At 46.7% G+C, this 260,933-nt stretch overlaps 1 protein-coding gene and 2 long non-coding RNA genes across 6 annotated transcripts in view; 2 read left to right on the top strand and 1 right to left on the bottom strand.

The window, feature by feature from the left end:
• The window catches only part of LOC120410645, a 10,429-nt gene extending 1,842 nt beyond the window's left edge, over window positions 1-8,587 (bottom strand). The window contains exons 1-2 of the long non-coding RNA XR_005602945.1: window positions 8,448-8,587; window positions 8,259-8,360 (exon numbers count right to left, since the gene is read on the bottom strand). This is a non-coding gene — a long non-coding RNA (uncharacterized LOC120410645). The remainder of the gene's footprint in view (window positions 1-8,258; window positions 8,361-8,447) is intronic.
• Window positions 8,588-23,339: 14,752 nt separating this feature from the next.
• On the top strand, window positions 23,340-34,965 carry LOC109145989. Its single transcript, XR_002047740.3, has 5 exons — window positions 23,340-23,915; window positions 28,687-28,868; window positions 29,129-29,284; window positions 31,857-32,003; window positions 32,589-34,965. It is a non-coding gene; the product is annotated as an uncharacterized LOC109145989 (long non-coding RNA).
• An 8,278-nt stretch (window positions 34,966-43,243) lies between these two features.
• Window positions 43,244-137,211, top strand: FBLN2 (fibulin 2). 4 transcript variants are annotated; one of them, XM_039558986.1, is made up of 17 exons: window positions 43,244-43,380; window positions 69,891-71,342; window positions 104,573-104,684; window positions 107,527-107,656; window positions 111,871-112,057; window positions 113,875-114,081; window positions 114,902-115,018; window positions 115,465-115,566; window positions 122,415-122,549; window positions 124,638-124,775; window positions 125,093-125,236; window positions 128,814-128,942; window positions 129,450-129,575; window positions 130,195-130,311; window positions 131,274-131,402; window positions 134,016-134,139; window positions 135,140-137,211. In XM_039558986.1, the coding sequence occupies exons 2-17, from the start codon at window positions 70,016-70,018 to the stop codon at window positions 135,495-135,497; spliced, it is 3,582 nt and encodes a 1,193-aa protein (XP_039414920.1). In that variant the 5' UTR covers window positions 43,244-43,380; window positions 69,891-70,015; the 3' UTR covers window positions 135,498-137,211. The 4 variants fall into 4 exon arrangements, with proteins under 4 accessions (XP_039414920.1, XP_039414921.1, XP_039414922.1 ...); XM_039558987.1 differs by lacking the exon at window positions 43,244-43,380 and adding an exon at window positions 43,792-43,862; XM_039558988.1 differs by lacking the exon at window positions 43,244-43,380 and adding an exon at window positions 44,291-44,382.
• Window positions 137,212-260,933: the final 123,722 nt, after the last annotated feature.

The following is a 260,933-nucleotide window of genomic DNA, read 5'->3' as shown; positions in this document are numbered from 1 at the left end:
CAAACTTGAGTTAATCTGTGATGAAAACAGCCTCAAATGCATATGTTCAATAGGATCTGCATATATTCACAAAAATTAGAAGACAAACAATAAAATCACCCCATGAAAGTAAGTGGGGGAGTTGCCCAGATGGGCTCAGTTCAGTGGCTGAGCTGTGAAGTGCTGATGTGCCACCCGGGAGCAGAGCAGAGGGGACAAGGGACACCCTTGGGGAGCTCCTGGCAGGGCTGGCTGGGGATTCCAGGCTCTTCCCTCTTCTGCTTCCCTGTCAGAGCAGTTTCAGTTCTTTATGGTGAGCTCTGTCCTGTGTAACCCAACGTGTTCTTGGTTCCTCTGAGTCAAGGAATTGTGTGATTCTCTCTCTTTCTTCGTGGTCCTGGCTTAATCTCCTGTGTGTTACCAAGGGCTGCCCCTCCAGAAACCAATGGGCACAGCCTGGGAGTGAAAGCCACCAGTGCCACGTGTGCCAGAAACTTAGAAAGCAAATTTAACAACCTTGTTGGTTACAAGCAACGTTTATCATAAATGTATTCTCTACAGTTAAAAAGGTGACAGTTTGGTTGTGTGAGCATTGTCGCTCACGAAAGTCTCACCACACATCCTTGTTCTTTAAACAGACACTGTCACTGAGCCACTGGCTCAGCTCTGTAATGTTCCACAGAATCCCAGAATGGTTTGAGTTGGGAAGGACCTTAGAGCTCATCCTGTTCCCACCCCCTTCCACCAGACCAGGTTGCTCCAAGCCCTGTCCAACCTTGCCTTGAGCACCTTCAGGGATGGGGAGTGCACAACCCTCTGGGCAACCTGCTCCAGTTTGCTGTGTTTTCATCAAGATCTCTGCTCCTCAGTTTAACAAAGATGGTTACAGGTACATCAAAGTTCAATTGTGGATTTTTTTTTTAGCACAGAAATACGAGTTGGGCTGCTCTGCTTGGGATGCCACTGAGAGTTGTCTCAGCCACACCTCAGTACGTGGTGATCCCTGTGTTCAGGAGCCCACTCAAGGGGGGGTCTTCAGGGACTTGTGAGCTGGGTCTCTTGGCAGGAGCTGTCAGAGATTTGTTCTGGACAACTTCCTACCTGCAGCCAAATTTTAACAGTGGCGTAATCTTTCATGCCAAGAATTTTTGTTCTGTCTGGTTGGGAGTGTGGGAGAAGTACAAAGAAGGTGGGGATAGAGAGAAAAAGAGCCCAGATAAGTTTTAAGATGTTTTTCAGTGCAATTCTGCAGTGTTTGATGTTGTTTGCATTCTCCTTTGAATTCCACCCTGTTGCAGAGTCAGATTATCTAGAGGATTTAAATTCCATGTTAAAATGAGTAAATGAATTGGGATCCTTTAGCCCTAAATCGCAGTGATATTAGACACTGAGAAGATAATCCAAAAATCACTCATTTAGTAATATTTTAGAAATTATTTTAAGTGCCTGCCTTCTAATATCTTTTGACACACACTTTTTAAGTGACTTATCCATGCATTTATACATTTCTCTTTTGCTTTAAATAAAGCAGAACCAGGTCTTTGATATTTAGAATCCTTGTAATTGTTCTTGGAATTTGTCTTTGGATGAGGGTTTTGGCATGGATGATACTTTATGAAACAGTCCCAGGTCTGGATCTCATTCATCACAGATCTTGGAAAGAAATGTCCCTTGGCTTTCAGATGGGGCCATGGAATTTTTCAAAGGATGAATTGGAACTATAAAGAGTATGTACATTGAAATAGAGGTTCCTTTAAATATGCAGAGCTTCCATAAGGATCAGGTTTGTATACATTCCATTAATTTTAAGTGTAAATTTAAAATCTGTTATAGGCAATGCATTATAGAATTACAGAATCCCAGAATGGGTTGGGTTGGAAGGGTCCTTACAGCCCATCCAGTGCCACCCCTGCCATGGGCAGGGACACCTCCCACTGTCCCAGGCTGCTCCAAGCCCCGTCCTGCTGGCCTTGGGCACTGCCAGGGATCCAGGGGCAGCCCCAGCTGCTCTGGGCACCCTGTGCCAGGGCCTCACCTTTACATTATGCTGGGTTTAAATATGCCAGAATTTGCCAAATAAACTGATTTCATTGAATTAATTCTGCTCAGACCAGACATCATGAATGGAAACCAAAGTTATTCCTGTATATTTATTTCCTGTAGCTGGCAGATGTTGTTTGTCTGTCCAGAGTTTGCAGTGGGGTGCTCACCACTGACCCCTCCATCTAGAGCTGGGGCTTTGGGAACAAGGACAAGGATGAGGGGGGAGCAGAGCGGGGTCCTGGACTAGCTCGTGTGAGAGGTTTTGTCTGTGTCTGATCTTCTGAGCTGTGCTCTGTCCTGCTGCACCTCAGAGCTCCTTCTGGTGAGTGGAGTGAAGCTCTTACATACATCTTGTCACATTCAGGGCCTATCACTTGGGCTGGAGCGTGGCTACTGCAGCCAGAGTTTGCCTTGGGCACGGCGCTGGGATTACTGTCATACATGAAATCCCTAATTAGCTTGGTCTTTGCATGTTAAGTGCTTTAATTAGTTAATTTTGAGTTAAGTATGTTTTAATTGAATGTTAAAATTAACCCATCAGCCCAGGTACAGAAATCAAGTTCTGTTATTTGTGTTTTCAATGGTTCAAAGTAGTTTATTTGCACCATTCCCAGTTAAAAATCCCCCAGTTAAAAATTCCCCAGTTAAAAAATCCCTTTTCAAACTTTAAACCACTTGTACACTATAAGAGTTGTTTCTCCCATGTTCATTGTCTACTTTTACAAATGTTTTAAGGTGTATTAGATGTATTTTAATATTTTTTTAAGGGTTTTACTTTGCACTTTAGTCCAAGGATCAACTCCAAAACCCCAGTTTCTACCAGCCAACAGCTATTTTTAGCCCCATAGCCGTTATTCTGCAGGCAAGCCCCATGGCAACCTGAATCTTAATGAGGGCATGTTAGCACCCTTGTTTCAGCTGCTACTACCTCCTGACAACGACGAGCTATTGGTAGACAGAGATGATCTGTCAAAGGAAAGCAGCAATCACTTGGGACCAAAGGGGTGTGCTATGGGCGGGCTGTGGGCGGGCTGTGGGCGGGCTGTGGGCGGGCTGTGGGCGGGCTGGGGCGGAGCAAAGGCACTATAAAACAACCATGCAAGCCTCAGAGCAGTGCAGATCACTGCAGGTTGGTTGTGGTGGGTGGTAGTGCTGGGTAGTTAAGCCTTACTCGTATTAAGGAGCCTTTAATAATTTTTCCTTGGCTTTTGGATTAGCTAAAAGTCAGCCCAGCACTGCAAGTTCTTCCACCAGAGGTCCAGTGCTGTCTAAGCCTGAAGATCTCTAATCCCTGCACTCCTGGGGCATACCTCCTGAGCCACTAGGATCCCAAATTTTTACTTTTTGCTAATTTTGTAATTTTTCAATTTTTCCATTTTTAACAAATTATTTTAATTTTTACTAAGAGTTGTCTCTTTCCTCACAATTACAAAGTGCTGTATTGGGTTGTATTCAAGCGACCAAGCTCATACTAGCAAAGCCTGGCAGTTCTGACATGGAGCCTTTAGATTTACACCATCCTTTGTCTTGGACCTAAACCTAAATCCCAGGCATTTAGGGACAAGAAATGAATTAAGTCTTGTCTCTGTTCAGACCAAATTCCTGGCCTGTGCTGAGAGCACCATTAATGGAGCCAGCAGCGGTCATGTCTTTGCTTGAGACTGTCATAAATTGCATTTATTAATGGCAGATTATATAAACTTCAGCCAAGTCTTTATCAACACTTAGGCCAGACACCAGATAAACAGTTGGCCGCAATTCTGTACTCTTAATAAAATTGCACATGAACCTTGAACTCAGTGCTGTGGTTTAAACACTTCAAGAAATAAGCTGGTTGCTCAGCAGTGTAAACTGGCCACTCCTTGAAACGCAGGCAAGGCTGCTGTGCCATATCTGCTGAGGATCCTGCACCTGGAGCTCTGTGGGAGTGTCCTGGCTGCTGCCCTGGCCCCCAGTGTCCCTGCAGGATGAGGATGAGCAGAGCTGGGGCTGCCCAGAGCCCATGTGTCCGGCGCTGTCTCCCGGTCTTGGCTGTGCCTCACACTTCATTTGGGATGGGTTTCCCTTCACATCTGGCCTGCCATTCCCCCTCAGCAGAGCTGGCTCTTTGCTGCCAGTCGCACTCCAGGAAATTCCCTGCTGCTGGGAAGAGGTTCCCTGCTCAGGACATGCAGGAGCTCCCAGGGACTGTGCTCCCAAAATAAAGCAAAGTGACAACACCTATATGTCATGTTTGCTAGGGGGCTGGAGCAGCTCTGGCTAAGTTAAGGAGAGCAGTGCAGTATTCGTAAGGTGTTTTTTTTTTACCAAGTCTTTGCAATCCTTTTTGATATCTGCTCTTTATTACACAACGCTGTGACGATCCTTTTAGGAAAAGAGACATTTTTCATTATCCATTTCAAAGTTAACAGACACATTTCCAAGTGCCTACTGAGGGCTTTGCTTTCAGGTGCTTTGGCCATGATTTGGGCCAACTCCAGCACTGTTTTCTGTTCCATGTCTGCATTTACCTTGGTCACAACTGAAACCATGTTTTTATCAGAGGGCTGGGGTTTTCATTAAAGAAATAGTTTGACTCCATCCGAATGAGTGACATGAAACTCTGGGAGGAAATCTGAACCTTGCAACCCTTCACATCCCAAGTTCCTCACCAAAAGCATTTTGTGTGTTCTTTTTAGACACAACAACATTGCTTTTCCCTTTCCCATCCCAGGTATCACACCAAGTTTTCTTCTTTTACGTTCAAGTTGAAAAATACGCAAACTTTGTGGGGTTTTAAATCAAAAATAATATATAAGGCTTTTAAAGCTGAGGGATGGAGCACAGAAAAGCTGACCTCTGGTTGCCTTTTCATGCCAGACTGCATTCCCTGTGTTGGTGTTTCTGGAACAGCAGGGCTGAGCACAGGGCTCTCTGGGAGCAGGATGCTGTGAAGGGGTAGCAGGCACCTATCCTGCCTTGAGTCTCCAGTAATTACTGCAGCACCGTCACTGTTTGCACACCAGGAATAATGCACCGGGCACCTATTTTTAGTTTTTGCTGTGCTTGACTCCAAAGTAACATCTGCATCGAACTGATTTTAAAGTTTGTAGCACTTGTGCAGTTTCAAGGGATGATAAAGCCAGTGTTGCACTCTGAGAAATAACTGCACAGTCTGAGTTGCTGATGTAATTTAACTAATTTGCAGCTCATTGTGATGATGATGATGATGATGAGAACATAGAACATTTACTTCTTTTTTTTCCCCAAATAAAATGGGGCCATTCAGCTTCTGGAGAAAAGAACTGTCAAACCGTGCTGTTTGGCAGTCATGGAGGGAGAGGTGGGGGGGGAGAAAGATATGCCCTGGAGGGATGTTCTGGTGGGCTCCAGCATTTAAACAAGCTTCTTTTCCTGCATAGATTGGGCCATTTTCAGTACTAAATGGCTGCATTAAATGGTTTTCCAGGCCTTCTGCTGGCCCGAAAAAAAAAGCCAATGGGAGTTTAGCCTCCATAAGAAACGGAGCATCAGTTCTTGTGCCAGGTGAAACACATCATTCAAAACCTAAACTTGTGTTTAGAGAAGCCAACAGCCTTATGTAAACAGGGACATAAAGCTGCTCCAATCCAGCTGAGCGGGTGTTGCAGAGCTGTTGCATTTTACAGCAGCTCCATGGGGCCGCACCAGCTGGAGGAGAGGGCTCAGGACAGGCTTGGGGCGGAGCAGGGCGGCAGGAAGCTGAGAGAACCCCTGCTCTAGAACAGAGCAGGCTCTTCCAGAAGCAAACAAAATCGTGACTTCAGGAGCTTCCTGCTGTGCTCAAAGTTTTCCTCTGAAGACTAAGAGGTGAGCTTGTCAGAAGTCCTGGAAAATGTCTGGGAAAAGGTTTTAGGTTATTGGGTTGTGACTAGGTATAAATCTCCAGTGGGAAAAGAGCCTCTCCAGAAGTCTGCCTGTCTTAGCGTGTCTTAGTTCTTCCCAGAGTAAAGCTCACCAATTAAATGCAATCTTATTTTTTATTCCAGAAGTATAAAAATGTTCTAAGTTTTCCAGAATTGTAAAACTACTTGAAAAATACTGAACTATTGTGGGAAAACGGAACAAATATTTGGGGATTTTTCCTATGAAAAATACTTCTAAATCTTGCAGAATGAAAAATAAAGACAGTAGCTGCTGGTCTCAGCAGCCCTGTGCCCGGCTGCTGCCTGCCCAGCCCTGGCTGTGCCCAGACAAGGAGCTCCACCATTGCTGGTGGTACCACCCAGACACCAGAGCTGGAGCCCAGAGGCATTGCTGAACTCAAACCCTGCTCTGGCAGGAGGGGTCCCCCTTCAACTCTGGCCCGAGAGCAGGGCCAGTGCCTTTGGGGACAGAGGGTCCTCTTCTGGGTGATGGCAGTACAGCAATAAGCTGGTAATGCAGCCGTGGCAGGGACATTGGGCATGGAGATGTCAGATGACAGGTCCGGTTCTCCCACACGGAGGTGTTTTGCTGGTCTTCTGAAGGTGCAGAGCGGCACCTGTGGAGAGAGGAGGTGTCTGAGGCCCCCAGCTGCACCTGGCACACAGGGACCCTCCTCCCCAGCAGGGCCCAGAGCTGGCAAGGCTCCCCGGCACGGCTGCAGCTGCTGGCACACCTTGGCCCAGGTGGACAGCTGCCCCTCAAGGCCCCAGCCAGCAGGGGACGGCTCTGGGCAGGGTCCCTGGCCAGGAGCGGGCCCCAGAGCGCGTCTGCCTTTCAAGGGCAATCTCGGCCCCGCTCCTTCTCCTCCCCACCTTGCTTTGCCCCTGCCCGGTGCTCCTGGGGCTGCCCTTGGCCAGGCAGCCTCCGTGGGAGCAGCACTGGCTGCAGCCCGAGCGGGCTCCCCAGGACAAGGCCCAGCAACTAAGAGGCCAATTAAAGCACTGCACAGCAGCAGAACCCTCAGCAGAGTTGTTTGGACAACCACGGACTCGCCACAACTCCACAGCAGCCTCACGGGGAATGTTTCCTGTCTACAAGCAGCCTTTAAAGGAAGCTGTTTGAGGGAGGGATCAGCAAGACACTCACCGTTTTCTCTTCCAGCAATACCAGATTCCAGCACAGCACATCACCAAGAAAAGTGCCCCACCAGCCACGATGGCCATGAGCTCCAGCAAGCAGCGTGTTTCCCAATAGCAACCTCCTCCTGTCCCCTTCTGGTCACTGGGAATATGGCCAGCACGTGTTGTGGTGCCGGCTGCATCTGCGGGAGCAATGGGGAGCGTGAGCCCGTGCTGTGCACCACTGCTGAGCTGGCAGCACGTTGCATACGGCCAGGACCTTCTCTGCTTCCCCGGAGCTGGGGCCTACAGGCACCTTGCCGCCCCTGGGCACAGGCTGTGCCACCAACAAAGCCCAGAGGGCCGGGAGGAGAGCCCGGGGGCAGCGCAGCTGCTGGGGCAGGGGCTCCTTCGAGGGACACGGGCCAAAGCCATCCCTGCAGCAGCAGCTGCCACCGCGACCCTCCCTGCCCCGCGACAGCTCCCGCAGCGCAGGCGGACAGAGCCAGGCCCTGTCAGGACACACAGCAGCCCTGCCCCTCTGCCCTTTCCCCACCATGGGCACCCCTTGCAGCCGCTCCCAGGTTTCGGGACGTGTCTCCCACGGAGGGAGCCCAGCAGGACTGCTCAGTACCCGCGTGCCCTGAGGCTGCTCGGGAGAATTCCTCTGTGCTGTGCCAGTCTACTCCTGGCTGTGCCCGCACTGCCCAGCAGCAGAGATGGCAGCTCAAGCCTCAGCAGGGCTCAGGCCCAGAGGCTCAGCAATTACCTCCTGTGCCTGTGCCTGGCATGGCCTCCCTTCCTGCAGCAGAGGCTGCCAATGAGCCACTGCTTCCTCCGGGAAACGCCGCCTTCAGCACAGCCTCTGCTTCCATCTCTGGAGAAAGGAAGAGGGACAGCTGGGTCAGGTGGAACTGTTCCCTCCCTCCTCCCAAGAGCCTCCACTCCTGATCTACCCGGAGACCAGGAAATTGCAGGGGATCTCAGGGGGTGCATGGCCCGTGGTGCAGTTTGGGCACCCTGTCAGCTGATGCCAAATGCCTTCCTGCAGAGGCCGGGGAGGAGCTGCAGCCAGGCCAGGCTGGGAAACAGCCCTGCAGGGCGTGAAAGCAGCAGCGGGGCCGCGAGGCTGCGATGGATGCCTTCCCCTGTGCCGGGCACGGCGTGTGCAGATGTGCAGCGACAGCCCCCGGCTGCTGAGGCTCAGGAGAAGGCTGAGGGAAATGCACCCACCTTGTCCTCCCTGCAGCATCTCCTTCAGCATTTGCCTCATGATTCTCAATGGCTCATGAGGTTTCTTGAGTTCTGTAGCTTGGGTCTTTCCTTTTGGAGGACCTTAACAGAAAGTAGTTCCATTTCAGATGAATGAATCCCACAAAACCAGTGCTCAGCCTGTGGGGTCAGCAGGGACTCACTGCTCACCCCTGCGATGGGAGCCGGGCTTGCGAGCAGGAACCAGCAAAGGAGCTGGAAAAGCCCTCCCTGCAGACACACCTGTAACTCAACAGCCAGAGAAGCTTCTGTCATCTCTGCTGCTCTGCATGGGCAGCACCGAGCTGCAGGAGCAGGGAGGGGATGCCGCAGGGCGAGGGCACACACGGGCACAGCTGTGTCCTGGCACCTGCAGCGATGGCCCGCTGGCCACCTTTGGGCTCTGAGCTGGCAGCTCTCCCAGGGGAAAGGCCTTGACCTACCCTCCTCATCCTCATCTTCTTCCGGAGGCTCAGTCGTGGACATGGGCTGGGAAGTCGCTTGACCATCACCAACAGCTTCAGCTGCAAAGAAAGGCAGGACCGAACAGCTCCCCTGGCACTGTTGGACATCCCCAGGCTCCCTGGGGCCGGCAGAGGAGCTGCGCCGGGCACAGCGCCCCGGGCCACAGCCCTGGGCCCGGCCCCTTCCCTCTCTGCTCTTCTCCGGGGCTGCACAGAGCACACGCAAGGAGCAACTGGCATTGCACACGGCAAGAAGGCTGACAGCTAAATGCTCCTTCCTGCCCCGACAGCGACCCTGGGGGATCACTCAGGGCTCGAGAAAGGAGCAGGGCAAGGTTTCCAGAATCCTTCGGCCTTGAGGTGACGTTAACGAGAGTGGCACCTGAGTGAGCTCTTGCCACAGTGACACTGATCATTGTGTCACTAAAAAGGGACATTGAGAACTTGCCTCCAGCATTCTCCAAGATCTTCACACCATCATTCACCAGCACTTCCAGATAATCCAAGTCGTGTTGCCAATCTAGAAGGGAGCAGAGATCAGAACCATTCCATGGTGTGCTGGGATCCCCTTCTGCCTTAGGGAACCGGGCACTGCAAGGGGGTTGGGCAAGGCCCTGGGAGCCAGATGCCAATGGACATGGCCAAAGCTGCAGAGGGGCCTGGGGAGCTCTGGGCTGGCTCCTGGTCCCTCTCGTCCCTCTTTGCAGGCCCTGGGCAACATCCCAGGAGGGGCGGCTGGAGCAGCCCAGGGCCCCTCAGGGCTCTCCCACTCCCACCACAGAAGCCCTCCCTACAGGCCTGGGGAAAACCCTCCCCCACGCTTCCCGGGGAGAAGGGAGCGCTGTCCCGGGAAAGGGGAGCCCGGCCGCCGGCTCACCTGCTCCCCGCGCTCCCATCGGAGCAGCCTGGGCAGCCCTGGCAGGCAGGGCCACTGCCAGCAGGAGCGGGAGCAAGAGGCGCAGAGCAAGGGCCATGGTGCCTTGCCCTGAGCCAGTCCCGCAGCTCTCGCTGCCACCACAGTCCTGGCACTGCTGTGCCAAGGTCAGCACCGCTGCTGCCGCCGCCGCTGCTGCCGCAACAGTTGTGGTCACCGACGGACTGCTCGGTCGCTGTGCTGCTGTGCAAGCGCAGGGCTCTGGGACCTCTGTGACCTCAGAGCCTGCTGTGACCTCAGAGCCTGCTGTGACCTCAGAGCCTGCTGTGACTTCATGGCCTTTGTTGCACCCCCAGATTGTACCCCCATCTGTACTAATGAACTGCCTTGATTGTAAATGCTTTGCTTCATCAAAGGGCCGATACTTTGCAAAACCTTTGTTTTGCTTGCTGACATTGCTTGTCAAGCTGTGTCCCTGGAGATGCTCCTGATGGCTCCCCTCTTTTCTTGGGCATGCCACTGGAGGAGGTCCATGTCCAGATATTCCACTGTAATAAACAGAATCACAGAATCACAAAATACGCTGAGTTGGAAGGGACCCACAAGGATCAAGAAGTCCAACTCCTGGCCCTGCACAGGAGCATCCATCCTCAAGAGTCATGCCGTTTTCTTGAGTGTATTGTCTAAATGTATCTTGAGCTCTCTCAGCCTTGATGCTGCCCTGAGATGCCTCTTTCAGTGCCCAACCACCCTCTGGATAAAGGACCTTTTTCTAATATCCAACCTAAACTTCCCCAACTGACACAACTTCAGGCCATCTCCTATCACTGGTGACCACAGAAAGAGATAATTTCCTGCCTCTCTTCTTCCCGTCACAAGGAAGTTTTAGACTCCGATGAAGTCTCCTTTCACTCTCCTCCAGGCAGAAGAGACAAAGAGCCCTCTGCTGCTCTTCATACAGATTTCCCCTAGGCCCTTTGCCATCTTCATTGCCCTCCTTTAGACACTCTTTCTTACATTGCGCTGACCAAAACTTGAGACAATATTCAAGGTGAGGCGGCCCCAGTGCAGAGCAGAGTGGGACAATCCCCTCCCTGGCCCGACCGGCCATGCTGGGCCTGGTACCCCCCAGGACAGGGATGTCCCCCCTGGCTGCCAGGGCACTGCTGGCTCATATCCAACTTTCCATCCACCAAGATTCCCAGGTCCCTTTGCACTGTGCTGCTCTCCAGCAACTCATTCCCCAGCCTGTCTGTATATCCAGCATTGCCCCATCCCAGGTGCAGAATCTGGCACTTTCTCATGTTAAACTTCATAGGGTTGGTGATTGTCCAGTCCTCCAATATGTTGAGGTCTCAGCCCAGGGACCCTCAGCATTGGCTCCCCCAGCCCCTCGAGGCCCCACTGCTGGTCACAGCAGCGCTGTGCCTGGCTCCTGCCTGCCCACACGGTGCTGGCCCTGCACACAGCTTGCCCTGCAATGGGCTCCCTGAGCACCTGTGACCATTGGGCTACTCCTGTCTTCATACTGACCGTTTTATACACAAGAGCTTGCTGTCCTGCAGGCCTGGTCATGGAAAGAAAACACTCTGCTCCAGTGCTGCTTGCTTTCTTTTCCTGGTGCTTGGCTGCAGGGGCACAGGAGGGAGGGTCTGCAGCCCCTCGGGCAGCTGCTGCCTGGCCATTGCATGAGGCGATTCCTCTCTGCTGGGGAGGGAGAGCCCTCCAGGGCAGGTGCCCAGCTGGCAGCAAGCAGCACTGCTACGGCTGCTGAAACACCCGCTTTGGGCCTCTCTTCCTGGCATTCTGTGCTCTCCTGCTCCTCCTGGCCCAGCCTGAGGCTGGGCTGGTTCAGTGTATGTGGCTGCTGAGGCCAAACTCCTCCTGCTCACCTTGCGGAGCTGAGGGAATTGAGAATCGCTGCACGTGGCTGCTGCCTCCCAAGGAGGCTCCTGGTGCAGGCACTGCTGCAGCATCCCTCCTGAACAGCCTTCAGGTCTTGTGCTTGGGGGCTGGGGTCCCACAGCAGGGCTCTGCTCTGACATGGGGGACCCTGGCTAACTCCAGGATCTCTCCCAGGTCTCCTCCCTGAGCTTCATCCCACGGCTCAGCCCCAAGGGCCAGATGGGTATCAGGAATTTCACAGCCTACCATTGGTGACTCATAGTCAGAATGCACAGGAAAACTCTAGCTGCATTTCAAAATACCACATGCTGTGTTGTTTCCTTCCCGCTGCGGATTTTCCGTCGCCCCAGCCTCAGCCCCCGGCAGCCTGCCTGGATGTTCTCCCCATGCTGCTTCTGCAATCCCACGAATCCAGGTCCTCCTGGTTCTGTGGCAGCTCTTTAAGCCACCAAGGTCCTGTTCCTCCTTTTTTGGGAGCAAGTCTGAGTGAGAGATGATTCACAGACTCGGCGCCAAGACTCCAGCAGCAGCGGTCAGTTCCTGAGCGCACTTGGTGTCCGCAGGCAGTTGCCCGTGGCTCCGGCAGGGAGGTGAAGGGGAGGCTGTGCAGGGGAGCAGCCCCCACGCCCCAGCCCCCGGGGACCTGCAGCCTGTGGGTGTGGAGCAGCAGGTCCTGGCATGACAGGGGCAGCAGCTGGGCAGTGCAGCACCTACTGCACACATCTACTGCAGGGATATGTTTGCAATATTGTGTATACATATCCTCCAAATTGAAAAAAATCGGGCAAAGTGTAGCTTAATTTCAAAGGCATTGGGGAAGAATTATTACCACTGCTTTCCTGGCTGATTTCTGAGTCTGGGATTTGCCTTTCCCTGGATGCCCCTGGGGCTCTGGGGACCAGCTGGAGCCCAGGCTAGAGCCCCTTTTCAGGGGAAAATGGCGTGGCCTGAACAATGTTGTATTTCTCTGCAATTTGCTTTCTCCATGGGGTTTCTCCCCCTCTGCATCTCCCTTTGCACTGCTTTCCAAACCCCCTCAACAGAGATGCCACTGGTGCCACTGAAACCACTGTACACTGATCCTAGGGAAAGAGCAGGTGTGCTGAAGGATGCTGGTGCCAGGTGTGGGAGAGGGCAGGGTGGGAAGAGGGAAGGCAGATGAGGGCAGTGAGCTCCTCCAGAGAGGAGCTGACTGTGGTCAGTAAGAGAATGAGACCTACAATAAACTGACACTTCAGTCTTCTGTCTTGTTGCTGACTGAATGACTCAAGTGCTTCAAACCACGTTCTTACTTAACAGTATATTGGGTAATTATGGCTAAATAGGTATGGGAGGCTAAACAGACAACTAAGAAAGGCTTAAAAAAGGAAAAAAGGCTGCTTCTCCACATAGACCAAGAATTTACTGGAAAGGGAGTTTTTCAATCACAAGGATTCCTGCTCCACTCCAGGAAAAGCATAATTCAGTGTACCAGGGAGCTTTTCTCTTAACACATTGCTGATGTTCCCATGCTACCACTCATTAGTAGAGATGGATTAATTTCTTCTCACTGTTTATGTTTGATTTTTGTTTGGAAACAGTAGGAGAAAATATGTGCCCACTGTGAAGATTTGGTTCATGTGGGTCAGTTATTATTTCAGCTGTAGAAGTTGAGGGAGGAATTCACAGAGGTTTTCCCAGCCAGAATCTGGTGCTGGTGCTTGTGCCATTGGGGTCTGGAGTGGGCTCTCTCCTAGCACAACTACATAGTACCATAAATTTCTCCACATACATCTTCCAATGCATCCCCCAGCACATGGAAGGAATAAACCACGTGTGAACACTGGAGAAGGAAAATGGCCCACAGCACTTTCCTTGGGAAGGGAACAGAAGATTCTGCAACTTCCAGAGGGGAAGAGAGAGAAAACAGGTTTGAGGAGATGAAGTAGTGGCAGGGGTAGCAGGGAGAAGAAATAAGAGGTGAGAGAAATGGTTTGTGGCTATGAATTGCAGGGCAGGCAGAGGTCACCAGTGACTCAAACAGTTTGGCACCTCCTGGCCATTAAGCAGCTGATCCCAAAAGTTCATCTCTGCTCAAAGGGCATGCACAGCCTGGCTTACCCAGCACAGGTGCAGGAACAGCACAAGGAAAAAGGGAGATGACTGTAAAAAAATACCTAAATACTGGTGTGTTGTTTCCAGCAGGTTTTGCAGCCTGTACTGAGCACCTTGGTCCTGGTTACACTGTTCCCAGACACCATTACATCAGAGGGAGCTGATTTAACAAGTTGTTGAAATAGTCAAATCAGCTGATTTAAATGGTAAGGCCCATTTTAATCTTGCTGCTGCTGCTGCTGCTCAGAAGGCAGAGGAGTGGGCTGAAGCTGCAGCTTTTGAGGAACAGCCCAATAGTGACAGGCAGACACAGGGAATGATTACGTGGCACCACCTCCGTTTGGGAAGAATTATTTGCCCAGCAGGAGCCCAGCTCCAGAGCAACATCCCTGGAACCTCTGCAACACAAATAGCAGGGAGATCATTCATACAGCAAAAGATTTCCTGCCCTTATTTACCCTTGCACATTCACTACACCTCTTCATTTCAAGCCACCATGGGAGCACTCTGTCCGTGCCGGAAGGCCCATCCTGCCCCCGCTCCTCTCTCCACGAAGATGTTCTCTGTTCTGCTGCTGCTCAGTGCGTCTCCTGGGTCCCTCTCACTGAAGGAAAATCAATCTGTTTACAAGGAACAAACAGCTTTGTGCAAACCACAGCCACGAGCTGCCAACTGCGTGTTCTCCCAGCCCAGCAATGCCTCCGTCCCCAGCACAGAGTGCTCCGCTGGTGCAGCTCCAGGGGTGTGCTGCTATGAGGTCATGTCACTGGGGACTGCAAAGCACCAGACTATGCCCCGCATCTTAAAAACACAGATGTGTGATGATTATCTCATGATAGCCATCAGAGGTCCTGTTGTAATGATATTTCCAATAATTTAGAGCCTTCAGGAGTTCTTAGGTTGGGATCAGCCTGTGCTCAGAGCTGGAGCAAACTGCGTGCTCAGGGTCTGCTGTGTCAAACAGCCACTGAGGTCCTGGTGCTGCCTGCTCCCTGAAAAGATGGAACTTTACATTTTCCTGAGTCCATGTGGTGTAACCAGATAATTTCTAGTTGGGATCATGGATAGCAATGCTCAAACCACTAATACTAGTAAATAGAGTTGCATGAGATTAAATAAGAATAGCCTTACTGTCAGCCACACTCCCTTTTTCTATTACTAGATTATATGGTAATATGTTATTATAGTTCTTTCCTGGTATTTCTTCTTTCTGTACGTTGATCATCTTGGGGCTGCAGCTGCAGTAGGAGTGGAAGCACTAGGGGAAATGACTCACCTCCCTCGGGCCAGATGTGGATTTTGACCCAGCAAACCAGAGGAACACTGACATAAAGGTAGAGTGTTGTGTTATTCAGGGAACAAAACATCACAACAAATGACTGCCTTGAGTTTGGTGTGTTTCTTAATAGAATTGTGAAGTTAAGTATGAAGAAAATGTCCTTACTGTTCACTACAAAAGGTCGAGTGTACAAACACCTGCAGCTGCAGATGCTCTGAAGGATGCTGTGGTTACACCAAGCAGTGCCCCTCTAGCCCCAAACAGAGCTGGTTCAGGCTGGGTGCGTTTTCATGCGACAGCAGGAGGCTCCCTTTTTCTTTATGCTTCTTAAAAGTTCCTCCCCTCTGCCCAGTACATCTCTACAAGCACTGCTGGATGCAGCTTCCAGTGGCACAATTTCTTCTGCCGGTGCTGAGCGCGCAGGGCCCCGCAGGCAGGACCTCTGTGAGCAGCGGGATTTGCACTCTGCACTCGTGTCCCAGGACAGTCCCGGCAATGCAAACACGTTTTCCCTCTGCAGTTTGCAGGAACAGGAGCATCCGAACTCTTCCAAAGCAAAGCTTGTTTAAAGGATGAATTTAGTCCCGGTGAGCTCCCAAGCACTCCTGCTTTGAAGCTGCACTGCAGCGTGCACAGGGGCGTCTGAAGCGTCCCTGTACCCTCGCAGTTTTAGACGGAGCTTGGAAAACATGTATCCGTCCCCTAACCGTCCCTAACAGCACCCAGGACACCCTCCCCCTTTCCCGGAGCCGGGAGGTGGAAAGGGGGAGGCTGCAATGGCAGTAAAGGGCGGATTTGTGGCTGTCCCGCTTCCAGCAGTCTCTGCCTTCCCCCGCTGGCCTTGCAGGAGCTCTGCAGCTTCTCCCCGTGAAAATGCCCCATGGAAAACCCTCTGCCCCTGTGCAGAATCCAGAAGTAATGCAGAACCTGTCCCCCCCTCTCCCCAGAAGTCAGGCTTTGTGTGTGTGTTTGCACGTGTGCACACGCCAAGTTTCAGCCCGAAGAGAGTTTTATACCTGACTTACAACCCGCTGAAATAATTTTATTATGGAAGCAGTGACATAACTTGATAGTAATGCACACACAGCACTCCAGTGCCAGGGGTTTATAAGGCTTTTATGAGGTGTGTGTACAGGAGGTGACATCCCTAGCACAGGCAGAGCTGGCAGTACCTGGCTGGGACCCTTCCAGCGAGGGGCTGGGCGCCCCAGGGTGTCTGGCAGCACTGTGGAGATGGCTCCTCACACTGCAGACCTGGGAAAGGGACAAGGACGTGAGCTGAAACAGCTCATGGCAATGGTTGGCAGGAGCTCCTTCACCTCAGAAATTCTTCTTAGTCCTGATGGGCAACAACAAAACCAATTTTGTGGGTGCAGCTATTGATCAGCTTCAGGTGAGTTCAAAGCAGAACTCCTCCTCCATGCCCTGCCAAGGAGGAGAAGAGATTATCTTCTCTGTAGTGTGGCCCACTGGCATCAGAGCTGTGTAGCAGTGAGTTTCTGCTGCCTGGGCCATGAAATGAGATGCCCTGGCTGGGGCAGTCGTGTTTGAAGGAGCTGGGACACCCCTGAACAGCCAGATAAGTCTGGAGCATCCCCAGGACCAGGTATTAATCAGAATGTAGAACTTTTTCTGCAGTGATCTTGCATTACTGCTGTTAAGAGGATAAAATCTTCCATTACCCAATGATTTCTGAGTGTGCAGAGTCATGGCTAAAGCCGGGCCAGAGACAAGAAAGAGGAGCTTTGGCCAATTGGTCACCAGTTCATGCGTGGGTGGCATTCAGCACCCAATTTGCTTTGCAGAACCAGTAAAGATGAGGGGTTATTGTAAACCTGAAAAACACGTGTTTGTGCTACAGCACTTGATTCCAAAATTGTCCTAGAAAAGAACAAATATGCCTTTATAAAAAAATCATGTGGTTTCTATTGCCCATCCCACTACTGTGTGAGAAGCTGCATGGAAAGCAGTACTTGTTCAGATGATGTTCTGAAGGGATTGATTCAGGAACTATGACACAAATGCAGTATGAGCAATACAGCAGCTTCAGTTTATAGTCACAGCATCACGAAGGCTGGAAAAGATCTCCAAGGTCAGAGAGTCCAGTCTTTGACCTGATCTCTGCACTTACCTGATCTGCAGGGATCTCTGTGCTGCCGTTTTTAGTGAGTTCACCTACGGAGTGTATAGCAAAGAGAGCCCAGATTTGATACATGAACAAAATATGTGGGATTTAAAAGCCTCCACAGACCTCGGGTCATCTCACCTCTTACCTGGGACCAGCTGCTATGAACACCCCAGAGACACAGGGTTTTAGCCTCCAAAGACCTCTGGTGGTTTGACTCCCTCATCTGTGTGTCAGAGGGCCCAGAAGATCAGCTCTTTGCAGCAGGGAGCTGGCAATTCCTCTGTTTAGCAGTTTCCTGGCAGTGCAAGAGGTAAGAATAGGAGAGGTGGATGGCAAAGTCCAGCTTCATTATTTCGAGTAAGATCAGATGAAAATACCAAGGAATTATTTTGTTTAACATGAGAGTAGGGAATATTTTTAATATTCAATATGATTAATTTACAACGAATTCTAAGTAGATTAATTATACATACATCGTGTTTCTTTTCCCAGGTGATCATTTATCCAGATAACTCTGCAAACCAACAATTAGAGCAGCATTCCCAGTGCTCTCATAATATTCTCTGGTGTTCCCAGGCTCAGCGTGCTCAGCTGAGCGATGGATGGGCTGTGCAGCAGCTGAGCATGGTTCAGGTTGTGGAATGATAAAGCATCCTGCAGGAAAGCCAGGGCTCCTGTGCCAAAGGAGTGTCAGAGCAAAACTTCCAGTAAACTGGTGTTTTCTTGCTTCCAGTCTTTTCCACCTCTTAAAGGCCAGAGGATGAGGTTGGTTGTGGCCTGGTTTATCTGCAGTTCCAAAGCAGCACATCACCCCACGATCCTGTGAGGGAAGCCTTTGGGATCTTTCCAGCCTTTAGTTTTTCTCAATTACTAACCTGAGGGTTGCTTAATTACTAAGCCTCCTACTTTCAGATAGTATGGGGAGGTGTGAAGGAAGGGCTGTTCAGACACAAACTGATCCCTTCTCAGCTTCAAAGGGCAAATCAAAATTCTCTCCCTGTTCCTTCTCTTGGGCTGTGGTGACACCAGTGGCTCTTGGTGAGCTCTTGCCAAGCCTGCAACCAGGGCACAGCCCTTTCCCAGCTCCTCCTGGGCAGCAGGAGCAGTGTGGGACTGGTTTTGAGGGCCATCTCCTGAGTGGAGTGCAGGCAATGTGTGCAGGAGGAACCTGTGATAGATTCTGTGGGTCACGTTTCAGCAGACATTTACTGCAGGCTACTGTATGTAGGGTGACAGTTTCTGTGTCTGTGTGACCAGTACTTGATCAGATGTTAAGAAATTCCTCCCTGTGAGGGTGGGCAGGCCCTGGCACGGGGTGCCCAGAGAAGCTGTGGCTGCCCCTGGATCCCTGGAAGTGTCCAAGACCAGGTTGGATGGGGCTTGGAGCAGCCTGGGGCAGTGGGAGGTGCCCCTGCCCATGGCAGGGGGTGGCACTGGATGGGCTTTAAGGTCCTTTCCAACCCAACCCTGTGATTATTCTGTCTTTACTTTCACTTGTGAACAGATTCCAAGTCTACAGTGGTTTCAGTGCCTGCATCCCACCACGGGGCTGCTCCATCCCTTTGTGCACTTGGAGGAAGAGATGGTGAGCACGCAGCTCACAGTCCTGTCCTTTCTCCAGTAACTACAAACACCAGACTTTTCTCAAGTTTTCTATTTCATTCTACATTTTTATAATTAATTCTCTCACCCCTCAAAATCTTGCCTAATTGCCAGTCCTGGAATGAGCCCCGTTCCTCTCTGGCATGGTGGGAATGTGCAGGATTTCTGCTGGGTGCCTTGTTGCCTGTAGGACTTGAGCTCAGTGAGGTTACGCAGAGCTGTGCTCGTGTTGGAAGTTAAACTTAGTCTTTAAAGAGTCTGCAAGATCAGCAAGGAGGATTTTAAGTTCCTCACAGCAGAAGCTGTGTCCATTTGGCACCTACAGCCATTCCAAGGCAGACTGTGAAGTCTCCAGAACAGTTTGATGATGCAGTGTTAAAACAACTTTCTGCCAGTGCTGGTAACCTGCCATGGCTTGGCTGAACTACCTGTAGCTGAAGAACCACATATGAATTTGCATTTTCAGAGGGAATTTCCTGTGAAGTCTGAATGCACTTTTTTAGTGACAGCAGCCTATTCAAAACTGCCTTGGCTCACCTGAAGCACTCTTGGCCTTTCACTGAGTGTCCACGTTCACATTGTAGCTGTTGAAAAGTTATCAGAGAAGCTGTTCCATGTTTTCCAAGAAGCTGTTTTGAATTCTCCACTAAATACTAAGCAGAGCTCTGCTGTGCTGCCATTTTTGGTGAGGTTTCAAATGGTTTATTTCTGTGCTATGATGAATTTTAATAATTGCTATAAGTATGCTATTAGTCAAAATGAAGGAGAAAGAAACCCAATTATTAAACTACACTGCTGTGACTGGAATCTATAGCTGATATATTAAAGCCCAACTGTCATGCTTAATAATTAACTCAACCCGCTGGCAATACTGGAAAAGAAAATGAACATTAATAATGAGTTAACTGATCATTATTTCTTTTCCCTCCTACCATTAGAACAATATCTTGCAGTATATCAATTGAACAATACAATAATTTTACATCATATCCACTGTGTGCTTTCACCAGTGCTTTGCTGCCTCCTGCTTTCCCAACACCACTTTTATGTAATTAATGCTTTTTTCCAAGTCTTCCTTTGCTGCCTTGGGCTGTGCAAGGCCTGAGGGAGCCACTACAGGGTGCAAATGTGACTCAGAATGCCCTGTTTGCACCTGAACCAAAGAGGAATGGTCCACATCCACACTGACAGGTACCTACTTGTGAGGACTTCTGAGCATTCTGAGGCTTCTAATTCAGGTCCTCACTCAGCACAGCTCACCCACCTGCTGCAGCCAAAATCGTGGCTTTGCTGTGGAGTAAATGCCCCCCAGGCTCAGCTGTGCTCCTCTCTCAGCGGGCTGGGAGCCAGTTGTCTGCACAGGAAGGCACCTGCCCACCCTGGAAGGTGTCCTGATGTCACCTGGAAAGCCCCACCTTTGGTGGAGTGGCTTCATGACCAAGATTTTCCCTAGATTATTTCAGAAACCTGGGGTCTTTCAGTGATAAATGTTCTTGTGGGGAGGATGGACAGGCTCTCGTTAAGCAGTGCCCTCCGTCACACATGGGAGCAGCCTCAAGGGACTCATTTTAATTTGGATTTTATCCCTGCATCTTGGCAACCTCTGCCAGCTTCATCTTGCAGTCCTTGCAAAAACCAGCATATGGGCTCTGAACCTGCTGATATTTGCAAGGGAGCCTGAGAAACAGTAGAAACATTGCACGGATTCAGAGTACTACCTGGAGTTATTGCAGAGATGATGATTCCCTGCGTGTGTGGCAGAGGAGAGCTACCCTCTGAAATGTTTTGGGGTCTTCAGTGCCCACCAGAGACCTCGGGATAAGCCAGATCCCTTTGTACATTTACCTTTTTGTTTGATTTTGGTTTTTATTTGAGGAGGAGCCCAAACTCTCATGGACTTAATGAGAGCTTATCAAATACGGGGCAGTGCCCACAATGTCCCCAGTGGGCTGCAGGGATTGATTTGTTTTGCCCTTGCTGCTCCTGATGAGAGGGCTGGCTTTAGACACAGCTGTGTTTGGGGGATGGCTGAACTTGGGGAACACCTTTGTTTCTTCCCCATCCTCCACAAGGCAGCGTGTGCTTGGGCAAGAGCGCTCACTGCCCGCTGCTGGCCTTTGCTGTCCTGCCTCTGCTGCCCCCTGCTCCCCTGCAGACTGGGATGGTCTGTGAGATCCCTTCCAACCCAAACCACTCTGTGATTCCCTGAGTCGATGATTCCCACTGCAGTCCCAGTTCCCTCCTGGTCTCCCAGTCCTGCTGGGAGCCACGCACAGCTCCGATGGCCGAGTGTGGCCAGCTCCAGCCCGGCTGGAAAGCCCCGGGGCTGGGGATGTTGTCTCCGGGAGGGCAGAGCTGAGCTGGCTCCACACCCGTCAGCGACTGGGGCAGCTGAATCCATTTTCTGAAGGGCGTTAAGCTCCAGCTCAGGGTTTCAGGTTATTCCAGGAAATCTCCCTGTGAGCTTGCCCCAGAGGTCAGCTGCTCCTGAGCACAAAAGCAGCAGGAAGACAACTTCCAGCCCTCACCTTGGTGCTGGCAATAAATTAAGTGATGAAATACCAGAAGAGCACCTATGAAAGAAGTTGTCCTGCAACTTCAGATGGAAAAATGAAGGAAATCCCTGGACTTAGGAGTTGGTTGTAGGACTGAGGAATGAGGGAGTGCTGCTTTTGGATGTGAAAGAGACATCAAAGTATCTTTAGACTGAAAAGGGATAAACATTCTTTGTAAAGAAAACTTCCCTAAATCTGAAGTTAGCTGTGGCAGTGGTGGGAGCAGCTTGGAGCAATGACTCACTGCATGGAGGGTATTTACTCACCCAGTTGCTTTAGATAAATCCCCCTGATGCCAACGTTATCTGACACTTTTCATTTTTCTATATTTAACAGGAACCAAAGTACAAGTCTCTACTCCAGGAACCATTGCCAGGGAGATGATTATTCATTAACTCTGGGTAAGGAAAAATGGGCTTAGCAACATCTAAGATCTCTGGGGGGAGTCTCTACATTAATTTCCTGTCAAATTCCTGTTGGTATTCTATGTAAGCATTCCTCCAAATTAATAATGCAAAAATAACTAGAAAGTAGCAGAAACCCCAAGGCAAATATTGCAATTTTTAGCCAGAATGGGTTTAATTGATACTGCTTTATGCATCCTTTGCCTCTGAAATGTGAACTATTTCGGGTGCTGTTACCTGAATAATTCACTGTGCACTTTCTGTAGAAACTATAGCTACAGGACATTTTACCTCTCAATTAGAATGGTGGAATAATAATTGCTAATCATGTGTTTGATTGATTTTCACCGTCATTGTTGAGAATATTTCTTATTAATAAATGCCTTCATTAATAGATCAGTGTTACAGAATATAAATAAATTATTTGGGATACTTACCCCCCATCAGTCACTGAATACATTATTCTTGACTATTTCTATTCATTAAGCCAGCTGCATTCCATTAAGAAAACAATATAAACCATAGTTCAGGGAAAGACTCTGAAATGCTTTAAAAATCCACAGGGAATATTTCTATCGTATCGACATTTTTATAGATATAATCTTTGAACCTGGAAACGCCGTGCCCTGGGTCTGACTTGCGGAAATCACCAGAACCTTTGGGATAAACAGCCTTGTGTGTGCCTGGGACACAGAGGGGGCTGTGAGAGGGGAGGGACACTGACACCGGGGTGTGCATGGGCTGCGGGGTCTGAAAGAAGCACTTGGCTCTCTGGGGCCGTGCTGAAGTGCCTGCAGTGCAGCACAACGTGAGCACAGCCTTTCCTGAGGGAAGACTCTGCGAACTCGGGACATTAGGAAATGCACGAGGGCTGGTGCTGCTGTCTCTGCCTGCCCCAGAGCTGGACTTCATCATCCTTTTACGTTGAAATTCCCCCTAAAAACTGTACAGATTAATGACTGTTTGGCAGTAAGAGCTGAATGCAATCCACGCTCATTGCTTAAATCTTGGGAGAATGTCTCACACTGGCAGCAGTCTCCTGGCACCCACCAAAGCACCCACCACTGTTTTTCCCACAATTAAGTAGGAAACCTTTGAGCATTTAACGTTATCTCCTATAAATTCTCCACCTAATCATCCAAAGAGGAGCCAGTATCATTTTGATGTTTAAGCAGGAATAATCCCCTTTTCATTTCAAGAGTCTACTCCCTCGTTTTTTTTTCCTGTGACTAATTGATCATGCATTCCCTGCTGATAAATGCCCGTTAGTGTGGTTGGTGGCAGGAATTAATGAAACCATAAATTGCATGTAGTCTGTGGTGATTCTTCCCTTTGCAGTCTGTCTGGGAGACGAAATTCCTTGGCAGTGCAGCGTGTCAGGAGATGAGAATGCCTTTGTTCTGGGGAGAGCTGCAGCATCACAACCACTTCAAAGGTGGATAAAGAGTGAAGGGGGTGAAGGCTCTGATCTGCTGAGCCTCCCTAGCTCTGCAATGCAATGGTGGAGGTAGATGAGAACGAAAAGGGTCAGATACCATCTACAAAACAACCCAAACCCATATGCCTCCAGTATCATCTAAATTCAGTTTAATTACTTTAACTTGGTGGGAGATGATGGAAAAGAAGCAACAGTCCCATTAAAGAACAAACCTTGTCTTAGAGCCATAGTTAGCAGGAGCAGAGGGGAATTAATCATCATCCCTGAAAGTGTTGGACAGGGCTTGGAGCGCCCTGGGACAGTGGGAGGTGTCCCTGCCCATGGCAGGGGTGGGATGAGAGGAGCTTTAAGGTCCTTCCCACCCAAACCACTCCATGATTCTGATTCATCCCAAGGTTTATCCATATGCACTGATGTTTTGTTGCTGCAGCAGCTCCCTGGCAGCTCTGAGAAGGCCAGCACCCGAAACAACTTGCAGAGAAACTCCTCTTGGCCTTCTCATCATCAGGGTGAACACTGCAACAGCAGTGGCTCCCTGTGAAATAGCCTCCTGCTGATTCCTGCTGTCTGGCTGGACGTGCCAGGAGCCAGCCTCACCTCCCAGGCTCTTTGTCAGGCTCGTCAGAAGCTGCACAAGAGCTGATATCAATAGATAAAGAGATTCCCCTGTGCTTCCTTGCCAAGGCAGCCCCATGCTCCTGCCAGCCCCTCGTGGGCTGCACTAGAGGCAGAAGGAGCTGGTTGATGGTGCACTGGGCAGCTCCTGTGTGCCCTGGGGCTGGGGTAGGTCAGCCAAGAGCAGCTGAAGAGCACAGGATCCCATGGCTGTGAGGGGAAAAACAGAAAGGGAAAGAGGAAAAAGAATAAAGCAGAAAGGCCAAATCCACTCTTGCCTGGTAAGTGCTGTCTTGGCGTCTCTAACACCACTTGGGCTCCGTGGAGCGTTGGCTGCCTGAACTTCCAGCATTGTATCACAGAATTGAAGTTGAGCTCCTGAAGGCATTTCCTGAGCTACTAACTCAAAGGAAAGTACATAACTTTTTTTTTCCCTCATGAAGATTTTTCTCTTACATCTTTCTCATTCCCAGGTACAATATATCTAATGTAAAACTTGACAGGAACACAGAATACTGCCCAAAGGTGGTGGCTAGTGATGAAATACCATCCTGTGCCTTTTTCTCCCCAAAGACTTGCAGGTTAGGCTGGTACACGTGTACACAGTGTGCTCTTACAAACTGCTGTGCTGGGTTGGGCTTCTGTAGTGATGCTGGTTTTGCATTAAATTTTTAATGTGTTCTCTATGTAGTTATGCTCTGTGTGGTGTCTTCTCATTTCCAACTTGGATTGCTTCAATCATTTTAATGAACGTACTGAAGGAATTCTACTTACAACAGTCTTGAAAAATCTGGAGAGGTATTTGCTCTTACTAATGGACCCTGATATAATATCACATCTGAGACACAAATTCTATCGCTAGGCCAGTGTTCAAGTCAGTGACAAAATCAATGGGTGTTTAAAAAAGAGGGTATTCTGAGTCTGTCTCAGGAATATCAAATAACATTTCATAAACAGACAGCATTTCTAATTACAAGTTTATCCTGGGTCACTGCTTTTTAAAAGACCTTGATTGACAAACCAGGGAAAGAGCAGCCAGCTGCCCAGAAGGGGCTGAGAGTTGGCTCTGCCAACGTGCTCGCCTTGGGGAGGCCACGTTTACTGGGTGCTTTATGGGGGGCTCAGGATATGCAATTATTCATTAATTTTTTTTTTTTCCCCTTCTAAGGGTTTTTTAAGTTAAAATAGGAATGTTTCTCACAAATTTACTAAATCAGAATCAAAACTTAAACTCCAATTGCTGGGAGAAGGGAGGTTCTTCACACCTGAGAAGAAGTGGAGGGGTGAATTTCAGACATGTGCTGTGGGTCTGCTGCAATCCTCAGTTATTTTTGGGTACTGCCTGCCAGAGGACCTTGCTGACATGCTCATTTGATGATGATAACTCTTGGATCAGTTTCCCAAGCAACAAGGCAATGGCTGTGCTGCTTCCCATTCTCACTAAAGGTGAACTGGATAATTAAAGGATGACTAAATTGAACACATATTTAAAATTTGTGAATACTAGTGAGAAAAAATTAATTACGTAAATTAAAAAGGCAAATTTAGCAGGACATTAAGGAAAAAGGAAGTGCAGATTTTGTATTAGAAACATCTTCACAGATGGGCATATCAGGCTGTGACAAAAAGCAGTCAGAAGTTTGAAGAGATGAAAGGCTGGATTAGTTGTTGTTAGGAGCCAACATTTGATAGCTAGTATGGGAATTTGGAAGACAAACTGGGGAATACTGTCAGCCCATTGTAGTGCTGGACTAAAAGGGCTCTTGATAGGTTTTTTTCCAAAGTGAACAAAAGTGGGAGGCAAACTGGCTTGCCAAGAGGAATAGTTAGCAATTAATGAAAAATAGCTTTGCTCTTTGTAGGCTTTACAGATGCAAGGATGGGACAAACATTTCTTTGGTCCTGATTCAGCAGGTTCACGGGGGTCACACAATTCACAGCACAAAGCTCTGGCCTGACCTGCAGAGAGCGATTTGCTGGAGAGCCACGGACCACAGGAAAGCCTTTGATCTCTGTGTGTGCCTGCCAGTTGGCCACTGCTGTGTCAGAAATGCCTCTGCTGCTAGTGGGGAATGTGAGTGTGATAAAGGGAATTTCAGAGCGTGCTGTATGCAGAGCCTCCGCTCCCTCCTGCCTCCAGAATGTTCTGTGGCTCCAGAACCAGCTGGATGGTAACACTTCTCTGGACTCCTCCACACACCACGTGGAGAAACGAGCAAAGCCAAGCTCAAAGACCCTCAGACGAGTTGGATTAAATCATTTATGGCTGCAGAACATTTCCTCTGGCTGCCTAAGGAGACTCTCATCATTCCAGGGCTACCTCAGCTGCCAGTGGTGACAGGGGTGCCGTGTTGTCCCAGCACTGCCCACAGTGGAGTCCAGCTTGCAAGGATGGACACCATGTGGTCTACCCGCAGCAAGAAAAAGACAGGAAGGTGAATGTGCCCAGGATTTGCAGGGGGACATAAGGCTGAATGCCCTGAGTGCCCAAATCACATTTAAAAGTTCTTGTTCTGATGAGTTGGCCCTACAGAGTTTCTCTAAGGAGCTGAGCAGTGAGGAAGAGGTGCAAAACTGAAGGCCAAGAGGCTGCAGGTCTGATGAGGTCCCAGCACCCTCCGCAGGGCTGGAGCCTGGGAGCAGGAGGTCAAGGGGATGTGCTCCCAGCCTGCAGCCAGGGAGGGTGTGGGGAACACGTGTGCTGCTGGGGGGGAATGAGCTGGGGGCAAGGAGAGGCTGAACTCTCCTGGGGGCTGGAAGGGTCCCAGAACAGCACTGCTCAGCTGGTGTGGAAGTGTCAGGGTGAGGAGCACAGCACATGGCACAGTGCTCTGGTGGGATGGCAGGAGCAGCTCTGGGCGTGAGGTCACTGAACCGACTGCCACAGCCTCTTCTCTGCCTTACAAGCACCTCTCCTCTCCAGCCTGCTCCAAGCAGCAGCCTGGTTTCTGAGATCCTGCAGAGAGCCAGTTCCTTGGAAATAAGACCTAGACCTGACAGCCCTGGACTTAATTGAAGCCATGAGTATTCTGGTCAAGTACAAGTTACAGACACTTAGGGGCGAGTGAAAGAGTGTTGGAGTTTGTTTATTTATTTATTTATGTGTTTATTTATTTTGGGGAGTTGTTACTCTGTTGGCCAAACTGCCTTCCACTCTAAATTGGCCTTTGGACTCTTTGCTTACAGCAAAGTATAGACAAGAAGGCCACTGCTGCCTAAACCCCACTGGTGTTTGCAGTGAGGCACAAAATACCCTTACAGCAGTGGGGTGAGGGGAGGACTGTGCCCTTGAGCCTCAGTTCCAGCAGGAGCTGGACCAGGAGCAGGACACTGGGGACAGATGTGGAGGGCTGTGAAAGGGGGCACCTCTGGCTGCCCAGGATGGACGGACGGACGTGGGGAGCAGCGCGATCATCCGTGTCCCCACAGTAGGGTCCCTCCCAGCCAGTCTGCCAGGAATTCCTCCTCACCCCACAAGTGAAGGGTGAAAGGGGGTGGGAGTGTGTGTGATAGGACAAACACTGCACCACATCTCTCCTGTGCAAAGGCCTCTGGGCTGTGCAGCCAGCAAGGCTCTGACTGCAGCAAACTGTGCTCTTTCTTGCACAACAGCAGCATTGCCCATGAAGGAAGGCCCCAGCATTTGTGAAATCCAGTCTCAAGTTTACAGGGTGCTGGAATGTCTTTCCATTGCACAACAGCATGGCGAGCTGCTCTGGGATGGAGATGGAGCAATTTTCTCTGTAGCTCTCCAGGAGCAGGATAAACCACATTTATTTTTCACACCACATAAGGATTTATGGGAAATGTTGACATGGTTGTGTCTGTTTGTCAAGGGTACAACAGCAGCTTCAGCATTTTTTTGGCACAGCTCTTTAAAATCCAACTGTTTACTGACTTGTCATCTTTGTCTTACAGTAAAAAAAGGGTAATTTTGTTTTGTACTTCAGGGATCTATTCAGATAATCTCATCTCCTTAGTTATGAATAAAATGAGGTGTGATTTTCACATGTATATATTCAAACTGCAGCTACCAGCCTGTCCCTCATCTTACAGGAGCAGTGCTTCCAGCTCATACATTGATTTAATACTTTTATGGGTTTTTATAGCAATTTTCTTTCCATAACAGGTACAGAAATCTGAGCATACATTCCTGTATACCGTGTATTCCATTATAAACAGGAACTCATTTCTCTGGGCATTAAATCCAGTTTACAAAACAATGTTCTTACTGCAGCCAGGGCTGCCAAGCAAAATATTTGCGTATTTACTGCTCTGACAGCCTGGCAGTTGGATCTGGTGGGTGGTAGCAGAGCCACAGCATTTACCTTTGTTAAGCAGCAAGGGCTTGAAAGAGGATTTTATACATTAAAAGCCTGGAAAGGGTTGAGAAGAGAGGGTTGAGGCTCAGGGTGATAAATGTCTGAGAGACTTACTATAGGGACTTGGGTAGAATTAGAGAAAAACCAAAAAGTTCAGATCAGCCTCCAAGATAAAATCCTTGGGGAGTGGTGCAGAGGCTGGAAAGTGAGACTGGGGCTAAAGCAGGGGAATGAGAGAACCAAACAAAGCCTTTGGTTTTGCTCTGTTAAAGCTTTTGCCTTTTATCCAGTCATTCTAAATAACTGTGGATAATCTAACCATGATGCTGCAATTCTAATAATCACCTGAATTTTCATGTGAAATAGTTTCTGGTTTCCATTGCTGAAAAAAACCCCCATGTATTATAAATATTTAGGTTTATTCAAAGCCCTGCCTAGTTTCTGAAGGTGTACAGTCCATGGTGGTTGCCCTGCCCTTGCCTGTCTTCTCCTCCCTCCCAACAATTCACCCCCAAGAGCTTCAGGAGACAGAGCTTAGGATGGATTTCATTAGGCAGAAGGGCTGAGGGAGGTTTTTCTACAGATCTTTACAGCGAAGGTATGTCCAGGAAGAAATCCAGCTTGCCTTTCTGATCCCAGATTTGGGTTTGTAGTCTTAGCAATAAATTAAAAAAAGGAAAAATGCCCCCTGTGAACTGCGCATACATTATCATTTCCCATGGATTTCCAGGGCATTATCAAACTCCACCAGGCCAGCTTCCCAGTGTCCAGCTGGAACTGCACTGGGAAAAAGCAGTCACTGACAGGAGTTTGGAGCTGAACCAAAGGCTCTGTGCACAGTGGGCCCTGTGGAATCAGGTGCTGTGCAGCCCCAGCTTTGTGTCTTCCACCACCATGACTGGGAAGTGCAGGGTAAGTATTGCATGAAAACTTCTTAGAAAATCACAAATACTTCTGAAAATGCCCGAATTTACCCATTATTTTGGAAATACCCATACAAACTCATAGAGTGACTGCTGGTCTCCTCAGCACAGAATGTCAGTAATTACTGGCACCACAGTAATGGTTGTGAAGGGAAAGGGAGGTGCAGATGAACTGGGGAGTGTTCAGTCATTGGCTGCCTGTGTGCTGACTCCTGGCAAGTAATGGCTCTTCTTTTCTGGTTAATTCAGCAAGAAAGCACATCAGACCCTAGAATTCAAATACCTGCTGCCATCCTTCTGGTGAGAATCCTGCAGCTGTCTGGAAGCTGACTGCACTGTACCACAACCACATCAACACCTCGGGGAGGGTACCCAGCTGACAGACACTGCAAGTGAGGCAGACTGGTGAGTGTCATCTTACCAAAAATCAGCAGAAGCAAGACAAAACATGCAACTCATTAAGTAACCCCGTATGATCTTTTGAGTTCCAAAACCCCTTCAAGTCTGAGAAACTCTGATTAGGAGGAGGGTTAAAAGGAATCCTGTGGTTTGACAGAGCAGAAGCAAGCAGGGCTGGAAATTCCCAGGCAGGGCTGTACTGAGCAGGCAGCTGGTGCCTGGGGATGCTGCTGCAGAGACGCTGTCGATGTGCCTGTGGACAGCTCTCTGGGAAAAGTTTCGTTGCAAATTCTAAATCAATGCAGATAACTTGTGTGAGTGAGTTTCAGAAGCCTCCCAGGAGTGAGTGTGTGTGCTCCGGGTGAGCCTGGCAGGGACTGGGATGGCCTCAGCTGCTCCAGTCACAGCCACTGCTTGCTCAGATGGGCACCAGCCATTTCCAATATGCTGTGGGTATCCGTGAAATAAGGTGTTTGGAAAAACTTGATAATACGAGAGTATACTGGAACATTTCTTGGATCAGGCTGCTGCATTACTCATGCATCATTAATTCTCCAGATATTAAGGGAACATTTCCTAATATTGGGCTGTAGTCCGTTAAAGAGATACAGAACAGCTTGCTCAGGTTAAAGTCTGATGTCAAACGCCCTTGGCCAGGCAGCTCCAGCACAGGAGGGGAGGGAGGGACCCCAGGTGGGGCTGCTGGTGCAGGGCAGCCGGGCTGTGCTCACACAGGTTCCTGTTTCTCACTGCGGGCTGTACATGTGCAGGTTTTACCAGCCCCCAACTGCAATATCTCATTGCTAGTGCTCACATTGCCTCACTCCCAGGCAGGATCCTCTCTTGTCACAGCAGACCAATGTAATGCTCTTTTTGGCATTCCATCTCTAACTAAAACCACTGCTAGCTTCGCCTGCGAGCCCGAGTTTGCAGAGAACGCAGCTGCAGCACTGAGGGCATTGGGAATGCAGAGTCATTACCTCTGGTTTTTAGTTGCTGCCATTCCAGTGAGATTCTCCTCTTTTCTGGGCTTAGAGCTGTCCTGGCACTTTCACTGCCTTTGTTACTGCCACGCCAGAAGCACAAACAGAATGTCAAGAGAGCCTCATTTCCTCTCTTCTCGATGTTGGTCCGTAATGATGCTACCCACTGCTTTACTGCTCGTGTCCCCTGTGAAACTGATAGCTGTGCATAACACTTCAGAGCTGAGAGGAGTTGGGAGCATGTCAGCAACCAACTGCTTTATTCAGTTATTCTCCTGGATGGGTGAAGCTATCCCCTGCATTTTAAGGTCGTTTATTAAGAGGGAGCGTGGAATTGGTAAATGACAGAAGAGGGGACCCCAGGGAGAGGCTGCTCTGAGCTCAGCATGGGTTCCCACTGCCAGCACTGTGTAATATTTCATGGCTTTTTGCAGTTTTTAGATGCTTTGCAGGTAGATACCTATTTAATTACAGCCCTAGATGGACATGGAGGGCAACAAAAATGGCAAGGGCCATGTATGCAATGAGGGGAAATCAGCTGAAGATGACCTGCAATGCCCGGGAGGCTGGAGATCTGCAGCACACGTGGCCTGCCAGGAGCTGCCTGTCTTCCCATGGGGCCCCTGGAAAAGTGGAGGCTTCTGCCTTTGGGATCTGCTTAGGATGGAACCAGTGATGGATGCAAACCCAGCCGTCCCTGTGAGGAAGTGCTCAGAATTCTGCTTTGTCTGCCTGAGCTAAATGGAAATGGGTCTCTGAGCATCCCCCAGTTCCCATGGGACTGCAGACTCCAGTGAGCTGGAGCACCCTGAGCGCTGGTGGAGCCTCTGGTGTGGGAGATGCAGAAGCAGGAGGGAGCGAGGAGTAGGACAGGTTGGATAAGCCATGTAATCCCTGGGCCCCAGGGACATTCCTGCTGCAGCAGAGTGAATTTTGCTGTAAAAACTTACCATCTTCATTTGCCCTTGCATGCAGAAGACTTTAGTTTGGAGAGTGCTTTTTCTCTTTTTTCTTTTTTCTTTTCTTTAATATATTTTAGTGGAATTACTTACTATAGATAACCCCGCTGGCTGTATGCAGAAATCTGAAAGGAAACAGGATCTCTGCTTTCGGGAGCTGATGGCTCTTTGTCATGGCACTGATTTCTTGAAACACAACCAATTTTCTATTTAATCCTTCTCATGTGTTATTTCTCTTTACGCTGCAAAGTTGTTCTTTATGGAAATGATGCTCTCGTGTATCATGTACAAAGCAGACTTTAGATCAGAAGATAATTTTGGTGGCTTACCAGGTGGAATTTGGGAGGCACAATGAGGGCAGGTGAAAAGCTAGAAAGCCCCAGTGGCAGGGGGTTTGTGGAGCTTTTGAACCAACTCTCCATCACTACAACCTGCTTCACAGTTAAAGCTTGTCAGCAGCAATGGAGCCACAGAAAGATAAAGTGAGAGACTTCAGTGTGAAATCTGAAGGTGGGGGGGAAGGCTGTTCAGCACCCCTTGATGAGCCAGGAAATTCGGTTGCTGCAGTTTTCAACGATTTTCTTATCTCTGGCATGTCAGGTGGCTGTTAATGCTTCCAAGTTGTTTCCACCACAGGGATTTGCTCTGAGGAAGAAGAAGAAGCCTGTGACAGCAGCCACAGCCAGGTGTCAGGCAGCAGCAGGACAGCGGGCACCGGGCGGTGCAGGATGGTGCTGGAAGGGCCCTGCCTCTGGGTCCATCATCACCCAGGCTGCACGAGAGGTGAGAGGAGAAACACAAACAGCAATGGAAGCAGTAAAGTAAACAATTTACATGGAAGGTCAAAGCTGCTTTATTGTTTTTATCAGTTGGATTTGAGTGAAAAAGGAGATCTGCTCGGAGTGCTCCTGCAAATACCGCACAGGTCTGTGGTTGTGCCTGCAAGGCTTGGCACACCACCCAGGCTACCAAGCCTGCCACGGTTCAAGGAGAGTCTGGACAATGCTCTCAGGCACGTGGTGGGAATCTTGGGGGTCCTGTGCAGGGCCAGGAGTTGGACTGGGCATTCACTGTGTGTCCCTTCCAGCTCAGGATACTTCATGACTCTCTGCCTCGGTGGTGGTGAATTACCCACGTATTTCCTGGGCTTGTGGGCTCAGGCTGGAGTGCTACATGGCTGTGGCAGAACTTCCTCAGCAAAGACAGTTGCTTCGTTTCCTCAATAGCTTTTCCAAGCAGCACTTCTTCCTTTCCCACCTTCTCTCTGCGGGCTCCAAGGCTGTTGAACATATCCAAGCACACGGTTTTTAATGTGTCCCAGGAGCTGGCTTAGTCATTTAATGATTTTGTGTATCTCTCTTTCTGTAGCTTTTTTCCTTCAGGGAAGAGGTAAAATATCTGCTATTCTGTCACTATCAGAGGCACGGTCCTGTGGAACTCACTGAGGGGACGAGGGAACCTGCAGAGACTTGAAGGGAAAACCGTCACGGAGCTTAAACCAAAGCTAGAGGCAGCCATGGGACCTACAGAGGAACTGCCCTGGCGGCTGCCCGGGGCTCCAGGGAAGCATCTGTGACACCCCAGTGTCCCTGGGGCAGCGAGCAGCCCATGTGGTGCCTGTGTGAAGCTGGGGACTCCCAGCACCTGGGGAGGCTGCTCCTCCCTCCCCTCTGGGTTTTGTCCCGTTGCTGGAGCAGGACCTGTGGTCTCACCCAGCAGGAGGGATGTTTGTTTGTGTGTCCCTCATTGGAGCCGACACAACCCACCCAGAACACGAAAACCTGGAGTCCTGAGTCACCTCCAGGAAACGCTTCCCTCTGCAAAGCCTCTGCCTGGCGGGCAGGTTCCACATCTGACCTGGAAACAGTAAAACAAAGATGATCATCACCCACAATTTTCTTGGGATCAAGGAGCTGCCAGTCAGGTTAGCTATGACGTGGATAATTCTGAGTACCAGCACAGTTCACCTGACACCCCCGTCCTGCAGCTAAGAAGTGCCAGCAAGGATGAAGGATGAATAAGCGCGTCATTAAGCTAATGAGACCCATATGCTTGTGCAGTCAAATAAAAGTGAACTAAATGCGTGGAAGAGCCAAAAAGCAGATGAACGAACCACGACAGACATCCTGAAATCATGTTTAAAATGCAGATATTGATATTTCTCACGCTGTTTCCCCGTATGTAAATCACATCTTCTCTGCTAGAAGAGAACATATTTTGACCTTGAGCTCACGCAAAGGAAGCAAACCCAACTTGAGAGAATACTGAGAGGCTGCTGTGATTGCTGGAGACCACAGACAGTTGGGAGTCACAAACCAGACTTGCCATCGTGATGGATGCTGAGCATGAAAGCCATTTATATACAAATCTGCACAAATTGATCGGAGGGGTTTTTTTCCTAAAAATGCAAACCACATTTTTCTCATGGGATCAAACTGCAAATGTTGGGTTTGGGGAATCCTGAAATAGTTGCAGTCAGAAAGCACTTCAGTACCAGAGAAATTACCCTCTTTCTTCTGTTTCCGTGTTACTTGTACAGGAGAAGGAAAAAAAGAAAAGAGAAACAAACCACCAGAACTAATGAGCTTGCTATTGTTTTTCAGTAAAGGTGTAACTCAGGGAGAATTTTCCTTCCTTTGTGAATGGTTTGGGCTGCTTGTTGCAATTCACTTGCTCTCTATTGCTGCTGGAGCTGACATTTATTGCTTTGCAGGTCTGAAAGGTCAGCCCACCTTTCTCCACCAGTGACATAATTCAGTTGGGCAAATTATGTCCTATACATACTGCTGGCAGACGGCTACAAGCTTCAGGCTTCCCTCCTGGGAAAATGTGCCAAAATTCCTCTCCTTCCCTTTGAATGTGCTGCTTTGAGTGTTTGTGTGGGGTGGAGCAGCCCCTCTGCCTGCAGAGAGGCTGCCCTTGCACCGAGCATGGCTACGGCAGCACAGGCTCATGGGTGCTGCTGTTTGTGATTAAGTGACTGAATTGTGAGTTTGGGGCCAACAGACAGGCTTTAAGGTCTCTTCCAACCCCAGACATTCTGTGATTCTCCAATTTATCACATGCCTGGGTTATAGGAGGAAGCTGAGGGTGCTAAATAATGTTTGGCTCAAGGGCGGTCAGATGTGTTTGCTTACCTGATTTTCTTGTCATATATATGTATTTTTCCCTTTTGCTGATACCCTGATTTTTCTGACCACCCTTTCCGGGAACAGAAAGAAAAGAGACACCCTTTTCCTTGGTTTCCTTTTGGACTATCTTCCTGAAAGGCAAAAAGCTGTGAACACCCATCAGATTCAGTTCAGCTGCTGGTGCCCTCTCAGCTGGAGGGCCGAACTGGACAGCAGCACGGACACACTGTCAGAAACAGACCCTACACCTGGCCAAGTTGTGTGCACCCACAGCAGCAGAAGATGGAAATGTTTGGAAAAGACTTTTGTGGGTTTCAGCTGAGCAGAGATTTTCACAAAACACGGTTTCAGGCTGGTAGCCCAGTGTTTAGAGACTTTCTGTATGTTGAAGTGGTAAGGTAGAGCTTTAAAGCTGTGAAATAAAGATAACTGAACCCAAAATGGAGAAATTGAGTGTAGAAAGAGCTGTGCTGGTTAGCACCAGCCAGGGACTTGGCTCCCAGCTTCTCTGTATGATCTGATTACACAAGTTGTTGTTGTGGTCTGTGTTTGTTTTGTTTCTATCTCTGCTGTTTTGGGATTCGACCACATTGCAACATCTCCAGCTCGGTGCCTGTGGAGGGCCTGCTCCAAAGGGTTCCTTGTGGTCCACAGTGCTCCTCTAATCACTGAAATACGACCCTGCACTGGGGATTAGGGAGGGTGCTCCAAGGGTGACGTAAGTGTTGCTTATCAGACACTTCTCCCAGAAGTGTGGCACTATCCTGAGCTGGCATCAGCTGACAGGCCATTCATTACAGGCCCCTAATGACAACTTCCTTCCCTCATATCATATTGTAAATGCATTAATAGATCACAGCAGTTGCTCATATCTTGCTTAGCAGGTGAAAGGAAATCCCTCTCCTCCAGAATAAGTGAATTGAGATGGGAGTGTCATTCCTGCTTCATGAGGACTACAGCAAAGGCTTTTTTTATGGTTCGAGATAGAGGAGAGTAGCTGCATTTTCCTGTTTCTTCTCACGCACCAGAAAGGTTCCGTTTGGGAGCTCGTATTAACCAGCCTCATGAAGTGCACCATATGTTTTAGTCTTTTTTAATTAATGTAGCCTTTACAGCCTCAGCTAAATGTCATCCTTAGTGCTTTGTTTTACAATTAAATCTCTCCTTTGGGGAGATCCTAAAATCTTTTTCTCTCGTCGTCTGTGAAGTGTAAAGGAGAACTGCAAATTTACATTACTCTAGGCAAACAACAGTTTTGTTTGGAAAACAAACTTTATTATTATATCAAGATGCTTTTTATTAAATGCTGTGTTGATGCCACATAACAAGAATGTAGGTGATATGGGATATTTTTGCTCCCTCTTCAGTGCCTTGCATAAGGCAAAGTGTTGTTTTATTATTTGAAGATAAAGGTCTACACAAAATAAAAAAAAGCCAGTATCAGCTCAGGTCTCCACACATTCCAAAGATCTCAGAGCTAGAAGGATGAATTTACATCTTGAGCAGACTGTTGGTAATTGCTGAAGGACTTGAATCTATTCACAGCTCTCTCCCACTCCTCAAACCCACACACTCCTTCTGCAAAGTGCTTTGCACACAGATAAATCTCACTAAAATAAAAAAATATAAAAATTCTTAACTAACAGCAAGGTTAAATGTAGCCCTTCTGAGCCTCCTGTGGAGAATGTGGAAGTTCCACTGGAACACTTCTTACTGCAAACCAGTTCCTGGGCGCGGGGATGGGAATGTGCCTTTCCTTGGCTCCAGAGGGTCTCCAAGCTGGTCCCAAGCACTGATTGAATAGCAGAGCTCCCTTGTAAGGTAGAGAAGGGATTTCCCCACACCTGGAGGGCATCCCCTCGCTGGGATGGAGGGTGCTGGCCCTGGCACGGCTTCAGCTGGGACCGTGAGGAGCTGTGGCCACTCTCCTCACAAATGTCACCAGGCAGTAATTCGTAACTATGTTTTGTGCTACTTTATGTGGATCATGCTGAAGGGAGAAATACTCGTTGTCTTTTCCAGTTTCCCTGGGAGTGGTGCTGATCTGTCACAGAAGCGTTAGCGTTGCAGTCTGGGGGAAAACCAGTTTCATTTATTGCTGATTAAAACAGAGATGGTCAGGAACAAAAACATACAACACCTTCCTCGCCCCTCCTCTCTCCTGGGTGTCAGTGGGCTGTTTCTGACACTTCTTTCCTCACAGCCCTGTGGCATTTTAACCTTTCTGTGCTCCCTGAGCCCAGCGGTGCCGCAGCCTCCCCGAGGGGCTGAGCGGAACCCGCCAGCGCCTGCCCCAGCCAGACCATGCTCTCCCACTGCTCTTACTTTATACAGCAGGTGCTGGAAATACAATTCCTCCATCTCAGGAGGCTGTGCCCTGCCTTGTCCCCTTCTCCATGCCTGGAGCTGCCCCGTGGTGAGAGGCTCATGAGATCTGGGCAGAAATTCCTCCCTCCTGAGGTGGATTCTCCCTTCATTAATTGTTCCTGCTCCCCTACCCTGAGCCAAGGCACTTCTCGAGGGCACCCTGGCTCACCCAGGTGTGCCCCGGGGAGCCCAGACCCCACATGGCTGCCCCAGAGGTGCTGGGGTGGGAGGAAGAGCCTCCTGCACGGGGAGCCCCCTGAGGGGTCCCCATTGCCATCAGGGCCCTCGGCAGCCTTGCAGTCCTCTCTCCTCCTTGGGTTAAATTTGGGTAAAAGGAGATGCCCCTTCCTTCTCTGAGAGCAGTGTTTGCACAGGGCTCAGCTGTGACTCCAGCATCCTCCTCACCCCTGTGTGAGGACACGGGGCCATGTGGAACTGTTCCACAAGAGCCTGAGGTGGCACAAGGAAGTGGGTCTGTCCTGATGGGCAGCTACCACAGGGCTTTGGTAATCCCAGTTTCCAGATCTCACCTTAAGGACAACAAAAACCCAACAATAAACAAACACAATTTCCTCTATGACCCTCTCTTTGTCCCAGAGATGTTCACAGCTTACGCTGGAGACCACCGGAGTGGGACCTGTGGGCAGCAGGGATCTGCCCACTGCTGCCTGAAAACCTCTTCAGAGCAGCACTTCCCCAGGAACTGCAGCGTGCTGGGGAAACAGACTGGGCTGTTGCAGGCCAGACCCTCACTGCAGGGGTTTTTTCTATTTATTTATTTTTTTTCCTTCTGATGGTTATAACACTAATGGGCCACATTTTTCATTCTCTCTGGCATTTTTAACGAGAAGCAGGGATATAGGAATATCCCTAAACAGTTTACATGTGTGTTCTGAATCTCAAAGTAAACATCCAGCCAAATTTCACGAGGGAAACTGGAGACAGCTGTGAAAGGGGCGTTTCATAGGGTCAGCTATTCCCCTCAGTGGTGATGGGAGCCATGTCCAAGGCAATCATGGGCTGGGCTTTGAGCATGAACGAGTCAGGGCTGTATAGTATTACAGCCCTGTTATTTTCCTGCACAGCAGCATCCATAAATTCAGCAAGGAAGTGTGTGCTGGATGTGGATGCCTACTGCATGGATCCAGCCCCAATGGTGCAGTTTCAGCTACAGTGGAAAAAAAGAAAATGAAACACCGCAGTGGGGTTTTCCAGAGCAGGTCACATTAGGAGTCGTTTTTAACTTTGAACTGAGATGATTTTGTGTGAACTGGGTATATTTGTGCAGGATGAGATGTCCAAATAGTCCCTGTGGGGCTCCTGAGCTGGTTTTGTTCAGAACTTGGCTGGCTGTGTGTCTGTGCTGCCCAACAACAGCGATGTTTGCCTCGTGAGATGATAACTTTCACATGTTGTTAGAGACCCATCACGGCAGAAGTCAGAACTAACCAGCTCACATGGCCTTCAGCTTTCCAAGATTTAATCATCAGTTATCCAGGCTGGTTCAAGTTTTTATTAGCTGCACACCTTACCCAATTTGCAAAGCCTCTAATGTGAGGCCTCTAATTCTGGCTGGAGCAGAGAGCAGCTCTGCCAGCACTTGGTGACTGTCACCCGTTTTCCACAGCAGTCAAAACACAGTTTTACTTTCTGCTTTGGATCATCTGCATTTCAGAAGAAGTGATGCAGTAGCAATGACAATAACTGCATATTCAGTAACAGTGCTTTAGTTTCTGTCCCAATTGGTTTATTTTAACAGAACACTGGTTTTCTTGTGGAAGAGGCACTGTGAGCCTGCGGCTGGGATAGCAGGCAGCATCAAAGAGCAGCTTGTGCATGGGGTGACTTTGTGACATCTGGGGAAACAGGCATTCTGGTGGTTTATTTGTGTAGTAGGTATTTATTACCATTGCAGGATGTTACTTGGGCTCAGACCCTGCATTCTTGGCCTCAGTGCAAACGTTTTTATTCAAGCCATTCACCAGAGGAAAACAATGATCTGTGACGAGTAATTATAAGGGTTTATGCACTCCTTTGTCAAATGGGACCTTGCTGTACCTTCCAGCTTGCCATCGACCCACACTCATTGGCAGCAGGTCTCTGCCTGTGTGGGCTGAGCTGGAAGCCTCTCAGCAGCAGTGACAGTCCCTCCTTTGTCCCGTGTGTCACCTGGCTGGGCTTACAGCAGGCCCCTCACACTCAGCTGCTGCTCAGGACAGACTCGTGTGTGTGAGGACGGAGCAGTGCCCAGTGTTGGAGTGGATGAGGCAAAGCACCAGTCTCTGTTAACAAAGTGATGTGAGGTGCTGCTGGGATCTGAGATCCAGCTGGACAGCAGGGAACTGTGGGAGGCTCAAGCAGTGTTTCCCTCTGTGTTTGTGAGCACTGGAGATGAGACAGAGCTAGTCCTGTTTATGATTCGAGTGGTTTTGAAGGGCTGCTGTTTGTGGCAATTCTCTGGTAGCTCAGTGAGTGGGCAGAGGCAGCAGGTAACTCCAGACAGCAAAGCAGAGCTTGGGAGATGAGACTTCCCGTGCAGTGAAATGCAGAAATAGCAGATGGAAATCATATCTCACTTCAGGGATGAAAACACAATCCACTCATTTTGGGTGGGTAATGGAGCGTGTTACAGGGGAGGTGAACTTGCAGCTGGAATCTAGGTGGGAATATCCAGGCCCAGAAGGACACCTTTACAAATTTCTAGACTTCCCCCTGCTTGCTGTCGTCCTCCTCTCTGTATCCCCTCTGGCTTTCCCACTGGAGTCTCTCCTGTGTCCCACCCCCTGCCATACCCAGCAGTGCTGGCAGATCTCTGCACCCTCAGAGGATCCTGCTGAGGAGCAGAGCTGGACGTGGGTGCAAAAAACCACACGAGAAGAGCCCACACAGAAAGAGCCCGTGGGCTCTGGGTCCTGGCTGGCAACCTTAAATGTTTGTGAAGTTCTGCTGAAATGGCTTTTCAATACTCGATCCTTCCTAAATTAGCAGCGTGTTTCAGAATCATAATGCAGATCATGACTCTGAGGGTGGCTTCACGGGATGCAGCCTGCTGGCCGTCACTCTTATCTTGGATATTTGTTTTGTTTACAACCTGCATGTAACGTGCTGCAACAAATCTAAAGTAGATTTTGACAGTCTGCATTAGTCAGCTCATCCACCACAGAAAGAACTAGAGCTTCATCTGTTCTTTGAAAACTTTCAAGGTCAATACTGACCAGTTTCAAAAGGGAAAACAGTAAGAAGAAACTCGTTGTTTCAGTTGCATCTTTAACTTCCCCACTCTCAAAATGTTCAGGTACAAGGGTTCCAGTGAGAGGAACTGGGATGGCCAGGAGGAAACTGGAGATACCAGCAGGGGTGACGGGGGAAAAACACCACTCTGCCTGCTCCCTGCACACCTGTGTCAGATCTGAGCCTCTGCGGCACATTTGGAAATCAGTCCAAGCTAAAGTGTGTCTGACATGCTTGGTTTGGGTTTCTTGGGAGCTTTACCTGTGACAAAAGGGAAGGTAACCAGCGCTGGCAGAGGGGCTGTTTCTGCAGCCATGGGGTAGATGGACGGCTCGCCCTGGCTGTCTTTGCAGCCTTTGCCATCTGAAGGCTCCTCACTGAGGTGACATTTGCTGCCATCAGAGTGCTGAATTCCATCAATTACTAGTGGTGAAGAAGTTTGAGAACCAGGAGCAGTTTCAAATCAGGTTCCAAGATAAAGATAATTTTCCTGCTATTTCCCTTGAAAAGCCTTTTGATGTTAGATTTGGGTACATTTCTCAGGCACTGGCAGTAAAATGCCAGAATCTGAAAGAATACTTTATCAAATGCTGCTTGTAAGTGCTCTTGCCTTGCCAGTACATTAAATTAATGGCAAGTCGCTGTCAGGCACACTTGCTGCTGGCTTGAAGAATTAGGCTTTACTCTGTTTTACATGTACCACCTTATTTCCTCCTAGGGCACTCAATGGGTATAGCAGAGAGTGAATGTGACCAAACACCTGCAGAAAAATTGGCTGATGATAAGGAAAGGGAGATGCCTCCTAAACTGCTCGAGTGGGTGATTCTCACACTGCAGGAATCTTCTCCTGTGAGCTGCTGCTTTGACTTTTCCCTTTACAAGTTCTGCTGTGCAGGTCCCAGCAAACCTTTACAAGTCCTGGTGATCAGAAATCCCCAGAATGGTGTGAGCTTTTCTCCATGGGCTCAGAGTCGATGTAGACTGTGACTGATTTGTTTGGATTGAGCTAGTCTATTTCCTCTTGTAGGAAATGTGCTAGAATAGTGACTCTCTGGTTTTTTAAAGCAGCAACATCTGCTGAAGGCTTTTCCTGTGTGAGCTGTGCATTTCTTATGTTTCTCAACCATACACTGCACTGAAAGGCGTGCTGTGGAGTGCTCTGACTTTGGCCAAGGAGGCATTGTTTTCTGTTGCTTTGTGACATCTTCCCAAATTCTGAAAAACTGTGGTTGGATGAGGACACGCAAACAAATATTTCAGTCTGAGTCTGCTCTGCTCCATGGCTGTTCAACCAGAGCAGCACCACTTTAAAGTGGGAATGCTAGAGCTATGTGGAAGGGAGAGTCATGGAAGAGATGTGGCAAAAGAGTTCCTACAATTTACAGGGGCAGAGGACACTGGTGGTGTTGTTCCCACTGGTCTGCAATTAGGAAATTGTTGTTTAGGAATCCCTAGAGACTTTTTTTTTTTTTAATCTCAGCTCTGGAATTTTAAAATGGCACATCTTCTTTCTCCTGGTTTGGTTCCTCTTCTATGGGGCTTTTATTTGGAAAATAAGTTGTTTCTAAGTGGGTCAAGGATTAACCACCCCATGTCCAGAGGTTTCTCTGTGCTCTGGTTCCCTGCCTGTCTCTTGGAAGGAGGCAGTGCTACCCTCTCCCCTTTGGTGCACAGTGCAGAGCTCAGAGCTTCAGGAGTGTTGGAGATGCAAAAAAGGGCTGAATTCAAGTCCAAACTTTTCTCCCGAAGTCAGACTTCCAAAGAGTTTTGCTTTCCAAAGCTAGTCCCTGGGTGGGCATGTGCTATCCCACCCATGAGCATGGCTGCCCTGTCTTTGTGTGGATTCACACGACCTGCCGTATCCTTTCAGTCCCCAGACAATGCTGTCAGTTTTCTTTCATTCAGAAATGATGGATATTTCCATTTACCCTCACTGCATTAAATCCTGGAGGTATTAGTTCTTCAGTATCACTTGAAGTCAAAGATAAATATTTTAAGTGATCTCAGGTTGTTAAAAATATGGCTCAGAGACAGAGTTTTTTATTTTTTTTACTTGGATAAATTGAGTGAAAGCAAGGCCAAGACAGAGACCCTGCACACGACTTCCCCACACCTCTCCCCTGCTAAGGTGCTCCAACAAACCTCAAGGGTCAAACCACAGGGTCACCTCCACAGAGGTAGAGAGAAATCAGAGTCCTCTGGTCTTCCTATGCTTTCATTTTTTTCTCCAGATGAAATTCAAGACTGTGTAGGAACACTTTGGGAGGGTTGACTGTTTGCTTACAAAGTAAATAGCCTTTTTCTCTCTGGCTAAAGTTACACAATGATTCTGTGTAGTTGGTCCATCCCTCGGGGAGCCCAGCAGCAATTGGCAGGACCCTTCCCACATCCACTGCAGCATCACACAATAAGACAGTCCCACTTTCCCAAGCACTGGCTGTGTTGGAGACAGGATACCACATTTCAGAAATGGAAACTCTTACCCTGCTACTTTCCCCTAATTGTATGCACATTTTGTCTGTGCAGACTTCAGTCTTCCTTGTGAATGGGAGTTGAGAGCCAGGGCCAGCTCCAAAGTTTTTTCACAATATTGCATTTTCAGTGCCCTACACTGGGCCAGGCTGAGTTTGCAGTGAGGAAGAGAAGAAGGAGGAAGGTGACCAAGCACTGTAGGGAGCTACCACCTCTGATTGCAGCAGCAGATTCTGCTGCATCCCTTGGTTGTTGGGAACGGCAAAACTGGCAGGCAGGCCATGGATGCTCTGGTGCCTCCAGCAGCTGTTTGCAGCTGTCCCCATGGCCCGGGCCAGGGCTGGCTGGTGCCGCAGAGCTGTGCGGCTGCGGGCTGGACGGGGGGCCTTGGTGGGACACTGCCACACTCCTGCCGCTCTTCCCTGCAGGCTTGGGCAGAACTGTCCTGCCAATAGCTCCAGTGAGCATCAAACAAGGTCTCTTCTTCCCATAACCAAATGCCTGAGAAGATGGAGGAGCTCTGCAGTGTAAAAACATCCCAGCTGCGTGTCTCAGTGCTGCCTGCCCCAGGGACAGAGCTTCGGGGCTGGCCTCACAGTCAGGCTGGAAACAGCTTGTCCTGAAGGGACAGAAATGCAGGGGGAAGCCGAGCCTGGTGCCCAGAGAGATGTCCCAGAGCTCCCGATGCAGGGCAAGAGGCTCCCTCTGACCGAGCCCCCTGAGCTCACAAGCGCAGCCCGTCTGGCAGGGAGCACACCCGGTTCTTCCTGAGACCCTCCGAGGAGGGATGTTTTCCCGATGACATAGTGTTTGTTGCAGGGACCTCGTTCGTCCCAGGGACTTGTCTCTAATTTATCCCAGGATGGGTTTCTATAAACAGCCGCTATTGTCATACGACAGCCGAACGCTCTCGCTGAACAGATCGGGATCCGATCACCAAATGCTTCCCTGAGGGCGAGGTGAGTTTGGGGCTCCTCAGATCTCAGTGAGCATCTGCGGGACAAAAATGAATTTTGAAAAGCCCTTCTTGTAGCACAAATTCGAAGCCACCTTTGGTCGACAGAGCGGGGTTAACCTGGGCAGAGCCGGAGGTGAGGCCCCCCGGCCCCAGGGCAGGCGCGGCGCTCACCTCTCACCCCCGGCTTTTCCTTTTGTCTTTGTAGCTGCGGTCCCCAGGAGCCCGTCTGCGGGCAGCTCCGCTCCCCGTGAGCCTCCCCACACAGCCCATCTCCTTGTCCCGGCGTGTCCGGCCGCGCTCCGCCGCCCGCCCGGGGCGCCGGGGCTCCCCGCCCGTCCGCCCGGCCGGTGTCAGGTTGGACAAACCCCCCGCCGCCGCTCGGCCCCGCCGCAGCTTTCCGGCCCCTCCCTCCGGCTCCCGGGGTCCCGCGGCCCCTTCCCCGCGGAGCGGAGCGGAGCGGAGCAGCGCGGCGGCGGCGGCCCGGTAAGTGCGGCGGCAGCGCGGGCGCGGAGCCCCGGGCACGGCCCCGCTGTGCCCCGCGGAGCCCCGGCCCAGGGTCCCGGGCCGCTCCCGGAGCCGGCGGAGCGGAGCCCGCTGCAGCCCCTCGACTCAAAGCCCTCTCGCGGCTACCGGGACAAATACGCGGGTATTTCCTTGCGCTGTTCCTCTTCTTTCTCCTTTTTTATTTTTTTCTGTTAGTTTGAAAGTGGCAAATTGTCAAAGGAAAAAAAGTTGCTGTGGATGTTTCAGAGCTGTTGCTTTATTGAAAACAAGTCCCTGGGTGGAGGCGAGAGCAGCCCGCGGGGCGGTGGGAGTGTTTGCAAAGCAAATGTCATTTGGCGTTGGGGGGAGAGCTGCCGAGATTGTTCCATAAACGCGTTCACCGAGTCGGGCAGGCTTGCTCGCCTCCCGTGAGCCGAGCGAAAACCAATGGGAAGTTCGAAAGGAAGAGGGGAAAGTATATGGCACAGCTAAGAAAAGCGCTCTCTGCCTGCCTTTGCTGGTATGCTCGGATTTCTGGAGCGAGCAGCGTTTAAATGGAGCTGGCGCTGTGCCGGGGAGGGTCGGGGGCACCGGGGAGGGATGTGCTGGGGAACTTTGGGGGACCAGGCTTGTGGGATCAGTGGAGAAATCGAGCTCCCGGCACAGAATCACTCGGTGTGTTCAGGGCTGAGCGAAAGGCAGCCGGTTCTCTGCCCCCACGCCTCCCCTCACTTATCTCTTCCCTTGTCGCTCAAGCGCTGGTGCAGGAGCCTGTCGGTCGCCCCGAGCTGAGCCGCCCGCGGGGAGCGAGGTCAGGGGAGGAGGGTTTGGGCACACGGGCTGTAACACCTGCAGGAAGGGCCTTTGAGCTCGCGTGTGCCCCACTGGTACCGAGTTTTCTCTGTAAACCCTTGGTTTTCTTTGGAAGGGAAGGTTGCTGTTATTGCCAGGTTATATCAGCACCGAGTTTGGCTTCTTTGCACCCACAGGCGATGAGTAGAGGGGCGGTGTTGGGAGTGTGTGTGGTTTTCTGACAGACTTTCAGCACCTGAGTTCTCTCCTTTCCTGCTCCTCCTCAGGACACATCTTTGCTTTAGGCATCCTGGTCCTTTCAGTTGCAAGCAGAGGCTATGGGCGCATCCCATAAATGTGGCTTTACTTGTAACTCATGGCATTTAACAACAAAAACTACAGCTCATGGTATACAGTTAATGGGCGTAAAATTATCTGAGAAGATTTTGGACACAAACCACCCTTACTAGTGGAATGGATGAAATTAGTTTTATTATGAAAGATTTTCCCCTAATGACAGAATGGAGGCTATAGAGACCAAAACCCAGTCTTTTAACTGGTTCTTTTCCCAAGTGGAGTCAGCTGGACCTTCAAAATCACTTTGAAGACAGTTCTACCCGCATTAATAGGGCTGATGTTGGCCTAAAAATATCATCCAAAAATCACACTCTTAATTGGCATTGCTTTGTTGGCAAAGCTTTCCCAGTGCTGCGTTACTCTTGGAGAGCCATGTTATTTTAATTGCATCAATGTATTCTGTCACGAAGGCAACGCTCTGAGCAGGATTTACTGAGTTTAGTGTAGTGGCTGGAGCTTTAACTTCTCCACTAAAGACAAGAAACTGATGGCAAAGCCATGGAGCTCTTCAGCCCTGGAAGTGGAATCTTCGGGGATTCCACTTCTGTGGGACTGCAGCAAGCTACTCTGCAAGTGGGAAAAATAATAAGTAAACAGTAGCCTTGCAGTGTATATAAATACTAGGAAAACTGGTTTTCTTTTAGTTTAAATCAGTTTTTGTAATTGACGAGATCTCTCTTCCTGTCCATCTGTCTATCCATCCATTTTATACCTTTCCAGTTGCATGAGGTGATCATGTGCTATTAGACACTTCTAAATTTAGCTGATCTGCTTGAAGCTGGAAGAAATGGTGTTCTGCAGCTTTGTGTGCTGAGCGTAGGTGGCCTTTGGGAGGTGGTGATGGGCAGAGAGTCCCACAGTGCTTGGTGGCGTTAAAGATGACATTCCAAACAAAGCCCTTTCTGTCCCGCTCTGGCGTGCGCTCGTGGGAGAGCTACAGCAAGCCCCATCTCTGGGGGCTGGGGGTGAGTGTGGCTGAGGATCAGCTGGCCCACTGCAAGAGGCTTGTGAGCTCACAGGAGGCCTGACCAGAGCGCTGCTGAGTGTAGCTTTACTCCTGCATGTGTGTGAGCAGCACCCCGGTCAGGTTCTTGGGGCTCAGGGGTGGATTGCCACGGAGCAGCAGCGCAGGGAGGAAATGGCATCCATGGCATCCTCTGCAGGGCTGTCCCCGGCTGGGATGGAGGCTGCTGGACAGTTCCTCAGTGACAGGAGGGGACACTGCTGGGGTTTCCATGCTGCCAGAGCCCCTCCAGCACTGCGGATGTCCCTTCCTCTGGATCTGCAGGAGCAGAGCAGTTACAGCCCTTCTCCGGGCTGCTTTCATTCCATGATTTTGTGCCTTTTTTGTGTATACTGGAACCTCTAAGAGCTCCTGTTGCTCTCATTGCTGTAGTGTCTGGTGACTGAGTTCTCACAGGCTGCATGGAGACTGTTGGGTGTGGGAGGGACCTTGGCTGTCCCTCCCCACCATCCCTGTGCCCTCAGATTTTGCATCCCATGTGAACCAAACCAAGCTTCCTGCCAACCATGCCTCTCTCTGCTGCTTCTCTCCTTAATCCAGGGAGATGACAAGTGTTTACAGGGTTGGTCTTCTCTTTCAAACTGTTCTTTGGAAATGTTTCCATGCCTGGGAGTTTCTTCCCGCAGTTTGTGGGTACAAGGTGGGATTTAACTGCTTCTGGCAAAACCAGAAGGTGTCTCTTACATTCTCCAGAGATTTTTGGTGGTTGCTGAAAGACTTGCAGTGGGCACATGCTTTCCTGTGGCTGCCTTCTGGCTGTTCAGCAGGAGAAACCAGAGTGCTGCTGGCTGGGACCTGGCTGCCTCTTCCATGAGCCTTTGATCTTGGGGCCACTGTGATCTCAGGTGGCCTCACAGTGCCCTGGGAGCTCCCCTTCCTCCTCTGTCCCAGGGCTGAGCGTGCTGAGGTGTTTTTCTTAGTTGTATGCAGATCCCTAGTGACAGAAAGAACCCTGACTCTTAATTATTGTGCCTCTTATCTCCTCTTCGATGTGCCACCAGCCCATGTGTTTAGAATAAGGCTCTGATCTCATGATATGGGCTCATGCATTCACTTTTGTTTAGCTTTTCCCCCCATTCTCTTGCATTTGAAATTTGGATTTCCTTCCAGCTCATTGGCATAACATTAACCTTTCTTTCTGCTGGAAGTGACATGTTGCCTTTAATAACAGGGGCCTGTATTTAATATCCCAAGAAGTTCTTTCCAATTCCATGTTCATATAGATCAGGAGTTAAACAAAAGAGACTTGGAAAGGGGCTTTCCAAAAAGTGCTTTGTTTTCTCCTGCTTATGTTATTGTGGTCTTTTTGTTGGAAATCAAACTGTCGAAGCAAACATGTCCCACTTAGGTATGAAGAAATGCAGCTCGCTTGTGGCCTGGCCACTCCTCCTCCTGCTGCTCAACATGACCAGAGCAAGACCAGACCCTTCGAGTTACGTTTTCATTATTGTGTGTTACAAACCTAACGTATTATTCATGGAAATTAAGCCATGTTAATTACACCTCTTGGTTTGCATTAAGGCAGACGTACATTCCTGTCTGTTCTGTTTGCTAATGAGCTCTGTGGCTTGGATCCAGAGGCAGGGAGTTGTTTAAGCCCTGTCACTGATGCACTGCCTTCCCCATCCAGATGTGACCTCGCGGCTCGCCGCGTCGGGCCGGCCGGGGAAGCCACTGCTGGAGCGGGGATGTCACTGCCATTTCTGCCTGGGTGCAGTGGAGCCTGTGGCTTTCCTCAGCATGGTCTCCTTTTTATGAATGGAGGCAGGCAGGGAGCGCCTGCCCGGTGCCAGGAATGTGGAGCTGGAGGGAGCGTGGGAAGCGCGGCGTGGCACAGCTGCTCGGGCAGCGGCTGGGCTGGGGCTGGGCTCGGGGCACCCCACAGGAACAGCCACCAGCGAGCACCCCACACGCTCCTCTGTGTGCCATGAGGGCTCAGGAAGTGCCCTTCCACTCCTCACAGACTTTCTGCCTATTTTGGTAGGAATTGCTTTTTTTTTCTTCATTTTTTTTCTCTTGTGATCCTTGGCATGAAACTTCTTTTAGTTTAGTTCTAGTTTTTGCTCCTGACTCTATTCGCTGAGAATACCTTGGAGACAAGGAGCTCATTTTTTCCTGTATCCACAAAACCTTTTAGTAACTGCTAACCCCTTACACCTGTACACGTAAGTCAAGAAAGGATCTTAATGCAGTTTTGTCTAGACTGGTGGTGGAGGGAGAGAGAGAAAACAATTCCTGGGGCAGGCATACATGACATTTTGGAAATAGAAAATACAACCAGCAAAGATTATATCCCCACCAGAGCTGGCAGAAGGGGTCTTATGGGTGTTCTTAATCCACCTCACTGCAAATCCAGCCAGGTTAGCTCAAACCAGCTTTGTTTTTGACTTAAATTAGCTGAGTCTGCACTAGCACAGTGAATGTTCCCTCTGTCCCTGCTGCCAGACGTGTGGTAGGGGACTACCAGCCAGCTGCTGGTCCTTAGCCAACTCCTGCCGTAGCCACGGCCAGGAGACACCATCTGCGTGTCCCCCAGGCTTCACTTAAGGAGAGCTGGGCCATTTGGCCAGGAGCAGCTTAAGATGTGCCCCTTACACTCTGTTTGTGCTGTCCTAAATCATCTCAGGTTGGTACCTGTCCCCCAGCTCATCCATGTTCCTTCTGGCAAATTCCACAGGTCGCTGGTGGGGCCAGCTGGAATCCTTCAGGGCATCTGTGAGGTTCCTATTGAACAGCTCTTTCACCCATGGAGGACAGACCTGTTCTTCTGCCTGAGCATTTGTGAGCCATTGAGGATGATACTGGATATGCATGGACAGAGGTTTAGGGGATGCCTGTGGGATCTAAATTCCTGTTTAAATTACAAGGCAATTTGTTGTCTGAGTTTCTGTGACAATCACATTTGAAGTGTTTCATAGAAACAGCTTCTAGCACTGTTGCTTTGCTGTGCTGTGCCTGGGCTTTGGAGGCGAGGTTACGTATAAAAAACATTAGGGTGAAAGCTGGAAAAGCTCTTTTGCTGGTGTCATGAATCAGATCAGAATGAGAGAATACATTTAAAACTCTGGAGTGAAACCTTTTCACAGGAGAGTGCTACTTTAAATATATGTCTGGAATGGGGAAAAAAATGCTTCTGAAAATGATTTTTTTAAAAATAATTAAACTCCGCTGTTTAGAAACGATTAATTATTGTAACATGTGAGCGCTGCAAGGTTTCATCTATTCACAGTAGTATTTCAAATGATTTAAAGTTGTTTGTTCAAGGTTTGCTTTTAGTATGTCATTAAATGTCATGGATTTATTCCAGCTGTCCTCCACAAATGTATCACTTGTGAAGGATTTTGCATGGGAACAGGCTGCCAGATTTTAGTTTTGATAGCAAAGCCCAATTTTGTTTTATTTTTAATCTAGTTTTGTTTTACTAAGTGTGTTGCTGACTCTAAATGGAGTTGGCATAGAAGGTGGTAGCAGCTCTACTGGGCAGAGTTACTGGACCTGGCGTGCACCTCCTGAAAGCCCCTGAGCCCGGGGTCAAGGGTGGGCAGCTTGTGCAGATATCTGACCCCACTGACCACTGCCAGCCCTCCCCTGCTCTGGGCTGTGCTGGTCACTGCCCCTGCACAGTTCCCACGAGCACTTCCTAATTTGCTTTAGACAAAACCAAGTGGATTATCTCAAAACACTAATTAGACCTATTGAAGATAATCCTGCTGGCTTTTGGGTTTGTCTCTTTCTTTCCTGAAGTGAATCGGGGGCACCTGAAGGAGCTGGGCTGGTGTGCCACACCACGGGCTGCTGGGGGCACCTCAGCAGCACAGCCCAGGGCAGGGACTGGCACCAGGGCTGTCACAGCCCAGAGGGGTCAGTAGTGAAGAGAACTTCTTGGATTGAGCTGCTGTGCCAGGCCTGTGGAGGCTAATTTTTACTTACTCAGTTTTCAGAACCAGAACACTTACATTTGGTAGCACGTCACGTTCTCCTAATCTAATCTGCCTCCTGTGTGGAGCTCTGTCATACAGTCAATACAACATCCAGCCTGATGATCCTGAAAGTATGATCTTGGGTATGATTAATGTATAAAACGTGGATGGCCATTTGGAAAGGATATAATGAGATACAGAGCAGATTGATTTGGGGGCTTTACCCCTCAGTTCTGGGCTGGTAAGTGGAGTAAATGGCTCTGCTCAGGGGAACTGCAGAATGCTCCGAAACATTCATTTGCCTTGAGAGCAAAACCAAAAATGCAGTCTGCTTTCTGACACGCTGCTTGGTTCCTGGCATGGCTGCCTGCATATCCAGGAGGATATGTCCTGTGGAAAGTGTGTGTAATAATTCAGAGCTTTTGTAAAATGCAGATGTTAACACAAGAGTGCACGATAAGCAATCTCTCCTCACTTTTATTAAGATGTTTGCATTCTTCTCGAGGTGTTGACATAGCACACTATACCCTGGGGTGCTGCAAGTGTCTGAATATTTAGGATGTGTAAAAGAACAAGAACATTTAATAATGTCTCTCCAGTCTGGGCAAACAGGTTAACTTGAGTGCATCACTTCTACTCCTGCATTTAAATAGACTGAAGTAAGATGCTGGTAATCAAGAAGGAAACTCACAGGGGTATACTTAAATTTACTAAAATCTCTCTTTCTTCAACGATTAAAAAAGTAAATCAGCACTTTATGATGTTTGCCATGAAGATGAAGCATATGTCTAGAGCAGACAGCTCATGTATTTAATTCTTGGTGACATTTCTGTAGTTCGGGGTCGCTTGTCTCTGAGCGTATAAACAGCCCTGGTTGCGTGTCTGTGCAGTGCTGGGCATTGTGGCACTCTAGCATGCAGCTGAAGTCCCATGTGCTGCCACAGTTGGGGGGTGTCTTTGCACTGGGAAAACTCCCACTAACTGGGAATTTGAACTCCATAATTCTGCTGGATCTAGATGATGTTCAGGTCCCTTCCAACCCAAACCATTCTGTGAAAATGGGCAGTGAAGTGTGTCAGGCAAGCATGTGTGTGTTTCAAATAATCTCCACTGGGTTCAAAATGAAATGTTTCCATTTGGTTTTTAGCCTGCTTTTCTAAAACTCATTTAAAGAGCCTAAATAACATCTGCCACCAGGAATGTTTGGGCCGGACAAAGGACACGACACTTGGGTTGGTGATGAGGGTGGCTGCAGAGCTGGGTGTGCCCAGGAGCAGAGCCCAGGGTTTCTGTAATAACACGAATAACAACTTCTAGTTTTTCCTCAATGCTGTTTTTTCCTGATGGGTAAATTAAGCAGGTCTTGTTTCCTCATTAAAAAGAAAAGCCAAGTCAAAGAAGAAAAATGCTTTCTGCAAAATACCCTGTTTTCATCTTTATTTAATTAACAGCTTTTAAGTTGTAGTCATCCATCTGACCTGCCTCCTGTCTCCTCCCCTCCTTATTGACACTGATATTAGAAGTATGGGAAAACTTAGACTGTTGGCAAAATGGGTGGAAAATCAAATGTTTAATGTTTTGCTTGAACATTTTGTGGTTTCTCCTGAAATTCTTCGTCTGAAACAAAGGATGTTCTTTGTTCTTTATTGGGAGGCTTGCTTTTTACTTGAAAAAAAATGCAATGTCATTTTGGATTGCAGAAGTTTCTACAGAAATGACATAAGTTCTCTACAAAAACATTTTTTAAGACCTGGAAAAAAAGGAGACAGCTACAAACTGCAAAAAAAAAAAAAAAATTGACTGGTTTGATGTTTTTTGGCATATTCTTACAAATACATTCAGAATCAAAATGTTAGTGATTTGGAAAAATCTTGAAATAGAGTAATTTCACATGACCCCCTCTTGGAAGCTACTAGGTTTTGCATTCTTTGCTCCAACACAATTCCCACTGAAGAAATACTTCAAAAAACAAGATTATGGATTCTTGTAAAAAATGTCATTCCTTGCTTTTTGGGTACTGCACTAAGTTGTGTTTATGCCTCTTAATCTTACCCTGATTTATATGATCAAAACAAATCAGTCATGGATTTGTTTGGAGTCTGGAAAGGATGTGAACGGAGCCACGAGACAGGCGGTGGCTGCCCGATGGAACTGGCAGGCCCTGGGTGCCCAGCTCCTCCAGCTTGGTGGGGGGGTGCTGGGGGGGCCTCTGGGCACCCCATCCCCTGGGCACCCCATCCCCTGGGCACCCCATCCCCTGGCCTCTGGGCACCCCATCCCCTGGGCACCCCATCCCCTGGGCACCCCATCCCCTGGCCCCTGGCCCCTGGGCACCCCATCCCCTGGCCCCATGAGGGCTCCCTGGCCCTCCGCACCAGTGGGCACAAAGGCCTGGGAGCAAGCAGGGAGGATGGGGTGATGGTGGTGATCTGAAGTGGGAAGAAAAAAAAGGTGGTTTTGGGATGATGTGGGTGAAAGGACTTGGTGGTCAGCACCTCCTGCCCTTCCAGGCAGGCTGGCTGCCACTGCCAGGCTGTGCTGTTAAATAGCTGGTGCTTGTCGCTCCATGAGTATTCCTTTGTTATTTCAGAATTACTGAGACACTTAACTGGCTGTCCATTAGCTGCCTTAGAGAAAAATAAGATTTGATTAATCATCATTTCAGCAAATTATAGCCTGTTCTACAGGCTAATGAAATTAAGCAGCAGAGAGCTGGCTCCCTGCAGGGAGCTGTGCCCTGCCCTGGCTGTGCAGCCCCTGCCTGGCCTCACCTGGAGGGCTTGGGGGGCACAGAAATCGGGGTCACCCACACGAGTCAGGGATGGGGCACCTGGACTACCAAAGTGATGAGGTGAGGACCACGGAGTGCTGCTGGAGTGCAGTGGAGGTGCTGCTGGGGCTGGCAGAGGTGCAAGTTGTGGATTCCTTACAGCGAGACCCTGGCACAGGGTGCCCAGAGCAGCTGTGGCTGCCCCTGGATCCCTGGCAGTGCCCAAGGCCAGGCTGGACACTGGGGCTTGGAGCAGCCTGGGATGGTGGAAGGTGTCCCTGCCATGGCAGGGGTGGGACTTAATGAGCTTTAAGGTCTCTTCCAACTCAAACCATTCTATGATTCCTAACCTTTGAGGTCACCTCACTTCCTTTTTGTTCCTTTTTTTTGGTAAACAATTGTCATTATAACCGATCAAGATCAAATTTCTGAGCTGAGATGTTGAATTCATCCTTGAAGGATATATATTTTTCTCTGCAATAGTCCATTACATTATTCCAGGTTTTACCTTACCCACATGCTAATTTCAAACATAACTGGGTTTAGTGAATTATGCAACAGGGAAGACAGACCTCTCACCTTTGCTTTAGAATAAAGGTCAAGCGTTTGAAGGCAGGAAAGCTCAAAGATGCAGAACGCAGTTGTTAGAAATCCCACACAAGGTATTTGTAGGTGTTAAATACCAGGGCAGGAATTTAAAAAGCAGGTTCCTTACATGAAATTGCTTTGCTGCCTTCCAGCCAAGAGTTAAAGTTCCCCCAAAGGTTTTCTGTTTTCTACCATCTTTTTGTCTTGCATCTTTTCTTCTCCAAGATCCCTGACTGTTTCTTTCCCTTTAATCTCTTTTAGGGGCCCTCTCTTGGCTGATGAAAAGCAGCTCTATCTGCTCCCCTCATCTGCCCAGGGCTGTGGGAAAAAGTAACAGAGACCTCCCATCTCCTTGCCAAATGGGGCTCCCTCAGCCTCCTTGACTCCATTTAGCAGTGATAGGGTCATTGACAATGTTGACATTGGGATTACGTGGAATTTGCTTTCACAAAAGTTGGGGAATAGCACAACCATTGTCAGTGTGCACTTTACCCTTTCCAAGACCAAACATTCAGGAAACGTCTGTACCAGGCTGGTGCTGGTTGTTACCACCTGGGTTTGGTGCACAGCATTGAGGACCTGCATGTGGGGCTGGACGAGCAGGAGTGACAGCATTTCAGGACCATTCTTCCTCTTTCTCCTCTGCACCTTCTCTGGTGCATTCGTCTTTGGCAGCTTCACAACAGGTTTAACTCTTCCCTGTGCAGAATTTGGGGAGAAGAGGCTTTTCCTTCTTCTCTCAAGTGTAGTGTTCTTGTCAAGCGTGATGACAACTGCAAATTCAAACCAGAACTAGATCAATAACAACAGAAGAATATTAACAGAAGAGTTAAGTGACAAAGTTTAGAGGCTTGATTTGTTAATAGCTTAGCTGATGGCAACACTGGAGAGGAACGGATGGGACTCTTCCAGCCCAACTTCATCACCAAAGATCCCAGACCAGATGCCCAGGGCTTTGCTGGGTCTTGAGGGGCCTCACCAGAGCTGTCTCGGTGAAGAGCCTTGGCTTTGGCCCTGGGGATGGTGGTGGCCCTCAGCAAGGAGAGCTGGCCCCTCTGTGTTGGGGCTGCGGTCCCCTCTGCACCAGGCACCCAGGGGAAAGGAGACAAGGGTCTCAGCAGCCCCCCGAATCCCCCCTGGGGTCTGGTAGGGGGAAATGAGCTACTTTAGGGCCCCATTGGGGTGGAGGAGGCAGCCCCAGCGCTGCCCTGGCTGTACCTGGGTCAGGCAGCCCTAGGCTCAGCTTTGAAATGTGAAGCAGCTTCCTTAAGCATTGCAGGGGGTAAAAAGTGAATTAACCATATCATAGGCACATGGTACTTCCCTGCTCAGATTACACTACAAAATCTGGGCAGTTCCTCAGATAGAGCTGGAAAAGGGGATTTGGGAGTGTGAGCAGCACTTGGAGCAGAGCACAGCTGACATGGCTGGGAACAAAAGGTGACAGGAGAACTCGCCACATCTGCATTGCTGCTCATACACAGGTCAGCAGAAATCTTTCCTAACTGGACATTTGTTGCAAATTTGCTGGGAGAAGCGTAAAATAACTTTGAGTGCTGGCTTTGCTTCGTGCCTTGTGTTCTGCTAGTTGCAAAGATTTTATCTGGCTGGGTTTCACTTTGATTTTTGTACTTTGTTTTCCAGATTTACTTTTTAACTGTTCTTTGGGCTCTAAAGCTGTTGTTAAATATCTCCAATTTGATGCAGTGTAAAGACTTAAGTAGAGAGGGGCGGGTTTGCTTTGTTAGTTAAGGCTGCTAAAGCTGGGTCTTTGCTGCTCGTGGACAAAGCTTTTTGCTTTTTTTGCAAAATGCTCCATAAGCAACACATGTGTTTGTGCTATTAGTCAGATCTTCACGGGCTTTTTTTCTGTTTCCTCCTCAAAGTGAGCTTCTTACAAAAACAATTATTTTTAATGCCACTTCTGGCCTTTTGACTGGGAATTCAAAGTTTTACCTCACAGGCTGGACCGAAAGTTAGGTTTGTTTTCGTTAATGTAAGTCAAGGAGTAGCAATGATTCACTGTGACAGGCTGAATGTGAGCCATATGAACCGAGCTGCACAGGCATAAAGGAGGATTGTGCTGCAAAATATCTCCCAGTAATTTAGATTTTGACACACTTACCCCTTCTCAAGTTGCATTTCCCCGTCTCCTCACACTCCTGCCCTTCCCCCACCATCCAGGATCTGATGTGATGGAAAAATATAGGCATTGTCTCTGGGATTAGGAATGGCTGGGCTAGAAGTGCTTTGCTTCTGCGGGTTTTATTATAGCAGTGTGAGAGCTTCCCAAAGAGATGGTAGCAATTATATTCACTTAGGAACAGGGTCTGAAAGGACGACTTTCTGGGCTGGAATAGCGGAGTTCTGAGCTGACTGCCGCTACCCCTGGCAGCGTGCGAGTGCCGTGTGCTGGTTTGTGTCCCAGGGATGGTCCGGGCTGGGTTCCTGCTCCAAGGAGCGGGAGTTGCATGGATGTGCTGGAGCCCAGCTCCCACAGCCTGCGGGTGACAGCGCCAGGGGCTGCCTGGCCCCGGCAGATCCCGGGCACGGGGCCACTGTGTCCCACTCTTGGGGCACGATTCCACAGTGCCATTTTCTTCCAATTAAGCACTATTGGTATCTTTTGTGCGTGTTTTGGGATTTTTGCTGTAGATCTCTTTTTTCCCTCCTCTTTATTCTGTGGTTTTCTCGTATGAATGGCAAGTGAAGGCTGTTTTAGTGTTGACTCAGATCATACAAACACATAGCAGGGCTTTATGTCCAGCGTTTTTATTGATTCAATGTCTCAGCTTTGGGCTGTAGAAAGGAATAGCAAATGGCAGTTCATTTCTGGCTGGGGTTCCTTTCCAGTAAGTGAAAGGCAGAGCGTGGAGCTGTGTGTGAGTGTAGAAAGTGTAACATCTATAAAATAAGACATGCTTTAATGGCTCTTAAACTTGAAGATTGAATTCTGTTCTCTTAGGAAGTGTATGCTGCAGATACAACAGACACACACGGGGGGAAAGGAGAACAGAATGTGGTGTTGCTGTGAGTTTGTTACAACCCAGTGGCCCACTCCAAGCCTCCCTCTCCCTGAAGTTATTACAAAGGATCCTGCTGGAGGTGGGGATAAAGCCAGACGTTAAGGTTTCATTGTGACCCACCTTTGCTGTTTAATGTCAAATGTGAAGTTTTTAAAGCAAACCAAAAATAATACATCGGATACTATTTTTAAGGCAAAACCCCAGCAAAATGTCTGTCATCAGGTTCCAAACAGTTCCTTGCTTAACTTTAACAATGAGCTATCCATTATATGGTCTTAATTTATGGAATGTTAAACAGTTTCTGGCATTACTGTGCCCCTGCAGGAAGAACAGATGGTACTTTTGAATGAGTTTTGCTATGGGATAAAATGTTCCAGGTCTTCAACAGATCATATCTATCTGTAAGAAAGGAATAGCATTTGTGTAAAGTAAACAAGATAAAGTCAAACAACTCAAAATCTTCTACTGAAGGAAAAACAATACCTCTAGGCTGAGGTGGCAGTACAGATTGGAAGGTAATGTGGAAAGGTACTGCTTAATATTATTTTAAAGGTGAACATTTGATGAAACATCCCAAGGAGGAAATCACATTTATCAGGCCTCAGGAGGCAGTGGTCAGTATGTGAGGTGGTCAGCATGTACTGACAGTGGCCTGTGTACAGCAAGAGTGCATTACATCTATAATTGGGTAGATGGCCAATGGCTTCATCGTGCCTCCACACGTTGAAGACCTGTCTTGATTGATTTATAGAGCTTTGGCTCTCTGAGAAGAGCATGGAAACAATGAAAACCCAGATCCTGACAGTCCTTACCGTGCCCATGTATAATGTGGCCACCCCCACGTTACTGAGAGGAACATCTCCATCAGGATGCACATCTTGCACCCTTCATAGAAGTTTGTCTTGTAAGTGAAGCAGAGGCTTGGCAGAATTGTGAGAAGTTGCACCACTTTCCTTCTCCATTTTTATGGATGATCAGGAACTGCTAGATTGATAGAATCCATCCAATCCATTTTTTTCAGGATTCTGATGGGATTCTTCCAGTTGACCTCCAAGGGAATGATTGCTTTCTCCTCCCTGGCCTCTACTGTGGTCCACATTTGGTGAAGGAAGCACCAGTTTGTTTGTGCTTCTTACAATTCTATAAATTTTGTTTATATTGCCCATAGAGTTCTTTGCATAGTGGAAAATCACAGGCTCTTCATCTTTATCTACCCCAAAGTAAGGTAATTAATCATATAAAGTCTCTGTGTGGTGCATTGTTGTGGACTTCCCATCCCTGGAAGTGTCAGAGGCCAGGCTGGATGAGGCTTGGAGCAGCCTGGGATAGAGGAAGGTGTCCCTGCCCATGGGAGGGGGAGGCTCTGGATGATTTTTAAGGTCCTTTCCAGCCCAAACCAGTCTGGAATTCTCTGGTAAAGCACACAGCGAAGGGACAATCCATCAATCCCAAACAGTTTATAAGGGATATTAATGGCCCTCTGAAGTCTTACCCACCCCTCCACTGATTGTAGAGAATCTCATCAGCGAGGTGACGTCTAGAAAACTGATGTTAAACTGCACCTGTGATCTTCTGAGAATTTAAACTCACAGACCTCTTTGTTCTGTTCCTGCTCTTTGTCGTTTGGATCCCCAAGACCGTGGTGTCAGCCACTCGCTTTTAGAACGGAGCCTGCAAATTCCATGTACTTTATATTACTGAAATCCAGGGAAAACCTTGCCTGTCCCAGCCTGCAGCTCAGTCAGCTGGGAGTGCACGTCTGGCTGGGCTGCCAGCGTGTTTCAGTCAGGGCGGGGTGAGGCAGGGCCGTGCCCCAGGAAGGCTCTCTGCAGGTGCCCCTTGCTGCTCAGCCGGGCTCGGGGCAGTGCTCCTGGGAGCGCTGCCAGGGGAGGGAGGGGAGACTGGAAATACCTCCCATTGCACTGCCTTTGCTTTCCTCGGTGGGGTTTTTCTTTTACTTGTATTGTTTTAAATACCAAATGTTCTATGCTCTTGGGAGACTTTATTTCATCTCTCATGTTAGTAACTTTCCATCTTAATTTTCCTTCTCAGTCATGGGCTGGACTGTGCGTAGCTAATGTGGAAGGAGGGACTACAATCTCATTCTTCTTCTGTTGTACTAATTATTTATTTTCCCTTGTATTAATTACCTTTACGCTTACAGGATTTCCTCAGCTGGAAAATAAAGTAGTTTCCTTCCCTTCCAGAAGATCATTGACCAAAACATAAATACGTATTTTAATGTGCCAACACCAAACAAGTTGTCCATACCAGTCAAGAGACCACTTTAGGTGGTGTATTGTTTGCTGTGACAAAAATCAGATTGAATTTACTGTTTGGTCAGTGTGTTCAACAAAACCAAGATGATGTTAAAGGAAAAGAAGTATTCTTGTTTAAATTATGTGCATGTCTATAAGGTAACATATAAAATTACTCAGTCAACATTTTCTGTTAATGCAGTATCATCTGGATTGCTGGGATTTCTGTTTTGAATGTTCCACCTGTAGTTGCAAGTGGTCATGGGTTTAGTTGTATTTGGTGATGATCAGTAACTTAAAACATTCAAGAGTATGGGTTGCACATTTACCCAGCAGATCACAGTAACTTTCTGTGGTATTAGAAAATGTAATGTATAATTTGCAAAATAAACAAGAGTTGCTTTTCTAATCTCGTTCTGGTTTGTAGAGTGAATATGGTACAGAACCACAAATTGTTATGAACACAAGAACTGCACGCGTGCATCTGAGGGCAGAAGCTGTCTCAGTGCATTTGGACACTCAGCAAACTATCACTGGGTATGCCAGCTTGGGGTTCTGCACAGAAACAGAAAAAACAGTGCTTTTGTCTCCAGGAAATCATTCTGCAAATTAAGGTTACCCCTTGGACAATTTGGATCTGGTCTATACCAAAGGAAGGAAGTCAAGATCCAGGATTCCAGATCTACTGCAGGCAGAAGTGTTGTGCACCTTCCTTAGACAGCAAAAGGATGCCAGGGATTGCAAGAAATGTGTGTATTTACATGTTTCTTTATCTGTTTGTGTTGAAAATCTTCAGCAAGAATTAATACTAGATATTTTGCTTGTAGCAACCACCCACTTCATTTTATAATGGCCTCTAAATCGCTTCAAAACTACTTCAGCTTGGTTCTAGATAATTTACTGCCTGTAAGAGAACAGGTCTTACCACTGAAGAAGTGAACCAGACATGTGCTGTGATACCTCCTCTGGAACACATCTCTGGATTCCAGTCTGCAGTGAGTGGGGTGGTATTCCTGGCCTTGGCATCTCCTGAAGGATAAATAGGGCTCCCACTGCTCTCCATCTGATCCCCTCTGGCACATCCCCAGGCTGCAGGAGCTCAGCATCTCCCTGAGCCAGCAGGGCAGCATCAGGGGCAGGTACAGCAGGTGGAGAAGGTCGCAGGCAGTGTGTGTGTGTGTGCTGGGGGCGTGGGACCCTGCCCTGTGCCATCACCCTGAGGACTCGTGGCCCCCAGTGAGGCACAGCACAGTTCAGACTCCAAACCGGGGAGTCAGGCAGCAACTCTGCACTCCTGGGCAATTCTTTACAGCCTTTGGGTGTCTGTGAAGGATAAACCCGAGGTGGAGGGTGGGAGGTGGTGCAAGTGGGGCTTGTGTTAGCTCCACCTGGCACTGTCGTTGTCTCTGCACGATGGGCTCTGAGCTGGAATAGCAGAGCAGGCTCCTTTCCTTTTCAGTTTGGTATCCAGCAAACCAAATTAATTCCAGTATCTTTTATGGAAAGTTTGTGCAGGAACACTTTGGATTGATGGATTACATCTGTGGCTGCTGTCTGATTAGCAGCATGATAGATGCAGCTTCATTTACAGGGATTTACTTTCATTCATGAGGAAAAATTGAAGGTTTCTTTCCAGCACATTTTTTGCATTAAAACTGTTCAAAGTGCTCAACAAATGGTAGGCTTTGATTTCCATTTGTTTAATGCCTGTGGTAATTAACATTTCTATGAGAACATTTTAACCAAGTGTTCTAGTTTTTCCTCCATTAAAATAATAATTTTTTGCTTTAGCTAAAGAATTTAATTAGTATATATAATACCCCTGATACAGGCTTTCTTTTGTCATCATATGAGAGGAAACTGTTCCCAAGGAATGATCACTGCTGCTTTTTCTGGATTTTATTAATTTATAATTGGTAATATGCCTTGTGGTACATCCAGTCCATACTCCAGATATGCTCTTGTCTGCACTCCATGGAGGGAGAGAAGGTACATGCATGAGTGCTGAAAGAAATCTGAGTTCCTTTTCTTCAGACCAAGGATACAGGGGCAGATGCTCAACCAGATTAATTAACTGGGCATTTTTCAGTGCAGAGTTGCAAGGCTGGATCCTTAACCCAGCCTGTTTTTTTGGAGCTGGTTTTTAAATCCTGTCTCCTTCATGGCTTGTAGAAAACCCTAGGGCTGGGTATGAGGAAGAGAGGCTGAGCAGCAGCAGAGCAAAGGAGATGACTGTTCGTGATCCTGGTTCCTTTTCCTGTTGGGAGATGCATCCCACACCATGGACGTGTCCATGGATCTGCTGTTCAGGTTCAGGCACAGACTGGCTCTGGCAGGAGAGGTTCTGTGCAGCCTGCCCTGCAGTGAAGCTCAAAAGATTTTTGTTCAGGCTTACCTCAGGTAGGTCTTAGAGGCAGAAGGAGTGGTCAGGACAGTTGTTTCTTCTTGCACTGTTCCTTCTTGTTCCTTCCTCTCACTCTGCCCGGATTAGAGCACAGCAAACTCTCAGGGTCACAGTCAAGAGCAGGACTGGGATTATGCCAGCAGTAATAATGTGCTCAGGACTGCATGGTGGGCTGAAAATTTTGTAAATGACAAATTCTGGGAACACTTACTGTAACCGAGAAAATGCAATCCCAGTGACTCAAGACAAATATTCCCTTGAAGTGAGAGATGGAGGTGAAAATGAGAGCAGTGATGCCTCAGAAACCTGAAAGAAGTGATAGCCCAAGTGATGGATAACTTCAAGCCAGCATTTTAGCTACAGGAAGTTGAGTCTTCCTTCTCCAGTCTCCCCCCAGCATTTCCCCTGAGGAATAGCACAGAGAATGCTGTCTGTCTGTGAAACCAAGACAGGGGTGTCCTGTTGTTTATGTTGGGGCAGAGCACAGGCAGGAGTGGGTGTGCAGAGTTCACCTGCTGTCACACAGCCTCGCTAGGTGCCTGTGCAGCTGGGGCAGCACAAGATGTATTTTCTCAGCTGTGGAGCAGAGCTTGGCTAAAGGAATTGGTTTGTTGCTACAATTGGTTGCTGAGAGCACATTTATTCTCTTGAGGGACAGATCTGGATGCTGTTGAGTCACGGAGCAAAAGAGTTTGATCTTGGGTCCTTGTGGGACTGCTACATTGTGAGAAACCACTGTGCCTTTTGAGTGGCATGTGTCAAGATTCACAATCTCCTTCTGGAGAAATCCTGACTGTAGGCAGCAGCTGTGTGTGGTGTGGGTCAGAAGAGATACATGGACAGAGCTGTCGTGGAGAAACTGGGAACCAAGTTAGCAGGATACTATAAAATGTTCACTACTGTACGTGTTCCTCTCTTCACACCAACGGCGAGACTTTCACCAGGAATCATGATAGTGACACAAAGTCAGGACGCAATTACTGAAAAATTATTTGCTACAAACTTACTGTATTGACATTTTGTTTTGACACTGGTTTGGAATTAGTTGACAGGCTGAAGCAAACCCCTGTGAGTTACTCTGGAGTCTCAAATCCAGTTCTTCAGTCCTGAGGCTGAAGCTCAGGCGATGGAGGAAGGAAGCACTGCTCCTCTGGCTGGGAGCAGTGCTGCCTCTCAGGTACACTGTCAAAAGCTGCCTGGCAGCTCCCTTCAGCCTTCCCTGTATGAAAACTGTTGTTAATTATTTCCAAATTGCCACATGGCAGCGCACAGGGCAGGAAAGGCCACTTGCTAAGCTGTCAGTGAAATAGTAGGCTTTCTTTTGCCTAATTTATATTTTAGATGGGGGTGGGGAAATTCTTAGTTTGAACTGCTCCGAAAGAGCTGCTTGAAATAGGTAGGGAGTGCCCAGATGTTCCAACCAACAGCACCTTTCCCAACAGAAGGTCTGTGTTGCTGTCACTGCTCAGGGCAGCCGGGCTCAAAGTGCATAATAGAAGACTGGATTAAGAAAAAGAAACAAACCCAAAACTTAAATCTGCTGCTTACAGAGAGTTCTAAGTAGCACCAGAGTTCTTTCATGGAGGAAAGAAGAAATGGGGAGAGGGGATCACAGAGGAAGTGGGAATGCCATCTCAGGTTTTGCATGCCACTGTCCCTGAGGCTGCAGCAGCCCTGCAAATGGGAGCTCTGTGAAACAGTGGGAAGGGGCAGGGGGCTGGAGCATCCTGGAGGAAGATTAGAGAACGGAAGCAGAGAGAGAGAGAGAAATCTAATCCTTGAAAGGATATATTTGAGGGGCACAGTTATGAGATTGTGCAGGGGTGCGCTGTGCTTGAGTTACTTTTGGTGGGAAATGGTGAATCTCTAAATAATGGGGAACTCATGGAAACTAGGGATTTGTTCCTCCTGAAAGGGAAGAGAGGAGCGCAGCTCTTGAAAAAAATGAGAAAAAATTCTTTCTTTCACTGATCAGAGCAGCCTCCAGTACTGACAGTGCTCACCTGAGCCCAGAGCCCATGGCTGGTGCCGGCTCCTGGGCAGGGCTCCTGGGAGCTGTGCTGCCCCATCTTGAGGCTGTCTCCACATGTGTCCGGCTGCTCAAGGTGCTGTGGAGCTCAGGGACCTGCCTGCTGCCAAAAGAGCTCTCTCTGTGCAAATTAGTTCATAACTTATGAGCTTTGACAAGTTTTTGTTGGCTGTGCCTTGGGAAACATTTTTGAGTGGCTGTTGCTGAGTTTGCTTTAATCTTTCCCCAGATTTCTTTGGCTGGTGTGGAAATAGCTGGATTATTTAATTGTGTTTTTGAGGAGTATATATAGTCACCTGAAACTTGGTGATGTAAAAAGAAGAGGAAAAAAAAGTGCATCAATAGCAAACACGTTTATTTTCACTGCAGTGTAAGAGTTTGGCTCCTTCTGCAGCAGAGCTGTGACCCCGGCCCAGCTGCCAGGAGCCTCCTGTGCATTGTCCGGAGAGGAACCCGGCCCTGGTCAGTTTGTCAGGGACCCCTTGGCAGAGTACTGGGCCCAGCCCTGCTGCTCTGGTCCCTGCACAGCGCCGTGCTGAGCTCTCTGTGTCCCATGTGAGCCCTTCTTCTCCAGCTCCTCGCCAGCTGCTGTGCTCCCACTGAGTCACTTTGGATCTGCTGCACCGGCGACTCCCAATGACACAGAATTTCACTCCTCTGGAATCCAAGTACCTGCCCTGTTGTTTTGGGCTGGGCTGGGGTGAAGGGGAGCACTGGCACACCAGACCTAAGACATGATTCTCCCCTCCCCAGCTCTGTCATTCCCTTGGAAAAAGGCTGCCTTCACTCTCCAGGACTTCAAAAACGCCTTCAAACGCTGCACATTCTGAAAAATAAGTCCCAGAGCTGCCTGGTCACTTCTGTTAATGCTTGGCTACTTGAGCTGAAATACCTTGGGTGATGCTTTTCCATTACTGCAGCGTGTCAGGTTCCTGTTTGGATTTGAGCGTGGGGAATGTCCTGGAAAGCTTCTGGAGCATCTCTGCCCGGGGGCGCTTCTGCTGGGAAGGGAGTTCTTATCGGAGTGGCTCTTGGGAGACTGCATGAGTTTTGATCCCATCCTGCTCACTTCTTGTTTGTCCCGCTCTCGAGTTCGCTGCTGAATTAAGTAAAAATCCTCCAGACTCCCAAATGTCCATTTTTAAAAGCTTTTCCATTAAAAGGGGGTTAATGATAACTGATTTCTTATTGAAAATAAAGCTGAGGAAAACTGCCTGCAAAAGATATGACCCCTGAACACGGGCTTGTTTAGCCAAGAACCAGAGTGTTGACAACTCCGGAGCGCTTTACTTTGGATAACAAAAAGCAGCTCGTGTGATTGGGATTTAGCTTGGGGTTTATCCTACCCCTCTGCTCCTTCTGCCCAACGCAGGTGCCCCGAATGGGAAGGGTTCAGCTCCGAGTCCATCAATGAGCAGGCAGAGATGATGGGCCCTGGGCACTGAATGGTGCATAGGAGCAGCGAAGGAAACGCTTCTCCCTTTCCATTCATCCTCCCGGTGAACAGCAGTGCAGTTCCCTCTGCGAGGAGAGCAGCAAGCCCTGCCAGCAGCAAGCCCTTCCAGTGCCTGGTGAGATCACAAATTTCCGGATTGAGAGGGTGTGAAAGGAAGATCTAATCCACGGGCTGGCACAGCCTAGTCAGGAGTTACTGGGCTTAAGGGGTTTTTTCCTGGTTTTCATACAGGATTCAAATACTCTCACAAATTTCCATTTTCTCTTGCATTTAAAAGGGATTGTTTTTAAATTGTTATTTCCTTCCGTCCCCTCCCTTCTTCCTCCCGCAGTCTAAACTGTGACCGCAGGCAGTGAGGAGCTGCTGGCAGCGGCAGCAGCCCAGAGCTCTGGCTGGGAGAGGTGTGAAAATGCACGGACTGGGGAGATGCATTCCCCCTGCTCTTCGGGATGCGTGTGCTCATGTGCTTCTGCCTACTGCCCTGCTCTCTGCGGGGCTTTCGCCACTGTGAGAAGAGATTCAACATCACCGAAAGATTCACCAGCACAGAGCAGGGCTGTGTTCGGTCCCAGGTCGTGTACAGCTCGAACCTGGAGGGCCAGTTTCAGCTGGCTGGCACTGGGAAACCAGGAGAATCGTTCATGGCAGCTCTGTGGGCTGATGAACTTGCTCTGTGCACGGGTGGCGAGTGCCAGCCCTGCACTGGCTTCCCCCCAGCTTGTTTCTTTGTGTGTCTGAAACTTGGGTGTGGATTCATGGGCAAGCTCAGGGGCTGCCCCCAGTTACACCAGGCTGGCATCTGGCCCTGCTCACTCTTCCAAAGTAGAAGATACAGATCAAGCCAGCGTTTCTGTTATTGTCATCCTCAAAAATGGCAGTTCAGTGAGGGACTGAGAGGTGGGACAGAGAAAAGAACTGTTCCATCTAAACCTCTTCACAGGGATCTGCACCTGGTGAAATCACAGGTACATCTTCAAAGGTGGAAGTCAGTGGGTTCTCCTGCAGTGCACTGGATTTATTCTCTTTTCTGCTCTTCATTTATCAATGGCTGCCTCTTTTTGTTCAGTGAGCATTTGACAGAATGCCGTTGCTCCCGTGGCATCTCCCCCACATGTGCACACCTTCTGCATGTCTCTGGGGCAACCCTCACACAGAGAGGTTGTGTTGTGTGAAACCTTTGAAGGAGAGTGCCTCCTGTCACCTCTGCCTACCTAGAATAAGCTTTCTGGTTCAGCACTGAAATGAAACCATCTGGAAAAAGAATCTCCCAATAAAATGCTCCTCTTAATTTCAAGAAGTTGCACATTTAAAATGTCTAGATCTTCTGTGGGAACACACTGGTTTCATCAACATTTTCGAGTAATACGACTGAACAATTTTAATCAAGTCAACATTCTTCCTTTTGGTTTTATGTTATGGCTTTGATTGAAGTAAATCACTTGGAGTATATTGTTTTGCAAAAATGTCAGAATTTATAACTTTTTGGCCCCAAACTGAATTGAAATAAGCATCTTGAAATCTTGTTTTATTCCTCTGCCAGGAGACAGGACTATGATGTTTTTCAGCCAGGACTAGTTATAATTTTGATGGCTGCTGCTGTTAGCCTTGGATGTCCCATCACACAGATACTGGGTTCATCTGCTTTCCTTTTCCATGAAAATGTGTGCCTGCAGCTCATTCTTATTGGGACTCTTTTTAAAGCTGGTTTTCCATAAGGTGTCTTTACTTTGCCTTTCCTAGGAATACTTTTTGAAGAAGGGATCGGGACATAAGGAACGACAGTGGTCTGACCATCTGCTGTTCACTGCTGGTTTACCTCACACTTTTGCTTGGGTAGAGTTTGAGGCACTCAGTCCCAGTCCAGAGCATTGTCCCTCCCTTGCATGGGCACTCCTGCTTGCTCAGGAGGTGTTTTGAGCACAGGAATAGCAACAACTTCTTAAATAATGGCCCAGTAAAACCCAGTAAAGCCAACACGGTTGGCCCTTGAACCAAAGGAGAGCGGGATATTCAGGTTAGGAAATTCCACAATGGACATGAATGGAGTTCTCCTGGGCCATGAAGCAGTGCATGAGGGCTGGCACGGGTGGCACGTGATTGCCTTGCTGTAGAGCTCTGTAAAGCTTTCAACAGAGCCTTTGAAAGACGTCTATTTGAGGCATGCAGGGCTTAATTTGTCACCCAACGAACAGCAAAAGTCAGTGACGTTGGTAAGGGTGGGTGAAGGGCACTGGGGAGAGTACAAAGAACCAATTCTCATTTTAGTGCAGCCCTTGTGTATTGCCCCAGTTGTGTAAAAGGACATTGAGGGAAGCATTAAAATAGTTAATGGAAACAAATCCTTGCAATAACATCTGCTGTATTGAACTCCCCTGTCCTACAGAGACAGTGTATTTCTTTTACCCTCTTGGTTCAGACACCTTTATTTACAGCTCCAGCTTTTGATGCCGTTCCCGAGTAATGTGCTGCTGTCTCCAGAGCACTGTTGCAGTGTTGGGGAAGGGCACGGATCCAGAGGCGGGGCACATCAGCTGCGGGGGCTGGCAGGAGCACAACTCTCGGCTTGCAGGGATGGGGGCTCGGTGGGGCTCAGCAGCCGTGTCTGTGCTTCACTCAGAGATGGTTTTCTCTGTGCCTAAAGCAGAGGCTGTTTCTTTGATATGCGAGTTTATGGGTTGGGGGGAGTGATGGGTGTGGGGAACAGATGGAGAAAGCACAGGGAAACCCAGTGGGTTAAAGGAATAAAAAGATACTTTTGTTGGAGTCATTACACCAGAAACAAGGAGCCTCTGATGAAGGAAGGTGAGCCTGAGGAAAGGGAAGGTTGTGGTGTCATTCATGGAGGAAGGGTTTATAAGGATTTCAGCCTTATCAGTTCAGCTTGAAAACCCAGATGTCGAGGAATGTGGAAATGGCGGGAAGAGAAAGGCACAGGGGGACTGAGCAGGGCAGGGAGCAGAAGGTGTGAGAGGCAGGGACAGGGCTGGCCATGAGCTCTCTGGGCTCTCTGTGGGCGAGAGGCAAGGGAGCAAGGATGGGAACAGAGGAAGAACTGGCGGTGACCTGGACAAGCAAACAAACCCTTGGATGGAAAGGGGTGTGGGTGAGGGGGGCAGGAGGTGACAGCACAGGGGAGGGCCACCGAGCAGCTCCTTTCACAAGAGCGGGACTGTCCTGTGATAAACCCTCAGCTGTCCTTGAACCTGTAAGATATCACTGACTCTCTGCCTCTTGCTTCAGCATAGGGGTCAGTGGAGTTTCTTGTTGGGAGCTGGAATTTGTGCCTGCGGAGTTTTGGGGAACCTGAATGCCTGAGCAGGGCAGCCAGCCACTGCTCCTGGGCTGTCCCGCTGCCTCGGGCCCCTTCCCTGGAGCTGTGCCCCAGCAGGGCAGCACAGGCTGGCTGGGCTCAGGGGTGACACACACGAGCTCATCCCTTCCCTGTCCCACAGGTGATGCTGGGCCCTGCTTGGTGCACACCGAGGCTGCCAGACCTGTGCCTCTGGCACCCAGGTGGCCCCTGGGGTGCTGGGGCTCTCTGGGAAGCCTGATGTGGAAAAGGGAGCTCAGCTGCCTCCCCGTGGGCTTTACCCAGGGGACACACATGCACTGAAGCATTAAAGCCAGGAGGTACCATGGGAGGGGATGTGGTGAAATCCTGCTGTGAGACCCTTACAGAAGGTATCTGTAGTTGTCCTCCCCGTCATTATCTCCCAGCTAAAGTAATGTAACAATTACAAATTTGGATTACCTGGAAAAGCTGCTGAAAGCAGGATAAATTATTAATTCCCAGGCTGCATTCTGAAGAATTAATTTCAGCACCACATATTGAAAATTCTCTTTCATGAGAAATAGCCTGGTTTTGAGAGCAGTTCTGAAAAAGTGAGATTCTTCCAAGCCACTCTATTGCATTTTCTGACAATTTTGTTTTTCCTTCAAACACTCTCCTTTAGCACACTCAGCTAATACACTCAAATTAGCAGTAGGAAGCCTACGTTTGTAAGAATTCTATCTCTGCACAACGTCCTGAAGGAATTGGGATTCCAGGGCAGAACTGTGGAAATTCTGAGCACAGTTAGTCCGTATCTTATCGGAACAGGCACGCTTTTCCCACGGCCTGGCCGCTTGCCAGAGCGACTGAGCAGGCGTGGTGGAAGCCCCCTCTGAATGGGAGAAGTAATCTTTCTGAATGGGTTTTCTGGCACAATTCCTGTTGCGTGTGTGGTTTATTGTTCTGGGTGATGTGACTGTATTTTACCCCCTAGATAAGTGTTTTAGGGTTGTTGGGGTTTTTTATGATGGGAGGGGTCCTGGGAAAATAATCAGATTGCTGGTTCTGTAAAATTCTATAGGCAAATTGTTTTCCTGTTGTAAGTGGTTTTCCATGTTAATTATGTAGCTTTTTGATGGTAATTTTGATAGAAAGGACAACGGCTGATTAACCCTTGAACTTTTCCACGCTCAAAGGGCTTAGTAATTAAAAAGAAGACCATTTTCTCTTCTTCAGGGCATTTTAACGAAGTGTTACTATGCCAATGCACGTATGTATATATGTATATTGTGTGTTCATACTGTAGTAATGCACTAAAGAGTGCTGCTGGGGTTGTCAAAACTAAAAGAAGTGGTTGCCAGTGGTGGCACATCCTCGGTTGTTGTAAATGTCCTCAGTGAATCTGGAGTTGATCCCTCTGTGCACCACAGTCCTGCTGTGGAGCTGTGCCAGCCTCTGTGAGCGGAGGATCCAGCCCTCAATATGTATTACAGGATAGTTAATGCGATGTGTAACCACAAAGTAACCGCAATACACAAAGAAGTTCTATTTTAGCACTGCTGGAGCAAAGAAATAACTGCTAATGCTGAAGACTGAAGTGCAAAAGATTGCTCAGTGGGGGAAGGAGGCAGGAAAAAATGCGTATTTTGAGTTAACATGTGTACAGACAAATTCTCACGTCCCAAGGCTAAGTTTTGTCTATAAAAATTCCTTAAGATTTGAGTCTTTGTAATTAAAACATAAAGAATAATTATCTTAAGCTCATATCTGCAGAGGAAGAACTGTGTATTTACTTATTCTCTGCCAAAAAATCTTTATAGGTGGAAAGACTAACAAAAAGGCATTGAAGTATAAGGAAGGGCCTTCTTTTTATTGAAATATATATGTTTTGTCAACAGATTCAAAACAGAGCAGTCACAACCATTTCTTTCTTCCTTTCTTTTTCAAAATAGGGGTGGGGGAAGCATCCAACTCCAAACTTAGTGCCTATAATGCTTGGAAGACATTATGATTAATTTTTGTCCTTAGGTTTCCAGATGTTGGATGTTGTCCCAACTTTTAAAGACCTCTAATGTTTAACAGGATATGTGCTGAGTGTAGTCTTTGTAACAGAGTTTTCTTTCATAACTCTAGGATCTATGAGAAAAGGTAACTCAGGAAACCACTGCAGATTCGGAGCTGAACCCCCAGCCTTCTAGGAAAGCAGCCAAGGTTGAACGTGCGAGGTTGGACCGGAGCCGTGTTCCTTCGGGAGGACGATGGCCAGGGCCCGGAGCTGGCAGCAGAGCCCTTGGAATGCCCTGCTCCTGGTGCTGCTGTGCTCGGGCAGCTGCCGGGCGCAGAGGGACTGCACGGGCGCCGAGTGCCAGCCCCTGGAGAACTGCATCGAGGACGTGCTGGAGGCCGGCGAGTGCTGCGCCACGTGCCTGCAGCACGGCTGCACCTGCGAGGGCTACCAGTACTACGACTGCGTCAACGTGGGCTTCGTCAACGGCAAGGTGCCCGAGGGACAGTCCTACTTCGTGGACTTTGGCAGCACGGAGTGCTCGTGCCCCAAGGGAGGGGGCAAGATCAGCTGCCAGTTCATGCTGTGCCCGGAGCTGCCCCCGAACTGCATCGACGCGGTGATGCCGGCGGACGGGTGTCCCCAGTGTGGCCGCATCGGCTGCCTGCACGAGGGCCACAAGTACGTGGCGGGGCACACCTTCCACATGCCCCCCTGCAAGGTGTGCCACTGCCCCAACGCCGGCGGGGAGCTGATGTGCTACCAGCTGCCAGACTGTGACACGTTCGCCTTGAACACGGCCAGCCCGGGGGACGCCGAGGACGGCGAGCCCGAGAGGCACTACGACGATCCCTACAGCTACGACCAGGAGGCCTCCGAAGGAGACAACACCCAGGTGGAGTCTCCAAAAAAGTACCGGAGTTACTCGTCCGTGGAGCACGAGAGCCTCAGCCAGGAGCAGGGTGAGGACTATGACTACCTCGCGTCCAGCATGGCTCCCTCGGCGCTGGCCCTGGCTGACGCCTACACCGAGGGCACGGCCGTGCCCGGCACCACCGCGCTGCCCAGGGGCCCCTCCGAGGTCCGCAGTGCCACGGAGCGCAGCGAGAGGAGGAGGCTGCCCCGCACCACGGCGGCCTCCCTCCAGCAGGTGACACGCAAGGAGGCACCAGCCACCACCAGGGCTCCTCCGCAGCACACCACGGCCACCACCGAGACACCCCAGCGCCTGGAGGAGCTGGAAAGGAGACCAAAAGGGAACAAAGAGAGGCACGAGCAAGAAAGAGCCCCCCACTCCAAAACGAAAAAGCATGCCAGGAAGGAAGAGCCAGAGAACAGCATGTATCAGGACTTGAAAGAGGTGAACTTTACAGAGCCGAGCTGGGCAAGATCATCCCATGAAACCCTCGAGGGGAATGATTTCCCCAAGGTGAAGTTCAGTGCAACAACCTCTCCGCCTGTTGCTCTCAAGGAAGACCGTAGCCAGTCCTCCCCAAAGCAGTCCCAGACGCTGTATCGTTACCATCCCGAGGAGGACGGGGACCCCAACTCCATCCACGCTAACCCCAGGCTGCCAGAAGGTAAGAGCTGCTCCCAGTGTAGGTGTCTGGAGAACTCTCACTCGCAGTAACGTTGGTGCACATCCTCTGGTGTGTTGTTCTTACTGCTGCACGTGGCCATGGAATCAAGCAAACCACCACCAACCTTCTTCCATCCCTTCAGGAGGTGGTTTGTGTTTCATTTCACAGAACAGGTACCATTTCACTGTTGCCCACCTTGCTGTGATTTCACAGACAGTGGTTGGGGTTTTCTGGTATTTTAGCTTTATTTCAGATGATGATTTATTAAACTGGCATTTTTCTTCAGTTACTTGCTTTTAACTTATGTTGTGACGTTCAAGAGACATCTTCCTCTGCATAGAAGGATTTAATTAGTTAGTTCCAGTTACCAACTCAGTAATCACATTTGTAGCTTTTGTCTTCTTCTGGGAAGGAAGTGAAACAGTTGTGCTTTCTTCACTTTCTAAATAAAAATATTTAGAGCACTTGTAATATTTATCCCATGATTGAAAGCCTGTCTAAGCTCATTAGTTCAAGAACTTGAGAGATACACCCAAACACCCCTGAGGACTAGTAGGGAGAAAAAGGACTGTCTCTTGCTTTGTGTTTTCTTGGGGCTGGAAGTTTATGATGTTTATGATCAACTGTGGCATGTATACGTATTTCCTTCCTGCCTCTGGATTCCTCTTGACATCTGCAGGGAGTGTTGATTATATGCTTTATGCAGTGCTCATTACTGTAATGAATGCAAACTTTGTCGCTGTAAATTAGCGCACATACAGCTTGTACTTCCAATTCATTTTTCATCAAATCAAGAGCAATACCTCCTCTTTCAAGATGCGGCACAAAATGTTCTCACGAGACTCAGCTGGAGGATGCTTGCAGAGAATACTGATTAGTCCCTAGGCAGTGGCATTTCTCCTGTGCTGTGTAGGTAGCCCTTAAACATCTTGAGCTGTCCAGTCCATCTCCTGGGGAAGGTTAAGGCAGATGGGAGGAGGAGAGCAGATTGGGAGCTGAGACTCTTAAGTCCCAACACAAGCAGCACCTTGTGACTGTTCAAACAGAAGGTGTGCCAGGTCCATGGACGGAGATGGCAGCTTTTTCCTTTTCGTTTGACTTCCCTTTATTTGTTCCAGCCTACCTCAAAATCTGAGCTGAGCCATGCACCAAGGCTGTGTATGATACATGGGCCTGTTTCCTGGTGCCACATTAAAAAAGATGCATTTTTAAATTAAATTGCCTTTTCTTTTTCTTTGAAAAAGGAAAGATGGGTGGAGCACTCTGAAATTTTCAATGAGAGGGTTTAAGAAAGTCTGTTGCCGTGAAAGTGTTCAGCAGCAGAGCTGAGTACTGCATTTCAGAGTCTGCTTGGGTGATTTCCAGTCTGTGATTCCTGGGAACTGCTTGGCTGAGACAGGTCTGGTTGGGGGCTGGATTAGGTTGAGGTGCCTGGAGCAAAATGTGATGGATGGCATGTCAGGCATGAATTGTTCAGCTGACAGAAGCAGGCTTGGGGACCACTGGGTGCCATTTTCCCCTTAGCTGACATACCTACGATTTCCTTTAAATATTGCAGAAGTAGAAATGAAAAATAAATGTCCCTTGGGAGCACAGGACTCTGTGGGCTGCTGCTTCCCTGCCCCACGGAGCTGCTGCATGTTTTGGGAGCCAGCACCAGTGCCACCACCCACAGTCACTGACCAGTGGGACCTGGCCAGGCAGCCCCTGATCTGCCCCACCATTCCCATCAGGAATATTGGTGGAAGATCTGTATGGAACTAAGAGCCCTCTCCAGAAATGAGGGATCTCTCTTGCCATGGCTAGCACCAGCGCTCATGCCCAGGGATAGCAGTGTTTCCACTTGTTCTGCTGGTTTAATTGACGTGGTTGTGATTCATGTGAGTAGCTTCATATGTTTCAAGTAATAAAACACATACATCTTGTCTCTTGGTGACTCCTGAGCCAGTGGTAGAGGGGGAGTGAAGATATTAGTCAGACTTGAAAGAAAAATTAATCTCGCCTCCAGATACGGAACGAAAACATAAATTTTGTGCATGTATTTCCAACTATAAAATGACAGAATCTACCGGAATTGCCAAATAACTTCTTTTCTCCCTTCAGGAATCGTCAGCATGATGTAAACTGCAGCAATCCCCTGATTTTCAGAGCCTGTGAGGCTGTTGTGTTGTTCCCTAATGAGGCTGCAGTCACTCTGGCAGTGTGCAGGGTTTTGTTCGACCAGCTCTCAGCAGAGTGCTCTGGGGTACATTTCTGTGCCTCTATGGCCACTTCAGGTTTATTTTTATGTTTTGTTTAGTGTTTCTTTTCCCGCAGAGTTTAGAAAAGTTTAGAGAACCATGGGAGCTTCCACAGAGGCTTTCAGCCCAAGTTAGGTGGCTGTTGCATTTGTTTCTCCTATTTAGCTGTATGCTGGCTCCAGAACTCTGCTGTGGTTGGATCCTGATGCCTTTGGTTAAAAACCTGGCTTTATTACTTGTATTTTGTATATCTCGCATTGGTTTTATATGTAGCTGACTTTTCATGTCCCAAATCTCTGCTGGTTCATACGTGATCTAATGGTGGAAGCAACATGGAACACTTGGGTGCTCAGGAAAGGTTAACTTTGTGTTTTGGTTCTCTTTCCCCTTTTAGCATTGTTTTTCATCTGTAGTATTGCCCTGTGTTCACACCAGCCAGCTGAGGTGACCCCTGTAGCATCTCCTCTCGTGGACTCTGGTAATTGCCATTTGTTTGGGGATTTTCCCCTCTCCTTTGTTGGCTGCTCTGAGCTTTGCTGGACCAGCCCTTCTGCAGATGTTCTGGTGGCTGCCTGGGGCAGCAGCAGCACTCACAGCCCCAGGGAGGAGCATCCCAGAGATGGTCCCTGTGGGAGCTGGATCCTCCCTGTGCCGGGGGGGAGCCAGGCTCAGCTCTGCGGGCTGTGGGAGCCCAGGGGTGTGCTCCTGCCTCCCCCAGGGACGGTGCCTCCTGCTCAGGGGTCTCCAGCCCCCCTGCTCTGTGCCAGCCCCAGCATTCCCTCACTGGGGATCCGCTCCAGGTGAGTGCTCTGGTCACAGATCTGGAATAGGGACTGAAGAGAACTTCTGCAGCAGCACACAGGCCCTCTGGAGTTCTATGCAAGTGCTGGTTACTGCATTCCTGAAGGAGCTGTAAGTGTACAGCAGAGGTAATTACTCAGCTGAGAGAGTGTAAATTAAGTACTTTCACCATGGGAAGGGGTGAGATTAATGGAGACTGTTCTCTTTATACAGTCTCTCTCCAAATATTGATCTTACTCTGTCACTTACTGCAAGAGCAGCAAACAGGGGGAGTTTTAATTTCTGTATTGCCTGTTTCCTCATCCAAATGCCCTGATCAGGGGAGGGCTGCCTAAAACATATTTCAAGAACTTATTGTCAAATTCTGTTATGTTTTTCCCACTTTCTTCCATTTCCCCATGCTCTGGCAGTAGAGTGCTGTTCCTTGGATAAATGTAACTCAGGTAGCATGCAGCCTCATTGTGAATGTTTTATGATTTGCATTCTGGTTTTGGCAGGCTCAGCAGCAGTTTGGGTCTAGCTGGAACTGTCATGTTTCAGAGTGGAGGTGGTTTTCCACTTACTCTCCTCCACAGTTGGTGATTTTTTTTATGGTGGTGGCTTTTAGAGATAAAGATAATTGTTCTCGAACTGAAGTGAATTGCACCAATTTGTGAGCTGAGATCAGTGGATGTGAGAGTGGCATTTATTGCAGGCGAATCCTCATCAGGCAGGAGCTACTGGGAGGCTCCTGTGTAACTTCTGGGGATGTAGCTGAGATCTCAACCAGCTCATGTGCTGCGTGTGTGCTGATTCTGAAACTCATGGAGAAAGATGACCTTGGATTTCCAAACTGAGGACAAACAGATCCATGTGCAGGTCCAGGAGTTGGACCTGATGATCCTTTTGGCCCCTTCTGACTCCGGATAATCTGTGGTTCTGTGAAAGCAGACCTGCAGTGAGGGTTTCTGGAGCATCCCCTGAGCACACCCACGCTTTGTCCCTCTTACTGCCACCATAAAAAGCACTGGAGGTGGGAGAATCCCTGCATGGTCCTTCAGACACACACTCTATTTGCAATTACTTTGTATTTTTTGCTATCAGGTGAAGTGTTGTCTCAAATTCACTTGAATTACCTCAGGCTTAATCCTGTGTTCTTTACTTTATCCCAGTCCTTTCTGTAGCAGGAAGAAATCAGCTTTGAGCACTCAAAATAGGATATCTGAGGAATAAAAATAAGCCTCAGGAGACTGGTGTTCGAAGAGAAAAAGCCTCTGGGCCAGCAGGTGTGAATCAGCATGAATTGCAGCCCCGGGTGACAGTGTTCAGTGGTTTCTTTGGTAGCTGAAGTTCTGAGGTAGCACGAATGGGAAAGAGGCAGGCTTGCAGAAAGAGGAAGACAAAAATACTATAAAATTAAAAAGTGGCTATCTGTTCTGGCAAAAATGGCCTTTGTACTTTATTAGGCAGCCAGATGCTAGTTCAGGAGGAAAAAGGAAAATAATTTAACCATTTCTGTTAATGAAAACATCCCATGTAGGATGTGGGGGGGCTGATTCCTTCATGGCTGCTACTGCACAGTCTTCCCTGGACCCCTTCACTTGTCACCTCAGGCATGAATTTGGGAGCAGAGGGTGCAAGGAAAACCCAGACCTGCCCAAATGACACACAGGAGTGCACTCAGAGTAGTTGTCTGCAGACTCTGAAATAAACAGTAGCCAAGGTATCCAATGTCCAGGCACAGACGGCCAGGTGTGACCTGGCTCTCTGCTTCCCAAGCTCTTGCTTCCAGTGGATGCAGCAGTAGGTCTGTCTCAGGTGCTTGGAGCAGTCCCACGTGAGGAGCTGGAGCAGGGATCGGGGGCTGATGGAGCCCCCCAGTCCAGGCACGTAGGCAGCAGCAAATCCCAGTGTCCAGAGCTGTCCCAGAGTGTGCTTTTGGGGTCACTGCTGGTGCTTTGGGGTTTGTGCCTGGGGGATGTCTCTGGACATGTTGCTGCATGGCTGCTGCTTGCCTGGCTGTGTTTTGGGAACTGCTCTGGGTCAGATCCTGCTGTTGCTTTTCCAGCTGGCTGGGCTTCAGGGCTCTGCACTGGGAATGTTATTCCTTGCAAGAATTCCCCTGTAGAGCCCAAACCCTCCTCACCACAGCCCTTCTTCCATTCCTCACGTGTATCTTCCTTCTAAAACTGAGATATTAGCCACAGCTTGTGAGCTCCTGGCTACCAATACTTTCGTGCCAGGCTTTCTGGGGCTGTTTTGGTCCTTATCTAAAAGAGTATTTTAAGCCGTAGCTGTATATTGAACCAAGAGCTTGTGGTCTTTAGTTAGAGAGTATAGTCTAGGTGATCCTTTTCAAAGCTGCAGAGATCTGTGCAGTGGTGCACAAGCCTGGTATGCAGAATGCCAAGATTGGATGCCATGCTTTGCTGAAAGTGGTGTAGACTGTCACAGTCAGATGTCTGCAGACTTTTAAGAGCCAGGTCTTAAGTTCTTCTCTTTTCAAACCCCAGTACCTGCCAGTCTAGTAAACAGAGATGTGTGAGAAGGTGGCTCTCCATCTTCCTGTGTTACTCTTAAAATTGGGGTAACAGCTCCTCACTTCATTGTGAATCACTGGGGACCTGACAGGCAGGTACAGTCTGCAGGGTGGGACAAACGTGTGTTCCTGCAGCTCCTGCCAGTCTTGCCTTCATTAAACACCCTCTGAAGAGCACAGTTCTTGTCCCAGCTCTGGTGTGAAGGCGAGGTGCAGCCAGACCCTCTGCTGGTAGTGCATTATGCCCCGAGCTGTTTGCTGCAGCACAAGGAGTTACTCACACAGTTGGCTGCAAGCGTTCTGGAGAAGGAAATCCATTGTGTTCAGTGCTGGCACCGAGGGACTGTGCAGAGAATGGCTGAAAGTGGAACAGGATGAGGCATTCACACCTGGCTGGGGCGTGTAGGGGCGTCCCATCCTCCCTGGAGCACTGTGCTGCTGGCACAAACCCAGGGACAGTGCCTGCGTGGGACAGGCTTTCCACAGGGAACACAGGAGAGTTTTCAGATATCCTTGCCTTCACGGGGTTTAGTTACTAGGATAGTTTAAATCTCAAATTGTTGCCATAGTGCAGCTGGAGTTGGGCACCTAACCTAGGATGGCATCAAAATACCTCAGAAAACCCATCTCGTGTGCTTGCTCTGTAGAGGTAAAAATCATTATTTGTGCAAAGTCAGTGCCATCCATGGTTTGCAACAAGAACATTGAATCTCAATTCTGAAATTCAAACATGCTGCAGACAAAGTATGAAAATAAGATGGGAGTTTTCTTGTACAAATTAATTACCCACTTGAGCAGACGAGGCTGTTGGGCTCACCAGGTTTCTCAAGGGGACTCCATTTGCTGGTTATTTATAGTAGGTATCTGAGAGTATATTTTTTTTGTATGCATGATTGATACTCCTTCAAAACAGAATTTAAATGCGACTTCTTTGCAGTAATGTGTCTGTTACTCTAATCGATCACCCAGGAATTAAAACCGACTCTGAATATAGCTCCTTGTTAGAGAAAGGAAAGTATATAAGTAGTAATTCCTGATCCAAATTCTGTGAGACAATAACCTTTTGAACAGTTTCAAATATGTAGGCCAAATAAACGTAGCTTTCTAGCATATGCTTACTCATGAAAGGATTTGTAATTTCATTACCCCAGGCCTCACAGCGAGCAGTATCTCTTACCTCTCAGGGATTCTTAGGTAACAAGCCAGCAGTAATTGGAATTTTATAAAGATCCCCTTATGTGTGAGCAGGTTTTATGTTTTCTTGACTGTTCCCAGTCTGTCTGTGCTGTGCCTGAGGTGACCAATTCCCTTCCAAAGCCACCAGAAAGTCCTAAATTGCCATCCCAAAGCACCAGGGGTGTTTGCACTAAGCCAAAGGCTGACAGAGGGGTAGGAGAAAGAAGTGTTTGTGCTGTATTTGGGGCCAGCAAAACTCCTGTGCACGTTTTCCCCTTCCCTGCCTTTGCCAGGGGCCAGGGAGCTTCAGAGCCCCCCTGGATCCACCTGCCTTGCTCCACCACTGCCTGTGGGTGTCTGCGACCCACAAAGCACCCTGCAGGTTTGTAGGCAGCAGCATTCCTGAGTCACTGTGTCTGCAGCTGGTCACTGCCTGCTGGAATTGCTGGTTTCCCTCCATCCTGGGGTGCCCTGATGGTGATGGGGTGGCTGATGATGATGGGGTGGCTAATGAGGTGGTGGCAGTGGCTGGGGTGGGTGCAGGGGGTGGGAGGGGAGGTGGCTGCTCCCCCCGGGCAGCCAGGGTGGGCTTGGGGCTCGTGCTGGGGCTGCCCTGCCTGCCCCCTCCAGCCTGGCCACGCTGCTGCAGGTCTGGCTGCAGCTTCTCCAACGCTTCCCCCAGCAGAAATGGAGCCATTCAGACAACCCCCCAGAGCAGTAACTCCTTCTCCCTTCTTGTCTGAGTGCTGCCTGCTTTTGTGATGCTGTTGTGAAGCGAGGCCAACTGCATTCAGAAGGGCTCAGAGTTGTTTGACCATAGCTTTGAATTACCAAGTACTAAAATAAATGTTTATGGCTTCAATAGCTCTGGGTTTAAAACCTTTTAGCACTGTAAACAGTTGCCTGAAAGGGGAGGATTTGCATCAGTAACTTTTAAAAGGTGTTGTAGAAGTTGACGCTCTTGTGAGCTATTGCTGTGTGTAAACTGTACATCTTGAAAATAATGAAAATCATCACATGAGATCTCGTAGCCTTCCTGCTGCCATGCACAGGGCAAGTGACTGCTTGCAGCTGCAGTGACCTGGACTGCCCAAGGAATAGGTGTGTATCAGTCTGAACACCCTTCCACCAAGGTTATTTGAACTGGGGACGTGAGGATGGCTCCGGGGTAAGGAGGGTGAATGCTTGGGATGAGCTTTATTTTGTATGAGGTCACTACGTAGAAATGTTACTTCTAGAAGAAAAATGTGCATCTTCTCTCCTGTGTTGCCATCTGGGCTGCACCTTTGCCTTCCCTGCTTTGTTTTGGCTTTGTTTTTTTGTTTGTTTGGCTGCCACTGGAGCTCGGTGCCGATTTTCCCTCTCCTCGTTTGCTGCGTGTCCTCCTGCCCTTGCCAAGGCCCTTGTGTGGCTTTGCAGTTCAGGAAATGTTCCCTTTCAGCTGAGGCAGGGCTCTGGGGGTGCTGATGGCTGTGGTTGGAGGTGGCTGGGGGGGGCTGCCCAGCACCGGGACTTGGTGGCCCAGTGTGGGGGCCCTGCAGCCTGGAGCTGGCCACCAGGCATCGAGGACCAGTACAGGAACTCTTCTGGGAGAGCTGCAGGCAAGAAATGCGGGGAGACATGTCTCCAGTGGTGTAAGGGAAATCAGCAGGTTACCAAAATCCAAATCAACTGGAAAAGCAGGTGTGTGCTCAGTACAGGATGATCATGAGCGCTGCTGAAAAAGGACTGAGTACCAGATGGGAAAAATGGGTTTTTCCATGGATGTCTTACATAGTCCAGAAAAATTTTAGCTGATTTTATGCAATATATTCTGGTCTCAGAGTGGCACTGAGATGCTTTTTTTGTAATAATCCCCACAGCACCGTGTGAGGGCTCCAGTCTGGCACTGATCTGTTACAGCACTCACCTCCTCCGTACATTCTCTGTGAGCAGCAGCATCAGCTGTGTTTGGAGCAGGGGAGCTGGAGTTTGACTGGAGCTGGCTCAAAGGCAGGGAAAGAATTGAGAAGAAGATGAATGAGCTCTTGCAACAAGAACATCTGGCTGTACCTCAGTTTCCTTCTCTTCTCACCTCTCACTGCTTTTAAGTTCATTTCAGTCTGAGTCTTCAAAGACACTGTATGTGCTACTTACTGGAATAATTTCTGAGCACAAGTTAAATTGATTAATAGTAAAGAGTTACACATCTTGTATGAGGTGAATCTCCTAAAGTGCTTCTTGTACTTGTGTTCTGATGGAGACATCCTGCAGGGACTTAGGAACCAATTATATTTTGTCAGTGGTTTGTAGCACAGAATTTGTTCTACTCGATACCAAACCTCCTGCGTGCCCATGGCACATGGAGAAGACATTCCAGACACACAAACCTGGCTTTGGTGGGGAGCAGAATTCCCTGGAAGGCAAACACTGAACAGCAAAGCACGCCCTGTGCTCCGGCCGGCTGAGCAGGGGAGAGCAGAGGACTCGTGTCCAGACGTGTCCAGTGTGTCATTCCAAAAGTGAACTTCATGACTTTGAAATGAAAATGTATGAAAACGTATCTTTGTCATGAAAATGGAGCTTATATAATGGTTGTTTCTCATGGCTCTTTCCATCAGGTAAAAGAGTTCTTTTACGTTGCACAAGCAGAATGAGAAGCTTTGAGCGAGTTTAGTGGTGTTTAAGGAGTCTTCTTTTCTTTCTTTTATTTTTAATAATGATTGTGAGAAATCACTAGGAGGAAGACTTTCGGGTAAGAGTGTGAAGGCAATGCACTGTGTGCCTGGTGGCACAGAAAGCCATACACCCACCCCAGAGCTCTGCCAAGTGCTGTCAGGGCTTGGCTATCAAGCTTCCAGTTGATGGCTTTAAAGCTCCACTACACCCGACTGTAATTCTGCAGCTACGTCTATAAAACATCTTGTTTATGGCCTATAAGCAGCTGAAGATTAATATAGTTCTCCCTCTTATCCAAGAATCCTTCCTCTGCAATGTTCATTAATTTTCCTGGTGTTGGAATTGCCTTGCATGGAATTACTGGTAGTTTTCATTTCCAGATTCAAACCTACAGTGTTCTAGCCAAATGATTTTGTAAGAGATTCACTCTGAGGAACTGTTTTCATTGAAGATAACACACACTTAAGTAACGTCTCATGTAGTAATGATAAAATTTGTACTTTTCCTGGTTCTGGATCAAAGTTGGTAAGTGTTGTCTGAACTCATGTCTGAAATCAAAAGCATGGTGACCATTGGTGATGACTGGGCTTTACATTAAAGGTTCCATAAATGTTTAATTTCAGTCACTTTGGATTGACTGTGGTGGTTTTGTTGGTGGAAGATAAATACGGAGACTTTCCAAAACCTTGTGCTGTGGTGTCAGAAGTTTTGGATGATGCTTTAAAGTTATGAATGTGCTTTGCATGTGTTCTTGAAGCACAGACTTTTGCCTTGCTCAGCCTGTGGCCCTGGGAAGGTTTTCCTGGTAGTGTCTGTGCTCTTTCTCCTTCGTCCTTGGCCCCGAGGGACAAGAGGAGCAGGTTTGTGCTGTGGCATGGCCAAGAACCCGTTGTGGGACAGGCAGGGACTCTCACTGCCTTGGCACCAGGTGAAGCTAACCAGTTTAGAGGAAAAAAAGAATTATACTGCTGGTTTTCTTATTCTTGAGGAATGTAACCAGCCAGTTAAAATGAACAGGAGCTTTTGCAGTCAGCCAAACCTGACTCCAAAACATTTGCTTTTCAGTGTGAGTAATTTGGTATGCAGAAAAATTGTGGCATGTGGCAGAGAGAGGCCAGTGTCAGGCTGAGCATTGGGACACTCCTGCAGGGAGGATGAACGAGTTTAACACTGCTGGGCTGACACTGAGCCTCCTTTAGCCTCCAGTCCCAAGTCCCCATTCTCACTCCAGACCGTGCAGAGAGCCAGTGCATCATCAGCACTGCTGTTTGTCTGCACCCCTTAAACCATGGGATCTGACCTTTATTGGGTAATATTGAAGTCTCCTCTTGGTATGGTGAACAGATTTACACAGCTTTGAAATCTGACCCTGCTATTTCAGAGAGAGTGCTTGCTGTTATTCAGCCTTTACATGGAGTCAATAATGTTCCTTGAAAAAAGACTTTGAAGGTCAGACCCTGTCTCGTCAATGCCATGTTAACCCCATTAGTTTCAGTAAGGTATATACTCATTTTAGTTGTATTGGTCCTCTGGTATTACTTTAAAATGGTGAAGGGCAACGGTTAAGCATTAGAAATTCTAAAAATGAAATGCTATCTTTAAGAAAGAACTCCTTACATCTCACATGGACATACAGCAGTTGCTCTCACTTCACAAGGCTTCCTTTGCAGTAACAAAGCATTAACTTGTTTGTTACGTATTTTGGTCAGACTCAAATTCCTCTCCCAGAACTTACAGTTAATCTATAGTAAACGAATACCTCATAAACCATATGATCATTATATAAATACATTATTATAGCCATTTGTCTCTTTTGTTTGTAAATTCCCCAAACTGAATGTCTGGGTAATGGATGTTTATGGCCATGCAGCTGATAGCACTGGGCCCCTGGCGTGACACGGTGCTGAGGGTCACAAATGAGCTCCTCTTCCCATGACAGGCAGGAAAGGACTTGATGCCTACTCATCCAGCATCACCAAACACATTCCTTTAGGAAAGAAGAGCTGGTGATGACTGATTAATATGCTTCCCCCACCCTTGCCAGTGAGATTCTCACTGCTCTGTTTCAAATGTGGCACAGACAGCTTCAGACTCCCACAGAAGGTTAATCATGCACTTGAACATAAGTGTCTGGACTGTGGTCGGTTTTGTGCCATATGGTCAGTTTTATACCCAGAGTCATTGCACATTTTTCTAAGTGTTTAGCTTGAGACTTGTCCTTGTGTGCTGCATTCATACCAGGTCAGAATGATGCTTGTCTTGGAGCAAGTCTTGGCTTAGTTTGGTGTAGTCCTGGTAGTGGTGAAGAAATCTCCACAGCAGTTTCCCATTTTATGTTTTTTAATGGCGAGAAACAGATCTATATCTATATCTATCTATATATCTCATAGAATCAAAGAATCAATAAGGTTAGAAAAGACCTCAAGGATCATCAAGTCCAAGCTTTCTCTCTCTCTCCCCTGCAAGGTTCAGGAAAGAGTCCATTTCCTGGAGGGCAAGGGGACCACGCTGCTGACGTGGTGATTGATTCTGTTCCCAAAGATGAGCTAGGGAGGTTTTTTAACCCCCTCTCGTTTGTTTTGACTGGCTGTTTGCTGCCACCTTGCTGAGATTTTCCTTTTGCTGCTTGAATCCGCTCCAGATTCAGAACCTGGAAGCTGCCAAAGCTCATGGCAAGTAAGAGGGAGCAAGTGTTGGTGCAGTGCAAGGAGAAGGCAGGCTAGCAGTGGGTGCAGAGGAGCGATGGTTTTGGCGCAGTAGCCCATGGCACTCTCAGTATGTGGGTACGTGTTGCCTCATATCTGTGCATCCAAGGATGAAAAGCAAACTATCTGCTTTCATAACCTGTCCTCTCTCTGCTGCTCCCTCAGTTCTAGAGTACAGTGCAGGTTTGTCTGGCCCTGCCTCTCACGGGGCAGAGAAGGCAAAGTTTAACCTTTATTCATTCAGTATCTTGGTCTAATTAGGAGAAGGTGCTCCATGTGGGCTCCTGCAGCCCAGCTCAGGGGCCTGGCCATGCGTGCAGCTGGTGGAGAGTAGGAGAAAGCTGTACCCTCGTGTGTGGATGTGCAGGCTGAGCTCCAGCACAGGGTTGAAAGTTGGTGTTCAGTACAGACACTACCCACAGCATGCAGGATGAACGTGTCCATACAGCCAACACTGATGGGCACAATGGGCATGACTCTGTTGGGTATCCAGCGCCTTAAAAAAGGTGCAGAAGAGCTTCCAGCTGTGTGCTGGGAGCTGTGTGCTGAGGCTGGAAAATGCCTTTATCTTGTTTTCCCTCTTTCCTTATTCCCTGGTACTAAGACTTGGTTGTTAACTTTCAAACTGCTGAGCAACTTTTAACTACTTGTGTGGACTAAAAACCACCTTCATCAGAGGCTAAAATAGCTCCTAAATCCCCTGAATTAGTCTGGCAAGCAGTTCTACGGCAGTGATGGCTGTTGCCACAATTTATGTAATTGAAAATAAAATCTTTGTAAGCAGGAGTTCAGGAGTGGCAGAGCTGCTCCACAGGTGTGTGAGGTGCTGTGGGAATGCTGGCTGGCTCCATGTGAACACTTGGCATACAGACAGATGGAAATTTTTGCATGTCCCTTAAAAGCGTGGTGCTGCAGAGCCCTGGGGGTTCGGTCACTGGAGGTCAAGGCACTCCGTGAGGTGTCCCCAGTGAAACAGGGAGCCTTTGCTTGGGGAGCTGAGCTGAGCCCCAGGGCTCAGAAAATCTCAAAGTGATGTAAAGTAGGACCTGGTTTGCAAAGCAAACACAGCACAGCAAATGCATTTGTGATGTATCTGTAGCTTGATAACAAGTCTGTGTAAACAGACTGCACCTGGCTTCCTGCTTAGCTGCAACACTCGCCTGGCTTTTTCTTCCATAGCTGCCAGTTATGCAAATTGATTAATTTGATGAATTTCTGCCTTTTGTAGCAAGTCGTGTTCAGAACAAGGAAGAGAGTTAATCTAGCCTGAGGTTACAGTTGCTTGTCAAGTGTTGTGCTTGTAAAGAGATGAATAAACTCTTTGCAGCATGGAAATGTATGCCTTGGACATCACCTACAAAATTAAAGGAGTGTCAGATTCTACAACATGTTTCAGATAATCTGATATTTGAGGTTATTTGTAAGGTTCCATTCCCTGATGTCATGTGGCTGCCCAAAGCCATCATCACCTTTCATTTAAAAGATGTGTTTTAGAAAAATAGGAGGCTCACAGTTTTCCTCAAAGAGAAAAACAAAATCTCAAATGTTTAAAACCAAACAAAACCCACCCACCCTGTAAGGAGAGAGCAAATTAAAAGCGATCCTGCTCTGTCACACGCTGTGAGCTGTTAGAGGAGTGCGTGATGGGGTGGGCTGGGTTTTTTTGTCTATTTAACTTTCAGCCTGGAGGTGGCTAAATAGGAATGGTTTAAAATAGCCCCACAGTTGCCATAGATACTCATCTGAGTTGAAAATAGAGGTCTGGCCCAAGTTTGGAGTGTGTCCACCCAAGCCAGCCTTGGAGCGGGTGCTGGGAGCCGAGTGGGCTGGAGCAGCCCCACGAGGCTGCGGTGCCGCAGGGATTCAGCCCAGGATGGGGATGTGGGGATGTGTTTGACATCACCAGGCAGCTCCAGCAGGGCTTTGCTTGGGCCTGGAGACTGGGAAGGGAAAAAAAATCCTTCATGCTTCAAATGCTTTCCTCCCTTTTTTTGCCCCAGGAGGTCTGTAGAGCTGGAAAAAAATGCCATGGAATGCTGCTTTCCTGGCGCTGGGTTTGGTTTTTATTTGTAAAATGTTATGTGCAACAAAACAGCAGCAAATTTAAACTAGTTCAGCTGGATGAAACCACCCTATTAAGGTAAATTTGGTTTATTTGTCCCAGGAATGTGTAGCAAATGCGTGTCTAATTACAGATAAGGCAACTGAGCCTTTCATCTTCTTTCAGTGAAAAAAACCTCTGCAAATACCATGGAAAATATTTTGTTGAAATGAATGAAGGTCTTTTCAAGGATTGGGTTATCACAGATGAGAGCCCCACTTGAGGGAATTGGCAATGTTTCTCCCTGTCCTCCCGCTTTGTGGGTGGCGTTGGGTGTTTTGGGACAATTGCAGCTGACTCTGGAAATGCCTCACTTTGAGATAACAATCTGTCCTTCTGGCTTTGGAGATCGCTGGTGTCATCTGTGGGTTTGGGAAGGGGAGGGCAGATCTGCAGTGCTCTGCTGAGGGTGATGGAGATGCAGGAGTCTGACTGAAAAGTGCACACGTAGCAATGTGCCATGTTTCCTCTCCAATTTCTTGCTCTGTAGGTGGTAGAGAATTAGTGCTTAATTACTTGCAGGCTGTGGACAACAACCAGCCCCCTTAAACTGTTTACATTTCTGGATGAGGCTGGAGCTGGGTATTCTTTGAGGTTCAGTCCTTCTCAAAATCTATGGAAGATTTTATAATGCTTGTTTATCTTTTATATCATATACTGGGATAAATATTTGTTCCCAAAGAGCTTTTATCTATGAAAAAACCCCAAACCCTGTTCATCCACGTCTACATCCCCATTATATGTGATAAAACCCATTCATGCCCTTCAGCTTCCCAGCCTGTGAAAAGGCCCAATCAAGAGGCTTGTGCAACTGGGGGAGTTCAGGACTGAGCAGAAAATCAGATCCAAGGTGGAGCTGGAGTTCTAGATGCTCTTGGATACAAGGAATTATATCTAGCAAATATCACTTGAATAAAACATTAATTTCCCATTATAAAACATAATGTTGCTCTGATAATGGGTCCTGTTTTGAGTAATCGTTTCCTGCGTCTCTCCGGTGACTCATCACAGCAGAGCTCTCATCCATTCTGCCTTGCAGATGCTCTCAAGCTGTGTATTCCCCATCTGACTCAGCTCCTGTGTATCAGCATCTCCTCCCATTGCTGGTGAGCTGTGGGAATGTTTGCCCGCAGAGCCCTTCAGCCTCCTTCCAGCCTGGAAATGACTGGTGCTCCTGGCTGCGCTTTTACATTTAACTCGAATTTTTAAAAAGTTTCTGGTTAAAAATTCACATTTCATATTTTCAGGTTGTCGCAAGTCTTGAATCTGGAACTGAGAAGCCCAGATTGCAGAAATGTGTGATAGGAACAAGTGTCTCTTCCTTTCAGGTTTTCAGTGAGTGGTTGCCTGTATAAAACATTCCTGGTGTGATGTGTGCCTCCTACAGCTGAAATTAAATTTCAAGGGGTTAAAAGTGATGGGGTCTAAGGCAAGGGTCTAAATGGAGACTGTGCCTCAGCTGTCACCTTTGTAGCAAGGCCTGAGCTTCTGCTACTGAGGTTTGTAGGTAAATATAAAGCTTTGAGAAGGCTGATTGGTGGGTGGTGAACTAAGCAACAGAACCACAGGATTCAGAGAAATCCTTGCTGGGAGATGGAGCTTGGAGGGCTGCAGTGCTCTGAGGTGCCATAAGGTCCATGCAGAATGTTCCACGTGTGAACTCAGAGCCCTCAGAGCTGGGGTAGAGCTGTGGGCAGGGCTGGCTGACATTTGTGTTGCCAGGGTGAGAGGTTTGCCAGCTCTGGGGGTACAGCAAAACCTTTCCTAACTCTTTGCCATTTGGGCTCAAGGAGAGGAGGGTGCAGGCATTACCAGGGTGTAACTCCCACTAGAATTACCAGGCCATAAGTAGACTTTTAAGACTTTCCTCTGCTTCTTGTTTAAGGCTACAGTGAATCGTGATCCTGAAGAAACACTACAATTTTCTGCCAGGAGGCTGAGGAAGCAAAGACCTCTTGCACAGATGAGCCTTTCCTTCTCCTCCCAGTTACTCCCTCTATGCTGCTCTAGGTGAGGCTTGGGCTGGAGGTTCATTCCCCAGCTCCTGGGTAGTGTTGAGCCATGCAGGGGAGCTTTTTTTTCCTTTTTGAAGTCAACCTCACCCTCCTGTGAGCAAAATGGAACCTGGTGTTTAATAAAGGCTGCACTACAGTGACTACGTAACTGGTTGTGCTTGTCTCGGGCTTTCACTACTCGGGTTGTGCCCATGGGATTGGCGCTGCCATGGGGCTGCCCTCCTGTCACCTGTACCACAAAGTGTACCTGGGACTCAGGGCAGATCCTCTTTACCTTTAATTGACTTCTCCACTTTGTACTTCTGGCAGTTATTTAAGTTTCTTAGGTCATATTTGGGTAAAGTTTTCCTTTCCATACTGACAACAGTTTCTAGTATTAAAAGTTGCACATGGATGAGAGTTTTCACTGAATGAATGATGACAGAGATGGAGTTTTGGGACAGTGCCATGCTTCATATAGTTCTTTAGATAGATTGTCATGAGGTGGTTACCTCAGCTGTCAGTCTGTTAGGATTACATAACATTTTTAAATTATCTCCTTTCCTATGGCCAAAAAATGATTCAGTCCTCTTGCATATTGTATTACCTCGAGCTCTTGGTATTTATTACATATGCAATCAAGAAAATAAGAGTCTGAGGCTTGCAAAGATTTATTTAGTAGCATTTAATAGCTCTCTGTTTGCTGGTAATTTGGTTCGTCAGAATGAGGAATTTATTTCTGAATTGGCTTTTAATAAGCAGATAAGCAGGTTTCTGTATCACTAAAACTGGGGGTTGTCACTTCAGGACTTTTTTTTACAAATGGAAGTTGTTATCTCTTGGACAGGTATCAGCCTGCTGTGGTAGTTTCCATTGGTTTTAATGGAGCCTGAGTTTAAATACCCCACCTAAAAGAAGGATAAGAACCTTTCTCTTTAGAGATATTTCTTTTTCTGTGTATTTGGTGCTTGATGGAGTTTATGCAGCCAGAATGAACCCCTAAATGATTTTCAGTTCTATGAATAGTGACTTTTTACTTGGGTAGATCGTGATAGGACAAGGGGGAATGGTTTTAAAGTAAAAGAGAGCAGGTTTAGATTAGAGATTAGGGAAAAATTCTTTCCTGGGAGGGTGGGCAGGCCCTGGCACAGGGTGCCCAGAGCAGCTGTGGCTGCCCCTGGATCCCTGGCAGTGTCCAAGGCCAGGCTGGACATTGGGGCTTGGAGCAGCCTGGGACAGTGGGAGGTGTCCCTGCCCATGGCAGGGGTGGAATGGGATGAACTTTAAATCCCTCTCGTTCCCTCAGTGCTGGGTGTTACAGGTTCCACAGCAGATCAGAGAGTATCACCTCCTTTCTGGAGGAAACAGCCTCAAGTTGCACCAGGGGAGGTTTAGGTTTGATATTAGGAAAAATTTCTTCATGGAAAGAGTTGTCAGGCATGGGAACAGGCTGCCCAGGGCAGCGGTGGAGTCACTGTCCCTGAACGTGTTCCCAAGCACGTGTGGATGTGGCACTTGAGCCCTGGGTTATGCTAAACAGCATCAATCCCCACAGGTAAAAGCCCACTTCTGTCATTTGCAGCTTGTGAAATCCTATGGAAAACAGGAAAAGAAAATAAGTATCGGGTTAAGGAGATAGAAATGGGCAAGTAATTGCAGCTTCCTGTCTGTTTTCCAAACACTGGCATATTTGGCAGTGCTAATTCTCAGATATTTTTACAGAAACACAGAATAGTATGTAAAGTGTGGGGGCTTTTTGGTGAATACCCGTTTTTGAAGGAAGTCAGAAGGAATCACAGTCATCCATGTAGTTCTGACTTTTTGTTGGCTTCGTGCCAGGGCGTTGCTTTTTTTTTTTGACCCGGGTCCTTTGATTTACTCCAATTATAATTTATTTACGAATGGATTCCTTGGGAAAGTCATTCAAAAGCCATGTGCGATGAGACAAGGCAGGTTTTCATTTTCCACACCGTCGGATTAAGCTGTAGAAAGTGGATCAAACAGGACACATGGCAAACAGGACACATGGCTGGCCTCTTTCTTTGCTTTTTCCTCCTCTGCTGAAATAAACTTGTAGGTGTGTGGAGGTAAATCCTGACTCAGAGAGCTCCTGCCTGCGAGCTGGAGCTGGCTGAGCTGGGCCTCGGGGAGGTGGGAGCACTGACGCGCTTTGGTTAAATGAGGCAAACGAAGCACGCAGTCTGCACGAGCTCCTCCTCAGCTGCAGGGATGGCTGCAGGAGGATAACTCCAGCCCAGAGAGGCTGATCTGCTGGCTCCCTCCCAGCTGGAGCAGGAGTGTGGGCTGCTCTGAGCCCTGGAGTGCCCCACAGCCCTGGCCGGGGCTCGGGGCCAGCGCTGGCAGTCCTGGCCCGCAGGAACCGTTCCATGCTGGAGGGTCATCCCAGGCCCTGGGTGTGTCCGGCCGTGCAGCTCCAGGGAATTTGCTGGCACTCCTTGCCCAGCCAGGCCTGCAGCCTCCCCTCCCTGTGGCTTGGCAGCCGTGGGGCTTGGCACTGGCCAGGCTTTTGGCACGAGGGCTGGCAGCCGGCGCCGAGGCAGTGACGTGGAGCAGGAGCTCCACCGGGATGTTTGGCCTTGCTGGCCGCAGGAGTCTGGCCCTCCCCGCTGCTGTCAGAGCCCAGGGGACATCAGCTCCAGCACATTTTTGTCTTTTGCCATCATCCCTGCAGCCCGGATTCCTCAAATCCTGCCAGTTACAAAGAGAAGATGAGTGTGGGTTTTAGGGTAGTGGTTGGACTTAATGATCTTAAAGGTCTCTTCCAAACGAAGTGATTCCATGATTCTGTAAAACATAAAAAATCACCTTTTTCTTATATGGGGGAAGAAGGGTTGGAAGGGGGAGTTTGTATTGTACCAGCTCTGGTAAGTGAAGATTACCACTATTAAGAGAAAAAAATGTTTAAAATGTATAGAAACTGCATGTTGGCTTGGGTTCCTCTTAAAAAAAACCTATTCTGTAAAGGTGATGTGTGATGGACCCATTTGTTTACCTGAGGTGAAAAAGGAGAAAGTCATCTGAGATGTGTCTGACATGAAGATGACCTGAGCTGTGCTGTACATATCTTCAGAGATGGGAACGATACCTCTTGCTAGCAGCCAAAGCAGTTCTTAAGGCACTGAGGGGATTTTCAAAAAATGCATAAAGAGAGATTATTGTGAGTTAGACTGCTGGGATTTAAATTATGGCCGTGTTGGAGGGAAAGCATCCTCAGCTTGAAGCCATTCTAACTGGTGTCAGGTCAGTCTGTCCTCAGAATTTAAAGTCATAAAATCGTTGCTTAAAAAGCGGATGCATTGCAGTGGGGAAGAATCGGGACAGGCTGGGCATTTGTGGAGGTGTGACTGGAGTTATACCTGTAATCAGCAACTAAAAAAATTATTATTGATTATAGCTTAGTAAAATGTCAGATCCCTTGCATTCCTCCAGCAGGGCTGGTGCTGGCTGGTGCTGGGTACACAGTTCCTAAGTTCAGTTTGGAACTTGTTTCTGTATGCCAAACTGGATTGGGAAAATACTGCATCAAGGGCTAAAAATGTTGAGTCTTTCTTTTTAGCAAATATCACTGGATGTCAAGCAAACATATCAAATTTAATTGACTTTTTAAACATACGAAGTGTTTTGGAACTATTCCATGGAAATAGCATTTAGAAAGTCATACCTGCCCGTGGTGTTTCTGTTTGAGTTGGATCTACGTGGTGCTGGCAGAGAACTGGGCAATTTGGGTTTTGGGGTGGTTTTGTTTGAAGGCAGTTGCTGACTCTTGGGAGCTAATGTAACCTTCTGTGTTTAAAGGCCATTGTATTGTCCTCATTTGCAGTTGGTTTTTATGTACCAACTCTACTGTACAGAGGTTTGCAAAAAAACCCCTTTTTTATCACCGATTCTCAGGGACAATTGATGTCATTAAACCTGTTTCTGTCATTGTAAATTGACATAAAGCCCTGGAAAGCTGGAAGTGGCTAAGCAGTTTTCCCACTCCTAGGTAATTAAACAACTATAACATGGGAAGGTTTGTGGAGATATGAGGATGTGGAAAGCAGAATTTTATTTAGGAGGCTTCTTTTCCCTCTGTTCAATATTTCTTATTACTTCCTAATGAAATAACTTTGCTCCACGAATCAAGTGCATGGAGTTGTGCTAATCAGGACTTTAACAGATGATGGTGAGGAAAAGTAATTACCCTTCAGTCAGAAATGGTTGCACTACGCCAGGCAGTGGTGCTTTGTACTGCATACACTGTAAATGTAAGTCATCTTGATATTGTTGGGAATTCTTGGAGCTCTTAGCTCAGGTTTCCATGTTCCCTCAGGTTCCTGAAACGTTATTCACGGGGTTGTGGTGCCAGTCAGTTCATGTGCCGACACTGGGAATTAGAAGCCATTGAGAAGTCAATGAGCCGCTGCACAGAATGAGATCTATTCCAGTTGTATGGATTCAGTGCCAGTGTCATGTTCCTTTGAGTGCATCCCTTGGCTCCGGGTGGCTGCACACAGAGTTGTGCAGTGGGGTGGTGCAGCCCAGACACAGCACGTGCTGGTGCTGCCAGCAGGATAATGGATCTGCTCTCCCCCAGCAGCTGTGGAACACGAGCTCAGGGTTAATGGCACTTGGGAGAGCACTCTGAACACACTGAGCAGTGGTCCTGACTGAAATCAGAACCTCTGCCGAGTCAGCGAGTGGATGTGCACAGAGGTTTGGGGCTGATAAAGGCAGACTGGGTGAGAAATGTAGCATCAGTAGTGGTGGCCTTGCTGGATGGTTGTTTTGTGTCCTGACTTGGAGGGAAATGGATTGGTTTGGGTTTTCTTGCCAGTGATTTTCTGAAGAGATGTGGGAAAAGAGATAGCATTTGGGGGGAGATAAGGAAAAAGGGTCAATAAAAATAGGAGTAATGTGTGCCGGTAGGAAAGGGAGAAGACTAAGGGACTCTGGAGAGGAAAAGCAGTAGGGAAACAGAGAAACCTTCAAGGGTAAGAGCTGCAGGACTCCAGCTGGACGCAGATGACACTGGCTGGTGTTGTAAGGCTGCTGTAGTTACTCCTGTCTGTCCCAGCAGCTGGGTCACTGCTGCTTTTGTCACTGTGGGGCCGTGCCCATGGCCCCGGTCACGGCCATGTGGCAGCGCTGCCCCTGCAAGCTGCCTCACACAGGAGGGTTAAAGGGAGAGGTCCTAACCTGGAACACGTGGAGGGCACTTTTCTGTTACTGAAAACGGAATATTCATATTTTTTATGAAAGCTTCTGTAACAAATTGCCTAGAAAGCTTGTGATCCCAAGAGGGTTTCTGTCTCTTGCCAGATAGCCAATCTTTCATTACAATGTGGTTGCAGCGCATTTTACTTGAATTTATAAACAAACAACTCCTCCCTAAAAGCAGCCTTGCCAATACACTCTGTTGGTGGTCCTAACCCTTGCTGAACGGAGCACAGCTCAGAGCTCTTGTCCCAGCAGCTTTGGAGCTGCCCCTGACATGGCAACTTCAACCTTTAGCTGTGCTGCTGTTAGAGAAAACCTTCTCCCATGACCTTGTGCTGAACATCAGAGCCACAGGGACAGTCAGACCTCAGAAAGCTTTATCTCATCTGTGGGAAGGACTGGAAAATCCTTCAAATGAAAATGCATCTTCGATACCTGCAGCTTGTGCTGGCTGGGTCAGTGGCCTTCCAGAATATTAATGTGTTGAAAACGTTGAGATTTTACTTCAAATTTTCATAAGGACTGGCCTATCTGATGTGAGAAGGGTGTCAGGCTTCCATTTTGGTTTGCAGGCACTGCGTTGATATGCTGTTATCATCACATATACCCCACCTTCCCTCCACCCCTCCTCTTTCTCGTTGAAGATTTACAGAGAGTGGCAAAGGAGTCCGACTGTGACCCCTATTTCCAGCTCTACATAGAAGGGAACAGTCCCTCACCTCTCCCCACTGTGTGGCCCTTGTTCCATGTGAAAGCTGATGCCTTGCAGTGGTTGGGAAACAGCTGACAGTTACCCAAGGGTGTTTGTTGACTGGGAGAAGCAGCAGGTTCAAAGCTGACCCTACCTTCCCTGGTTAGGAAGGATGCATTCCATACAGGGGGAGGGATCTGGTTTGCTTGTCAGTGCTCCCTAGTGTTGTATCTTGCTTTTAAAGATCCAGTTCGCATCCATTTGCAGTTGCAAACACAGCAGAGAAAGGTGTAAGTGCTGAACCCAAATAAAAACAAAATAGATCTTGGCAGCAAGAAGTCAAAATTGTAAAATTGCTGGAGAGACCAAACAGTATGCAGGTCCTACTTCTATGGAGTAGTTTATAAAAGACCTATTTTGTGCTGATTTACCTTTGTGTACGTAAATAACAAAAGTAAATTCAATTAAATCAGCTACAGAACTAAAACCCTACATTTTTGCAGATTGATGACAGTGTTTATAAGATATTTCACTTCTTGGCCTGGATCTAAAGAGGGGGTAAGTTTATCTTTGATGCATCTTCTTAATGCTCTCAGACCTTATTTAAAGAATTTGTTTTTCATGAGGTGACTGACACAGGAATTAAAAACCACCGAAAAAGTAAAATCTGCCTAGTGATTTGGGTCCCTGTGCAGGATATATATATAAAAATATAAATATATATATATATATAAAAATATATAAATATATACTCAGGAGGGTGAAAGAAAAACCTAGTTTAAACACATGTGAACATTAAAAAGCTTGACTCTGCATCACCATTTTGTAGCCCAAGACTATGAACAAACACTGTCCCAGTCAAAGCTATTGGCAAACTCAGCCAGTGGAGTACAGTTGTTAAATTGACAACTAAAACTCTGAGAAAAATGTGAAGGGCTGTGGCCTTGCTAAGGGTTGTGCTTGGGTGTGTGAGTCTGCACAGCTTGGTGGTGCTCCAAACCCTCTCAGCCACCCAGAGCCCAGTGTTCCACCCACTTCTGTCCCTTCTCCTGGCTGATGATTCAGCAAGTTATTGTCTTTTTCCAGCAGTGTCCAGACTTGTCTGCCTTTAAGTATCCAGACACTTTGTTCCTTTCTTGTTGCTGTATCACCACAAAGCCTCATATGGATCTTATTTTCAACAGCCTCTGGGCAGCACTAAGGCTTTACTCTCATCACAAGCTGTTAGCACCCTGAACTAGAAACCTGGATAAAAGACTTCAAAATTCAACCATCCTGATATTTTGATCATTCAGTTATAATTTGCACAAGTGCTGTGTGGGATTGGACATTGCTTTCCTGGTGTGTGGTTGAATATTGAAAAACAGAGAAACTGAGAAGTGCACTCTACTTATTTACACACACAAATGATAAAGACTGGGGCTTTTTTGAAAAGTATTGATGAAGTGGTATGTGAAGTTCTGCTTCTTTTAATGTTTTCCTTTCCTCTGTTTTAGGTGTCTCCTGCAGAAAGTAACTGTAATGAGAATTTGTAGGAGAGATGAAGAGACTCCTCCACCCTTCATTAGAATTTGCTGCCTTATCCCAAATGCTCCAAAACACATTTAAATCACATAGTTGGAGCTTTTCACAAGTCAGTCCCTTTTCTCTCTTCATCTCTGATTCCAAACTAAAATGCAATTGGGAATGTAAATTCCTCTAAAAGTGGCTGCAGCCTGTGTTTTCCAAGTAGGAAGTGTGAGCCAGAGTGCACTGCGGGAGATGGAGCTCCGGCTGCGATTTAGCTTGTGCCTGTTTCAGGTTGTGCACGTGGGGTGTGGAACCTGCCCCAGCACACATGGTCTTCCTCTGGCTGCTCAGGACCAGCAGGAGAACTCTGAGCTGACCTGGGTGCCAGCTCTGTCCCTGCAGCCGTGTTGGTGCTCGCTGCAGTGCTGTGTGCGTAAGAAGGGGAGAGGGATTGGGACTGTCTCTGCAGCTCCCGAAAAGCACGGAATGCTGAGGTGGCTGAGGAAGGAGTTTCTGTAGATTCAGATACAGGCTGGAATGCTGATCTCCATAACAATCTCCTGATGGTTTCATACTTTGTACATGCAGCTGTTGCTTGTTGGCTGTTCCAGGCAGGAGTCACTGTCCTACCCATTCTTGCTGTGCCTCAGACAGGACCAGGGTCAGCAGTGGCCTTCAGCACATGTCTGAGCTCCATCAGTGCTGCTGCACTAAGGAATGGCCTAAATATTAATATGTTCATATTTGTTCTATATATAAACAACCCCAGGCTGAACTGGAGTTGCTCAGCCTGGAGAAAAGGAGGCTCAGGGGGAACCTTCTCATTTCCTACAACTCCCTGACAGGAGGGGTTGGGTTCTGCTTCCAGGGAACAGGGACAGAACAAGGGGAAATGGCCTCAAGCTGTGTCAGGAAGGTGTAGATTGGATATTAGGGAAAAGTTTCTTAATGGAAAGGGTTGTCAAACACTGGAACAGGCTGCCCAGGGCAGTGGTGGAGTCGCCGTCCCTGGGAGTGTTCCAGAACAGGTGTGGATGCAGCACCTGGGGACTGGTTTAGTGGTGGTGGTGCTGGGTTGATGGCTGGACTTGATCTCAGGTCTTTTCCACAGAAACCTTAAGGATTCTGTGATTCTGTGTTCAAGGGCTTTGTGCTTTGAATTTTGGTAAAGGGAGCTTGCAGGGCCTGTAGGCTTCCATGGGCACGGGGTCAAACCCCAGCTTTAGGTGAAAACAGCCACTTCTGCCAGAGTTTACAACAGTTTTCAAATGTTGCCTTGTTTGAAGGTGACTTCAGTAACAGTGCTGGTATTACAGGAGTGCCATTTATCTTGATGAGCACGTACATGAATGACTCGCTACTTTCAATCAGGAACATAGAATTGAAACAAAGCACAGGAATTTTGTGTGTGATCTGAGTGGTGTAGATTTGTGACACGGAGGACTTAGGGAATTAAACAGTTCATGTGACTGTGTTTCTCTTAGTGTGTTGTGGGGTTACACTGAGCTGCACCATGGATTGGCCGAGCTGGAGGCAGACTGAAGTGGGAATGAGCAAAATGAGTCACCCAATAGCTGTTGTGTGAAACCACAGTGACAGCATCAAACAAGGTGCTTCATTTAGAAGTTAAAAACCTCCATTTTCCTAATTTCTACCCCAAATCATTACTTTCTTAGGGAACTAAACCCCCTTGTTTCCAAACATCTGTGGTTCTGAGGCATACTGCATGGCAAAGGAGAGATTTCCTGCTGTGCTTCCTGCTAGGGCTGTGAAATTCCCCTGGAACAATCTAAACCTCATTATCAGCCCATTCAAATTAGTATTTCCTCCTACTTCTGTGAGGGATAAAAGGAGGTTTGTTTCATTGCTGTTGACTTAAGTGTCCCACTGAAATTCCTTCACAATAACTGCTCTGGCGCTGGGTGTATCCTGGAGAGTTTAAACCTCCTTGGGTTACTGGATCAAGGCAGAACCGGGGGCCATCAGCTCTTCCAGCCTGTCATTAATCCAGGAAATGCCCTGGGCCACAATCAATACTGCTGAAATTCTCCCCAAAGCCTGATTACAAAACTTCATAAAGAAAAGCCTGAGGAAATGAGAGATCTCTTCAGAACATCATCATAAAAGAAAGGAACAGTGTAATTTATGATTATAAACCTGACAAGGACTAGGGAAGAATCCTGGAGGGTTCCCAAATAAGGAGATGGAGCTCTACAACAACTCTTCTGTCTGGTTTAAGCATCCCTACTCGCTGATTAGAAACTCAGTGAAACTCAGAGGTTTTCTTCCTCTGCTATTCAGAATCTTTTTGTCTGCAGTCCTCAGTCCAAGCAAAGCTGGAGGGCACATGCTTGGTCAGGAGCGCTCCTGGGGCTGTCCAGGCCACTGGCTGCTGCTGTGGTGTCATTTCCTCTCTGTTCTCACCTTCTCGAGGTCTGCAGGGCTCGTGCTGTGCCATTCCTGTGAAGGCTGCGCTGCGCAGCGGAGCAGAGAACACAAGCTGACACCAGCAGCTGGGGATGAGCCAGGGGGTGAATCTGCCCGGTGTTTCCAGTGATATTCTGAACAGAGATGAACACTCAGTTCACTCCTCTGAGGAATTTTACAGTTTTTCTACTTTGGATGAATTGATCACGAGAAAAATGAAAATCTTGGCTTTTTTTCCCCTAAAATTGATTTGAGACTTTTCTGTGAATAGTTTCTGGGTGGGTTCTCCTGGAGGGCAGCTAAGGCTATGTGTTTTTAGCCTGTGCTGCATGTGTTGAACTGGTGGAAGCGGACTGAGCACTGGGCAGGTGCTGGGGATTTTCTTTTCAGTTGCCAGAGTTACAAAAGGCTCACAACAGCAACCTGAAAGATGTTTGGCCTTTGGGTCAGCTTCATAGGAGCATTCATAAGCAGTTCCCTATCCCATGTGAGCTCTGCCAGGGTGTGCACAGAGCAATCTGTGCCCCAGCAAATCAGATACGGTTCAGATATAGATGTACAATCCTCCTTCAGGACTTCAAACAAAAGTACAATTTCCGTGTGATTGGTATGAGAATAAATTATGTATTTGTATGGATTGCATGATTAAAGTGTGTGTCATGGTTTTAGGCAGTTGAACTCTAAAATGGCACAGTAGCTTGGCTTGTCCTTGGTCAACACTCCCAGTCCAAAACAAAGACCTTTTTCACTGCTACACTTTTAAAATTAAAGCAGCACTTTTAAAGCACTTTTAAATTTAAAGCAGCAACATGTCTTAATAGATGGCTGTCCCTAACACTGCAGTGTGTGGGTCTGAATGGGTAGTGGTGGAATTAATGCAATTTTTTCTGTAGATAAACGCTCAGAAGTACGGGGAGCGTATAAGCTGAATGAAGGCCTTACACACACATCTATTTGCTTCTTTATGTTTGCTTGCCTTCATATTTTTTAAGAAGAAGGAATATTGTTTTCATAATTTAGTTACCATTACAACCTCAGCTCAATTTGTAATGAGTTAAGAACGTACTGGAAGTGCTTGGCTTACTCAAGTGTTTGAGTTGCAGCACATTCAGTGATCCTGCCTAATTTTCCCAAGTGCTCTGACAGGCAGTCCCTGACTACATTCCCTGATAAACACTATTCCTCTGAATTTTAACTTTAAAATTAAACAGGGCTGGTGGAAATGCTTTGAAGAAGGAAGCCTACCTAGCCACAAAACAGAGCATGCAAAGAGTGTGCTCTCCCCCAAGATAAAATTCTTCAGACAGGAATTACAAGGATAATCGGAACCAGGCTTTCCAAAGCCTCAGCTCTTTTGAAAGTTAATAGCCAGCATAAATATACTCTGTGCAATATCTGGGGAAGGAAGGTTGAGGGGGAAAATACAGCCAAGACTATGCTGAAGGGCAAGAAACATTCTGCCTGCTCTGAGTTATTATTGTAACGAATAGAAGGACGATTGTGTAGGAACTGTTCCGCTTCAAACTCAGTGACAGAAGGACGCAGCAAAATGAGACACATTCTGAAACGGCAGGAATTGCTTGGGTTTGTTGCTGGTGAAAAAGGTTGAAGAATATATTTAGTTGTTCCCCCCCCTCCTTCTTTCAACCTGGACCTAATAAAGGATGCTGTCATGGAAACGTTAAAGACCAAACATCATCTAAATTATCTGGCCTCTGCCACAGGTAATACAAGTTTTGACTTACAAGGATTATCCAGAACTAAAGCCAGAGGGAATATAAGGTTGCTATTCATTCACACTTCGAACACAATCTGCCAAACAAGCCTGGCTGAGGTTATGTTGATGTATGTCTCCATTGTATGGTGCACAGTAAAATGAATGTTCGGCTTGGGTTATCCAGTTTTTCATTGTGCCTTGGGGCAGACACGGCTCTCTGTGTTTTGCCAAGCAAGCCAGCATAAGGAATTTATGAAAAAAGAATAACGTAGGAAACAGAATGTTTTCAGGTCGAAATAGAAAGCAGATGCTTCCCAAGGAGCGAAGGCAATATAACAGAACTTGTCCCGGATGAGTGGTGGGATGGATTCCCAAAGAGACGCGGGCGCCTTCGGAGGATGTAGAAAAACGCTTTGCTGCATGAGGTTTAAAATGAAGGCAGGTTGCTCCAAGTGTGATGGAGCTCCCTGACACTGCTGTGGTGATGGCATGGCAGGCTGTCCAGCAGGAATGGAAGAGGGTAGTGGAAAAGAAGGATTAGGCACTGGATTGGATCCATGAGATGTGTGCTGAATGCTCAGCTCAGCCTGTATTTCTCCTGCAATCTGCTTTTCCATCATTTCCAAGGAGAGAAGCCTCAAAGACTGAGAAGCTGCACGTGGGTTAAAGCCCCGTCCCGAGCAGTGAGCTCACTGGGGGTTTGGTCATGGAAACACTCGAGCGCTGCCCTCATTTCAAGGAGATTTAGAGTCAGACACATCCTGAACGCTGAGGCGCTTGGAGGAGCTTGCAGGAACCTGCACAGAGCAAACTCTCGCTCATTTATCTGGGAACAGGTCCTGGGGAGAGCTTAACCAGCCCTAATGACGTAAGTGATAGCTCCGTTTGGAGTGAAAGCAGCTGGCTTTGGGGTTGTGTTGTCATTCTCCCCTCCCCTGTCTCTGCCAAGATAAATGTTCTTCTCCTCTTTACCTTACTCATTAAAACGTCTTCCCAGCCATTCCAGATAAATCAAGCTGAGAACATGTTACAATGCACACCTAAATGGTGAAATTCAATGAGGGAATTTAATAAAGCTTCTCAGGCTGTTGATAAGATAGAAAATGACAACCTATCAAAGGCTAAAGCTACAGTACTTTGTTATTTATTTATTAGAGCTTTAAATGATTAAGAGATTGGAGCAGAAAAAAAGACCCACTGGAAACGGTTATTTTTCAGTATTTGAAGAACTCCACCAAGTTGTTCTGTGAAGTTTTTGTCATTATTTTTCAGAATACGTGGTTTTATGTTCTCAGGCAGGTATTTGATAAGGAAATAGAACTTTTTTTCTCCAGTGTGAGCAAGCAGTCCTTGTTCAGTGTATGTGCTGGGGGTATTGCAGGTATGGATACCCCTTCCTTTAAACATATGTAAATCTATAAACAAGTTTTCAAGCTGCATTTATTGTTTGGGTTTTTTAATAAGGGAAACAAGTCATGAGCACTGACTTAGACTCTGCTTTGATCCCTTCCTTGACTGTATGTGCCCGTGGAAAGTGATGGAAACTGCTCCCTATCTGCCCCATTTCTGTTCTTTCTCCACTCATTCCTGGTGGGTGAGGATGGTTGCAGCAGGCGAAAGGAACCTACGCCCCTGATCAAAGAAGAGCTTCCCTGCAAGCTGTGAGGAGGTGCTGGTGGAGCTCAGCCCGTCTGCTTTGCTCCCTGGAAAGGCACAATTCCCCCAGGTGCTGCGGGGCAGAGGTGTTCCCTGTGCTCAGAGCTGATCCCTCACCTGGCCTTATGGAACCCTCCCCAGCGATGCTGCGCTGTGAGGCTGCCCCCACCCAGCTCCCTAGGGTGGGTGATTTATGCCAGCTCAGCGCTCGGGCAGTTTGTGCAGCTGCTTTTATCAAAGTAATGTTTCAGCTCGGGAGTCGTGGCTGTCAGCTGCCCGTGTGGGTGAGCAATGAGATCCTCCAGAGGGAGATGGCTCCTAATGGAGTGTCTCATTTCTGAGGCTCCACATCAAAATCAATCTCAGTGCACAAACTCATTTCCTTGCAAGATCCTGTGTTGTTTGCTGGTGTTTAATCCCCTGCCCCACCCTCCCCCAAGTGTAAATACTATCGTTTTGGGGAAGATAAACTATTTTCCTCAGGTGTAGGAGTGGAGCAGGATGCTCCATCACAACAGCAAGAGCTCAGCTCAGTTTTCCCGGTATGACCTTTGCCTCTCTCACATGTGAGTGCTGACCCAGCAATTAACAGCTGGAATTAAAGCCAGCACTGAAGAGATGTGGGTGCCTGGGGCTGACAGTGCCCTGCCCCTGACATGCTGATCCTCATGGTGATTCATGCAGTGCTCTGGCTTTCCCTGGATTATGGATAGTTGTATTTGGGGTTAATACCAGTTCTGAACTTCACCTCTACCTGCAGCCAACTGATTCTATCCAGGCCCCTGTGCTATGTCTGCCTTACTTGGGTCTCTCTGTGGTTAAAGTTGCTATCTAAGACTCCTTAATGTCACGGCTCCTGGAGTAATTTTAGTAGAAAGGTAAATAATTGTCCACTGGTGGGTGGGAGGCTTGGGTGGGTTGGTTGATGTGATGGATTAGTCCTCGCTGCTCCCATCATGTGAGGAATCGTAGACTCACAGAACAGTTTGTGTGGAAAGGGATTTAAAGTTCATCTCATCCCACCCCCTGCCATGGGCAGGGACATCTCCCACTGTCCCAGGCTGCTCCCAGCCCCAATGTCCAGCCTGGCCTTGGGCACTGCCAGGGATCCAGGGGCAGCCCCAGCTGCTCTGGGCACCCTGTGCCAGTGTTTTACCAGGCTCAGTGAGGAAGTGCTGATGTCTTAAGGCTTGTCTGTCTTTCTACTTAGACAAAAGAAACACTTGGAACAGACTGATGGATAAAGCTGCTGACAGCTCAGTCAGGAGTGCTGGCTCCGAGAATGGGTATTTGCATAACAGGAGTTATTCAATCAATGCAAATGCTCTGCAGAGCTGCAAACCCGAAGTGAGAATGGGAGGAAGCAGCGAAATTGGCGGTGTTAAAGGTGTTAAATGGTCTGAGTAGAAATTCAGGTGAAGCTGAAATCAGGGAAACTTCAGTGTCAAAAAAGTTCTGGCAAGAGACGGAGATATTCTATCCCTTCTTGACCTTCTGGAGCTGGCTGATGATTTCTCGCTCTCGAAACATAATTTGTGAACACTGGGAGGGAAAAAGGGGAGGAAAATGCTCCTTTGTCTCCTTTGCTGCTCTAACAAACTTTTGGTTCACTGTGTCGGTGGGAGGAAATAATTTAGTAGCCTTTAACTGTGTGTTTTCCTCAGTTTGAGCTTCAGCTAAACTTCTTAAAATACACCCACCCACCCATAGCAGCATTTGTAGCTGGAAGCTGAAATTCTTAGCATGTAAAAGCTGCGTGGATATCCTGCGGAAAAACTGGATGTGTCCCTGGGTCCGACTGAGGCCATCCCACTGCTGCTCAGGGTTGGATCAGGCACTGAGACAACTTGAAAGCACAGGCAGGGAGGAGTTTAAATTCTCTGAGGGAAAAATGGTTTTCAAAATATTTGAATTAACTTCTAAATGTCTTTAGAAGACAATGCACAAATTTTTGAGATTAGGCCAAAATGTCCTGTAGTTCGTCTCTTCAGACTGATGCAGAGTGATAATTGCAGGAGGTGAGTTACTGAACTGCAAACAAGTGAGGAAACTGCTGCTGTTTTGTAGGGCAGCCTGACATAAATTACCTTTTTTTTCCCTTAGAGAAGAAATCTATAAATAGCAAATTATCTATTAGCAGGTGGGTTGTGAAAGGACTTTATGAAGTATCAAAGATTCACACAGTATATAAAAAACCCCCAGGATTACAGAGTTCTCAAACAAAATTACTTTGTTTTCTGTGAGCAGATGCAAATCTGCTTCTAAATCTGCTAAGATCATGGAAGCCCCAAATAAACAAAGCTCTGTTTGAATGTTTTAGTTACACACAGAGCTGAAAATCTCTATCCAGCAGAGAAACTCTGTGGTCCTCAGTCCTGTGCACGTATTTAGTTGTATACATTTGTTCTTGCTAATGGAGACTTAAAATATCATAAATCCGTGCTAATGTCTGTGAGTCCTATTATGAGTTATTCTAGGTTCTTTAAAATTCCTGATGATGATAAAATGCAGTGGTTTGTTTATTTTATGATAACTTCATTCTGGGTTTAATTATTCATAAGATCACAACAAAAGACAATATATTTTGCAAATATGACTGTTTAATAGTATGGCACTTCAGTAGAGCAATCTGATATTGAATCTTTAGTGAGGAATGAGTAACTCAGTTTTATTTGAATTATAAGTCATGTAGATTACTGCAATGTAGATAGTTAAATTCTGCTCTATTCTCGTGTTCCAGCAAGAGCAACAAATGTATTTCAGCACTTGGTAAAATGAATGGAGTTTCCACTGAGGGAGTGAATTAAAACTGTGTAACTGTTTTATAGGAATGTGTTGTAATTATCTGGTACTGGATGTATTTCCTGCCAGTTTAACTGCATAGATCAACCCTCCAATGTCACAGAGCAACTCTTACACCTAAAACAGCTTTCAGGACTCAAGGATATTTTAAGATTGTTAATGTGCTGTATAAAATGAAAGCATTGCAGAGCCTGAGGGCCATGTGCAGATTGTCGTGGTGCCCTGGCGTGTGAGCAGGAACTGGGCAGGGTGGGGGGACACAAATGGCTTTGGTCCTTAACCCCCCTGCACCTGCACGGGGTGGGGGCACAGTGGCTCCAGGTGGGTTTGGGTTGTTTCTCCCCGAAGGCTGGAGGAGAACAAAGTGCCCCAGGTCTGTACAGTAGGTGTATAGGATACAGCAAAACCCTATTTCACTGCAACCTGCAAATGTACATCTTCGCTGGAAATCCACAAAGGAAAATGTGGGAACTAGAGCAGCATTCTGCATGTCCCTCTCTCACTACATCTCAGTGCCAGTGTTTCACAGGGTCAGTTATGTCTCCCAAACCCTTTTCAGTGTATTTTTAAGCCAGCTGAACCCTCCAGGGCTGGGGCACTCTGTGCTAACCCAGCCTGAGTAGTGAGGGCACTGTTACAGCAGCGTAATGACTTAGTAAATCAACTTGCATCAAGTGGCCAAGCATGATTTTTCAGGGAGTTTGTTCAGAGTTGTCAAATATGGAGTTTTCTTCAAACCAGTTATATTATTTGTACTGTTTAAAATTCCTAATTTCCTTCTGCTGTTCCCCCCTGAGTGACATCACCAGGTGAACAATTATATCAAGATGTTCCAGGTATCAGTTGTCTCTTTCTTTGTTTTCCTTGTAACCAGACAAAATATGGAAAGAAGGGGAAAAACCTCACCCTGAGCTATCGTTATTTTAAAGGTCTTCTCAATTAAGAAACAGAGTTACACCAAATCTATTCCATACAAAATAATCTACAGAAATGTGTGTGTGTGTGTTTCACACAGGTTCCACGAAGGAATTGATTGAGAGCTGCTGTGGAGCTGGACAGCAGTGGGCTATAGACAACGGGGAGTGCACAGAAATCCCTGTAAGTGGCATGGATGGTGATATTTGCAGGTACGTAAGGTAAAACTGAACATTTTCGGTTAACACAAAGAGCAGCCCTTGAGAAGTTCATGGGATGTCCAGGAGACAGGGAACTGTCATTCATTGCCTAAATTATTGGTAGACTGGCAATATGTCGTGGCAAATTAGAAAGGAGGATTTCTCCCTCCATTTGCCCAAAATCTAATCTAAACAAAAGCTTTTTAAGGTTTCTTTTTGTCTCCCACATGAGCAGAGCACAGATTTCTGTTTCCCATTTTCGGCACATCTGTGGAGTTGCAGTTAAATTGGAGGGCAGAGCTTGGCTTCCCCTTGGCAGTGCTAAATGCAGTGATTGTCCATGTCCTTATGGGATGTATTTATTGCCCACTGTGAGTGGGCCCTGGTTCTGCTGGAGGGGGGAGCACATGCCTGGTGCTGCTGCTGGTGTCAGCAGCATCTGGTGTGAGAGGGTGCCAGGCTCTCTGCACAGCAGGACAACAAGGATGGGTGCAGGGTAACATGGGCCCAGTACTGCACGAGCTGCACTTCATCCCCTTCCCTCCCCACCAGTCTGGAGCAGGCCTTGGGGAGGGATGAAGGCAAACTTACTCCAGACTCACATTCTCGAAGAGTGATCCCATCATTTAGAGCACTGAAAAACTTTGGCATAATGACTTTTATCACATTTAGTATCATTGCACCTCTCTGAAGTTAGTGGGAGATGGAAATCCTCCCCACTGGGATCTGGCGTGACGTAACTGACACATGCCAACTGTCTGTGCAGTAAAGGCAGATTAAAACATTCCAGCCTTGGCCTAAGTAGGTGTAAATCCAGTACATTAATGAGTTGCACCTGCACATCTGAGGCTGGTTTTAGATTAAAAAGCCAGATCCTAAATGTTTCAGTCCCTGTGAGTCTATTGGGATTTAAAGGAATAAGAGATCAGGGGTTCAACTGTCTTACTTCTAAAATTTCAGTTGTGTCCCTGTTTTAAAGATTTAAGCCCGCCTATAAATATTATGTCCAAAGAAAAAATTTAATGTAAAAAATATTCAAGTATGTGGCCTCAGAGCCTGGAAGGCAAGGACAACAACTTGGTGCTGCTGCTGGGGGATGTGGCAGCGAGCAGAGCTGGTGACCCTGCCCCTCTCCAGCCCCGGGGCACTGTCTGTGCTGGAACCCTGCAGCTCCCAAGAGTCTGTGCCAGCTCAGCTCACTGCCTGAAGACTGTAAGAAGTAGAATCACAGAATCCCAGAATGGTTTGGGTTGGAAGGATCTTGAAGTCCATCCAGTGCCACCCCTGCCATGGGCAGGGACACCTCCCACTGTCCCAGGCTGCTCCAAGCCCCAATGTCCAGCCTGGCCTTGGGCACTGCCAGGGATGGGAATAGATAGAAAGTAGACACTAGTTTCAAAAGTTAGTTCCTGTTCTGCCAGGACAGTTCTCTGGACACATTTGGGTGTTACAAGTGTCCATCACCGTGATGAAGGATTCATTTTCTCAGTTCATGCAGATGAAGGAAGCCTCCCTGTTACACAGAGGTTGCAGACTGAGGTGCCTGTTGTTTCCAAATGCTATTTTGAGGTGTTCATGTGGTAAAAACGTTGTTGTTGAAGCTACTTCTTGATGTATCTTGATGTCTCTGGGCATTCAGGGACCACCCTGGCCTGTCTCTGTGTAGTGACCAGCCACACTAACTGCAAGATGGACACTGGGCTACAAGAGATCAGGTGCAGAAACTTGATGACTGAACTTAAAGCAGGTTACAGGAAATCTTTAGATAATCAATGGATAGTCTGATATAAAAATACTCCCAGAGCTTGTACCATTGGCTGTGTCAGAAATAGGATGTTAGCCTAGATGAAATCTCATCTGACCCAGTGTAGTAGTTTTTATCTTATAATTGGTGAGTTTTATCACAACAGAGCCGTGCTTATCTGGGTGGCATTTGCATGAGCTGTCCCAGCACGGGCCCTGCTCTTTGCTGACACGTGTCCCAGTTAGAGACTCACACCAGTTTAATGCAGCAGTTCACTGAGCTTGACTCACTAACTCTTTTCCTGAAGCAGAAGTGTTCTGAATATTCTTCAAAATTCGCTTATCTGCTCTGCAAAGAGCAGGTTTGTGAAACAGAGCAAACCAAGAGCATGTGGTTGTCACTGTTGTTTCCCAGTTCATTTTCTGGTGATAGAGGAGCTGAAACTGAGCTCTGCTGATAAATAAAAAATACTAAAATAAAGAATGGCCAGTGATACTCCAGCAGGCCAGGAATTTCTCCTGTCTAAATGTCCCATTTCAGAAGAACATGTCTATAGAGATTTCAGTGTTTAAATACAGAAAACACTTTGCACATACAAAAAAGTGTCTAAGAGCATTTGTTTGGGTTTTTTTCAACTTAATCCCCTGCTTCCCAGTTTCACCTCTCTTGTGCTACCCAACATAAAAATATTAATATAAAAGTGACACTTGGCCACTGATACTGGAAAAGCAGCCAAGTGTCTGTCACTGCCTGGTTTCTGCTGGGATAAGAGACGTCCCTTTCCATTTTTTTTTGTGAATTGCCCAATCTACAGGTCCCCCCTGAGCCTCCTTTTCTCCAGGCTGAGCCCCTTTCCAAGCTCCCTCAGCTGCTCCTGGTGCTCCAGCCCCTTCCCTGGACACGCTCCAGCCCCTCAATGTCCTTCCTGTCCTGAGGGGCCCAGAACTGACCCCAAGGTCCCTCAGCAGTGCCAGCGCAGGGGACGGGCACTGCCCGGTGCTGCTGCCAGGGCACGGCTGGCACAGCCCAGGTGCCATGGGGATGGTTCCACAGCGTGTCAGGGAGCCCAGGCTGTGGGATGTGTTACATGTGATGGCTTGGCCCTTGCAGGATTGCCCAGAAGCAGTGCTGTGTGTCCACGGTGAGGGAGAACAGCTGCCTGGCCGGGATGATCGCTGCCAAGGAGGGGGACACGTGTGGCCCCGAGGAGAGCGATCCCTGCGCGGGCTCGTCCTACAAGGTGAGCTCCTCTGGTGCTTCTGCAGACGTGTAAGGTGTTCTCAGAGCCTGCCTTCAGCAGTAATTTGTTTGTGCACTACTATGGGGCACAGAAAAGGTGAAGTTGCAGGAATGTGGCAGGGAAATGGAGCTGCTTGCATTTAAGTTTGCAGCCCCTTTTAAAACTTCACAGTGATGTTGTTTTGAATTATTTCCATCTCCATTTTGTAGACCTAACTGGCTGTATTGCTTTTGCTTCCTTGCTTTGGAAGTAGCTGAAAAGTCCATTTTAGTTTTTGTGTCTATAGTGTAGAAGAATTTAGGAAATGATGGGGCAAAACTTAATTGAAGATATAATGTGAAACCCATTACTGGACAGTTTGCTTGGCTCCAGTGTTGAATTGTGGCCCCCTTTCCCAGTTCTACACAATGCTGGACTAGAGGAACAAGCATTTAGGTGATGATGGAAGCTTTTGTTCATAAATAAAGGCAAACCATTAGCAGCCAGCACAAATCACAAATCCTGAGCCACAGCCTCCGCTTAGATAAATGAGATTTGCTTTATGAGAATCACTGGAGCCAAACCAATTTAAACCAGTTTGAAGATTCAGCAGCTCGCTTGTCTTGTTTTCACCAGAACAGTGCCTTTCAGAATTCATTTCCCTCTGATCCTAATTTACATAGCTATAGCTCAGCTTAAGTGCAGCTTCCATGGGCTCAGCAGGAACCTGATTAGTTCTATCTGTTCCTGTACATCGGAGATTCTCACAGATAATTGTTCACTGGAAGAGCAGAGAACGTGGACATCCACTGCAGAGTGTAAGGTTTAATTAGCTATGCTGATTTGTCATCTTCAGAACTATTATTAATTTTGGTCTGAAGCCTATCATTAGAGTAAAAAGAGAATTTGTGCACTTGGGAGAAGACATTAATATGTCTGAAATGTGACAGAATTGTTGTTCTTAGGTTTTCACCAGGGGTGGTTTGCATGCCCGGCAGAGGCAGGCTGTGGAGTCGGTCTGATTGCACATGCCATTCCTCAGGCAGAGGTGGGGAGGGAGAACTCCATCGTTCCTGTCTGAGCTGAAACCAGTGACAAAATACTCTCGTGGAATGGTTGCTCATGCCAGTTCCAATGGGATTTTTCCTTTAAGATAAACCATCTGAGACAGTAAAATTACTGAACAGCTTTGCTCACCTATTTAGCTTGTTTAGCTCTTGAGTCATTGAAGCTACTGCTTGAAAAAAAATCAATAAATACTGAGACTGTTGAGACTTTGTATTACTTTAGCATTACAGTATGTACTGCTGTAATACAAAATAATCCAACTTTGTAATGCTTTGTACTACAGGAAAGGTTTTCTAATTTTATTATGGTTAGACATTGTTTCAGAGGTGATCTGGCAGAAGGTGCTGACAGTCCTTAGTGGTGTTTCCCCTGCTCTTAGTAACTGCTGTGGCATGAATCAAAAAAGTTTGTTTGGAATGTGGAAAGATTGATTAATTGCCCCCAAAACCAGCAAGTTATCTACACTGTCCTGCCAAAAGCCAGTGTTTTAACTCCAGGTTACAAACATTTGTAGGTCTTCAGGCATTTTCAGGTGTGGGATCCTTCCTTTTGCTTCAAGGTGGAGGTGGCAGTGCTGGTTTTTCAGATCCAGGAGTTCAGCCTGTGTTCAATCAGCCTAACCTTAGGGTGCTTTAACTGTTACTTACTTATTTAGTTGTTATTAATACAAAAAGCACATGCTTGGGGTTTTTTCCCAGTGGGTGGAGACTCCACCGTGGAAAATCCAATTATGCTGGATTCCAGCAAAGATAGTTTTGAGGGGAATGCAGAAAGCTGTGAACCAAAGAATGGTTCTCAAGGTGTTTCTCAATTGCAAGGTAAAAGAAGTCATCTTTGCTATTAAATCAGTTGTAGAATTCCTGGGAAGTTCAGAAAGCAGCTAATAGAAGGTCGAGGCATTCCAATTTTTGCATTTTAGAAGGAACTTTTCAACGAGCAAGTTTTTCCACTGGAAAATGAGACAGTTTTGTTCACCTGGAAAATATGTGAGCCCAAAGATGTCTGACTGATTGAATACTCTCTGTCATACCTGCACATGGGATAAATTGTGAATAAACTACGACTGCAAGAAGCCAGGGTCCTCAAGGCAAATATTGTATATTTTACAGTACTTCAGTAAAACCATGGATTATCTTGAACTTCTTCTATTTTGCATATTGAAGGTGACAGAACTGAGCTAAAACTGAAAAAAAATGCAGAAAATAGAAATTTTTTTCCATAAAATTTTGAATTTGAAGGTTCTGGATTTGGGGAGGATGGAAAGAGGAGTTTTCCCTTTTCTAGCATGACCACAATTCATTATTGCTAGATTTTTTTTTAATACTTCTTTTGAAAAGATGATTTAGCCTATTTAACATGCAAAATAATTCGTCCTCTTCAAGGGGCGTGCTGTAAATTTTACACAAATGTTTTTGGGCACGTGAAGGCAGCTCCTCGTGGCTGTGCATATTTGCAAATGTGAGTAATGTCTGCTGTTTATGATGTTTGGGGATTTTTCAGATTAGGAAGCAGGGCCATAAAACATGAGCTGCAGCCATCCAAACTGGCTGAACATGCAAGGCTGTGCACTGAGTGTGAAATGCTCACGAAACCCCAGTGCTGTCCTGAAAAAAGGGACTTGGCAGAAGAGTTTCTGAGCATTGAGCTGGCAGTGGATGCATTTCCCTGCTGGAGACAGGCTCTGGTTTAGTGGCAATGCCCACCTAGGATTTCTGATGATGAGAAGTGATCCCTCTCCATTTCCATACTCCTCCAGCCCTTAAAACACTGCCTCTCTTATCTGCCCTGCCAGGTCAGGGATCTCCCTCCTTGGACTTTCTATTGACACAGCTCCTGCTGCCAGCTCGAGTCCTGCCCTTCAGCTCCCGTGTCTGACACCTTTCCACAGGGTGAATATTGGAACAGACTGAAGCTGGCTCTCTGGGTTCAGAGGGGCTGTTCCAGTGTAACTGCAAACTCTCCGTGAGTGCATGACTGTCAAAGGAGTTGCAGAGGGAAAGAGGCTCTGTGCTTTTCTGTCAGTGAAACAGACATTATTTATAGCTAAAAGACATAAACAAATCAATAAGTAAATTAGGGGTGAGAGGACACTTAAATTCAAATCCACAAAGGCATCTCCAGCTCAGGTGTGACCCCTGTTGTCTCTGCGGCAGAGACTCACAGCTCCTCAGCCTCCCTGCTTGGTGAGGCATCCACAGTGGAGACTTCCTGAAGTTGCTGTCATTTCTCTGATGCACTTTTGTGTCCTAATTGTGCAGCAGATTTGTCTGTGACTAAGTAAAGCACCACACAGCTTTTGTCTGCCACCTGCAGCAGAGCAGACTGCAAGAGGTGGGAGATCAGCGTGTCAGCGGAGCTGCTGTTCGGATGCTCTCGGGAGGGAAGAGGGAGGCAAATAACTCCTAACTGCACCCTGGCCTCCCTCCAGCCACTGTCTCAGCAGGATGCTGTCCGGCACAGCCAGGTAATGGAAGGTCAGAGCAGGTTTGCAGGGCAGCAGTGCAGAGAGGAGAGTCTTTACTGATGCCTGACAGGGCTCAGATGCTGCTGACCCTCATGTCTGTGCAAGATATTTCCAATTCCTGTCACACTGCTTCAAACTGACCATGTTTTGAGCTCTAATACAGAGGTACAGATCTGTGTTATTTTGTTTATAATTTTTGTTTGTACTACACACGAACAAGGCCTGTGTGCAAGAGCTGGGAGGAGCTGATGTGCAGCACCCCTCCTTCCTGACGTGTGGAGTTGCTGAAATCACTGGCACAGCCAGACTCTGTGTTTGTTGTGGCTGCAGTTGACCCGTTGGTGCAGAATGGCAAAAACAAGCACAAGTAAAGCTTTGATATTTGCAACTGTCTGAACTCCAGATGTTTTTACAGATGCTCCACTGCTTAGGGAAGTGCAGATCAGTTCCAGGTGTGTGTGGGCTCATCCCTGAAGCTGTGTTAAGTCACAGAACAGAACTGTTAAGGTGGGAAAAGACCCCTGAGATCATCAAGTGCGACTGCAAACCCAGCACCACCACCCTGTTCACCCCTAAACCATTTCCTCAAGTGGCACATCCACACATTTTTTGAACACTTCCAGGGATGGGCACTCCACCACTGCCCTGGCAGTTTGTTCAGTGCTTCCAGATGCTCGTTGCTGACAGTCCCCTTGTTTTGCAGCAATGCTGTGACTGCTGCAGCCTGGGCCTGCGGCTGAGGAGTGAGGGGAAAACCTGCGAGGCCAACATCAACCTGGGCTACCCCTGCAGCCACGTGATGCTGTCCTGCTGTGAAGGGGGGGATCACTTCATCCATCCAGAGATAAAGCGGCATCCTGAGCCTCTGCCAACAGTGACCCCCGAGAAGGGTGAGTGTCCATCTGTACCTGGGGGACACTGCAGGGTCAGTGTCCATCTGCACCTGGGGGACACTGCAGGGTCAGTGTCCGTCTGTACCTGGAGGACACTGCAGGGTCAGTGTCCGTCTGTACCTGGGGGACACTGCAGGGTCAGTGTCCGTCTGTACCTGGGGGACACTGCAGGGTCAGTGTCCGTCTGTACCTGGGGGACACTGCAGGGTCAGTGTCCATCTGTACCTGGAGGACACTGCAGGGTCAGTGTCCATCTGCACCTGGAGGACACTGCAGGGTCAGTGTCCGTCTGTACCTGGAGGACACTGCAGGGTCAGTGTCCGTCTGTACCTGGGGGACACTGCAGGGTCAGTGTCCATCTGTACCTGGAGGACACTGCAGGGTCAGTGTCCGTCTGTACCTGGGGGACACTGCAGGGTCAGTGTCCGTCTGTACCTGGAGGACACTGCAGGGTCAGTGTCCGTCTGTACCTGAGAGACACTGCAGACAAGGGCTCTGTGTCACACGGGCATTCAGGGAGGTGCTGGAAGGAGCAGTGCAGCAGGAGCACAGCTGCTTTCCTCTCAGACCAAGTAGAGATTTCCTTGTTTCCTTGTTTCCAGTTTGGAAAACGCAAAGAATGTGTGGATGTTTCTGATCCTTAGACACGCCTTCTTTAGCAGTTTGGTTTCTTGTTTGCTTTCCCTCCCGAGTCACACAGCCCAGGGCCCTTGGTAAGAAGCAAATTGAAGCTGCCTTTGGGCAGGAGCGATCCTGAAAGATTCTGCATAAAGCAAAGGATAAGTTTTGTTCAGTCAAACTAATCCCATGGATTATGGTATCAGCAAAACGTCCTGGGAATAGATTTCATGCTGTGCTGCTGAACACCATGGCAGCTTTCTCACAGCACACTCTGGAGAAGCCCCAGAGCTCTGCAAGTTTGTTTTCACTCTTTAAAGGGATGAACTTAGTGATGCTGAAGAGCTAAACCAAATCCTGCAGCCAAAGAGGCCTGACAAAGGGAATGTGGCAAATCTGGAGCTTGGACAGCCATGTTCCTCCCTCAGCCTTAGATCCCATTCCCTTCAGCATCACTCTGTGCCCCTCTGTCACCCCTGAGTTCCGTGGTAACCTCCTATATATGCTGGGCTGCAGTTGTGGTCCATTCTTTTCTCATTTCACCAACAAGTGAAAGGGTTTATTTCTATCCAGCTGAGACCTCCCTGAGCAAGGAACTTTGCCTGCGTGTATTCAAGAGAAGCTGACTGAGAAACTGGTTCACTTAAGAATTAATTGTAATGTCACAGGAAGTCTTGTCAGCCTTGGTCAGGAAGGGAAGCAGGTGGTGCTTTGGCTGGTGTTGGAGAGCAGTAGGAAGGACAGCCATGCCACTGCTCAGTGGCTGCCAGGCTGCTGGTAATGCAGTATAGGAGCCAACAAACTGTGGTGCTGGAAAGAGTTTCCAAACCAGCTGGATAACTTTTTCCCCTGAAATTTGAAATTCAGTGTGGGGGAAATTTCAGATGGGGCTTCAGCACAGCACCTTGGTTCAAATGTCAGTAGGAATGGGGTGGGCAGTCTTGTGACAGGTGAGCTTGTGACCTCCCCTGTGACTGTTTCTCAGTGGCTCTGTACAATATCTGTCCCTCCAGCCTTAGGGAAGGAGGAGGTGGACCTCCAGCACAGTGGTGTTATCTCCAGGCTGGGTTCCTTTGTTCTTACCCTTGCAGTCACTGTTTTGGGCAGATGTGACTTTCCTCGGCATTTGTGTGATCACACACCCAGTTCTGTCCAGTCCCAGTGCCAAAACAGCTGTCAGAGATGTTCTGTTGTAGTTTCAGAGAGGGAGGATCACCACGAAGCCTTGTCCATCAGCAATGAGGCTGAGCTGTCGAATAACCTGCCTGGAGATGACCTGGATGAGTGTCTGCTCTACGGGGGGGAGCTCTGCCAGCACTTGTGCATCAACACCGTGGGCTCCTACAAGTGCTCGTGTTTCCCAGAGTTCACTCTGCAGGATGATGGCACCAGCTGCTCTCCAGGTGAGAAAAGGGCAATATCTTTGTGACTCCTCCACTCATCTACCCAGCTTTCCTTTAGTTTCTCTGCAGTTTCTCTGAGGTTTTCTTGTTTGTCTCTGTGCCACAGCCCGTTGTGTGTCTGTGCTGACTTCACCTGTTTAAGGAAATCACTCTTCCCACACCCCGAACCTGCACTGCAGTCACCCCGAGTCACTCAGGGTTGTCACTGCTTGGGGGCTCACACTTTGTTCCAGGTGACCCTCGGACTCAGTGGGAACAGGACACATCCCTCTTAAGGGAGAATTTAGCCATATGGATTCAGGCTTCTGTTTTGATGATGCTGATAAACTGGGTTACTCTTCTTCATGTTACAGAGCTCTTTTTTTCTGATACCTTCAACACTACTGTCTGTTGAAAATATTAGTGGCAGACAGCAGCTGTCATGTTTTCCACTTGGCTGTACAAAAGTCATTCCAAAGTATCCTGTGCTTGTAAAGGTGGGTGTCTGTTGTTTGTCTGTGTTGAAATAGGATGGACAGAATAAGGTCAAAGGCTTGTTTTGGGTTTGGGATTTTTTTTCTATCAAATACCAAATGAAAGACAGCCGCTGTATTTAAAATACAACAAATGTTTTAAAAATAAAATTAGCAATTTCTGGTTTATTCGAATATTGCCATACTTTACAGAAGTTACTGTCAGCCAGGCTCTCTGATCTGTATCCATGATGTTTGTTTCCTCCTCCAAACCGTGATGGAGTGGGATGAATGGGGTCTCCCCTTGCTGTGGGGTGTCTGGCAGGGTGGTGCTGTCCTTGATCCTCCCTGCCTGCCTCACCTTACAGATCCTGACAGAGGACAGGTGACCAGGCTGGAAGCCGAAGCCACCATCCCTCCAGTAGCTTCTCCCTCCCAGCCCATCCTCGTGGTGTCCTTGCAGGAGGAGCAGGACAAGTGCAAAGGTAGGTTGGGGGTGTCAGCTGCAGAGGCAGGTGGGTGAGGAATGTTCAGTGACAGAACAAAACTCCACTCATCCCTTCACCAGTCTGATCTCAGTGCACAGCTTTAATTTGTGACCGCTGGCACAAGGCTGAGCAATTGTCAGGGGAAACCCGAGGGAGAAACTTGAGGCTGCTCTCTGCTTTCAGGGTCATTCCCTCCCTGCTCCTCCGTGTGGGGTGGGCAGTGCAGGGTGATGTGAGCAGCGCAGGTAGGAGCAGCCAGGTGTGTCTGTGTGCAGCAGGAGGGCTGGAAGCAGTGCTGAGGGCTGCCTGGACAGCGTGGTTACAGACTGATTGGTTACTCCCCATTGCCTGAGCTGGCATCGTGCCCAGCTGACCTGGCAGTGTCTGACTGTGGCTGATCTGTGCTGGGGTCCTGATGCGTTCTGCAATTTTGTGTTGTGCAGATAACGGCCCCTGCAAGCACCTCTGCAACATCGTGGCAGGAGATGCTGTGTGCTCCTGCATGGCCGGGTACACGCTCATGGCTGATGGGGTTTCCTGTGAAGGTGAGTGCTTTGGGCTCCCCACAGGGACGTGGGTAAGTGTTCGTGTACCTCACAGCCCTGGATGTTCCTCATCTGCAGAACTGTGGATTGCAGGGTCAGCAGAGACCGTTTGGCAGAAGGAGTCCCAGTTCTGCCTCGCAGATGCCTCCTGAAGCACAGCATGGCTGTTACCTGGCCAGGTGGAGGCAAGTCTGGACTGGTGCTCTTTTCCTCTGACATTACGGGCTTTTTTTCAGCCCTTCTGGTTCCCACTCAGGTTCCTCCCAGGGTGCACAGCTCTGGACATGCAGCATTCTTGCTGGGAACAGCATCAGCGAGCAGGACTTGGGCACCTTTGCTGTCCTGGGGCACCCTCAGAGCACAGCTCTGCTCTGGCATCTGCTCTGTTTGATTTTAGTTCCTCTTGCCTTGGCAACCTGAACTCAGGGAAGCTTCACAGCTGAGGAAGGATGTGCCATGGGAGCTGGGCCAGCTCCAGGTGTTCCACGTGCTGCTGGAGCTCTGGCCTGCAGTGATGAGCAGTGAATTCCAAAGCTGCACCATGACCATTCACATGATGTAAATTTTAAATGGACATTCTTGGGTAGTGACAAAGGATATGTTTGCCCAGGGAGGCTTTGGGGGTCAGAAGCAATGCCCTGTGACATACCTTGATTATAAATCTCTAAGTATGGGAGCAGTAACAGTGAAATGCAAGCAGGAGCTCCCAATGCTCAGAATTGCTCACAAATGATCCACATCGCTCTTAATCTTAGATCTTATTGAATAACAAATCATTTTCATGAAATTCCAGACCGTCTGCGAAGAAAATGGGATTTTAATATTACCAAATGAAATATTCACAGTGCACTGCTTACTCAAGTGTGGTGGAAGCTAATTTGATTAATTAATGTCAGAATCAAAAGGGACATTTCAAGGCAATCGTTTTCCTTCAGGAAATGAAAAAATTTGTATTTGTCAATGGAAGCAGTGAGTTTAAACATTAGCAAGGGACATTTATAATCTCTGTTGAAGTCAGGATCTGATGGTGAGGGTGGTGGTGCACTGGAACAGGTTTCCTTCAAGTCAAGGAATGTGCACTGTCTCTGTGTGCCTGCCTGCCTGTTCTTAAGGATATTTCTTTCTGGAATGGTAAAAGCACAGGAGCGTGAGCAAGGACTAGCTGATCTCCAAGGGTTTATTCCAGCCCTATTTTCAGTGTAACACTGCATGTATTACAGCCTGCTGCTGATGTGGAAGCTCCAGCACACTTCATCTCAGCATCTCCGGCGTGAAAGAAATGTTGTTTCATTTCAGGAACTGTTCTAATGGAGTTCTGTTTTTCCCTTTTGGCTGCCACGTGCTGCTGTAGATTTGGATGAGTGCCTCGCAGGTGCTCAGGCTTGTTCCAGCGGACAATTATGTGTGAACACTCTGGGATCATTCTCCTGTGTCAGCCACAGTGGGATGTGTGCAGAGGGCTTTATTCTCAACAGGCATAGGAAATGTGTTGGTAAGACGAGAGGCACACGCCGTTCACCACAGCATCATAACCCTCCATGCTCTGCAACGCCCCCACACCATTTGTGCTCCAGGCTCTCTGGCCATCTCTGCATACGACATTTCAGAGCCAGGCAGTACAAACACATGTGCACCATTTGCTCAGCCCCTTCACCTCATGAGTTGTGTGCTGTTTGGCTTTTTCCCCAGCAATGCATTGTCAGGATGCAAATCACTTTGTGCAAAGGCCCCGAGCCCGTAGGTGTGATCACCACAGCAGCAGTGGTGGCTGCAGACTGAGCGCAGGGAACAGAGCAGCTCATCTCTCTGGAGAGTTCAGTACTGCCGAGTTCCAGACACCACCAAACAACAAAACTTCAGAAATACAGCTCAAGAATCCTCTTGAGTCCGGGCTCTGGAAAAGATCCAATCCAAAGGGAGGGCATTTTAAAATTCACATGAGTCCTTTGTTGATTCTGGCACAAATTTCTTTGTGTAAAAGTCAAGGATGCATCATAATTCTGCTGGATCATCCCTGCTGCTTGAGTTCATGTAAGAAACCGATCAATTTTTACAAGTGTATTTATGAGGATTTAATTTGCTTCCAGCAGCCAGGGCCTCAGCTTATGGAACAGTTTCCTTTTTTGGGGACTTTTCTGGAGGCTGGGTTAGGAGGCAGCAGCAGTGTTGCCTGGAAAAACAGAGCACCTGGAGACCTCCAGTCATCCATGGAAGCATCAGTGCCTGTGGCTGTAATGTCCTGTGTGAATGCAGTGCCTTCTCCACCCCTGTCCCCCTCCCTACATTTATAACACTGTTTTTGTGACCACCACAGCTTAGGTTTTGTCCCTGTCTTTAAAGCTCTGTGATCTCATCTGATTAATGAGCACCACGTGGCATTTGGGCCTGAGCAGGAAAACTTCTGCAGTGTCAGAATCCTGAGAAGAACTGATTTGCCATCTTTTGGGCATTCCTTAAATTGTCAACATTGGATTTTGATTTTTTAAATTATTATTATTAATATTTATTTTGAAATCAGAGGTACTGGTAAGAATGGAAAACTAATGAAATGATTTGGTTTAAATGAAATGGCTGAGAGAACAGTACTAGAAGGAAGGAGGCCTTTATGAGGCGATTCAGCCTGAGCTGAGGCTGGTGCTGGAGCTGCCCGGGGGCTGCCCAGGGTGTGCCCAGAGCCTGCTGCAGGCACCACACTCCTGCATGGGAGCCTGGCAGCTCCAGGAACTGCCCCTCCTCGAGCTGTGCTCCAGGGTCTCACCTCTGAGTCCTCTGATGTTTCCCCTGGACTGTGCAGGAAGGATGGAGCTGTCCTCTTTCACCTCTCCCAGGAGTGCTGTGAAACTGAGCCAATGCCTGCAGCTTTGGCAGGAGCTGCTGTGGCAGGTGCCAGGAGCTTCCTTTGATTCACGTTCTGCCTCTGCCCCATGACATTAGAACAGCTTTATTATGACTGATACAAGAAAAACCTCAGGCACAGCTCATGAAGGCAAAGACACAACTCTCATTGGGGAAGACCCTTCTCCCTCACTAAATACCAAACCTCTGTGTTCCTCCAGTGCAGGGCAGTTTTTACAGGAACCCTTTTAAATAATCTGAGAAACTTTGAAAATTCTCTTCCTTTTTTTTTTGTGTGCTCCCTCCTCCCATCCAGCTCTGCTCCGTGTGTGGTGCCAGGAGAACATTTGCCGTGTTTAACATTTTTTCCTACTTTTGTAGTCCAAGGGGAAAGCCACAGGCATACTGTGGTTTGTGTTTTGCTCACTGCCTCCTTCTCCTGAGGTATCCTTTTGCAGCCTGACTGCTTTTGTGCTCCACCTTGAGCTGTCTCGAACACCAGAAGAAAACCTTTGGTAATTTGTTTGCGAATTCTTGTGGGTTCGATGATGTTACTCTTTGCGTATTTTAGGGACGGGAGGAACAATCTTTGCACAGCAGCAAAGCAGCTGATAATCTTTGATCTGCAGGATTTCCTTCAGTCAAACGTGGAGGATCATAATTCCAGGTGCATTCAGGAGCAGATGCCCAGCATTCCCAAAAGCCAGCCATGCAGAGAGAGGAGTCAGCAGCTGTTCAAACAGCTCTCCCACAGCCCCCCTGTGTCACTTTGAGCAAATACCGAAATGGTTTTGGCCTGAAAGCTCCGTGTTCTCCCGAGATAAGAGCCAGGCCGGGTGTTGTTAATGGGGTTTGCTTTTCCCTTGACTTTCAGGCAAAGTCATTCCCACCAGCCACGTGTCACTGACTGCTCTGCTCCTGTCTTTGCTACTCCCACCTCAGTTTCCCTCCTGACAGGGAGCAGTAGGTGGTCACTTTATTCCTGAACCTGGGCGTGAGCGCAGGGTGGGTGGTTCCAAACTAACAGAGTGCCTCCTCTGCACAGATGTGTCCCATAAAACAAACAGAGCTGAGGTGATTTGAAGAGAAAAAAATAGTGAGAAACTGCAAAGGCAGGACAAGAAAAGTCTACATTTGACTTTTTTTGTAGAAGGTGCATCAAAATTAGTTTTTGATGTCAAAGTGCATATTGAAATAAATAGCACTAGGTAAATGCTGATATTCCTCTGCAAAAATGCCAGCTCTTGGACGCAGCAGGTGTGCTCAGGATTGTGTGTGTGTTGCTGTTTGCAGCAACGGTTCTGGGGAGAAAAAGAGCTGTTAAGTGATTACATTTCATTGTGGGCTTTGCTGACATTGAGTGAGGAATGTTGCTGCCACACACATAGACTGAGCAGATTCCTCAGAAATTAACTGTGTGACTTGTTTGCAGTGTAGGACCGAATTATTTTTCCTCTTTTTCCTGTTGTTTAAAGTAAATACCATCTAACCCTACCTCACAGTCATAATTGGGTTGGATGAATGCTACAGCTGGTCCAGTGTTGGGATGGCCTGTGTTTCAGACTGAAAGCATAACTCCTGTTACTCCTAGTGCTCTGCCAGGCATCTTCCTGCCTTGTACAGTTGGCTCCCAGGACTGAAGGGAGACAGGTCATGGGCACTCTGGATTTTACAGTGCATTTAGGAGTTAGTTTAGAAAAGTGAACAGAAAAGGGCATGTTTGCATCATGAACTGAACAGGGGACTCTGCTGGGCTGGCAGCTGGCCTAATGGCACAGACAGAGGCTCATGCCCTGACACTGGACAGGCAGAGCAGGGCTTTGCATGGCCATGGCTCAGGGTTCCAGCCCTGCAGCTCAGCCCAGCTCACAGTCAGGCTTTAGAGCTTGTCAGTGTCTCACGTGCCACGTGCACAAAACTTCCATAGAAAAGCAAGAATTCTGCATTGTAATTTGCCAGTTTCCATCATTTTAATTGCCTCAAATGTGTTCCAGCCAGTTCTGCATATTTTTTCAAGTACTCAGAGTTTTGAAAATTGAATCAAAAATATAGACAAAACATGAAATTATATTAGATTTTTTTTTTCTCCATGAAATCACAACCTTTTTTTTGCCTGTTACTTAATATTCCACCTTCTAATCATGTGGAATGCCTCCTACCCTCTTCAGTTCGTATTTCAGACAAACACTTTCTCTTTGGACGTGGTGCTGGGCTGACTCAAGCTCATGAGCTGCAGTGTGATGCAGTTTGTTTATATGGGAGGCCTTTTCGTGGTTTGCAAGAACAGATAATCTCAGATCCGTGGTACAGCCAGCAGAAAGTCTTGCCCTGGTTTGGCGCTGTTAAGTGGCCATCCGTAGCTGGTTTTCTCTAAAATAGAATTTAAAAACCCCAGAATTCTTAAAGAACAAAGTCAAAGTAGGTGAGAGGGATCTACCACAGCACCTTGTATTCATCTCTCAGCACGTGAGGGGGTTTTGCCACCCCCACAGGACCACTTGTGAAAATACTCCTCATTGTAATGAACAGAAACTGGGAAACTGCACCAGCATTAAGGGACATAACCCTGAAGGAACTTTGGGGCAGGCAAGGGCCTGCCCCTCAGAGGAGGAGCTCAAACTTCGTGTGGGACTGGTAGAAAGAGATTGAGGTGATGGCCAGGACCTTGCTGTGGGTTAACCAGCTGCTTTGGAAAGCAAGGCCACAGCATGTGAGGAGTAGCAATGGCAAACAGAAGGAAAACAAAAGGAATAATATAATACAATATTATAAAATAACTGAGAAGTGAAATGCAATGAAGCTCATACAGATCTTGCAAAACTCAATGCACATCACCAGTTATCTGAGCCCACCAGGAACTGAAGTTTTTTGGTGCTCCTTTTCACTTTCTTTGCTAGAAAACAAGCTGACACATTTTTTAAGAAAAAAATCTTTTCAAATGGCTTTTCCTGTTTTCGTGCTCCACAGGGGAAGTCATATATCTGATGTACTTATCTGAGAATGAGGTTCTACAGCCAAAATGAAAATGTGATTTAAACAATGCTTGCTTTATTGTGCAGTATGGAAACAGCTTCATGCACAGAGCAGCCAGAGGACTGGTAATGGTTCTGGTCACATTTGGCTTTTGTTAGCTCTAGCAATTCTTAGCTTTATATAGAACCGTGAATGTGTGAGGCTTTGTGGAGATTGGCAAGAAAGTTTATCTGCCCCTTTTTGTTGCTTTTAAGTATTTGTTCATCATGCTGTTCTAGCTTTCATTATTAACATAAGCAAAACCTGCATTTGAGATGATTTCATCCAATCCTATCAAAACGTATCATTTTAAAGGTGTTTCATATTCCTTCCCTAATTGTCCCACACTCTGCAATCTTGTGTTCAAGTGTTTTTTTTAAAAAAACTTTTCCACTACTCCACCTGCTGAAATCAAATCTCTTTAAAGCTCTAAATACAAACTTACAAACTTGATTGAGCCATCAGGGTTCCTCTCTCCACGAGCTCCTGCATATCCGGTCCCAGCGATGCATTCCTTAGGGAATCAGCACGAGCATGCTCCAGCCCAGCGGGGCAGCCTCAGCTCCCATCCCTGGAGCAGGGCCACCCCAGCAGCCCCTGTCTGCCTGGCCTGAGGCAGCAGGACTGGTCAGTGGCCTGGGCTGTGGAAATCTGGGGAGGAGCCATGAGCATTCCTCACTTTCTCATTCACTTGTCCAGGAGTTCCCATCCCTTCCCCTCAGCTGGTCATCAATCCTCTGCCCACCCTGCCTGTACTCAGTTCTGTCCATCCCTGTGCCCAGTGCCTGCACCATCCCCATGGTTTGGCAAGAGGGGAGAAGAAGGAAATCTCCCAGTGGTTTGTGTCTCTTCAGTCACTGTGTGCTAACTAAAGACCCTGGGATAAAACCATCTTCCATCAGAGCACTGTAACAAAGCCTTTCATTTGAGCTTTCTACTCCTTCCAAAAGGGCAGGAAGAGGGAGATGCCTTGGCACTGATTTGTTCCCTCTCTCTCACAGACATCAACGAGTGTGTGACAGAGAGGCACACCTGCCAGAGGAGAGAGCACTGTGTCAACACCATGGGGTCGTTCCGCTGCGTGCAGGAGCTGAGCTGCCAGCCTGGCCACGAGCTGAAGGATGGCGAGTGTGTGGGTAAGAACTGTGTCCCTCAGCTCTGACACAAAGGGAAGGGAAGGGATTGCAGAGCATTTTGGTGCTGCTGCTCTGTGCTATCAGCGCTGTAGCTAAAATAGGCTGCTCATCATGGAAGTGTTTGGCTTTGCAGGCTCCTTCTGCACGTTCACTTATTTGAAGTGGTTTCCAGTGATAACTGTGAATTACTAGAAAATGGATGAAACCTTCTGAATTAGGATTTGCCCTGTTTTTAAGGCATTAGAGAGAGATCCCCCTGATGGAGGAATCCCCCTTAGCTCCCCTGCCTGGCTCAGCTGATGCTGTTGCTGTTGATTCCAGCAAAGATTCCCAGCCTGAATGGATCACAGGGCTGCCAGTGTCATCCTTCCTGTATTCAGGATCTCTGTCTGCATTTATTTACATTTTACATTTACATTTAACCATTTGGAATGGTCATGGGGTTAAGAAGGTATTCTTCATGCCCCCCTCCTGGTCTCTGTGGGTGTTAGACAGAGAAGGGAACATCAGCACGGCAGTGTGCAAGGGACACACGTGTCCTGCCTTCAGGGCAAAACTCACTGTTACTTGCACCTGCACTTTTTACAGTTTCCTGACAGCTGGAGTAAGAGATGCTTAAGGAAAGAGCTTAGCTTTTGGCATAGAACATAACGTTATAAAACAGAAATTATCAGAAATCTCCCTTTATAAACAGCTGTCATAAGTAAAGCTTGGTTTACTTGAAGAGGCTGTTTTGTGAATGTCTTGTTCTGCTGTCTGATTCTAGAGCATTTCTAACATTTATTACTAATCTAATTTACTTTATAGCCCTAAAGTTAGATTATAGAGGATTATAAAATTTACAGATCGTTTTAAAGTAGCCTGTAAGTGAGTGACCTATAAGAAATTTCAGAGCTGCTCTATGTAAAATTGCCTGCAGATAGCTACTGAATTTGCAGAGGTTTATGAAATACTCGATCCCACGTTTTTATTTGCCTCAGTCTCTAACTATGGTAGGCAGACTTATTAATAGAGTAGCTTGTGGGAGACTGGTAATGTTCCCTCGTGACCTGAACATTTAAGGGGTTGGAGTAGGAAGAGAAATCCAGCAGTTCCTCCCTTGGCTGCTTGGAGACTCCTCCGTCCTGGACTTCCCTCTGTCTGTCTTTATCTTCTACTAAAGATATTTCTGGGGAACCAGCACATGTTAAAGCAGCATTTGAAAATATTCCCATGATCTGAATTTCAAGTGCATTTATAGCTGAGACTGCTCCAAGGTGGGGTTACTTCAGCTGGAAAACAGCAGCAATGCCATTACACCACAGTTACTACAGAGCAGTTGGCTGGAAGTTTGTAAGTTTGAAACTTGCAGGAAGTGTTTTTAATGTCTCTAGAAAGCAAGCACTGAGTTGGTGAGCAGAGTTTGAGAAATAATTTCATGTATGCAGTAAAAAATCAGAAGGCTGTGTTGGGCTCTGGCTGCAGAGTAAGAAATAAAAAGCAAGAATTGTTACTAATATTATTGCCTCATTCAGAATTTCTCAGCATAGTTTTCAGAGTTGTGTAAGTGGGTTTTGTGTGTACATAAGTGTAAATATGTATTTTTATATATATATATATACACACACACAGGCCTGCATGTCTGTGTGCACACAGTGAAATCCCAGCCCTGTTCAAGTGAGGTGCCCTATCAGTATCAAGTTCAGAGGAGGGAGGTTTTTACAGAGCTGAATTCCTGAGGTATATGAGGAATAAGAGACTATCTTGCTTATGAAAGTCTGTGGTACATATTTTATTATGAGCATCTTATTCCTAGTTGTAATGTGGATCTTCAGGATTTTAAAATTGCAGATATTTTGATATTTGTGGGTTGCAAGAGATGCTGTGAACAAGGCAGCAGGGACCTGAATCAAATTTGCCACAGGACCTGACAAGTCCTGAAGTGAATTTCCAAGAGCAAACACACTTAACCCTCAGATTTCCCACTGGTAACGTGTGTCTGTTTAAATAATGCCACCTAATTTCCTTCCTGGAAGTTAGCTGGCCATGAGGGCTGCTGGAAGTTAGAGCTGAGCTCATGCCAGTTTGGTGTTTTGATGTGATTCACAGATATCGACGAATGCGAGAGAGGAACTCACAGCTGCAAAGTGAACTTTGTGTGTCAGAACACAGAGGGGTCCTTCTACTGCGAGTCAAAGCAGCGCTGCATGGATGGGTTCCTGCAAGACCCTGAGGGAAACTGCGTTGGTAAGTGTGGGCAGCACGTGTCTGTGCCCTGTGCTGCAGCACTGCCAGCTCCTGGGCCCTTCAGGAGCTGTGGATTGACCCCTTGGATGTGGAGTGTTCCTCAAACCCTGCTGTGAATTTAATGTCAGCACTGCTCCCCATTTAAAGGGGTGAATACTTGCATGTTGAATTTCAAGGTATTCCCACAGCAGACCTTCACCAGCCTTCTCTTGGTCGCACAAGAAACTGAAATGAAGAACAAGAAGTGACAGTTGGAAGAAAACAGACCAGAAGGGTTAAACAGCATCTCTCACTGCTCTATTCATTTTCACCACCAGATATCAATGAATGCACATCTCTCCCTGAGCCCTGTAAGCCAGGATTCAACTGCATCAACACCGTGGGGTCCTACACGTGCCAGAGGAACATGCTGAGCTGCAGCAGAGGGTACCACTCCAACGAGGAGGGCACGCGCTGCGTCGGTGAGGGCAGGCTCGGGGCTGGGCAGGGGGTCTCTCAGGGAAAAAGTGTGTTTCACTTCTAAAGAGATGTTTGGAGTTATCTCCAGATTGCCAAATGTGTTTGAGGAACAGGAATTTGCTGTCCCTGCAGCTCTGGGATTTGTTTGTGCTGCAGGATCCTGCACTGATGCCCGATCACTCCATGGAGTTCCTCTTGGTACGCTCAGCACATGGGATTCACTGGCTTCCACTCTGGAGAGAATGTGTTTTAGTTTCCTTTTAAACTCATGCTGTCAGTCAAGACCACGATCCCTTGGTGGTTTTTGTAGCACCTCCCTGGAAGTGAAGTGACCTGCAGCAAACGAGGAATGCTGGCTTTGTGGGCTCACAGGAGTAGCACCAAGAGGATGTTCTTTGTAGGGATGTTCTGTACATGGTGTTCCCCATTACATCCACTTGTGAGGGTGTTTAGGATAAATTCACACTTTGTGAAAAGAATTCTGAGGAGAATGAGTATATGAAATATTCATATAGGCTGGCACGCAGCTTGATCCTGATTTGTATTTGTTCCAGCGTATTTAGGGAGTTACTGACTCAGAATAGCAGATTTCAGTGCTTGTTAGCATTTGTTTGTAAATGAGCACACGAGGCACCGAGGACTGGGAAGCTTGGTCCTTGGTGCCCAAGGCAAGGCTGGCTGTGTGTTCTCCAATTCCCCATGTTCTGAGTTACACGAGGTAGGAAATCCTAAAATGACAGCGGGGGAAAAAAGAAAAGAAATGACAAAGCAGTGGTTTGCTTAGTGGTGATACCCCAGTGATTCTCCCTTACCTTCCCTTGGAATAAAGGAAGGATGACAGAGGAACAAAATGTGCTTTGTGGTGCTCTCAACCATGTTGAGAGCCATTAATTTCGTCGTGGTTAGCAACTTGCAGTGCAGCCCAGTGGTACAGCTGGACCCCATTTCCACAGATATTTCTGCATTCACCTTTTGCTGTTCATTATCCTCCACCTCCCCTCATGGTTTTACCCCCAGGACTGTCCAGACCATGCATGGCCAGTGGAAAGGTGGAGAAGATTTGGAAGTAGCAGATTTGGAAGGAACAGTTCATGTGTGCAACTGAGGAAATTGAGAAAGCTTCCAAATACTGTGTTTTGTAAGTTCAGGCCATAGCAGTGCAGTGTTCTTTGCTGTCCTGTTGCAGCCCAAGATATTTCAGTTGTTACAAAGGGAAGCTCCAAAAGTCCTGTCTGTCTCAGTTGCTGTGCAGACACAGTTCTTCAGCTGCTTTCCATCAGTCCTTCCTCAGCCAAGTCAACAGGGCTGTGTATGGCTGCACCACCTGAATTGTGGTGACCCCGAGATTGTTTTTAGGGTGACCACCATGCCGAGGTCTCCCTGAATGCCATTCTTCCCACAGGGCAGCAGCCCGCCCTGGGCAGCACAGACATCCAGGCTGCAGTGCCAGCAGCCTTTGCTCTGCATGCCCTGCTAACGAGGGCAGGCTGCCCAGGGCAGCGCTGCCGTCCCCATCCCTGGACCTGTGGCACTTGGGGACATGGCTTAGTGCTGAACGTGGTGGTGCTGGATCAACAGCTGGACTGGGTGATCTTGGAGGCCTTTTCCAGCCATAATGATCCTGTGATTCTGTAATGGCTGGGGCAGATTACATTCCTAAATCTCAAACTGATGGTACAAAAAGAATCCAGTTTTTCCCCGCAGTTGTTCCTAAAAAGGAGTGACTGTGTGTAAATCCATGGCAGAGGAGGAAATTGCCATTAATCCTCCAGCATCTCTGCCTCTAAAGCACACTGAGATAGCACAATGCAGTGTGATTCCTGATGGCCCTCTGCCTCTGCTTTACACACCTGACAAGGCTGTTCAGGAGCAGGCTTAAGGAGGCTTCTCTAGCTCGATTTTGGGAAAGCATAATCAATGTTAATTGGTGATTTCTCTGTCTTTGCTGTGTGCTCTCTGTTCCTGTTGCTGGTCTGTATTGTTTGGTATTTTTTTGAATGGCTTTTTTTAAGCAGGCAGAGAGCACAGAAAAGAAAGAAGAAAAGCATATGGTCCTACTTTCCTCTCTCTGTGATAAAGACTGGTTTCTTTGAGGCATTACAATGGCTAATTAGATTCCTGAATCAGATTTATTCACAGTAGTAAAAACATCATCTGCACGTGTTTCTTCTGCAGAATGACACTTGTAGGGTCATCTCCTCTGTTTAGACGATTCATCTGTCTTCAAAATGTTCAGATTTTCTGATTTAGCAAATGAGTTATTGAAAAATACCTCATATTTAGCTGAAAACTGCTGTAAGTGTGAAATACAGCACACTTCTGATGGTGTAATGCCCTAGAACTAATTAAAGTCTGAGTGCAATGGAATATGAAACTTCGGACAAACTAATAAAATGGTTGCACACATGGATTCATTACAAATAAAGCTGCTGCTTTACAAATTGTTGCCTGCATTAGCGACTTCCTTGTTTTGGTGCTAGCTCTGATTCAAAGAAAACAAGGACTCAGTGTTCCAGCAGAAATCTCAGCTCCTGTCAGGAATTCCCTGCGTGCTGAGGAGCATTCCCTGCCATCCCTGACCACAGTGCCAGCAGGGTCTGTCTAGGTGCAGCCTCTCCAGGGCTGCTGTTTGATGGAGAACTGCCCAGCAACCCTCTGAAATGATTTAGTGCTCAAATTTATGATTTCAAATAGGGCAGCATGGAGAACTTCCAGCCTTAGAGATCCATCCCAATGATTATTACATGAACAGGGATTTGGGTTGTAAAAGTAGTTGAAGATGTGACCAATAGGAAAAAAGGAGGATCTGTTGGCTTAGGAAGTGGCAGAGCTTGGAATACTTGAAGAAGTACGCAATTGTGAGGGTTAATCAGACTTTTTGATGCTTCTTGTCACAGATGGTAAGAAGGATTTGTTAGATACTGATGAGCTATTTAGTCATGTTGCAAGTCTTGTAAATCAGCCTGTATTGAAAACTCTCATCTTCCTCTGAGGATGTTTAAATGAGGTTGGAAAAGTTGCGTGTGAGTGGAGAAGCAACTAATTTGTTGGTATTGAATTTTGGTTGAGAGGCCATGGGGAATATCAAAATGGGAGCTGATTGAGAAAAGAAAAAAGATCAACATTGGGAAAGAGCTAAAGGTAGACAGCAGGAGCAAGACTGAGAGGGCAAGTGGAGATGGAAATAGCAGTTGCTTTAATTGAAGGGTTCTGGCTGGTTCTTGTTGTGCTTTAAATGGCTTGGTGTGACTCATAGAATGGCAGAACCATCAGAAGGGGGGGTTTAACTGTCATGGTTTGTTCAGAATCAGTGTGTTTACACTGAAATGCAGAATATACTGGGAGAGCCCATTGCAGGTCCAGTTACCATTTTCCCTTTGAAGGTAATGCTCTGCTTTTCCCAAGTTTGACTTAGAGAACCAGACAGCTGCCTCTGAGAAGAGCAGGGTGGGAGAAGCTGGTGATAGTTCTTCTGTCCAGTTTCCAATCCTGCTATTCAATGGACTTTTTTGTTTCTCTTTATGAACATTGGTTTTAAGCAAACTGTAGTTAATCAGCTTGCCCTGTCTGGCCCTACAGATGTGGATGAGTGTCAGACGGGGGTGCACCGGTGTGGAGAGGGGCAGCTGTGCCACAACCTGCCCGGGGGCTATCGCTGTGACTGCAAGATGGGCTATCAGTACGACGCCTTCAGCCGCAGCTGCATCGGTATGTGGGGCACAGGAGGAGCTGAGAGCTGGCACTGGTTGAGCCTTGGGCCCCAGGCAGCGTTCAGCACCACTGCAGTCCTGAGCTCTGCAGTGCAGTGCCTCAGAAGAGGATGGCATCACCTCCAGAGCTGGCGCTGCGCAGCGCATTCAGAGCCCTGTCACTCCCAGCTGGGATTTCGGACAAGGTGCCCTTGGCTTGGTTTAACTGCAGGTTATCCCTTAAAGCCATCTGCAAAGTACTTCCCTCTGGGTGATGCTTCTGCTGCTGTGGGAATTGGTGTGTCTGAAGGTTTCACCACTTTCCCCCAAGAGCCATGATGCAGCACTTTGTCTTTTGTCCCTCCCGTGCACCAATTAGAGCACAGAGTCAGACCGCCGCATCAAGCCTGAGGTTGCAGCATTCCACTCTCTGCAGATCAATCTCTGACACTTTAAAAAATATCCTCCTGCACCTCATTTGCTCGTGTCCCTCAGCTGATTGTGTCTTTGCTTGTTGTGCTGGCAGACATAAACGAGTGCTGGAATTACCCGGGGCGCCTGTGCCAGCACACGTGTGAGAACACCCCTGGCTCCTACCACTGCACCTGCTCCGCCGGCTTCCGCCTCTCCTACGATGGCAAGCACTGCGAAGGTACCAGGCTGCTTTTCCATGAAGGGGAAATTGCAGTGGGAATTAAGGGCCTCTAGAGAAGGAGCTGAGGTGAAACACAAATACAGTAAACTTTGTGTGCTCAAATTTGCAGACAGTCAAACACTGGAGTTGTCAGATGAGTGTCAACAAGTTTCTTCTTCCTATCCCCACGTACTTTCCACTTTCTGTTCAGATGACAGAAAAGGAGAACAGAACAAAGTTAGAACAGGAAACCCTTCATTCCAATTTTGATAAAGATGAAACTTGGTAGTGACAAAACTTATAAAAAATTATTTTGAATCGAATGGAAAATTTTTTAGTTCTCCATGATTTTTGTAAGGCAACAATTACATATTTTAGTGAACTGAAACCTGTAAAGCCTGAAGCGAATGTCTGCATGTGTGTGTGTTTCCATTGGCATATGGATAAATGAAGTTCAGGTGCAACAGACGTTCTCAGGCTTGCTGGCATTCTGCCTAGGGAGCAGAAAAAACAGGGACAAGTTAGTCCTTCCTTAGTCACTCTGACTGGAAGGTAAAGGTTTCCAGGAGCAGGAAAAGGCGGAAAGCACAGTTCTGAAGCACTGTGGCCATAGCTGTGGGTTTGTTTTTGGATGCAGATGTGAATGAATGTGACAACAGTCCCTGCAGCCAGGAGTGTGCCAATGTTTATGGTTCCTACCAGTGTTACTGCAGGCAAGGCTTCCAGCTGGGAGAAGATGGGCATTCCTGTAAAGGTAAGGTGCTGCCCCACCAGGTTAGGGTGGGTGTTTTTATTCTCTGTAGCAGGAAGAGATCTCTGACCCTCAGCAGCACCTGATGCTGCAGGATGGTTTTGAGTTCCAGCTGCCACAGAGGCTGCAAAAGGTAACTCCAGCTGCTGGACAGTGCAGTTCAGTGGATGGAGCACACCTGTGTGACTGCACAGCCAGGGAGGTGGTTGCAATGGTTTCATGGGGCCAGAGCTTATGACTGAAAAAATCAGGTGGGAAGATATCCCTGTATTGCATCAGTGAACGGCTGCACTGCTGAGTGAAGGTTTGCCCTGACTGCTGCTCATGGTGAATGAGGAGCAGCGTGATCAGAATGGAGAAAGGAGGGGTTTTACCCCGTTAGCTGAAGTTACCAGCACTGACACATTGGAGAGTCTCTGTTTAAGGAATGGTGAGGAAGCCAACACCCGTCCTAGCACAGGGAAGCCCAGCAAGAAATCCTAGAAAAATTCTTTGCTAAAAGGGTGGTGAGGCCCTGGCACAGGTTGCCCAGAGAGATTCCACATCCCTGGAGTGTTCAAGGCCAGGTTCAGCCTGGTCTTATGGAAGGTGTCCCTGCCCATGGCAGGGGCTGGAATGAGCTTTAAGCTCCCTTCCAACCTAAACCAGTCTGTGATTCTATGATTCTCTCAATTCCAGAGGCACCAGAGAGAGTGTTTCAAACTCAGACGTGCCCTACCCTCATTATTCCTTTCCACGAGTCTGTACTACTTGCAGCCAGTATTTCTGGCAGCAGTCTTGGGCTCAGCATTTCAGACAGCGCCATCAGCAGTGCTACAGCAATGCCAAACCTCCATGGTTGCATTCACGTTTAGCAATACATTATGAATGGGTCATGTGAGAAGAATTTCCTGGTGTCCTGCAGCCTCCCTGTGCAGAGCTGTGCTGTGTTTGTTTGCTGGGGTGTGCCTGTGTTCTCTCCGCAGACATCGACGAGTGCGCGCAGAGCGCCGGAATCCTCTGCACCTTCCGCTGCGTCAACGTCCCCGGCAGCTACCAGTGTGCCTGTCCTGAGCAGGGCTACACCATGGCAGCCAATGGCAGGACCTGCAGAGGTAACAGCAGCTCAGGGACTGCAGGGCTTGTATCACTGATACCCTTGGAATGAGCTCAGCCATTGCAGTTGTTCAGTCAAGTCTCCGTGTTTTATATTAGCCCCTGTTCCAGTCAGTCTTTGACAAAGTTGCCAAATATTGGTATCTGCAAAGTCAGTTTTCTCCTGTGCTAAAAGGAAGTGCTGTGGCAACTCAGCTGTCAATGTGAGCTAATTGCTTAAATGAATTCCCAAGGAGCCCGCTTCATCCTTCAGACTGAGGCACTTGATTACTCACATGAGCTGTGTGTGCACCTTGGCACAGCACTAAATGATCGCGGGTTTTAGAGGCGCCAGATGTAGAAATCTGTGGCTTCTTTATGAGTTACAGTTTTCTGCCCCAGAAAACTGGGAGATTAAATGCTGGAGCTGTAATTGGAATTTGGCCATCCAGCAATGTCACCTAAGCTTAATCCTGCTGGCATTAATAAATGTTAGTGAAATGACAAGTACCCTCCCCTCACACACCCCTTTTCTTCAGAATCATGGAGGTGTCTTCTGGGAGTCTGGTGGTTTTCATCTGGTGTGCAGCTGTATGGTTCTGAGCTGAACTCCCCATTTCCAAAGGATGCACTGCCTGTGTAACCATGGAGGATCTGATTACCTTTAGTCCTCTGCACATTCCTGCAGTCCTTACACCAACTTCCAGGCATTTCCTGCACTTGCTCTTTCAGGAACCCTTCATGTAACTTCGGTTTTGTATCTCCTGTGCTTGAATTCGGAGTGGTAATGGCAGTGAATTTGCACTGTGCAAATCATGAGCAGCATGAGGATACTTAATCCTGACTGTGGAGCAGTGAAGCAGATTACATGACAATTAAAATCCTTTTAAAACATTTAAAAGTATTTTAAAATGTGTTTTTAAGTATGATTGCAGTAATGTCCACATGCACTTAAATTCTTACGTAAAATTCACCTTTAGAAAACTGCAGCTGTAACTCCTCTGGCTTTGTTTGGTTTTTTTCCTGCTAACTTTGAGCTCTGGCATGTTAGTTGCCACCTCTGCCAGCAGTGAGATTTGGGCTGAGAATGTATTCCAGGGTTAAGAGAGTGAGTCACAGTGTCAGTCAGCCAGCACAGCTCTCCCAGGCTGAGCTGGAGGCACCCAGTGCTGCTGGAGGAGGGGGACACAGACACCCAGCCAGAGCAGTGGGTTGCACTGGTGGTGTTTGTGCGGTGTGCAGCTCCCCTGCATGACCCTCCTGTGTGTAGGGGGTTCCCAGTGCACAGAGTAGCCCAATCAGTAACCTTTGGAAAAGCTTCTCCGGGTGCCTCCACCGCCTGGCACCAGCACACGGAGGGTGAGGTGCAAAACTGAGCACGTGTGTGGCAGCTCCTGAGCTGGAGTTTAGTCAGGCACTGGAGCCCCCTGGATACATCCCCTTGTGTGGAGCTCTGCAGGTCTGTAGTTACAAGTTTGGGCAGATAGTGAGGTGTGTCTGAAAACATGGTCGGAGGAAGGCTGGGTTGGTGTTGGCTCTGTCGAGCGCAGGAAGACAATCACAGTGTCCCCCAGCTAAAGATCTGGCTCCAGTTGCTCATCATCTGACCAGTTCTGAAGAGTCACTGGTGAAATGTTCCTTGTACCCTTTTTTCAAAAGATGAGTTGTATCTCATGGAGCAGTGTCTCAACATATGGATCTTTTTTTGCAGAAACTGCCTGTGGTGTTTTGCAGCGCAGCCAAGGCGGTGCAGGGAGTGCTTTCATGACAATGATTGCAATATGGAAGAAATTTGCTTTTCACCTACGGGCACTGCTGAGAACCAGCAAGGGATTTACTTGTCTTTGATTCTCTCCTACTTCCTATTGTATACTTTTCTTTGCAAGACTTTTAAACCAGCCAGTTCAGTGTTTTGAGATCAGTTCTCATCCCAGGGGAAGGGAGGGAGTGGAAGGTTATAGTTTCCCTCTAAGAGTCTCTCTGCTCTGTGACAATTGGCAGAGCTTCAGGGCCCTACACAGTCTACATGCCTTGTCTGTTAGAATTTATTTCATTTTAAAGCCTCCGTGCATTGTCTAACGTTTGGGAGTACACAGTGTGACTGTGAGGGCCCTGCCAGTGCTTTCTGCTCAGGCTGGATCCTTGTCACTGCATCTGGTTTTCAGCATTGTAGGGCCCATGGCTTGGGCTTGTGGATGTGTTATTTAGGTAACCACGCTCATGCTCTGGGCCATAAAGTGTCTTTGAGCTTTAAGTGCTCTTTATTATGTCTTCTGTAATTACATCTCATTATGGGGAGATATTTGTATTTACGTTTTCGAAACTGTGTGCCTTGTTCTGAGGGGTTGTTCTAAGTTCCCATGTTTCACATCTCCTGGATCCTGCAGGACAGCAGTGACCACTTTGTATTTGCTTGCTTTAAATCCAGATTTGATTTGGTTGCTCTGCTTTAATCCAGAGCTACCTTCACGCACAGATACATTCTTCTGGCACAGCCCAGCTTGCTCCAGTCTCAAAAAGTCAGTGAGCATGGGTTAATTATGTCCTGGTGGGATTTGTTTATTCCTGAAAACTATTAGGAATTAATTCTTACTTTTGAACTTAGAACATCTTTTTCTTGTGTTTCTTCTTAGATATTGATGAGTGTGCAATAGGAACCCACAACTGTTCAGCTGCAGAGACTTGCTACAACATCCAGGGCAGTTTCCGCTGCCTCTCCTTCGAGTGCCCTTCCAACTACAGGAAGGTGTCTGACATGTGAGTATGGCCTTGGAGAGCAACAGAGCCAGGCCAGTGGCCATGGTGTTATGGAGGGCTTAGTTTGTGGGTGGGTGTGGGTGCTCAGAGCTCTGAGAAGCTGCTTTGGCACCTGGAGCTCCTAGACCTTCCCCATGCAGAGTTCGTGTCTGGTTATCTTTCCTTCTTCCAAGCCCTGGAGCCTCTGTTTTCCCTCCAGCTGCTGCTGGAACAGCAGAGATCAGAGCCTGCAGCTCTCTTTGCAGCTCCAAAACGGCTCTGTTTATAATTAAGTTTTAAAGTAAGATCCTCTCTGCCGTGTGTCAGAGCAGGAGCAGCCAGGCTGCTCAGTGCTCCACTTTTACTGCGGGTTTGGGGCTCCCTGTTTAATATTCAGATTGCAGTTCCTCAGGGAGTGTTGAAGGGGAGCAGGATACTGATCTTGCCAGGCCACAGGGTTCTGGGAATGGCACATCCCCAGCTCCTCAGCAGCTGGGGCTTGGGAGCCCCAAAATCTCCCTACCCGTTTCCTGCCTCGGTGGCTGCCAGCGCTTTGGGAACCCATATTTAGTTGCTTATGGCTTAAAACATACTTTTCCTGCCTTACAGACCAGAGCAGCTTTGCCAGGTGAGGAGTTTGTTTCCCATTCCTGTGTTAGAGCTACCTTTTCAAGGGGTCTCATTCTTACTTTCTTGGAGCACTGCCCCAGCCCTGTCGGAGATGAACCACTGGCTCCGCTGCCCGGCTCGGTGCCGTTCGCAGCGCCACTCTGGCTTGCTGGTCCTTGTGGAGCTTCCCCACACAGCTCCCCACATCCCTGATCTCTGCCTTACTCTGCAGTTCTCTGGCAGTTACACACTCACAAATGTTCCTGGGCACTGGGAGAGCAGAGCAGGCAGCTGCTGGTCACCCTCCGGGGTTTGGGACTGCGGTTTGTCCGATCCTTTGCAGTGCTCCGCGGTTTGTGTTCTTCCCTGCTGTTCCCTGGTCACTGAGGGTGCCTCCCTTCTCCTTCCCCAGGAGGTGTGAACGCATCAACTGCTTCAACTACCTGGAGTGCCAGAACACCCCTGTGCGCATCACCTACTACCAGCTCAACTTCCAGACCAACATCGTGGTCCCAGCCCACATCTTCCGGATCGGGCCCTCCCCCGCCTACGCCGGGGACAACATCGTCCTCACCATCACCAAGGGCAACGAGGAGGGCTACTTCAGCACCCGCAGGCTCAACTCCTACACGGGCATCGTGTACCTGCAGCGGCAGGTCAAGGAGCCCAAAGACTTCCTGTTGGATGTGGAAATGAAACTGTGGCGGCAGGGAACCTACACTACTTTTCTTGCCAAAATTTACATTTTCATCACAGCTCATGCCTACTGAAGCCTGTGCTGACGCTGGATTTTATTGGTGCTATGCTCTTTAACTGTTCTACCAAAGCTTAATACTGTTGAACTGGCATTTCATGTATCTAGCCTTTATATTATTTTTCTATCATTGCTTTAAACTTTTTTATTGGTTGTGTAAATTAAGTTAATTTTTATCTTTTTATGTTTTGTTTCCTTATGCAATTCTGTACATCATCACCTGCCAACGAACGAAGGAAGAGTTAGAAAGGCCTTGTGATAAATGCTGGAACCTTTTCTTAGCAGTTATTTTTAGGTGTAGTCACTTCTGCAGGGTATTGCACTAGAGAGGGAAGGTGTTCCCATGGGAGTACTGGGAAAAAACATTGGGTGATTCCTCTTTCTGACACCAAGTTCGGGTTTGGCCGGGCCAGTGGCCTCACTGGGGTGTCTCTGCTGAGGGGCTGAGTCCGAGGCCATCCCTGGACACTGAGGGTGAACCCACCTCCTGCTCCCGGGTTATTTTCCTCCTTCCAACTTTCATAATATGTTGCCTTAAAATATATATAAATAAAAGGAAACTCCACCAGTGAAAAAGCCTATGGATGAGTCTTGCTTTAGTAGGATTGCTCATGTGCAAAGTATTTGCAAGACCAAGGCCTTTCCAGAATGTTATACTTCAAGGTAAAAGCTCACATTGCCATTTTTAGTAGTTGTCTTTAAAGGTGTTGGTGTTCCTCTGTTCCTCACTCTGTTATATATAAGTGCAGATTTGATGCTTTATAATTCTTAAAGGAGTGTCCAAATGGAAACAATGAAATACTCATTACTACTCTGGATTTTAAAGCTTGGGCATGTCCCTGAGCAATCCCTTTCAATTTTAAATAGACAAAAAGGGGTATTGCTTCTCTGCTTCAGGGAAATTCCTCCAGCTGTGTTGCCAAATGATGCAGAGAAAAATGCCAGTGAAACTGGTGGGTTGCATTTTGCCATTTAGAAAAGAGCACAACCAAAGTTTTGAGCTCAATTTCTTCTGGTTCTTCAGGGAGCTGGGTGAAGTCCAAAGCTGGAGGCCAGATCTGGCACAGCATAATATAATCAAAGTGTTTATTAGAATTTAGAAATGAAGATCAGAACTTCTTTGTGGCTGTTTCCTTTTTTTTCCCATTCCCCAAAAAGCTCCAGTGTTGCAATTTCCTGAGCTTCCTTTGTTCCAGCTGTAATTATTCTGCAAAATGTTTTGAAGCAAAAGCATAGCTACAGAATATGGATTGTTTATTGCACTGCAGTTTAATGATCCTGGAATCCCAGGTTGGATGGGACCTCCAGGATCATCTGATCCAACCTCTCTTGGGAAAACAATAACCTGTTCTTTTTTACAGTCAGTCTTATTTCGATCAATGTGTACACAGGAGGAAATGGGGGAGTTAAATCTTATGAGGTTTTATGCCATATTCAACCATTTTATTACACTGTAAGACTGCATCTAAAGATCTTGTAAACATCACCTATATGGTGAGAGTTAATGTTCTGTATTCACTATGTCCCCAGGCCAGTCTCTACCACTTCAAGTCACTCCTTTAATTTGGACGTTCTTAAAATAAAGGGCAAATCTTTCTGTATCTGAGATCATAAAATCATGTTAGCACGGAAAAATTATTTATGTTCCCCAGCTGTAAAACAAGGACTGTCTGTGAGCTTGCAGACATCAAACTTCTGGTTTTTTTCTATAAAAATCATTTAGTAAAAGATCTTCTTCCATCCATCTTTTGTTTTCCACAGTTAACAGTTTTATAAGCATGTCGCAGGGAAGTGGCAACTGAGAAACACGTTTGTGCAATTTGTCATTCCAGTTAATTCCTATCTTACACCTCCAGGCCTTCCAGATCCATCCTGTACACGTTCAGTGGTGACACATCTCTCCAAGCCCCACTGGGCCACGTCAGGAGCCACCAAAACCCGGAGTTTTCCATCAGCATTAGGACTTGATTGAGCGTAAATGATAGCCGGGCCTCGACATCCTTGTCAGAGAATGAATGGACAGGTCATTTGTTACTGGGAGACCTTCTGCTGACTAAAACCAGCCATAGTCAATCATATTAAGGATCTGGCAGTTTTTAGCACCAACTCTTCATTTTCTAGACAGGTAATTGATGAAGAAAGTTTTAGGAAAGGCTTTGCATACTATTATAGGGAAAATGCTCCGTTAGGAAAAAAGTGTCTTCATCAGTGTGCTGTAGTTGGGAAAGGTTGGAAGGGGCTGCTGGGTGCAACTGGTCAGAGCAAGGGGAAGGATTACAGGAGGTAATTTCACATTCTTCTGCTTCCAGATTAACCGGAGGAGGGTTTTGCCTTTCTCCAACCCAAAGAGTTCTCCCTGTCAGTTCAAGGGGAGCAGGAGCAGCCAGCACTGCACCCTTTGCTCTGTCTTGGGGCAGTGCCCGTGGCTGAGCTTGAGCAGCCTCACCCCCACAGCCCCACCCACAGGGGGGACGTGCTTCTATATGGTGTCAGTGGCCTTGAACTGGAATTTTGGTCTCCTTCAACCGGTCCAGCTTCCAAAGGCCCAGTCCCCATCTCCAGGAATGCTGCTTCCCCTTTATTTGGCTGGGTAGCCTGGACAGAGAATGGGTGTGTGTCCACGTGCACAGGAGGTCTCAGGGCACAGTTCAGGCCTGGGCTGTACCTTCATGGCCCCTTACACTTCCTTAGATCAGAAATAGCTTTCCTGAATTCCCTCTTGAACAGCCATACTTTTCTTTCTTCTTCTTCTTCTTTTTTTTTTTTTTGTAATTTCTTTGATTTTCCTTTTCCATTTCTAACAAGTGAGTTGAGTAGGTTTCATTTATTCCCTTTGCTCCATTGTGGCCACCCCACCCCTTGCCTGGTTGGGGTGAATTAAGAACAGCTACACAAGGGATGTGCAAGCTGATAAACTCATGACGAAGACAACAGCTGCAAACCTAATAAAGAATTATAGCTGACTTGGGGCATCTGTTCTATATGTGTAAAAATTCAGATTATTGGTGTGTTCCCCAGGATGGAAATGGCCTTGCTGTGACCCGCCTGGGCAAGGCCTGCTCTGCTCAGCTCTGCAGGTTACATGTTCCTGCCTCGATAAAATCTGACCTCTCTGCACTCTGCTGTTGTATTCCTTGGGAGATCCAGTGATCCCAGAGACTGAGCAAGATCAAATGAGCCATTGGAAAGGAGAAGAAATGTTACTCTGTGTGTTTGCTGGAAATTTGAACGGGTCTGTTCCAGAAAGAAACATCAGGTTTTCTTTTGATTGGAATGCACATAACATAAGTTGAAAGAGCAGCACACGGGTGAGAGGGATGTTTTTATCTCATATTTTACCCTTTCTGGACCAGGGGAAAGTGGTTTGTAGTCTCTTTGTGTGTAAATACATGTCTGTGGGTCACTGCAGGTGCTGGCCAGGCCGTGCCAGCATTCCTGTGTGAGCCTGATGCAGGGAAAGGCATTTGATTGCTCAGCTTGAGCCTCGCTCCTTCTCCTCACACTGGGGCACCAGAGCAGGGGAGGGAGCTGCTAATGGGCCCAAATCCTTACATTTCCTCCAAGATACCCCAAACAGACCTTCATTCACTGTTGCTTCTCTGTTTCAGTTATTCAGTCAGTTGTATCAATCATATTGGATTCAGGACAGAAGTGAATTTCAGACAGATTTTATGGCTCAAATCTGTAATAAGGGCCATTCTGCAATAGCTCTTCAACTTCAGAGTGTAAGAGCCTCCTGTGCAAAGGTCCCAGTGCCTCTGTCAGCTCAGGGCATCTTGGAGAGGAGGGGAGGAGCTGAGCCTCCTCCAGCCCTGTTCCCTTGGGCAGCTCCTGGCACACAGGGGCACACACACATTGTCCTTCTGTCTCCCTCTGTGTCCTTCTGCAGACCTGCCTCAGACCTAGGGAGTTTTTCCCATTCATTTGCCTTTTACTGTCTTTGTCTTTCCACTGCTCCCACCCGTGCCAGGCAGAAGAGAAAGTTCCAGCCATGGAGAATTAGGATTCTGGAGTAAAAATAGATTTTGAGGTCAAATAAAAAGTGTCTTCACACTTTCCGTGTTCTCTGCATCACAGAGACCCTCATTTTGAAGTGGCTACTGAAAAGCAGGATTTAATTGTATCTGGTTCCAATTATCTAAAGCTGAAGTCACAAACTTGAGCCTTTTGCCTTCTAACACAATTCTTTCTCTTGCACGTTCTCTTCCCACGAGCTGAGGCTCCCGTTATGGTGGGGTTAAAAATGACAACGTCTGCAGTGAATGTTCCCTTTTTAGCTGGGGTTGGGGAGGAAGAGGATGCTGTTGTGGTGCCCTACACGCTGTGACGGGAGGGGTGGGACGAGAGCCTTTGTACATCAGTGAGTTCCTGTGTGGCAGCCAAGAATTGTTCACTGCATAAATGCACAGCAGGACGCTTTAACTGCTTGGAACGTGGGATGGTGCAATGGGAACGGGATGGAGGGGCTGAACTGGTGATGCTGGGCTGGGGCAGCTCCTGCAGCACAAGGGTCTCTGAGCTCACAGACCGAGGCCAGCCCCGTGGGACATAAACCCCGGGCTCACTCCGGGTGAAGAATTGGTCTCAGGTGAGATCCTTGTGCTTACAGGTGACCCAGGGGCAGGTTAGTGAACCCAGAATGTGTGAGAGGGAATTGAAATTAGTTCTGTGCAGGGTTCATGGGATTTGGTTCACTGCTAATAGTCTGTAACTCGAGCATTCAATCTCCTGAGGAAATACCGAGTTTCTGGAGAGAAACACTGATTATGGAAAGGGCCATCTGAAGGAGTTGGAGGTTTTTCCCAATAGAGCAAGTATGGAATGCTGTCCTTTCTGGGGAAGGGTGGAGGGGGGAAACATAAAATCTAATTTAATTTAGGAATAATAGTCCAGTGTGCAGAGTACTCATCTCTCCTCTGTGCCACCATTACTAGAAAGGAGCTGTGAAACATATTAGGGACACCAGCTGATCCAATGTAAGGAAAATACATCCTAAAAGGAGATATAAATGCCTTGAGGGAATGGGAGGGAGGAGATGCCTTTCCCTCTGTCAATGAGGGCTCCTTAAGGCTGCACAGACTCCACTGGGCTCCACTCCAGAGAGGGATTTTGGCTCACTCTGATTGCAGAATTACTGGTTGCAGCCAGATGCACCATAGAAGAGGGCAGGTCCTCCCCAGCACTGATAGCCAGGAGGAAAATGTATGTGGAATACTTTCAGTATGGGAAAAACACTGATAATCTTTGATGAAGGACACTCAAGGTGAAGCACTGCCACTCCTGGAGTCTGAGTAAACCATGGAATGTGCAGGCTGAATAAACCCCACTGACGCTGATTCCCTTCACCCAAGGATTCCCCACAGCAGACCCAGAGGTGGTGCTGGTGGCTGCAGGGCTCAGGCTGAGTTTTTTCTCAGGTGCCACAAACCTGCAGCTGTGCTGGGCTGTGCTGGCTACCACCAACATCTCCTGCTAACTCAGGGAGCACTGAAAACAAGCAAACAACAGAAACCCCAACCTCAATGACTTTGAAAGGAATGATTTCCTGAGGAAAAGACTTAATATTCTCGAGAAAGAGCTTTCAACAGGTTCCCAACAGCTGTTGATGCAGAGCTCCGTTGAAATGGATGGGCTGAGTGAAGGCACAGCTTTAATCATACCTTAATTTTCCTCTGGGGAGAGGAACAAAGACACAAATGACACGTGCTGCTATCGTTGCCTGAATCACATCTGGAAGATGCTGACCAATATAATGACGAAGGCCATTTAAAAACATGATTACTCCATGTAGGTACCTGTATTTTCTTTCAGAAACATCTGTTTGCACTCTAAATGAAGTGATCAGAGGAGGATGAAGGCCAGGCCTCCACTCTGGAAGGAAACTCAAAGCCAACAGGCAGAATTACAGCTGCCAGAATGCAGCGTGGGGCTCCCCAGCCTTCAGTCAGCCTTGCACCCTGTGTGGAGGGGGTGTAGGAGCAGTTTGGGTGTCAGTGGTTAAACTTCAGGAGGTTTTCTTTGTGTGTTTGGTGGTTTGGAGTTGTGAGTGTGCAGAGAGGGAGGCAGTGGGTGTTCACATCTCTGCCATGGGTGTGTTGAGCAGATAATCTGCACCTCACTTGGGTAGTCCAAGTCCCTTGGCAGGCGGTGCAGAGTTGGTTTTCACATGTAGTGATGACCTTCTCAGGACTCTGAAAGCCCTCAGCAGCCTCACTTCCCAACCTTCCCATCCTTGGCAATCCCTGGAGCTCCCAGTCTGTTTGGTAACTCTGGTACCTTTAACCCCCTACAATCTCCATCTCTTTCTCTTAGGAATTCCTCTTGCAGCCTCTCCTTTCTGCAGCTGCCTCCCGTGGGTTCTCTTGCTTTTACCCCCCTGCCAGGAGGTTTTTGTTTCATCACTTCTCTCCCTTTTAAAAGAGCACAGGCCAGAAAGAGAAACATCCACCCTTTCTTCTTGATGCCTGGGAGCCTGCACCAGCATGAGGAGCTCACTGCCCTGCTGGCAGTGCCTCTGGGCTGTCAGGCCAGATCCTGAGGAATAATATTATTCTAAACTACACCGTGGCTTTAAGCTGCAGCGTTGCAGGTTTGGAAGGCAGCTGCTCTGTGTGCCTTCGGGACACACAGAGTGTGCTGTTGAATGAGTGCCCTGGGAAATCACTAATAAAGGATGATTTATATTTCCCCAAATCCCGCTCTTTGTTTTTAATTTTTTTTAAGGCATTATGTTTTGTTCTTTCTTGGAGTGTTTTTGTAGAAATGTAGAGTTCAATGTTAAATATTTGCTTCCATGTGTTCGTTTTTGAGAGGGTACTGGAATTTTCAGCTGATGTCCTTAAGCATCATCTGCACCCTAGGGAACAGTGTGGGGCAGGGTGGGGGCACTGCTGTGCTGGTGTCTGGCCCAGCCCACAGCTGGTGCTGAAGTGGTTCTGTCAGTTTTGGGCCCATTGTTACTGCAGAGCTGCCTGCGTTTATTCTGGCGCTTTTGGTGGTGCTGTGGCTGACTGGAACAGTGGCAGTGGAGATGTTCCTGGAAATGCACAAAAACCAGAGAAATGGCAGAGGGATTTCTTCTTCTCTCTCACGTGCTTGCACTGGAAGATTTGAAGAACAGAGTACAAGACCACTTGTTACCTGCACACACCGTTTTCCCAAACCTGTCAGTGATGGATTTATCCCCCCTCCCCTGACAAGAACTCCATTATTTTGGAAGTTGTCACACTCCCCTGTCCAGGCAGGACAAGCCATTTCCAAATGCAAATCTCAGTGTTTCATCACCTCTGTTGTATACTGCAGCCTTCTTTTCACAATCAATAATGCAGAGATTTGCAGGCTCATTTTCTTTCAACGCTGATCTAATTAGTTAATAAAATAATGGTCTCTCCCCTACCTCCTCCTACTTGTTTCCCCCTCATTTCTCATCTTAGCCACTGAAGAAATATTTCCTCTGTTCTCACAAAAGGAATGCATTTACACTTGCCACCGCAGTTCAAAGATACCAAGAATATATTTTCCTTATGCTGGTAATTGCTTTTCTTGGTCATTAGTTGATCAAAGTGGAGGAAATAGAGCAGGGGCAGACAGACTAAATAATAGATGTTTGGAGTAGAACTGGGGCTGGAGCTTTCTTGGGGGTTTTCTTTTGTTTTCAAAGTGCTGAATCGTTCAGTCTCTGCACAGGGGTGCCTCCCTGGTAGGTGTGGAGTAACTGTGAAGGTACTGGGGTAGTTCCTCCATGGTGTAAATCAGGCACCAGCTGCTCCACGTTGTTTCTCCAGACTCTGGAGGAGCTTGTAGCTCCAACACAGGTTTGTCTCACAAGCAAACTGAGGAAAGCCTTTTTTTACCTGTCCTGCAAAATCTGCAGGTGGTGAGAAAAAAATGTCAACTTGGGGGTTTGGTGCTTGATATTTTGTTTGCGTTTTTTTTAGAAAGATGAAAGTTAAGATCATTATTCCATGCTGTCTGGCACTGTGCTTGTTTGGAAAGCTTGTATGGAACGTGAAACTGAAACTTTGGATTAGCATAAACATTTTAAGGTCTTTCATCAAGTCTGTTGCACTTACTGTCAATGTATTTCATCATCGTGGCTCTTTAATGAGATTTGGCTGGTGCTGGTGAGACAGACAGTCAGAAGTTCACTCTTGCTTCATTTGGACTCTTTGTGGGTGTTTTTTCCCCCGCCTGTGTCCGGCCCCGTGAGCTTTGGCGGATTTGCTTGGCTCCAAGAGTGCCGAGACAAACCAGTTTCTAGATTTCTCCTTATTTGGAACGAGTGCCCTTATCACTGCTGCCAAGAATATCCTGGACTGAGTGGAAAAGGGCCAGGAGCTCGCCGCAATCGCTTGGAGGGCTGGAATTCCCAGGGAAAACCGGGGCTGGGATGATCAGTGCCCCGGGAGGGAAGGTGTTGGATAGCCTGTGTGTAGCACAGACTCCTCATCATCTCATGAGCACCATCTTCACAGAAACACTGGTGTCTTTGGCAATCCTCACTTTATAGTTGGATGCTGAGGTAAAAGATAACTTATTATTTTAAACAAAGCTTGGGGTTTTCTTTGTTAAAAGTCTCCTTGCTTACTCAGTGGCATTTAATCATCTCAAGATCCATAATACATGTAAATACTCCCAGAAATACGGGAGGTGGGTGCTCTAATTTGCTTTTTCTTTCTTGGAATAGTGTTCTGGAATATACTGAAAAAGGATTTTTACGAGCTTCCTGGGGAAATTGCTACTGTCCTGCATTCTTGTACTGAAGGACAATCTTGGAAACAACAAACAACTCCTTGATTTGGAACAGAAGGGGAAAAGTGTCTGAAATTGTTAGTATGCATTTATTGGAAGAGAAGGTGGCATTAAATAGTCTCAATGATTCAAGGTAGCTCAGTGTTTCACTTTGAATATGGAGGAAGTTTGTTTTGAAGACCTGACTCAGTTTCAGTTGGGTTCAGTATGTCTGTGACCTGCTTTTGCATGTATGAACAACAATATTCCCAGTGGATATCCTGGGAAAGCACAGGGCAAAATCACATCTGATGTTACTTCTGACATCAACAAACCCATAACAGGGATGAAAGTAATGCAGTATTTCTACTTCAGAAAGGGGGAGAGCAGAAGCACCTGGGAACAGGTTGGATGTCTGAGCACTCTAGATCTTGGCTTTCCTTGGTGTGTAGAAGGATGGCAGGGGAGAAAAATTGCTCCCTGGGATTGTTCACCTGATCATTATCAGTTTTCCAGAGAGGACCACCATAAATGTAGGAACCACATAAAAAGGGAAACAAAGAGGGGAAAGGGGGAAATGGAGGGGAGGGAGACATATGGAAAAATGTTGGTAAAAGCAACAACTGAACGAGCTGCAGTGGTCCCAGCCATGCTGTCAGCTAATGCTGGCAGGCATAATAAATGTTTAAAACTGGCCTTAACAGTGCAAAATTTTAAGGACTCTACACCAATAAACGGAATGGTTCATAATGTACTTTTAATTAGTACCCATCAGGGAAGTAGCACACCTCCAGGCATTTCCACTCCTCCTGCTGTGCCCACGTTTTCCAGACACAGTGAGGAGAAGTGCACATCCCACAGCAGGGGTGAGCCATTCCCCCCACGGTGCCACCGGCTCCGCGTGCGGAGGCCAGCACGGGACACTGGCACAGACGTGACTCTGGAAGCTCCCTGGGAAGGTTGAAAAGCACCATTTCAGGAGCTCGCTGCCAGGAATCACATCCCGCAGTCCATGAGTGCTGTGGTCCAGGGGATGCAGTTCATGTCTGGGCTCTGGGCGAGACGAGTCTATGGGCTGACATGAAGTCATGGCAGTGTGGCATGAGAATGGCTTAAAAATGGAGCAGAGCAGAACTCCCCCTGGCTGGAAGCTGGCAGGAACAGAAGGGAGGGATATTTTTGAGCTTATGAGTGCAGGGCTCAGATGGGGGAGCAGGCTGGCTCCGGTGGTGTAGAACAGACTGACATAATGCCGAGGGAAGGAGCCAGAAGAGGGGGTGGATGGTGCTGGCGCTCCGTGTGCGTGAGCGCGGCTGGCATGTGGATGGCACTGCACAGGGCCGGGGGGACAGAGGCTGGGCTGCCCCAGGCAGCAGCTCCTGCCCATCTGTGCCTGGCAGGAGGCTTGGGGTCTCTCCTGGGAGTGCAGGTGCCGTGTGTTTGGCTGGGAGCCGTCCCCTGTGTGTGGGTGGTGGCCGTGCCGGCACAGAGCCGGCCCAGAGCTGGGAACTGATCCCCAGGCCTCATTTCCACCTATGCTGAGGCCCCCAGGCACCACCTGAGCAGTGCATAAATTAATTTCTGGGGGTGGAAATTGGGCCTGTGCTCACTGTAAGGCCACCTCGCCCGGGCAGAAAGCTGCAAAATGGTTTGGGTGTAAAAGGTGCCTTGTTGGCCAAAAGGCCTCACTCCTCCCTTCTGCTCTCAGTAAAACCATGGTGGGACTTCACCCGGGAGAGCTGGTTTGGCTTTGGCCCTTCATGGGGCTGCTCTGCCCAAAGGACAGTGGGATGGGCACCTCCTTGGGAAAGGAGCAAGGTTTAATTCCATGTGCTGGTATGGATGTGGTGGGACTGGGCAAATCAGCTGAACTCTACCTTTCTTTCCTCTCAAAAACGGGGAATATACCATCCCCTAACCCACACTGCATGAACACACAAGCCTGATTTTTTTTTTTTTTGTGCAGTTCTAATAAAAGTAAATGCTACTTAAGCATCTACAATATGAGTTTAGGCTATTTCCTGTTTGCTTTAGATTTTGATATTTCTTTTTAGAAAGAACTCAAACAAATTTTGCTACGCACCCCAACTCTTTTCTCCTTAACTCTTTTTTCTTCCCAGTAAAAGATTTTTCATATGGATTTTAGACTGATTTTACTGTACATATATTGCACTGAAACAACTGGTAACTTTTTCTTGTGCCTACTCTGAGAGCTGACTCCTATAAATAGTATTTCACATGGCAGACATATAATACCCATGTTCTGTGGTCTGTGCCAACAGCTTTAGGTATGGAAATGAGGTTAATATTCATCTAAAAGACATGTTTTATTTGGAAACCCTCCTCTAGGGAAGCACACCTTTTCCCACATTGCTGTGGGAGGGGTGAGAAGCAGAGATGGACAGCAGCTTCGTCCGTGGGAACAGATGGAAGGTGCAGAGCAGACATCTTCAAGAAGAGCTGACATTTTAAGCACTATCAAGTCTGCAGGGAGAGATAATATCGCTCCTGAGACATAATGATATACTTGGAAAAGCAGACAAGCTTTACATCATGCAAGCTGAAAAAGCATTTTGAGCCTGAATGCTTACTTCTTTTCACCATTCTGTCCCTATGTCCAATAAAGATGTTATCTCTTCCCTCAAACCTTGTCTTGCTTGTATCCCAAGACCTTCATGTCCAAAATTATACTGGATTTGACTTTCTAACTTGCTTTCCCATCCTTGATATTGATGTCTGCATCTTCCCACCTTTAAGGCAATGCTGAATGTCCTGGCCATGTGACACAGCATAAAGAGAGAAAGGGTTTATTTTTTATTTGCTGTCCTCATTGCTTTTACTGATGAATGTTTATTTATCCATCAAGTCAGAATAAGCAGTCATTTGCACTGGATCCTAATTCCAATTTTGGATATCCTAAGTATCTGACTAATAATTTCATTGTTTGTTATTAGGTTTTAAGTAACAGACATGAGTAAATAATAAGACAATATAAATATAAATCTACTTAATTATCTGAGCCTTAAATGCCAGGCAATAATACCTAATCTAAAAAAAGAAAGCCATGTGAATTACTAACATCAGAGCAACTTCAGAAAGAATCTGTCTCATTAAATTTAAGTGGGTCAAATCCTGCAGCTCCTCGGTGCAGGGGAGAGGTTTGTTCAAGGATTTTCATGGGCTACACCATGAGAAATGATGACAGAGTGGGTGATAAATGCAATGTGTTGCTCATTAGAACAGGCAGAGATAGGCTGGTAAATGATGGGTACAGATCTAATGATTTATTTGCAGAAGAATTGAGAAATATTCAAGCCCTAACTTAACGTAAGCTGTACCTTGGGATGGTACTAAGTAAGTTTGTGCAAAACTTGAGTCTTAGGAGTATTGTTATGCTTGCTGAAGCAACTGGGACCCTCACAGGGGCTCTGGCCTCAGCCCTCCTCTCTCCACTTTGATTTTGATGTTAGGCTCTCCCAAAGCTGTGGGTAGAACCAAACCAAGGCTGCAGTGGGAAAGTGCTCTCAAGGACAATGAGCAGCTTTTGTGGGGGATTTCAAAACAGATGGGCAGAAAGACAATGAATGAGATGCTGCTTGTTTTCTTTCAAGGAATAAGTAAGGAAAGAACACAATTGCCTTTTTTTCCCGCCTCATTTTGGTTTCCCTTAGCCATAGGGTTACTGTTAAGGCAGTAATTGTGTTTATTTGCTATTCATGTAGAGGATTGTCAGACTAGGTAGGATACAAGATGCTCACAAGGTTTGGATTTCTTCCAGAAGGTATCCTTAGCTGGATTATGGTTGTAGAATTTTTTCAAGATAGATTTTATTTATTTATTCATTTATTTATTCCCTAAATCAGGTAAAATGTTCAGACTGAAAAGTGTTCACTGCCTGTCAGGTCCACCAGCAGCACTATTTCAGATATATTGTGAAATATAATGTTCCTGCACCCTGTACAAGTGAAATGCATTCAGGCTGGATGTTAAGCTAGAGAATTGCTTAACCATAGGAGAGTTGAATCTTACAAGGTTTGTCTTCTGTATAAGCAGAAGTAATAGTAATAAGGAATAAAAATATATGTTCAAACAGATTGATTGAAATTGCAGCCTTAGGGATTTTCTTCATCGAAAACTGGCAGGAAGAATTTAGTGCTGGCTAGATGTTTTCCATTAACTTCTGAAGAGCTTGTCTTTGGATGAAGCATTAATAGGGCGTAAAGTGGAAAACTGACAAAAGCCTTTTGTGTTTCCTAGGTTTCAGCACTTCGAGTTGCTCCTGTGGCACCTCTGAGCCCAGCCCGCTGTGCTGTGCGGCTCAGATGAGCTTTCCTGGATCCCCAGGACCCCAGGGCTCCATCACTGCTCCAGTGATGAGAGTTTCCTCCCTTCCTGTTTGAAATGGAAGGAGTAACAACCCATGAAAACACTGCCTGTACTTCTGCAGCAGCACAGGGAAAGAAGAGCTAACTTGGGAAGTAACCCCTTCTCTTGCTTTGTGTGAGCTCTTGAAGGGTGATGGTGCAGCAGCGTGTTCTCAGTCTTTCCCAGAACAAAATTGGATTATGGCAACTGGGAAGAAACAAATGGCACCCAGAGCTGGGAGGGAGACAGGGCAGGATGAGTGGGAAGGAAGGACATCCTTGGCAGCAGGGAAGGGACCAACCTGCCCAAGGAAAGGAGCCTTCAGGGAAAAGATGACTTTGCCTTGATAGTCAAGGTCAAGCTGTCAGAGACAACTAGAACCTGTTATATAAAACTGATGCAGCTGCTCCAAGGCTTTGAGCACGCCAGTGCTCCTCAATTTATTTTACATTCCCCAGGGGCAGTGACATGTGTGCTCTTTACCCCTCAGATGTGCGAAGGGAAATGAATTTCTGCTCCCTGCAGTGGGAATCTGGAGGGCTCTGACTGAGGCAGAGGAGGGGAATGGGTCTCAGGACAGTTTTAGAGATAAGTTTGCTGTGAAGACAGAGGTGGGAGCTCTGCCATGTGGGCTGAATGGGGGTCCCACCACATATGGCTGAGAGGGAACTGGTTTGCAGTTCTCTCACTCCCTTGCTAAGATTCACATCTTTGGAGTCTTTCAGGAAAGGAAACCTCAGAGCAGTGTTGAAGCTGCAGTTTTGCTGTTTCAATCTGCATGGGATTCACAAGCAGCCTTCTACCTAGGCAAGTATTTTGGTATTGAATTAATTAGCAGTTCCCTTACCACAGCACTTTCACAGGAACTGCATCCCACACCTGCACCCCTTCACCTTTTCTGGCTGCAGCCCCAGCCAGTTTCTCAGCCAGCCTCGGAGGGTGCCAACACCACTTGCCCTGAGCCCAAGTCCTCCCTGCTGTAATCCACTGCTTTGCAGAGTTATCCCACAATGACCTTGATTAGTTATCTCACTGCAGAAACTGGTGCTCCATCAGCCTCTGCAAAGCTCCTGGTGCTGCTCTGGGCCTGGGGACAGGCTGGGTTTGCACTGGGCAGTCGGGGGTGTTCTCTCAGGGTGCTCACGTGCTGTGCAGTGAGACAAGAAGCACATCACAGCGCCCATTCCCCGCTTGTTTTAGTGTTCCCTCTGGCTGTGCCAATGTTTTGAGTTTTGCAAGTCAAAATAAAAGAGAGGTTGATGGCCACTGCCTTCAGTTATGGCCCGAATTAATGTAACTGATACAGCCTGGCTGCAAAAGAAGGCGTGAGAGGGGTGGCTGCTGCGGGGGAGCACCGTGCTGGGATGGGATGTGCTGAGCCTGTGCTGTTTGGTGAAACAAGGAGGCAAAAACTGCAGCATGCACAAGAGGGAATAAACACCTTTCAAACACAATGGGCAGTGCAGGTCACCAGTTTTCCCTAGAGCCACCAGGTCCACCCAGGGCCACCAGCCCCTCTGCTCTGAACCCAGGCTGGGAGAGCTTGGGGTGCTCAGCCTGGAGGAGAGAAGGCTCCAGGGAGACCTCAGAGCCCCTTCCAGGGCCTAAAGGGGCTCCAGGAGAGCTGGAGAGGGACTGGAGACAAGGGATGGAGGGACAGGACACAGGGAATGGCCTTAACCTGAAGGAGAGTAGATTTAGATTAGATTTTAGGAAGAAATTTTTCCCTGTGGGAAGAAATTCCCTGAGAGTGGGGAGGCCCTGGCACAGGGTGCCCAGAGAAGCTGTGACTGCCCCGTCCCTGGAAGTGTCCAAGGCCAGGTTGGACACTCAGAGCTTGGAGCAACCTGGTCCAGTAGAAGGTGTCCCTGCCCATGGCACGGGGTGGGACTGGATGGGCTTTAAGGCCTTCCAAGTAAACCATTCTGGGTTTTATCTAACTCTGGAGTCACTGGTAGTCTCTCATTTCCATATGTTCCCTTCACTCCTAAAGTTCTGCCTTCTGGACGTTTGTCCCTTCCCTGTGCCCATGTCATGGCTGAGGCAGGACCAGGCAGGGAGCAGAGGGGCTGGGAGGCTCAGCCTCTCCATCTGCGTGCACAGCACTGCAGCCAAACCATCCTGCTCTTCTCAGATAACATTGTTCTGAGGGGAAACAACATCTAAGAATTATAGATAGGCCAGAATGAGAACAGCATTGGTAAAGGCTTTGTCATTTGTGATGAATCCTTGCAAGAACTGGGCAAGAACCAGCTCCAGAGGATAAAGGACTCTTTCTAAAGAGGAGCATCAGGTGATCTAAACCCAGATAAAATTCACAGCACTACATTGCATCCATCAGCAGAAAGAGTCAGAGAGATGCTGGGTACCACTATCTCACACAGGAAAAAAAGTACAACCAGCACCAGACCTCACACCTTCAGGGTTTCTTTTGGAGCTAAGCAAACTTCCAGCAATTTTCCAGCCAGGGATTCATTTCTGTTGTGATCTTGCTTTGCAGACACAACACAGCTACTCCTGGAGCTTTCAGACTGGGGCTAAGCTATGCACCCCTTTCTTTGGGAGCAGCAGGGTTACAGGGTGGTGTGTCCTGTGTAAGACTGGGTGCCCCCTTGAGAAGTGTGATCCAAACAAGAAACCAATTTGTTGGAAGTCTTCCATCCAAACTGGTGTTCTAGAACTCATTATTCCTGTGAGTGATGTAATGAAAGTCAAACGAAACTCAGAGTAAGATTTCTTCCACCAGAGGGGGTTTTTTTAGCATCTTTGAGAAGTGTGCAGTAAGACAAGAGGTGGGAGAGAAAAGGAACATGCTGGACTGAGTAATGGCAATTGTGATGAACGTAGTTCAGCTACTATAAATATACAATTTACTGTAAAATGAATAAACAGCCAATCTGAGGAATTATTATTTTTTTAACATCCTCCAGAGTGGTTATTTGTGAAAGATGTGCTTGTTGTGTTCCACTGCTATAAATAATGTACGTAGGCAGGTTTCTGAGCATCACGTACTTCACAGGAGTTTGTGCTGAAGGAGTGTTTTTGCTTTGGGAAGGGGGGAGTAGGGTGTGGGTTATTTTTAGGGGTTTTGTTCATTTTTTCTGAATAGGGAAGTGGAATGGTGTTGAAGAAAATGGAATTTTAAAAAAAAGGAAACTGGAATGGTGCTGAAAGCAGGAGTAGCAGGAGTACACCCTTTCCCTTCCACAGCAGCAGGGAAGCCAGCACACCCCCTATTATCTCAATATAATTATTCATAGCACTGGGAGTTGTGTGAACTCTTTACATGGATGTGCTCTTCAAAATTTCTTCATGGAAAACATGGTCAAGCATGGGAGCAGGATGCCCAGGGCAGTGGTGGAGTCCTCACCCCTGGAAGGGTTCCAAACCACGTGTGGATGCGGCACCTGGGGACTGGTTTAGTGGTGAACATGGCGGTGCTGCTGGGAGGGTGGTTGGATTTAAGGATCTTAAAAGTCCTTTCTGACTTTGATGATTCTGTGATTCTGTGTTTGGCTGGGGGATAATCCAGACAGGCTGTACTATAAAATTATTAGGTACAAGCAGAAAGAGACTTTTACTCCTCTGTCTCTATTCATTTGTGCAGCCAGCTTGTATTTTTTCTCTCTCTAATATTTTCTGCTGATTGCCTTCATATTCAAATTTAAATTAAAGATAACTGGCCAGAAGTTCTCACCTTTAACTTACAGATGCTTTTGCTATCAGCTCTGGTGTGTCACACAGCAGCAGTGCTGCTGCCATGAAGGAGTTGCTGGTGGAAGGGTTGAATGGAGCTTTGGTGATACCCGGCTCATAAATCTGAGGAAGTCAGAGTTCTGATTTACACTTTAATTAAAGTATGTATCATACATATATTAAAATTCAAATGCTTAACTAATATAAAGGTCAATGGAATGCAGAAGCTGCTCCCTTCCTACATTTTTAATTTCCACATTTTGGTTCACTCAGTCAAACGTGCACACAGAGCGATCAAGAAACTTAATCCAACAGTTTATAAGGAAAGATATAGTGATGTGTCTTAATCTAAATTCAAATTACTTTCTTCTGGGGAAAAAGTCATAGCTGTCAAAACCATTGCTGTACTAACTCTAAGTTTATCACTTTTGTTACATAATCTCTGGGGAAATTAGATTATAAAACCTGTTTCTGATTCTTAAGGCTTATACACCAAACAATAAAAAATTGCCTTGATTCATAACCCGTTACACTTCATTAAAAAAATATGGAGCCTAGAGATTTATGAATAGCAGTGACATTGACGTAGCTTCATTTGCAAAGAAATTACATCCATACCTCTGCATTAATCTCTAAATGCTTATGAATGAGAACTTCTTTATAATTGTTGGGAAAAAATATTTGTAAGATTTACAAGTGAGGTATGATTTATCTTGGGGAACTTATCATTTCAATTACGTACAATTAATACCAGTCATAATTTAGGACTTCTGGTTGATGAAAGGCTGTGCTTGTTGTCTAGTTATCATTCTTTTCAGTTAGACATAAAGAACGCTGTGCTTTGAATAGTTTAAGGGCTGCAGGTTTTCATCACGTAGTAGCAAACAATGGCACAGTTTTATATGGTATAGATAACTCTTGTCTCCTAATTACCTAAGCACAGAATTCAGCACCTGCAATGGCAGAATGTCAGTGTGACGACTAAAAACTTCTGCAGTGCATGTGAAAATCCAGCTTTATGATTGCAGGTGTTTGTATCTACCTGATCTCTCCTTTCTAGTCTGTAATAACATCCATTTGCAGCTTTATCCCTGGGTGCCTGCTTGGTCCTTGTCACTGCTGAAGGGCCCCTGGCACGGGGCAGTTGTGCTCAGCAGGGACAGTGGCACCACCCACCCGCACCTTTCCATGTTCTGCATCTCAGGGCTGCTGAGGTGAGGCAGTTTCTTGCCCAAATTAGATCAAGTTGGGTGTTATGGCTCCAAAGGTTTATTTCCTGCAACAGGAATGACCACAGGAGAGATTTTCTGTGGAAACCCCTTTTACTCAAGAAATCTTATGTTCCTGAGACAGTAAGTGCCATAAGGATGCAGCTGCTGTCCTGGCTCTCTATTCCCTGGGAAACTGGGTTACATTTGCAAATAAATTTGCTTCTATTTGTGTTTTATATCTACAAAAGCACCAGTCCCAGGCAAGATTCCTTAACATCCATTCCAATGTCCTTGACCTTGTGTCTACCTAAATCCTGAGTCTGAAATAGGAGGAGGGATGTTCACACAGGAATATTTTAGCAATCGCTGGGAGGACTGGACAATGACATGAGAGTACAGGAGTTTCTTTTGAATGCATGTTGTAGAAATGGGAATAATTATAGTGTCTGTGAATGCTTCCAGGCTGTTCTCTGGGCCCAGAAAGTCCTCAGTACAAGGATTAACTATCCAAGTTTTCGCAGCACGACAATGTCCCTCAGTTCTCTCAATGTCAAACCATTCAATGCATTGCTAAAAATACTTTCCTTATGCACAGAGCCAGCCTACATGAAAGGCTGCCGTGCTTTGAAGAGGAAACATCGGAGCTGTCTGTGCTGATTGACTCCTCCAAAAAAGCTTTCTGCAGAGCACTGTTCAACTTTGTGAATGGATTAGCTTTGGCTACGCTCACACCCCTCTGTGTTTTCCCCTTGTGTGAGCAGACAGGCATTACGGGTTTACTGCCGTGGGTGCACTCGCTGCAAGCTCGATTTATCTTGGGAGTGTGGACACAGCAAATGGTGACTTTGAATTTTGCTTTTGAAGACTGTTTTGATCAAGAATATAAAAAGTTATGCTCATCTTCTTGGATAGCTGGAGCAACGTGTGTGTCTGGGGAATAATCAAAGCTGCTGGCACCTGTTTGGGTAGGTCATTAGTACAAAAAACTTGGCAAATAAATTAATTGTTCAAATGCTGTTAGCTGATGTCTACGTTTGTACAGTATTTGATCTGAGGCTAATAAAGGTCTGAATGAAGCAATGCTTGGCTTTGGGGAGCTTCCATTTTCACTTGCAGAGAAGATCCTGTGCTCTTTGGTGCAGCCACGGCATTTCAGAGCACCGAGCCAGGGGTGATGTGCAGTGATGTGACACTGGCTGAGCACTTGGGACAGAGCTGGAGCACACAGTAGGACAAGGTACAGGAAGTGGAGGAGATAGAGTGAAAGCAGAGCTGAGGAGGATGAAGTGGGGAACTCAGCAAGTGATGTTGCAGGTGATCATAGCCTTGATTAGCTTTCTTCTGTAGCCATCATCCTACTGGGATGCTGTGGCAGCACTCCGAGGAGGCTGATGGGGTTTGGAAGTAGCCTGGATGGATGAGATCCTCCTGAGATTTGTGTTGAAGATTTTGCTATTTTTGAAAAGGCAAATAAGCTTCTCAAAATGGCAAATGGTTGAATGGGCCTTAATTTGACCATAATGTAAATTCTTCTTTTTTTTTTTTTTGAAGATAGGCCAAAGTTGGGATTGAGAAAGAGAGATCAAAGTAAACTGGAGCTAAATGCAGCTGAGGGAAATGTGAAACTAATTTACGAAACCCCAAGTCGTTTTATGATCTGAACAAGAGAGATCAGTGCTGGAAACCGTAATATGGTTCCTACATGGCAAAGCCAAGAGCACCGAGAGACATGGTTCAGCAAATCACTTGCATGTGAGCCAGTCCAGGCAGTAAATGGCTCATCTGACAATTTGCTGCTTTAAATGTGGAGCTGAGCTGGTCTTTGTGCTTCCATACTCGCTGTCTCTATTTAGTGACACTTTCAAATTGCAGTTTTAAATGACTTTGTAATATCGTCTTCCTAAGGACAATTACCTCTTCAGAGATTTGTGGTATTGTCATTTTTCCTAAAGATAATCCTTATTTTCTAGCAGCTTGGATGGGCCTGTTCCTATTGATTCAGTGTTGTGACTTGATATTTGATGAAGTTTTCAGGCATCTTCCCACAACAGCCCATGGCCACAGTAGTGTCCCAGGAAGAGCTGCTGGCATGGGGTGCCCGAAGGCTAAAGGGAGAAGACAAAAGCAGGGGGAGCCCACTTACATCTTTTTTAAGACGCCACATCCCTGGCAGTGTCTATGCCAAGGCTGGACGGGGCTTGGAGCAGCCTGGGACAGTGGGAGGTGTCCCTGCCCATGGCAGGGGGTGGCACTGGATGGGCTTTGAGGTCCCTCTCAGGCCAAACCACCCTGGGATTCTGTGATCACAGGCCTTTCTCACTGGCATTAGCCAGGCCCTGGATCACACAAGTACCATCAGGGTTAGTCCTGAAACCAAAACAGTTGGAGCTGTACACATGGGGCAGTACAGAAATGTGAGAGCACCCTGTAACACACAAGCTGATCCCACAGAGATGCCCTTCATAGCATCCACACATGTTCTCTGTTCTGGGCAGGGCTTTGGAATATTCTAAACTTGGCAGACATGTTCCAGACACTGCATTTTGGTAGGTGCTGGTGGCTGCCCTGCCCTGGGCACTGCTGCATCCTCATGGGGACAACACCCAGCCATTCTCTTCAAAATCCCTGACCAGGTTCTCTGCCAGACAAGGAAGAGTCTGATAGTTGAGATGCTGAACATGCTGAAACCCAGCTGTGTTACCAGAAAGTGTTATTTCTTCTTTAAAGATCCTTTCAGAAAAGTTGATGAATTAAAATGCTTTCCGAATCACAGAAGGAACTGAATTTCCATCTCATGCCTCCCTCTCACAAAAGAAACTGCAGTCATTACAGGAGAAGCTAACGCTTGTCTGCCCGTGATGGATGTGTACGAGTGAGGAGTGAAAGTTCGTTTTATTCTTAACAGCCAAGTGCCACAGTCAGAGTTTCAACCTCTTAATCAATCACTGTCAGGCAGTGTCACAGTCCCTAAGCGCCACAGTTAGCTCTGCACGACCCTATTACTCCCATTACTGCTCCCGCTGCTAACGGGCTCCGCTCCACAATTCCTTTCATCAGGAGACGGGCTCCGAGAGTGTGAAAAAATGCTTTGCTGAAAAGACTTGCTGGGCTTTGAGACATCCAGATGTCTGCTGTCTTCTCAGCTGGCTTCAGTGGGCAGGTGGCTAGGAAGGAAAAGCCTCTGCAGAGGGGGGCACAGTCAATAAAACTGAAAGACAACATATTAATTACACGAGGGAAGGGAAGGAAAGAAAACAGAGTGGGCTGAAATACAGCACTGAGGGTGAATCTCTGAGTCTGGTGGTGCTCCTGCCTCTGTCACTGGAATTACTGAAGGAGGCCAGGATGGGGACGGATGGCCCAGCTGCAGCACCACTCTGCTGTTGGAACCCTGCTGGAGCATCACGGACAGGGCTCGGGTTGTCCTTCAACAGGGCTCATCTGCTCGGGACCTTCAGCTTTATTGCAGTCTCTAATGTGAGGACTGAAGTTTAAATCAAGCCAAACAGATTGCTTTTGTTGTTTAACTTCATGCTGCAGCCTCACTGCATTGCCCCCACCCCTACCCTCACCTTTCTCATCTTGGGCTGATTGCCCAAAGGAGTTGGGGAGAAGCATTGTTTTAAAAACACGTCGCTTCTAGAAATAGGAAAGCAATACAGGGCTCTTTTAAGGGCTGCCCGTTACGTGTGGTCTAGAATTTTTTTCTTTGAAGAATGTAAGTCTTAAAAAACCCACAGCTGCAGTGGGAAAAAACCAATGGTGGGAAAATAATTTTCTACCTGACAAAGCAGCAGAGTTCTCTACTCTGGACAAAACCCTGAGGGATGCTATGAAAATCTGAGTGTGTTGCCTCCTAAACCAGAGTCTCTAGGAAAATGTAAACCTGCAGTTTATGTAAGGTTGGCTGGGAGATGGAGGCTTTCCACTCTGAATAACCCTTGCTTGGCTGCCAGCACCCTACCACCATCATGTCCAGCAGACACAGACACCTGAGGCAGTGGGAAGGCCCTGCCTTCTTCCCCTCAGCCCCCACCCTCGGCATTGCTGTGCTGGTCAGAGAGGGGCTTGAAGATGCTCTGAGCAGACTGCTGCCCTTTGTGCAGATGGGTCCCTCCTGGAGCCCGTCCTGGCTGAGCAGCCCCGAGGCTCCTGTGTCTCCCTGCTGCACAGAAGAGGGGTGAGGGTCGTGTCTGCACAGCCCCGGGGGGAGATGAGCCCCACGAGCGCTGAAATCCAGCTCTGCACGGACCAGCTGCTGGATGCTGTACTTTAAACGCTTCTCATTTACTTCCTCCACCGTCCTTTGGAGCTCAGCGCTGCCCGGGCGTGCGGCTGTGTGGTGGTCCATGACCACCACCTAGTGCACAGCTCTGCTGCACTGCTGCCTGCACAGCTCTGCTGCACTGCTGCCTGCACAAAGGCACCGTGTTTGCACAGGTGGCTCGGGTGGGCACTCTGCTCTGGGGCTTTTCAAAATTCCCACTCTTTAGGAGAAAATGGCTTTGTTTTGCTGTATATGACTGCAATGAACTGTAAAGAAAAATATTTTAGTCCCCTGTGCAGCAGTAATCTGATGTGACTACTGCCAGTAGATCTGTATTTATCTCTGTAGAAATGTGCTCTAATTAATATTTCCGTCACAACTGCTTTTTGTTCACAAAATGTTATTTTTTGTGTTTATCAGGCCCGTAGCCTTATACAGAGGACACCAAACCTGTGAGTGTTACTACAGCAGAGATTATAAAAACCAAACACGTGCTGCAGGTTTGGGTGGCACTTCTGTGCCTATCACCACAAAACCCTTTGGAATGGCTGTACAGGTGAAATCTTAATCCTCTGGTTTGGTGTGAGGTCCTTCTCCCGCTGTGCATGTATTTCCTGCTGGACACTGCTTTTGTTGTGATCCATTTAGCTCATCCTGAGCTGGACTTTCTGTGCAGGCCTAGGGGTATCTCCCTGCAGGGACCCTCCCCAGGATGCAGAGTGCAGCATCTTCTCCAAAGAAAAGTCAAACTGGACGTGTGTTGTAAAGAGCAAGGGTGGGTTGAGGTCCATGCTCCTCTGAGACATGGGGAGGCACAAGGCACACTTATTTTTCTGCATAGATGAGGAGGAATTTATATGAAACGAGAGCCACCTAAATAATCTGATTGCTGAAAGGTGTTACTGAGGGGAGTTTGGTTTCCTCCATCCTGAGCAGTGCAGAACACAGCTCGGCACTCCCAGCTCTGGTTGAGGCAGGTTAATTGTGCCTTGGGATGTTGGCCAACCCATCTGATTAGTGAGTTACTTATTTATTCAACACTTACTTCTAAAAATCCCAGGCAGATTAAGATTTGGCAAACCCTAGGTTGCTGGAGTGAATGATGCAGAGGATCACAAATGGAGCAAAATTAATCCAACTTCCTCTTGGAAACTTTGCAAATATGCATATTAAATCATGCTTGAATCACAATGAATATAAAAAGTAAATGTTCACCAAAACACTGTGCCCATTTACAACCTATGTTCCCTATAAATCCAGAGTTTACAAGGTGTGTAAATCCTACACAGGCCCGCCTCCACAGTAAATCAAAAGGAGGAGAATCTGTTGTTTGCCACTAGCTACTTCATACTTCTCTGCAGAGTGTTTTGCTAAAAGGAATCCTCCAAGAGAATCTGTACTGTTGGGCAGGATGGAGACACTGCCCAAGAGAAAAAAAAAAGACCAAAAATTTCTGAAGAATGGCCTCTTGGATTTCCATTTCTTTTGTAAACTTCTGTAGTTGTACATTCTTATAACCTACAGTCTCTAGGGGTTCTTGTTTTTAAACATTTTTAAGACCTCTGGGCTGCGAGCCAGGATGTCAAGCTTCTACCTTAATTATTTTTTTAGTGTTAAAAATAAATAAATACACCTGCATCAGTACTGAAAATCCCGGAATACAAATGCTGAGGTGGCTTGGATTAGCCTGGGAAAATGTCCCCGGTTTTTGAAGAATATTCTTGCTTGCAAAGAATGAAAATGTTATAAAAATACAGGGCGTGGTGGTTTGTCTTACGGAGATATGTGAGAGCATTGCACCCTTTAAATATAACAAACACCTACAAGCTCCTTATGATTTGATTTGTTACTTCTGCTCTGTTCTACTTGGTTTCACCCCCAGCCTCAGGTGGCTCATCTGTGCAATCACTGCCCCTACCTGCTGTGATGTCTGGGTTGGTTTTATTTTGGGGGTGTATTTTGTCCGGGGGGTTTTGGGGGGGTGAGAATAGGTTGGGTTTGGGGGTTTGTGTGTGTGTGTGTGTTGGCCCTTGCCCTGGAGATGCAATGAGTGCTCTGAACTCTTCCAGCTCACATTAGTTTGAAGTCTGCACACTCGGTCAGGAGTTTGCTTCTAACCCAGCTCTGCTTTTGATTAAACACTGAGGAAAAGGGTGAGGAGAAGGTGCTGTGGTCTTTACAGCTGCACACGTTGATTTTAAGGTTTTGTTTTCTCCCAGTAATGGCACTGCTCACCTGCCTTTCAGCTGCATGGAAAAACACCTCGTGTCAGTCTGCTGCTGACAGACAGTTCTTACCCAGCAGCTTCACCTGCTGGCAGAACTGGGTCCCAGGGAATCCCTGCCAGCTGCATATTGCAAATAAACATTATGGATTGTAATGAGCAGTTCCATGCCCACATAAATCTGCTGTCTGGAAGTAACATTGCTGCTGCCGCCCATCGGTTCAGAGGAGATTCCAATCCACAGATATCCTTATCCTGCAAGGATCATGTCCCTGGTACACACTTTGCCAACATCACTAATTGGCGAAGTGCTAGGAGGCTCCTGTATGCTGGTGATAAATAAATCATCTGCCATATAAAGTAGTCTGGTTCAAACTCAGAACCTGCTTACAAAAGAATAAATAAGTTCATCAGACACTTTCCAATATCAGATTTTCTAATCTCTAAGCCAGTCCTTGAACCTCTCACTCTAATTGATTTTATTCTTCCTGTGGTTGCATAAAGTAATCATCTTTCAGCATTCCTTTCTGCCTTTAAATCACTTCATTTTTAATTTTTTTTGCAAAGCATCAGTTTCATCCTCTTTATTTTTCAAGAGGCTCAGTCAATTTTCAGAAGTACAAAATAAATCATCTGTAAAAACAATACTACCAAGTATGTGATAGATCCTGTCCAGGGGGAATAAAATAAACCCAACCCTACATTGGCAGTCCTGTTACTGATGGCAGAGTAATTGGTTTGTCACCTGTGTGGGCTGAGGTGCTGTGGTGGCTGGGAAAGGGAATCACAGAGTCCCAGACTGGTTTGTGTTGGAAGGACCTTAAAGCCCATCCAGTGCCACCCCTGCCATGGCAGGGACACCTCCCACTGTCCCAGGCTGCTCCAAGCCCCAATGTCCAGCCTGGCCTTGGGCACTGCCAGGGATCCAGGGGCAGCCACAGCTGCTCTGGGCACCCTGTGCCAGGGCCTGCCCACCCTCACAGGGAACAATTCCTTCCTACTATTTAATCTAAACCTGTCATGTTTTATTTTAAAACCATTTCCCCTTGTTCTAACCCTATTTGCCCTGAAAAACATGAGTCCTTCCTACCTGAGCTGAGCCCAAGCTGCGTTCTTGCCTCTGGCAAATCCCACAGCCCTGCTTTCCTGTACACTTGGAGAGTGAGCAGTGGCAGTGGGGACTGTGTGCAGCCTGTCCCCAAGAGAGCAGGAGGAGCTGGCTAGCAGGAGAGAAAGTCTGGGGCCTTCATTATGGGCAAATCTTCCGTGTTCTCCTGCCTTTCCCAATAATCAGAACCACCCAGTAAAGGAGAAGCTCGTGGCAGAGCTGTTTCCTTGTGTGCTGGAGGCATTGGCAGGCTCCTCCTCAGCCCTGCAGGTCTCTCCAGGTCTGTCACCCATCTGCCCACCACAAACAGCTGAGAGCTTATTCAGCTCATCCTTTTGAAGGTTTTAGGATCCTCTGGATTACAGTGGGGGGTGCCAGATAAGCAGTACAACAGCAGCAATAACAATCCAAGGGCATTTGTTAACTCTCCAGGCTCTTGGCTCAGCTTACAGCTTCGCAAAATGGAGATTTCAGTTTTAAATACCAACCTTCCTCATTCTCAGAGGAGTTATATGTACATGGTAGCAAGAACATCAGGAACCTCGGTCTGTTTTAAAACTGGCTCCCTAAGCAGTGATGGAGACAGCTCTGTCTTTGCTCAGTGGGTTCTCTTCACCCTCTGTCTGTTTAAAGCCCTGGGTTACTGCAGACAAACCATAACTCAGACTCAGTGTTGGCTGCTGATGACGAGCTCAGCCCCTTTTCCTCACGAGCACTGTGGAGGGCGGTGGGTCAGCTGCCATGGGGAGCTCAGGAACAGCTGGGAGGGGACTCTGAGGGTTGTTCCACTCGAGTCAGTTCTCTTGCAGCATCCCTTTGGATCTTCTCCTCGGGGAAGATGTACAGCAGAACTGAACTCTGAGTAACCATGGTGCACGTTGTCCAACACCTTCTAAGGCAATTTGGGTGAAAATGAAATGCAGACACTCGCTTTAAAAACAGCTAACTCAGCTCTGGCAGCTCCCCAGGTGAACAGCTGACACTGGTGAGTACAACAAACTCTCCCAGCGAGCCTTTCCTGCTCCCAGGTCCTGGAAAGGTGTGAGCTGTGCAGAAGGCTGATGGACAGCTATTAGAGCTCATTAAGCCCCTTCCTTTGTGTGTTAGCTCAGAATTTGATTCAAACCAGGCTTTCTGTGATCTGCCATTGCCTCTTCTTTTAATAGCAGCATCCTTTGAGCTTAGGAAGATCAGCCCAGTGCTGCCTGCTGAGCGGTATCTGGAGGGTGTCTGCATCAGGGGGTTAAATCAAAGTGATGGCACTGCCCTTCAACTCGGGCATGGGAGGCTCCTGTCAGTTGTGAGCCCTCTAATTTCATTACTCAGCAAGCTGCTGAAATTGATTTTGGTTCTCCAGCTGTTAGCAAGGGTAAAATTACATTTTTACTAGATTTCTGGCTTTCAGCAAATTAACTTGAAGCCAATCAGGATTCTTCAGGGAGTATAGGAAGGAGAACAATTAGCCAAGCCATAAAAATCTAGCTTAAAAAAAAGCTGCCAAACACAAGGCCAGTTCTCTCTTTAAAAGTTTTACATCGGTATAGTTCTACTTATGTAAATTATTGGTGCAAACAAATATAGAAAAGGTCTTTACTCCCTTTCTGCAGCATGAATTTTAATATATTTTCTCCAATTACTACAAATATTTTGCTTTGAGTTCTTATTAGGTGAACATTGTTGTAACCACTCACAAAACCTCTTCCAGATGATGCCTTTACCACTTGGGTCATTTTACTGTCACGAGGTACATCAAGCGCCACCTTATCCTTGTTTCCAATCTCAAAACATCCCCGGATTTGTCAGCATGTATTACTTTGCTTTCATTCCTTCCCCTGCCTTCCCAGGGCAATACCTATCTTTATTTTTTGCCCTGGAACTCTTTTCCTCCCTCTTTTTCCTCTGATTCTCCTTTGCTCTCCAGGGCACACATGTGCCATTTAGTGTTGGCATCCTTTTGCAAGCTTATCTCTGCACGTGTCCACTTCCTTAGGTGTCCTCTAGAAAAGAAGAAATCTAAAAGAATTTCATCAGCATCCCTGATGTAAAGTGTATCCCTGGGGGAAAACGTGCTTAACCCCATTTAAACAAACGGAATAAATGGTTTCTGGGTATCGCGGGAGGCGGCACGGGCCAGCGGAGGGGCGCAGCCTGCTCTTGGGAACCTGGGGCTGGAATTCCAGCCCGGGAAGGCAGGCTGGGGGTTTCCCTGGCGGGTAGCTCCGTCTGAAGCCGGGGGATGATGTCAGCGCCGCCGAAGATGCTCCAGAGGCGCTCAGCAGCTCTTGGCCCCTGGGCTGCGCAGGGCTGCGTGTGCCGAGCACTCCCGGACGGAGGAAAGCACGAGCACAGCAAAGGCGCTCGCAGGGAGGCCGCGGGAAGCGCCGCTCCCCTCCCGTCCCGCGGGGCAGGAAATTCCCGGAAAACGGCAAAAACGGGAGCCGGGCTTTGTGTGCATCACGGGCGGCACCTGGTGGCTGCTCGGGGCATTGCACACGCGGCTGGTCCCGCATCCGTGCCGGGACTCCCCGAGCTCCGCCCGGCGCCTCCGCGGCTCCGCGGCTCCGAGGGAAGGCTCACACAATATCGGGGCTCTATCGGCCGTGCAGGGGCGATGCCTGCGCCCTCGGGCTGCGGTGCTGCGGCCCCTCCTCCGCACGAGCGTCCCCGCAGTGCTGGGCGCTGGGCGCGCCCAGTGTGTCCCGCAGGACACCGTGTGCCCTCGCAGGGTGGTGTGTTGGGTTCCCTCCTCAGTGTGGGGTGTCCCCTCAGTGGAAGGGACGCGTTCCCCTCGGCGTGGGGTGTCCCCAGGGATCGTGCAGCAGCTGCCACAACACCCTGGCTTAGCTGAGGCATCTGGTGCTCCTGGAGTGCTTCTCGACCTTAGCCACGTTTCAGTGCTTTACTGCTGACTACAGGCAGTGTAAATTTAGGATAAACGAGTCTGGCCTCCGAGATGGAATATTCCATGGAGATGGAATACTCAAAGGAACGTGGCCACATGGCCACATAGGTCTTGTCAGAATTGGGCTGTAATCTGGTATTTTCCATGCTGAAAGGCCACATGTATAATTGCTTCATCCTTTTCCTAGGGACAGACATGTGCCAAGTACACTGCTGACCCTAGCAAGTAATTTTTTTTCACTAACAAATGAAAATATTGAGGGGGAAAAGGAGGTATTTCTAAAGGAAACTTTCACTATAAACTTTAAAAACGAAATCCGCTGATTCGGGATAACTGATAGGTCCTGCTTCCTTCGAACTGTCACCTCCTGTTACGCACAAGATGTGACCTGTGAGCAGGCACCTCCAGGACAAGGCAGATTACATCTGGTCACGTCAGAGGCTTCAGGAGCCACTGGGAGCCAGGCTAACCCCGACACAGTGCCTGGATGTACCCAAGTCCTTCAGCATTTGTGCAATCTTTGCTGGCCCAGCTCCATGCCAAGTGAGAAAATGTGTTTGAAAGGATACAAGTTCAAAGCTGTTCCAGGCTGCCAATGCAGAGTGTCTGTCTGGCAAGAACAACACAAGCAGACCTCGCTGCTGCTGCTGCTTGGGTCGTTAGTGCTGTCTCAGGAGCAGCAAACTAACCGGGCAGAGGGGGTGGGCTCTGCTCTGACTGCCAGTGCCCCCACATGAAGCCCCTGTCAGTGCCTCCCGTCCCTCCCAGACCTTATCTCACAGGGGCATTGTGGAGCTTGGGCTGGACTGGCTGAATGATGACAGCTCAAAGGCTCTTCAGGCCTTTTTGCTCTGCATCTTTGGGGGAAGCAGAACTGAACCTGCTTCAAACCCTTTTATTCCCAGTATGCCCAGAAGGGCAACAATTTCAGTTGTGTGGGCCAAGATAAAGAACCGCTTCCAGCATCGTGGAGTCCACCCAAAGAACACCCATTTCTTGCCCTTTTTGTAATCAGAGGGTTCAGCAACTCTGGCAAGAAGCCATGAGGGGAAAAGCAGTAACTCAGGTGGGCCAGTCCCAGGCTGTTTCAGCTTGGACTAGTCACAAGTGCCTTGCAGTGTAGGTGAAAAACCAGAGGGAAGCTCAGGCTCACCTATTCCCAGCAGCTCTTGCTCCCTCAGTTGGAGAACCTTAGTTTGTCAAAATATTATTGTCTTCTTGCCTTTTACCATGGTGAGAGTTCCAGGACCTATTACATAAGGGAAATGGTTATCTCAATGGATAAATGCAAGCTGAGTACACAAGGAACAAAACTCTAGGCAAAAATGGAACCAAATATTTATATGATGTGTAGGAACCATAGATACCATATCATATAGATATACATATCCTGTGGTGTATAGCACCATAATTTAACTCGTGTGTGCGGGAGAAAGGCAGATCTCAGAGGCTGGAGAACAAAGTGAGTGGGTCTTTCCAGCTGTCTATGAAAAAGGGAAGGTGAGGAACGTACACCATCGAGGTCAATTTGCTTTTGCCATGTTTCCCAAGGTGATGCTCAGTTAGAGAATCAAAGCCACTCGTTTTTGGGGGAATCAACCTTCTCCCAGTGACTGTGCTCTCATCCCCAAAAGCTCTTCTTTCTCAAGAAGGCTTTAAGTAGTTTACAAAATCCATCATGTATGAAGAGCAGCAAACACAGCTCTTCCTACAGGTAGAAGATTCAATATCCAAGAGGTAAAATGAAAACAGACTGTAAGAGTTTTCAAAGCCCTTATATGAGGCTGAGAGATCAAAACAGAGCAGTCAATCATGTCCCTTAAAATGACTTTGAGTAACCCACAGCGGCCGTGACAGCAGAGTTTGGGTTCCTAAGGCAGTGTTAAAGTGCTTCAGAGCCTTTCAGTGAATGACAGTTTAGCTCCACCTCCACAAACTGTGCACACAGCTGTGATAACCATGTGTGTGCTCCACATTCAGAGCTGGTTAATGAGGAGTCAGGAGCTCCTGGAGGATGCTCCTGGGTGAGCAGATGCCTGGAGAGGAGAAGTCTTTGGCGTGATCTAATTGTGACCTTCCAGTACCTGAAAGGAGCCTGCAAGAAGGATGGACAGAGATGTTTTCCAGGGGCCTGGAGTGACAGGACAAGGGGGAACGGCTTCAAACTGACAGAAAGTAGGCTAGACATCAGGAAGAAATTGTTCCCTGGGAGGGAGGGCAGGCCCTGGCACAGGGTGCCCAGAGCAGCTGGGGCTGCCCCTGGATCCCTGGCAGTGTCCAAGGCCAGGCTGGACATTGGGGCTGGAGCAGCCTGGGACAGTGGGAGGTGTCCCTGCCCGGGGCAGGGGTGGCACTGGATGGGATTTAAGGCCCCTCCAACCCAAACCAGTCTGGGATTCTGTGATTCTGAGAAGTGCAGGAGTCTTTAGGGCAGGGGGACATTTGCAGGGATACAGCACTCAGACTTTTACTCTGCTGACCTCACTCAGCCCAGTAATAATTTTTTATTTGTATTTGAAGATGGTATTCAATGCCTAAAGATTTTAATTTCATTAACATACTCCAAGCCACCATTCTGTGCGGCCATATTCTTATTTTAGGATCTCTGCTCATTATGGAACAAAAATAACACTCTGACATATTATCTTTAAAAGCAAATTCTCCATGCCTGTGTAAAAGCAGTTCATAGGAACCCCCCCACATGAAGTCACCTACTATTTATATGCTGTATGTTGGTTACAGATAAACACAAGGAATTTATACATGGATAATGTGTCCAAAGAATGTCTCTCATTCTCTGCAGACCTGCTGATGAGTATGACCTCTGATCATAATTAATTTTCCAGGAGGACTTGAAACTGCTATTTAACCCACCTAAGTAATTTCTCATTCTTCCCAAGGCACGTCATTAGAAGACTTCCTTCTTAATTATAAATATAGGAAAGGGTGTGAAAAGGACTTGGACATTGATATATATATGGGATTGTATGTTCCATTCAGGATCATTGTCTTTTCTATCATTAAAAATAAATCATAACTACTTGTAAACAATTAATTCAATTTCCTTTATTACAGCGTAATTTAATTTCTCTTTGCAATGCATTTCCATAACATTATTGTTTTATTCTCTCTTCATAATGCTGAATGAAGAGATGCTTCCCCCCTCCCCTCAAGGTCTCTTTCTGTTTTCTCTCAGTGGAAATAACACACCACAGGCCATCCCCTTGTAAGCAGAAGCACTAGAGGGCTGGTCCATTTCTGCTTTTCAAAATATCTTTCTAAATTATTTTAAGAGTAACCTTCATCCTCGCCTTTCTTGTCCAGATTCCAAGAAGTTCCCTAAGTGCTGCCCCTGGCCCTAAGTGTGGACAGGAAGGCATATCCCACCTGTATTCATGAGAGAAATGTCGTATAGTTTACACTGTAGTTACCTGCTCAAGCTACAGATTTTTTCTGAGAAAAGTTAGTGTTTGAGAAATTCCTCTGTTGCACTAAAGGGAGGGAAAAATGAAACCACTGTGTTCAGCTCCGTCATGGGATGTAAACTTCTCCCAGTGAAAAAAGCGTCTGGCTGCACAAATCCAGGGAGCCAAAGGAGCCCTCTTCCATCTGTCCATCTGTCCATCTGTACCCAAATCTTTCTCTGAGATTCCCTGCCTCGACAGCTCCTCTCTGGCAGCCAGGGCCCAAGCCCTCTGGACTGGATGTGCTTATTTGCTTAGGAGTTATCTCAGCTGCAGGCAGGCTGTGAGCGTGGGGCCCTGCGCGCCTTGGCCCCGTTGGGCTCCAGGGCCATGGTCGTCTGTCACCCTCCGTGCTCTGGGGCTTCCTGGGGAGCGTTCTCCGTGCCTGGGCTGTCCTGAAGAGCCCAAGGGCACAAGACATGTAAACACTTAGGAAGCAAGTGGAAAATGCCACTAGGAAACAGTGGGAGCCAATTGCTCCCGGGGAAGCTGGCTGTATTGTTGCTGGGATCTTGCCCAGCGCCGGCGCTTGACCCTGGGCCGCTGGCAGGAGCTCTGCCTGGGGACGTGGGGAGCCGGTTCCCAGGAGCGCTCCACAGTGCAGCGCTGCTCTGGCAGCGAAGGTGGATCCCGTGTGCGTGCAGGGCCAGATCTCAGGCCAGAGCAGCTTCTCCTTTTTGCCAAAGGTGCCCATTTCCTTCTGCTGCTGAGAAAACATTCCTTTGGAAAGGGCCCACACTGCCATGTGCTCCTGTGAGCGGCTGTTGCGAGCTGCAGCAGCAGCAGCACCAACGCTCTCAGCTGATTGCAAAGGACAGGAAGGGAGTTTTCTTGCAGACGTGGGACTCCAGCACAGGCTGGTGCTCTCTGTTTGAGCCGCAGCTCTGCTGCCCTCACTCACAGCGTGTGTCCATCCACACGGGTGTTACTCCAGGCGCACCGTGTGCGAGCAGCGCTCCGAGCAGGGATCCCTTGGCGTGGCAATGATCGCTCCTGCTGCCTGTGCAGGGCTGCACTGCACAGCTCCCAAACCCCACAGGCAGCCTGGGCACAGGCTGTGCGCAGACCTGAGCTCGGCTGGCTGCGCTGTGCCCTCTCCCCAGTGCACAAACCGGGATGAGCAATGGCACCTGGTGCTCCTCAGGAACTCCGCAGCCGGGATGTGTCCCTGGGATCCATCGGTTCAGAAGGGACACAGTGACTGGAGCTGTGGCTGCATTATCTCACTCTGTGAGGCAAGAATGCAGTTGCTTGGGATGATGCTCAGCCAGAAATAATCCAATGTTTGAAAGCACGAGGAACACTTTTAAATTCCTTATTAACAAAAAAGAGAAAGATAAGCCCAGAACTAGTTCCCTCCCACCCCCAAGAATGGCTTCTCTTTGATTCTAACTGAACAGGAAAATATTGCATCTTTCAGTTGGGTAATGAGGACTGCTGAATCCACGGGCATTTGTTCCTACCTCACCCATCATCTCTCCTCTGCTCAATATGTCAGCCCAGCAGTACATGTGCACCACAGATAACGGGGACTATCCCACCGAGGGCTGTCTGAGCTTTTTGGAAGGAGCAATTTTCTGTGTACCCCTCACACCCTGGGCACGGGGGCACGGAGTGTTTTTGGTGCTTCCCGAACGTGAGCAAGGGGAGAAGAGGTCAGATAGGCAGGAAAGAGGTGATTTATGGCGATTTATGGAGGAGACACGATGAGCCACCCATGACTCTTACCCAGTCCTCATCTGCTGAATGTGAGTGATACCTCCCGGCATTTATTAATCCCCCCAACCCCTTGTAACATCACTGTTCAGCCTCTGTAGCAAGCAGCCAGGCACTGGGGTGCCTCCCACCCACAGGAAAATGCTAATCTCCCCTCAGCCTTCTCCTCCCAAGGCCACAGTCAATGTCTCTCCGGGACTCAGCTGCCAAAGGATGTTCCTGCAAGTCTGTTCACGCCCTGTAATGTTTTTGTCTCTTAGCTAAATATAACATGGGTAATAATTCTACTGACACAACGTAAATGGCCACAATTTTTCTTTACAGAGTGTCTGCTTGGGATCCTGTATTATAATCTGGCTTCAAAAAGAGACATTTTTTCGGGTATGTGTCGTGATGCCACATGGCACCATGCTGTTACATGTTGTGTAAATCAGTGCAGGGATGCACTAAACACTTTCACGTGAATTGATCTAATTTGTTTAGAAGTGTACATTTCTAGGTATTTATATCTGGTGCTATCTAGAGGTGTATCAGTCATTTGTACTGCAACATAAGCCTTAAACATTCTCCTGTCTGGAGAGGACTGGAACTCAAGGGAAAAGAATTACTGCTCTGGGATACAAAATGCTTGCATGCAATTAATATAGAACAGATGATGCTGATAGAACAGTTTAATGAAGTGCTTTTAAATATGACCCTTTGGCAGCTTCATTTGTACTGTGCCCATAAACCCCTTCTCTTTCTCTTTCTTATGAAGTTAAATTTCAATGTTCAGTGTCTTTAGACAACTCCAAACAGCCTGAGTTCCACCCACCAGGCATTCCCACCAATGTGCAATGCTGCAACACAAAGTTCTTTTGGCTCAAGGTTGAAAGCAAGCAAGATTATTCTTAGTGTAGCTGAAACTGAGTGATTTTTTGTTCCATTTCTGCCCTACAAAACAGCCTTTATAATAAGTATTGCCGCCAATGTGATTGCCATGTTCAGAAGAGTATCAGCCTAAATAGGAAACAGGTCCTGGACAATTTGTATGTTCTGGGGCACAGACAGGATCAGGCTTCCTGCAGAAATGTAAGAATGATGGGTTTTTTCTTTTAAAACTTTGTTGCTCTGCAGCCTGCTATTCAGTGTCCCAAGGGATTTGTCAGGAAGGGAGAGGTGCAGAATTCCCTCCTCTGTCTGGTTGAGTTAGCATCCTCGACTCCCACCCCAAAGGAGGATGCTTCAACTGCCAGACCAGTGTGGGCAGGGGCAATCCCCAGCACTCCTGCTGAACTCTGTGGAAATTATTTTTGTTGGGCCAGATAGAGGGGCAGGAATGAGCACGACTCTGAGAGGAGCTGCTTGGGAGAGAGATTGCGGTTCCTGCTCCCAGGGCTGGCTCTGTGCTTCTCCTGTGCTGTGTATCAGACAGAGCAGGAGCTCCCAGGCCTCTCCCCTGGCAGGTGAGCGCTGCAATGCCTGCCCTGCACACTCCCTGACCCCGTAACGCCGCTGCAGAGCCCCAGCAGAGCTCTGACCCCTCAGAACCCCGGCCAGGTGGGGGTTAGGGCATGGTGCTGGGAGCAGGATCATCGCTGGCAGGAGGGCTCTGCTCACTCACCTCCCCACCTCTGCTTCCAGCCAACTGTCCTGTTCAGGCTTTTGGGAATAATGGGCCAGGGGGCTCCATTCCTAAAAAGTTCTGGACTACGTTTCTAAGTAGACACCACTTCACTGCAAGTCTTATGTGTTGTGGGAGAGCTGGGATTTAGGACATGCTGAGCTGGGGTTTTACTGCACTCTTATCAGTACCTATAAACCAAGCCTGGCTTTAGGCGCTTCCTGCTCAGTTGCTGGCTGGGCTTGGGCAGGGAACTTTCAAGCTCCTGTACCACATAGGGAATCTCTGACCCCAGCTTAGGGTTTTCGTTTTCACTCTGGGGATCTAACTTTGTGCCCTTCTGGATCCTTTTGGGATCTGGTATCCCTAGTGGTGCTGTGGGCCCATGTGTGTGCTCTGAAATAAAGCACAGGGGCTGTTCTACACCCAGGTAAATTATTCCTCAGAGAGACTCCTCTGCAATCTCTTGTTCTCATAGTGGATAGCAAAACACAGTTTCACACCTGAACAGGCATTTAATTTTCCCAGTATGTCCGACAAACTGCAGAGAGCTCTTTTCCTGCTCTCCAAACACACCAAAGATCAGCTGTCTTGGGTGTACAGGTCTTCCTAGCTCAGTCATCATGCCATACTAACACACTTAAATACCTTCTAGACAGAAGCTCACATCCAGCCAGCTCCAAATAAGCAAGGTCCCTAAAGAGTTGCTGTAATCCACATTCCCAGTGTTCACTTTAAAAGAACAAAACCCTGTGTCTGTGATTCTTCTAATTATTTCATGTGCTTTCTTTTAGAGGAGAAACAGGCTCAGGTTTTCTCCCCTCTCAGAATACCTGTGTAAACATCCCAGGAAGGAACAATTTCTTCAAGAAGGTGTTCCTTAGTATGTTATTAACTCTGGAGTACTTGCCCTGTTGGAGGAATGAGAATTAATTGGCTGGTTGTGAGCTGAGAATGCTGGCAGAGGTGATTCTTTGTCGTGTCAAAGGCGATAAGTTCTGATATATTGCACTCTGCTGCAACAAAGGGTTTGGGGCAAAGAAACGCTGCTTTGTACAGTATTTGTAACATCTGAAGCAGTGAAATGGTTCTGTGCATGCACTCTGCTTTCCTGGCTTGCATGAGTGTTTTCAGCACGTGCCAAACAATACGGGTGTAACTCTGTTATTGCTGAAGCTTTAGGGTCCAGAAGAGTCCACGAACGTGCAAGTGAAAGGGCTTAAGTTAATGTGGCTTATTCTCAGTGCTGACAGGTTGTGTGGATCTGCCTCTTTGGATAAGCACTGTCTCCTTTGGGCAGGCTGCCCGTGGGCAGTCACATAACCCTGGTTCTCGCAGAAGCGGCTGCAGCCTGGGGAACCAATGCCAGAGGAATAGGAGCCCACCTAACCCCACCTCTGTCCTTCAGAACGTGGCTTGGGATGTGAACCCTGTGCTCTGCTGGAAACGGAGCCCTGGGAATGCAGGGATGCCCTCTGCCAGCTCAGGGCTGGCCTTGGGGCTGGCTGCTGCTTCCTAAAACTCAGGAGCCAGCCCCAGATGAGAAGAAACAGGAGGGTAGCACCGAGCAGCTCGAGGGCAGAGAGGCAAACTATCTGGAGCAGCTGAGAAATGAGCCTTTGGGATAAAGGTTAACTGGTCACAAAGAGGAGACAGCAGCATCTTAAATCTTCAGCCAGACAGAGGCCCTGCCCTGAGCACAGGATCTGTGCTTGCCTGGGAAGCATGAAATCCGTGTTAGAGATATGAAGTGGTGGAGCAAAATCGAGGCTGTTTTTCTCTGCAGGCCATCATCACAGAGAATTTACCTTCCTTTCTGATAGTAAGTGTCAGCCCTGAGACACTGAGGGGAAGCAAAAGCACATGAAATTCTTCTTCACATTTCTTCACTGCATAGTTTTAGATGAAAAGAACTGTGGATACAATGATCATAACATTGCAATGAGTGTTCTGGGGAAACATAAAACAGCTCTTGGGGACAACTCACTCCTGCCTTGCCAATAACCAAGTTGTGACAATGCTGACGGTGCTGCAAACAGCTCAGCTCCCCCAGTGTCCCTGCAGAAAGATGAGGGCTCTCAGCAGAGGCTTTGAGCATGTTTGAATTGCCCACCTGAGCGTGGGGATGTGGGCAAACGCTGTGGTAGCACTGCTAGCACATGGGTTGGGCACAGTTCAGGGAGGTCTGACTCTTTAGTAACAGGTATGAATATTTTTTCACAAAAGTGAAATGAACTTATTGACAAGTGCCATCAGCAAAAACGTGGAGTTTGAATATTAATTTGGCAAATGGATTGCATGCACGGTTTGAGGTTTTGTTTTGAAAACTACAGATGGCACAAAACAACAGTCATGCCAAATGGAACATGGAACCAGAAAAAGGCAGCTAAAGGTGTCACCCTGGCTGCCTCCTGGCCTGTCCATAGGTACTTTGATATGGAATTGAAGTTCACCGAGATTTGTTGATGAGAAACTCTTGAACTCTCCTTGATCCATCAGGTCACAGCTCTGTGGGCGCGAAGAAGGGATGGGGCCACGTTCACCTAACGAAGGTGCAATTCAAGAAGTCTTTTCTTAATTCTCCTTTTGCCCTGCTCCAGTGTGACCCAGTATCTTGCAGGTTTCCTCTCTGTGAGCAGCAGATATGCTGCTCAGTGCTCTGTCCCTCAATCAGCTGGTGGCAGTGACCACGGTGCTGCCCTTTCCTCCCTGCCGGCGGAATCAGACTGAGAGCGCTTCCGGGGATTGATTTCCAGGGCTCTTTATGGTTAGGACTAGTGAGATTTGACAAATTATTTGCTTCCCCTGCTGGCTTTATCAGCAAAGCTGTCCTAGTTTGACTGAGTGCCAAGCTGTTTTTCGTAATCCCAAGTGATGGGAAATGGACCAGAGACATTCTGATTGAATGGGTGAGAAGATTCACTAATGAACTACGAGACAATAATCAGTGCAGGATCTGGCACTTGCAGAATATTTGTGCTTTGTGGAAACTGTACAGATTCTAGATTTTTAACATTATATTAAAAAAATTCAGTGTTCTAATTGTCTGGAGGAACTAATATTAAAGATCAGCACAGCTTTTTGGAAGTTTGCCATAATAAAAACAATAATGAAGATTATAATTATCAATTATTGAAACTTATTCAAGATGCCACCAATCTCCCTCTCCATGTCCACTTATGGTAAATGAAGGGAGTAATTTTACAGGTGGTTATAACTAATTTTAGTAATATAATGATTAATTCCCTTTTTTCCTTCCCCTTTTCTGCATCCCTGTGATTAAGCATTAAATAGAGAATGTTTAAACATTCCCTTTGGAAAAAACTGTGTCATGTGCTGGGACAGGAATGGGAAGCTGGTGCCCTGCTCTCCATTTCTTATTGTGCTTTATATAGCCCTGGTTCTGGGCACACCAGAAGTTTATCCAAAGCCACAGTTGTGTTGGTGTTCAGGTACTGGTGGCATTTCCTAATGGCTCACAGGGATCAATCAAATGTTTTAATGTTCCCAGCTAGAGCCAAACACTGCCCTCCCTTTACAGGGAGTTGGGTGAGATCACAGAAACTCCCTTTACTGTTTCAGTCCTTCTGGTGACACTGAGAGGAAAACTGAGCTCATGGATTAGTCTTTGGGCACAGCCAAGGCTTCACCTGGACCAGTTCAGTGTGCCCTTATGGGAAATATTGAATAATTCAGTTGATCGAAGGTGAAATATTCAGAAACAGGAGGTGAAACAAGAACAGCTTTCAACCTGTTATAATATTTTTTCATTTTTTTTAGTACTGACCACTGCTGTGGTGTTGGAGGGGCCTCCACATCTGAGCAGCTCCACTCCAGACTGTAGGGTGTATAGAAGTCTCACTCCTTTTGGGATATCTGTTGCCATGTCTCTGTCATTCTTCGTGTGTGTGCTTCCTTTTTGGCATTTGATTCCGAAATCAATCTCACACCAGGTATCCACTGGCTGGGCAAAAATCCTACTACTGTAAAAATAATATTCACTAGTGCTTATCAGAACTTTGCAGAAATTGGTACTTATTTTGTAAGGAGCATGGTCCTGTCCCTGTGTCTTATGCATTCTTTAATAACACCTGGGTGTGGACTCTCCACAAGGAATCAGTTTGGTTTGTGCCCTGGATTGGTTTGGTTTGGGCTCTGGATTGGTTTGGGCAGTGGATTAGTTTGGTTTGGGCTCTGGATCAGTTTGGTTTGGGCTCTGGATTGGTTTGGTTTGGGCTCTGGATTGGTTTGGGCAGTGGATTAGTTTGATTTGGGCTCTGGATCAGTTTGGTTTGGGCTCTGGATTGGTTTGGTTTGGGCTCTGGATTGGTTTGGGCAGTGGATTAGTTTGGTTTGGGCTCTGGATCAGTTTGGTTTGGGCTCTGGACGGTTTGGGCTCTGGATCAGTTTGTGCCCCAGATCAGTTTGGTTTGGGCTCTGGATCAGTTTGGTTTGGGCTCTGGATTGGTTTGGTTTGGGCTCTGGATTGGTTTGGGCAGTGGATTAGTTTGATTTGGGCTCTGGATCAGTTTGGTTTGGGCTCTGGACGGTTTGGGCTCTGGATCAGTTTGTGCCCCAGATCAGTTTGGTTTGGGCTCTGGATCAGTTTGGTTTGGGCTCTGGATCAGTTTGGTTTGGGCTCTGGATCAGTTTGTGCCCCAGATCAGTTTGGTTTGGGCTCTGGATCAGTTTGGTTTGGGCTCTGGATCAGTTTGTGCCCCAGATCAGTTTGGTTTGGGCTCTGGATCAGTTTGGTTTGGGCTCTGGATCAGTTTGTGCCCCAGATCAGTTTGGTTTGGGCTCTGGATCAGTTTGGTTTGGGCTCTGGATCAGTTTGGGCTCTGGATCAGTTTGATTTGTGCCCTGGATCAGTTTGTGCCCCAGATCAGTTTGGTTTGTGCCCCAGATCAGTTTGGTTTGTGCCCCAGATCAGTTTGGTTTGGGCACCAGGACAGACCGTGTGGATGTGGAGGCTGTCAAATCCCACCTGGTCAGCGCAGGAGCAGTTCCCATCCCCATCCTGAGGGTTGGTGTGACCCAAATGCTGCTATTGCAGTTTTTGTTCACGGCTCTGAGTGCTGTGAGCAATAAGCTCATCAGCTCCCAGTGAAAGAAGCTCCTTTCCACACCCATTATTCTGCAGGATAAAATGAGTATTCTCCTAGGCTTTGTCAGAGTGAAACAAAGGCCTTGTACAAGTGGAGTAGAAACAATAATTGTTCATGAACTTGCTGTGGATGAGGGAATTATGCAGGATTTTTAACCCTTTTCTCAGCAGGTAAAATACCCACATGGCAAGGGACAAGCTGACATCGACTACTTCCTGTGCATGTGCTTTTTTCTAATTAGAAGAAATTCAGTATTTTGAGAATTAGAGATTTCCTGGTGTCATAAAGACTTGAAAATACAATTTAGAGGTTAAAAAATGACTTAAATCGCCTAAGCTTATTATTTAGAAGCCAAATCACCCTCACAGTAAAGTGAGGGCGGGGAGGCCCTGGCACAGGGTGCCCAGGGAAGCTGTGGCCACCCCTGGATCCCTTTTCCTAATATTCACCCTAACCCTCCCCTGACACAGCTACATGCGCTGATCCAGCTTCATGCCATACATCTCCAAAATAATAAAGAAAGATTCAATTAAAATCTGTCTTCGATGTGACGCTTTGAAAATTATACTTGAAAAGTGATTTTGCTTCCTAATGGGTTTAATTGGTGTTGAGAAGCATTTATATCAGGAATTCTGTTTTATTTACAGTTTATTACTTCATCAGATGAAAAAAAATATCTTATTTTGTTCAATTTTTGCAAATACAGTAATTTCAGCATGTGACCTGTCCTGTTTTTGTAGCCAGTCAGAGGAACAGGCTAGAATGTTTTGGTTGGTGCTTTTCTGTAGCTCTGCCTTGACCAGATCTTCCAGTTAACCCCCAGTTAAACCACTGGAGGGCAGGATAGAAACAAAGGAAAGCTCTTTCCAAAACGGGACTCTACCTGGTTCACAGATTCGTGGGTGCAGGACATTCATGTTCAGTATTCTGCAGCCCCACTTCTGCTCGTTGTGATTAAGGCCTTAGACAGTGAAATCCTGGCACGGATAATTAGAGAGGAAGTCCATTTGTTTTGAATAAGAGTCGAAAGTTTTTATTTAGCAATTTTTTTTTCTAAGCCTGAAGAATAAACCTCCTTGAGCACTCAGGTTATATCCCAGAATCCTGGAATGGTTTGGGTTGGAAGGGACCTTAAAGATGATTTCATTCCACCCCCCCAGCCCGGGCAGGGATGCCACACAGCAGCTCAGTGCTGTTGCAAACCATGCAGCAGAGGAAACACTCCCAAATTTAAACCCCAGAAGCATCCCTTGGACAGCAGTATAAGCACAGGCTTCAGCTGAATGCTGGCATCACAGACAGCTTTTGAGACTCAAAAATAGAAAATAAGATTTTGGAAATCCACTTTTTTTTTTTGAAAATACATAAACTGGACAGATTAATAATTTCTCTATTTGCATAAATAAACCATTATTGTATATCTTGCTATTAAATATCAACCTTCGGTGCAATCATTCCAGTACAGCTGTAGGAACTCTCATGTCTCAGTGTAGTTGGTGGTTTCTCTGTCTTGTTCCAGTTATTTATTAGATAAAACATTAAGGTGCTCTATTGAAGTGATCTTTGTGAGTTGTTGGGAGGCAGGTTTTTGTGGAGGTTTTTGGTTGGTTGTTTTTTTGTTTGGTGGTGGTGGGTGTGTTTGTGGGGTTTATTTATTGGTTTGGGTTTTTTCTAAGGAAATCTATTCTGCTCAGCAGCAGAGACATGATTAAGAGCACTCAGGAAAGTGCTCCTGGCCCTCTGAGTGCATGGTCATGGCACTGCAACCAGCTGGGCGTTAGAAAAATTAATATCCCTGACATCTGTTACCGACCCCCACCCAAAAGCCACTCGGGGAAGAGCAGCCTTTGAGGAGGATGTGCCAGTCTCAGCAGTGCTGGTGGCGGCAGGAGCAGGGAGGGGAAGGGGGTCAGCGCTCAGAGAGCAGGGCTGAGGCTGCTGAAGTGCCACTAACCCAGTGGTGGGGCTGTCACTCCTCGGGAAGGACAGGCCAGTCCCCTGCGCCCTGCCCTGCACCACCCCCAGGGATCTCTGCACTTGCTGTGGTACATTAGAGCTTTTGTTTGGTTCCTTTTAATGCCGCAATTGCAGTGCCTTCCTTCATGCAATGTAAACCAGCCAGCAGACCTACAGTGAGCTGTAGGAAAGCTGTCGGAACTCATGTGCAGTGCCTCAGCATCTCCTCAGCTGTGAGAGAGCAGCTGGAGGCGGCCAGCACAGCTCTGCTGACGTCCTGCCTCTGTACCTGTGCCTGCCTTGTGTCGAGTGAAGTAGGAGGAAGCTCAGGCTCAGCTGAGTGAAGTGTTTGGGTAATGATCAGCGCATCATTTGCCTCTATTAAATTTTTTTAAAAAGGGAAAAAAATGTCTGGACTGGGAAAATAAGTGGGGTTAGGAGGTGCCTCAGGTGCTGAGTGCAGTAACATCTATTTAACCAGCACATACACCAGGGACAACGCTGATCCCTCTGCTGAGCACTTCCCTTGGTCTCCGGGAGAGTGAGGCTTGCTCTGACTTCTGGCAGCTTTATAAGACCTTGCCTAATTTATTTCTAGGGAGTGTTTAAAACGTGCTGGTTAAGGTTTGTGAGCTGACCTGTTTTAAAGTCCCACCTGCTTCCCTGCCAGGTCTCAGTGCAGTTCAGTAACCCAGCCTCTCCCCTGGGACTGTTCCTCTTTTGGTCCCACTTTGATCTGGGGCTTAGTGCAGGTGAGGTGTCGAGGTGCTGGCAGAGAGGTCAGCCCCAGTGAAAACGGATCTCCCGTGTCCTCCTGCCTGGTGTTGTTTATCTCCAAACAGAAGCACTCCTTTATGTCCAGGACAGCTCTTACAGCAGATCTGGGTCTGTCGTGTCCAGGAATCGGGAGGCAGGTGCCAGCCAAGAGGGGAACTGGCTGGAACGCCTGATAAGCAGGTCAGCCTCACAGCCACCCCAGCTGCACCCGCTGTGCGCGGAGGGCCCGGAGCTGTCCCCAGGCACACGGGGAGCACAGGACCAGCACTTATTTCTGCCTCCTTTCCCTGTTTCCCTTGCATTCTCGTGCCTAACCCTGTGTTAGCAGTTTATGTTTTTGTCTTTCGTTTCACACAAGGTGAAAGCATGTTTTTGTTAGCCAGCTAATTCTGTCCTTCTGGAAATCCTGCTTCCATTCTTAGCAACCTGCCTGCTTTTTGCAAATTAAGAATACCAAGGGACTATAACAATGTGTTTTCCTTGTGGTGAAGACAGCATTTAAAGTACAGAACAGCTATTAAAACAGTAAAAAATGCAATTTTGATGTTTTCCAATTTTTATTATGGTAGACAGGTAGTTTCATGTTAGAGATAAGCCTATCTGTAAGTGAAATAATTACTCTTTAATTAAGATAATTATAAAAACAGGAATGTAAATACTCAAGGTATAGTATGCCTCAACATTTTTCCTTTCACATTATCCACAAACTTATCTTGCATACCTAAACTCTGTTTTTACTTGATTACAACAGCATATGCTGAAAACTGAAAACAGAGTAAGCAATTAAACTGTATGTAGACTGTTAATAGCTGAGAAAGACTTTTTGTTGTCATTTTCCTAATTTCTTCAACCTTTATCTTTTTATCTTTTTTTCTAAGGAACTGGTGGGATTCTCCCACCAGCCTCTGATACTGAGCTTATTTCCAGCTAGATTGGGTCAAGGGGCAATGCTTTCTAAGTTCCATCAGGGTTCACAGAAATACCTGATCAAAAGTAAGAGACCTCCCTAGTGCTGGAAAAGGCAGCAGAGGGTGAACCCCTATTAGAGAAACAGGTGAGAAATGTTCTGAGTGCCCCAGCTGGAGGGAAATTGTGTATTTTGAGACCACAGAGGCACCAACCAGGAACCAGCCGTCAGGGGCCAGTCCAACTGCAGCAGCTCTGCTGCTGGTGGCATTGATAATTTCATCTGTTCTGGTAAGTCACAGCAAAATATGAATCTCTTGTGTGTCTTCTTCACAGATAAATCCACGAAACACAAAAATGCAACAGCAAATTTGTTTCATCATTCTGTTCTGACCAAAGGCAAATTGAGATGATAACCAGCTCTCTGCAGTCACAGAGCCCATTATTTCTAGGCTAGTTTCTGTTCTCTACACAGTAGTGAACAGAAGTTATTAGAGAATGATGGCAGTTTCGTGATTTGATTTTATTAGTTTTTGTAATAAAAAAAGGGAAATCATACAGCTGGAATTAATGGTCTAGAGCAATGCTCATGTGCCCAAGTGCTACCTTGTCCTTTCTCTGATGTGTCTGTGCTGCAAAGAGTCCCATGCTGTTCCCTGTTAGTAATAATTATTTTTCTGAGTCAGTTGTTTAATTTTCTTTGTCTCCCTTCCTCCAGGTGTGTATGACACTGCAGAATGTGACATGGGGGATCACTGCCCACAAAGCTGCGGTTTCTGGCACAGTGTCTGAGATGCTGCCAGGAGAGCATTTCCAAATCCTTGGAAACTGTGTTGCACATTGATAATGTTCCATTATCACAGTTTGTCTCTGAGCTCTGCCTGTGCTTGTTTCAGACAAATACAGTGCTGGTGTGGGAGTTGCAGGCTCTGGTGCCAGCACCTCTGTTGTGCACAGAGCTGTAGGAAATCCCTGTGTCTCCTGTGCAAATGAAAGCTCTTGGGCTCTGAGGAAAATGAAACCTGGTAGGGACACACAAGGAAGGGAAAAACAAAACCAAAAGCAGCACCTGGATCACTTTGCTGCACCTCACCTGTTATGGGGCAGCAGTGGCTGTTTGCTATGGAATCAGAACATCCTCGGGGTCTTGGAAGACACCAAATGAATCTGGAGAGGATGCTGAGTGCCCTCAGTGCCCATTGGAAAGGGAGACTGTGTCAAATCAGGCGGAGGTAAGAGCTCCCAATACCTTAAACGTGCAGAGTTACCTGATGGCTTGTTCAGACCGGGACACTCAGGGTTAGGTCATGATCAAAGCGTGAATTCCGTGAGCAGAACTGCCACCTGTACAGAATTAGCACTTTTAAACTATTGAGGCAGAGAATCAATGGGGCATTTATTGCACTTTAACAAGAGTAAAAGGTGTGTTCAAAGTCACTAATTCAATAAAATGCCACTTACTTCCCTGTTTGGTCTCTAGGAGCTCAGTCCCACTGGGAAGGGCACTAAAGTTCTGTGAAAGGGAAATGCCAACCCCCAGTTCTGCACAGCTTGGAGGATGACTCAAGTCTGCCAGACAACCACTGACCTCAAGGTCTCACTTTCAGCATAGATGGAACTATAATTTTGGCCACTTCACACAGGTTAGAGATGTAGTCCCTGATACCTGCAAATAAAAGCGCCTCTGATGGACGATGCAATGACCCAGTGAAGAATTACGATGTCCTTTCTTGGAAAAAAAACCCCCAATTTGAATCAAGTGCACATGGTGACAGGTCTGTGGGTATCAATAATTCAGAACTGGTGCATGGCCACTCTGAGTGCTGTCCAACAGCACCTGGGATGGGATTATATCAGTAAAGGCTTCCCTTGACTTCAGGGGTATTTGGATTAAGATTTAGGACTACATTAACTCTTTTGGTAATTGATATGTTTAATGGAAAATAAAATAAAATAAAATAAAATAAAATAATGTTTCTTTATAAAACCATTCTAGTTTGTAGACAAAATGAGGAAATATTCCACATCTGCAGAGGGTCTGGCTCTAGGAAGTTTCCAGCCTGATTACTGCTGCTGTGAGGGTAGAATGTTCTTGAACAAGTTGTGATGATGAATCCAAAATCATTCTCTGAGGATTCTGGAGGCTCTTAACTTACTAATTTAATAAGAAAGATGATCAGGTGCCCTTTCATTAGAGGAGTGTTTGGACTCCACACTAAGCAAACTTTTCATTGGAGCAAACTGCTCATCCTAACTTCATAAAGAGAATGAAAGAGATTGTAGAATCTCAGCTGAGGTGGTGAGCTGGAGCCGGTCCTGGCCCAGGAGGGAGCACATCCCCACTGTGTGTCAGTGCCCTGCTGCTGCTGCATTTGCTCTCTGACATTCACAGAATACCACGGCTTGTCAGGACGTGCCCAAGGCAGGAATGAAGGAAGGGGAAATCTTTTCCAGATCAAGATAATCCTCACAAATTTCAGGGGCAGAATTCTTGAAAACCAAGTGCTGGGGCAAAATGATAACCTAATCATTTTCTGGAAATTTAAATCAGAGGAGAGAATCTGCCTGCAAAGTACAACATGCAATGTTTTGAACAATGTGTGTTAAGCACTCTCCTAACCTGTACATCCAGGCAGACAAATGGGGCATCTGTAAAAGCAGACAGAAATTCAAAATTACTCCAGATTGGTACTGAGCAGCAGTTTTTAAAGGAAGTTTAGTGGGTTCTGTAAGGCAGGTCATTCTGGATGCTGTTTGCAGAGCACAGGTATCCCAATTTAACTTTACTGTGTCACTACATGGCTCTTTAAATGATACTCTTGACAAAGCAGCCAAATAGAGAATGGTGCCCAAAGAGTGTGGGCTGTGCAGTGTGGCACTTACAGCTCAGTGTCAGGACAGCCAAAATTCCTCTTGGTAATTCCTTCCTGCTGCCCTTCATGTCCTCTGAGGGTATAAGCCAAAGAGCTTCACATTTTAAGGCTGTTGTTAAACCAAAGAATGAGCATATTTTTTGTGAGGTCTCATTGCTTTGTACTAAATGATCTAAATCAATAAGCTTGATGTCTCAGACAGGTATTGTGCCCAGGGCATCCTTCTTGATCATCTTAGGGCTTGTTAAAGGAGTAGTTTCTCAAAAGTAACACATTTTATTGAATGAAAGAAAACAAATGGTCCCCATCAGACAGCTCCTGGGCTGGACATCAGTGCCATTGCTCCTGTTCTCTCCTCTGGGGAGACTTTTGTACATCTTGTGTCAATGCAATTGGCTCTGTGACAGTGCAGCCACCTTAACCCTTTGCAGCAGGTTCACTTTCAGTTCAACAGGGTAATGGATCAGCAAGGGTACAGCAGGCAGGTGGGAACAGTCTGGAATTTGCCTGAAAGGAAAAAGAATTAGAGAAACCTGGGTGGATGTGTTGGACTGTAGCTCCTTTCCTGGAACTTCTTTGTAATATTTGTGGTGGTGATGTATTGGTATCTAGCTGCTGCAGGATTACCTTTAAACAGAACACCAAAATGGCCCCGGAACTCACTTTCTAACAGCCTGGTTGGGATAATTTATTTTCCTTCAATTGAACATCTCTCCAGGTGTTGGTGGTAAATGTATAGAACATCCTGTTCCTTGATCTGTTTGGGTTTGTGTTTCTTCTTCCAGTTTTCATTTGGGATTAATCCTGTGATACTGGGCTCAGTTTCATGGTCCTTCACTGCATATTCTCCACAGTAAATAGGGAGAATGCCAATCTGGATGCACACCTGGTCATACCTGATACCCAGTGCATAGCTGGAATAGATTCTGGTTACCATTTGCTACTTACTGTGATGTTTGCCAAATGCGTGACCTCTAACAGGGATTTTGTGATGTGGGCTCTTGGGTTCTATTCCCTGAGGAGTCCTGGTTCCCCTTGTGAAGGTGTGCAAGTTGTTTTCCTCCACATGTTTTAATTTTCTTTTTTGTAAATTGGGATCCATCTAAATCTCCTTTATAAAGCTGTTACTCCACAGCTGTCAGCAATAGTCCCATCCAGCAGAATGAAACACTGACTGCCAATTTCTGCCAAACCTCTCCGTGTTGTATTTGTGGGGTAATGCTTTGTCCTTGTACCTTTTGCAATACCGCAGGAGATGAGAGCCAGATTTCACCCTACATGGGCAAAAACTCCTTGGGCCAGGAAACACTGGGAGTTGATAAACCCAAGGAAATGCTTCGAATTTCCTTATCAGAGGAGTGGCAATGCCTTTGTCTGTCTGAGCAGGGTGGAGCCCTGCTGATGTCGGAGGGAGGACACACGAACTCCGGTGTCGCAGGAAGGATGGCAGATCCGGGCAGGACTCGGGGCCGCGTTCTGCGCCTCGCTGCTCCCCTTCAGCGCGGAGCTGACCCCGCTGGTGTGCGAGCATCGCTGCCCTGGCAGGACCGTGCCCCATCTCCCTGGCAGGACCGTGCCCCATCGCCCGGGCAGGACCGTGCCCCATCTCCCTGGCAGGACCGTGCCCCATCGCCCTGGCAGGACCGTGCCCCATCTCCCTGGCAGGACCGTGCCCATCTCCCTGGCAGGACCGTGCTCCGCCGCCCTAGCAGGACCGTGCCCGTCTCCCTGGCAGGACCGTGCCCCATCTCCCGGGCAGGACCGTGCTCCATCTCCCTGGCAGGACCGTGCCCGTCTCCCTGGCAGGACCGTGCCCCATCTCCCTGGCAGGACCGTGCCCCGTCACAGCCGGCTCCGAGCATCCCCCGGCCAGGGGCGAACGGGGCACCCACGCCGAGAGGCAAAGCATTGATTGATGGGCCTGGGAATTAATCCGGGGGTTTGTGCCCGTTTGAGAAACGACTCACATCGTAGCCCTTGTGGATTGTGTATTTAATAGGATGGTAGGAAATGCAGGCAGTGTAAAACAGAGTTTAAGGATACAATAATCAGTAAATGAATGTGTTCTGTAACTCTTCTGTAATCCCTTAAATACCGCATGGATTTACACTTCACAGTTCACATGGCTGCACTGGATCCATAGCTTTGGGCGTTTTGGTGGAGGAATGCTACGATTCGCTGAAAGATGGAACTGGAAAACAACTGATGTCCCCATGCCCCTTCTGAACTCCAGAGATTAAGGAGGATTAGGATTGACCACAAAGGAAACCAGTACCAAGTTCCCAGTGGAACAACACTCACAAAATGGTTTCACTGCCCTGGGCTTTTGTGCAGGTCTTTTGCACCTTGAGGGGAGTTCAAGATCACTTTTATGTAAGCACTGACCAGTCAAGCCTTAACTAACCCCAGAAGAGTAATGCAGAAGTAATAAAAAGTCTTCACTGTCCATCTTTCTGCCTCTCCCACCATGCTGCTGAGGACATTTCCATCTCTCTTGGCTAATCAGTCTTGAATATTGTTGTTTTAAAATACCCTTTTGTTAAGTTTTTATTTTATAAAAAAATAATTATTGGGAATTCTTTTCTGTTTCAATGTCTGTCATGTGTTACTCCAGTAAATAACTTTAAAAAAATCAAATATTGATTTATACGTTTGGCTTCTCTTTGTTCTATACAAGAGCAATGATTTCACTTAGCTATTATGATGGATAAAACTTCAGAGATAATGAAATACATTAAATCCCTAAGGGAAGACTTACTTCAGGTCTGAACTATTCAGACTTAAAAGCATTTGGAAAGTGTTAAACCCACTATCATTTCAATATTGTGACTTAAAACGCCCAGCAGACCCTCACAGAGCAGATGCAGTGCAAGGAACTGTTGTGTGTTAAGGGCATTTTCCTGTATTCTGACAAAACCAGCAGCAGAGCACGACTGTTGTGCATTTTATGCAAGCCTTTAATAAATCCACAGTAGCTGAATAAGAACTTGGATTTGTACACTTGTTTTAAAATGATGTGCAGCTGTGGCCAGGTGCTGAGAGCCTTGTTTGCTCCTAGCATTGGGGCTGCCAGGTCTGGCACTGCTGGGCTAAGACCGGTGAATCCTCTTGATGGGCCTGTTTGTCCCTGCCTTTCTTTTTCCCAGCCATTCCTTTTCCTGGGTAAGAACAGGAAAAATGTTTAACTTTGCCATCCTATTGGATGTACTCCCCATCCCTGGCAGTGTCCAAGGCCAGGCTGGACAGAGCTTGGAGCAGCCTGGGACAGTGGAAGGTGTCCCTGCCCATGGCAGGGGTGGAATGAGAAGAGCTTTCACGTCCCTCACAACCCAAAGCATTGCAGGATTCTCTGATAACAAGTTAATGCTTCAAGACTTGTTAGATATTCAGGGTTATTAGCAGTGTATCATATTAGCAGTGTGTTTAGCACACAACTGCTGAGGGCATCAGGTATCTCCTGCATCTCCCACATTTGCTCTGGACTGATTTAGGACTTGCTGTTCATATTAATGCAGTTGTCAACTTGTCACCTGAGTTAGTCAGGAGACACTGAGCCAAGGAATCCTAGCTAGGGAACTCTTGGAAGTCATTACCTTTAGAGAGTTGAACTATGAATTATTTTTAATGAAAATATGAGATTTTCTGTTTCTTTATATGTAAAAATGTATTTTTCAACTTCAGATGAAAATTTGGACCAAGAGGAAAAGCATGAAATTTCCTGAAAAGGGCAAAAATTCAGACACATAAAATACTAACTTTCCACATGAAAATCGATTATACATGCAAACTGCAATAGAGAAGGTGGGGGTGTATCCACATGAGAGGTGCAAGCATCTTCCCTGGGTCAGGATTACTGCCCTGCAGCAGTGCCAGCCCCCGGGGCCCCCTCCAGGGTTGGAGTCCCTGGCAGCAGAGCCACATCCAGCCGTGGATGACTTCCTGCCCAATTTCTGCTGGCTCTGTTGATCCAGCAGCCCTGGGGGACCAAGGGATGGACGTGGGAAGCCCAGGTTTGGCTCCAGGCTGGGATGGTCACAGGCTGCCATCCCACCTGGTGCTGGCTGGATGTGGCTCTGGGGACAAATTTTGGCCACACATTTCAAGTCAGATGAGCTGAACCCACACATTTCAAGTTCATAATAGCTGGGTTTGCATCTGACCAAATACGGGGAACAGCACATGTGGAGAATGTTATGGTGGACCTTCAATTTTTTTGGCTAAGGTGAACAGAGAGACTAGATCAAAAAAAAAAAAAAAAAATTCAAAAAATAAGATTGTCAAAGCTTTTATTTTACTTTTTATTTTACAAGCACAGCAAGTGCCCATGCTGAGGAGATTGGTCCAGGAGGACCCAACCTATTTTATCTCTCTTTTGACAACATATCTTGACAACCACTGGTCTGAGCCAACCATTAACCATTCCAGAGCAGCCCTTCAGCTCCCTGCCTGCTCAGCAGGGTTATGGGACAGTGCCAGCCAGTGCCAGCAGCCAGGGCAATCCTTGCAGACACCATGTCAGCAGCCCAGCCAGCAGGGAAGGCATTAGCATTCTGTAGGCAGAACATGTGAATCACGAGATTTATTAGCTAGAGAATGAATCCAGTAGATGATAATGTGGGAGACTTGGCATCTCTGTTTTACCTGCTTCATGAATAAAATTCAGTATTTGTATGTTTAATGAAAAAAAGGAACTTCTTAATATTAAAAGGGTTAATCCTTAACTCATTTCTCTTTCACAGACAAGAAATATTTTCTGTAAGTCATAAATAACACATTTTAATAAACTGAGACTTTGATTACTTCATGCAGTCCGACTTGCATTGTAATTTTGCAGAGACTCTTTGACAGCGTTCCAACACCCAGTTTCTGTTGTGCATATTAAAAGTTCTACATATTTCAGACATGTACAGGTCTTCATGGTCTACTAGTGAACAGTGTTATTACTGAAAATAAGTTTGACCTTCTAGAGAAATAATTGACTTTTAACGGAAAGTGATTTTATTTTTAAAAAAAACCTCATTGTTTTCATGATTTACCTTTAATTTATGTTCCTGTACTATACAGTCATTTTTCTCAAACTGCACTAATTTTGTAGTTCAAACAAGGCTTCCATTTCACCCTTGAGCCAGGATCCCTGATTTTTCTTTCAACTGGAAGTGCACAAGCTAAATTTTTGGAATCGGTTCAAGGTCAAATTCAGTTCCTTGGAGTTTTGTCTTGAATGTGAACTTCAACAAGGAATGAGAAAATGTAACTTTTTCTTAGTGACAAATACCAGCCAGTACGTTGGTGGTGGCATTAAAAGAGCAAGAGGGCTCATGCTGGCACATGCTTCAGCACTGGAAGGAGCTTTAACTGTTTGAAAAGGCTGGAAATTAATTCAAGAGGCATCTGGTTTGCCCTTTCTAATTTACTTGAATTGATTATATCCCTACAATGAGAATTTGGTAGAGAACATTTTTAATGTGGTTCCCTCCCTGACCCCCAGAAAAAGGAGTAAGAGATGAATATACCTGTGGGTTCAGCAGGTGCATGTTGAATTGCTTGAAATTCTGAGTTTATTTCCATACTGGGGGAAAAATGTGCCTTATGTGCTTGGAAAACTGTTTCTCTAGCTAATTAGGTGTGCAAGAATCACTGGTTATAAACCACTATGTGTAATTAAGTAAGCTGTTGTAGAAGGTTAAAACTGCCCAGTAACTGCAAACAAGTCAGGAGTGACTCCAGGTTTGGGGACACCATCTCTTTATTTGTGTGCAATGATGAGGGTCAGAAATCACTGACATCTGGCAGGTGCTCACTCAGAAGTGTCAGAGCTTCCAGTCTGCTCCCTCAGCAAATGTCTGTGGAGCTGAGCCAGTGTCACAGCTGTCCCCAGGAGAGCTTCTGCCAGCATTTCTGGAGAGCTGAAAGGCTTATGGGGCAGCCTTTTCACAAACACAAGAGATTTCATAGAAGAAATATGCTTTCCCTCACATTAGGGAAGTGTTTCAGCTATTAACTAGCTGAAAATGTGCAAAAAAATTGTAGACAACCATTCACCAAACCTCAGTTTCTGCAGAAAACTGTTTGAGCAGTCCTGAGCAAAAGATGAGACCCTGGGCCACGTTTCAGCTGGATGAGCTCCTTCCAGAAAGCCTGAGTTATTCTCTCTGTTCACAGCCACATATTAAGAACCTTTCCCCATATCTCCAGCATTTCACTGTCTTTTCAATTAATTAGATGACACCAAGAAACTTTGCATTTGTGTCGTTGCGGATTTCTCGTGGCCTGGAGCAGCTTCCACAGAGATGAGCTGCTCTCCCTCCTGCCGAAAGCACTTCTGTGCTGTGTGCAGAGGCAGCAGGACTGACTCCCAGAGCACACCCAGCAGTGGCTGCAGCCGGGGTGAAACAGCAGCTCAGAGCTGCTCTGGCACCACGGAGCCACTGCTGGGACAGGGAACTTCTGAAGGGTCTTCCTTAAAGCCATCCATTGCTGCTGAGACTGCAGCCATGCTTTGCTGTCTCTGGAATTCCTTTGTTCAGAGCTGGCTGTTCATCTTTAACCCTGGTTATTTATGGTTTAGCTGATTTTGGCTGAGCTGAGTTCAGGGCTGAGTAATTTTCCAGCGACTTTGTACATGATGAACAGTTTGCTAAACTTGCTACCAATGCCTTTGATCAATGTTCTCTTATAAAACTAATTATTCAAAGCAAAACAGGCTGCTGATGCAGTTCTTAGCTCTCTTTTGAGCTGCCAGGCTGGTGCTGGATGGTGTTTATATTCTAATTGTAAATGATAATGGTATTTATTGCTCCTTCCAGTTGCTTTTACTGAATGATCTGCTGTAACTTGGGGTTTCTATTAACTTACCCAGACATTCACTTTACTCAGAGGTATTTATCACTTGTGCAGAGTCAATGGAATAGCTCCTTCACAGCAGCATAAAGGGGTATAGAGGCTGATGAAAATTTCCTAGGAAAAAAATGAAATCGTTCTTACAAGCACATAGAAAAGCAAAAGCATGAGAATCATTTCAGTGTGGCTGCAGGAGTTACAGTAGAGGATTCTTAGAGAAAGGTGCTTGAAGGAAGGATTTAAATGAAAAGTCAGGATTCATCTGAGGCTTCAAGACTGGGGAGGTTGTCTCTAGGATCAGGAGAGAAGACAAGAACAGGACTCTGTAAAAGGCAAGTTACAGAGATACCAGTGGTACCAACAAGCCTTGAGAAACAAAGGTTAGGACAGTAAACATGTACTTTATTTTTCTTTCTCAGCTGTTGGGTAGAAGCTGGTTTTGCACCAAACTTTGTATTTTTATAAAGAGAGCAGTTACTTCTTGTTGAAGTTCCATCCTAAGTTTACAGCCACGGCACAGCACTGCAGCAGGAAGCGTAAGGCACCTCAGACCTGCCTTTGGAGCCTGTGTGCACACAGGAACCCCCAGGAACACTGCCCACAGCGCTGTTAGAGCTGAGACCTTGTGATGCACTTCATTTAAATTTTCATTCTTTTTATGAACTGTTCTCTCCGTTTGTCAGGAAACAAAAACAACAACAACAAAGAAGCCAGAAAATAAAATCTCCAGTAAAGAAATCTTCCTCCCGTTTTCAAGTTCTGCATGACATGGTATTTTTCATTCTTTGCTGGTCATGTGGAAAGAGCTATTCTTCCTTGGGCTTCCTTATTTTGCTGTGTTTAGGGATTATCCTCTTTGAGTAATTTCCTACTCAAGTAAATTTTGGCCATTGTGTGTGTTTTACCTTGGATTATTGTTTGCTGAAGTTGGTGCCCCTATTCATTTCACTGGGGTCAGAAATCCAGCTGTTGAAGATGTACTTCACTGTTTGAACAGAAATACTGCCATTTGACATTTCTAATAGTGTTATCCATGTTTTGACTTAGTTGGAAGAAAAGGCAACTATTATGACTACTTTTCTTTAGAGGTGTGTTAGAACCTGTAGTACCTGTGTTTATGTAACTTGTGCAAACATATTTTCAAGGTACTTCCAATTTTACACTGGAAAATAATTAATTGGGGTACTTTGGCTTGTCATGCCCCAATAGGATTTCTTCTGTTGTCCGAAAGTACAGCACTGACCTCTGTGTTTGCTTCCTTTAGCAGTGCCAGCTTCTCCATGTCAAATGCACACAGACCCTGGCCAGACTGATGGAATTATTTAGTGTTTGCACATGACTATGTCCACAGAAATATGAGGAGTCATTAGGAATCCCTCCTTAAAAAACCCACCCCGAAACATCAGTTTAGTCTTGTATGAAATGAGCAATGAGATTTCCGATATTAGAAGATACAGCTTTCCATATCCAACAAACACCTTCCTAGACAGGCTTCTCATCTGGGGATCTGCTGGGCTTTTGTCCCTTCTTCAGTAAACTCATGAGCCAGATCTGGCTGGGAGAGCAGGGAAAGGGCATCAGCTGGGAGCTCTCCTGCGGGCAGGAAGCAGTGCAGGGGGAGAAGGCAGCGGTTCCCGGGTTTGCAGCGAGGATCGGGGCGTGCACCCACCCCAGCACGGCTGTGTGCACGCTCTGGGGGCTGCCAGGGCTGATGCTGCCCTGGGGCTCTCACCAGCCTCTAACACCTACTGCTGCATGCATCTGTTTGGGGTTTTCTCTGTTCTTCCTAGGACTACACAGAAGTGATTACAGAACATTACCAGGCTTCTTCCCTCTTGCTATTGCAAAAAGTTCCCACAAAGGAGCAGTGCCCTCCTTTGTACCTCATCCAAGGCAGACCCCTGGTGCCTGCTCAGGTCTACGTTTCCATTGTGTCCCCTGTGTGTGCAGTGAGTCCTTCTGGTCTGTCACTGAATGTTTCCCAGAGATCCTCGAGCTCAGGGTTCGGCTGCCTGGCTCTTGTATGAGGTTTGCAGTCTCTGCCCTCTCCAAGGACTTCTCCCCATGGGGAGCAGCCCAGGAGTTTCCTTTAACCTTGGGGGCCTCGGTCTGGGTCTGGCACCCTCTGGGAAGGCAGTAAAGGTGTGGGTGCACCCTGTTATTCTCCTATCCCTCACACTGGAATAAAATTTTCCCTTGGCTTCAATAGAATCACTTCTCATTAACTCCAGTACAAATAAGAGTAGGAGCTGGTCTGCAAATGTTGAATTATTCATTGTGTCTTCAGCAGGCCTTTCTAAGATACCCAGTATCTTTGATCTATGACATCATTGGTTGTGAAAGCCAAGAGGAGACATTCTACAACTGAAATGTAAATTCCCAGATATGACCTGAAACGTGAATTCCAGTAATATTCCTCCTCCAGGTGATCTCTTATTTCATATAAATCCAGCTTAACAAATATTCGCCACCCCCACTGCAGTCAGCTTTGTGCAATTTAAAAGCAATGATGCACAACTAATTGCTGGTGCATTGTGCTCAGCTATAGCAGCAGTGAATGATTTCCAAAAGTTGATTATTCTTGGATGAATGATCTTCTTACCTCTGGTACATCCAGGATTTACTTTTGCTGCTATGATAGACAGCTAACCACATGTTCTGCCTCAGTGGAACATCAGTGTGTGGTGGTGAAATCCATTCCATGCCTTGCAGTGGGTGTGTTCTCTGATGGTTTTTGACACTGATGTTTTATGGTGCACACAATCACCAGGCCACACTTGGAAGAGAGAGGGCTAAAATGGAATTTAATGCCTCTAAATTTGATCCAAAGTCTTCAAAGTGTTTCCAAAAAAGGAATTACGCACGCTGGCAGGAGACAGTGTTTGCAGATGTAATACTTTTACTCTTTTCAGTTGTAGAATATGCAAAAAATAAACACCACCCCGTGCATTCTTCATGGCAGGCAGGCAACTTCAGTGGGCTTCTCAGGAGGCTGAAAGTAGCCCTGAGTGTTCAAACCAATGTGACTATCAGCACCTCTGTCTGCAGGCTGCTCAGCAGGGTTACCTGCAAGCTGTTCAGACTTCAAACTGTCTCTTTTAATTTTGGCAAATTAACTGAATCTTTTGCATTCAAAGCCTGGTCTGATATGAAGACCAACTCTCAGTGTCCAACCCTCAGTGCTGGAAGGAAGAGGAGGGAAATTATTAAAGACGTTTAAATGAGTAGAAGCTCAAATTGGTATTTCTGAAATCATTTAACAGGGTGCCCAGAGAATCTGTGGCTGCCCCATCCCTGGAAATGTCCAAGGCCAGGCTGAACTTTGTGCAGACACCCAGGTGTCTAAATGGTGTCATAAAATTGCACTAAATTTCACTCTTGGTGGAAATTCATGTGATTTAGTTCCTCCAGGCCCAATTTATGTTTGTAAAGCAGGTTAACAAATTGTGGAGAAGTTAGTCCAGGGTGTATTGTTATCCATTAGGGTTGGAACCTGCCAAGACCAGATTCTGATGTGATTACTGAGACAAAAGTATCACTGAAGGTCTGGAGTTTTGCCCAAAATACGACTCCAGCGCTCAGTCCTTGATCTTTTATGTCATCAGAATCATAATGAGGTTATTTGTTAATGTTCTCAGCTAAATAGTATCTAACAAGAAATCGTCACATTTGTTTGACAGAACAAAATATGTTTTCATGTGAAATCTGTTCTTCAAAATTCCAAGCCCTGTTTACACCCAGGAAATTGCTTCATTTGTAGCAATTTCCTTTTCTTTAATTCCATTTCCAATTCCCATTATGAAACTCCCAGGCATGTAGTATGGCCCAATAAATAGGTGGAGTAGGACCAGAAAGGAGGAAATACCTGCCCTTTTGTACATTTTACTCCCATTTAGAGAAGGAAAATAAGAGAGACATATACAGAAATTCCAAATGTAAGCAGTTACAATAATTAGCAGCAAGATTAGCACTTGATTAACACTTTTTTGGTTTTTTTCCATATCCCCCTTTGCAGCCAGACATAAGTGGAATATTGCAGCTGACGTACTAACAGCCCTTTTGTGAAAATTCCAGTGCAGATTATGCAGCTACGCCCCTGAGCCCTGCTCCCAGCAGAGGTGGATATCACCATTCCCAGCTCGCAGGCAGGGAGGCTGCAAAATGTCCCTCAAAGCCATGCTCAGAATCAGTCACAGAGCCACAGACAGCTGGATCCACCCCGTTCTGTCCTCTTTGCGCAGTGCCCAGCAGAAAGGTCCTGAGCCGGGCTGGGGAGGCAGTTTCGGATGCTGAGCTGTGGCTCTCCAGCCCGTGCTCTGGTGGGACCCTGCTGGTGCTGCCTTCACCTCCTTCCCTTTGCTCCAGGGCACTCCGAGGGTGCTCCCCTCCTGTGCTGGCACTGTGCTCCTGCCACGTGCAGGTTTCCAGACCTGGGGGAGTTGGTGTGATTAAAAGCCAGGCAGGGGTGTCCGAGTGCTGCCCTCGCTGTGCCCGGCGTGGGGTGACATTTGTGCCATCGGCACGAGGGCCAGCAGCTGGTGACAAGGTGGCAACAAACAGCATTGCTGGGCAGGGAGGAGCAGATGTTTGACACGGGACAGGCACTGGCATGGAAGTGTAAGAGCCAGAACAAACAAAAGAAAAGAGGGGTTGGTATATATTTTTCTTCCTTGATAACAGAACTGACTTAACAGAGAGGGGAATCAGAATGCCAAGAATTACCTCCCTAAACCCAGCAGTGTAAAGCACTGGCACGATAGCTCACCTTTCCCATGCTCTACTGCTCTCTTTCCCATCTCCAGCCACTCCTGAGCAAGACTCCAGCTTCCCTTGTCCTTAGAAAAGGCTGTTGACAAATGCCATCTGCGGCAATGTCACGGGGAGTTCCAGGGCCATACTGGTAGCAGGGTGTGTGGCTTTTCAGCTTCCTACAAATAAGGGAGATATGATTGCAAATCCGAATGTGCTGAGGGAATGGGAACCTCTTCTCACAGCCATATCTTCTTCCATGTGTTTCCTTCTCAGCCTTCTCCATCTGCCCAGCAGCTTCCCCGCAGCCCCCGCTGCAATCAGAAGGGTGTTTTCCCTTGGAGATCTCCTAGCAACTGCTGTTGGTGAGGTCTGCGGTGGATCCTGCTCTCAAGCACTGATGCAAACAGCTCAGGTCTGCTCGGCCTTGGGAACTTGACACAGTGTTTGCAATGGAATTGGGAAAAAAAATTAAAGCCCAGTTACTCTGAGTGAGAGCCTGACAGGAGAGCAGCCAGTTAAGAAATGACTCGTCAACCCACAGTGTTTCCCACCAAGTTTTCCTAAATAGAGGTGACTAAATCCAGCTCCTGCATGAAGAAAATACAAATGTTCTTCCATGCTTCTGGAAATTCACATAATCAGTGTCAAATCCTGGGACACTTGTCGGAGGTTGACTGGAGAGTTGGGACTTCAATCACTGGTTTCTGTTTGCAAGGTTTGTGTACCAGACTGTGGTGACATTCCAGCTTCACCAGCCGTGCTCGAAGCCCTGCTTCTTTATGTGGGAAAATCAGCCAAACCATGTATTTTACATTACTTTATGTTCTTATTTTCCTTTGTGAAGCAAAAGTTTAAAAAAAAAAAAAAAAAAAGAGAAAAGGCAAAACCCCCACAAAAATGCAAAACTTGAAGCATTTTTACTTTGAAAATACCAAAGAATCCTGATTGGGGTACAAAATATAGTAGAATTTTAGCACTGTTAAACTCTGAGAGATGATCTGTCTGATCAGGGTCACACACCTGAGATTACCTTGATTTAGAGACACCAGGAATTTAGATACTTTAATACAAGGAACCAATGCAGCCAAGGGTGTATCTGGCTTACTTTGAGGCCTAATTTGGTAGAGAACAGAGCAGGCAGGGAGGCAATTAAAACTGCCCAGGCTGTTTGTTTTACTGATCCTGCTTGCTCTTGTCTTCTCTCTGGTCCAGCAGCCTCATCTTCTCTCGAGCTTCCTTTGAATCAGCAGTGCTGTGTGTTTGCAGTGTTGGCGTTGAACAATCACGGGGCAATCAGGTTGGGGGAGCCCTGCAGTGGCCTGTAGTCAGCACTTGGATGTGTCAGCGCTACCCCTGATGAGTGCAGGCTCTGTGGCTCCCAGAGCTGCTGGGTGCTGGCACTCGCACCCACCTTCCTGAGCCCTGGTGTTCACGGCGTGTTGGGAGGGCAGGGACTTCACCAGGTGCTGTTCTGCATCAGTTGCTCCCAAAGAAGTTTATCAGTCTCTATATACATCCTTGCTCCGTCTTTAAGGTCGTACAGATAGTTACAAAATATTTTATGAGGAAGAGATCTGTACTTTTTTTCCTGCCTCTTGTGTGTGTTATACAGACAGGAAAGATTTGTTGTTCTAAAAGGGCTTTCAGTGGAAAGCAGGACCAGATTAAAAGAAAAACAAACGATCACGAAACTGCTCCATTGAGATTAATTGGGCAACTTTCTTAATTGATCTCAATATAAACTTGAGGAAAACCCAGTGAAACCAGTGCAAGTCCTTTACTGTCTCAGATAAGCCTTGAATTAGGCTGCAACCTTCTCTTCTGTGCCATGTAGAAATCAGTCCCAGCATTTCCCCTGTTGCAGTTCTGCACCAGCCAGACAAGTTGTTCCACCTGGTTAAACCTGTGTTGTGTGTTTCATGAGTAATGTAAAAGATCCTTATTGCTGTTCTAAAAATACAATGTACTCAACAACCTTAATCCAACAGTGCAAGACAACACAGGTCTCTTTCATTAGTGGGTTGTGGTAGGTATTGCTGAATCTAGTTCAAACAATTACTATTCAATTTTATATCTGCAGGCAGTGTAATAAACTGGAATATAGTTTTCACTCTGATCACTCACAGGAGAAGTATCTCCTTACTGCTGCATACCCTTAAGCATCCTTATTCATCCATATGTGCATTCTGGCAAGTGCTGCATCCTCTCCACCATTATGTTGTGTACAGACTCCAGCCAGGGCTGGTTATTTTGGGAGTTTTGCAGCCCCTTCTCCGAGTGCCACTGAAGATGCACCCAAAGCCAGACGCTGAGCCCACATTTTGAGGCTGATGAACTGGATCAGAGCATTCAGCCAGGACTGTGGTGATGGGAGCAGTTTTGTTGGTTCTTAATCTTCAAAATTTGGGGGTTTGTTGTTGTTTTGGTTTGGTGTTTTTAAGAATAGTTCCATGAGGAATAGAAGGAAGTGGTGAAAGGGAAGAATTATTAAACCCTTCACAAAATAGGCTTATATTCTTGGTCTGAATTAATGTTCTGACACGTTTTTTTCTTCTAAACCTTTTGCCTTACTTGTGCAGAAAATGCAGCATAAGCTTGTCACAGATGAAGACTGGGGCCTTTTTTGAAGCCACAACACTGCTGCATGTTGTAGCTGACCATAGTTTATTTGTCACTGGACAAAGTGAGGTCAAGGAAGTTGTCTTAACGTGAGTCAAAAAATGAGAGGGAAGAAGTCTGCTAAATGAAGAATTTCAAGGTTTGCATACTTCCCAAAAAATTAACTTCTTGATGAAATTTCCCTGCATTCCTAGATGAGCTCTGCTCCATTTCATTATGTAGGGATCAATCCAGTACAAAGCATGGCGTGGAAGTGCAGGGGAGTGTGAGGTGATGGAAAGAGCAAAGGAAGCTCAGATCTGGCCTGTGGGTGAAAATGTGTCACTTCATGCAAAGGAGGCACATTGACTGCTGTGGGTCAGCTCCTGCCTGGAGAAAAGGAGGCTGCAGCTTACAGGAGTGGGAAGGATCTGTTTGTAGATCTCAGGGAGTAGAGGATTATCTTCATTAATCCTATGTGTGAACGTAAAATTAAATAAGGCTAATGAATCACATGAAAGAAACGATTTTAAAAGCTCAGGAAAATAAAACTGGATAAATTTCTATTGAATATTGTGTCAACAGACATGGTGTCACTCAGGAAAGTGTGTGCATGTGCGCGTGCTCACGTGAGCTCCCTTCCCAGAGCTAATGCTGGTTCAGGGGGCAGGTAATAAACAAAGAGTGCAGGTAGGCTCCAGAATAGATGTTGCTAATTAGCTTTTTTTCTTTTTTTTTTTATGTCTGAGCTGTGAAAATTGGCTGCAGCACTCCCTGTGATTATACCTTTGCCTGCTACAAATTTTGCTGATGTTTGATTGAGGGAGAAATAGCAATTACGCAACCTGCAGGTGCTGTGATAGCACTCCAAGGTGTGTTGATGAAGTAAACAGCCCTGCAGGATCAATTTCCCCGTGTTTCAAAGCAGAGCATGTATTCTGTAAATCTGCTGATGCTGAAAGATGTGTCTCTTCACATGTCCACATCTCAGTGCCAAACAGCCACAGAGAACTCCAGCAAAGGACTGACCTTGTTACATTTCTTGGGCTCTAATGTGTCATGCAAAGGTAAACAAACACCATGTCCTGGTATAAAAAGGCCTCAGTGTTCCTCATCAGTGCAAGGATTTAGGCTGTTGATAAGGGGAACATGAAGAATTCTCATTAATGCTTTATCTGTTATGAAAGAGACCGCAGCATGGGGATGGGGAAGGTAAGGATAACCTCTGTGCTGCTTCTGCTTTGCCTTCTTAAAAGGTAGAGAAGGTCCACTGGTGCATTTTACGTCTTACACTGACTACCACGTACTCATGTGAAATACTTGCATTGTGAAATATCCCCTCCCTACGGAAAATTAATCTCTGCATTATCAAATGTGACCCAAAGAGAACACAAGGCTGCCTTCTCACAAGATCCCAGAATGGTTTGGGTGGGAAGGGACTTAAAGATCACCTAGCTCCAACCCCCTGCCGGGGGCAGGGACATCTTCCACTTGTCTTGTTCTTCCTGTGGCCCCTCAATAACTCCTGATCTCTTCCTCTATACAGTGCAGGCTCTGCTGTTCTCTCTCTCCCATCTCAGACACGTTGCTGTCACACACCTCTCTAGATCTTTAGCAATCCCCTGTGTTCTGTGCCTGTGCCTGTAAGAATTTCCACTTCTTGATCATACTATTTTCTGTCTTCTCTCTGGTGTCTAAAACGCTTCAGTCTTCTGTGCAGTGCTAGTTAATGAGTGTAAACTGAATTTAAAACAGCTGAATCTAGCTTCAAGACAACTAGATACATTTTATACGGGGAAAACGAATTGGAGAGCGAATGAGAAAATCCCTTTTAACATTTTCACTCTGAACATTGAAGGGTAATTCTGTAACTTAGTTGTGTCTCAGCCTTGGTTTTACCTCTGTTAAATTTAGGTCTCTAAAGAATCTCCAGCACATAATTTCTCCCAAAATTCCACTGGTAGTTGCAGGAAAATTGTACCACGAGGACACTATAAACTTCACAATGGCAGATTTCCTTGGGCAGGTGAAGATGCAGAGAGAAATCTGCAGCTGGAGGAACGGGACACGCACAAACCCCAAACACACACACACAGAGACCCACCCCAAAGAAACCCCAAGCAAACTCTTCTCTTGAGATGGAGAGGGAGCTCTTCAGGAGGCTTTTTGTAGGAAACAGAGTAAGAAGTGTTGTGCAAGCCCAGGGCCTGGCACACAACTGGCTTTTACCTAAATTGAATAGGAGCTGGGGAAGGTGGGGCCAGGCAAGCCTGGGGCCAGGCAGGCGTGACAAGGAGCCTTTCTACAAAGGGAGTGGAGGACTTTCGACTGGAATGGCTTTGAGAGGATAATGTAGGTGCCTTTGGAAGGAAATGGTGGCTGTATTTACTCACCATCCCAAGCTGGCACTTGTTCTTGTGGAGGGTGGAAGGTATTCCCCCTTCTGCTGGCATTGTTAACATCAAAAACACAGAGCTTGTGGGTGAGCTCCACTTGTGGGTGTGGAAGAATATAAACAGGGAAAAATGGTGGGTTACTCCTTGGTTAACTGTGGAAAGCTAAGGAAAATTGGTGGCTGTTTGTTCACTGGACATCCCCTCTAGGAGTGGGGAATGTCTCTGGAGGTGACCTGGCTGCCGTGGGCAGCGCAGTCTGACAGCTGCCTTCGGGTGAGAATTCATTTCATTTGCAGTGCTGGATGCAGCACATCTGTACGGAAACCTCGCTCCAGTGAATCTTTGCAAACACAGCTCGGTGGAAAAGAAAGACTCTGGCTTCGCAAATACACCACAGCTATGATGAGATACTTCTGATTAACGGGAGTTTGCCATCTCTGCCCCACCATCTGCTACCCAAGAATGGAAAACTTGGAGTGTTGCTGCTGCTGCCTTTAAGCTTCCAGTTAGGATTCAGGCTTTAGTGGAATATTTACTTCACAAACCAGTAAGATCTTGCTCTCAAACCGTTAATGACCATTCCCAAGATGAAACTTGTAGTTTGCTGGTTTCCCTTTCCCTGTTTTGTCTCCTTGCCTTGTAGGAGGTGGGCAGCTAAGCTGAGCTAAAAACAGAGCTCCAGGGGCTGTGCTGCTGCTGGACCAGGCATGACCGTGTGTGGCCAGCTCCAGGCAGGGCAGAGTGGGAGCTCTGTGCTCCTGCCTGTCAGAATAACCTGTCTGAAAATGGGCTCTGCAACAAAAATGCCCAGGTTTGGAAAGCAGCTCTCCTATGGCTGTGAGAGGATGTGAGGGGAGAATGGGATCTGGAGTCATCATGGCTCGAGGAAGCCAGGATGAGATGATGATGATGACGATGATGATGTCACCTGTATTGCAAATTTGGTGCTGAAAATATTTTAATTTTTTTTAAAGGAAACCAATAAGCTCCCATCAAGGGAATTGATTCTGGGTTTTTGTCTCTTCCTCCCCCTCCCCCCAGTGTGCATTCCCAATGCTTGTGAAGAGTTAGAGTCTCACTTTGTGTTTTGTTTTGCTTTTCCTTACATGGGGATGCTCCATCTACTCTCTTCTCAAGCCTGATCAAGCCTTCTATTTGATCCCAAATAGTCCAGGTTTTCAGTTTATAGAATTATGAATAAAGGCTTCACGTGCCATTTAAGATACACGTTCCTTCTCATTCATAAGTGTTTGGCATTTACCCTTCTTATTTAAACATGTTTAAGCGATTCCATTACTAAATACTGCTGGAGGGAACCAAAGAGGAGAAGAAATTTGGCACAAATCCCAGTGCAATTTGGAGGCGAAGGTCTGAGGATGCTCACTATCCTATAGAATGACAGTAATTAAAATTAATGAAAAATCACTGCATAACACCCACCACTTGACATATTTCCTCAGGTGGTTTTTGCAAAAAATCTCCAAGAGAGACCTGTGGCTTGGGGCTTTGAAGTTCCCCTGCCCCTCCTCAGTCCCACCTCAGCTTTCATAAATACAGATGGATACTTGAATAAATATTCTGAAAGAAGTAAATTACTTAAGACTCGTCTGTCCTAAGTAGCCTAAATTCTGTCTTAAGATGCCTCTGTAAAACTTTTGGTTTTTACATTTACTGTTTGCATTTGTGCCCAGGTAGAAGGATTAGAATTTGAGGAACTGCTCAGCCCAGTGGCAGGGACACAACTACTCTGCAACAGAGAGTCAGCAAGAGGAGCAGCAAGGCTGGTGGAGGGGTGGAGTGTGAAGGGGAAAAAAGCCAACAAAACAAAGCAAAAAGCCCCCAAACAAGTAAAAACTCCCCAAACCCCACCCCAAAAAAACAAACCTTACAAAATATTCTGTGTGTAGATAAATCTGTTTGGTTGCTGAAGAAAAACAGACTCTTCATACTTCAAATATAAGACTCTGTAGACACAATGATTTGAGAAGATGTGCCTTAAGATGGCATTGTCTGTGGTTGAAGCCTTTGATAATTATTTATTCATACAGTTTCAAATGTTGGCGGAGCTGCTCAGAGCCATCAGCCAGAAGTGAAAGTCCATCCCATAATGGAACAGCTGGGTTTGCTCTTTGGTGTGGCAGGTGCACAGAGATTTCCCAGGTTCACTTCCTGAGGGTTCCTTCTTTCGAGGGCCTTTCCCCCCTCTGCAGCAAAGGAGGGTTTGGTGATACCCTTGTGACTTCTCAGCCTCTTTTGGTGGCTAAACACTGAGGGATCAGTTGTACCTGTGCTGACCTGGACTTCTGGAATCAGGATTATCTAAAGGGAAGTTCAAATGCTGCTGTGTTTCACATTCCCTTTTTCTGATTGTTTGCGACCAACAGCACGAGTCTGGTAAGACATGGGACAAGAGGCACACAGAAACAGTTCTTTCTTCTTGCACTTAAAATCTTTTGGTTAATTCCCGTTTTTTTGTTAGGTGGTAGGATCTCCTAATGAGACACCAAAAGGCAAACTCACTATTTGACAAACTTTGAGGGAGAAGCCCATCTTTTATGGGTTTTTTTCCCGGTGAAACAGGCCTGAAAGAACCCTATTAAATTGTCTCTTCCTGTTGCCACTACACAGTGCCACCTACCCAGGTCTATGGATTCTCTTTCAGGTGAAGGATACTTCCTGACCTCTTTTTTTTCTTTTTTTCCCCCCTGAAAAGACTTAAGAGAAACACTTAAGAGAAAATTCTGATCTATTTGTGAAAATCTAATTTTTTTTTCTTGCTGAGAAAAAAGATCAACATCAGCACATCAGGGAGAAGAGTTTCCAGTGTCACTTGGAAGTGACATTAAAAGACTCTTTTGAATGAGCAGAGCACCTAACACATAAAATCCTGATGCTTTACAGCCTCAGTGTTTGGTGAACAGTCAAGACATTTTATTACCCTAAGGAAAGAGACAGAGTTGTTTTTGTCTTGGTACTTCTTATTCTGAGTTATTCCTTGTTTTTTGTCATGTTGCAAATCAGCAGTGAAGAAAACTCACTCAGCAAGCAGTAAAAGCAGCAACAAATGTTTACCCCTTGGGATATGTACTCTGGAGAGAAATCCCCACCCAAACTGAGCAGACACTTCAAGGTCTACGCGTGCAAGTTCAGCTTGACTTGGAATACAGGCACTCAGCCAATCCAGGAATCACACAGTCCAGGTCTGTATTTGAGGTTCAAACATTCCCAATCCAGCAGGTTAATAAGTTATCCATGTAGCACAAGAAGCATCAGAACTGCAGTTTGAAATATCTGATATTAAATCTCTAAAATAAACATTGAGAACTAGAGAAAATAAATTACTCTGCGAAAGAATTGAGTAATATTATGATTTCCCTCCTCCTCACCCCTTGAATATATTGCTTAATCTGTCCTAAGACTAATTACCATCCTTAAGAAGGATGTGCATGTGGGTGCCTTTGGGTTCCACAGTCTGTTTCCTTCACAGCAGCAGAGTGCCCTTTCTGACTTTATTATTGTCAGTGTTTATTAATAATCTGAATTTGGGGCAAGATTCTTGTGCCACATTGATGAGGATGAATCCTGGTTCGAGAGCAGTCGGTAGGACCCTTGACGCTGATTTCATGAAACTTTTAGCTTGGCAAAGTGTCTTTTCTGCAATATGCAATGAAAAAATTGAGTATACCCCATTCAGCACTTCTCCCCCAAAATGACTGAGCTCCAGGTTGGTTCCTCTGCACTTTTTCTGTGATGGTTTCACACTCAGAACTAGAAAAGTTTGAATTGGAAATTCTTCCAGGAGCTGCACGTCTTTTTAAACATGGGGTTTGTGTTATAATTTATGGGGCTGTTCTATAATGTCTTGGGCCATGTTATCCTCAGTCAGGAGTTTCTGGAGCATGGTTATTTATGTAGATGTTCACTAATGGAATCCTGTTTGTTTAGAAATTGTCACACCTACAGCAGCAGTGTGATCACACCCTCAGACTGTAGAATCTTCAGGGCAGCAGCTCCTAGATTGCACCAAAGTGCAAAAACCATAAGATACATGAGCCTGCCTTGCTCAGAGCATATGTATGACTGGCAAGTGCTTCCAGGAAAAATTGTACATTCCTTTCTTTCCCAGAACTGTTCAGTTTCGCAATTTTTCTTTAGTGAGTTCTGGAATTGAATTTTCAGCCTCTATTCTTGTTCGTTAGATTTTGTTTCTTCCTGTCTTGTCTTCTAGGTTTTATGACTACTTATTTATAGGTTTGTTTCTTCCAGGCGGTTAAATTGATCTTTAATTTTATTTCATGACCACAGAGGAAAACAGCACAAGCTGCAGCAAGTTGGGAGGCAGGCAGGTATTGCACGCACTTTCCTGAGGCTAAACAGACCTGTGCTTCGGTGTCTTGGCTGCTGAGGTGTGCTCTTCTAAGGAAGAGGATGTTGAAGGAAATCTGGGGAATTTGTTCTTTTATTGGATTAAATGGAATAAAGATATGTGGTCACTCAGCCGTACGTGGCCGGAGTGGAGCTCAGATGTGGGCTCGGCCACTGGTCAAACTGAGTGGGCCTGGGAGTGTGGGTGGGGGTGGGGGGAGAGCAGAAAACTCAGATCTCTTGGGAGCAGAACAGACTGTCACTGTGAGCCCAGGATCGGACCTCTGGAGCTAGTTTGGGACTGGAAATCAAGGGAATGGTAAAGATGGTTCATATCAGGATCCAAGGTCTTGTTATGAGCTGAAATGTGCCTTGTGTTGCCAAGAGCAGCCGATCAGAGCACTGGGGTTTGTGTTCTGCAGCTCCAGCTGCTGAGGGGAAGCAGAGCTGACAAGCACCTGAGCAGGGCTGGGTGCTGACGAAACAGGAGCTGTCTCCACTTGCCAGGCAGCTGTTTCGTAGGTGCAGAGATGCAACATGACTTTGCTACTGATCCCAGTACTTTGGGGAATAGGATTTGCCACTTTGTTCCTGTGCCTTGAGCAATTGTCATGTTTTCAAAAGAAAATTGCTTTGCTACAGTTCTAATTTCCACTTTTTGAATACTGTTTTTCATCTTCACTTTCTCTTTGCTTTTATGGGATGGAGGAAATCATTACCTTGACAAGATGCAGCAGTTTCCCCACAGACAACGGGGACAAGGCATTTGGCAGGTGACAAGTCCCTCTGTCACGTTGCTTGACATGCTGGCAAGTACCAGGCTGAAGGGTTGAGAGACACAGTCGTGCATTGTAGGGCTCTGGACAAATCCTGGTGCTTGGCTCCATCCCTTGGCTGTGATGGAAGGCACGTGTGCTGCACACACAGGAGATTAACCCCTTGTTCTGCAGCACAGAGCTCAGGCTTGGCCCAAGGCTGCTGTGCCAGCGCTACACTTCAGGCTCGTTAATACTAGAAGGTATAAAACAGCCCTGCTGTTGGAACAAAAGATTTTTGTGTTTTGTAAATCCTCCTCAACAATGCTGACTTTCAGGAGCTGATCCTTTGGCCAGGCATCAGTAGATTGTGATCACAGCTCCCACTGCACAGTAGCATACACAGGAAGACTTCAATGTGTGTATTTCCTGTGCTGGGACATCCTGCAGAGGTAATCCTATGTATGGCTGGGGCGAGGATCGTAGGAGCTCCTGCCACTTGCATGTTCTGCTGCCCTTCTGTGGATGCCTTTGGGAGGGATTTGTCATCCCAGAAGGACAACCTGAATTGTGCTGGATGAACCAAGTGTGGAACTGTGCCCCAAATCTCGCAACGCTGGTGCTAGCAAACACCTGAAGGAAATGCTGTAAGACTGACTTAAAACAAAAAAGGGGAAATACTTCTCTGCACAGCAGGCAGCAGCCTTGTGGAACGGGCTGGGACTCCCTGGCTGCTCAAAGCAGTGATGGAGACAAAGAGCAGCAGCTGCTTGCAGAGACAGGGATGGCTCCTTGGCAGCCTCAGCGCGCTGCGGATCTCAGGGATGTACAGGGGAGTGGTCTGTAGGAAGTGCCTGGGCTCGGGTTTTATCTAAGTAGCTCTTCCCTTTGCCACAGCTGGAGAGACAACACCAAACGAAAGGGAGCACTGGCCGGACCCACTGGGCACTTCACACGTCCTTTCAGGGGCTCTGAGAGGCTGAATGACTGTGGCTTCCCCACCGGAGAGTGGAACTCTGGGACTCACAGGCACTGCAGTATTCCATCCATGTTTTGGGATCAGTTAAGCACATGGCTGAGCAGGACTTGCCTACATGCCTAAAGGGCAGGAGTTAACAGGTGCCAGACTGGGAGTTCACACGGGACTGTAGAAGCTACAGCAGCAGGTTTGCAGGTGGAGGGCCAGGAGCGCTCCTGCCAACCCAGCAGAACAACGTGAATCTGACCCGCAGTAAATTGGTTTGCTCGGATACCCTTCAGGGTAACTCCTCAGCTTTGGTAGAAAACAAATTCACAGTTTTTCCAGCAAAACAAGTTGTTGCTGCTTTAACCAGCTCAGGAGCTCTTGTTTATTTCAGTTTTGAAAGCAGTTTTTGAAAAGGATCTCGATGGGATTAAGATTTATGCCAGAGGTGGCTAATAAAGCACCGCCTTTCCCTTGTCATAGCAGCAGGAGAATCATCAAGGGCTGCTTCTACATGTAAACCATCTGACTTCAATAAAATAATTGGATGCACAAACTTGGGATTTAATATCAGTGGGGTTTTTTTAGGTTGTGCAGAATAATGAAGTTTAAAATACCCTGGTAATTTTTTTATTAATGTTGCCCAAATTAGAGAACTAGCGCTCACACAGTATTGACTTTTTCTTTGTTTGTTTCTTTCTTATCAAGTTTCAAACATTTTTGAGGGTTTGGCAGGCGTCCCTAATCCCTGAAGCCCTGGATGATTTATCACCTCCCTGCACAGCGCTGGGGAACCGTGTGCCAGCTGCATTGCGTGCTCTCCTGTGGCATTCCCATCCCTCCCTCCAAAGCTGCCCGTGCACAGGCAGAGCCACACCAGTGCCTCTCCAGTCAGGACGCTTTTCCCTGGCAAGTTTATTGCTCTAAAAAACTGTATTTTTAATGAACACGTTCAGGAAATGTGTTTGTAAACAGAGATTTATCACAATTTTGCTGCCTCCAGAGGAGATAACTGTGGAGTGTTTCCTCCCTGTTCTGTCTGGACCTCCTGATCCCTTACTTAACCACTTGCAGCTCTCAGTCTTTTCTGTATCATCACTACGTTTTAAAACCATGGCAAATTAGGCCTTTTTTTTTCGTTAAGCCATAAATTATGGTTTCCTGGATTTGACTTATGTTTTTTAATTAATATTTCCCCCATCCCTTTCCCCTTTCCAGAAAGTCTTTATCTGGCAGTTCTCCAGTAGAGGTTCTGCCCCAAGTCGAAATCCTGCCTCAGGATTTCCTGGTCTTGCCTCAGCTTATTGAATGTCCATGGAGTCATTCTGCAAACAAATTAATTTCTCCTTGTCTAAAAATTATAGAGCTCTTCCATTCTGTCCTTCTCTGAAGGATGTTAGAACAAATCTGTCTGAGGGGCTTTCAGGGGCCCGTGCACAGAAGTGCATCTGTGGATAACATCCAGGTGCATCTGGGGATAGAATAGGAGCAAGAGAGGCTTGAAAAATCGAGGGACAGGAAAAGCAAACTTTTGTGGTGAAAATAGTTGTTTGTTCTTGTGTTAGTGGGTTAAACTAAATGGGTGCCATCACCCACACAGACAAAAATCATGTGCCTTGCTCTGCACCTGGTTTTGGAGAATGCTTTAGAAACTGCTCTGTAATGGGCACCTTATCTGTCCCCTTCTTTGTGTAGAAATGTTGGAAAGTTAGAGTAAGTTCTCCTCCATGCCTCTTCTGCAGGCTTTAACCAAGTATCTCAGGGTTCTGTTGCCTACCAGCTTTGGAGCTTTGGCTTCTCGCCCTACAAAGCTTCCACTGCAGATTTGAAGAGAATTGCGGTTTTGTTTGGCTTCAAGTCGAGTTCTTCACAGGGAATTTGGGTGGCTGTGAAGCAAAGTGGCATCGCAGGGTTCTGAGCATCCCTGTGTGCCTTTGTCAGCAGATGACAATCTGTCACCAGCTAAAACTCTCAGGCACCCAGGAAAAAAGCAGAAGATGGAGTCAGTTGCCAAGCAAACTGCTCACTGGGTTTGTGGGAGGTTATAGAATCATGGAATCACAGAATCCTTAAGGTTGGAAAAGACCTTTAGGATCACCAAGTCCAACTGTGACCCCAGCTCTGCCATGTTCACCACTAAACCATTTGGTTAGTTTCTAACAGAAGAACATGTTGGGGGCTTGCTGGGGTTTTGGAAATTTCTTAGGTTTGTTTTTCTCCCAGTCTTTTCCTATATGCAGCTGATCTTTTCTGACTCCAGAAATATCAGTCTAAGCCACACAGCGTCTTTGTTTCTTGGTACTGAGTTCTGACCAGACACCCAGCTCTGTGTAAAACAGCTCTTGTTGAGTTGGTCTGAAAAAGAGATGGATATAACCAGCAGAAGGTTCACTGGCACAGGGAATTGGATTTAAAAATTAAAAAGTTCCTTCTAGCACTGGTAATTAACTCCAGCATTTTATCAGCTGGATTAATTTTCTAGTCTACTGGAACCGTGAAGAGATTGAAGGCTTAATGACCAGTGGGGTCTGGATTGTAATGCATTATCTTCCTTGTCTTAAAAATATTGCAAAACCAGAAAATGTTGTTAACATTATATGATGTATCATTAGTCAAATACAGCCCTTAATAAACTCCTGCTCTGCAGGATTGGGTGGGAGTGGCAAAGGAAAGGTTGCAGTCTTATGGCAATGCACCCCCAGACAAGAAAACCAGGAGCTGCTGGCATGAGAACCCCTGCAGCTTCGGCCCAGTTTCTGCTCCTCATCCTTGGGGCATTGTAAACCTCCTTAGAACAGACTATGGAAAATAAATCTCAATCTTGTGTTAAAATAAGTGTTCCCCAGTATGGTGGTGACACAAAAACATGGCTGGTTGGTGATGGTTTGCCTTGAAGCTGCAGTTTAAATGGGGTGGTTTGAATGTGGGATGTAAATCCCAGTTGTGCCAGGCATGTTTCACAGGATGGCGAAGGGTCTGCAGCAGGAGCTGTGGAGTGGCTGAGGGCACTTGGTCTGTTCAGATGGAGGGGAGACCTCCTTGGGATCTGCAGCTCCTCCCGAGGGGCAGCACAGGGGAAGCTGCAGTCTCTGCTCCCTGGGACAGGGACAGCACCCAGGGAAGGGCTGGAGCTGTGTCAGGGGAGGGTCAGGCTGGAGATCAGGAAAGGTTCTTCTCCCAGAGGGTGCTGGGCACTGCCCAGGCTCCCCAGGGAATGGGCACGGCCCCGAGGCTGCCAGAGCTCCAGGAGTGTTTGGGCAGCGCTGCCAGGGATGCCCAGGGCGGGATTTGGGGTGTCTGGGCAGGGACAGGGGCTGGATCAATGATCCCTGAGGGTCCCTTGCCGCTCAGGAGATTCCGTGGTTCTGTGCTATGGAGTGCCCATGGAGCCATGACCAAGCTCCTCTTTTGAAAGGCAGTGAAAGGCAGGTGTGTCCACAGAGAAGAGTTGAGCCCACGGCTGTCACTGACACTGGCTGCGTCACTCCTTAGCGGATCACAAGGCTGGTACTGGAGCATGGTAACAGAATGTGGTTCTCTTCCTTGTTCTACCAATCCTATGCTCTGTGTAGGTATTTAATCTCTCTGTCCGTCAGTGGAATCTTCTCTAACTTGCCTTCCTATGCCAGGGAAAGGGAACACACAAACAATGTCCCCAGGTGCTGCTTGTGGGAGGTTCTGGACATCAGCTCTCGGGATGGGGGCTGGCTCTTGTTTTGTCCTACACTGGGCTGTCTGAGTTCTGTACTTCATACATTTTTAACAAGAAAAAATGCAGTAGGTGGGCAGGATGTGCTGCTAGTGCTGCACTCTGTCTATTTTTAGGAGGTTGTTTGTGTGCTCATTTGCAGTTGTTGCAGTCGGGAACAAATATTCTCAGTCAATGCTCAAATTAAAAACGTGAGTGTGTTGGTTCTGATGTCACCCGGGCAGGTGCTGCTCTGAAACGGCTCCATTGAAGTTCAGGAGTACATCTGATCAAAGAGGACATCAAAAGCAGCTCAATCCATAAAGCAATAGTGCCTGCATGTAGAACACACTGGTTTGCAATAAAACAGGAGAGCTTTATTGAATAACATTAAATTGCTGTCGGTGTGTTGGTAGCACAACCAAAGCTCACCTCTGGATTTCTGAAACTGAGGATGGGAGGGGAATGGATGGAAATGGATTGTAGTTCTAAAGCAGGGCTGGCTTTGACAGTTTTGCTGGAGGTTTTGCTAGAGCAGGGTCCAAGTAAAGGGTGAGATTCCTGCATTGCTCAGGCTCAGAACTTGGCTGGCTGGCAATATTCTGCCTGGCTGACTCCCTCTGCAGCTGGCACATTAAGGCAAATTTACATGTTTGGAGTGCAAGGAGATTAAAATACTGATATAAAGGGGTAAGATAGGATTGCTCTGGCATTATCGAGGTGTGCAAATGATTATCCCTGAAGCAATGTGTGATGAGTGTGAGCATGGCAACCTTTACCTGGTGGGCTTTCTTGCTCTGTCCCTACACCCACTCTTGCACAATTACCTACTTAAAATGTGCATCTTTCTCACCTTTTGGCTATCTGCATGAGAGTTGAGTGAATCTCTGAGGCGAAGCAGAACTGCAGGTCTGGAACACGATGGGATCAGGACACCACGATGCTTCAGGCAATGTTTTTAGCTGTGAAAAGCACACGGTTAAATAAGAGTTTTTCTGTTTCATCTAAAAGATCAATATTCATTTGACAGTAAGCAGAAGGGGGAGCCAAAAAGTCACAGTGTCAGTGCTCACACTGCATTTGCCATGCGGTGGAACTGGTTCTGTGTCACTGTGCCTGGGTCCAAAGGCTGATCTGACCCCATTTCCATCATTTTGTTTGCTTGTTTTACTTTCTCCATCATCTCCCTGTAATACTAATTGACTTCAGGTCTAACAAAAACTTCTTTTTTATGCATATTTTTTGGAGATGCAGCCTTTTTAGGAAAAGTCAAATTCTCTAAGTTCTGGATATGGTTGGAATTAACAGCTCTAAGTAAATAATATAAGGAAACAAAATGTAAAATCAAGGGAGAGAAACAAAATTGCTTAATTGTGTCATCTTCAGCTATGACACATTCAGGATCCAGCCCTTTTCCCTCTGATGCTTATGGCAAAACAGCCATTAACATTTCAAAGCTGGTTTTGAATTCTTTAAGAACTTTTGTTCTTCTGAGGGTTGCTGCCTGCACACACAAAACTCCCAGTGACTGACAGCACTACTTGATTTCATAAATGCTTTTCAGGCACGAAGATGCAGCAAAATAAATGTTCCTTAGCACAGGCCTGACTCCCACTTCCCATCCCTGGAGGTCCTTGCTGAGGAGCCTTGGTGACTTGTTAACCAGCCCGAAGCCTCAGCTGCAAATGCCTCTGGTTGTCATCACCTTCGGCTGGCAGACACTGCAACTGAGCATCATTTTCAGTCCATGGATCTGACACAGCCCTTGCAGCTTTCTCTCCGTCTCCTTTGTGTCTGCCACAGCTTGGTTGTGCTGGGAGAAGGCCCCATGCCAGCTCCTTTGTTCCAAATGAAGGATTGCAGTCATTTAACATTTCAAAAACATGCCTAGAAATCAATAGAGGGGATTAGAAAATCAAATCTATCCAAGTTCAGTGCAGAGCCCTAAGGGTTAAAAAAGGTGTCAGAGTATTCTGAGAGTCAAACCTGGGGATGAAGGCTCAGAACAAACCTTGGTTAAAGCACAAAGTACGAGCTGGAGCTCAGACCAGGGTGGACCTGCTTTGTTCTGGGACAGCTGAAGAATGCAGACCAACACCACCCAAACCTGAGCAGAAAGGTTTGGCATGAGAGCCATGATCCCTTTAATGAATTATAAATTCATGATTAATTATATATTCATAATGAATTATAAATCCCGAGTCTAACCCAGCTTGCACCCCCATGCAGGAAATCAAACCAAAAACCTCTCTCTAGAACATCTAAGTGTCAGGTAGCTCTAGGTATGGACTTTCTCTGCTCTCTGTCTATTCTTCCTACATAAACTGCTGGTCCCAGAAGAGAGATGGAATTGAGGAATGCAGAAAGCAATCTCTTCAAGCAGAAATTAGGACATCCTCCTGAGGAAAAGGGGGACTTGACTCACAAATGAGCCCACTAATTTCCAGAACAGCTCCATGAAAAACAAGCCTGCCCTGTGAACAGAGGCCATTGCAAAGGGACTGCATGGATCTGCAAACCTGTAAGAAGGGATAGAGCTGGACAAGTGAGGAGCTTCTCTTAACAAGTTGGAACAAGATACTACCAGCATCCTCATAGGAAAAGTCAAACTCGGGTTCCAAATCTGAGCTCAGGTTTCTAAAATTGGACTGGAGGGTGGGAACTGGAAGAGGAGAGCAAGGAAGGTTTTATTTACTCGTACAATCGCTCAGCCTGGATATGAGTTGATAAAAATCTGTATTTATTACATTGCAATGGAATGTCAAGGCCAGGTTGGACAGGGCTCTGAGTAACCTGGGCTAGTGGAAGGTTCCCTGCCCATGGCAGGGGCAGGAATGAGATGAGCTCTAAGGCCCTTTCCAACCCAAACCATTCGGTGGATCTAAAACCAAACAAAAATAACATTTTTTTCCTATCCCCTAAAAACCACTCCAAACAGAAGTTGGAAACAACCTGCAGATTTAAAATGAAGAAAGATGGATGCTCAGTTGGGACTTATTTGGAAAAGTTTTCAGTAGCAGCTCTGCAGAACTTTTCCACTCTTTGAGTCTGAGCCTTTTTCTCCCATGTTCCAGTGAAAGGTGTCCTTGGAGATGGGGATAGGACACAGGGATGTCCTTGGAGAGAAAAGGATTCTGCTGAGAAGCCCTCTGTGTTTTGGGAGTTAGCAAAGTGGTGGTGGAGGTGTGCTGGGTACTCTCTCACTGGCGTGTCCGAGGTGCACTTCCAGAAGACTATTTCTATTTTAGATCAAAGAAAAATGCAAAAGCACTCCAGAAATCCTTTCTCAGGCTTTTTCTGTGGTTTGATGTGTTTTTTTCTTCCTCCCCTTCAGATATTGTGTGGTCAACCTTGACGGGCTTTTAATGCTCTGCCAAGTTCTCTGGAGCTGCAGGGACCATCCCTCTAATGGATATATGATGCAATTATATTTCAGCATCCTCTAAATGGGTCTCTTCTGCTACCAGGGTGCTTACATGTACATGCAGTTGGAAGTTTTGTTTTGTGCATCTGTTTTTAATGAGGATGTGGCCCCAAACTATCACAGAGGGCCAGGAGAGCCAGCTGTCAAGAGCTTTCTGGTACCCAGAGCTGACTGTGATGACTACAAATATTTTTCATTTGTCTGATTAAATAATTTCTCCAACATAGTAAAAATCAAAACTGCTTGATTTCACTATTCAGCTGGAGTACTAAGTGACCAGAAATGTGAAGAAAAGCCAGGGTGGAAAAAAAAAACCCCTTCAGGACTTTAAAAGTTCACCTTTTAACCCATATTTTCAACACCTGCCTTGAGCAGGGCTTTGGTGCAACAAAGGCTGTCGAGTGATCCCTGTGCTGTCACACTGTGTGGTGCTGATCCCAAGTTCCCTTCAGCAAAATGCTGCTTCCAGAAAAGCCAAAAAGCCCTGGAGACCTGTCTGCTTTGGGAACTGGCAACACACTCTGGGGCTCTGCGCTTACTGAAGAGCGTGTGGAGCACTCGGCGCTGCAAACCCCACGCAGGGGCTGCAAGCTGGGTTTGCACTGGAAGCCGTGTTGCATCTTCCTCAGCTCACCTCACGGAGGTTTTGGGGCAGACATTGGCTGGAAGGCCGCAGTTGGGGTGTGGACTAAGCTGGGTTTGGTGCTTTCGGGTGGTATTTTGTGTGGCTGCATGTGCTTGAGTCACAGTGTTTGGATGTTCAAAACTCAAAAATCTGTGTTCTGGGCCTGCTTGCCTGGTTTCTAATCCAATTTACAGTTTAGAGCTTGCTCGTGTTTAGAGATGGATTTTAGAACATACACACGGCCAAAGTACAAATCCCAGAATCCCAGAATGGTTTGGAGTGGAAGGGACCTTAAAGATCATCCCATTCCATCCCTACCATGGGCAGGGACACCTTCCACTATCCCAGGCTGCTCCAAGCCCTGTCCAACCTGGTCTTGGACACCGACAGGGATCCAGAGGCAGCCACAGATTGTCCACCTTCCCAGGGAACGATTCCTTCCCAGTATCCCACCCAGCCCTGCCCTCTGGCACTGGGAAGCCATTCCCTGTGTCCTGTCCCTCCATCCCTTGTCCCCAGTCCCTCTCCAGCTCTCCTGGAGCCCCTTTAGGCCCTGCCAGGGGCTCTGAGCTCTCCCTGGAGCCTTCTCCTCTCCAGGTGAGCACCCCCAGCTCTCCCAGCCTGTCAATGTGTCAATATGAGCAAACCAGACGTGTACTTTGGGATGTGTTATCTTCACTCAGGTGTAACATTACTGTAGGAAAGACAGAACAGCTGAATTCAAGCTTGTTGAGGAGCCCCTCTGGCTGTTACTGACTGTACCTGCTCACCTGTAGCAGCCTTGGTTCTGTGTTATAAAATCCCCTGATCAGTCACTGCTGTGGTGTGTGTGTGCTTAAAGAAATCTCGTTAAGGTCACTGGTGAGTTTTCTTGGACAAAGATCACAGAAAACCCATGTCTTAAATGGTAGCTTCGGAAATCATTTAAATGGTAGATAATGGTGCTCTTTTTTTACTCTATGCTTCATTCTGCAGCAGTGTGCTCAGAATAGCTTGGATTGGTTTTGGCCAGTTTGGATTTTTACAGTCAATATTTCAAGAGAGAACTGAAAAGCAAAATAGGTGTGGGATTAAAAAGAGAGAGAGAGGAGAGTTGTTTAGGTTAAAGGAAGAACAGATGTCTGACAGCTTTAAAAATAAAAACAACCAGTTTCCAGCAGTAGTGATTATGAAATAGACCACTAGAACATGACTCCAGGGAGAGAGACAGTGGATAAAGGGAGCCAGTTTGTAGCTTGCCCTGTCCCTGAGCAGATTATGAGAAGCTTCTGAGAGCACCAAGCCAGGCTCAGGGATGCTGGGGCGCCTTTGTCCCATGGCTTTGAATTAAGAATCAGGTTGCAAACACCACGTGTTAGAACAGCGTTGTCACCTGCAAAGAACTCAGTTCCTCCTGCTCTGGGCAAACCCCAGGGTCAGCTGAGCACACACAGCCAGTCACTCACACTGGTGCTGTAGGGTTTTGTTTTCTTTTCAAAGCAGTTTCCTGTTTTTTGGTCATATAGAATTACAATTTAAAGCCCTGGTTGAGCTGTTAGGGTATGCCTCAGTTCAAAGAAGTACAGACTTTCGAATGCTAACCAAACACCTATCACTTCTAGATGCTGTTTCTATGTCACTTTTCAAATTTTGTGATAACTTACTAGAAAAAGACTCTTAATGATGTGAATTTGCAGTGATTTTTTTTTAAATTCCTGAGAATTGTCCCTTGTGATTAAAGAGGTTGTAAATCAATTGTGGAGGTAACTTTCTAAGCCTTGCTTTGCTTGCTAAGTTCTTTGATCTTTAGATGCAGATGTTCAGCCTGGTGCCACGGCAGAGTCAGACACCCGAGGCCCTGTGTCCCCTCTGTGCCATCAGTTCAGTGCCCTGCACCGTGCCCTGAGCACTGGGGCTGCTCCCACTCCTGGGGCCCCTCACACAGAGCTCTGTTTGTGGGGTCAGGTTCTGTGGGACTGCTCTGGCTGCTCTCTGTGAGCTGGCTTTGCCTCCTGAGGTGTATCACTCCCTCTGCTCTCAGGAAAACTCTAAGACCAGCAGTTGTTCAATTTCAGTGGCCTCCATAGCTGGAAAATGTCTGAGGCATTTCAATCAAATAAATCAAACTGACCCAAGTGCCTGTTGTGGCTTATAACAAAGCAAGAGGAGCAGAGGAGTGCTGAACACACACATTGTGTTTCGTGCTGCACCAAAGTGAAACAAATGGCACGTTCTGTGTCAGCAGGTAATGACATCTCCCAAAGAGCAGAGTTCCTGTGTTAATCATATTTCACTTCTCTAACTGGCTCGCTTCCTTCTCCCAACCAACCAAGCAGGTTGCTGAAACTGGGACAAATGCTCACACACTTTATGGAATAAAAATCATATTCAATCTTTTCCCCCCAGCCCACGGTGCCAGAATGCTTTTCCAGTGAATTGTGTGGCTGTGTTTGCAGGCTTCCTCCATCCAAACTTTCTCATGGAATTCCATCTGAAGCTGTCTGTAATACGTGTCTTGTTCACGGGCTTTCCTTTGCACAGTATAATGGCTTCTTTAAGCTTTGAAAGTGAGTTGTTGTGGCCTAAAGTAACAAATCAGTTTTGGAATGCATGCTGTCTGTTGTAAATGATTTGGGGGTAATAAATTTTCTGGTACAAAGCAATAGGCAGAGTTTTCATAACGTTGAACAGTTTGGACTTGTCTTGAAGGGAACAATGTCGCGAAAGCAATGTGCTGGTTCCAACTATTTGTTATTATAAAAGACAATTTTTTTTTCCTTAAGGTAGAATCCTCATCAGATTTCATGCTTTGCTGTAACTTGTTTTATTCCTTATGTTAGACAAATAAAAATATTTGAGCATAGTTGTGTATCTGTTACATCTTTTAATGTAAATGGTTTTTTTAGGCTGCTTAGGAAAGCTTATACATGTTACCCTTTATACCAAAGGTCCATTAAAGTGGATTTGATTGCTCCTAGAGCTTTTGATACACTGCATTTGAACCCAGCTAATTGAAAACAAAGGCCACAGTGCAGAAGCTGTATGTGTTACCTTAAATTTAGCATGATGGTTTTCCAGCACTCATTCATTGTCTCCTGGAAACGTTCACAGGTGCCAATTTCTAGAGCTCTCCCACAGACAAATCTGATGAAATAACTGCTCCAGACAGCCCTCAAGTTAGAACTGTGTTTTGGTGAGACTCGAGGTGCAGGAACTATCAAGAGGCGAGACTTCCACTTCTCCATGCCAGCGTCTGTCCCGTTGGTTCTCAGTGCTGTGCAAACCACGAGAAGTATTTATCCAGGTATCCAGTTTTAGGGACTGCAGTGCAGGAAGAATGAACCTTTGTAATTTCCAGCAGCCACGAGATTAAATAACTTCACTTTTCTAACCCTTCCCTCTTCCCAGAGCCCGTTTCTTGCTGCAGTGCCCAGGGTGCCAGTCTGGAGGGGACTGGTATTGCATCTAGCAGGCAACACCAGTTTGGTTCGGGCTGGGTGTTCCCGGGTTAAATTGGAACAGTGGAAGAAATTCGTGCATTCAAAATGGGTTAAGATCTGCTCAAATGAGACCTTTGACTATAAAGGGGAGTAATCACTGAGTGGATGAGTTTCCACAGCAATCTGGGCTGTGCTGCTTTGGGGTTTCTCATTAATCCAGCTCCAGTTTGTCATCTAAGCGTTGCGTAAGCAGACTCTGGGCTGAGGAGGGAATAGAGGAGTTGGTTCTGCAGGGATGGGAAAGCTCAGGATTGTCTTCATCCAAAGGATTTAACAGTCTTCCCCTTTACTATCCCTGCGTGCACCTGTCTGTGTCTGGAATGAGGACAGTGCAGTGCTCACACAGGGATTTTCCCCTTCTCTGTGATCAGTTCTGTTTGCTCCATGGCCTGTTATTCCTGGGAGTGAAAACCAGCATTCATGGGGCAGCAGCAGCCGGGGAACAGGAGGGCTGTGGCTGCTCTGTGGGCAGGGGAGGTTGTGTTTCTCCTGTGCCAAAGGCAGGTTGGAGGCAAAGCCCTCCCAGACATTCCCTCCTCACTCGCTGCCCTTCTCCCTCCGTCCCTCCCTTCCCTGCTGTGGGTGCCCAGGGATGCTGCCCCAGGAATGGCACATTTGCTCCTTACTTCTGAGAGCTGGGCATGTGTCTTGGTGCAAAGGGAGAAGAGAGCAAAGCAGGAGCATCGCAGGTGTCTGGATCTGCAGGGAACCAGGATCGCTGCTGGAGCTCTCTCTGGGCCCATATTTCTGTGTCCTTTAGTCCTTTTTCCTCTCTTACAAACCAGGAGCTCTATGGCCACTCAGGAAATTAACTTACTTATTGATCTTCCTGAGGGCTCAGGGATGTAATTCTGTCTTTATTACATCAGATTTTAGAAGATATTTTTGAACAGTGGCAAAAGCATAGAAGTCACAGGGGAAAAAATCCCACCAAAAAAAAAAAAAAAAAAAAAAAAAAGAGAAGCAGCAGCAATCCTATGTCCCAGCCAGGTTTGTGAGGCTGATGAAATCAGTATGTGTTGTGTGAGGAAGAGAGCAACTTGCGCACTTTAGGAAATTTATATCAGAAAACCTAATATTAGATTTATTTATAAGCTTATTTCCTTATTTTAGCTCACAGAGAGAAGTTTAGGGTTTATTGTGCAGTTTTTTATTTCCACCACATATTTTCAGAACTGCTTATCTTTATCATTCCCCTTTGTAGCCTAAAACTTGGCTTGGCAGCTCCTGAGGTTTTCCTTGAAATTGCTTAAGGTATTCCCATAACGGCCTGCCCTAATTTCCATACAGCAATTGTTATCCTCTTTCCCGAAGAACACCCATGGAATGTGTGACTTCCACAAGCAGCCTCAGCAAAAATGTGCCCTGAATCTGCAGTGATCAAATCTAAAACAGCTCAGACAGATCAATTCTGTTCTATCACGAGTCATGCTGATTTGTTCATTCCAATTTATGCTTTGGACTTTCCCCCCAGCTTTCCAGTATCTTCTAGTGAGAAGTGCTGATCTATAAGACAAATGTTCATCTATACACAGGCACATGATTTTTCTGGGACAGCCTTGCTAACATGCTCTTAGATGTAACTATTTGTCATTTACACTCGATTTGATGAGTTAGGAGTGAGAGAAGCAGTTCATAAAAAAATTATTTCTTTCTGGCTTCTATGACAACTCAGGCAATTGTTTAATCACATAAAAAATCAATACAGTTAAAACTATATTTTCTTGAAGATTTTGCCTTCAAGACTTATTCCAGGTTTCTTACGGAACATGTGCAGGAACTGAAGTTAGCCCTGGCTCCAAAAACAGGTGGCACTGAGAAACATGTCATCCTGCAGCAATTAAAATTCACTTTGACAAGACAGAAAATGTTGATGAGGCTCACAAGAAATGAGAGAACAAGACACAGCGCTGGTGATGAGTTGGGGTTTTATTTTTTCCTTATTAAAGCACCAGCAAACCTGAGTCCTACATTCCCAATAGGTAAAGGATTCCAACCTTATTATAATGTAGCTTCACTGTGAAACTGTAAGATCTGCAGAGTGAGAAAAAGCAGAAGACAGTCTGTCACCCTGGCATTTCTGTTTCCACATTTTCCTTATCACTAAGCAAAGAATGCATTTTTTCATTTACACCTACCTGTACCTTTATGCAGCACAACCAGCCTTTCATGCATTTCAGAGGAGTGGAGATGTCATGCTAATGATATGTTCCTTTTTTTGCCTTCTGAAGGGCAATTTAAATTGTCTCCCTGACGCTGGGTTTGCATTAGTGATGCTAAAACGTGTGTCTGTAAGTACTGTAAATGGATACAGTGTAGGAGTGGAGGTATTTCTTTCCTCAAGACTGAGCAGTGATTTTTTTTCCCTTATTGAAATACAAATTGCCGTGTCTGTTTAAAGCTGAAGTGTGGGGTGTTCTTATTAGCACCTCCAGCCTGAAGCCTTTTCATATTCAAATGAATGTTAAGTGTTACTAGGATTACACATTAGGCACTAAAAAAGAATGGGCTCAGGAGCTTGTTTCAGCTGTTTATTGTTCATTCCAGGGTGTATTAACTATGCCCATTTTAAAATCTTATTTCATCATCTGATATTTTGGAAGAGAAATAAGGAAAGGCAGATAAAATTTAGGCCTTGTGTTAGCTTACATCGATTATCCTGCATTTTGATCCTGTCTTTCTCCTAAGCTGGCTAAATATTTAAAGAATGATGGAGCAGGAATGACTACTGCATTGAAGGGCTTCTTTTTTTTCCTTTTTATTGATACCATCCCCTTGGCTTTAGAAAAGAGACTGTCTGCAGAGTGACATTCGATGCTTGACTGGCAGCTTTATGGATCTCTCCAAGCATATGTTCAAGTACTAAAAAAGTTTTTCTCTTCTCAGAATACACCGAGTGCAGCTTTAGAAGAAAATATTCTGGAACTGCATTCAGCATGTGACTTTGGTGGCCGTCAGCAGTGCCTGGACCAACTGTTAGATGAATTGCTTCCAAGAAAGCTCTCAAACCTGCAATAGCTCCATGCATTACGTGGATATGTCCTCTCCATCCAGGTCAGACAATGTTGTGGCTGCAGAAGCCCCTAAAAATATCAGACTAATTCAAATTTTTGGGTGAGGCATATCATCATTTAAAGCATCTTTGATCACCAGTGTTCCTTCAGAGGTTTCAGGATTCAGAGCACTGGGAGTGCCACAGTCCAGCACACGAGGTGCTGCTGGCTGCCCAGGCTGCAGGAAGGGCAGTGTGAGGCTGCCACACAGGGACAGCTTCCACACTCCCATGTCTGTGCAAATCTGGAAAATCATGACACTGGAAAGGAGCTACAAGGTTTATTAGACTGTCAAATAGAAGGAAAAGGTTCTCTGGCATGCAAGATCCTAAAACATCTGATTTCACCCAGAATGGAAAAGAAGAGATTTCGGACAAGGGGAAGCAAGGAAAAAAGGAAAGGGGGAAAAGCACCTCCTAATAACTGATTTTAAGAGCAAGCCTTGGGTTCAAACCTTGGGCAGAGGTTCAAGTCAGTTCTTTATCTAGGCCAGTTCACCTAATCCTGGTTATCAGCTTTCTCCTCTCTTGTAGGCAAGAGTTGCTGTATAGCCAAAGGGAAGAAACTTCCTAGGTAAGAAATACCAAGGAACTTGCCTCAGCTAGCTGCAGGAGTTGAAAGAATTCTTCCCTCTATTTCAGATTTCAGACACTTTTCACTGAAGCTTCTTTTTTTTTTTTTCCTTCTTTTTTTGGTCTCTTTTTTTTTTTTTTTTAATATGTCTCTCTTCTTAGCTTTTATGGGACTCTTTAGTCTTTCAGTTTTGGACCCTCCAGGCTTTCAACTTTCCCAGTTGCTTCTCTTCAGGCAGGACTCCCCCAGCCTGTGCTCAGCACTCTGGGTATTCTGTGCAAAGATGAGTGCCTTCAAGGTTTTTGTGACCCTGCAGTTTATTCATGGACTGTGGTAAACTCTGATTTGTGTAATTCATGGAAACTATTAAATGAAAAGGGTGCTATAGAATATTTTTTCCAGTACAGCACCCTGGCCTGAATAAAACAATGGAAGTAAAATGAAGCATTTATAGAAGAACTGGCCATCTGTCCAAACACTGCTCAGCTACTTGTCCAAAGGCTATTTGATGGAATTTGGTGTTGAAGTGTTTGTCTGTGCACCTGTGGTTGCACACAAGGACACTTTTTCTTCCTTAGATAAATATTTATACAGGAGATACTTGCACTTAACGCTGCTTATTTTCCTTTTGCTTTAGTGAAAATATGACTGTTAAAATAGAGCAGGAGAGGAGCACGGTGCAGCTCCTCTGCACAGAGCAGCTCCATCTGCCTCTCGAGGCCGAACATGTTTCACTGATTATTCACTGTGGAGCTCCTGTAACAGCAACAGTGGAGAGCAGCCTGGAGGCTGCTGGCACAGAGTCACCCTGGGAGGGGCCCAGGGGACCTGGGCAGCCACCAGGATTTTGCCTCTTTCCTTTCCGGGAGGTCAAGCGCAGCAGCCCTCGGCCCTCATCCAGCTTTTGAACCACTTGGTGGATGTGAACGAGCTGGAATTCTTGGATGTCAAACATATTTCAGTCCTGACAATGTGTGATGTCACAGCCCTCTGCAGTCGCTTACCTGGGGGTCAGAAATGGGACCTGCAGGGGCAGGGCTTGGATCAGGCTCCTGGATCCTTGGATCCTCTCTCTCCGGCTGTGCCTGAGCCTGTTGTCAGCAGTTGTACCCAGCCCTGACCAGGCTCTGCTCCTCCCTGGCTCTTCCTTCAGTGCTGCCACAGTGGGGAAAATTAGAAATAAAATTAGAAATAAAATTAGAAATAAAATTAGAGATAAAATTTAAAAATCTTTATTCCTTTCCTTTATTCCTTACAGAAACCTTATCAGATTCCTTCTAGGGATAATGGGCTCATCCTTACAGTAAAAGGGTTGTAGATGGAGTTTGGTCTGCTTTGTTATGAGAGATGACAACAACAAAGTGAAGGATAAATTTCACTGTTTTGCAAATGGATGGCTGAACTAAAAGAAAAAGCTGTGCTAGAAGAAACTTAAAATTCCGTGGTCTGTGGGTTTTTTGTGCAGTTTAGAAAGCTCTGTCTTGTTTTCAGTTTCTCTGTATGATTTATGAGAACACAGAACTGCTTTGCTTTATGAATCCAGTGATTCTCTGCAAACCTGTTGGGTATAATGAAAATAATTTAAGTCCTTTTTATTGTAGTGCAGTGTAAATTCTTGGAAATGCAAAATATGAAAAGATGCACACCTTACAGTATAATACATATCCCGGGAGTAAAGCAGCCCCTGTCCCATTGTAAGGTACCAATGCTTAATGATTATTTCTTTTATGCTGAGTGAATTTCTAACATTCTGTTGCTGCTTAATTAAAATCAATTAATGCAGTTTACTCCAGACACGTCAGCTGCTGTTCCCCCGGTGTTTATAAGCAATCCTTAATCTTCCCTTTTCTCTTGCTGTCATCTCCACGGGCTCTTCCTGCAATGATTAGAACCCTTCTTCACCTTTAGGAATGGCACAGAGTCACAAACAATACATTCAGATGAAAGGGAAATGCTTGACCAGCCCGTCCTGGCAGCTCTTTGATCTCCTTGGGGCCGGAGCATCTTCCAGCCATGCCCTTGGGAAGGGGAACAAGTGAAACATTGTCCTGTGGGGCAGAGAGGTCTGCATACCTCACATAGACAGGAAAGCACTGATTGCCTCCTGCCTGCTGTGCTGGATGGAAATTTGGGAATTCTTAGGAAGAAAAAAATAACAAGATGTTGGCCAAACAGCTGTCAATGACCTGACCAGCCAGTCCTAGGGCACGGTGTGTAGGGCATCCCACGTGTGAGGGTGCAGAAGTTCTATGGATTTCTTTGGCAAGAAAAACATTGGTCTTCATGAATTAGACTGTCAGAACATTGAGAGCATAATTTGAGATGGCAACAAACAGCAAAGTGATGGGAAGGCTTCAGCTCGAGGTGATGTTTGCTTTAATCTAGAAACATGCTGTGAGTTCAGATTTAGGTAAGGAACTGAGAACTGTCATTTAAAGGCACAGCAGAAGCTCCTGGTGGTCAGCCTGCCCAAAAGACAAAGCTCTGATGGTTGAGGGGATGCTGAATTCATGCTGTGAGAGCCTCTGGGTTAAGTGATTCCAAAGTATTTTCTGAAGAATTTTATGATGGTTTCTATGTTTAACGTGTGTGATATGCAAGGACATAGACCTGATTTCACTTGACAGTTGGGTGCCAGCACTAAGATCTGGAGTTTTGTTAAATCCTCCCAAAATTGAAAACCTTCAAATTACTGGACATTAAATTTAAGGCTGAGTGATATGGCCAAGTTCACAGAGAAAGCTCATGGTCAGTGGGCAGTAGAACATGAATTGTGGCTCCAGGATCCACATCTAAAATACCAGTTTCTATTTCTTTGAGACCTGCAATTAAGACAATTTAAAATTACAACTGGCTGAATGCACGAACCAGACAGACCTGTCAAAGGCATCAGAGGTAATTTGCCATCTTCCCTTTCTGTTACCTCCTATACCATGGCAAAGAGATGGTTGTGTTCCCTGTGCAGACCCTGCTCTGCAGCTTCTCTGTCTTGCCTCAGCTCAAGGGAGGCAGAATTCTTGTTTTCCCCTAAACCTACAGTGCCTTTTGATAGAGGCCCTCTGATTTCTACACATTGTGAAGTGCTGCTTACGCTGATAGTGAGCAAATAATAATTTAAGTGTAATGAATACATGCTGATAGACAGATAAATCTTTTCCTTGGGTTTTTGCATACTTAAAAATCTGGCCCCGCTCCCGTTCCATTGAGGGCAGATGAGATGCCTGTGAGATTAGTCCCATATTAATGACTACAGAGCATTATGTCATAGCGGAGTATAACAAAAGATTGTGTCATATAGGTACTAAAAAAACCCCAGTTACCTTCCTAAGGCAGTGCTTCAAAACCTGTTGGTTCAGCAGATCTTAAACTCGCATAAACAACTTCAAGTGCTCTTTAAAACATTTGCATTACTGAAATGCTGATTGATTTCTGCTGTGCTATTGTCCAACCTACGATCTGCTGGAAGTATCCTGTGATATTGTTTTCCCCCTGCTTCTTTTGAAGTAGTTACAAAATGTAGAGATGAAATAAGATATTGTAAAATGCAATTTCAATGGATTCTGCCTGATCCTTGAAAGGGACACTGGTCTCAGGGGAGATGGAAACGTTTGGGCACCGTGTCTGGCACAGTCTGTAAGCAATACCCAAAGCATCAAATGCCCAAAAGCCAGTCAGGAATGACTCAGGTGATTCTCCCAGCTCAACGTACAGCAGATATCCTAAAGCAAAGTGGTTTTGTGTGAATGTGTATGTCAACTTCTTATGTGAGCTTGGGCACACAAAGGAGGAGATTGATTTCTAGAAAGGCTTCAGTGTACAGTTATATCTAAGATTAGAGTTCATGATGGATGCCTTCAGAATATTGAGATCATGTTACTCTCTCCATCAATCACAGCTTGTTTGCAACTACTTTGAAAATGAAGGTCAACCAATTAAAATGACAACTAGGGGGTAAACAAGTCTTAGAGCTTAAGTTGCCTTAGAGCTGCTCAGGTGAGAGCCACAGCACCGAGCTGGGATGCTCTGTGCTGCTCTAGAACCAGGGCTCTGCTGCGCTGGGCCCATCCTGCCCAGGAACACCCAGCAGGAATCTGCAGCCAGGATGTGAACTGGAGCCGTGGGGACTCTTCTGCTGAGCTTCAGATCCATGAAATAAACATCAAACAGGAGATTGAGGGACTCCAGTGGTTGCAAACCTTTAGACCACTACTCAAAACTCTACAGAATGTGTTTTGAAATACTAAGCCATTTAACTTCTGCAGTAAATTCTCAAATGCTGTTTACCTCCTTTGTTGTGGAAATAATCAGAAACTGCCTGATTGGGATCATCCAAACAGCTACTGGCAACTGCCATCATCTCTTGCAAAGTTGATATTAGCAAGAAATAATTGAATTTCTTACCTTTTACTACATAATTGCAACAAAAAAAAACCCCAACACCCTACCTTAAAGGGAGGGGGAGGGCAAGGAAAGGTGCATAATTGAAGAGACAGTCCCTGTCTCACACATGTAGTGACAAGCTTTATGTGATTTTTATTGCAATAATTACTGTATCCTGCTGATCAAGAATAATTATCATCACCATAGCAACTCCATATGGAAAGAGTGATTGGGGGTGGGACAGAGTGAATGGTTCCTTGAGAGCAGCATTGACTTGCTCATTTGGGATGTTGTTGTGCCTCTCTTTGGGTCTTGAAATATTAATGCTCATCCTCCACGTTTGTTTTGGCTTCCGTACACAGTGGGGAAATGGGGGATGTTGCATCAGCACGAAAGCCCCAGAGCTGTGGCTGCACTTTAACTCAGGTCCTGCTTCAGCTGAGGGTTGGGAAGCAGAGCCTGGAGCCCCGGAGCTCAGAGAGCAGCGACCCCGCTCTGGCTGCCCTCGTCCCACCGGGGAAGAATAAAAGACATTAGTGCAGATTATTAACGGGGTGGGGGGCATTTAGGCTTAGCTGACTTTTTGCTTGCCATGCACCTGTGTTAGATGCCTTGGTAATGGCAAACATGAGCATTTGTTTGTGCATTTGGCCCGTGATTTCTGTTTTGAAACCCTCTCTCCTCATGATTTCTTGCAAAATTCATTGTGTGTTGATGTTTTTATTCTTTTTTCAGTAGCATTTCACCTATGCAGAGATGATGCTGTTTCAAAGGCACCTTTCAGATTATTTTTAAATGAAAAATAACATTTTGAGGAATACCAGGTGGCCTGGACATTCATGAACACACAGAGCAGCCATTTTAATGGTTTGGGTAGATGATGAAAACAACTCATAAAGTTAAGATTGTGCTATATGAGTTCATAAAGGGGACTTAGGATATTCCAAAACATCAATATATCTCTACTGAAGTTTTCAAATTCCTTGAATCAAGAGTTAAGGTAGCACAGACCCAATGCTTTAGAGGAACCAGAAGAACAGATTTAAGATATGTGGCAGGTTTGCAGCATGGTGCTAAATCTTTCCAGTCCTGAGGGCACAGTCTGTTGGCCTTGTTCCCTTTGGGCATTGCCAAGATAACTGCTGTGGGGCAGAGCTGAGCTGAGGACAGGGGCTGGCATCCTGAAAATCTGAATTCCAGTATTTTGTCCACTAATTCCAGGTTTCTAGTGCTTCTGTGGTGACGCCACACTGGATGGTGAGCGATTTGTTGGTGGTGGCGAAGGAGTTTTCTCCCTCTTTCCCTGAGAAGGGCATTCCCTTCTTGCATGGAGATGTCCCCTCTCAGTGCCAGATTAACTTGGGGTGGTTATGACCCCGTGGATTGTAACCCTTATGGGTGGGTAAGGAATGGTTCCACCTTGCCAGTCTGCAGAGGTGGAGGGTCTGTAAATAACATCTTGGTCAGTAGGTTTGTCACTGAGGAGCGACATCCCTGTCCTCCAGGGCTGCTGCTGCTGCTCCAGAGTGCCTGTTTGCCGAGGGAGGGGAGCACAAATGCACCTGCTCTGTTGAATTGTACTCGTGTCCTTGTCTCTTCACTTCCCCAGCCCTCGGAAAGATGTGGCTTGAGGTTCATCTCTACCCTGAGAGATCAAGTGTATTTTGCTTCAGGGCTGGCAAACAGAGCCTGTAGCTCTCAGCCCAAGGGCTGACAAGCTGGATGTTGTAGAGGGATTTTTGGAAGCGGCACTGTTCAGTAAGTCTGCAGTAAGGATAGGACAGGTGTTCATGGCCCTTCTCTGCTGCCATGAACCTGACTCCAAGCTCCCAAGCCTTGGAAGACAGAGCATTTCCAGGCGGCCCATTGGAACATTGTGCAGGTGTTGACTTTTTGCTTTGATTTTAAACCATCCCTGTACTCACAGCCCAGTATTCCCCTCCTGCCTCCTCTGGTTCCGTGGCAGTGCCTGTGCCTGTCACAGCAGAGCCTCAGCACTCAGGGCTCTGCCACTGCTCACATCCCTTCTGCTCCTTTCAGGGAATGTCCCCTTTTCCCTCTGACAGAAGGGCAGGGATCAGTGAGGGCTCCCACAGGCTGAGAGCTGGACAGAGGATGTCAGAGGGATGTCCCCAGGCATGGGAACGTGGTCAAACTCAAATAAAAGGGGCAGAGCTTCTGTATCCACCATTTCTCTGCTTATTTTTTCTCTCCATACATTTTCTCCTTATTCTTCCCTGAGTTCTGTTGAGGCAGCAGTTGAGTGATGGCAAAAAGGTGGCAGTGCTCAAATCCAGCAGCCTTTAACACCTCATGTCCACCTGCACTCTCACCACTGCTGCCATCAGCCCAACTGCCCATGCTCTGCTCCCAGAGCTCTGTTTGCAGGTGCTGGGGCTGTGACAGATATTCAGAATTCAGGCTCTTGGTTCTTTTTCTGGCACTCAGTCCCAAGGCCGAGAAATGACTGCTGTGACGGATTCAAAATTATCCTGCTCTCAATGCTTGTTAAAATCTTTCATCTCCCACTCATTTCATTTGCATTGTACTGCTTCCAAGCTGGTGTGTGGCCTTCAGGGCACTTTAAAAGTAGTATTCTAAATCTACAAGTTGCTTCCTCTAAGAGCTTTTTTCCTCTCAAAATATAAGCATGTATCTACTGGGGAAGGCCAGATGAGCCTGGGATGGTTTTTTTTCCTGTTGGGGTCTTATTTGTGTACAAAACATTATCCTGTTCAGATGCTCTGAATGTAAAGTTCTGTAAAACCAAACAAGTGCTCCCTTCAGTGTGAACAGCACCCTCAGGCACAGGCTGGGATTGTTGGGGGTTCTGTTCAGGGCCAGGGCTTGGACTGGATGGAGTCACAGGAAGCAGATTCTGGTTTTAGCTACTGCCTCTGACAAATCACTGAAGGCTTTGCTTCTGGTTTTCATAAGTAATGTGGTTATGAACTGATGCAGTTTTGAATCTAAATAATTCTTGTTTCTGCACTTTGGCTAGGTTTTCTACCTGTTGTTCTAACTACTGGGCACTAAAGTGACAGCAAGAAACATTTGCAGAGTGTGACCAAATATCACGTAATTAAGCAATTTGACATTGGAATGCAGAAAACAAAATGTAACAGTAAAAGACTGGTCTAGATTTCCTCTGCTCAAAGTAATAATAAAGACATCAGCAGGGAAATCAGTCATGCACATATATTATTTGTGTGCACTTAAGTTGGACAGATAGGATAATGGATGTGGTATACACCAGATGTTACATTTCCTGAAAATAGATATGTTAAAGGAGCTCACAAGTGGTTGTCAATGCCCCTTTCATTACCCCATCAGTCTAAATTTATCCAGTTGGAATAAACATCTTAGTTTGTCTGAACTTGGGATTCACCTTTAAATTCTCTGTGCTACTTCTATGTGCACAAGTTAATAGTTAAACACTCTGCCATGCTATGCTATGGTGTTTCTTAAACCCTCTAATGAATGTAAAAGGTAGGAGCTTTCTCACAGGCTCATTTTAAGACCGGAGCAGCAGCCAGGTGGGCACAGGGGTGTTTAAACATAGCCAAGGCCCACGTTTTGGTAATAGTTTTGTCTTGTCCATCACAATGTGCAGAAACAACCTTCTCAGCTTCACAGCCAGCCAGCCCCGTGTCCCTGCACAGCCACGGATGGGACAGGTCAGTCATTTGTGGGAACTCCTACTGGGAGCACACACGGATCTGTAGCAGCTGGATTTTCATAGCACTGTTTGAGCACTTGAGAGAGGCTTCATCATGGAACTGTTTGGTCTTTTGTTGAAGCTTAGCACAGGCACATAACATTTGGAGTTGTTTTAAGAGATGTTTTCTTCCAAAGAAGCCAATACATTCTGCTGAAAGGACAGGATATCTTAAGGGTTAAAAGCGCCCTGTAATGCATGTGATAGTTTACCAAGGTAGTAGTTGGTTGTGTTTTTGCAGACAATTAAAAAAGTCTATGTGATTGAAGAAGAAATACCATCAAGGTGATCATACCTTCAGCATTCCATGGGAACGGCTGCTCAGCAGCCCAGGGAGCAGAGTGCTGGGAGCACACACTGCTGTTTGCACAGGCAGCGGTAGAAAAAGGAGTGTCTTCAGCTATGTGGTTGCTTCTGTATGTAATGTAATTTATTCTGTGAGGGTTTCAAGCATTCACAACCTGCACATGTTTATTCCCTCTGGTGACTATTGCCCCACTTGGCAGAGTGGGACCCTGGGGGTCTGCATGGACACGAGGTCTGACCTGTCATGTGCAGACCCTTCCAGTCTCCTCTGGGGCAGGGAAGGAATTTGTGTTCCTGTTGACCATTGTTTTCAACACCAGGAATCCTTTATTAAAAATGCCAGCCAGGAGGGGCAACACACTCGGGTTATTTGACCTTGTGAGCAATGGTCTCCTCAGTTTAGCACTCAGTCTGATAAGGAATAGGATAAGGAATAGGCTGCTGTTGACATCACCCTGCTGGACAATGCAGTTCTGGGACAGTGCTCCATGTGTTTGGTGTCTGCAGGGCATTCACCCCATGGCCAAGGAAAAGATGCCTTCAGCAGCTCTGACTATTGATGGTGGTGCTCTCAGGGGGTTTGGGATGCTGAGGAGCACCTCACTGAAGTAAGGAACAGGATCTGAGTAAAGGAGGAGTCTGAAACAGGAAGTACATTTGAGCTGGACAGAGCCTTTGGAGTGTGTGGAATGCACTTGTCAGCAGTTATTTTTGTGCCAGTAAGTTAGATAACTGTTACTGTTTACATACCAATTGCTCTGTTATTGAATAATTTCTGTAGTAACCAGGGCAACAGTTCCATCACATGATAAATTAATTACTCCAAAGATACACATCTTCATGAAGGAGCTTCATATCATCAGGTTATGTGGATGTTTGGAAAATATGGTACATTTCTTAGCTGGGAGATACGTCCAGTAAATAAACAAAATCATCCCAGACTTAAGGCTCAGGCACAACCTGTGTGTGGTATAAGTGTTCCCCCTGACTGGACTCAGTTTGGGATCTAGTTTTAAGGTCTGCTTAATAAAACCAAGCTCTTGTATTTCTTCTCTGCCTGTTCCACTCACGTAGATCTGAACACAGACCCCGAGGCAAGAGAAAACTTGGCATGGGATGGGCAGAAGGAGGTGAGGATTTGTCTTTTAATCCATTATAAAGCCCATGGTGCAGGATTAGAGGAAAGGCAGAGGGACTTCTGAGCCTTGGCTTCTCATGGTGAATTTTCATGGAAAAAGTGAACTCCCATGCCAGGGAAACTGAACTTGAGTTACTCAGCCTTGAAGCATCTCGTTGTATAGAGGAATGAGGCTTCCAGAGGTCCGTGTTCAGGAGATTACAGCCTCCTGAAAGTGCTGGAGATTTTGACTCTGGTTCATTTCTACAGCAAAACTCAAAAGTGTGGCATATTTTCCTCCTGTTTTGGTGGGTTTAGAAGGTAAAGAAAAGCCAAAAGCATGGCAGGAGAGCAGAAGGCTTAGGTCTAAATTGACCTGAGAATATTAATAAAGATCAGCTCTGCTAGAAATGCACGTTATGGAGCTGAGTGGAAGAATCAGTAACAGCCTGGAGGTTTTGTCTAGTCAAGGGCTTTATTCTGTCCCTGCATGCTCCTGTTCAGGCTCTGCCCCGCAGAACGTTGTGTGACCTGTCTAAGTGGGTGCTGTGGCAGCTCTGGCTGGGTTTGCAGCATCTTGATAAGCAACTTGCTGACACACCAGAGATAGGGATCTCCCAGACTGTCAGAACTTGATTTCAGTGCATCAAAGCCAATTAGCAATCTACTTACATTAGAGATAAGCTGCTTAATAGGGCTAACTTCTTTTTTTCCTTTTTGCTACTTGTGATAATTTTGGAAGTCAAAAGCTTTTCTAAAATTAGTGCAAGAACTTGATAATGATTGAAACCAAGGACTTTTTGTAGCATGCACAGTGCACAGAGTGGTGGGATGCTGAAGCTGCTGCATTAGGCTTCTTCACACACAGTAATAGTGGCAATATTCTGTCCAAGGGAAGAAAAGGTAGGAAAGAGGAACAAAAAAGCCAAAATTAAGAGGTTCAAGGTGCTTAATTTTATGGAATCTGTGAAGAAATATGTCTTCAAAATCTTCAGAGCAAAAGAGAATGGGGAAGCAGCTCTATAATTACTCCAATCAGATAGTATGCCAACAAAAAAGGAACAATTAGTGATGTTTCCCAGTCAGTAGATATTTCTCCTTCCCTGAGTGATCTATTGCAGAGGTGTGTAATTAGGACCACGTAATAATAGGTTGGGTAACTCTATCCCTGTCAAAAAGGGAAGAAAATCCATCCTATTGATAATTGCAGGTTTCTCTGTGTCTCACTTCTTTCCATCCTCCTTTTCTCCTCATCAGATTCCTCAAACATGCTTCTGGCTCACCATATTTTAGTTTGAGTCAGTGGACATATTTACAAATGGCATTCAAAGAGTTTAAAAAAAAGAACAAAAAGGAGAGTCTTGACCAACTAATTCAGGGGGAAAAGTTCCTCCATTGTAAGGTGCAAATGAGTTGAGGCTCAAAAAACACCAAGAAAATGGTGATAAATTAAAAATTTATCCTGTAATCCATAATCCTATTTGCTGTCCTTTAATTTTATTTTCTTTTTTCTCACTAGGAAACAGTGCAAGGTTTTAGATTTGCAAGTTCCAGATGCTCTGGTTAGAGCTGCAATCCCACCAGTGAAATATTCCTTCTGCAAAAATGTAACAGGATTTCAAGGAGAAAGACAGTGGACCCCGTTGATGTGCAGCCCAAAGCTCCATAATTTGCACCTAAACTGATGACATGAAGGCAGATTTTTCATTGCTGCAAAAAGTAAATCCTGAATGACAGGTGATATTGAACATACAAGAAGTGTCTTGAATCCTGCCGTGGAAAGGAGCCCTGTATGTGCTTTTTACAGGCTGGATGTCATAAGAACTGACAATTTTAGCAACTGAATTGGTCCATTTGTGATGACCTCTAAACGCTGGGGTAAAAATCGTGAAGGTCTTTTAAGTTGTTGACTCCAGTAAAGTTTGTGCCTTATATCCAGAGCTCTGGCTGTGATGGGATTGCAAAATTAAATCTCCAGGTTAAAAACCACAAAAAGATGATAGCAATGCCTGCTCAAAGACCATAACTGCTGTTCCCAGGACACATAACCAGTTTGCTGCACTAGCTCTGATGGCAGGGACGAACTGCACGGCATCTTGAGCCTTTCCTGAGCTCAGCCAGGTACACTGTTGAAAAACTTTACTCAAGTAGGAAAATTCTGCCTTCTCACCACAAAGAAATCCCCCCTCAAAAAAAAAAAAAAAAGGTGTTACACAGCCTGGCACTACCCTTGTCCTTTGGAGGAGATTGCTCCTGCTGCAGCTGGCTGAGTGCTTGGTGGGCACAGGCACAAGCAGGCCCAGGAACTGCTGCCTTGTGTCGGGGCTCTTGGTGCCAAAGCAGTGTTGGTTCTTGCTTCTTGCTGGAGGAGCTCTTCTACTGTTGCCCATGAGAGATGAGCCCGAAATGCAGAGGAACAGCCACTGTGCACCGCTGGCTTTCAGGGAGGAGGTGTCAGAAGAAGCCCCTCAGGTAGCCTGGGTTGGACCAGTGCCCCAGGTCACCCGGGCTGTGCTGCACATTCTTGAGCACCATCTGCTGGTGCTGCTCTTGGAGTATGGACACACACTCGTGGGGGTGGCTGTGGCTTGTCTGCACCTCAGCCCTCAACCATGGGACAGCTGCAGCTCTCCTCAGTCAAGCCAGGTTTAAACTGAATTCCAAGAAGTTGAAACCGAAATCTGCAGCTGTTTGCATTGTAAACTAAAGATCTGATTGGTGCTTGAGAGGAGTAAAGACCCTCCCTTTGTATTGCTCATAACAGTGAGTTCCTTTCCAAGAAATAATATTTCACTTTTGTTTTATGAGGATGAAATGAAGCTGTCTTCAAATAAATAAATAAATGAATGAATGAACAAACCTCCCATGCAATGTCACGTTTAGAGCAGAAGTCAATTTTCACCTTTGCAGATCCCCAGACAAGTGGTAAAGCAAAGCTCCTCAGGAGGCCAAGAGCTCCAGCCTCTCCTTCCAGAGCAGGATTGAGCTTCGTTTGCACCCTGCCTGCACAAAAGGCACAGACCAAGCACGGAGCTTCCTGCAGGACCTGCTGTGCTCAGAGCCAGGGGCAGCTGTCCCAGCACCCCTGGGCTCTGCCAGGCTGGCACTGGAGAGGCTCCTGTTGGGTGCAAGATGCAGAGCTGTAGTACCACTGAAACACAAGTCAGCTTTCCAAGCATGTAAAGAACGAGGGAGGCTTCCAGATACATACCTGTTCCTTGAAAATATCTGTTACCCATCCAGGATTGTTACAGCAGCTCCTGAAATAAATTACACAAAGAGCACAAATTGTATTTGTTGTACAAAGTAATAGATTAGAGATGGGGATTTTATTCACAAGTTCCTTGCAGTTTGATTCTCTCTGCTCACCTTTACGTTAACAAACAGACTGTTAGGATTCCAAAGCCAGGAGCTGTCAGCTGTTTCCAGAGGGCTTTTAGACCTCTTGTTACACGACCCAGTATCACGATTTTCCTCTGAGCGGGGCTCCATTCCCAGAGAAGTACATCCTTGTGTTGGGCATCTTAAAAAACATGCTTTCAGATAAGCACAGCAGTGGAGACTCAGCTGTATCCTAATATCCAGTAGCATGGTGATCTTCACTGCCTGAAAGCAGTTTAGGGCTCCCTAAATTTGTTCAAATAAGTAAGCATCATCTTTCAGAAAATTACCTACAGAATTCAATATAGATTATTAGAGGACAGATCATATAAACGGTATAATAGTGCACCTTTCATCCCCATAATCTCAGTCCCTCCGGTGTTCTTAGATAACTGACTCAGAATGGCCATAACCTGACTCAAATATTTTCAGAGAGAACCAGGATCTTTGTTCCTAGAGCTATTTCTGCCTCTTTTCCTTTTGTCACTAACAAAAAAGTAAGCCAAGAATATTACTCTTCTGAATTCCCAAACTTCTTGCTCTGAATGCAATTCATTCCATTACTACCAAGATACCAATCTACACCTGCTCTGCTACTGTCAGCAGTGGCTCCCACCCCTGCAGCCTGCAGAGAGGAACCTTTGCCATCACAATTCAGACTTTGTTTCGCCAGACAGGGAAATGGCTCATTCCAAGGTGCTGCTCTTTCAGGTGAGTTCCTTTCCTATAGAATTTTTGCCTCCTGACAAAACCAATCAGGTGGTAATTCTGCTGGAAACCTCAGTTCCACCTCGTGGCCTTCTGATTGTTACTCTTCTGGGTACACCCACACATTTAACTCACATGAAAATGAGCCCATTTTGCCCTCAAACCTTGGGATTACAGTTAGGAGGTTAATTCCAGGGGTTCTTCTTGACTTGCAGGGCCTTGCACTGACTGTGTCTCCCTACAGCTTGACAATGAAATTCTGGGAGCAACGTTTGGCAATGCAGACAGCATCAGTGGGAGCTGGAAGATCCAGCTGAGCATGAAGGAAGAATAAATTGGTCACAGCTCACTCCAGTGCAGACTGAACTGTCTGTCAGCTTCTGGTTACTGTTTGCTCTGTACTGCCTTTTAGTTTCTTTCCCTATTTTATATAAAACCCACATTACATGCAGGAAATAACGCTGAGGTATTTATAGGGAAGATGTTTAGATAAGAATCTAATCAAGAGTTTCTGTCATCATTTCCTTCAGCTTTTAAGCCCTGCAAGTACAGTGCTCCAAATAAAACATGCTGTGGGGAAGTTCTCTTCTGACAAACCATCCCAATGTTTGGTTCATTGTAACACAATAAGGAAATCTTTAAGAAACCTACAGGACAAGGAATAATCTTGGAGTCCTGGGGAAGCATTTATTAATGCCAAGCTGGAGGAAGGTGTTTTTAATCTGTTTTCACCACTGATGTACAAACAGGAACTGAGCTGGTATCGATGCTGCCCAGAGAGGTTGTGCCTTCCCCATCCCTGGAAGTGTCCAAGGCCAGGCTGGACAGGGCTTGGAGCAGCCTGGGACAGTGGAAGCTGTCCCTGCCATGGCAGGGGGTGGGACTGGATGGGCTTTCAGGTCTCTTCCAACCCAAACCACTCTGGGGTTCTGTGAATCTCTGTAAAATGGAGCACATGCATCAAATCTCAGGAAGGCAGGAGGAAAAGCAAGTTCCAGCTGAATCAAACACTTCATGCCCAGCTGAGTTATTTGTCCTGTAAAGTGCTCATGTTCACTGAAAGTTTCTAGGGAGAAAAAGAGGAAAAAGTGCCACCTTTACAGAGAGAGAACTGATGCAAAGCACTGCTGGAAGCTGTCACTGGGGTTCCAGTAACAGAAGCGAAATGAAGCTGGTGAAGGGTTTGGAGATTCAGTCCTGTGAGAAGCAGCTGAGGGAGCTGGGATTGTTTAACTGGAGAAAAGGAGACTCAGGGGTGATCTTCTACTCTCTCTAACTCCCTGACAGGAGGGTGCAGCCAGGTGGGGCCAGGCTCTGCTCCAGGGACAGGATGAGAGGAAACGGCCTCAAACTGAACAAGGGAAAGTTTAGGTTGGACATCAGGAGGAATTTCTTCATGGAAAACATTGTCAGGGATTGGACAGGGCTGTCCAGGGCAGCGGTGGAGTCTCCATCTCTGGGTGTGGCCCTCAGTGCTCTGGGCTGGGCAACCAGGTGGGGGATCAGGCACAGGATGGACTTGGTGGTCTTGGAGTTCTTTTCCCACATTAATGATTCTGGGTTTCTGTGGAATCTTCAGCCCTCCCACAGAGGGGAAAGATAAGAAGTCTCCTACGGCCCTTGCTGCTCTTAGAGGTTGTATTTCCTATGAAGTGAACATACCCTAGGTCCTCTGCCACCACCTAAATCCAACCCTAAACAGCACTCAGTGCTGGGGTGCTGCAGGTGCTCAGGGGCCAGCTAGGAAGTTCTGTCAATGCCAAACTCTTCGTTTACACAGAAGAAGAAAATAAATAAGGAAATATTTGTTTGAATTTCAAACAGAACCTCTGAAACAATTAAGTGGGGCTGAGCAAATTCATAAAACAAAGACTAATGACATGTCCCCCACACTGCTTGGCTGTGTGCCCCCATTGATTGACTCCTAGAAAGTTACAGGCGTTAAGTTGGTATTTTTCATTACTTGCGATGAAATATGGGAATTTCTGACCATTCCCTCTGCCTTATTCTTGTAACTGAAGCCACCCATGCATTACAAGAAATCATTATTTATTTGTGTGCAGGAAAGAGTCCAGGCTACTGCACAAATTCCAGGGCTCCCTCAGTGGCCTGACTGCTGTCACCATTCGCCTTTTCCGTGTGTATCCCTGAAGTTTGGCTAAAGCCAGCAGGAAAGGCCAATCATGCAGCAATGCACTTGCAGGCGAGAGGAGAATCCCAGCTTTGTTTGCAGCCAGTGCTTCGTGATTGCTTCTCACTGCTTTTCTGCCCTGTGCAAACCAAATGGGGATTGTGTGCATGCACCAGCTGGGTTTTAGCAAAGCCTGTTCTAGTGTCCACCTTAAATTTTATTCAGAATAACATGAAACGCAGTTGTGGATATAACCCCGAAGGCAACTACATATGAAGTCATTTATCACCAAAAAAAATGCGAGGAATGTTGAAAATAAAGTTAACGTTCATAGCCATATTTCCATTTTTTTAACCTGTAGTGCTAAAGGCATTTCTCTTTGTTCTCTAAGCATTTTCCTTTCTTTTTATTCTTTATTTGTTTGATGCAAAACCTCATAATGTATCAAAAAGCAACTTGAAACTATTCCTCTAAATGTGAGAAATGTGTAAACTGAGGAATATAAAGAACCATCCACCTTCCTGTTTTCCTCTCACCTTCCCCCAGCCAGAGGTTTGGTTGCTGCCTTGTGATACATCAAAAATAAGCTCTTGTGCCAAGGCCTAAGTTGCCAGAGCCACTCTGGTTGCTTGTCATGGCATAAATGCATTTGAAGTAGTGGAAAGCAGGGACACCATGGGACAGTGGTGCAACTTCTGTCTGATGCTGGGATAGCAGCCTGGCACACACAGCTGGCAGCCAGCTCAGGAATCTGGAGGGCTTCTTGTAGTTGTATTATTGTTATTAACACAAATAATGGCAGAATCCCTGCAGGGCAAGGACGGGTTTGAGGTGTTTTATTCATGTGGTCCTGCTTACGAGAATTGCTGCTGCAAGAGGGTGATTATCAGTATGAGCTGTATTCTCTGAGTCTGGTTGTATACCCTCGCTTCCCAGTGCCACAATTTCCCTCCTTTAGCCTCCCAAACCCTCTGAGCTGACTGGAGAAGAACACTTGAGAGTTCTGTATGGAGCTGCCAAGTGTGTTCTCAACTGTGTGTGCAGAGGTAGCAGGGGTGCAATGAGATCCACGCCGGGGGGTGGTGCAGGATCAAGCTGAGTGCAGCATGGAAGAGAAGGAGGGGGGCAAACCTGTGAAACTGCAGGCATTTGGCATGGAATAAGTGTGAAGAAGGCACGGAGCTGCTCTCCAGAAGCCACGGCTCCTCCAGCCAGGCATATGGTTTGAAAGTGGAGCTGCTGTCATGTGCACCCTGGTGTGGAAAGATCGCACAGCCCGGGGCTGCATGGCAGCGGCTGAGGAACAGAAAATTGGTTGTGCAGCCGTGAAGTTGAAATTACAAATCAGAAAGCCTCGGGATTAAGATTCCGAAGGAGTAGAGTTTAATTACAACAAGCTCTCTCAAGCATTACTACACCACTTGCAGCAATGTACACAATACTAATACATGCTAGCAGCCTGCCCTACAAGTTGTTCTGCCATTTGGCAATTCGGGTTTGGAAACGTGTTCTGCTGCCTGAGCCGGGTCTTGGAGAGCCTGCAGACAGCAGCTCTGGGAGGCTCAGGGGACCCAGCCTGTGATGGGGGCTCAGTTTTAATCATTGGGGTGATGGAGCTCACGAGCAGGAGGTGCTGGACAAGCGTGGAATTGTTTCTGCCCAGGATCACTCGGCGTGTCTGAAGTGTGCAAAAGCAGTAGCTGCAAAGCTGGTGGCTCACAGAAAGCTTCAGCTGTCCGTGTTCCAAGTCAAACACAATAAGCTGTAAACCCAATGGAATGTGAAAGAAATTCATACCTTAGTGAACCGTAAACAGAATCACGGATGATAAAATTTAATCAAAATGTAACATTGCCTTCGGGATTCAGATCCAGTGTCTTTTGATGATTAGCAGGATTATCAAATGTAGATGCTCTGTTGAATACCATAATGTTGTAATGTTGCACTCTATGGAACATCAATGCCAGAAATAATTTAACACCTGCACATAAATCATTTTGCAATTATCTTTTGGGAATTATTTTATCTTAATCTTTTTATTTTGTTCCAAATAAAATTAGAGAGGAACACTGAAAGATGACACTAGGTGAAACAGAGGAAGGATAGGAGCACTGTCAGGTTATATAAACTAAGCTAAATGTCTGTTTTCTATTATTTAATTTTTAGATTGACATGCAGCTTTGGCTAAGGACTGTAGAACAGAACTGGTTTGTGTGTATGTACATATAGTTAATTAAATGAAGCTTTCACACAGCAAGATTGAAAATATATGTACTGTGCTCTTTAGCATTAACAACAGGGATATTACGGCTGGAAAACCTTGAGCCTGTTGATCCTCCTTTCCCTAAAGCAAAACAGCCACCTAAGTTTGGGACTTAGAAGATTATCAGAAGTTACAAAACTATTCTCTGATCAGGGAACAGAAAAGAGACAAAGTTAATTCCTCCTCACCTTGGGAGGAGCTGGGGGTGCAAACCCCTGTGCAGTCAGAGAGGAAAACTGCCCCGGGTAACCTCCCAAAGTGGTGCTGGGCGAGTCACTGGTGTTAATGGAAACTGTGGCTAAATCCCCATCGGGTCCTTTGAAAGCCTCACCCCCATGTTGGGAGGATGTAATGATGGGCTGTATCTGCAGAACAAAATAAGACAGAAATAAATCACTACAACTGGGCTCACTTGGATCGTGTTCCAGGATCTGGCCAGCTTTGTCTCAGCGGTGTTTTGAAAGGGAATTCTTGAAACCCTATTGCAAACAACTTTGCTTTCTGCTCTGAATCATCACTGAGGAGTAAAATCTCCCAGTGTGTAATAGTCACAGTAATGACAAGCAAGCAAACTGTGAAAGCAACAATGTAGATGTCACTTTATATTAGGCCGAAAGAATGGCAAAATACCTCACTCACAGAGTGTCAGTAACCAGCGGGCCAAGCTCTGCCCCAGCAGATTTTCATGTGAGCTCCTGCGAACACATGAAATACCAGCAACTGGCTTTCATTTTTGTACTAATCCTTGTAATTTTCTGTACGTGTTTGTCACAGGAAGGTTTTCCCCTGGGTGCAGGAGGGAACGTAGGCAGGCTGTGCAGAGGGAAGGGGACCAGCTCACCTTCCTGTTGGCCAGCAGGAGCTGAAAACTGAGCCTTGGGGATTCTTTCAAAAGAGAAAAAGGAAAAAGTTCACTGGCCTATTTACTAATTTTCAAATAGTGGAAGGGTGAAGTTAAACAAGTAACTTAAGCAATACTGTGAGCTCTTTGAACCAGAGTTCCCTGTGGAGGTGACAAGGAATAGCCCTCAGGGAGCAGTACAGCCTTTATCCTAGGACCGTGCTCCTGGTCAAAATTCAGCCAAACCTAGAGATTCTCAAAGGTGTAAATAAGTGTGCCATTTTAGTGTGATTCAAGGATTTATTTTCTTCCTAGTATATTTCCGTACCTGTGTGTCCCTTCCAGCTCAGGATACGCTCATTCTGTGATTCATACAAATGTCTCAGTCTTGTCTGGGAAAAATTCAGTATTTCTGCCCATGAGAAAATCTTAAATTGAGACGTTTCAGTAGGTCTGAGCTCGCAGGAAGAGGTTTTTGGAAGTGAAAGGGAAGGAAAGTTTTGGTGTAAACATTTTCCAGCTGGTCAATGGTGTGTTTAGAAAACTCACACTTCACTTTCTCTGATGGGTCTGCACAGAGGGCTCTAGCAAAGCCACACACTAAGCAACCAAATTTTCAAAGATGCAGAATACTTTGTTAAATAAAGATAAGCATTGCAATGGACTAAACAAAAAAAAAAAAGAAAAAGGAAAAAAGAAAAAAAAAAGAAGAGAAAAGAAAAGAAAAGAAAAGAAAAGAAAAGAAAAGAAAAGAAAAGAAAAGAAAAGAAAAGAAAAGAAAAGAAAAGAAAAGAAAAGAAAAGAAAAGAAAAGAAAAGAAAAGAAAAGAAAAGAAAAGAAAAGAAAAGAAAAGGAAAAAAAAATGTTGGTGTTTTGGTTTGGCTTGTTGGGTTTCCATGTCTATTTCTTTATTGTTAAAGTGTGATAATACATGTGCGCAGGAGGGCTGGTAAAAGTTTTGGCATCTTTTATCTTAATTTATGATTGATTTTCTAATCAAGTGATCTCAAATAATATTCCCTTTATTTAATTATTATGCAATTATTATCAATCATTATGGAGTTTGCTCACCAGTACTGAGCAGGTTTCAGCTGCTTGTCTTTGCAGTACTCACTTTCAAATCTATTTAGATACAAGCATTGATGCTCCTACATCTTCAAACGTGGAGAAAGGTTACAAATAATGAAGATAGGGTGATCTCCTTATATAGAAAATTGAATGTACCCCTGGTTTCCTTTAAAGTTCTTTGCCTTCACTGTATAACACAATGTATGGGGCAGTAAAATTCAGTGTTAAAGGGGGGAGAATGTTTTAATATGGCTCATAATAGTGATTCTCTCTGATAAATTATAGATTTTAACATGAAGAGTGTAACATGAACCCAGCTCCTATTAACATAAGTTATGCAAATCTATGGTCAGGGATGGAATCATTATGCCACACTCACTATAAAGTAAGAGCACAGAAAAGCCTTTGTAATTTGAAATGGAAATTAAACCAAGAGAAAGATGCTCTGTACCCATGGGATTTCTTCACAGCATTACTGCATGAATTAAGAGGTTGCTCCAATTTTTCCTGTATCCCAGTAGGACTTTGACAATGTCTTGGTTTACTACCACAATATCTACCTGAAATTCTAGCATGGGCTTCCCTGTCAAGATTTGGTTTCCCCACCATTGTTTACATTCCCACTAAATCTAAGAGGCACTGCAGTACAGAAAAATGGTGGTGGAAGCTTGAAGGATCTGAGTGGCCTCTGAAACATCTCTGAACAGTCCTCAAGGGAGGCAGAGAAGGGGCTTAAGAACAGAACTCTGTTATCAGCTAAAGGGTGTCTGGATCAGAGTCGTAGGTCAGCTGTGGTCACTTCTGAAAATGTTCTGTGAAGTTTAGGGTGCTTTGAGTTTTGTTGGAAATGATAAGAAGTCGCTCTAAAGTTTTCCATGGAGATGATGTTCCTGTAGCTGGTGATCTTTTATTAAAATCAGCAGGTAGGGAGGCTGTGGGGCTGTTCTTTGTGGGGCTGTTATTCCAGGATGGATATTGCAGTGCATTCATAACTGCAGCAACGCTTCTGACACACAAATCAACGTTCAGAGCTGGGAGAAGTTCCTCAGCACTTGTTTAGATTTCACTGACTTCATTATGCAAATTATTCATATTTAATGGCTGGAAATGGAGGCCTAGGAATATCACTGAGTGTCATTCTTGGAAAGCTGAACAAGAAGGATCCTAAGAGGAGCAAAGCAGAGCTCCCTGTGGCTGGCGTGGCTGCTCACGTGAGGCACTGGGGTGCAGCAGCTGGTTGTGCTTCCAGCCCCTGGGCCTGTGGAACACAACAGCTTGTTCTCCCTGTGCTCCCTGCAGCGTGCCAGCGGCAGCAGGGCTGCTCTCGAAATACCAGCCCTGCCAGAGATGTGCCTGGGCAGCCCTGGAGTGTGTTTGTACTGATTTAGCAGCTATGTGAGGCAGCAGCAGAGCCGTGGAGAGCCCTACAGAGCTGAAGTGCTGGACAGAGAGGAGATGGGTGACCTTAACTTCACAGGTCACCTGTGCACCATCCTGGACATGGAGGTGTCTTTTCAGCCTTCCTAGAAAACCCACTGGGGCCCACCAGAGAGCAGGGATGTGTTCTGGGGGTGGTGCTCTGCCCCCCTGGACAGCTGCCCAAATTCTCCCCTGCTTCATGAACACACAGTGTCTTTTGTCAGTTCATCCCACAGCCTCCAGCCCGAGAATCGTGGTGGGGATGTAGAAGGGAAAAGATCATGTAAAACAATCACTGAATGAATTAAATCTTTAAAACTAATAATGATCCTGTCCCTGTGATAACTGGTACCTAAACACAGTTCTGTCAGAGCCACACAGACCAGGAAGGAGAGCTATAAAATCTCTCTCTCTGGGAGTTGGGTTTTCACATGTATTTGGTTTGAGGCAAGTGGTTACATGAAAAGAACCACAGAAAGTCATATTTAGTAGCCAGGATACGTTAGGTTCTTGAATCATTAACGCTAAAGACATTCTCAAGTGTTAGCTTCCAACTTAAGGGAAGGTTTAAGTAAATTGTGTGTAAAATATTCCCATGTTTATTCTACAGTGAAGTGTTGCCTCACTTGACTGTAAAAATGCACTTCTTAAAACAGAAAGCTAAACTGAACTGGTCTCATTTATCATATCTCTGAAAGCATGTGGCATTTCTTTCTCTCTCTTTTCCTGGGAGAAAGCAGAAGGAAAAGCCCTGACTGCAGGTTAAAGAGTGTGTATCCTCTAACTGCTGCACCAAATTGTTTCTCATGTGCTTAGTGCACTGACTTTGAATCCAAAGCCTGGAGGTTTAACTCTGTGTGCCTTGAAATGAAAGTACACCTTGGTGATGAAGAAGGCATTGCCTTCAGGTTGGGAAGAACTGAAGCTCACGTCATCCCAGCATGATTAGAGCTGGTGTGCGCTGCTGACCCGGGGGCGTGCAGCAACAGGCAGGAGGCACAGACACAATCCATTCATTCTCTGGAGAATGTGGCTGCAACACGGTGAAAATCCCTCCAACAAGAACAATAAAGATCATAATTATTAAGAAACCAAAGGATAAAAATATTTGGGAGTGTCGTTACAGTACTTACAGTGCTCAGGGTATGGGGTGCATGCAATGGCATAGAAATAAATTATTTTTAATCAATATAAAATTAAAGGTCAGTCTTAGGAGTGAGGCTCAGCTTAAGAGAATTATACCATGCTTATAGGCTTGAAGAGTTTGCACTTCAATTAACCAGTGTAAGTCTGAAGAATCAGGTTATAAACTGCAGAAACTCTATCCTGGTACCAATTATTGAAGTCAGTCAGTAGTGTTAACACCTCGGCCCTCTACCTGGCCAGGCTAATGGGCAAAGTAATGACACTGTGACATTTCCACAGTAAAACTGAATCCTTGTAATAATTTCCAGACCTGATTCCATATCGATAAACCACTCATTCATTTTCTGTTCCCTCCCCTTTCTTTCCTTCACAGTAGTTTCTAGAAGGACTCCCCATCCCTGGCTATGTCCAAGGCCAGGCTGGATGGGGCTTGGGGCAACCTGGGACAGTGGGAGGTGTCCCTGCCCATGGCAGGGGTGGCACTGGATGGGCTTTCAGGTCTCTTCCAACCCAAACCACTCTGGGATTTATGATAAATATTTGCACTTGTGGATTGCCTGGTTAGTGTTTGCAAAGGCACAAGTGGGCTGAGGTTAATTAGTAGAAATTTAGCATGAGCCTGAACTCAAGCCTAGCAATACATTTGAACGGATGAAAAGGAAGTAATGAATCTTCTGTGAGGAATAATATCACAAACAAGGAGCACCCTGAAGTCTGAGACTTCAAAAATTCCCCATAGAGAGAATCTTCATTGTATCAGATAAGGCTTCATTTAGAGAAAAGTGCAAGATTAGCTGTGTAGTGCCCTGGTAATAATTGGGGGGGAAATTTCCTAACCGTAAGTTCTGGTGTTAATTTCCATGGAAAATGCATTTATATATCACACTGTGGACAATTTTGTCATTAGAATCTGTCTCATCTGTTGCCCAGCTGGCCTTGCAGGACGGTGTGTGGAGCTCCATTGCCCCGGGTGCTCCAGAGGAGGTGTTGGCACTGCACCTTTGGATCTGCGCTGGATGCAGGGAGCTCTGAGAGCATCTGCCAAGCTACAGAGCTCTTCAGATGTCAGCTGGCTCCTCATCTGGCTGGGCTTCAGGCACTCGTGCTCCCAGGGTATATTAATTCCTAAAGTCAGATTTTTGCCCTCTGTTTTGAGGTTCTATCCTTCAGAATTCCTGAATGCTTTCCAAAAATGTCAGCCCCGCCCCAGACAGACCTATCTGTTAGGTAGGTCTGCCCATTCTCCAGAAAGGGTTGTGGAGCCCTGTCGTAAACCAGGAGTGGATTTTGTTTGCCCTGCCCTGTGCTGTGAGCTGTGCTGTTGATCCCCAGCTCTGTCAGACTGGGCTTTCTGGACTTTCTCAGAGTTGTTGTACCTGCAGGGGCCTCGTTCTGCACACACAGAGGACACTCGTTGCTTTGCAGGTGCAGTAGATTGTCTAACTTTGTATTCAACACTCTCCTTGGAAGTTGCCTGACCTCCTCACTCCATTTCCAATAAACCAGTGTATCTCCCCCAAATCCTGACCCTTCCTAGCACTCAGCTCACTGACCAGTGGTGCTGTGTCTGTTCTGTGGGCTTGTTTCAGTAGGAAATGCTCAGCTCTTGCTCTTATCAGCTGGAGGAAACCTCTGAGGAGAGCTGTGTACAACTAACTTTGGTTAGACATGCAAAAATAAAAATGTGCTTCTGCTTGGCCTTCACTGGACTGTGCAGGGAGTGACGTACATCAGAGGAGCAGACCAGTACCTTTAATATGGTCCAATAAAGGTAGGAAATTAATGTTTTCTTCTGCTAATAAGAAATACACGATGCAGAGATTTCACTTTCGGACATTTCTTACTTATCCAAAAGTCTTTAAAGTGCTCCCCATTATTTTTTCTTCAGTTCAGCCTCACAGAGCATCTTCACCCAGTAATTGACACTGGTCCCATGGGTTGTAGCAGCATCCTGTGGCACAGACACCCCTGCTGAAGGGCCACATTTCCTGGTGCACATTTCCACTAGCACAGGGCATGGAAATAATGACAGCTATCTGTAAAATTTGGCTTGAAAATACGTCCCACAAACGGGGAAGTTTTCTATTACCTTTGACTGATGTAGAAGTACATCAGGGGGAACCTGAGGTATAAACCCTGTTTCTACGGAGTTTTTGTGCACTGTAAAGGTTAATGGCAGATCTCTGTCTTCTGGGTTAGAAACCGTACGTGAGCTGAAGAACCAAAGAGCAGAGTGGAGGGGAGAAGGTGGGGTTTGGTGGCCTCTCCCAGGTTCCACACAGATAACCTGAAGTGGATGGGTCAGATGGGACTGGCAGTGATTATTCTGCCAGTCTTTGCCATAACAACTGGTTTTTGTCGCGGAGAAAATGATGCTGTGCCCCCATTTTAGACAAATACAAAAAATTGCCAGCAGGTGGCATGCAAAGGGTACGATTTCCCAGGGCTTTTTGCCTCCGTGGGGTTTTCCCTTAGAAGTAAAATAAAATGGAAACAGGAGTTTCAGAGATGGTGCAGTGAGCAGCGCCCTGCTGGCTGAAGGACTGGTGCTTGCTCTGCCTTGCTCCTCCTGCAGAAGGGTTTTGGGGGAGTGCTGTGCTTTGGGGGGCGATGGCTCTGGAGCTGTGGTGTCCGTGGAGCATCCGGAGCAGCTCCAGCCCCGCCGGCTCCGAGCCCCGGTACCGCCAGCGCCCGGATCCCGCCTGGCACCGGGGGACGTTTCCCTCTGTGGGGCCAGCCCAAACCTTCCCGTCACAACAGGTCAACAGGCTGGCCTGGTGCCATTGGGAACCTACGTGGGGATGAAAGAAATACTATTTTTTGTTTGTGGCCCTATTACAAATGTCTGGGTTTAAGAAACTCCTGCTTCTCCCACATTAGCGCTCTAGACAAATCTTGAACCACCTTTGTGGCAAGGCCTAACAAACGCTGTCACTTTGACCTAATCCACTTTTCTGCACAGCTGTGCTAAAGTCACCTTTAGTTTTATCACATTTTAATGCAAACAAGGCCGGAAGGGTGCTTGTTTGGATTGAAGAAGCTGTGACAATTCATCTGAATGGGAACTTCAGTAACTGGGAAGAAAAATGTGACAGGGAGCTTTATCACTGCATTGTACACAGCAATCTGAAAATTATTGCTTCTTTAGGGGCCTATTCTCCTCTTGAGGCCTAGCACAGTCTATGCTAAGCAGCCAGACAGCTCTGAATGGTTTGCCAGTCCTAAAGACAGATTTTAATTCTATTGTTTGTGGGTATCCCTGACTTTCCTAAGAGGATTCAAAGACAGGCTGCAGAACAAGGCAGCTGACATAAGACTTTGGCCAATCTTTAAAATTCAAATAGCAAAGGAGGCTTTCCCTGGTCCTCTTAAATTGGTCAACCTCCAGTAATGTTTGCTTTCAAAATTTGTCAAGTTCATTCAAAACTAAACGAACTTGCAAAACGTGCTTTGTTAAGCCTTTTTTGAAAAGTTTGCTTAACCACTAATTTCCTGTAACAGTGCGAATAAAGCAGGGAGGAAAGATCCTTTTTTTTTTTTTTAAACCTGGAAATTGCCATAGTAAGAAGCGCTTTTCAGAAATTACATCTATAAACATTTACCAAATATGGGCAAATATTTATACAGGCACAGGTCATGTTTGTACTAATTTCTTTTTAATACTTCAAGTAAATTCCAAGTGAAACTGAACAAGTACTGAAATGCTGAAAAGCCTTATCACAGCCTTCGATAAAGCTGCTGCAAACTGAATATTCAAAGTATTCGCAGGACAGTGTTGAACGAATCCTTCTTGAGGCTGCAGAGTGAGGTACCCGGAAGATAAGGGATTTGATCTCCTAGGAGACAGCAAACTGGGCTCGCTGGGACCAGGGGAGCTGGAGCTGCTTGGCTGCCTGGCTCTGCTATCCCATAGCTGTGAGCTGAACTGGCAAAGCAGCTCACAGTGTCAGTATCCTACTGCAGCCGCAGAAAGGGCCTCTCCCAGAGCTCCCAAACCTGTCTATCCTGCTGGAAAATATTACATTTAATCTGTTCAGGACCCGCAAAGCTTCAGCTCGTTGTGTGAAATGTTTTACACAGGTATTAAAATGCCGTTCTGGTACAAATAGCAGCCAGGTAATTGTACTTACCTTGTACTGACTGCTCACAGATAAAAACACGTTTTGGGGATGTTTGTAACTGTGGAGGATGACAGAGAGTGGAGCTGTACCCTCCTCACAGTGCAACCACAGGCAGGGAGACAGGAGGGCAAGGACCAAAAAGTGCAATCTCCCCGTAACAGCTCCATATGGTGTGGAAAAGTTACTGAATTAGCCGATTTTTCAGTCTTTTCTCTCCTCCCTCCCACCCCCAGTTGCTGAGATTGCAAATCTTGGTGAACAGTGATGCTACCAAAGCCCAAAAGTAAATTGGGGAATTCTGCTGTCAGACTGACGGGGTGGCAGCTGCCCAAGCTGGCTTTGGTGACCACATCTGCCTGAAAATAAATACCCGTCAGATTCTGCCTCTTTTCTCTAAAGAGAATCTGCAGATTGTGTAGTGGCTGGCAAATGTTTCACCGTGAAAAGGTGATTTTTTTCATTTGTTTTCAAGTGAATATTTGTTTTGAACTTCTATAGTCTTTAATAACAGAACACTTGGCAGCAGCGTGATCAGCCTGGTTGTGTCCAGAGCCACCCTGGGATGCACAGGAGGCAGACCTTGGAAGGGGCAGCTCCTGTTCTCGGGGGAGCTACAGGGTGAAACCCAGCAGTTCTTTTTTAACACAGCCTGTGGGGTTTGTCCTGGGGGTGGGGGAGCACAGGGGGGTTGCTGGAGCAGGAGCTGCCGCCCTGGACAGCTCCTCAGCGGGCTCTGACCTCCCAAAACTCCCCATGCAGAAAGGCAGAGCGTCTCCTGCTGCCTGCGCAGGGGCAGGACCCCTGAAGTGCCACCCCCGGTGTCACTGTCCCCCGGCTGGAGTGTGGCAGAGCAGGGCATCAGCAGCAGCTCAGCTCTGTGTCAGGACGGAGCCCTTCCTGCCTGGCTCTGCTGAGTTTTGCCCGGGTGAGCTCTGCTCAGGTGTTGCCCGAGGACCCTGCAATTCCCTGCAGAGGTTGTCTGTTCTCTGCAGGGAATTGCAGGCACTTCAACCCCATTAATATGTATGTTAAACTGCAAGGCTGTTTTCAACATATTTGAAATGCAATTAGTATTCTCTCTAATTAGTTATGACTTCTGTGCCAAGGCTTGTCTGCAGTGTTGCAAATGCTGCTTCCAAAATACCTTTCAACTCTTTCCATTGTATTCTTTGCATCTTCTGAGCACTTCTCCTGTTATTTGCTCATTGCCTTTCTGACACAGCACATCCTCAACTTTCCACCTCTTCCAAAAAAAAAAAAAATCCCTGCTTAAACTGTTCACTAATTACTTGCAGGTTTGCTCAGGTATTTATTAAGTCACAAACATGAAGGAGAAATTGGAGACTGGGAACCTACAGAACCCTGTCTCCTTATACAGGAATTTCAGGTTGTTTTCACCTTAGCACTGCCATCCATTTATAACCAGGCACTTTACAGGGAAGGAAAAAATCCTTTTTCTTCCTCCTTCCATACCTGCCTGGCTCGGGCTGGCAGTAATTATGTGGAGTGAGTTGGTAAATTCTTCAGCTTGGGTCTGCTCCTGTCCTCAGTGAGGCTCTAATGGATCTGGCTGTGCCCACAAGAGCTCTACACTCCAACCACTGTCATGGACCCCGTGCAGGATAATTAACCACAGAGTGAGTTATCTGTCCCAGGCTGAACACCTAATGAAAATCAAGGTCAGATACCCTGTTGTAGGAGACTAGGAGGAGTCTTCCGTGTGGGAGTCCATATTTGGCTTCCCACTCCCTTTGCAACTGCAGGTTTTAATGTTTAATAGGATTATATCTTGAAAAAGAATGTTTAAAATCTGTTATCATGAAGCAATGAGTGGGCTTTATGCTTATTTTTAATCCGCTAGCTTTTTTAAAATTACTTAGACCCCACCAGAGCTCGACTGCAGCAATGAAAGAAGAAAATCCTTCTAATTATTCAACAGTTTTCCAGCAATTGGGACTTACTCACAGAATTCTAGGGATGGAGAGGGAATTTCTGGCAAATCTCATCATTTATGGCAATCAGCCTTGAGGGACTAAACCTTTGTGCAGTGCCAGAGCTGCTATTCTAGAAGGTCTTTATTTGATTCCTTGTAGGTAAGACTGAGGGATTTGGCCAAAAGCAGGGTAACAAAAGTCATGTCCAATGAAACTTGAGATTTGAGGTAGATCAGATAAGAAAAGTATCTGTATGTGTTGTATCAACAAAAAAACCCCATTTAATTAGAGGTCATAATCTTTTTATTTGGTTTTTTTTTTTTCCTAGAGATTACGTTTTAGGTTTCCTTGATTTAATATTTTCAGAGAGAAAAAAGTAGCCACTGTTACAATCTAATATATATATAATATATATAAACACATAATTGTTCAAATTGCTAGTCCTGTCTGTAGGTCAGGTCATTATATTCATAAAGACAAGTGATGGGGTCTAAAACTCCCTCTGGAATACCAGGAGCAATTATCTTGGCAGAATCTGGGCAAAATTAATTTTGTGTTTAGAGGCTGCAATATTCTCTTAGTGGAATCCCCCGTGTCATTCCAGATCCATGTCCCAGCAATCAATCTTCTGAGGATGGAAGAAGACTGTCATTAGGTTCTGTTAGGAAGGACTGTGTCATTCACTTCTGTTTTAACAAGAAAAGAAGTCCAAAAGCAGAAAATGGGCGGGTTGGAGGACTTGAAGGGCTGTGGCATCTTGAACCACGTCCGTGGTGCTGCCAACAAACAACCTGACTCTCAGGACTGAGGTGTACTTTAGCTCTTCCCCCCGTGTGAATGGAGGCGAAGCCCGGGTCTCCTGCCCAAGCCTGCATGGCAATTTGGTTGCTAAGCACGAGCTAGAAGTAAAATCCCACTTGCTTTCTTCATTTCATGAGCTGCCTGCACGGAAGCGCGGGGTTTTCAGTAAGCTGAGATGTGAGGTTCCTGTGCGCTGGAATGTGTTGCTTTTCAATATAAACCTTAGTCTGTGGTATCATTTTCTCTGCTTACCTGGAGGTCCTTGAGGTTTTTGAAGTCATTGGTGGAAACTCTGCTCTAGAGTGGAGATGGAGTACGTGTGGGTGGTGGCAAAACACCCAAAGCAAGAGATAGGACAGTCAGAGGAATGAAGCTCTGCTGGGTTATCAATCCTTGTGTGCAGACTGGCTGAGACTGTGCTGAGTGGCACCCATCACCTGAGGGAACACGCACAGTCAGAGTCTCTCATGTCACAGGTCTTGTATGCTTGCACCCCTCAGTTAAAAGTACTGTGGGAAAAGTGAGCATGATAAAGTGAGCTGAGGAATGGAACAGAATTGTAAATTAGGGCAGGATAAGAGGGAAAGAAAGAATTTGGTTTGGATTACAGACCTCACTGCTGTGCCCATTACTTCACTTTCAGCTTTCTTCCTTCCCAGCAGATGGGGAGCACAGGCAATGGCTTGGCTCGTGGTTGTGCTTCTCTCCCTATTGTGGAACTGCTCTGGGCTTTATGCCCTTGTCTTTTCCTCTCTCACAGCTTCTGTCACTGACCCTGCATCATCTCCAGCCTCTCCCTCCCTCCCTGCTGCACTAACCAGGAGCGAGCAATCTGCTTCCCTCATTGCTTCTTTTCCTCTGTCCAAGGTAGGCAGGTTAACTTCCTCCTTCAATTTTCTCACTTGTCTGCTGAGACAACCCCAGAATATTCTGAGTGGTCTGGTCCAGTGGAAGTGTCCCTGCCCTTGGCAAGGGGGGGTGGAGCAAGAGGGGCTTTAAGTTCCCTCAAACCCAAACTATTCCGGGATTTTTGGATTCTACCATTAGCTGGACATAACTAAACCATAGCTGAAGTGACCTGTTACACAGTGTGCTGGCAGGGCTGGCTTTAAAACCCTGTGTTCAGAGGTTTAACAGAGGTGTTCATAGATACACAGCAGTCCAGCCTTGGAAGGTGCTCATCTGCTCTTTGATTATCAGTCAATATTTTAGAGCACAGTTGCAATACAAAGGCTTTATCTAAAATTAAAAAAACAAAGAATAGCATTCCTGTTACTTCGAAGAAAAATTAATGGTTTTATGACCATTAGAATGATTTCTAAATTTCAGATAAATTCAGATGTTTCAGTGTTTACAACATTTCATTAAATATTTTCTCCATGTGCTAAGGAATTGGAAGCAGTTTTGCTCAGGGTGTTCTGTCTCAGTAGGAGCTGTATTGCACCTGTCATATCCAGATCCATATGTACCTGTCATATCCATACCTGTCACCTCCACTACAACACGCAACCAGATCTGCGTTTCAAACGAGAGATTATTTTAGAGTCATTTTGTCTATATAAAACACAGAAGATAAATGGAAAATTGGCCTGATAACGCCTGGCAAATGGGGCATGGAGAGTGGCACAACGGGCCTTGTGGGGCTGAGACGCTTCAGCCAGGAGAGCAAGCGGAGCTGGCTGTATTCACCCGCCCTTGCTTTGCCGGTTTTCATCTGGAACCCCGCGGGGCTCGGGGCAGAGCGGGACCCGGGGGATGGCTGCAGGACCCGGGCAGAGCAGGGCCTGGGGCCGGCGGCTGTCCGGGGCTGCAGCGGTGGCCCCCGGCCCCCGCGGGTCCCCGCGCTGCGCGCTCCCGCGGCGGTGGCAGCGCGTAACCAGAGATGCGCGCAGCGGCGCGCCGGGATGGCCGCGCTCGCACAGGTATCGGCTGACGCTGCTGCGGCACGCTTTATTTCAAAGAAGTAGCGGTAACAATGGCTCACAGTAATAACAGCGCTGCCGCTTCCCCCGGGGGAAGGCGCAGAATGCTATCTCGCCACATGATCTCATTTCTTTTAAGCTCTGCACTAACCGCTGACATATCGCATAAATGCCTCCTTTATTACCTGCCAGGGATTGTCTTCTGTGCTGGGAATGGCCTCCGGAACCCACGTCCTCATGCCAGCCAAGTGCTCCGCTGCCTGCCTGTGAATTTGTCTCTGTCTGGCGCTCCGGGAGGCCCCGCATCCACCTGAGCATCCCGGCGCGCTCAGCCTGGGTTACAGCTCTGAGACGCCTTTGTTCGGTGCCTCGGGCTGGGCCGGCCGCTGGCACCGGCCGGGGCTCTGTTGCTCTATTTGCCAAGTCAGTAATTTGCCATTTTAGTCAGGGGTGGGTTTTTTAAGTGGTGTCCAGCGGGTAATGTAGCCTGGCCACGCATCCCTGCAAGGATTCTGGTTCTTATCTCTGCGCTTGCTTTCAGACAAAAGCAACATTCAGTCACATCGCTTCCCTTATCAGCTTGCTAGCAGATAAGATAGTTATTTTTCAAATTGCCTCTCTCTTTCCAGTTTTAAGTAGGCCTATATAGATACTTTTCAATCATTTTGGTCTGCAGATACTCATTTCACATAAACAAGAATACACGTTCTGTTTTGTACGACCGTTCGTTCAAACCCCGCTGCCATGTAGACAAAGCACATTCTCTGTGTTTCATTGTATTACGCTTTAATCTGTTCTATCCAGCCCTGGTTAAATTAAATAAAGGGCAGAAAGTAGCACACAAGTCAGAGTGACCATTTTTCCCCAGCGGTGCATTACAGTCTGCCGCACACACGCCTACTCAGGCTGGTGTTGAATTGGTAGACGGTACCTTCTGCTTCAGCTTTTTCCTTTCTTTTTTTGCAATGTGCTGTTTTGAAAAGGCTGGTAATTATTAGGTACTCTGAGCACAGCAAAGGACTGTGCTCTTCAATAAATCTGTGCTTTGCAGATAAATATTTTGATCGATGGTAACAAATGAAGCAACAGCAATAGGAAACTGCTGTGTGTGAGCTGTTCCTGGGTGCTGAACCTCTCCAGCTCCCTCCCTCAGCCCACTCCTCCGGGTCTTTAAAGATCATTGAATCCCAGAATCCCAGACTGGTTTGGGCTGGAAGGGACCTTAAAGCCCATCCAGTGCCACCCCTGCCATGGGCAGGGACACCTCCCACTGTCCCAGGCTGCTCCAAGCCCCAATGTCCAGCCTGGCCTTGGGCACTGCCAGGGATCCAGGGGCAGCCCCAGCTGCTCTGGGCACCCTGTGCCAGGGCCTGCCCACCCTCCCAGGGAACAATTCCTTCCCAATATCCCATCCATCCCTGCCCTCTGGCAGTTTCAAACCTTTCCCTCTTGTCCTGGCACTATCTGCCTGTATAAAAGGCCGCTCTTCCTCCTTTTCATAAGTTCCCCCTGGAATGCTGCAAAGAAATCTCCCCTAAACCTTCTTTCCTCCATGCTGAACAATCCCAGCTCCACAGGTTGCTCTCCCTGCTCCTGCTCCTCCAGCCAAGCCTGGGCTCAGGTTTGCCAGAGCCCTAAGCTCAGCTTCCCAGGCCCCTAGGAGATAAGTTGATCATTCTCCACGGGGTGTTAATTTTGAATTCCTTGGGGCTCCTTCCAGCTTTGCCTCTGTGTTCTGCCCGAGAGGGACCATGCTGATCCCTGCTGGTGGCTGGGCCCCGAGTCCCAGGGCTGTCCCTCAGGGGCGTGAATCATGCACAGACTCAGGGCCTTGCCAAGAGCCCACACATTTCCAAATGTACCTGATTTGTTCCTGCCACTCACACACGCTGCACACACACGCTTTGTCATTAACAAATAGGCCCTTGGCAAGCTGATTGCAAAATGTTCTGTCAGCAGGGCTGGAGCTCCTCTGTCTCTTCTCCAGGCTGGAGTTTTGTGGGAGCTGTTTGGGCTCCAGAGAGCAAACCATGCAACCTGCCCAGCAAGGTACCACTAAGGAACACTGTTCAAATGCTACTTTCTAACATTTTGGGACAAAGCTTTCAAGGACTTATTTTTCCTTCAACTTTATATCCGTTTTAACTCTCTTTCTCTCTCTCTCTCCCCATATAATCTCTTCCTGCTGAAATTAGGACCAAAGATGCACTTGTATGCTACAGTTTCAACTGCATAAATACCTACTGCACTTCTGCAGCCACTGCTCAAGCTGTCTAAACAACGGCTGTGAAGGATGGTAACAACTAACATGGAATAGCCCTGGGAAAGTATAATAATGCAAACTTGGAATGGGGGCGAGGGAAATTGTCTTATTTTCTTTTCTTCAGAAACATGAACTTACTTCCCACTTTTGTTTGCTTTAGTTTGCTGATTTGCCAGGTGCACGGATCCAGTAGGCCAGGGCGCACCCAAGACATTTGCTGGGATGGTTTTCTTTCCTCTTACATTGCTCTTCAGATCCTGTTGCATAAATTAACACGTCATGTTCCCACATTTGGTGGTAGAGGGTTTGTGGTTCAACATGGATTCGTTCTCTCTTGCCCTTGTATTGAATCAGCAGCTGGTCTCAAGCAGGATGAGCTTCATCAGAGAGTAGCTGTGTCTTCATGTTGTTGTGTGTGAGACCATCTCTGTTTCTCATGCTTTACTTACAAATGTGGTGGCAGAGAGTTCTAAAATCTGCAGTTGATCCTCTTGTTGGATCATTTAATAAACTTTCAAATAAACTGCCTGTATGGTCTTAGCCAATCTCAGCTTTGCACTGAGCAACCAGAGGTTTTCTATTTGGTCCAAGCTGTATGAAGAGTAAATAGCACAAATTACCCCCACGTTACAGGAATTGTTCTATCCTTCAGTCTGTGCAGAAATAGAGATGAGTATGAACTACTAAGAAAGGCACCCCCAAAATGAGCATTAGCATGGAAGTTTTGGTTCAGTGATTAAAGAGAGGAGTCCAAAGTCAGGGCTTCTGACTGGTGCACTAAAGCACAGTTTATTTTTGGAAAAGAGACCGCAGCTCTCTTTGGCTTGTCTAAAATGCTGTAGATTTGCCCTCTGAAGTTCACACAGGGGATAGCAGGTTTTTATACAGCTGGCTTTCGTTGTTTCAGTCCTTGCTGGTACCCTGCATTCGTCAGTACTGTTAACTGACACAAGCACTGTCAGCAGAATCATTTCAGAGAGGCAAAGCACCCCTCCCTCAGCTGAGGAACTCCTTCCTTCCCTGAGCACTGCAAGTGCCTCTGGCTGGCTGGCAGTGGAGGATGAAGAGCTGGAAGATTAAGAGTGTCTGTTCCTTTTGCTTTCAAAACCAATTTTCATTCAGTGGTGGCTAAAGCTGGGGGACAGATGGCTTCAAAAAGCCCTTTAACTAATACGTTTTGCCAGCCCTACATCCTCTCTTCTGTTAAACATTTCATTCATTATGCAGCTTCAAGGAACGGTGAGAGCCAACTCTTTCTGCCAGTGTCACCCCTGCATGTAACTCCCCCTGCTTTCCAAAGAGCTGTCAAGAGGCATTTTTCTTCGAAAGGGGTAGAATCTAAGTCCTGCTACAATCAGCTTCTGAAGAGGAAGGGCCTTGCATTCAGCCAGAGCTCTGGCGATTGCTGAGATAGAATTAAAAAGGAGAAGAAATAAGAAGAGGGAAAATCTCAAAGGGTGTCAGGGGGCTCTTTGCCTCAAACAGCCTCGTGGGATGGAGTGTGGTGTACAGACTTTGTTTTACAGCTCCAGCTCAGTGTGCACAAAGGCAGTGCCTTGGATGCTGCGTGGGTCACCAACAAGGGAAAAGAGAAATGAAAATAACACTGCAGCTTTTCCATTCTACAAGAGCTGCTTAATGACTCCGAGTAATTAGAGAATGCAGGGAAAAAGTGGCTATTTTTCATTACAAGTCCCATTTTAATTCAGCTCAAAGTCACCTGTTGGTAGAAGACAAGAGGACAAACCACCGAGCACTGGTTCTGCTTCTGGGAAGTGTCGGAATTGCTTCCCTTTAAACTGCAAGCAATGAGAGCTCCTCTGGACACGGTGAGGAGCTCCCAGAGGGAGCAAGGGCACGGCCGTGCCTGGGCAGAGCACGCTGGGCTCCAGCTCCTGCCGGCCTGCGGGGCCTTCTGGGTGCTCCAAAACTCAGATGTACCTGTGCTTTGTGTCAGTTGAGTGTAAATTATTCAGGAAACTGATTTGAAGAGCCAAAAGAATTCTCTGGTCTGTTTTCCTCTGAATGACCACATGGGCAGGGAAACAGAGGGGCGGTGGGAGGACCAGGCTCATGGAGACCCCCTGTGTGCACCAAGGCTGGGTGCTGTCACACTGAGGAAAGGAAAAATCCTCCCAGAAGGAATGAGAACTGTGTTTCCTCTCATCTGTTCCCTCTCCTTTCCCGTACACACACTCCTGAGGGCTTGGTGGGGTTTGGACTTGCTTCATGACACGGTGGCCCCATTTCTGTCTGATCGCTGGCACAGAAGCAGCTGGGGAGGGAGGAAATAAACACACTCTGAGCTCTGAAATTTCTGTGTTTGTTCTGCTTGCTGTTCATTTTTCTGCTAAATATGAAACAGTTTTAGAGTAACTAGGCCATTCACAGTAAATGGAAATTGGGGCAGGAAGAGGTAATAAATTTCTCATTTCAAAGAACATCTTCAACTCCTTTAAATTGAAGGAATTTAAAACATCCTTGTTTTCTGACTGCCTAGCATGAGGAGAAAGGATAGGAATTTTCCCCAATCATAATAAGATTTCCTTAAGTTGCAAGAATTTTTTCAAGTGTTTACAAATCCAAGTCAGTTAACAACTGCTCACACGAAGAGCTCTGAACAGTTTGATATCACTGGTGCACAGATTGGGAATACATGTGAAAAGTAGCTCAGCAGATTAATTTTGACTCCAGCCATGACTTGCAATTAACACCAACAAAATTTTGACATGTGGGGCTCTGCAGACAGCATGAATGTATTTTCTGTAGGACTTTGCCTGGTGTGAGCACTTCCCTTCTCTAGTAATCAGCATTTCATCCTCAAGTGCTAAATTAATATTTCTGTTGGTTTCAGGAAAAGTCGAACTTAAAGCTAGGGCTTCATACATCACTCACTTCAGAGGAGGTGCATATACATATACATATAAGACTCTGGGGGGCAAATGTGCCAGAAGAGAAAGTTCAGAGGGGAGCCAGGAAGGAGAGAGAACCTGAGACACTCTGAGGGACCCCAACATCTCAAGCTGTGACTTGGGGTGATCTTTCCAGAACCAGGAGAACAAGGAGAACTTGAGGTGACCCACAACCCTGCACCAGGGATTGTTGCCACTTACTGACCTGTCAGTGCCTTTCCTGCAGCCCACTTCTTCTCCCAAGGGAAAGAGAAGTAGGATAATTCATAAAATTGCATATATTTGTGATTAGAGAGTTTTGGTACGCAAACCCATTTAGTCCTAAACAGTGACAAGACACAGTGACAAGCAACAGAGTAATCCCATGGAGAGTGTAAGTAGCACCTAAGACATTCCTCAGCTGCTATTTTGATTCCTGGTTAAAGATTTCAGCAAAACCAGTCTGGATGTGTTGGGGGAAACTGGGACACGATTCAGGAACTCAGGAAAAGAGGTAACAACCCATACAACGTGTGAAATTTAGGAACTGTTCTGTTTTGTCACAAACCCCACTATTTTTTTTCCGTCTGCTGGGACTCCAAATTGTCAGTGGGATCTGCGAAGCTGGAATTTGTCCATTCCTCCTGAATCTTCTCAACAACTTTCTGAACTGCAAACCAGCTTAAGTCTGGGTGTGGGATGGAAAATGGGGAACAAGGAGAAGGAGGTCCCTGTTATTGACATGCCTGAGGCCATGGAGATCAAAAGACGTTTTTAATGGGCTCACAAGTGACAGAGTGAATGGGGACTGATGTGGCAAAGAAGCCATCGTAAGGGGCAGTTCCAAAGGACCCAGTGTCTCCCTGTTCCTGGATTAAATCACAGCAAAGACAATGAAATCCAAGAAAAGACTGAAATGTTGAAGTGTTGGAAGATAATCTGTTCTGAGCCAAATCCTGCATTTCAAAACACCCTGACAGAACCTGAATTTACTTTAGTTCACAGCAGCATTAGTCAAGGACTTTATCCATGTTTCAAAGCACAGCCTCAGAACTGGTGCTGAAATGGCTCAGAAAGTTCTGGTTCAGGACAAGCGATGGCTGTGACTGATCTGTGCCAACCAGGTCTGCAAAAATTGGAAAATTCAAAGACCTTCTTATGTTTGAGTATTTTGGCTGCTATACCCAAACTCACAAGCACAGAAGGGAGAGTTAATGCAATTTTTTAGGTTTCAGTGTGGGGCAATCTCTAACACATGAGTGTGCATCATCCCAGAGCAGATCACTGTGCATCAACCAGGAGATGAGACTGTGGCACACCCGTGTGCCAGGGCAGGCCTGAGTCAGGTGGGTTGGCACACGTCTCTCACCAGCAGTTGTGAGCCATGCTGAGGTGAACACGAGGCTCTTGCAGAATGGTCCTGATGTAACCAAGGTTCTCCTGGCCTCTCCAGGCATCAGCCAGTCTAGAGAATAGTAATCATTTTCCCATGCAGTCTTACATCAGAGCTCCATTTCACTGAGGGGATTTTTGTTTGTGCTCAGGGGCTGACTTTCAACTGAAGAATTCTGTAACCTGAAGAAGAAACATGGCAGGAGTCAGCTGGTCATGGTTACCCTGTCCTGGCCACCCCTCTTTCCCCACAGACATACAGTTCTTCGTTTTACTTGCCTTAGAGCAAAGCTGTCATTGAAAACTCAAACACCCACCCTGCAAATCTTATTTGTAACCCTTCATAGCCTAGAGAGGAGACAATGTGTTCTGAACCATGGAATAATAGGTCCCCCACAAAATGCAAATCTAAGTAATAATATAATTATCATGTAATGATATTTGGCTGTCTGAATTCATCTGTCCTGAGTAATACATGCCTTGAAATCTCACACTGAAATGTAATTTTTCGCACCATGTGTTTTGTAAGGATTTGGAGTCTGGGGACTTTATTTATTTATTTGTTTGTTTATTTTCCCTTTGTTGCATCATTAGATGTAGCAGAGCATCACTTTATCAAAGTGGTTCAAACTTGAGTGATTTCAATCCACTTGGCTGAGTTGAACTACCAACTCCTTTAATAACCAGTTGCAAGAATGAGCTACAGAGTTATCCCAAATAACCCACAGAAGAAAGGAATAAATGTTGTTCTCTCCTCTGCTGATATGAATTCTAGGTTTGAAGAAAATTATCTCATTACATTAGAATCTAATAGGAGGAAGTGCTCGGTGTAATAGATTAATGTACATTATAATAGTTTCTCCTGAACGATGAGGAATCATTTAAAGTACAATATACTTGTAAATATTCAGTCATTCAGTAAACCTACCAATCTCTAACTCTGTTAGTTAATGCTTTCTAATTGCCAAAGCAATAAGTGAGGAAGGAGAGCACCAATCTAATGTAATTACCTCAAAATACTGTGCTACAAATATCAATCCCAGTGGGTACCACCCCTGCTGAGACTGTGGAAAGGAAATGGAGTTATCAGGAAGAGTTCAAGGTGGAGAAGGTGGAGAGGGTGGAGAAGGGGAGCGATGTGCGCACAGTGAGGGAGCTGCTGGGATGTGCCAGGAATTCTGAATGGCAGGCAAGGATTGCTCCAGGGCAGCAGCAGCTGTAACACTGCCTGGGATCGGTGACACCACTCCTGCACTCAGCTGAGCAGGGCCTCCAGCGGCTCTGGCACTGTGTGGGATTCCTGGGAGCCAGCAGATAGCCCTGGGTGATTCCTGGGAGCCAGCAGATAGCCCCGGGGGATTCCTGGGAGCCAGCAGATAGCCCTGTGTGCTGCAGGCTGGAAATGGAGCACTTGGCACTGAGCTTTTGGGAAGACCCTCTGATTTTCTACTGATTGTCAGGTTTGAAGACCTCTCTATCTCACTGGTATCCTGCTCCTCACCTTCAGAAACTGGGAGAAAAGGGAAAGAGAGTGGGAGAGCTCATTCCCAGTGCATGGTCCCTCCGTTCTGCACTTGCCCTGTCCCGTGGCAGGGGAACAAGGACAGACTTTACCTCCTCTGGGTCTCACTGGCCCCAAGCACCCCCCCTTTACTGGCAGCATAATCTGACCCAGCATGTTTAAAGGCAGGATGCTGTCCTTAACTATATTGAGTTGATGATAGATATTTCCAGGAACTACAAAAAGGAGAAAAATCGTTTCTGGAAGGATCACTTGGGTAAGAGTGCACATGCTGCAGTGTAGGTGCACTGCTGGGTGGGTTTAAGTGTCGTTCTAGATGTGTCATGTCCTGGCATCCCCATCATATGCTAGAGCCTCATTTCAGTAATAAGGAGAAGATGATCATAAATCTCACTGAATGCTTTAAAAGATATTTGGATGCTCAGACTTACTATGACAGAGTGAAGTTGTAGTATTTCCTTACCTGAGATGTACAGGAGTAATTACACATGTTGTAGAACTTAATTAATTGTCTCATTTCAGGCAGTATGAAATGCTAATACATCAAATGGCTCGGTCCTCATTCATCATTTCATACCATATAAATCCAGTTTATAATGTTCAACGAGATGCAAGCAGACAACAGAACAGAACTCCAGCAGTCTTGTCCCTGGCAAACCAAAGGCAAATCTTGGTAAATAAAGCCAGCTTGTTAATGATAAACTACTATTAATTAGCATTCTTGAACCAGCTATTGAGGAGTTGGATGAATGAGCAGATCTGGAGCCAAGGCAGTAATGACTTTCTGTTTGTGCAGCTACATCAGCTTTTAGAAGGTCTAAGACAGCTCTGGCACATAATTGACCCAGCAGTGATAGATGGGCAGTAAGGAGCAGATTTGCCTCACTGGGTTGAATCACCTGGTTCTGTACAATCAGGGTTAGATTCCTCTGTGTGCCTTCAGACAAGGTGGATGGTCTAGGACTGGTTTATCTTGAGCAGCTCTTTGCACCCTCCTTTCCTTTGGAGGCAGCCCCAGGGGGAAGGGTGGCTCTAGTGGACCATGTTGGCTGAACTGCACAAGAACAACCTGGCTTAAAAAATCTTGTCAAAGCATGGAACTTTCCAGTGTTTCTGGTTCTGGACTGCTGACACCACCACTTTGTGCTCACACAGGTTGGTGGCACCCTGAGACACTGCTGGGCCTGACAGCTGTGCATGCCTCTGAGGGAAACTTTGTCACTACACACTGCAGGTCCTGCTGGGCACAGAAAGGCAGGACCTGTCAGAGATCTGGAGCCATGGATGCATCTCTGAGGTGGAATAAGGTTTCTGTGATGAAGATGATGCCACTCTTAATGCACAAGATAAAGGGCGTACAACAGACAGGGCTGAATTTACAATGGCTGCACATCACCACTCGTAGTAAGACAGAAGTTGCACTGTCCTCTGAAATCCTGTGTAGTTTTTTAGGTAGTTACAGGTAAAAGCAACTATAAATATGATGCAGCCATATGAAGTAAAATACAGGAGTTAATGAGTATTTTGCTCAGGTATTGAATGTCTTTTTGAGAAGCAGAAAAATCTGTATAACTGTATTTTGACTTTTTTTGGTTGAAAACAGCCCTCCTCCAGACGGGACTAAAAGCCCAGGTGAGATTTCATGTGGTGATTCTGCCCACAAATCCTTTTGGAGGATTTGGAAATTACAGCAGCACCAGCAGTTACTAC

The sequence above is a fragment of the Corvus cornix genome, chromosome 12 (genome assembly GCF_000738735.6).
Source record: "Corvus cornix cornix isolate S_Up_H32 chromosome 12, ASM73873v5, whole genome shotgun sequence".
In the NCBI taxonomy this organism is placed as follows: Eukaryota; Metazoa; Chordata; class Aves; order Passeriformes; family Corvidae; genus Corvus; species Corvus cornix.
The sequence above is the reverse complement of the archived record's forward strand: the minus strand, read 5'-3'. Positions and strand labels throughout refer to the sequence as shown.

What these genes read in the sequence shown, in the direction of transcription:
- FBLN2 (XM_039558986.1), top strand. Translation starts at nt 70,016, where the DNA reads ATGGCCAGGGCCCGGAGCTGGCAGCAGAGCCCTTGGAATGCCCTGCTC. An exon ending in TGGCACCAGCTGCTCTCCAG is followed by an intron (nt 114,082 to 114,901) that starts GTGAGAAAAGGG and finishes CTCACCTTACAG; the next exon opens with ATCCTGACAGAGGACAGGTG. An exon ending in TACAGGAAGGTGTCTGACAT is followed by an intron (nt 134,140 to 135,139) that starts GTGAGTATGGCC and finishes CTCCTTCCCCAG; the next exon opens with GAGGTGTGAACGCATCAACT.